Consider the following 288,358-nt stretch of genomic DNA (forward strand, 5'->3'; position numbering starts at 1 on the left):
CTCTGATGTCCATGCTGCTGATTTGGTTCGGGCCTTTCATTTGGCTTGTCCTGATTGGCCTGGGGGCTCTGGTGAGGGTTCGGTGACCCCTCTTCAAGGGGGGGTACTGTTGTGAATTCTGCTCTTGGGCTCCCTCCGGTGGTTGTTAGTGGTAGTGCAGGGGTCTCTGGATTATAGGCCAGGGCAGGTGTTTCTGCTTATTTCAGCTCTATTAGGTATTTAGGTTTGTAGGATCCATTAATCCCTGCCAGTTGTCCATTGTATCTTGGAGGGATTGCGTCTCTGTCTGGCTCCACTTGCCCTGCTGTCATTTCAGCTAAGATAAGTGTCTTGTTTTGGTTCTCTGTAGCACGCATGCAGTGTGCTTTTATGTGCAGTGCAATCTATTGTGTTTTTGTCCAGCTTAGAGTATGTTTGGATTTTTCTGTCATGCTGGTTTCTCTGGAGATGCAGATATACATCCTATGTCTTTAGTTAGATGTAGTATATTGTATTATCTGCTGTGGATTTTTCTAGTGTTTTAATACTGACCGCTTAGAACTCTGTCCTATCTTTTTCTATTTAGTTAGAAGTGCCTCTTTTGCTAAACTCGGTCTTTTCTGCCTGTGTACGTATTTCCTCTTAAACTCACAGTCAATATTTGTGGGGGGCTGCCTATCCTTTGGGGCTCTGCTCTGATGCAAGATAGGATTTCCCATTTCCATCTTTAGGGGTATTTAGTCCTCCGGCTGTGTCGAGCTGTCTAGGCCTGGTTAGGTACATCCCACGGCTACTTCTAGTTGCGGTGTCAGTATTAGGATTGTGGTCAGTACAGGTACCACCTACTCCAGAGATAGTCTCATGCGGCTCCAGGGTCACTGGATCATAACAGTTACTGCCCCCTTTTTTGGGACACCACCTCTTTTAGGGACACCACTCTTTCCCTGGGGTACACCCCATAGACTTCCCACAGTACTTTCAGGCCCCAGTTCGCACAGAACACCAATATGTCTCTGGGCTTGCACTGGCCCTTTAAGAGTTTGCACGATCTGGACCAACATTGTTTTTATGACACCTTACCAGCTCCTGCTGGCGCTACCACAGCTCCTGCTGCAGTCACAAACCACCAGCACCTCTGTCTGCCGATCACAAGCCACTGCTGCAGCTCCTCTCCACAAGGCTCTGCATGGCTCCGCACTGCAGACTTCTTGGACCCGCCGATCCACAGCAAATCTTCGTAACCCCGCCGAGTTACAGACAGACGCTTGTCAGCTTCATGGACCCGCCGATCCCCAGCAAGTAGATTTCAAGAAAAAAAAAATCTTTGTGACCCTGCCGAGCCACAGCAATCACCTCCACACATGCTTCCTGGACCGTTGCCTGCATTCTCCACCAATTGTAAGATAACGCTTACTGCATGTCTTGGGGGACACTCGATTGGCAACGGGATAAACGCACAGGCACAATTTTCTTACAAAAACAGTCTATTAGGTTTATTTCCACATCAGCATAAACCGCAAACCTCAGGAACTTGGTAGTATGCAACAGCCTGAACACCGTCTGTACATATTCAGCTTTACAGTGGAACCACAGTCCCTCACTGACCCCGGTCAGCATAACACGGATTACAGTCCATTACCTGTTGGCGACCATCACCCAGATTCCCGGATGCCTCTTATCCTCAGAGGTATCCCACTGATGTCTCACTGATGCCGGCCAGTATCACACATGGTAATCAGACCGTCCACTCCGGAGGTATCTCACAAGCCTCCTTGCTCTGGCTCAGACTAGCCAGCACTCGCTCCCATGTGCCAAACACACCTCCATTACATAGGTATAACCACACTCAGGTACCTATCACATGGCTAGTCAGGTGAGCGTGACATCACCGCAGGTCCTTAAACACACAACCATCTTAGGTGTTCAGACACACCTCTTTGGCTGGATTTGTAGGTGACTGGACCCACCCAGCTGTCCAATCACCTGGAAGCCTTCCCAATGTAAAACAAATCCCTCAGCAGTAGATCTGCAGATCAAAACATGCCCAGGCTTCTATCACAGGGCCACCCACCTCTGCAATACATACCGCCCATTAATCACATCACCAGTTGCTATGCCACACCACTTAATACTTTAACCTTTTGAGGCTTCTCATCTATAATGAATATGGTCTATGAAATAATATTAAATGAATTTTCTATATTAATTAATATTGTTTTATAAATGGTTTCATATTTCTTGTAGACTGTTGCTTATACACCTGGTTTCAATTCCCCTTTAGTCCTGCTTGGTTTGTGGTACTCTATACTACTGTATTAATTCCTTTTTGGTATATGTAATAAAATATTTGATTGTGTATAAAAAAAACTCTTGACCTCATTTTGTCCTTTGACATTAATAGGGGTGGTTTGTGATATTGATTTTGGAGTTTATTCTTATTTTTTACCTGATTTGAGATTTCTTGGTGTCGAATTGTTTATTTCCATCTTATTATTTTTAACTGCTATTACATACATTTTAGTTTTGTTTATATGATAGCTATATAACTATTACCTCTATCTCCTATATGATCTATCTTGATGCGGCCAAATGGTGTGCGTTCCACGAATGCGCTGTTGCTCGGTGCATGGGAAGCGATCTCAACTAGCAATGTGTTACCGAGGTTAGAGGTCCAATCAGCTAACCGGGTCATGTGACCAGGTGACTTGTGCTCTATGCGCTGCCCTCTCCACGGAGCGACAACATGGTGGGGACGTGCCGACACAGCTGTCAGCATCCACAGGCAACCTTAACACTAAATAACATGCCTTCACATAGCGCTTACCTACCTCCTGATGAAACTGCAGAGGTGGTGAATCGCGTGTTAAGGTGTGGATACAGACCTTACACCTTTCTCATCATGGCCACAGGAAATGGATCTAAGGATTTATTGTTAGCATTTTACTTTCATTTATTGTGATAGTCTCATGTGACTATTAGGTCACCCCAACCATATATACCCTTTCACACATTACAGTGTGGCCTCAAATTTATTTACAAGCATTTATATCAGTAATATTAACTTATATATGTACTGGCTATCATTATGATTTATAACTTTTTAATCTCCATTTCATTACTTTAAACTGATATTCATGTTCACGCTGCTATTTGAGCATCTATTTTGGTATGGTTTGTTTTCTTGTATTTTCTGTCACTGTTCGTATGTTGCATGTATGACAGAGAGTATACCACTTATGTCACTTTTTTATTGTATTTTGTATATTTAATTCTATCATGACTATTTAATTAAATTGAATATTTTACTATAATTTGATTGACAGCTTGGCCATCAAATCTGGTACAGAGGCGTGCTGAGCTGTCAGTGTATTGATTGACAGCTCGACTATCCAATCTGAGACTGTGAGGCGTCGGCTGTCTCCATGTGTTCATTATTCCAGTTAATCACCATTCTTCTTAACTGAGCTGTGTCTCCCAAACACTGCCAGACCAACATGCAGCGTGTGAGGCTTATGCTTTGTGCTCTCCTGTGCCTTGAGTTCTGTATGCTTGATCTGTTGCCTGACCTTGGACTTTGTTTTAACCATCCGCCTGTTTAACCCTTTCAGCTCTGATCCGTTATCCTCTCGGTACTCTGACCTCGGAACGTTACCTGACTACGCTTTTGTCTCTTTCTTCTGTTTATGACATACCCTCCTGGCTTTTGACCTTGGACTCCTTGACCACTCTGACTCACAGCTTGGCTGTGAGAAGTGACTAGCATCACAGGAATATTATTAGTTTCATAAAGTTCAAAGTCTGCAAATGTTGCCTCCATTTGACTTTTTTTGGCAGTGTCAGACATTGAAATCTTTGCTTCTTTAAACTCAATGGCTCAATTATGGTTCTCTATAAATCTTGCTTTTTTTCAGATGGGCACCCTAAATGGAGACAACAAAAGAGAGAGAGTGAGAAAGTAGCCATACTTACAAATTTTCTCACATAAACATCTGAAAGTTAGCGTTGTATAATCTGTCTGACTTATATTAAGAATATTTCATACCTCACTTACCCATCCCTCTTTCCAACTCCAATATACTGAGGGAGACAACAAAAAAGACCAGACTCACCCTAGCATCCATAGAGTCTGCTGTGTAGAAGTGATGCTTGTATTAGTAATCTATAATGGATCCTGTCAATATACAAGTCAAGATAAAAGGGAAGCCAAGATGCAATGAGGTAACTTACCCATATCATTTTACTGCTGATAAAACAAAAAAGCATAATGGGAAGGTCATTCTACCAGAGGTAGAGAAGGTCATAAGGCTAAATAATATGTGAATAGAAAGACTGTGAAGTCTTTGCTACGTAAAACAATGCACAATGTAAAATATATGTAGATTATGTCTTCCATAAAAGCAGAAAAATTGTTCGTACAGATTAGTGTGCAATCCCAAGATGCAGTAGCTTGATCACTATACAATAATGAGATTTATTTCATGCAATGTACTCTATCACATAACATCAAATATCTACATACCCACCCTCCTCTAACTATCTACAACCACAGATAGCATACTGTCTAGGCGTTCTGTTTGAGTCGTCGCAGCACAGCCCATCATGATATATATTCTAATGCATATGTCACTGGACAGAATAGATTGTATGTCCATACATATATAACACCGTATATACAGTATATATAAATATATATATATATATATATATACACACATAAACACACACACACACATATATATATATATATATATACATATATATACATACTGTATATACATACACATACATACATATACATATATATACACATACACAGCTCAGGCAAAAATTAAGAGACCACTGCACAGTTTTATAAAAATCAGCTTCTCTACTTGTCTGACAGCCATTCCATTCCAGTGTCAGTTGAATTCCACCCAGAGTACACCTCATTCTACTTAATGTGCTTCTGATTAGGTGATCACCTGAACAAAATCCTATTTAACGAAGGAAAGTATAAAAAACACTGCTGTGGTGTTCACAATCCTCTTGCAATAGGACAAACTGGATGGCAAAACAAATGCTCGTAATATCCCAAACGTAATAGGAATGAAAAAATAACTTTTAACCATGCCAAAGGAGTTGAAAAGAAAAGTCTTGAGTAAGGAAAAGAAGGGCTCAATTCTGGCTTTACTAGCAGAGGGACACAGTGAGCGTCATGTTGCCTCTATCCTTAAAATTTCTAAAATGGTAGTCCATTACAACAAGGTCAAGCAGCAGACATTGGGGACAACAAAGCTACAGACCGGCAGAGGGTAAAAACGACTCTCCACTGACCGGGATGACCGTCATCTTATTCGAATGTCACTCAGCAACCGCAGGATGACATCAAGTGAACTACAAAAGGAATGGCAAATGTCAGCTGGGGTGAAGTGCATGGAAAGAACAGTTCGTAACAGGGTCCTAGAGGCAGGACTCAAGTCATGTAAAGCTAGAAAAAAAACCTTTAATCAATGATAAGCAAATGAGAGCCAGGCTGAAGTTTGACAAAGACCATAAGGATTGGACCATAGAGGACTGGAGTAAGGTAATCTTCTCTGATGAGTCTAATTTTCAGCTTTACCCAACACCTGGTAATCTAATGGTTAGACGGAAACCTGGAGAGGCGTACAAGTCACAGTGTCTTGCAACCACTGTGAAATTTGGTGGAGGATCAGTGATGATCTAGGGATGCTTCAGCAAGGCTGAAATTGGGCAGGTTGTTCTTTGCGAAGGACGTATGAGTAAAGCCACATACAAGGTTATCCTGGAAAAACAGTTGATTCCTTCAGCTCAGGCAATGTTCCCCAACTCTGAGGACTGTTTTTTCCAGCAGTACAATGTGCCATGCCACACAGCTAGGTCAATCAAGGTGTGGATGAAGGGCCGCCATATCAAATCCCTGTCATGGCCAGCCCAATCTCCAGACCTAAACCCCATTGAAAACCTCTGGCATGTAATCAAGAGGAAGATGGATAGTCACAAGCCATCAAAAAAAGAAGAACTGCTTACATTTTGTGCGCCAGAAGCAGTGTGAAAGACTAGTGGAAAGCATGCCAAGACGCATGAAAGCTGTGATTAAAAATCATGGTTATTCCACAAAATATTGATTTCTGAACTCTTCCTGAGTTAAAACATTAGTTTTCTGCCACTATTCTAAAGAGCCATAGCTTTTTTATTTATTTTTTGTCCATGGAGCTGTGCTAGGTCTTGTGATGGATAGTCACAAGCCATCAAACGAAGAACTGCTTAAATTTTTGTACCAGGAGCAGCATAAGGTCACCCAAAAGCAGTGTGAAAGACTGGTGGAAAGCATGCCAAGACGCATGAAAGCTGTGATTAAAAATCATGGTTATTCCACGAAATATTGATTTCTGAACTCTTCCTGAGTTAAAATATTAGTATTGTTGTTTCTAAATGATTATGTCATTTTCAGAAAATAAATACAAAATGTATTGCTTGGAACTTCGGAGACATGTTATCAGTAGTTTATAGAATAAAAGAACAATTTACATTTTGCTCAAAAATATACCTATAAAGAGAAAAATCAGACAAACTGAAAATTTTGCAGTGGTCTTTTAATTTTTGCCAGAGCTATATATATATATATATATATATATATATATATATATATATATATATATATATATATATATATATACACTCAAATGTTTACATACCCGAGCAGAATTTTTGCTTTCTTGGCCTTTTTTCAGAGAATATGAATGACAACACAAAACTTTTTCTCCACTCTTCTCAACTCCACATGTCTTTTTGTGGTAGTTGTGGATGAGGTTCTTTATTTTATCAGATGGTAAAGCTGCACACTCCTCTTGGCAAAAAGCCTCCAGTTCCTGTAAATTCCTGGGCTGTCTAGCATGAACTGCACGCTTGAGATCTCCCCAGGGAGGCTCAATAATATTGAGGTTAGGAGACTGAGATGGCCACTCCAGAACCTTCACTTTGTTCTGCTGTAGCCAAGGACAGGTTGACTTGGCCTTGTGTTTTGGATCATTGTTATGTTGGAAAGCCCAAGTACCTCCCATGCACAGCAGTATTTGCTGATAACGTGCTGCATTCATCTTTCCTTCAACTCTGACCAAGTTTCCTGTGCCTTTGTAGCTCACACATCCCCAAAACATCAGCAATTCCCCACTGTACTTTACAGTAGGAATGGTGTTCCTTTCATCATAGGCCTTGTTGACCTCTCTCCAAATGTAACGTTTATAGTTGTGGCCAAAAAGTTCAATTTTGGTCTTATCACTCCAAATTACCTAGTTCCAGAAGTTTTGAGGCTTGTCTCTGTGCTGTTTTGCGTATTGTAGATGAGATACTTTGTGGCATTTGCGTAGTACTGGCTTTCTTCTTACGACTCGACCATGCAGCCCATTTTTCTTCAAGTGCCTCCTTATTGTGCAGCTTGAAACAACCACACTACTAGATTTCAGAGAGTCCAATATTTCAGCTGATGTTATTTGTGGGTTTTTCATTCCATCCCGAACAATTTTCCTGGCAGTTGTGGATGAAATATATGTTGGCCTACCTGGCCGTGGTTTTGTTTTTACAGAGCCCCTGATTTTCCATTTGTTATTTACAGTTTGAATGCTGCTGACTGGCATTATCAATTCCTTGGATATCTTTTTGTATCCTATCCCTGTTTTACACAATTCAACTACCTTTTCCCGTAGATCCATTGACAATTCTATTGCTTTCCACATGACTCACAATCCATTGGACGTCAGTGGCTAGATTAAAGGTGCAAGAGTCTGTCTGGATCCCAGAAACTCAGATTTTATGCAAACACACTGATTACACACAAACAGGTCACAGGTGAGGATGTTATCTTTAGTGGCCATTCAAACCAATTTGTGTCAACTTCTGTGCAGGTTATCAGGCCAAAATGACCAGGGTATGTAAACCATTTGGATGTTTTTGGTTGTCATTATGATATAAAAAGAGAAAACACAATAGTTTGACAATAAATGGCTTAACCCAACCACTAACCATGTGTTAGGTGTCGAGTTCCCGCCGCTGCACAGGGGGAATCTCGAACCACCTCCGCTGTGGTCTCTCATTCTTCTACAGCCCCAGTGGAGCCTGCTCAGTGGAGATGTCGGTCCCAGAGTCTGGCTCAGGCAGATACTGTGCGCTTGGTTACTGCTGATCTTCCATGCTCAGCCATTGTAACCAGCACTGTTCTGCGGCGAGCAGATGCTCCTAAGGGACGACCTCTCATTGGAGGTCTGGGGTCACATGCTCAGGTCCTGAAGAAGTTCCTATTGGACCACTAGGAAGGTCCTGGAGAGCTTTCTCTATAAAACTCTATAAAACGTTTGCATGGCCAAAGGCCATGCGTTAGTATCAACCTATGTTTATGAGCTTAGCTACCTTGTGGTCTGTGTCTGTATGTGCTCAGCCACTAGAATTCCGACACCTCCGGAGAGGAGTTCCGATGTGTGAATTTAGGGCTGGCGTATAGCCACTAGAATTCCGGCACCTCCGGAGAGGAGTTGTTTGTGTGCTGATGCTGACTGTACAACCACTGTATGCGATCTGCTCTGTTAGTGAGCTGTGATCCTCTGTGAAGTTAACAGGGCACAGCGTTATCCTAATCCCGGCGACTCTGTGAAGCAACAGAGTTCACTCCTATACAGATCGGGTGATGGAATCCGTGTCTATTCAGGCGTTGTACCGCCATATAGTGCCGCCATTTACTAGCAGCAGGTTCCACTCCTGCACGGTGGACCCTGGGCTGAGAACGCACCTATATTATCTCAATATTTACTCGGTGCATTCCGCCAGCCCTAACACCATGAGTGGCGAAAAAGTTTTGGTGTTATCACTAATATTCTCTGAAAAAATGGCAAGAAAGCAAAAATTCTGCTGGAGTATGTAAACTTTTGAACACAACTGTGCATACAGTGGGTAAAGAAAGTATTCAGACCCCTTTAAATTTTTCACACTTTGTTTCATTGCAGCCATTTGGTAAATTCAAAAAAGTTCATTTTTTTCTTATTAATGTACACTCTGCTCCCCATCTTGACTGAAAAAAAAACAGAAATGTAGTAATTTTTGCAAATTTATTAAAAAAGAAAAACTGAAATATCACATGGTCATAAGTATTCAGACCCTTTGCTCAGTATTGAGTAGAAGCACCCTTTTGAGCTAGCACAGCCATGAGTCTACTTGGGAATGATGTAACAAGTTTTTCACACCTGGATTTGGGGATCCTCTGGCATTCTTTCTTGCATATCCTCTCCAGTTCTTTCAGGTTGGATGGTGAACGTTGGTGGACAGCCATTTTCAGGTCTCTCCAGAGATGTTCAATTGGGTTTAGGTCAGGGTTCTGTCTGGGCCAGTCAAGAATGGTCACAGAGTTGTTCTGAAGCCACTCCCTTGTTATTTTAGCTGTGTGTTTAGTGTCATTGTCTTGTTGGAAGGTGAACCTTCAGCCAAGTCTGAGGTCCAGAGCACTCTGGAAGAGGTTTTCATCCATGATATATCTGCACTTGGATGCATTCATGTTTCCTTCAATGACAACCAGTCATCCTGTTCCTGCAGCTGAAAAACACCCCCACAGCATGATGCTGCCACCACCATGTTTCACTGTTGTGATGTATTGGGCAGGTGATGAGCAGTGGCTGGTTTTGTCCACACATACCACTTAGAATTATCACCAAAAAGGTCTATCTCATCTTATCAGACCAGAGTATCTTATTTCTCAGAGTCTGGGAGTCCTTCATGTGTTTCTTAGCAAACTCTATGCAGGCTTTCATACGTCTTGCAATGAGGAGAGGCTTGCGTCGGGCCACTCTGCCATAAAGGCCCGACTGGTGGAGGGCTGCAGTGATAGTTGACTTGGTGGAACTTTCTCCCAACTCCCTACTGCATCTCTGGAGCTCAGCCACAGTGATCTTGAAGTTCTTCTTTACCTCTCTCACCAAGGCTCTTCACCCACGATTGCTCAGTTTGGCTGGATGGCCAGGTCTAGGAAGACTTCTGGTGGTCCTAAACTTCTTCCATTTAAGGATTATGGAGGCCACTGTGCTCTTAGGAACCTTGAGTACTGCAGAAATCTGTTGTAACCTTGGCCAGATCTGTACCTTGCCACAATTCTGTCTCTGAGCTCCTTGGCCAGTTCCTTTGACCTCATGATTCTCATTTGGTCTGACATGCACTGTGAGCTGTGAGGTCTTGTATAGACAGATGTGTGCCTTTCCAAATCAAGTCCTATCAGTTTAATTAAACACAGCTGGCCTCCAATGAAGGAGTAGAACCATCTCAAGCATATGACCTAAATATGAGTGTCTGAGAAAAGGGTCTGAATAGTTATGACCATGTGATTTTTCAATTTTTCTTTTGTATTAAATTTGAAAAAAATTCTACATTTCTTTTTTTTTCAGTCAAGTTTTGGGGTGCAGAGTATACATTACTGTGAAAAAAATGATTTTTTTTTTAATTTTCCAAATGGCTGAAATGACGCAAAGAGTAAAAAAATTAAAGGGGTCCGAATACTTTCCGTACCCACTGTATACCATATGTGTGAACATATTTGTTTTCAGTTCATGTATTATACTGTAATTGTAAAAAATAGCCTGACTCTTTAAGGGGTTATTCACCAAATAATGAAGTTATCCCAGATCCATCAGATCGAGGATAACTTGATGATCACTGGGGATTCAACTACTGGGCCCCCCAGAGTTTCTGAGAACTGTGCTCTGCAGTATCGTCCTGGATGGATCAGAGTTGTGCATGCTCGGCCTCTGCTCTATTCACTATTCACTATTAATATAGGGCTGCTTAGCGCTGTGCTCGGCTATTTCCATCAGTTCCATAGACAATGAAGAAAGTAGATACCGGATGATACAGATACCAGACATGTAATGCCAGTTCCAGCAGTAATCATATAATCACGAGGATTGTTGTGAACTCTGTTTTCGGGCTCCCTCTTGTGGTCACAGGTGGTATTGTGTGAGTTTTGTTTTTGGGCTCCCCCTGGTGGCTTTGTTTGTTATCCTGCGGATCTGTGGCTGAATCAGCTGCCTCGTTATGCACTAGGGAGTTTCCTATTTAGCTCTGCTTCACCTCCACTTGTTGCCGGCTGTCGATGTATTCAGTGCTATTCTGATCTCCCCTGATTATCTTCGTTTTCAGTCTCTTCTGGAGAAGCTAAGTTTCTGTTTGATTATTTTTTGCTCATCAGTCTGCAATATGATTTCAGTGTATGATGAGTTTAGTCCAGCTTGCTAATATGTGAGTTCTGCTTCTGGTAAGCTCTGGGGTACGGAGTTGCTTCCCCCGCACCGTTAGTTGGTGCGGGGGCTCGAGCAATCTCTGCGTGGATATTTTGCTTAGGGTTTTCTATTGACTGCACAGCTCCCTTCCTATTTTCTGCTATCTAGTGTTAGCGGGCCTCATTTGCTAAATCTATTTCATCTCTGCGTTTGTGCTTTCCCCTTAACTCACCGTTAATATTTGTGGGGGGCTTTTCTATATCTTTGGGGTCATTTCTCTGAGGCAAGTAAGGACTTTACTTTCCCTCTAGGAATAGGTAGTTTCTCAGGCCGTGAAGAGACGTCTAGGATTTTCAGGTAACGTTCCACGGCTGCCTATAGTTGTTTGCGGATAGGTTCAGGTTTGCGGTCAATCCAGATACCATATCCCCAGAGCTGGTCGTCGGTTTAGTTACTTAGCTAGTCAAACTTGCGATCCTTGCCACTAGGATCATAACGGTACAGCCGGCCATAAAGTGTTAATTGCATGGCAGAAGCAGGAGAAGAGAAGCCTTGAGGATTTTTTTTTTTTTTGCTGCCGTGTGTCTAGCTGCTGTGTGTCCAGCTTCTCTCCTCCTCTTAATCTTGGTGTGGCTCTGAGTTCACCTGCTGACATGGATATCCAGAGTTTGGCCTCCAGTGTAGATCATCTTGCTGCAAGGGTACAAAGTATTCAGGATTTTGTTGTTCACAGTCCTATGTCAGAGCCTAGAATACCTATTCCGGAGTTGTTTTCTGGAGATAGATCTAGGTTCCTGAATTTTAAGAACAATTGTAAATTGTTTCTTTCTTTGAAACCTCGTTCCTCTGGTGATTCCGCTCAGCAAGTTAGAATTGTTATCTCTCTGTTACGCGGCGACCCTCAAGATTGGGCCTTCTCCCTGGCGCCAGGAGATCCTGCATTGCTGAATGTGGATGCGTTTTTTCTGGCCCTTGGATTGCTCTATGAGGAACCTAATCTTGAGAACCAGGCTGAAAAAGCTTTGTTGGCCCTCTCTCAGGGGCAAGATGAAGCAGAGGTGTATTGCCAGAAATTTCGGAAATGGTCAGTGCTTACTCAATGGAATGAGTGTGCCCTGGCTGCAAATTTCAGAAAGGGTCTTTCTGAAGCCATTAAGAATGTCTTGGTGGGGTTCCCTACGCCTGCAGGTCTGAATGAGTCAATGACTCTGGCCATTCAGATTGATCGGCGTTTGCGGGAGCGCAAACCTGCGCACCATTTGGCGGTGTCTTCTGAACAGACACTTGAGTCTATGCAATGTGATAGAATTCTGACCAGAAGTGAACGGCAAAATTATAGACGGCAAAATGGGTTGTGCTTTTATTGTGGTGACTCAGCTCATGTTATCTCAGCATGCTCTAAGCGCACAAAAATGATTGATAAATCTGTCACCATCGGTACTTTACAGCCTAAGTTCATTTTGTCTGTTACCCTGATTTGTTCCCTGTCATCTTTGTTATGACCCCAATGGCGAGGGTCTCAGAGGAACGTGGAAATCTGCAGAATACAAAAATCCAGCTCATAGGGCAGTGGTAACTGGGTTGACCATATATCTACTCCTAACGCCAACACTAGAAGTAGCCGGGGATCATTCCTACGTTGATTCTAGATGACACGCGCCAGCCGGAGAATCTAGCTACCCCTAGTAGAGGAAAACAAAGACCTTTCTTGCCTCCAGAGAAGGGGACCCCAAAGCTGGATAGAAGCCCCCCACAAATAATGACGGTGAGGTAAGAGGAAATGACAAACACAGAAATGAACCAGGTTTAGCACAGAGAGGCCCGCTTACTGATAGCAGAATAAAGAAAAGTAACTTATATGGTCAACAAAAACCCTATTAAAATCCACACTGGAAATTCAAGAACCCCCGAACCGTCTAACGGTCCGGGGGGAGAACACCAGCCCCCCTAGAGCTTCCAGCAAAGGTCAGGATATAGATTTGGAACAAGCTGGACAAAAATACAAAACCAAAACAAATAGCAAAAAGCAAAAGGCAGACTTAGCTGATATAACTGGAACCAGGATCAGTAGACAAGAGCACAGCAGACTAGCTCTGATAACTACGTTGCCAGGCATTGAACTGAAGGTCCAGGGAGCTTATATAGCAACACCCCTAAGTAACGACCCAGGTGCGGATAAAAGGAATGACAGAAAAACCAGAGTCAAAAAACTAGTAACCACTAGAGGGAGCAAAAAGCAAATTCACAACAGTACCCCCCCCTTAGTGAGGGGTCACCGAACCCTCACCACGACCACCAGGGCGATCAGGATGAGCGGCATGAAAGGCACGAACTAAATCGGCCGCATGAACATCAGAGGCGACCACCCAGGAATTATCCTCCTGACCATAGCCCTTCCACTTGACCAGGTACTGAAGCCTCCGCCTGGAGAGGCGAGAATCCAAGATCTTCTCCACCACGTACTCCAACTCGCCCTCAACCAACACCGGAGCAGGAGGCTCAGCAGAAGGAACTACAGGCACAATGTACCGCCGCAACAAGGACCTATGAAATACATTGTGAATAGCAAACGACACAGGAAGATCCAGACGAAAAGATACAGGATTAAAGATTTCCAATATCTTGTAAGGCCCAATAAAACGAGGTTTAAATTTGGGAGAGGAGACCTTCATAGGAACAAAGCGGGAAGAAAGCCATACCAAATCCCCAACGCGTAGTCGGGGACCCACACCGCGGCGGCGGTTGGCAAAGCGCTGAGCCTTCTCCTGTGACAACTTCAAGTTGTCCACCACATGATTCCAGATCTGCTGCAACCTATCCACCACATAATCCACCCCAGGACAGTCAGAAGGCTCCACATGACCCGAAGAAAAGCGAGGATGGAAACCAGAGTTGCAGAAAAAAGGCGAAACCAAGGTGGCGGAACTAGCCCGATTATTAAGGGCAAACTCAGCCAACGGCAAGAATGTCACCCAATCGTCCTGATCAGCAGAGACAAAACACCTCAAATAAGCCTCCAAAGTCTGATTGGTTCGCTCCGTCTGTCCATTAGTCTGAGGATGGAAAGCAGACGAAAACGACAAATCAATGCCCATCCTACTACAAAAGGATCGCCAGAACCTGGAAACGAACTGGGATCCTCTGTCTGACACAATATTCTCAGGGATGCCGTGCAAACGAACCACGTTCTGGAAAAACACAGGAACCAGATCGGAAGAGGAAGGCAGCTTAGGCAAAGGAACCAAATGGACCATCTTGGAGAAGCGATCACATATCACCCAGATAACAGACATGCCCTGAGATAGCGGAAGATCAGAAATGAAATCCATGGAGATATGTGTCCAAGGTCTCTTCGGGACAGGCAAGGGCAAGAGCAAACCGCTGGCACGAGAACAGCAAGGCTTAGCTCGAGCACAAGTCCCACAGGACTGCACAAATGACCGCACATCCCTTGACAAGGAAGGCCACCAAAAGGACCTGGCCACCAGATCTCTGGTGCCAAAAATTCCCGGGTGACCTGCCAACACCGAGGAATGAACCTCGGAAATGACTCTGCTGGTCCACTTATCCGGGACAAACAGTCTGTCAGGTGGACAAGACTCAGGCCTATCAGCCTGAAATCTCTGCAACACACGTCGCAGATCCGGAGAAATAGCTGACAAGATAACTCCATCTTTAAGAATACCAACAGGATCAGCGACTCCAGGAGCATCAGGCACAAAGCTCCTAGAAAGAGCATCGGCCTTCACATTCTTTGAACCTGGTAAATACGAGACAACAAAATCAAAGCGGGAGAAAAACAATGACCAGCGGGCCTGTCTCGGATTCAGGCGTTTAGCAGACTCGAGATACATCAGATTTTTGTGATCAGTCAAGACCACCACACGATGCTTAGCACCCTCGAGCCAATGACGCCACTCCTCAAATGCCCATTTCATGGCCAACAACTCCCGATTGCCCACATCATAATTTCGCTCGGCAGGCGAAAACTTCCTAGAGAAAAAGGCACAAGGTTTCATAACAGAGCAACCAGGGCCTCTCTGCGACAAAACGGCCCCTGCCCCAATCTCCGAAGCATCCACCTCAACCTGAAAGGGAAGTGAGACGTCAGGCTGGCACAAAACAGGCGCCGAAGTAAACCGGTGTTTCAACTCCTGGAAAGCCTCCACGGCAGCAGGAGCCCAGTTAGCTACATCGGAGCCCTTCTTGGTCATATCCGTCAAAGGTTTCACAATGCTAGAAAAATTAGCGATAAAACGACGGTAGAAGTTAGCGAAGCCCAAGAACTTCTGAAGACTCTTAACTGACGAGGGCTGAGTCCAATCAAGAATAGCTCGGACCTTGACTGGGTCCATCTCCACAGCAGAAGGGGAAAAAATGAACCCCAAAAAGGGAACCTTCTGCACACCAAAGAGACACTTTGAGCCCTTGACAAACAAAGAATTTTCACGCAAAATTTTAAAGACCAACCTGACCTGCTCCACATGCGAATCCCAATTGTCAGAAAAAACCAAAATATCATCCAGATAAACAATCAAAAATTTATCCAGATACTTCCGGAAAATGTCATGCATAAAGGACTGAAAAACTGAAGGCGCATTGGAGAGCCCAAAAGGCATCACCAAGTACTCAAAATGACCTTCGGGCGTATTGAATGCGGTTTTCCATTCATCACCTTGCTTAATGCGCACAAGGTTGTACGCACCACGAAGGTCTATCTTGGTGAACCACTTGGCACCCTTAATCCGGGCAAACAAGTCAGACAACAGCGGTAAAGGATACTGAAATTTGACAGTGATCTTATTTAAAAGTCGATAATCAATACAAGGTCTCAAAGATCCGTCCTTTTTTGCCACAAAAAAGAATCCCGCACCAAGAGGGGAAGAAGACGGACGAATATGTCCTTTCTCCAGAGACTCCTTGATATATGAACGCATAGCGGTATGTTCAGGTACCGACAGATTAAACAGTCTTCCCTTAGGAAATTTACTGCCTGGGATCAAATCTATAGCACAGTCACAGTCCCTATGAGGAGGCAGTGCACTGGACTCAGACTCACTGAAGACATCCTGATAATCAGACAAATACTCCGGAACTTCCGAAGGCGTAGAAGAAGCAATAGACACAGGCAGGGAATCCCCATGAATACCACGACAGCCCCAACTTGAGACTGACATAGCCTTCCAGTCCAGGACTGGATTATGGGTCTGTAACCATGGCAGCCCTAAAACAACCAAATCATGCATTTTATGTAAAACCAGGAAACGTATCACCTCGCGGTGTTCAGGAGTCATGCACATGGTAACCTGTGTCCAATACTGCGGTTTATTTGCTGCCAATGGTGTAGCATCAATACCCCTAAGAGGAATAGGATTTTCTAATGGTTCAAGAGTAAAACCACAGCGCTTAGCAAATGAGAGATCCATGAGACTCAGGGCAGCACCTGAATCTACAAACGCCATGACAGGATAAGATGACAGTGAGCAAATCAAAGTTACAGACAGAATAAATTTAGGTTGCAAATTACCAACGGTGACAGGACTAACAACCTTAGCTATACGTTTAGAGCATGCTGAGATAACATGTGTAGAATCACCACAGTAGTAGCACAAGCCATTCCGGCGTCTATGAATTTTCCGCTCATTTCTAGTCAGGATTCTATCACATTGCATTAAATCAGGTGTCTGTTCAGACAACACCATGAGGGAATTTGCGGTTTTTCTATCACATTGCACCGAATTAGGTGTCTGTTCAGACAACACCATGAGGGAATTTGCGGTTTTGCGCTCCCGCAACCGCCGGTCAATTTGAATAGCCAGTGCCATAGTATCATTCAGACCTGTGGGAATGGGAAAACCCACCATAACATTCTTAATGGCTTCAGAAAGGCCATTTTTTAAAATTAGCGGCCAGTGCACACTCGTTCCAATGTGTCAGCACGGACCATTTCCGAAATTTTTGGCAATACACTTCAGCCTCGTCCTGCCCCTGAGACATAGCCAGCAAGGCCTTTTCTGCCTGAATCTCAAGATTGGGTTCCTCATAAAGTAAACCGAGCGCCAGAAAAAACGCATCAAGATCAGCCAATGCCGGATCTCCTGGCGCCAGCGAAAAAGCCCAATCCTGAGGGTCGCCCCGTAAGAACGAAATAACAATTTTTACTTGCTGAGCAGAATCTCCAGATGAACAGGGTCTCAGGGACAAAAACAATTTACAATTATTCACGAAATTCCTAAACTTAAACCTGTCTCCGGAAAACAGTTCAGGAATCGGTATTTTAGGTTCTGACCTAGGATTTCTGATAACATAGTCTTGTATGCCCTGCACACGAGTAGCCAGCTGGTCCACACTTGTAATCAAGGTCTGGACATTCATGTCTGCAGCAAGCATAGCCACTCTGAGGTAAAGGGGAAGAAGAAAAAAAAAAAAAACTCAGAATCTTCTTTCTTATAATCCCTCTTCTGCAATGCATTAAACATTTAATACTGGCCTGGCAAACTGTTATGACCCCAATGGCGAGGGTCTCAGAGGAACGTGGAAATCTGCAGAATACAAAAATCCAGCTCATAGGGCAGTGGTAACTGGGTTGACCATATATCTACTCCTAACGCCAACACTAGAAGTAGCCGGGGATCATTCCTACGTTGATTCTAGATGACACGCGCCAGCCGGAGAATCTAGCTACCCCTAGTAGAGGAAAACAAAGACCTTTCTTGCCTCCAGAGAAGGGGACCCCAAAGCTGGATAGAAGCCCCCCACAAATAATGACGGTGAGGTAAGAGGAAATGACAAACACAGAAATGAACCAGGTTTAGCACAGAGAGGCCCGCTTACTGATAGCAGAATAAAGAAAGGTAACTTATATGGTCAACAAAAACCCTATTAAAATCCACACTGGAAATTCAAGAACCCCCGAACCGTCTAACGGTCCGGGGGGAGAACACCAGCCCCCCTAGAGCTTCCAGCAAAGGTCAGGATATAGATTTGGAACAAGCTGGACAAAAATACAAAACCAAAACAAATAGCAAAAAGCAAAAGGCAGACTTAGCTGATATAACTGGAACCAGGATCAGTAGACAAGAGCACAGCAGACTAGCTCTGATAACTACGTTGCCAGGCATTGAACTGAAGGTCCAGGGAGCTTATATAGCAACACCCCTAAGTAACGACCCAGGTGCGGATAAAAGGAATGACAGAAAAACCAGAGTCAAAAAACTAGTAACCACTAGAGGGAGCAAAAAGCAAATTCACAACACATCTTACCCGGTTATGGCTTTTGTAGATTCAGGTGCTGCCCTCAGCCTGATGGATTTGTCATTTGCCCGGCGCTGTGGTTTTGTTTTGGAACCTTTAAAATTCCCTATTCCACTAAGGGGTATTGATGCTACACCATTAGCTATGAATAAACCTCAGTACTGGATGCAAGTGACCATGTGCATGACTCCTGTTCATCAGGAGGTGATCCGCTTTCTTGTTCTGCATAATTTGCATGATGTTGTCGTGTTGGGTCTGCCATGGTTGCAGACTCATAATCCAGTCCTGGATTGGAAAGCAATGTCTGTGTCAAGTTGGGGTTGCCAGGGAATTCATGGTGACGCTCCTGTGGTGTCAATTGCTTCATCCACTCCTTCTGAAGTCCCTGCGTTTTTGTCGGACTACCAGGATGTATTTGATGAGCCCAAACTCAGTTCTCTACCTCCTCATAGGGATTGTGATTGTGCTATTAATTTGATTCCTGGTAGTAAGTTTCCTAAGGGACGACTTTTCAATTGGTCAGTGCCGGAGCATGCTGCTATGCGGAGTTATATAAAGGAGTCTTTGGAGAAAGGACTTATTCGCCCCTCCTCCTCCCCTCTGGGTGCGGGATTCTTTTTTGTGGCTAAGAAGGATGGTTCCCTGAGACCTTGTATTGATTATCGCCTTCTTAATAAAATCACGGTCAAATTTCAGTATCCTTTGCCATTGTTATCTGATCTGTTTGCTCGCATTAGGGGGTCTAGTTGGTTCACCAAGATAGATCTTCGTGGTGCGTATAACCTTGTGCGTATTAAGCAGGGTGATGAATGGAAAACTGCATTTAATACGACCGAAGGCCATTTCGAGTACTTGGTGATGCCTTTTGGACTTTCTAACGCTCCTTCTGTCTTTCAGTCCTTCATGCACGACATCTTCCGCGAGTATCTGGATAAATTTATGATTGTGTATCTGGATGATATTCTGGTTTTTTCTGATGATTGGGAGTCCCATGTTAAGCAGGTCAGGATGGTGTTTCAGGTCCTGCGTGCCAATGCTTTATTTGTGAAGGGCTCAAAATGTCTTTTTGGAGTCCAGAAGGTTTCTTTTTTGGGTTTCATTTTTTCCCCTTCTACTATTGAGATGGACCCAGTCAAGGTTCAGGCTATTCATGACTGGACTCAGCCTACATCTGTTAAGAGTCTTCAGAAGTTCTTGGGTTTTGCTAATTTTTACCGTCGCTTCATCGCTAATTTTTCTGGTGTTGTTAAGCCTTTGACGGATTTGACCAAGAAGGGTTCTGATGTTACTAATTGGTCTCCTGCGGCTGTGGAGGCCTTTCGGGAGCTGAAGCGCCGGTTTTCCTCGGCTCCGGTCTTATGTCAGCCAGATGTCTCTCTTCCTTTCCAGGTCGAGGTTGATGCTTCTGAGATTGGAGCGGGGGCTGTTTTGTCGCAGAGGAGCTCTGATGGCTCTGTGATGAAGCCATGTGCTTTCTTTTCAAGAAAGTTTTCACCTGCCGAAAGAAATTATGATGTCGGTAATCGGGAGTTGTTGGCTATGAAGTGGGCATTTGAGGAGTGGCAACATTGGCTCGAGGGAGCTAAGCATCGTGTGGTGGTCTTGACTGATCACAAAAATCTGATTTATCTCGAGTCGGCCAAGCGGCTGAATCCTAGACAGGCTCGTTGGTCGTTGTTTTTCTCTCGTTTTGATTTTGTGGTCTCGTACCTGCCTGGTTCGAAGAATGTGAAGGCTGATGCTCTTTCTAGGAGTTTTGTGCCTGACTCTCCTGGAGATTCTGAGCCGGCTGGTATCCTCAGAGAAGGGGTGATTCTGTCTGCCATCTCCCCAGATTTGCGACGAGTGCTGCAGGAGTTTCAGGCGGATAGACCTGACCGTTGTCCACCGGAGAGACTGTTTGTCCCAGATAGATGGACCAACAGAGTTATTTCCGAGGTTCATTCTTCGGTGTTGGCAGGCCATCCTGGAATATTTGGTACCAGAGATTTGGTGGCCAGGTCCTTTTGGTGGCCTTCCTTGTCGCGGGATGTGCGTTCCTTTGTGCAGTCTTGTGGAATTTGTGCTCGGGCTAAGCCTTGCTGTTCTCGTGCCAGTGGTTTGCTGTTACCTTTGCCTGTCCCGAAGAGGCCTTGGACGCACATTTCCATGGATTTTATTTCGGATCTCCCTGTCTCTCAGCGAATGTCTGTCATCTGGGTGGTGTGTGATCGTTTTTCTAAGATGGTCCATTTGGTGCCCTTGCCTAAGTTGCCTTCCTCCTCTGAGTTGGTTCCGCTGTTTTTTCAAAATGTGGTTCGTTTGCACGGGATCCCTGAGAATATTGTTTCCGACAGAGGATCCCCGTTTGTGTCTAGATTTTGGCGGACCTTTTGTGCTAAGATGGGCATTGATTTGTCTTTTTCGTCGGCCTTCCATCCTCAGACGAATGGCCAGACCGAGCGAACTAATCAGACCTTGGAAACCTATTTAAGATGTTTTGTTTCTGCTGATCAGGACGACTGGGTGGCTTTTTTGCCATTGGCCGAATTTGCCCTTAATAATCGGGCTAGTTCTGCTACGTTGGTTTCGCCTTTTTTTTGTAATTCGGGGTTTCATCCTCGTTTTTCCTCGGGTCAGGTGGAGCCTTCTGACTGTCCTGGAGTGGATCTTGTGGTGGATAGGTTGCATCAGATTTGGGATCATGTGGTGGACAATTTGAAGCTGTCACAAGAGAAGGCTCAGCGCTTTGCCAACCGCCGTTGCTGTGTGGGTCCACGACTTCGCGTTGGGGACTTGGTATGGTTGTCTTCTCGCTTTGTTCCTATGAAGGTCTCCTCTCCCAAGTTCAAGCCTCGGTTTATCGGTTTATAAGATTTTGGAAGTCCTTAACCCTGTGTCATTTCGTTTGGACCTCCCTGCATCGTTTGCTATTCATAATGTGTTCCATCGGTCGTTGTTGCAGAGGTATGTGGTGCCTGTGGTTCCTTCGGTTGAGCCTCCTGCCCCTGTGCTGGTTGAGGGAGAATTGGAATACGTGGTGGAGAAGATCTTGGATTCTCGTATTTCTAGACGGAGGCTTCAGTTTTTGGTTAAGTGGAAGGGCTATGGTCAGGAGGATAATTCCTGGGTTGTCACCTCTGATGTTCATGCGGCTGATTTGGTTCGTGCCTTCCATGTGGCTCACCCTGATCGCCCTGGGGGTTTTTGATGAGGGTTCGGTGACCCCTCCTCAAGGGGGGGGGTACTGTTGTGAACTCTGTTTTCGGGCTCCCTCTTGTGGTCACAGGTGGTATTGTGTGAGTTTTGTTTTTGGGCTCCCCCTGGTGGCTTTGTTTGTTATCCTGCGGATCTGTGGCTGAATCAGCTGCCTCGTTATGCACTAGGGAGTTTCCTATTTAGCTCTGCTTCACCTCCATTTGTTGCCGGCTGTCGATGTATTCAGTGCTATTCTGATCTCCCCTGATTATCTTCATTTTCAGTCTCTTCTGGAGAAGCTAAGTTTCTGTTTGATTATTTTTTGCTTATCAGTCTGCAATATGATTTCAGTGTATGATGAGTTTAGTCCAGCTTGCTAATATGTGAGTTCTGCTTCTGGTAAGCTCTGGGGTACGGAGTTGCTTCCCCCGCACCGTTAGTTGGTGCGGGGGCTCGAGCAATCTCTGCGTGGATATTTTGCTTAGGGTTTTCTATTGACCGCACAGCTCCCATCCTATTTTCTGCTATCTAGTGTTAGCGGGCCTCATTTGCTAAATCTATTTCATCTCTGCGTTTGTGCTTTCCCCTTATCTCACCGTTAATATTTGTGGGGGGGCTTTTCTATATCTTTGGGGTCATTTCTCTGAGGCAAGTAAGGACTTTACTTTCCCTCTAGGAATAGGTAGTTTCTCAGGCCGTGAAGAGACGTCTAGGATTTTCAGGTAACGTTCCACGGCTGCCTATAGTTGTTTGCGGATAGGTTCAGGTTTGCGGTCAATCCAGATACCACATCCCCAGAGCTGGTCGTCGGTTTAATTACTTAGCTAGTCAAACTTGCGATCCTTGCCACTAGGATCATAACAGAGGATGTACTTTGCACACTTGCTGGCATGTGCCAACTAGACTACTAGACTGTCAGCTGACATAGCTGACACTAGTTGTCACCTGACTGCAAATATATATATATATATATATATATATATATATATATATATATAACTATATTGTATATAAATTCGCCATCTCAGTGAAAAAATATAAATACCGTATATTCACCGAGTATAAGCCGACCTGAGTATAAGCCGACCCCCCTAATTTTGCCACAAAAAACTGGGAAAACTTAATGACTCGAGTATAAGCCTAGGGTGGAAAATGCAGCAGCTACCGGTAAATATTAACATACTGACAGTAGAGTTATTAAACTCCACCTAGTCATAAGCGTTTTAAATTTGAGAAAATACCTTTATTAACATGCAAACAGAACACACAGTTAAAATTAGTGCCTCAAAATTAGAAATAGTAGTAACATGCCAGAGGTCAGCGAGGAAGGCGGCGCACATCCAGACAAAATTAATCTTATTCCATTGCATATACATCAATCAAAACCCAAAATGGTTTGTATAATACAATAATCCAAGGCAATTCTTTACCTTTCACCCTCTATAATACAATAGATACCTTATTTATAAAGTGACAGTGCAGACTAATAGCCTAAAGGCCAAATCACATGAAGGTGCCAATACATGATACTTATTATCCAGACAAAATTAATCTTATTCCATCACATATATATCAATCAAAAACCCAAAATGGTTTGTATAATTATCCATGGCAATTCTTACCTTTCTCCCTCTATAATACAGCAGATATCCTGTTTTTAAAGTGACAGTGCAGACTACTAGCCTCAAGACCAAATCACATGAAGGTGCCAATGCATAATGTTTATTCCTATATCTTTCCAAAGACACCAGGAACCCGGTCCCGAAGAGAATAATTATTCCTCCGCTATGTAGAGCAGTCACCCAGCACTAAATGTTCCTATCCATACCGGCCTAGATATAGTATACTCATGAGCCCCGTAACCATTCAGGGCACTGGCCAAGTCACCAAACAGTCACCCACCTATTAAGCGTAATGCACAGTGCAAATTCGCCCAGACACATGGGAAGTCAGCCAAACTACCATTCAATCCATCCACCTATTGCACCTCCCGTTCGGCCATATCACAAGTCACAATAGAGAGTAACAAAATCCTATATACAATCTTATCTGATACATATTACCTGGATATGCCCGCCGGTTCACCCGCCTCGTGGCACGCTAGACCTCAACTACCCCGACACGCGTTTCGCATCTGCTTCCTCCTGGGGGCGTGTCTACCGGTAAATGTCAAAAGTAAAAATAGATGCCAATAAAAGTAAAACGAATTGAGACATCAGTAGGTTAAGTGTTTTTGAATATCCATATTGAATCAGGAGCCCCATATAATGCTCCATAAAGTTTATGATGGCCCCATAAGATGCTCCATATTAAGATATGCCCCATATAATCCTGCATAAAGGTTAATAATGGCCCCAATAAAATGCTCTATAGACACATTTGCCCAATATAATGCTGCACAAATGTTGATTATGGCCCCATAAGCTAATAATAATAATAATAATTTTTATTTATACAGCGCCAACATATTCCGCAGCGCTTTACAAATTATAGAGGGGACTTGTACAGACAATAGACATTACAGCATAACAGAAATCACAGTTCAAAACAGATACCAGGAGGAATGAGGGCCCTGCTCGCAAGCTTACAATCTATAAGGAAAAGGGGAGACACGAGAGGTGGATGGTAACAATGGCTTTAGTTATTTGGACCAGCCATGGTGTAAGGCCCGGGTGTTCATGAAAAGCTGCATGAACCAGTTAACTGCCTAAGTATGTAGCAGTACAGACACAGAGTGCTATTAACTGCATAAAGTGTATGAGAACATGATGCGAGGAACCTGATTTTTTTTTTCTTTAATAGGCCACACAGGGATAGTTAGGTTAATGCATTGAGGCGGTAGGCCAATCTGAACAAATGAGTTTTTAGGGCACGCTTAAAACTGTGGGGATTGGGGATTAATCATATTAACCTAGGTAGTGCATTCCAAAGAATCGGCACAGCACGTGTAAAGTCTTGGAGACATGAGTGGGAGGTTCTGATTATTGAGGATGCTAACCTGAGGTCATTAGCGGAGCGGAGGGCACGGGTAGGGTAGTAGACTGAGACCAGAGAGGAGATGTAGGGTGGTGCTGAGCCATGGAGTGCTTTGTGGATGAGGGTAGTAGTTTTGTACTGGATTCAGGAGTGGATGGGTAGCCAGTGTAATGACTGGCACAAGCTAGAGGCATCGGTGTAACGGTTGGTGAAGAATATGATCCTGGCTGCAGCATTCAGGACAGATTGGAGCGGGGAGAGTTTGGTAAGAGGGAGGCCGATTAGTAGAGAGTTACAATAGTCCAGACGAGAATGAATAAGTGAAACAGTAAGAGTTTTTGCAGAGTGGAAAGTAAGAAAAAGGGCGAATTCTAGAAATGTTTTTGAGATGCAGATAAGAAGAGCGAGCTAGTGATCGGATGTGGGGGGTGAATGAAAGCTCGGAATCAAGGATGACCTCAAGGCAGCGGGCATGTTGCTTTGGAGTAATGGTGGAACCGCACACGGAGATGGCAATGTCAGGCAAAGGTAGGTTAGTAGAGGGAGAGAACACGAGGAGTTCAGTTTTTGACAGGTTCAGTTTCAGATAGAGGGAGGACATGATGTTAGAGACAGCGGTAAGACAATCACTGGTGTTTTCTAAAAAGGTTGGCGTGATAACAGGAGAAGAGGTGTATAATTGGGTGTCGTCAGCATAGAGATGGTACTGGAAACCAAATCTACTGATTGTTTGTCCAATAGGGGCAGTATACAAATAGAAGAGGAGAGGGCCTAGGACTGATCCTTGAGGAACCCCAACAGTAAGGGGAAGGTGAGAGGAGGAGGAACCAGCAAAACATACAGTGAAGGATCGGTCAGAGAGATAGGAGGAGAACCAGGAGAGAATGGTGTCCTTGAGGCCGATGGAGCGGAGCATAGTGAGGAGGAGCTGATGATCCACAGTATCGAATGCTGCGGAGAGATCCAAGAGAATTAGCATGGAGTAGTGACCATTAGATTTAGCTGTTAGTAGGTCATTAGAGACTTTAGTGAGGGCAGTTTCAGTAGAGTGTAAAGAGCGGAAGCCAGATTGAAGAGAGTCGAGAAGAGAGTTATCTGAGAGATAGCGGGTAAGACGGGAGTGGACCAGGCGTTCGAGGAGTTTAGAGATGAAGGGAAGATTAGAGACAGGTCTATAATTAGCGGCACAGTTTTGGTCGAGGGAGGGTTTTTTAAGTAATGGATGTATGATGGCATGCTTAAATGAGGAGGGAAAAATACCGGAAGTGAGAGAAAGGTTGAATATTTTTGTTAGGTGAGAGGTGACAGCTGGGGAAAGGGAGTGGAGGAGATGTGACGGAATGGGGTCACTGGTGCAAGTGGTCGGGCGAGAAGATGCAAGGAGCCTGCATACTTCTTCTTCTGTAACTGGTTCAAAGTCAGAGAGTGAACTAGATGCAGTGGGGGAGGGAGGACAGTGCATGGTATGAAGGGATTGGGAGATAATTTCCTGTCGAATGTGGTCAATTTTTTCTTTGAAGTAATTGGCCAGATCGTCAGCGCGGAGATCCGTGGTTGGGGCCTGCTCTCTTGGGTTGAGTAGGGACTGGAAAGTGTCAAAGAGACATTTAGGGTTATTTGACAGTGAGGTGATGAGGGTGTTGAAAAAGGTTTGTTTGGAGAGGTGAAGGGCTGAGTTGTATGTTTTTAGCATGAACTTATAATGGATGAAATCTTCGGGTAGATTAGATTTTCTCCACAGATGTTCGGCGCACCTGGAGAACCGCTGCAGGAAACGTGTTTGCAGCGTGTGCCACGGTTGTCGCCGTCTGTGCTGAGTTGTTCTATGTATAGGAGGTGCAGCTTCATACAGGGCACTTTGCAGGGTTTCTGTTGTGGATTCTGTTTTTGGGCTCCCTCTGGTGGTTACAACTGGTACTGGGTGACTTTGGTGGGTTGCGGCCTCTGGTTTCCACCTGTCCATCTGAGGCTGGGTGTTTCCTATTTTACCTGGCTTTCCTGTCATTCCCTTGCCGGCTATCAATGTATCAGTGTGTCTCTGTTACCTTTGCTACCTGCTCCTAAAGCCTTCAGGACAAGCTAAGTCTGATTCCCCTGTTTCATGTTTGCTTACATGTTTTTTAGTCCAGCTTGCAGATATGTAATTCTCTGTTGCTGGTTGCTCTAGTGGGCTGAAATTACCACTCATGTACCATGAGTTGGCACATGAGTTCAAGTAATTTCAGGATGGTATTTTGAAGGGTTTTTAAGCTGACCGCGCAGTTCACCTTTTGTATCCTCTGCTATCTAGCTTAAGCGGGCCTCATTTTGCTGAATCTGTTTTCATAACTACGTTTGTGCCTTCCTCTCATTTCACCGTCATTATATGTGGGGGGCTACTATTTCTATGGGAATATTTCTCTGGAGGCAAGAGAGGTCTGTTATTCTTCTGATAGGGGTAGCTAGATCTCCGGCTGGCGCAAGACGTCTAGAGTCCCCCCAGGAACGTTCCCCGGCTACTGTTAGATGAGTGTTGAGGTTCAGGATCGCGGTCAGCTCAGGTTCCATCACCCTAGAGCTCATCCTGTATTTGCCTGTGTTATGTGTTTAATTCCCTGCCATTGGGAACATGACAGTATAGCCGGCCCACAAAGTGTTAATTGTTTGGGCTGAAGCAGGAGAAAAAGAAGTGTTGAAGGGAAATTTTTTTTTTTTTTTTTCCCTCAGAGTTTTGCTGCCTAGCCCTTAATTGCTGTCTAGCTGCTTCTTACCTCCTCTTAACCCTTGAATGGCTCTGACCTTTGCTGTTTAACATGGATGTCCAGAGTTTGGCTTCCAGCCTGAATATTCTTGCTGCAAAAGTTCAAAACATACAGGATTTTGTTGTTCACACTCCTATGTCTGAACCTAGAATTCCTATCCCAGAGTTTTTTTCTGGAGATAGATCTACCTTCCTGAATTTCAGTAACAATTACAAATTGTTTCTTTCTTTGAAATCTCGCTCCTCTGGAGACCCTGCTCAGCAGGTCAAGATTGTAATATCTTTCCTGCGGGGCGACCCTCAGAATTGGGCATTTGCATTGGCTCCAGGGGATCCTGCATTGCTCAGTGTGGATGCGTTTTTTCTGGCACTGGGATTGCTCTATGAGGAACCTAATCTGGAGATTCAGGCTGAAAAGGCTTTATTAGCCCTCTCTCAGGGGCAAGATGAAGCGGAAGTATATTGTCAAAAATTTCGGAAATGGTCGGTGCTTACTCAGTGGAATGAGTGCGCCCTGGCTGCAAACTTCAGAGATGGTCTTTCTGAGGCCATTAAGGATATTATGGTGGGGTTCCCTGCGCCTACAGGTCTGAATGAGTCTGACTATGGCCATTCAGATTGATCGGCGTTTACGGGAGCGCAAACCTGTGCACCAGTTGGCGGTGTCTTCTGAACAGGCACCTGAGACTATGCAATGTGATAGAATTCAGTCCAGAAGTGAACGGCAAAATTATAGGCGGAAAAATGGATTGTGTTTTTATTGTGGAGATTCAGCTCATGTTATATCAGCATGCTCTAAACGCACAAAAAAGGTTGATAAATCTTTTGCCATTAGTACTCTGCAGTCTAAGTTCATTTTGTCTGTAACTCTGATTTGTTCACTGTCATCCATTTCCGTCGATGCCTATGTGGATTCGGGCGCTGCCCTGAGTCTTATGGATTGGTCATTTGCCAAACGCTGCGGTTTTAGTCTGGAGCCTCTGGAAGTTCCTATTCCTTTGAAGGGAATTGACTCTACACCATTGGCTATGAATAAACCGCAGTACTGGACACAAGTGACCATGCACATGACTCCCGTTCATCAGGAGGTGATTCGCTTCCTTGTACTGTATAATTTACATGATGTACTAGTGCTTGGTCTGCCATGGTTACAAACTCATAATCCAGTCCTGGATTAGAAAACAATGTCTGTGTTAAGCTGGGGATGTCAGGGGGTTCTTGATAATGCACCTTTGATTTCAATCGCTTCATCTACTCCTTCTGAGGTCCCTGCGTTTTTGTCTGACTATCGGGATGTTTTTGAGGAGCCTAAGCTCAATTCGCTCCCTCCTCATAGGGATTATGACTGTGCTATAGAATTAATTCCTGGCAGTAAGTTCCCTAAGGGTCGTTTATTTAATCTGTCAGTGCCAGAGCATACTGCTATGCGGAATTATATTAAGGAGTCCTTGGAAAAGGGACATATTCGTCCATCTTCGTCCCCTCTGGGAGCAGGTTTTTTTTTCGTGGCTAAAAAAGACGGTTCCCTGAGGCCTTGTATAGATTATCGCCTTCTGAATAAGATTACAGTCAAATATCAGTATCCATTGCCATTATTGACTGATTTGTTTGCTCGCATTAAGGGGGCTAGGTGGTTCACTAAGATAGATCTTCGCGGTGCGTATAATCTTGTGCGGATAAAGCAGGGTGATGAGTGGAAAACCGCATTTAATACGCCTGAGGGCCATTTTGAGTATTTGGTAATGCCTTTTGCACTTTCTAATGCTCCTTCAGTCTTTCAGTCCTTTATGCACAATATTTTCCGTGAATATCTGGATAAGTTTATGATTGTGTATTTGGATGATATTTTGGTGTTTTCTGATGACTGGGAGTCTCATGTTCTACAGGTCAGGAAGGTGTTTCAAGTCCTGCGGGCCAATTCTCTGTTTGTGAAGGGCTCAAAATGTCTCTTCGGAGTCCAGAAGATTTCTTTTTTGGGGTACATTTTTTCTCCTTCTACTATTGAGATGGATCCCGTCAAGGTTCAGGCGATTTGTGACTGGACACAACCTACATCTGTTAAGAGTCTTCAGAAGTTTTTGGGTTTTGCTAATTTTTATCGTCGGTTCATTACTAATTTTTCCAGTGTTGTTAAACCTTTGACTGATTTGACTAAAAAGGGTGCTGATGTTGCTAATTGGTCTCCTACGGCTGTGGAGGCCTTTCAGGAACTTAAGCGCCGGTTTTCTTCTGCTCCTGTGTTATGTCAACCAGATGTTTCACTTCCTTTTCAGGTTGAGGTTGATGCTTCCGAGATTGGAGCGGGGGCGGTTTTGTCGCAGAGAAGTTCCGATGGCTCGGTGATGAAGCCATGTGCGTTCTTTTCTAGAAAATTCTCGCCCGCCGAGCGCAATTATGATGTGGGTAATCGGGAGCTTTTGGCCATGAAGTGGGCATTTGAGGAGTGGCGTCATTGGCTTGAGGGTGCTAGACATCATGTGGTGGTCTTGACTGATCACAAAAATCTGATTTACCTTGAGTCTGCCAGGCGTCTGAATCCTAGACAGGCTCGTTGGTCGTTGTTTTTTTCTCGTTTCAATTTTGTGGTTTCATACCTGCCAGGTTCAAAGAATGTGAAGGCAGATGCTCTTTCCAGGAGTTTTGTGCCTGACTCTCCTGGAGACTCTGGGCCTACTGGTATCCTTAGGGATGGGGTAATATTGTCCGCCGTCTCCCCAGACTTGCGACGTGCATTGCAGGAGTTTCAGGCGGATAAACCTGATCGTTGTCCACCAGAAAGACTGTTTGTTCCGGATGATTGGACCAGTAGAGTCATCTCCGAGCTCCATTCTTCTGTGTTGGCTGGTCATCCTGGAATATTTGGTACTAGAGACTTGGTGGCCAGGTCTTTTTGGTGGCCTTCCTTGTCAAGGGATGTGCGCACCTTTGTGCAGTCTTGTGAAGTGTGTGCTCGGGCTAAGCCTTGCTGTTCTCGGGCCAGTGGGTTGTTGTTATCCTTGCCTATCCCGAAGAGGCCTTGGACGCACATTTCCATGGATTTTATTTCAGATCTCCCTGTCTCACAGAAAATGTCCATTATCTGGGTTGTGTGTGACCGCTTTTCTAAGATGGTTCATTTGGTACCCTTGCCTAAGTTGCCTTCCTCCTCTGAGTTGGTTCCTTTGTTTTTTCAGAACGTGGTTCGCTTGCATGGGATTCCGGAGAATATCGTTTCTGACAGAGGATCCCAGTTTGTGTCTAGATTTTGGCGGACGTTTTGTGCTAAGATGGGCATTAATTTGTCTTTCTCGTCTGCATTCCATCCTCAGACGAATGGCCAGACAGAGCGAACTAATCAGACCTTGGAAACTTATTTAAGGTGTTTTGTTTCTGCTGATCAAGATGACTGGGTTGCCTTTTTGCCACTGGCCGAATTTGCCCTTAATAATCGGGCTAGTTCTGCTACTTTGGTTTCTCCTTTCTTTTGTAATTCGGGGTTTCATCCTCGTTTTTCCTCTGGTGAGGTGGAGCCTTCAGATTGTCCTGGAGTGGACGTGGTGGTGGACAGGCTACATCAGATTTGGAATCAGGTGGTGGACAATTTGAAGTTGTCTCAGGAGAAGGCTCAGCAGTTTGCTAATCGCCGTCGCCGCGTGGGTCCCCGACTTCGTGTTGGGGACTTGGTGTGGTTGTCTTCTCGTTTTGTCCCTATGAAGGTCTCTTCTCCTAAGTTCAAGCCTCGGTTCATCGGTCCTTATAAGATCTTGGAGATTCTTAACCCTGTATCTTTTCGTTTGGATCTCCCAGCATCGTTTGCTATTCATAATGTGTTCCATCGGTCGTTATTGCGGAGGTATGAGGTGCCCGTTGTTCCTTCGGTTGAGCCTCCTGCTCCGGTGCTGGTGGAGGGAGAATTGGAGTATGTTGTTGAGAAGATCTTGGATGCTCGTGTTTCCAGACGTAAACTCCAGTATTTGGTTAAGTGGAAGGGTTATGGTCAGGAGGATAATTCCTGGGTGGTCGCCTCTGATGTTCATGCGACTGATTTGGTCCGCGCCTTCCATAGAGCTCATCCTGATCGCCCTAGGGGTTCTCGTGAGGGTTCGGTGACCCCTCCTCAAGGGGGGGGTACTGTTGTGGATTCTGTTTTTGGGCTCCCTCTGGTGGTTACAACTGGTACTGGGTGACTTTGGTGGGTTGCGGCCTCTGGTTTCCACCTGTCCATCTGAGGCTGGGTGTTTCCTATTTTACCTGGCTTTCCTGTCATTCCCTTGCCGGCTATCAATGTATCAGTGTGTCTCTGTTACCTTTGCTACCTGCTCCTAAAGCCTTCAGGACAAGCTAAGTCTGATTCCCCTGTTTCATGTTTGCTTACATGTTTTTTAGTCCAGCTTGCAGATATGTAATTCTCTGTTGCTGGTTGCTCTAGTGGGCTGAAATTACCACTCATGTACCATGAGTTGGCACATGAGTTCAAGTAATTTCAGGATGGTATTTTGAAGGGTTTTTAAGCTGACCGCGCAGTTCACCTTTTGTATCCTCTGCTATCTAGCTTAAGCGGGCCTCATTTTGCTGAATCTGTTTTCATAACTACGTTTGTGCCTTCCTCTCATTTCACCGTCATTATATGTGGGGGGCTACTATTTCTATGGGAATATTTCTCTGGAGGCAAGAGAGGTCTGTTATTCTTCTGATAGGGGTAGCTAGATCTCCGGCTGGCGCAAGACGTCTAGAGTCCCCCCAGGAACGTTCCCCGGCTACTGTTAGATGAGTGTTGAGGTTCAGGATCGCGGTCAGCTCAGGTTCCATCACCCTAGAGCTCGTCCTGTATTTGCCCGTGTTATGTGTTAAATTCCCTGCCATTGGGAACATGACAGGTTTCATTGTAATGCTTCAGAGCAGAATCAGGACATGAGATGGAGAAGATTGGGGCCAATGAGGACTGCAAGTTCTTCATAAGTTTCTGGGTGTTAATGGCTGTATGTTTCTATAAGTGTGGAAAGTGGGGGTGACTTGAGTGGGATGGCAGTTCTTGATAGAGAATGAAAGAAGGTTGTGGTCAGAGAGCGGGAGAGGGGAGTTTGTGAAATTGTCCACTGAGCAAAGCCAGGAGAAGACCAAGTCAAGGGAGTTTCCATCTTCATGCGTTGGAGAGTTAGTATGCTGCGAGAGGCCGAAAGAGGAGGTTAGAGATAAAAGGTGAGAAGCAGATGGGGAGAGGGGAGAAGCAATGGGGATGTTGAAATCGCCCATGATAAGGTTGGGGGTGTCACAGGAGAGAAAATGTGGAAGCCAGGTGGCAAAGTGATCCAGGAACTGATGAGAGGGGCCGGGAGGATGATACACCACCGCCACTCGCATGGAGAAGGGGACATAGAGTCTGACAGCATGGACCTCAAAGGAAGGGAATACAAGTGAGGGTACTTGGGGGATAACTTGGAAGGTACATTTGAGTGAAAGGAGCAGACCAACGCCTCCACCTGCTCTGTTGTCTGATCTTGGGGTATGAGAAAAGTGTAGTCCACCATATGAAAGAGCAGCAGCAGCGGTGGTGTCTGACTGCTGGATCCAGGTTTCAGTAAGAGCCAGGACTCGATTAAGAGAGTTATAAAGGAAGAAGTCATGAATGAAGGAGAGTTTATTACACACAGAGGGAGAATTCCAAAGGGCACAATTGAGAGAGACAGAAGGCATGCATGGAATGCAATAAGATGCTGCATAAAGATATTTGCCCCATATAATGCTCCACAAACGTTAATTATGGCCCCGTAAGATGATCCATAAAGATATTTGCGCCATATAGTGCTGCACAAATGTTGATTATGGCCCCATAAGATGCTCCATAAAGATATTTGCCCCATATAGTGCTGCACAAACCTTGATTATGGCCCCATAAGATGCTCCATACAGACACTTGCCCCATATAATGATCCACAAACATTAATTATGGCCCCATAAGATGCTCCATAAAGATATTTACGCCATATAGTGCTGCACAAACTTTGATTATGGCCCCATAAGATGCTCCATAAAGATATTTGCGCCATATAATCCTGCACAAACGTTGATTATGACCCCATAAGATGCTCCATCTTCAGCGTCTTCTGCACTGACGTTCAGGCAGAGGGCACGCACTAACCATATCACCGCGCCTTCTGACCTGAGCATCACTGCAGAAGACGCTGAAGACGGAGCAGCGGCAGAACGAGGAGCAGGTGAATATCGCGGAGCGCAGCGCTCCCCTCAGCATTATACTCACCTGCTCGTGGCGCGGTGCAGTCCCTGCTTCCCCGGCGCCGCAGCTTCTTCCTGTAGTGAGCGGTCACCGTTACCACTCATTACAGTAATGAATATGCGGCTCCACCCCTATGGGAGGTGGAGCCGCATATTCATTACTGTAATTAGCGGTACCATGTGACCGCTCAGTACAGGAAGAAGCTGTGGCACTGGGAAAGCAGGGACCTGCAGGGACCGCGCCAGGAGCAGGTGAGTATGATTAGACAGCCCCCGCTCCCCCTCCCCTGCCGACCCCTGGGTATGACTCGAGTATAAGCCGAGAGGGGGACTTTCAACCCAAAAAAGGGCTGAAAATCTCGGCTTATACTCGAGTATATACGGTATATATTTTTTAGAGGTGTGAATAATAATGAGGGCAATCTGGCCTGTTGCTTGTTTTCAGATAGCCCTCACCATAAGCAGTGTACCGGGCAGGGAGGTGGGTCCAGGCACATTTCTTGCATGGGGGTCCCAAGCTGTCAGTGTCCGCCCCTGACAAGGAGAACACCTGACTCTTCGCTAGAGCCCTTGATGGTGGTGTTAGATTTGACTCTGGATGGATGCCAGCTGGTACTCCAGGACAGGCCTTGGACACATGGCAGCTGACCCCTAAAAGGGCAGGTAGTTGGGATGGTCAGGAATGGAGAGACTAGGCTGGTACAGGCAGGCCTGGTAGGTCCTGGCATGTACGGATGGAATACAAACTGGCATATCAGGTGCAGTCAGGTACAGCTAGTATAAAGACTGGCACAGCAGGTGCAGGCTGATGTGGCTGGTTTACAGGAACGCACGGCAAGTGGAGGCAGGTACGGCTGGTATACAAACTGGCACAGCAAGTGCAGGTAGGTATGGTTGGTATACAGATAGGCGAGCAAGTGCTGGCGGGCACAGCTGGAGTACAGGCAGGCAGGTGCTGGAGGTCACAGCTGGAATATAGAAACATATTGCTAGTACAGGCAAATAAATACAGGCAGGTATACTGGCTGGCAGGTATAGGGGACCTGAGAACTAGCAAGAGCAGACGTCTGGCACAACACATTGCTCAGGCACATCCAAACAGGTTCCTTAAATAATGTGTCTCCCAGCCATTAGCTGAGGACACTTTAGAATGGCTTGTGCTGTCCCTCTAAGAGAGCGGGAGTGCGTGCGCCCTAAACACAGTGCACAGGAATCTGCGAGCTGTGCACAGACCCACGGCAGAAGGAGGTGGAGGAAGTGCGGGATGGGGGTTGCGGCGGTGAGTGACTCGGTGTACCTGCTGGGGGAGAAGAGAGGAGTACAGGGACACCAGAGCTACAGTATTATTGGTTATGTTAGTCTTTTACACAGTAAATTTTGCTTTATAGCTGTATATTGTAACGTATGTATGTACAGTATGTAGGTAATCTTGCTATAGGCAGCAACAGTGTTAAATAATTATTTTATATGTATAAAATTTTAGTTTAAATGGTGAGGCTCACATAAAGAAACATACCGGGCCTGATTCATCAAAGCTTTTTCGTCAATATTCTGGTGTAAAAAGCTTTTAAAAGTCACATACTTTTGGGGCAACTGCAGGCTGTGCTAAAATTATGCAACTTTTGGCATTGTCATACTGTTTTCACCCAGCTCTGACAAAATAGGCGGAGCTGGGTTGGAATGGTTTGTGGCCACTGCTGCTTGTCAAATTTATGACAAGCAGCATTTGCAACACCACAAATCTTACTGCAACAAGGTCAGGAGTAGGATTTATGGCAAGACACACACAATGGTGCACCCTACTCATCCAGCTCTCTTCAGTCATGAACATCTGACTCCAGCACAGCTCCTCATCAAGATTGGCATGAACAATGCTGGTCTTGACAAATCGTACTCATAGAATCCCTTGTAGCTTGTGCTCCTGATGTGTCAAGATCCTAGCAACTACGGCTGAGTTGGGGAGCTCACAGAGTCATACCTCTTCCACTGTAAAGCCGGTTTCACATTTGCGGTTGTGTCTGCAGCATTTCTGACGCATACATCCACATGCATCTTGATTTCATATCTTTTACATTGTGGACGCAGGTTCATGCGTTTGCATGCATACGCCTGCGTTTGCTTATGCATGCGTCTTTTCGCGGTGTGCGGTGGGGCGCGGCTAACGCACCATGTTGCCATTTTTGAGGAGGCAAATTTCCGTCTAATATGCGCAGGCATGAGCATGCGGGTGAGAGCGTTAAAAAACGCATTACTGTCTATAAGCATGTCTTTGCATACGCATGCGTTCGATACCCTTGCGTACTGCGGACTGCGCATGTCCAGGAACTGATTTAGACACGTCTATTGAGACACGCCCTCCTGGAAATATCGAACGCATGCGCATAAAAAGCACAAACGCATGCAAACGCAGCATTTTTTTGCCGTCATGCATAAGCTGATGCGGATAAAAACGCAGCATTAGCATGCATTGGCATGCGTTTTTGCATGCGTTTGTGGTTGTGGAAAAGATGCTGCAGACTCAACTGCAAATGTGAAACTAGCCTAAACTCTTCTATATTGCTGCAATCTGCATTGTGCAGTGATCGAGATTACAGCAGCTGGGCTTAATATAATAAAGTTTTCAATATGTGCATGTTCTTCACATCCAATACTTCACTATACTGAGTTTTGTTATGTTCAGTGATTGCTGCCTGTGTAGAACATTGCAGCCAATAACAAAGTCACCTCGACTGCTGTGCTCTGCCTAGGTAATAACTGAAATGACAGAGGTTGAGCTTATTATAATTAAGTACTGAACTCTATGCATAATATTAATAAATATTTAAATCCACATAGAAAGGAAAGAAAATATGCAGCACTCACCCAGCTTGCGTGAAACTGAAGTCTTTAATAGTCCAATCAGCTGGTTACAGTCATTGCATGCAGTTTGGCAGAAAACGGTGAGGGTGCGGGGGGGGTGAGTGGGACGACGGCCGTTTCGCACGGTGTGTGCTTCTACGGGTCCATGTGAAGTTAAAATGATGTCACTTCCTTTATAGGAAAAGGTCTGAAATCAACAAGGGTTAATATTATTGCTACAATTTTTTCCAAAATATATTTCACAATAAATATTAATATAAATTCTATTTACGCCGATTGCAGTAGTACAAGAAGTTACAAAAATATAGCCATATCTAACTTATCATTCAGACCAATAGGTCCTTGAGCGTTTGTGTTCATTATCTATTTTGCTTCATGTTTTAGAAGCAGGCTATTGTGATTACCTCCCTGGGGAGGGAATTTAACAATTTCAAGCCCGGCAAACTGCAAGAGCTCTGGATTTCCATTATGCTTTTCTTGCATGTGTTTTATTAAGCGCATGCAGCCTTTGCCTGTTAGTATGGAATTGTAATGTTCACGAAATCTAGTTATTAGGGGTCGAATGGTTTTCACCGTTTTCTGCCAAACTGCATGCAATGACTGTAACCAGCTGATTGGACTATTAAAGACTTCAGTTTCACGCAAGCTGGGTGAGTGCCGCATATTTTCTTTCCTTTCTATGTGGATTTGAAGATTGAATCATTCTATATACATATGCTGAGCTGCACCAACCTACCAGTGGGGCGTGACGCGGCATGTCAATAAAAAAAAAATGGTGTAAACTGAGAGAAAAAAATCTCCTCTATTGTCGGCAGTGTTCCTAGTGCCATTCAATCCACTGTTGCTTCTGCGATTAATAAATATTTCCCTTGCCCCATTTGATGGCAGCCAATGCTATGACACTATGCCAAATATTTTTTGGAGTATGCAGTAAACTTTACAACTTTATGCTCTTCATGCTCTTCATTTGCACTTACTAGGTTAGGTGATGATGTCTAGCAATGCATTAAACATTGGTGTATTTTTTCCCTCTGTTTCACTGCATATCCCCCTACATTATTTCTTTTCACGCAGTGCTATATCCTGAAGTATCAATTAGCAGGAATGCAAAGGAACACATAGTGCATTTCTCAGTGCACATTGTGATTGTGATTGGCCTCCTTCAGTAAACTATTGGCATAACAGGTATGTACTGGCCACCAATTAAGAAGTTGTTAGACCTGTTCTGCCCACACCATCAATAACAGAAATCATTTCACATACAGTATTTTTCCAACATAACACAGAGGGTTATCAAAGCTGTGTTTAACCCCTTGCAAACATTGGACACACTGGTGTAACACCCCCGGTAATCTGTTCTGCACAGTTCCTCTGCCCTCGAACCCAATTGTTCAAGCTACCTCCTGGTTAAGTGTCATCTGGATCCAGCTCCAACTCGGTAATCTCTTCGTTTGAATAGTAGCATGCAGGGTGTATAACCAGTGGTCATATGGACACGATTAATGTACACATACACTAGCTCAGAAGTAAACTCCAGCCACCTCATCTTCTGATCATCCTCCAAAGTCTAAAGGTACCTTCACACTAAGCGACTTTGCAGCGAGAACGACGACGATCTGTGACGTTGCAGCGTCCTGGATAGCGATCTCGTTGTGTTTGACACGCAGCAGCAATCTGGATCCCGCTGTGATATCGCTGGTCGGAGCTAGAAGTCCAGAACTTTATTTTGTCGCTGATCACCCGCTGTCATCGCTGGATCGGTGTGTGTGACACCGATCCAGCGATGTGTTCACTTGTAACCAGGGTAAATATCGGGTTACTAAGCACAGGGCCGCGCTTAGTAACCCGATATTTACCCTGGTTACCATTGTAAAAGTAAAAAAAAAACACTACATACTCACCTTCTGATGTCTGTCACGTCCCCCGCCGGCGGCTTCCCTGCACTGAATGTGTCAGCGCCAGCCAGCCGTAAAGCAGAGCACAGCGGTGACGTCACCGCTGCTGCTGGCGCTGACACATTCAGTCAGTGCAGGAAGCTCTCGGCAGCAGCGCGTAACCCTGTGGACGCCGAGGGACGTGACAGACATCAGAAGGTGAGTATGTACTGTTTTTTTTTTACTTTTACAATGGTAACCAGGGTAAATATCAGGTTACTAAGCGTGGCCCTGCACTTAGTAACCCGATGTTTACCCTGGTTACCCGGGTGCTGCAGGGGGACTTCGGCATCGTTGAAGACAGTTTCAACGATGCCGAAGTCGTTCCCCTGATCGTTGGTCGCTGGATAGAGCTGTCTGTGTGACAGCTCCCCAGAGACCTAAACAGCGATGCTGCAGCGATCGTCTCGTTGTCTATATCGCTGCAGCGTCGCTGAGTTTGACGGTACCTTAAAGCATATGCAACACGGTTCTATTAAAGCGTTCACAAGCATCATGTCATTGCGGGTTGTGTGGGGTGGTTCAGGATTTTTCAATGCCATAGAGGTGGTGTAACTTCTCCCTTAACTACCCTTGGAAATAGGCCCCTTGGTCTGAATTAATCTTCTTCGTGCACCCATACACACAAATGAAGTCCCAACAGATTGCCCTGGACGCTGGTTCTACTGTCTGGTCCCGCGATGGAGTGATCACAGCAAATTTGGTAAAGTGGTTGGTCGTTACCAAGCAGTACTAAATCTAGAATCATAGAATCATACAATCATAGAATGGTAGAGTTGGAAGGGACCTCCTGGGTCATCTGGTCCAACCCCCTGCTCAAACCAGGATTCACTAAATCATCCCAGACAGATGTCTGTCCAGCCTCTGTTTGAAAACTTCCATTGAAGGAGAACTCATCACTTCTCGTGGCAGCCTGTTACACTCATTGATCCCCCTAACTGTCAAAAAGTTTTTTCAAATATCTAATCTGTGTCTCCTCCTATTCAGTTTCATCCCATTGCTTCTAGTCTTTCCTTGTGCAAATGAGAATAAAGATGATCCTTCTACAATGTGACAGCCTTTGAGATATTTGTAGACAGCTATTAAGTCTCCTCTCAGTCTTCTGTAACTGTTCCTTATAGGTCATGGTTTGCAGACCGGTCACCATTCTGGTCTCTCTTCTCAGAACTTGCTACAGTTTGTTGATGACTTTTTTTATAATGTGGTGCCCAAAACTGGACACAATATTCCAAAAGAGGTCTGACCAAAGAGAAGTAGAGGGCAATACTGACTTCTTGTGATCTAGACTGTATGCTTCTGTTAATACATCCCAGAATTGTATTTGCCTTTTTCGCTGGTGCATCACACTGTTGACTGATGTACAGTCTGTGATCTATTAGTATACCCAAGTATTTTTCACTTGTGCTGTTGCATAGCCCTATTGCGCTCAATCTATATATGCTTTTTGCATTTTTATTGCACAGATGTAGCACTGTGCATAATTCCCTGTTAAGAACCATTCTGTTAGTTGCTGCCCTCTGCTCCAGTTTATTTATATATTTTTGAATCATCTCTCTTCTCTAGTATTAGCTATCCATCCTAGCTTTGTGTCATCAAAAAATTTAATCAGTTCACCCTCAAATCCTTCATCTAAATAATCGATAAAAATGTTGAACAATACAGGGCTCAGGACAGAGCCCTGTGGTACCCCACTTGAGACATTCTTCCAACTGGATGTGCAGCCATTTATGACCACTCTTTGGGTCCAATCACTAAGCCAGTTATGAATCCACCTAACAGTTGCCTTGTCCATTCCATACTTAGTCATTTTTACAATATGGATCATGTGAGATACTTTGCCGAATGCTTTGCTGAAGTCAAGATATACTATATCTACAGCATTTCTGTGATCCATCCAGTCAGTGGTTCTGTCATATAAGTAAATTAAGTTAGTCTGACATGACTTATTAGTTACAAACCCATGCTGATTCTGGTTAATCACTTCAATCTTATCCAGGTACTTACATACATGTTGTTTAATAATTTGTTCAAAGATCTTTCTTGGTATAGAAGTCAGACTCACCGGCCTATAGTTTTCTGGGTCCACCTTCTTCCTCTTTTTGAAGATAGGAAAAACATTTGCTTTTCTCCACTCTTCTGGGACTTCTCCTGTTCTCCAAGAAATTTCAAAGATTATGGAGAGTGGTTCAAAAATTTCTTCTGCTATCTCCTTCAGTACTCTGGGGTATAATTCATCTGTACCTGGAGACTTGAATTCATTTATGTTAATTAAGAATTTTCTCACCATCTTTCTGTTTATAGATAGCCTGGATTCTTCTATTCCTTTATTAGGACAGTGAAGATCAGTTGATGTTACATTTCCTTTCTGAGAGAAAACAGATGCAAAATAGCAATTTAAAGGTTCTGCCTTCGTTCTCAACATCCTTTCTTACCATGTCATCATTTTTATCCTGTAAAACTCCTATAGCATCTTTGACTTTTCTTTTACTTTTGACATATCCTCAAAATCCTTTTTTATTGCTTTTGACATCTCTTGCAAGCCTTAATTCATTGTCAGCTTTAGATAATCTGATTCGTGACCTGCAGGTTCTGCAGACTGCATTATAATCTTCTTTAGATATGTCTCACTCTTTCCATTTGATAAACATTTCTTTCATCCTTTTTAGCATGTGTTTAAGTTCTGTGTTCATCCATCCTGGTCTCATTAAATGCTTCCTATACTTCCTTCTTTTCGGAATTGTTAACGATTGCGTTTTGAGAATCTAATTTTTCAAAATTTCCCACCCTTCCTTGTCATTTTTGTCCTTAAGGATATCCAGCCATTGGATCCCTCCGATTCTCTTTCTCAGTCCCTTAAAATCTGCCTTTCCGAAATCTAACCTTGAAGTCTGAGTCTTCACAGGTCTTCCTCTTCTATTTATCCAAAATTCTAAAATAGCATGGTCACTACCTCCTAGGGTCCCAGCCACTCTTACATCCTCAACCACTTCCTCCCTGTTTATAAAGATTAGATCCAAGGTATCAGATCCCCTTGTTTTCTCCCTTACTTTTTGGAATATAAAGTCAGCAAGAGAGAATAAGAATTTGCTTGACCTGTTAGTTTTGCCTGAGAGAGATTCCCAACAAATGTCTGGATAGTTGAAATCGCCATGACCACCTTGTCATATTTTTTGGTGAACTTAGCCATTTGATGCATAAATGCCTACAATGATGTCCTTTCCGTTGTTCTATCCTTGTATTTTTACCCAAACAGTTTCCACAGAACTCCCAGTCTCTGAAGCTTCAATCTCTGTGCCGATGTACGCTTTTCTAACATACAATGCTACACCTCCTCGTTTATAAAGTCTGTTTCTTGCAAATAAGTTGTATCCTTCTAGCCTTGTATTCCAATCATGTGTATCGTCCCACCAAGTTTCAGTGATTCCAATGACATCATATTTCTTTCCTTCTTTTATAGTTCCAATTCTCCTTGTTTGTTGCCCATGCTTTGAGCATTTGTATAGAAACATTTTAGTTTGTGATTGGTTTCTCTGTTGTGAAATTGGATTTTGGGCTCCCCCGGTGGCCACTGGTGGAATTGAACTGGTGTGCATCATCCTCTCTGTTCACCTGTTTCCATCAGGATGTGGGAGTCGCTATTTAGCCTTGCTCCTCTGTCACTTCCATGCCGGTCAACATTGTAATCAGAAGCCTTTCTGTGCATGTTCCTGCTGCTAGACAACTCCCAGCTAAGTTGGACTTAGTCCTTGTTTGTTTTTGCATTTTGTTCCAGTTCACAGCTGTAGTTTCGTTTCTGTGTCTGGAAAGCTCTTGTGATCTGAAATTGCCACTCTGATGTTATGAGTTAATACTAGAGTCTTAAAGTAATTTCAGGATGGTATTTTGATAGGGTTTTCAGCTGACCATGAAAGTGCCCTTTCTGTCTTCCTGCTATCTAGTAAGCGGACCTCAATTTTGCTAAACCTATTTTCATACTACGTTTGTCATTTCATCTAAAATCACCGCCAATATTTGTGGGGGCCTCTGTCTGCCTTTCGGGGAAATTTCTCTAGAGGTGAGCCAGGACTATATTTTCCTCTGCCAGGATTAGTTAGTCCTCCGGCCGGCGCTGGGCGTCTAGGGATAAAACGCAGGCTACGCTACCCGGCTACTGTTAGTTGTGCGGCAGGTTTAGTTCATGGTCAGTTTAGTTTCCATCCTTCCAAGAGCTAGTTCGTATGTTTGCTGGGCTATGTTCTCTTGCCATTGAGAACCATAACATTTCTCTTTCTCCAATATTTTTATTAATTAGATATTTTGTCTTTGTTCTTCCGTTCCAGTTCTAATAGCAGAGTTCTCAATAGTATTTGTCACGTGTATGGCTTTTTCTGGCCTTTTGCTTCCCTTCCCACATTGATCTAGTTTAAAGCTCTTCTGATGAGTCTAGCAAGACGACTTCCAAATACATGTTTTCCAGTCTTTGTAAGGTGCACCCCATCTCTAGCAAGTAGTCCATCGTATAGGTAATTCGCTCGGAAATCCAAACCTTTGTAAGATGTCCTGATCATCACGTAATCTACCATCAATACTTCCAAAGAAGCAGATATCCATTATGACCTGAGCAGGAGCCCTCTGCTCTGGAGGCTTGGTTAGTTCACACTGGTGGAAATTTCCAAAGATTTCTTCTACTGTCTGGCGCAGCTGAGGTCAGAACACCAACCGTTGCAACCATCAGAAAGTCTTCTCAATGCCAAAGTGGGGGCCCCCTTCATGAGCTTTTTTGCCAGGCTGGGCACCATCCCCTCCGAAATCATCACTTGCAAGGTGACATCAAATTCTCCGGGCAGTTGAATTCTCTGATGCAGCAAGCCATTCTTCAGAAAGAGCCTTTCCCACTGTCCTAGAATCTGCAATGTGGTCCCTGACAGAGATGTTCTTAACTCTTGGTCTGGCTTTTGTTGTAGAGTGACCAACCTCCTTATCTCCACAAGTTTAAGATCTAACTGTGCTGTCCTTAGACTTCTTTGACAGCTACCACGGTGGCTGCAAACTGTTTAAAGTCTAGAATTTTGCCACCCTCAAGATTTTCATTTTCATGTTCCCCTTCGAACCCATTAGGGTGACTCGGGACAACGCATCCACATGTGTATTATGGGCTTTTGATCGGTACAAGATTTTGTGCAGGTATTTGGACATCCTTGCGACCCACCTTTGCTCCAGAAGCACCCAGGTTTGCATTCTCCAGATGAGCGAGGGGGTTGTTATCAGTCCGCACATAAATTTACCATCCCTACAGGTATTCTGCAAACTTCTCGGTCATGGCCCACACCAGCACTAGCAGCTTTAGCTTGAACAAGCTATAGTAATCGGGGTTCTTCTTAGTTTCCCTTAATGACCGACTGGCATATGCAGTCACTCTTTCCTTCCCTTCCTGAACTTGGTCCAGTACTGCCCCTAATCCGTACAGACTTCTATCCATGTACAACATGAAGGGTGGGGAGAACTCAGCGTAAGCCAGTATGGGGTATTGATTAGTGCCATCTTCAGAGTCCCCATTGGTACTCCTGCCGTTCCTTTTAGGAGTTCATGAAGCAGAGCAGCAACTTTCTCAAAATCTTTTATGAACCTCCGGTAGTACCCAAGGAATGCTTTCAATGCTCTCACATTAATAGGAGTGGCCCACTTCTGTACGGCCACTATCTTCTCAGGGGTTGGGTACACCCCAGCGCAGGATACAGTGTGTCCTAGGAACGCAATATCTTTCTGGAACAAGTCGGAGTTTGACCTTCAGCCCATGCTTCTGGAGCCACTTAACACTTGCTCTAACTGACTGAGATGTTCTTCAAAGGTGGAGGATTATACAACTACGTCATCCAAGCAAATTAAGGTGGATTCAACAATCAGGTCTCCAATACATCTTTGCATTAGCCATTGAAATGTCCCAGGGGCATTGGTTAGGCTAATTGGCATTGGTTAAATTCGAACAGTCCCATAGGGAGAATGAAGGCAGTCTTCGGTCGATCCTCAGCAGTCGTAGGAATCTGCCAGCAGCCATTGGCTAAACTTAGGGAAGAGAAGTACCTTGCTTTTCCCAGATAGGACAGGGACTCCTAATTCCTGTGCAGGGAGTATGAGTCCTGCATAGTACAGGCATTCAATCATCGTAGTTGATTCAGAACCTCAAGGTTCCATCCTTCTTCCGGACCAGTACAATAGGTGCGGCCCAGAGGCTCTGGCTTTCCCGAATCACTCCGTTTCACAGCATATGCGACAATAACTCCTTCACCTCTTGGTACGTCTGCTGGGGAATCTGATGGTATCTTTTTCTAATTGGAGCAGTGGTTCCCATGGGGAATGGACTCTGTGCATCCAAAGTCTTCCTCATGATGGGCAAAAACCCTTTGGTGGCGCCGCAGCAATTGTTCTATTTGCCCCATTTGACCAGATAAGAATTCAGTGAGATCATCCTCCACTTGCTCCAGGAGGCAGCGGCCAGTCTGTTTTTTCCCTTTGTTTTCTTTTACAGTGAGGAAAACTGACAGATTCAATGGATCTCCCTTCAGTGGTGTCAACTTGATGGCATCGTGCTTGGTGAGGTGTCCAGCATTACATACACCTGAGCAATCTTTTTTTGAGGAGTTAACTAAGTTTGTTCTGCTCAAGTTGACGTAGTGTACAGGTACTCACCCCTGTTGTACTGTTGAAAGAGTGCGAGCGGCTAAGAGTTCAGGAATTGTCTCACCTTCTCCTACAGGCTCAATCTATACCTCTACCCTTTATATTGGCACACAGGCCCACATTGGCATGGTTAGCATGGTCTGTCCGACAGGCAAGGTCACTGTAGCTTCTGAGGGTTTGACCACTTTGCCGAGTAGCTGGAAGGTATCAGGTAGTTTCTACTCTCAGATGAGGTAGCAAAAACCTGCTGATAGATTCCATTTAAGCTTAGTGATGAAAACTGGGATCACAAAAGAGTATACCTAAAAGCTGCCTAAAACAAATAAGTGAGGATGCAACAAGTGGCAAGGAACAGTTTAGCCAGATAGCGATGCTATTTTGACACTGAAATTCCATGTTGAATCAATCATAAGAAATGCTCTGCCTGGCCGCAGATGTTGACACCCTATTTAATGCAAATGGCGCCTCTGCTCAACGAAGGCTCACCATTTTAAAGGCCTAGTAGACCATATATCTTATAGTATAATCTGAGTAAGAATAGAAAAAGGGCCGTAGGCAGGAGCAAGAGATAGATTAGACAGCTTTATAAATCACATTGAAATACGTGGTGAGACCATGTGTCAAAAGACATGCTACACTCTTTAGCAATCATGCCACGATACGTCCAAATTCATCAGTGTTGACACCATAGCCTGAGTAAAGCATAGGGCATTCAAAGAAATACTGCAAAGCATGTACACAGCAACACAAAGGATGCTTCGTATCAAATATAATCAACGTAGGCTAATTAGTGTGTAATCATGTTTAAATAAGGAGACAAAGCTCCTCAAAAAGCTGCCATAATCACAGTGTATGTATATGGACAAACATAATAAAGCATATTTGACGTGTTCCCCCTTTTTTCTTTTTAGGAGTTCCTCAGGAGTACACAGTTTACTAAATAGTAGTGATGAGCGAATATACTCGTTGCTCGGGTTTTCCCGAGCACACTCGGGTAATCTCCGAGTATTTATTATGACTGATCGGAGATTTAGTTTTCATCGCAGCAGCTGAATGATGTACAGCTATTAGCCAGCTTCACTACATGTGGGGATTCCCTAGCAACCAGGAAACCACCACATGTACTCAGCCTGGCTAGTAGCTGTAAATCATTCATCTGCTGCGATGAAAACTAAATCTCCGAACACTAACAAATACTTGGAGACCACCCGAGCAACGAGTATACTCGCTCATCACTACTAAATAGTACTTAGCTCAAAGAATGCTGGTAATGATGGCGCATTGGTGATTCAGCATCTTGTCCCCATATAGGATGAAGGAGAGTCAGTCTATAAATGGTGTGCGCCTCCTACTAACCGGTGTGCAGATGTATCTGCACAGCTGAAAGTAATGTACCAACCTGCGGCTGGAAGTGACGATGTTCACATATGACCATGCATTCCACCGTGGGATGCAGATCAGCACTATAATGATGATGTTAAGTGTACCGATCGCAAATAGATGCATAGTACTAATAGGTAAGCGGTCAAAGAAATTATCGCCTCAGGATGCCATTGTGGATTAAAAGCATAATAAGGTGGTTAGTGAAGTAGTCAAATGCAATTTTATACACCATAAGGAATAAAAAATAAATGTATTGCCATGGGGGTACTGGGTAGACTACAGCTGATTACCCGGGCCCCTGCGATATCCCTCAGACTAGGGAAAACCCTGTCTGTCCCTCTCCCAGAATTTACACTGATGGTGTGCTTGTCTGGGCCGCCAGGCCTGACCCTGACTCCTGTTTCAGCCCTATGCTGAAACCTTCACCCGCCACCCAGTGATTAGACCACACACCAACCTCCACAGAAAGCACAGACAGGGAAAACTAAAAAACGCACCACGCCGCAGACACACAGGAAAACACTATAATGTGCACAGGGCAAAACAAACACAAATATAGGAAGGAGAAATATGACAAAGGATAATACACCACCAGATACGATATTTCTTCTCCTAGACCACCACTCCAGACCGAGATCACCAGGCACATGACACAAGCTATAATCGGCGACGCCCAAAGTCCAGAATGACTATTTAAAGGCCACGGGCGTGACCCAGCCTCCAACCAGATTACCAGCTAGATTAACCCCGGACAACCTGGATAAAATCTAGCCGGCGCCACTGAGCGTATAGTTGACGAATGTGGAATTACCGCTGTCTGTCGGACGCCCTAGTGTGAATAGCGTCCGACATGACAGTACCCCGCCTTCTACGAGGGACCCCAGGGCCCTCACGACTTATAGGACCCGGCTTGTCCGGATGGCGGTGGTGAAACATACTGACCAGCCGGTCCGCATGTACCGAACCTGGTACCCAAGACCTCTCCTCCGGCCCATAACCACGCCAGTGTACCAGGTACTGTAATGTGTGGAGCACTATACGAGAGTCAACCACCTTGGAGACTTCAAACTCCAAATTGCCATCCACCAAGACTGGAGGTGGCATTGGCGCCGCGTCCACGGAACCCACCACCTTCTTTAAAAGAGTTCTGTGAAACATGTTGTGTATTTTATATACCGTAGGAAGCTCCAATCGGTAGGCTACCGGGTTAATGATGGCGGCGACCCTAAATGGACCAATAAACCTTGGACCCAATTTCAGGGATGGTACTTTGAGTTTTGTTTTTTGTGGACAACCACATCCAATCACCCACACTCCGTTCCGGACCTGGCACACGTCTACTGTCAGCCACTCGTTTGTACCTTGCACCCACGCTCAGCAAGCGCTGTTTCACTCTCCTCCAAAAGGATGACAGTTGTGCTCCTAGCTGGTCCTCCTCCGGAACGCCAGCAGAGCCACCCTGACGCAGAGTACAAAATTGAGGATGGTGCCCGTAAACACAAAAGAACGGGGACTCCCCAGACGATTCCTGGCGGTGATTATTAATGGCAAACTCAGCCAAAGGAAGGTACATCAACCACTCCTCCTGGTTGTCAGAAACAAAGCAGCGTAAGTACTGCTCCAAATTCTGGTTCATACGCTCGGTCTGACCATTTGGCTGAGGATGAAATGCCGAAGAATGCGACAACTTGATCCCCAGCCGTGAGCAAAATGCTTTCCAAAACTGCCACAAACTGAGTACCCCTATCAGACACTATGTCAGACGGGACCCCGTGAAGTCTGACCACCTCCTGCACAAAAACCTGAGCCACAGTCTTCGCATTAGGCAACGAAGGCAAGGACACAAAGTGCAACATCTTTGAGAACCGATCAACAATCACCAAGATGACCGTGTTCCCAGCTGAGGAGGGTAGGTCTGTAATAAAATCCATGGAGATCTCCGTCCATGGCCTACTGGGTACCCCTATAGGATGTAATGAGCCAGGAGGACGGGAGTGAGGTGTCTTAGCCCTAGCACACGTGGTACATGCTGATACATACGAGACCACGTCCTGTCGGATTTTGGGCCACCAAAACCGACGCGACACCAACTCCAAGGTACCCCTAACCCCTGGATGGCCAGCCAAAACAGTATCATGATGCTCACCCAACACCTTTAGGCGAAGATGGAGCGGTACAAATGATTTGTTAATGCGAAGCTCTGGTGGTACATCCTCCTGAGCCTCGGCAATCTCAGCCTCAACCTCTGTCGTGAGCAGAGACCACTACACCCTTTTGGAGGATGGGTACCGGATCTTCCCGAGGTTCTCCCCCCGGAAAACACCTGGATAAAGCATCTGCCTTAGTGTTTTTAGACCCCAGATGGTACGTGACAAAAAAGGTGAATCGCGGGAAAAACAATGCCCAGCGAGCCTGCCTGGGGGACAGATGCTTGGCTGACTCTAAATAAAGCAGATTTTTATGGTCGGTGATAACTGTAAACTGGTGGACCGACCCCTCCAAGAAGTGTCGCCATTCCTAAAAAGCCAACTTGATAGCCAACAACACCCTGTTGCCGATATCGTAGTTACGTTCGGCGGGCGACAGCTTCTTGGAAAAGTAGGCGCATGGACGCAACTCGCCCAAGGATGAGCCTTGTGACAGCACCGCCCCCACTCCAACCTCAGACGCATTGACTTCCACGGTAAATGGTTTTGATACGTCCGGTTGCACCAGAATGAGGGCCGAAGCAAAACTGTTCTTCAGAAATTCGAATGCGCGCACAGCAGCCTCAGGCCAGGCGGAGAAATTGGTACCCTTTTTCGTCATGTCAGTAAGCGGTTTAGCAATGGTAGAAAAATCTTTGATAAATTTTCTATAATAATTAGAAAATCCAAAGAACCGCTGGAGTGCTTTTAGGTTATCAGGCCGTTCCCAATGCAGCACTGCTTGCACCTTAGCGGCGTCCATTTTAAACCCTGAAGCAGACACAATATGACCCAAGAAAGGCAACTCCTGAACCGAAAATACACATTTCTCAAGTTTTGCATAGAGCTTATTTTCTCTGAGTAGCTGTAACACCTGCCTCACATGCTCTAAATGAGTATCACGGTCGCATGAATAAATGAGAATGTCATCTAGGTACACAATAACGAATTTCCCCAGTACATGCGAGAACACATCTTTTATGAAATGTTGAAATACAGCAGGCGTGTTTGTCAACCCAAATGGCATCACCAAATTTTCAAAATGACCCTCAGGAATATTAAATGCCGTCTTCCACTCATCACCTTGACGGACTCTTATGAGGTTGTACGCCCCCCTGAGGTCAAGCTTGGAAAACCACTTAGCACCAGCCACCTGGTTGAACAAATCAGGTATCAGTGACATAGGGTATGGATCACGAACCGTAATCTGGTTTAACTCCCTGAAATCCAGACACGGGCGTAGTCCGCCATCTTTCTTCTTAACGAAGAAGAACCCCGCTGCCACCAGCAAGGACGAAGGCCTGATGTGCCCTTTGCTCAAACTCTCAGCAATGTAGTCTTTTAAAGCTTGCCTCTCAGGACCAGAGATGTTAAACATCCTAGCTTTCGGCAATTTGGCCCCTGGTTTAAACCTAATAGTACAGTCATAGGGTCGATGTGGTGGCAATTCTGAGCAACCCTTCTCAGATAACACATCTGCGAAATTCAGCAGTGACTCAGGAATGCTAGGAGTCACAGTGGACACACATGTGGCCAGGCAATTCTCCTGGCAGAATCCGCTCCACTGAATTATGTCCTGAGTTTTCCAGTCAATCACCGGGTTGTGCATAGACAACCATGGAAAACCCAGAACCATTTGTGCAGGAAGACCACTGAGCACCCTACATGTAAGTTGCTCAGAATGTAGGACCCCAATGTGGAGTTTAACCTCAGCCACAAACTCAGTAATCTTCCCCTGTGGGAGTGGAGTAGCATTGATGGTGACCACCCGGATAGGATGAGACAGTTTTTCGACCGTGAACCCGGCCGTGCGCGCAAACTCCTCATCAATGAGATTAGTGGCCGACCCACTATCCACAAAAACAGTGATTGGCAGCTCTCTGCCAGCGACCACAACTCTGGCAGGGAGAATACATTGAGAGACCACCATGGAGTATATGCATAAGCTCAGATTGGCCTCCTCCACACCCTCTGAGCTTAGTAGTTTTCTGCCGTTGCACTTTTCTTAGAAAACAGAGGACAAGCATTTACATAATGCCCTTTTTTACCACAGCAAAAACAGGCTCCCTGCTTCCTGAGTGAGGGGGCTCGATGATGTGACACCCCTGCAATTTGCATAGGCTCAGTGGGCTCACCTGCAGCAACCTCACGTGCACCTACGCCTTCCTCCATAAGCGGCGTCCCTTGCACCCCCTGACGCAAACGGCGATCAATGCGGACAACAAGACTCATGGCAGACTCTAGAGAAGCAGGAGTCTCATACATCAGGAGGGCTTGTTTAACCCTTCTCGAAACCCCATGTACAAACTGACTCCACAGCGCAGGGTCATTCCATTGTGTGTCCACCGCCCAGCGGTGAAATTCAGAACAGTAATCCTCCGCCTTTCGCTCCCCCTGGCGGAGAGCGCATATTTTAGATTCTGCTAGAGCCAATCTGTCAGGATCATCATATATGAGTCCAAGAGCAGAAAAAGAAAACTCCACTGAGTTAAATGCAGCTGAATCAGATGGTAATGAAAATGCCCATGCTTGGGGGTCTCCGTTCAGTAATGACAATACCATGCCCACACGCTGAGCCTCATTACCTGAGGAAACAGGGCACATATGAAAATATAATTTGCAAGCTTCACGAAAAACAACAAATTTACTGCGTTCCTATCAAGATCCTGTCAGCACCGGCGCACTGCCATGGCTGAGCAGGGTGACTCACCCAAACTGCGGGAGAGCCCGGGGTCAGATGGCACAGGGAAAGATCAGGCAGACAGGACCTGCGCAGCGTGCTGAAGGTAGCAGAAAGCAGAAGGACCTACGATCATGTGACCACAGGGGGCGGGGCTTAGAGTCCTGCTACTGGAGATAAGTGCAGGATTCTACAGGCACCCTGAAATAGGGGAAAGGAAAACTCAAGTCGTACAAACGGGGGGTCAGACACGGAGAGGGCGGCGCGGTACAGAAGAGGCGAGCAGAGAATAGTCAGAACGTAAGCCAGTAGTCATACACAGAGATAGCAGCGCAGTACAAAAGGGACAGACAGAACTCTAAACGGGGACAGAACCAGATCAGAACCAGACAAGCATAAATTAGCACAGGCACAAAGCGCAGGCACAAAACACAGGCACCACAGGGTCACACACACTCGGCTAAGAGTCAGAGTATAAGCGACAGAGGAAGGCTCCACAATGAGGCTATAAAAAGCCTTCCAGAATCCCAGAGCAATGCCATCCAAGTTAACCCTAAAACCACCTAATCCCAGAAACTCAGCAGACCATGACAGTTCCCCAGCAAACCTCTCAGGTAAAGGGATCTTTGGCTCTGCAACTCTACCTGCAGTTTCAGCTTGCACATTAGATACTACAAGACCCTGTTGCTGAACTGCGCCCTTCAATTCAGTGACCTGTAAGGACAGCGCCTCCAACTGGCGGGTTATGGAAGTCATGGGATCCATGGCATCCAAAATTTATTTGGGCCGATTATAATGTCATGGGGGTACTGGGTAGACTACAGCTGATTACCCGGGCCCCTGCGATATCCCTCAGACTAGGGAAAACCCTGTCTGTCCCTCTCCCAGAATTTACACTGATGGTGTGCTTGTCTGGGCCACCAGGCCTGACCCTGACTCCTGTTTCAGCCCTATGCTGAAACCTCTACCCGCCACCCAGTGATTAGACCACACACCAACCTCCACAGAAAGCACAGACAGGGAAAACTAAAAAACGCACCACGCCGCAGACACACAGGAAAACACAATAATGTGCACAGGGCAAAACAAACACAAATATAGGAAGGAGAAATATGACAAAGGATAAAACACCACCAGATACGATATTTCTTCTCCTAGACCACCACTCCAGACCGAGATCACCAGGCACAAGACACAAGCTATAATCGGCGACGCCCAAAGTCCAGAATGACTATTTAAAGGCCACGGGCGTGACCCAGCCTCCAACCAGATTACCAGCTAGATTAACCCCGGACAACCTGGATAAAATCTAGCCGGCGCCACTGAGCGTATAGTGGACGAATGTGGAATTACCGCTGTCTGTCGGACGCCCTAGTGTGAATAGCGTCTGACATGACATGTATATAGATAAATAGTCAGCCTAAAGCATGTCAGTATGTGATACATATAATAGCTACTAGTATCAATCTTTTTTTTAAGTATCTTCAAAATATAAAATAAACTCCCCACCCTCAGGCCTTTACCAAAAAGGGTGTGACATAAAAAGTTATGGTAGGTAGATTCATGTCCCAAAAGTAAGCACCTGCTACAGGCTACTGTAAGTGCAAGTGCATATGATCATGTACATCGGATGTGTGTTATCTGTGATTTTGACGGATAGCATTCGTACCTATGTTACTATATGCAGAAACAAGGAAAATTTCTTCAGCAATGACAGATGGTGAGGATGAGTTGTGGTCAACGATGCATCTTTATATAGCAGAGAAAATTTACAGGTTCTTAGTGATGATATAATATACCTTAAATTGAAGAGTTATCCCACACTTAGTTTGCAAAAGGAACTACCGTATATGAATTATTGCACGAGGGATTCAGCATGGGGGCTATAGATCAGAAACTATCAGAATATATTTATGGAGAACATCCTATTGTGCCCGTATATAATGCCCTGCCAAAAATACACAAAGGAGTGTTCCTCCCTCCTTTAGATCTATAATTGCAGGTACAGGTTCTATGGGTGAAAAACTGGGATACATATCTATTTAAAACCAATTTTGGCAATGTTTTTTGCTACAAAGTTATAAGGGTTAAACGTTGACCATCGATTTCTCCTTTTTGCAACAAAATTTCCAAAAACACTTTTTAAGAACCACCTCACCTTTGAAGTAACTTTGAGGGGTCTATATGATAGAAAATACCCAAAAGTGACACCATTCTAAAAACTGCACCTCTCAAGGTTTCCAAAACCACATTGAAGAAGTTTATTAACCCTTCAGGTGCTTCATAGGAATTTTTGGAATGTGGAAAAAAAATGAACATTTACCTTTTTTTTCACAAAAATTTACCTTAGACCCAAATTTTTAATTTTCATAAGGGTAACAAGAAAAAATGGAAACCAAAATGTGTTGAGCAAATTCTCCTCAGCATGCCGATACCCCATATGTGGAGTAAAACCACTGTTTGGGCACAAAGCAGAGCTTTGAAGAGAAGGAGCACCATTTGACTTTTTGAATTTGCTGGAACAATTAGCAGATGCCATGTCGTGTGTGAATAGCCCCTGATGTGCTAAAACAGTGGAAAACCCCCACAAGTTACCCCATTTTGGAAAGTAGACCCCTCAAGGAATGTATTTAGATATGTGGTGAGTAGAAATGGGTGAACCCAAACAGTAAAGTTTGGCGTTTGTACCAAATACCTACTGTTCGGGCATGGACACCAAACACGGACTATACGAGAAAGTCTGTGATACTGTTTTGGTCTGGCCTGCGAACACTGGGTGTTTGTCGCACTGTCATTTACATGAAAGCTCGGCAAACACAGCTTCTGATCAGTGGTAAAATCATCACAGCCGGTCAGACAGCCGCAGTTCCCATGCTGTCAAAAGACAGCGTGAGCCAGCAGCTGTGATCGGAGGTATAAAGTATACTTCCGATCACTGGTGTCAGCTGATGGGACTACTGAATTCATCAGCCGACGCTTGCTGCTGCTAATAGATGTGAGAGCAGGAGCGGCTGATGAGAGTATTCATCAGCTGGATAATGCGCTGTAAATAAATAATTTTAAAAAACCAGTGTGGGTTCAACCCATATTTTTGTTAACCAGCCAGGCAAAACTCACAGCTGGGGGCTGCAACCCTCAGCTGTCAGCTTCACCATGGCTGGTTATCAAGAATAGAGGGGCCCCACACCATATTTTTTAATTATTTAAAAAAAAAAACCACGTGGGGTCCCCCTTATTTTTGACAACCAGCCTTGGTAAAGCAGACAGCTGGAGGCTGGTATTCTCTGGCTGTTAAGGAGCCATGGATATTGACCCCTCCCAGCCTAAAAATAGCAGCCTGCAGCCACCCAGAAAAGACACTTCTATACCTCCTATAACAGTTTCGCGCTCACTGTCTGACCGGCGGTGATGATTTTAATGCTGATCGGAAGCGGTGTTTGCTGCGCTGAATGGGGTCTGGATACTGTTTTGGTTCCCAAACCTGAACTTTTTCTAACTGTTTGGCCGGACCCAAACATCCAGGAGTCCACCCATCTCTAGTGGTGAGCACCTTGAACAGCCAGGTGATTTACAGAAGTTTTTAACGTTGAGCTGTGAAAATAAAAAAAATGTTTTCCCATAAAAAAAATGTTATTTTTGCCTCAAATTTTGCATTTTCAGAAGGGTAACAGGAGAAATAGCACCATACGATTTTTTGTTCAATTTCTCTTGAGCACGCCGAGACCCTATATGTGGGGGAATACCGGTACTACATTTAGGCACAGGGCAAAGCTCAGAAGGGAAGCTTATTGGAGTTCAGAATTTGCAGGAATGGTTTAAGGGTCCCATGTCACATTGGCAGAGCCCCTGAGGTGCCAGAACAACAGAACCCCACCATATGTGAACTCATTTTACAAACTACACTCCCCAATGAATTCACCTAGGGGTGCAGTGATCATATTGACATCACATGTTGCTCACAGAATTTTATATATTATATATATATATTTTTTTTTTTACAACAAACTGAGGTCCATTTTTTCCTGAATACCCCAATATATATCCTACATGTAATCAGGAAATATTTTTCAGGCACAGTGGAAAGTTCAGAAGGGAAGGAGTGCCATACTCTAGTGCAGATTTTACTGTTATGGTTTGCGGGTGCCATCACACACTGGGAGAGCCCCTGAGTTGCCATAACAGCAGAACCCCCATAAGTGACCACATTTTACAAACTACACCTCTCAACGAATTCATCTAGGGGTGCAGTGATCATAATGACACCACGGGTATGTCACAGAATTTTATATCTTTGGGCTGTGAAGAAAAAACAACTGCATTTTTACCACCAAAATTTTGTTTAAGCCCTTGATTTTCCACTTTCACACAAGAAATGGGTAAAAGTGGCACCATAATTTGTCCCACAATTTCTACTGCATGTGGCAATACCCCATATGTGGCTGTACAGTACTGCTTAGCCATACGGGGAGACTCAGGAGGGACAAAGCTCTATTCGCCTCTAGGAGTGCAGATTTTCCTAGAATAGTTTGTGAACTCCATATACAGAGCCCCTAACTGCTAGAAGAGCAGAACCAACCCCCCCCCCCCCCCCCCCCTCTCAACTGACCCCATTAGGAAATTATACCTCTTTGGGAATTTAACTACAGATGTAGTGATGATTTTGACTCCATGGGTGTTTTCCAGAAACAAGCAGCAGTGGAAGTTGACAAAAATTTCAAACTCCTGTTGTAGTGACTAGTAGGCTGCCGTCACACTATCAGTGTTTGGTCAGTATTTTACATCAGTATTTGTAAGCCAAAACCACGAGTGGAACAATTAGAGGAAAAGTATAATAGAAACATATGCACCACTTCTGTATTTATTACCCACTCCTGGTTTTGGCTTACAAATACTGATGTAAAATACTGACCAAATTCTGCTAGTGTGACGGCAGCCATACGATGTAGTGACCAGTAGTTGTAGTGACCAGTACTTAAGGCCCAGTTCATGCTTCTGGGGACAAGCACCTGTAAATCAGGCAGGCTCTCATGACTATGTAATAGGATGCAGGTACTGAGTATGTCACCACGGAACAGACAGACCAACAGTTGAGGGGTTTAATAACAGGAATAAGGTTCTCCTCGCAGGGAGGAAGCAATGCAAAATAACTAACAATAAAACAATGCAAAAAAACGGGAGTTAAACAATATAACAGAATTAAGCAGGATTCCTTGAGAAAAGAACACTTATCAGTCTGAAGATGACTTGCTTGGAGGGTCGTCTTCTCCAGCGTAGGCGCCAAGAAACAGCGGCACTTGTCGTCCCTCTGTTGTCCGTAGGCAGAGTAGTCTCTGATAGCCTGCTGCCTGGGGTTTCGGGAGTTAATGTGGTATGCACAGGCTCTGAGTCTTTAACTTTTACAGCACAACCAGGAAATCGGGGCTCCGCACTGTTGTCTCTATACCAGGAAAACAGGGGCTCTGCACTGTTAAGTCTCTGTACAGATACCGTGGGGACCAGGGTGTCGTAGTCTCTAAAACGGGTCTCAAAGCGCCCCTCTCCAGTCACAGCAGAGTCCGTTTTATGTACTCACGAGATACAGTCTTTCTGGGCAGTCTCTCTCTATTTATCCTCAGACTGGGAGCTCTCTCTCTCTCTCTCTTCTGGAGCGCAGCTGCACCCTGCTCTGCATGCTGCTCTGCACGCTGCTCAGTCTCCTGCGCGCGTCCCTTTCCCGCCCTCTGGCTGCTTCCTTTCTGTCCTAGTCTATCAGTCTCTCCCTAGGGAACCCGCAGCACAGCTCAATGGTTCCGGGCACAGAGCCGAGAAGGTAACCACCCCCAGACTCTTCTTGTGCTTTTAACTCCTTACATTCCCCCCCTCTTTCTGCTCGCCATTCCACGGGCGAGATCTTCAGGAGTTCCTGTTGGCAATCTTCCAGTCCTTGCACAATCTGCTGCCAGATGAACTCGTCCTGATTGTAGCGAACAAGGGGTACACCAGCCGTTGAACGTTCAGAGCATCTCAAACCAGCAGGGGAGGTTGTGTCAGCTGCTGTGGGAGGAGTCGAGGCTTCCTCCGATACGCTGGTAGAATCTGGCACCAGCCCTGTTCCTGGGTTCACTGGAAGAGATTCGGAGTCTTCCTCGTCTTCCACATCTACATTGATCACTGGCGCCGCCGGTGGAGGTGCTGGAGTCAATTGGACTGATTCAGGATCTCGAGACAAACATGGACCCAACATATTCCTGTGCAGCGTGCGGGTGGGAGTCCCTTCTTCCGTTTCGGGCTGGACCTCATAAACGGGACCCCCGTTGCCGAGCTGCCGCTTCACTCGGTACGGCCTTTTCTCCCACCGGTACTCTAGTTTGTTGTGTGGGCGCTGTAACCACTGGAAAGTCTTTTCTGGCCCAAAGTGTGCTCCTTTCTCATGTGCTTCCTTAGCCACCTGGTCTATCATGGACGAGGGAATCACTGTCTGCCATACAAGACTGAGTTCTGTTTGCAGGAATACCTTCCGGTACAGGATACCATCCCGCAACTCGAGCCTCTCCCACTGGCGTAGCATCTTCAGTACTTCAGGTGACATGGACCTCCTCTCATGTCAATTGGGCATTTGTTCAGACACGACCCACCTTCTCAACTGAGCTAGCTCCGGATCCTCCTGCTGTACTCGGACCCACTCATCGCAAGGCTGCTCCAGCAAGTTCACACAGGCCTCTTCCTGTTCAATTTCCCGTGCCGCTGCCACCGTCCTGGCAGTCTCTCCAAAACCTGGAACCTCTACATCTTCCAGTTCTTCATCCTGGCTGGGTGCTGGTTTGCGATAGTTTACTCGGGAGAGGGCATCCGCATGTACATTCTCAGATCCTCTTTTATACGAAATTCTGTATCGGAACTTGGCCATTCGGGCTACCCACTGTTGTTCTAGGGCGCCTAACTTGGCATTCTCGAGATGGGCCAACGGATTGTTATCGGTGCGTACATGAACTTCTGAGCCAGCCAGATATTCCGCGAACTTCTCAGTCATTGCCCACACCAGCGCCAACAACTCCAACTTGAATGAACTGTAGTTTTCTGGATTCTTTTCTGAGTCATGCAAAGACCGACTGGCGTATGCGATGACGCGCTCTTTCCCGTCCTGCATCTGTGACAGTACAGCCCCAAGGCCCTGCAGGCTCCCATCAGTGTGCAAGATGAACGGTTGTGTGAAGTCAGCGTAGGCCAGCACGGGGGCCTCCGTCAAAGCCTTCTTCAAAGCCAAGAATGCTTCCTCCTGATGCTTCCCCCACTGTATGTTCCTGTTTTTGGCGCAAGAGGGCACTCCCCTCAACAACTCCTGGAGTGGATTAGCAAGGCGGGTAAAGTCTTTTACAAAGCGTCTGAAGTATCCCGTGAGTCCCAGGAACGCACGCACATCTTTCACCATTTTTGGAGTTGGCCACTCTTGTACCGCAGCGATCTTTTCCTGGGAAGGCCTCACCCCCTCAGCGGAGACAAAATGTCCCAAGTATTCAATCTCGGTACGGAAGAGGTGGCATTTCTGGGGTTTCACTTTCAAGCCATACTTCTGTAGCTGACTCAGAACTTGCTCTAGTCTCTGCAGATGCTCCTCAAAGGTGGGGGCAAAGACGATGATATCATCCAAGTAGATCAAAGTGGCTTCAAAGTTCAGGTCTCCCAGACATCTCTCCATGAGTCGCTGAAATGTTCCTGGGGCGTTTGCTAGGCCGAAGGGCATCCGGTCGAACTCATACAGTCCCATTGGAAGGATGAAAGCCGTCTTGGCGCGGTCTTGCTCAGACATGGGCACCTGCCAGTAGCCGCTGGCCAAGTCTAACGTGGAGAAATATCTGGCATTCCCTAGTGCTGTCAGGGACTCGTCTATCCTAGGCAGTGGGTACGAGTCCCGCACTGTGCAAGCGATGAGCCGCCGATAGTCCACACAGAACCGCAGGGACCCGTCTTTCTTTCTCACCAAGATGATAGGGGCAGCCCACAGGCTCTGACTCTCACGTATAACTCCCTTCTTCAGCATGTGTGACAGCATTCCCTTCACCTCCTGGTACATCTGTGGCGGTATTTGGCAGTACTGTTCCCGGATTGGTGCCGCATCCCCGGTGGGTATCTCGTGGGTGATGGCCGTGGTACGTCCAAAGTCATCTTCATCTTTGGCGAACGCATCCTGAAATTTCCCCAATACAGCTTCTACCTGAGGTACCTGCTACGGAGTAAATTCCAAGAGCTCCGCCCTCATGCGTTCCAGTATCTGGCACCCTTCTTGCATTAATCTGGGGTCCGGAGCTGCCTCCGCCTTGACGGTCACCAGCCACGGGTCTTCTGGCCTTGCTGTCAGCTGTACCGCCTCAGTGGGGACCAACTCGTCTGGAAGGCCCAGGACTTGAGCGACTTCGCTTCTAGGGGGCAAAGTTGTATCTGTCTCCCCCAAATTGATACAGCGCACAAGGACAGTTCCATCCCGCACGGTAGCCAGGGACCGTGCGACCAATATTCCTGACGGCAGCTGGTCGGCTCTGCTGGGCTCAATTTGGACTTCGACCCCCTCCAGCGGGATGCCAGCTCGTACAGGCAGGGAAGCACTGTCTGCCCAGGGGGCAACACTCGATTGACGGAGGCGGGGGTCACGACTTTGCCAAGTACCTTTCCGTCGCTGTATGCTTCCCGGACCTGGGTGGTCCGTATCAGTTGCTGGAAGACCCTTCTCTGGGGGGTTTGGTCACTCCTTTGTTGTTGGAACTGTTCCGGGGACTCGTTGAAAACGAGGCTTCCGAGGTCTTTTAACACATTCATGCCCAGGGTCACGGTATGGTCTTTAGCTACCTCTCCATCCACCAGTACCACTCCTCTCCTCCCGAGGTCTTTTCCGCAGACTTCTATGTTCATCCATACCACCCCTGCGACCGGGATGGGCAAGTGATTGGCCGCCATAAGTTTGATCACAGGGCCCCATTCGGGCCGTAGCGCCTCTGTGAAGTGATGGCGGAAATATCTCTCAGGCATGGTGGTCACTTGTGAGCCGGTGTCCATCAAGCATCGCACTGCTCTTCCATTGATTTCTGCCCAGACCAGAGGGCACATGGAAACAAGGCTGTGGGGACTTTTACTCCTCCTCCTCTGTTCTTCACGCTCTGAGCGGCGCCCCTCAAGCCCAGAGCCACCTAGCTTAAAGGAGGATGTGGGGATGGTCGGCTCCGCCGGGGACACCATCGAGCAATGTGGCCGGACTCTCCACAAGTGTAGCATGTAAGAGGGCTTCTCCTCCTGGTAGTTTCACCCTCCCTTCGGGGGGCAGCTTCTCTGTCTCGCACCAGAGGGCCGGGCCCCTCTGCCAGAGTTCTTCTGGTGGCCGCCATTTCTTCACGGACCTGTCTAATCTCCATTCTCAGGTCCTCCACCCACTGGGGAATATTGACTGCGGTGGTGGTTACCTCCCCGCTCTGCACCCTTCCTACCAGCCCCGTCACTCCCTGTTCTTGTTCTCGCACACGCGCCTCACTGCCAACCTCAGAGAAAGTCATGTCTGGCTTTACTCGCATGCGCTCTCGCAGTGCCTGTTTCATCATTGCGTCACGCAGTCCTGTCACTAGCTGATCTCTGAGCACCACATCAACTGACCCTACTCCTACACCGTCCTTTCGTCTGATAGCAGTGTGAAGCTCTTGTAGGGCGTTCATGAATTGGGTCACGGTCTCCCCCTCCCGTTGTACCCGGTGAAACAGTCGCATGCGAAGTTCCCCTACGTCAGTGGGGTCCCCATGCGTTTCCTCAAGTATGCGCAGCACTTTGTCCAGAGTATCTCTCTCCCGGGGGGACCTATGCATGACAGAATCCCGCGCCTCCCCCTCCAGGGCCATCAATGCAATTTCTGCCTCCAGGGCTGGTGTCATGGGGTGCATACGCATCATTCCCCGGATACGCTCTGTCCAACTCCACAACATTACATTATTCCCAGTGAACCTTGGCAAATTATTCAACATGGCTCCCAGGGAAATGCTAGACCTGGGAACTTCCCCAGCTGCTTGGTCTGCCCTGTCCGCGCTACCGTGTGACATCCTGCCAACTACGCCAAATGTAATAGGATGCAGGTACTGAGTATGTCACCATGGAACAGACAGACCAACAGTTGAGGGGTTTAATAACAGGAATAAGGTTCTCCTCGCAGGGAGGAAGCAATGCAAAATAACTAACAATAAAACAATGCAAAAATACGGGAGTTAAACAATATAACAGAATTAAGCAGGATTCCTTGAGTAAAGAACACTTATCAGTCTGAAGATGACTTGCTTGGAGGGTCGTCTTCTCCAACGTAGGCGCCGAGAAACAGCGGCACTTGTCGTCCCTCTGTTGTCCATGGGCAGAGTAGTCTCTGATAGCCTGCTGCCTGGGGTTTCGGGAGTTAATGTGCTATGCACAGGCTCTGAGTCTTTAACTTTTACAGCACAACCAGGAAATCGGGGCTCCGCACTGTTGTCTCTATACCAGGAAAACAGGGGCTCTGCACTGTTAAGTCTCTGTACTGATACCGCGGGGACCAGGGTGTCGTAGTTTCTAAAACGGGTCTCAAAGCGCCCCTCTCCAGTCACAGCAGAGTCCGCTTTATGTACTCACGAGATACAGTCTTTCTGGGCAGTCTCTCTCTATTTGTCCTCAGACTGGGAGCTCTCTCTCTCTCTCTTCTGGAGCGCAGCTGCACCCTGCTCTGCACGCTGCTCTGCACGCTGCTCTGTCTCCTGCGCACGTCCCTTTCCCGCCCTCTGGCTGCTTCCTTTCTGTCCCAGTCTATCAGTGTCTCCCTAGGGAACCCGCAGCACAGCTCAATGGTTCCGGGCACAGAGCCGAGAAGGTAACCGCCCCCAGACTCTTCTTGTGCTTTTAACTCCTTACAACTACAGTAGTGCCAAACGTGGATGCTATGTGTGATTTAGGTACACTGCAGGGATCAGAAGGGAAGGGGGCATTTGGATTTGGGAGTGCAGAATTTGCTGAATTTCTTTTCTATTTCTGCAGACAGAGCCATGTAAGGGCTTGTTTGGTGAGGGACAAGTTGATGTTTTTATTGGTAGCATTTTCAGACACATGATGATTTTCGTGAGGCAGAATGAACAAAAAACAGCAATTCAGGAATTTTTTTTGGTGGGGGGGTTTATGTCGGTCCGCATGTGGTAAAATTGATAAGGCAGTTTTATTCTTCAGGTCAGTACGATTATAGCGATACCACAGTTATATAGTTTTTTCATGTTTTGGCGCTTTTACACAAAAACTATTTTAAGGTATGTGTCCACCTTCAGGATGGCCGGCGGTTTGGACGGAGCGGCAAACCCGCTCCGCCCCCTTCTGTGACGCGATGATGCCGGATGTGTTCATTGCACACATCCGGCATCATCGCACCCCACACATAGGGCCCTGTGTTTTACCTTGCGGCGGCGCAGCGTTGCCGCAAGGTAAACGGACATGCTGCGATCTTAAAAGACGCACCGCATGTCCGGAATCTCAGGGCCGCCGGGTGCGTGTTACCACGCATAGTGGAGACGGGATTTCATAAAATCCCCTCCACTATGCTGTAACATCTGGACGCTGCGCAGCGTCAAACACGCAGCATTTCCTGAATGTGAAAACATACCCTTACAGAGAAAATAATTATTTTTGCATCGTTTTATTCTGAGAGCTATAACTTCTTTATTTTCCACTGATGGAGCTGTATGGTGGCTTTTTTTTGCGGGATAAGATGATGTTTTCAGCGATACCATGTTTACATTTGTCTTTTTGATTGCTTTTTATTCCACTTTTGGTTCGGCGGTATGATGATAAAGCATTTTTTTTGCCTTGTTTTTTATTTTTTTTTATAGCATTCACTAAAGGGGTTAAGTAGTGGGGCCGTTTCATAGGTCGGGTCATTGCTGATGCGGCGATACCAAATATGTGTACTTTTATTGTTTATATTTTTTTTTTCATAAAAATATTTATACACTGTGTTCCAAATTATTATGCAAATAATACTTCCTCATATTTTCTCTAAATACCTATCTGAATTGCAGTCATTGTTATTTTCCAGTCATCTACTATTCTAGTATAATTGCAATGTTTTGGAACAAACTGCCTATGAAAACAGTATCTTTTTAAAAAAAATAAACACTCAAAATGCATGTTCCAAATTATTATGCATAGCAGAGTTTTCAACCGTTTTCTTTTATTTTGAACAAAAAAATGGTCAATTGTGAAGTTATAAACATTATCAGCTTATTACAAAATGAAATCAAACAGTTTTCAAGTGAAAACTTTATTCTACGTGATGTCACATCTGCACATAGGACTAGTGTTGAGCATTCCGATACCGCAAGTATCGGGTATCGGCCGATACTTGCGGGTATCGGAATTCCGATACCGAGATCCGATACTTTTGTGATATCGGGAATCGGTATCGGGATTAATAGCAATGTGTAAAATAAAGAATTAAAATAAAAAATATCGCTATACTCACCTCTCCGACGCAGCCTGCACCTCACCGAGGGAACCGGCAGCCTTCTTTGCTTAAAATGCGCGCGTTTACTGCCTTCCGTGACGTCACGGCTTGTGATTGGTCGCGTATCGCCCATGTGACCGCGACGCGACCAATCACAAGCCGTGACGTAATTTTCAAATCCTGAATGCCTAGAATTAGGCATTCAGGACCTGAAATTACGTCACGGCTTGTTGTGATTGGTCGCGTCGCCGTCACATGGGCGGCACGCGACGAATCAGAAGCCATGACGTCACGGAAGGCAGTAAACGCGCGCATTTTAAGCAAAGAAGGCTGCCGGTTCCCTCGGTAAGGTGCAGGCTGCGTCGGAGAGGTGAGTATAGCAATATTTTTTATTTTAATTCTTTATTTTACACAGTAATATGGATCCCAGGGCCTGAAGGAGAGTTTCCTCTCCTTCAGACCCTGGGAACCATCAGGGATACCGTCCGATACTTGAGTCCCATTGACTTGTATTGGTATCGGGTATCGGTATCGGATTAGATCCGATACTTTGCCGGTATCGGCCGATACTTTCCGATACCGATACTTTCAAGTATCGGACGGTATCGCTCAACACTATATAGGACCCCTTGTTCGAAAGAAGCTTCTGAACTCTCTCGTCCATTGAATTTGTCAGTTTTTGCATGGTTTCTGCTTCAATTGTTTTGCATGTGGACAGAATACCATCCCAGAGCTGTTGCTTAGATGTGAACTGCCTCCCGCCATCATAGACACTCCTTTTGATGATGCTCCAGAGGTTCTCAATGGGGTTGAGGTCAGGGGAAGATGGTGGCCACACCATAAGTTTGTCCTCTTTTATGCCGATAGCAGCCAGAGATGCAGATCTGTTTTTTGCCATCATTGGGAGAGGAGGGGGTACAAGCAATTCTAACCTTATCACTCCTAAACTCTTTGTGCATAATAATTTGGAACACAGTGTATATGGGTGCAATATATTTAATTTTTTTTATTATTTTTTTATATTGTTACACGCTTGAAAACACTTTTTTTTTGCTTTATTTAAGTTTTTTACTTTGTCCCACTAAGGGACTATCATTTTTTGCAGGCTGATCACTTGTATAGGATGGGGATACAGCTTCCTAATGCTATGCAAACTGTCAGCACTGCACTGACAAAGTTGCTGACCATGTTCTGAGCATGATCTAGCAACTTTGCTAGGTCTAGTGACCGAGATGTTGTCATGACATCGGGTCACCATGGCAACGATCGAGACCCTGCGTGACGTCGTAGGGTCTCCGATCCAATTGAAAGGGGCTGCCATCCCTCTGCCGGCTCCCGAAATACTGTGATCAAGTTAGGGTATGTGCCCACGTTGCGAATTCTGCTGCGGATTTTTCCGCAGCGGATTTGGAAATCCGCAGTGCAAAACCACTGCGGTTTTCACTGCGGATTTTCTCGCGGTTTCTTCTGCAGATTCCTCTGTAGGTTTTCAACTGCACTTTCCTATTGGTGCTGGTTGAAAACCGCTGCGGAATCCGCACAAAGAATTGACATGCTGCAGAAAATAATCCGCTGCGTTTCCGCGCGGATTTTTCCGCAGCATGTGCACAGCGGTTTTTTTTTCCATAGGTTTACATGGTACTGTAAACTTTGGGAAAACTGCTGCAGATCCGCAGCGTCAAATCCGCTGCAGATCCGCAGCAAAATCCGCAGCGTGTGCACATACCCTTAAAGTGCCAGGAGCGGGGTGGGACCACTCTTGACACTGAGTGCCTGGTATCAGCTGTCAGAATCAGCTGACATCTGGAGGCAATTGCAAGCACAGCTCATGTGCACGCAAAATCGCCGGGACGTATCCTATCCATACGTCCCATGTCAATAAGACTCAGGTCACAAGGACATATGGATACTTCTAAGGTGGGAAAGGGGTTAAATATTAGATAAAGATAACACAAGCAAACACAAATTGCAGTTTTTAAAATAAGGTCTTTATTATTAAGGGAAAAAGAAATGCAAACCTACAGGGCCCTGTATGAAAAAGAGATTGCCCCACCTTAAAACATAAATTACCTGTGGTTTATTACATTTTTTGGAAGCGAAGTTCAAATTCCCTAGCGATACCCAGGCCTGATTACTGCCACACCTGTTCTCAATCAAGAAATCACTTAAAAAGGACCTGTCTGACAAAGTGAAGGGGACAAAAAGTTCCTCGAAAGGTAGACATCATGCCACAATCCAAAGAAATTCTGGAACAAATGAGTACTTGAGATCTATCAGTTTGGAAAAAGGTTATAAAGCCATTTCTAAAGCTTTGGGACTCCAGCAAACCACAGTGAGAGCCATTATCCACAAATGGCAAAAACAGGAAACATTAATGACTGGCCAGACAAAATTCCCCCAAGAGTACAGCAACGACTCACCCAAGAGGTCACAAAAGACCCCACAACAACATCAAACGAATAGCAGGCTTCACTTGCCTCAGTTAAGGTCAGTGTTCATGACTCCACCATAGTAAAAAAGACTGGGCAAAAATGGCCGGCATGGCAGAGTTCCAAGACGAAAACCACTGCTGAGCAATAAGAAAATAAAGGCTCGTCTCAGTTTTGCAAGAAAACATCTTGCTGACTCCCAAGACTTTTGGGAGTATACTCTTTGGACTGATGAGACAAAAGATGAACTTTTTGGAAGGTGTATGTCCCATTACATCTGGGGTAGAAGTAACACAGCATTTCAGAAAAGCAACATCATACCAATAGTAAAATTTGGTGGCGATAGTGTGATGGTCTGGGGCTGTTTTGCTGTTTCAAGACCTGGAAGACTTGCTGTGGTAAATGGGGTATATGGAACCATGTATTCTGCTGTCTAGCAAAAAATCCTAAAGGATAATGCAGCCATATATTTGAGACTAGAGATGAGCGAACCTTCTGATGACATCAGTGAACTGAACTGAGTTCATTGACTGTGAACTCCAAGGAGCTTTCTGATTGCACAGTGAGCGAGAACTTTCTCACACTCTCGGTGACATCAGTCAAGTCATAGGAGTTAACCATGAGACACTGAGCAACACTAGGGCACGGTGCTCAGTGTATCCGCTGGATGGCAGTCTGTATAGTCACTTCATGCAACAATGCAGCCTGCCATCTAAATGTAGCAGAGCTAAACCCATCTTGGGACAAATGGAATACTGTCTTCTCAGTGGACAGGTGAGAAATATTGTTGTTTATTATTTTAATTCTGTTACGGGAGACATTGGCTTCTGTGCACTGGCGATGATGTGAGTATGGTTTAATTTAGACACATAAATGGAGCCTGTGTCATTCTTTAATTTAAAGGACTTTATTCTGGGTATGTGTTTTTTATACAATAAAACTATGGGGTTAGTAATGAGGGCTTCTTATAGAGGCCTCTCTATTACTAACCTCGGCTTGATGTCACCTGATAACACAAAGGTGACATCTACCCCCCAACTATCACCACACTTGCCACCACACCAGGGTAAGTGGGAAGACCCGGGCAAAGCACCAGAATTGGTGCATCTAATAGATGCACCTTTTCTGGGATGGCTGCGGGCTGCTATAGTGAGGCTGGAAGGCAATATCCATGGCTCCTTACCAGCCTGAGAATACCAGCCACCAGCTGTTTGCTTTAGCTTGGCTGGTTGTCAAAAATGGGGGGATCCCACGCCGTTTTTCTAAATTATTTACTTAAATAATTAAAGCATATAACATGGGGACCCCTCTGTTCTTGATAACCAGTCTTGCTAAAGCTGACAGCTGAGAGTTGCAGCGCACAGCTGTCAGTTTTGCCTGGTTGGTTATCAAAAATACAGGGCAAACTTAGGTCATTTTTAGTTTATATTTATTTGTAGCACAGGTGGTGGCGGATGAATACTCCCATCAGATGCAGCCTGCTCTAGCTGTAAATAGTTGAATACAACTTTCAACGTTGTCCCATGCTAGTGATGATTGCAGCGCAAGCAGGGGACAGTGATGTGAGCTGCCTTCAGCAACTGGCACCGGGGAACAGCGCAAACAGTACCTCTAATTCCCAGGCGCCGGTATGTCATCTGTGTGTCATCAGTGTGCATGTGTGCAAGACGTTTTGCGGCCCATGCTGCTACCAGAAACACTGACATCTGAAACATCTCTTAGTGGAAACTCGATAATTTGCTGAGCTTTGGACAAATTTTGCCGATTTTTAGCGAAAATGTGCAATGTTTGTTCCGAATTTGAGTTTAGTGAACGTTTTCCAAACAAGTTCGCTCATCTCTCTTTGTGACCTCAAGGTAAAGAGTACATGGGTAATGTAGCAGGACAATGATCCAAAGCACACCAGCAAGTCTACCTCTGAATGGCTTAAGAAAAACAAAATTAAGACTTTAGAGTGGCCTAGTCAAAGTCCTTAATACGATTGAGATGCTATAACATGACCTTAAAAAGGTGGTTCATGCTTGGAAACCCTCCAATGTGGCTGAATTACAACAATTCTGCATAGATGAGTGGGCCAAAATTCCTCCAGAGCGTTGTAAAAGACTTATTGACAGTTATCACAAACGCTTGATTGCAGTTGTTGCTTCAAAGGGTGGCCCAACCAGTTATTAGGATTAGGGGGCAATCACTTTTTCACAAAGGGCCTTGTTAGTTTGGATTTCTTTTTCCCTTAAAGGGAATCTGTCACCCCAAAAATCGCATATGAGCTAAGGCCACCGGCATCAGGGGCTTAGCTACAGCATTCTGTAATGCTGTAGATAAGCCCCCGATGTAACCTGAAAGGTAAGAAAAACAGGTTATATTATACTCATGAAAAACACCAAAAAAGGAAAAATTCAAGAAAATACACCAAAAACAGGCAGAGATGCTTACCTGTCTGAATGGGGCTCAATACAAATGCACAAGCAGGGTGCAGCGGAACCAAACAAAATAGCAAATGCACAGGTGCAATACCTAATGAAACAGCCAGCCTTCAATCAGGGTTTGGCCGTGTGGTACACCAATGCACTGAGATACATACTCTGTATGTGGCGTGTATCTGTATGTGGCGTGTTCACACAAGGAATGCAGAGCATCTGGTTCTCAGCCTATTAATGACGCCCTATGGCGGGCTGCCCAGTGCTAAAATGCATCCTGTGTGAACAGAGGCCACAGTGTACAGAACCACTTGGGCCCAACTGCACCCTGCAAAAAATATACGTGCAAAACAAAACATATAAATATATGTAAGGTATTAGTTGATATTCTGGCCATAATATGCAAGCCGGCAACCCGCGCCAAGGGTCCTTACGTTTTGCCAGTCCTCCTCTAACATGAAAAACACCAAAAAAGGAAAAATTCAAGAAAATACACCAAAAACAGGCAGAGATGCTTACCTGTCTGAATGGGCTCAATACAAATGCACAAGCAGGGTGCAGCGGACCCAAACAAAATAGCAAATGCACAGGTGCAATACCTAATGAAACAGCCAGCCTTCAATCAGGGTTTGGCCGTGTGGTACACCAATGCACTGAGATACATACTCTGTATGTGGCGTGTTCACACAAGGAATGCAGAGCAAAATATACGTGCAAAACAAAACATATACATGCAAAACATGCTCCACTTCGCCACCAACGCTTGCCCCCTGCACATGAACAAGGAGACCTAGACGGACGCTATCCTTAGCTCCACCTGCTACATACCACATTAGATGGGGAGTTCATGACTGCAACTGTGCCCTGTATACATCTGTGACCTTGAATACATATGTGACACAGCACCACTATTTTTCCTTGCTCCTTCCGGGTCATTCCAGAAAACGCAGGAAGGCTACTGCCTGATTTGCACCTCTGTTCGTACATGCAGGACAGCCACAGGTTTCCTTCCAGCCGGAATCACGGTTTAAGTGCACTGGCAAGCGTTCTCTATCATACCAGTTTGGTTATACAACTGCATCCCTTTACCTGACTCACCAGTCTTACAGTGTACTTTCTTTATAAGCAACAGATTTCCAACAGGCGATATTGTGATCAAGGCCACGGAGCTGGCCGAAACGTCAATTCACCAAGTACCTATTTTTATTGATCGAAATCAAATAAAATTTTGATAAATGCAACTTACAAATACACGAGTGCAGTGATTATTTTGAACTCTATGACTTGTGGGATCTAGTATCCGGTTCACTGGCACCGTAAACAATACTGATTGAGTGCTAGCTTTCAATTCTCTCCATAGTGTGTGGTGATGTGGTGGGAGGTGGAGTGTTGTGAATTCTGTTTATGGGCTCCCCCGGTGGTGTTTTATGGTAGTGCCACTTATTTGCCTTCTTCTATCCTTGATCACCTGTTGACACCCATTAGGGGAGTTTCCTATTTAAGGCTGCTTGGCTGCTGGTCCGATGCCGGCCAACAATGTATCAGTAGCATTCTGTTGCATTCTCCTGCCTCAAGATCCTGTTCAGCTAAGTTGAATTTTGTTTCTAGTTAATGCTATTTTTGTCCAGCTATTTGCAATGTGACTCTCTGTAGCTGGAAGCTCTCGTGGACTGAAATTGCCACTCCAGTGGCATGAGTTGTCACTGGAGTTTTAAAGTAATTTCAGGATGGTGTTTTTGAGTAGTGTTTTGAAGTTGACCGTGAAGTGACTCTTTCCTGTACTTCTGCTATCTAGTAAGCGGACCTCACTGTGCTAAATCTGCTGTTCATCCTACGTATGTCTTTTCCTCTTGACTCACCGTCAATATCTGTGGGGGGCTGCTATCTCCTTTTGGGGTTCATCTCTGGAGGTAAGGCAGGCCTGTATATTCCTCTGATAGGGGTAGTTAGATCTCCGGCTGGCGCGTGGTGTCTAGGGCATCGTAGGAAACACTCCCCGGCTACTTCCAGTGTTGTGTCAGGTTCAGGTCACGGTCACTTTAGTTCCCATCACCCGAGAGCTAGTCCGTTGTTATTTTGATTTCCCTGCCATTGGGAAAATCATAACAGTTTGGCCGGCCCACATGTGTTAAAACTATGCACTAAAGCAGGAAAGGATATGAAAAGTTTTTTTTTCCTTCTGTGTTTGGAAAGTGCACCTTAGTGCTTATTTGTACTCCTTGCTTAAACTGCAGTCTTCAGCCTTTTTTTTTTTTCCTCTCCTCTTAATCTCTGAATGGCTTTGGTTACACCTGTTTGAATCATGGATCCACAGAGTTTGGTTGCAGGTCTGAATAACCTGGCTACAAAGGTCCAGAACTTACAAGATTTTGTTATACGTGCTCCAATGTCTGAACCTAAGATCCCTATGCCTGAATTTTTTACCGGAGACAGATCACGTTTTTTGAATTTCAGAGAGAATTGTAAATTGTTTTTGTCTCTGAAATCTCACTCTGCTGGTGATCCTGCGCAACAGGTTAAAATTGTTATTTCTCTATTGCGGGGTGACCCACAAAGTTGGGCATTTGCATTGTCGCCAGGGGATCCTGCGTTATTAAATGTAGATGCGTTTTTTCTGGCTTTGGGGTTGCTTTATGAAGAACCTAATTTAGAGATTTTGGCTGAGAAAGCCTTGATAGCTCTTTCCCAAGGGCAAGATGAAGCTGAGATATACTGCCAAAAATTTCGTAAATGGTCGGTGCTTACTAAATGGAATGAGTGCGCTCTAGCAGCTAATTTCAGAGAAGGTCTCTCTGATGCCGTGAAGGATGTCATGGTGGGGTTCCCTGTGCCTACAGGTCTGAATGATGCCATGAAATTGGCTATCCAGATTGATCGGCGTTTACGGGAGCGCAAATCTGTGCACCATATGGCGGTATCTTCTGAGCAAAAATCTGTGCACCATATGGCGGTATCTTTTGAGCAAAAACCTGTGCACCATATGGCGGTATCTTCTGAGCAAAAACCTGTGCACCATATGGCGGTATCTTCTGAGCAAAAACCTGTGCATCATTTGGCGGTGACCTCTGAAAAGGCACCAGAGCATATGCAATGCGATAGTGTATTGTCTAGAGGCGAACGACAGAATTACAGGCGCAAAAATGGGTTGTGCTTCTATTGTGGAGATCCAGCTCATGTTATATCAGCATGCTCTAAACGCATAAAGAAGGTTGATAAAAAGGTTGATAAATCTTTTTCTATGGGTACCTTGCAGTCTAAATTTCTTTTGTCCGTGACATTGATTTGTACTTTATCATCTGTTACTGTGGATGCTTATGTGGATTCTGGCGCCGCTCTGAGTCTCATGGATTGGTCCTTTGCCAAGCGTTGTGGGTTTGATTTAGAGCCTCTGGAGGTTTCTATTCCCTTAAAGGGTATTGATTCTACACCTTTGGCTAGCAATAAACCACAATATTGGACACAAGTGACTATGCATCTTTCCCCAGACCATCAGGAGATTATTCGTTTCCTTGTGTTATATAATCTACATGACGTATTAGTACTTGGATTACCATGGTTACAAATTCATAATCCAGTCTTGGACTGGAGATCAATGTCTGTGCTGAGCTGGGGATGTCGGGGGATTCATGGGGATGCACCTTTGGTTCCCATTTCTTCATCTACTCCCTCTGAGATCCCAGCATTTCTGTCAGATTTTTATGATGTCTTTCAGGAGCCTAAAACTGATTCTCTCCCCCCTCACAGAGAGTGTGACTGCGCTATTGAGTTGATTCCCGGTAGTAAATTTCCTAAGGGTCGCTTGTTTAATTTGTCTGTACCTGAACATACTGCTATGCGGGAGTATATCAGAGAATCTTTAGAAAAGGGTCATATTCGCCCCTCTTTGTCTCCACTGGGGGCAGGGTTTTTCTTTGTGGGTAAAAAGGATGGTTCATTGAGACCTTGTATCGACTATCGACTTCTGAATAAGATTACAGTTAAATACCAGTACCCGTTACCTTTACTGACTGATCTTTTTGCTCGCATAAAGGGGGCGAAGTGGTTCACTAAGATCGATCTACGTGGTGCGTATAATTTGGTGCGGATTAAGCAGGGGGATGAGTGGAAGACCGCATTTAATACGCCTGAAGGCCATTTTGAGTATTTGGTAATGCCTTTCGGTCTCGCGAATGCCCCTTCCGTTTTTCAGTCCTTTATGCACGATATTTTCCGTGAATATCTGGATAAATTTATGATTGTGTATTTGGATGATATTTTGATTTTTTCGGAGGACTGGGAATCTCATGTTCAACAGGTCAGGAGAGTTTTTCAGGTTTTACGAGCTAATTCTCTATTTGTGAAGGGCTCAAAGTGTATTTTTGGGGTTCAGAGAATTTCCTTTTTGGGATATATTTTTTCCCCTTCATCTATGGAGATGGACCCTGTTAAGGTTCAGGCTATTTGTGATTGGATACAACCTACTTCTCTAAAGAGTCTTCAGAAATTCTTGGGATTTGCTAATTTCTATCGCCGATTCATAGCGGGTTTTTCTGCCATTGCTAAACCTTTGACTGATTTGACCAAGAAGGGTGCTGATGTTGCTAATTGGTCCTCTGCGGCTGTGGAGGCCTTTCGGGAGCTTAAGCGCCGCTTTTCTTCTGCTCCTGTGTTGCGCCAGCCTGATGTTTCGCTCCCGTTCCAGGTTGAAGTAGATGCTTCCGAGATCGGAGCAGGTGCAGTTTTGTCGCAGAAAGGTCCTGACTGCTCAGTGATGAGACCATGTGCGTTTTTCTCTCGAAAGTTTTCGCCCGCTGAGCGAAATTATGATGTTGGAAATCGGGAGCTCTTGGCCATGAAGTGGGCATTTGAGGAGTGGCGTCATTGGCTTGAGGGTGCTAGACACCAGGTGGTGGTCTTGACTGACCACAAAAATCTTATTTATCTTGAGTCAGCCAGGCGTCTGAATCCTAGACAGGCGCGCTGGTCGTTGTTTTTCTCTCGATTTAACTTTGTGGTTTCATATCTGCCTGGGTCTAAGAATGTGAGGGCGGATGCCCTCTCTAGGAGTTTTGAGCCTGACTCGCCTGGTGATTTCGAACCTACTGGCATCCTGAAGGATGGGGTGATATTGTCAGCTGTCTCCCCAGACCTGCGGCGCTCTTTGCAGGAGTTTCAGGTGGATAGGCCTGATCGCTGTCCGCCTGGTAGACTGTTTGTCCCTGATGACTGGACCAGTAGAGTTATTTCGGAGGTTCACTCTTCCGCGTTGGCAGGTCATCCTGGAATTTTTGGCACCAGGGATCTGGTGTCTAGGTCCTTCTGGTGGCCTTCCTTGTCTCGAGATGTACGTATTTTTGTGCAGTCTTGTGATGTTTGTGCTCGGGCTAAGCCCTGCTGTTCCCGGGCCAGCGGGTTGTTGTTGCCCTTGCCTATTCCTAAGAGGCCTTGGACGCACATCTCTATGGACTTTATTTCTGACCTTCCTGTTTCTCGTAGGATGTCCGTCATCTGGGTGGTGTGTGACCGTTTTTCCAAGATGGTTCACTTGGTACCTTTGCCCAAATTGCCCTCCTCCTCTGAGCTGGTCCCTCTATTTTTTCAGAATGTTGTGCGTTTGCATGGTATTCCTGAGAATATAGTGTCTGACAGGGGTACTCAGTTTGTGTCTAGATTTTGGCGGGCGTTCTGTGCCAGGATGGGCATCGACTTGTCTTTTTCGTCTGCATTCCATCCTCAGACTAATGGCCAGACTGAGCGTACTAATCAGACCTTGGAGACTTACTTGAGGTGTGTTGTGTCCGCTGATCAGGACGATTGGCTTGATTTTTTGCCATTGGCAGAGTTTGCCCTTAACAATCGGGCCAGTTCTGCCACTTTGGTTTCTCCATTTTTTTGTAATTCAGGGTTTCACCCTCGCTTTTCGTCCGGTCAATTGGAGTCTTTGGATTGTCCTGGAGTAGATGCTGTGGTTGATAGAATGCATCAGATTTGGGGACAGGTTGTGGACAATCTGAAGTTGTCCCAGGAGAAGACTCAACAGTTCACTAATCGTCATCGGCGTGTCGGTCCTCGTCTTTGTGTTGGGGACCTGGTTTGGTTGTCTTCTCGATTTGTTCCTATGAAGGTCTCGTCTCCTAAGTTTAAGCCTCGGTTTATCGGCCCTTATAGGATTCTGGAGGTTCTCAATCCTGTGTCCTTTCGTTTGGACCTCCCAGCATCTTTTACTATTCATAATGTTTTTCATCGGTCATTGTTGCGGAGGTATGAGGTGCCGGTTGTTCCGTCTGCTGATCCTCCTGCTCCTGTGCTGGTTGAGGGTGAGTTGGAGTATGTGGTGGAAAAGATCTTGGACTCCCGTGTTTCCAGACGGAAACTTCAGTATCTGGTTAAGTGGAAAGGTTATGGTCAGGAGGATAATTCTTGGGTGACAGCATCTGATGTTCATGCTCCTGATTTGGTTCGTGCATTTCATAGTGCTCATCCAGATCGCCCTGGTGGTTCTGGTGAGGGTTCGGTGCCCCCTCCTTAAGGGGGGTACTGTTGTGAATTCTGTTTGTGGGCTCCCCCGGTGGTGTTTTATGGTAGTGCCACTTATTTGCCTTCTCCTATCCTTGATCACCTGTTGACACCCATTAGGGGAGTTTCCTATTTAAGGCTGCTTGGCTGCTGGTCCGATGCCGGCCAACAATGTATCAGTAGCATTCTGTTGCATTCTCCTGCCTCAAGATCCTGTTCAGCTAAGTTGAATTTTGTTTCTAGTTAATGCTATTTTTGTCCAGCTATTTGCAATGTGACTCTCTGTAGCTGGAAGCTCTCGTGGACTGAAATTGCCACTCCAGTGGCATGAGTTGTCACTGGAGTTTTAAAGTAATTTCAGGATGGTGTTTTTGAGTAGTGTTTTGAAGTTGACCGTGAAGTGACTCTTTCCTGTACTTCTGCTATCTAGTAAGCGGACCTCACTGTGCTAAATCTGCTGTTCATCCTACGTATGTCTTTTCCTCTTGACTCACCGTCAATATCTGTGGGGGGCTGCTATCTCCTTTTGGGGTTCATCTATGGAGGTAAGGCAGGCCTGTATATTCCTCTGATAGGGGTAGTTAGATCTCCGGCTGGCGCGTGGTGTCTAGGGCATCGTAGGAAACACTCCCCGGCTACTTCCAGTGTTGTGTCAGGTTCAGGTCACGGTCACTTTAGTTCCCATCACCCGAGAGCTAGTCCGTTGTTATTTTGATTTCCCTGCCATTGGGAAAATCATAACAGTGGAGCTACTGTGCAGGGGGCGGGATTAGCGAGTAATCACGATGCCTCTTATACAGTATATATAGATACTCTATTTAAAACACAGAGACCAGGTTGGGTGGGAATCGGTCACAGCCTTTACTTATGACTTGTGGATTTTTTTTTACCATAAAATATCATCTTCAACGTGTCTTCCAAGGTGTTTCTAAGATGAACTGGATAATAAAAAACAACGGTATATACATCCAGACTCAAGGAACATGAAAATTAACATCACGGTTCAACCCCTCAGTGTGTCTGGGATGCAGTTACTGATAGCTCAACTATCCAATCTGAGATTGAGAGGCGCTGGCTGTCTCTAAGTGTTCATTATTCCAGGTGATTGCCATGCTACTTAACTGAGCTGTTTCTCCCAGACCTCTGCCAGATGTACATTCAGCAAGTGAGGTTTGTGTTTCCTGTGTCTTGAGTTCTGTATGCTTGATCTTTTGTTGCCTGACCTTGGACTTCGTTCTGACCATCTATCTGTTTAACCCCTACTGCTCGGATCAGTTATGCTCTGACCTCGGAACATTACCTGACCACGCTTTTGTCTCTTCCTCCTATTTATGACATACCCTCCTGGTTTCTGACCTTGGACTCCTTGATTATGCTGACTCACGGCTTGGCCATGAGAAGTGACTAGCATCACAATTAACAATTATCAAAAAGAACCCATGCTGATAGGTGGAAGAGGAAATCTCAAAGTAGCCTACTGTATATATGTTATAGGGATGGGATCTCACTTGAAGGGATAATCCCAGTCCCACAAGGGAAAGGGAGGGAATATAATGGGCATAGGACCAATCATGTTAGGTTGGTGTGACTCATAAGTCTGGAGCACTTACATTTAACCCCTTAGCAGAGCTCCACAATTGTGTAAGACACAAGCAAACCCTTTTATCTAGCCTCTAACACAACTGCATGGACTTCATTGGCAATAATGGCGATCAATGCAGCTACCAGGAAAATGTCATGTCAACAAGTGACCATTCAAAAATGCCGTGCAATAAGGAGTGTGAATGAGTCCTAAATATCTGGAAACTATATCACCAGGACAGACCCCTTTACATACATCTATATGACTACCACAAGCCATGACTTTTTAGAAAGGGCTCTGTTTCTGAACAGGTCAGCACAGGTCTTGGCCACAGATTTTAGAAGGCTATTTAAAGGATGCACTCGCACATATGAATTAAGCTTTAATACGATTTTCTACTCTTAAACATAAATGACGTGCGAACACTTTCCCTTTAACTATAAAAGTACCAAGCAGCTAAAAGCACCCAACTAGAATAGCAACTTACCTAAGAAACCATAGATCATATTTTTCATGAGGTGCTCTGATCTAGCTACATTTACAATGGTCCCTGTGAAGTTATACTTTACTTGTAGGTGCGTAGACTTTGCACATTAGGCAATCTGTGGAGTGTGATATGGAAGTGATTGCAATCTATCACTAACACACAGGAAAGACTCCGGTGAAACCTTTCTTCCAGAGGTGAAACACTCAGTCTATGAAATCACTTATTATTCCTTTCATGTTGGCTCCACCCTGCTTCTCTTAAGCATTTCACTTATTGTCTAAGAAGCTTGCTAGATCTACCTGTTCGGCCAGCTTAAATCTACGCTATGTCTCCTGCAGAAATCAGCGTGAGCCATTCAAGATGGTTTTTATCGTGTTATTTTTTTTTCACTATTATGTGTTTTCTTGCATTTGGACAAGCAAGTGCAGAGAAGAAGCTGAAGTTTGTTGTTATGGTGAGTACGGAGATTGCAGTATGGTTATTTTACGCTATATTATCTAGCGCCTTATAACTATAGCAGAGCTGACGAAGTCACTTATCGGTTTCTTGGCTGCATTGTTTGTGCATTTCTATAACAGTGGTAAGGAAATGCAGGAAGCTTATCTGCAGCCCCATGTAAAACTGCATATAACACAGTGGTATTTAAAAATGAGTCAGGCCATCTGTGTTTTAATTGTAAAATAGCATACGGTAATATTTTCCATAATCATGCACTAGATAGTTGTTTTTATACTTCCATTTCTATTATTGTGATCTACAGTAAAACTAAATTGGATATATTAGGATTTTTATTGCTCTATTTTACTAGTGAGCTGTACTTTTATTTTTGCTGATCACTATTTGTACTTTGCTGGTATTCCTGCATAGTAGACACAATGTGAAGCTGCCAATATACATTTTTTGTGGTTATTTTACCTTTATTTGAAGGGACACACAAAAAAAATCTATATTTATGGTGGCAGGCAGAACCTGGGGCAAGGTCAATGAATGGCATTTTATGGCAAAATTGTAACATACAGTACGGTTTTTATACAGGGGTGGACCCAGACGTAAGAGGGCCCCTGTGCAAAAATAGTATAGTATATGGGCTCATTAAGACCAATAGTTCATCATAATGCATCTCTGTGTGTGGCCGTGACTGCAGCTGTTTGCAGTATTGGAGGTGGCAATCAGCCCCTTTACCTTCTTGTGCAGCTGTTGCACTAATGGCACAAGTTGCACTATTGGCATGTCCGCCTCTGGATTTGTATTGTACCTCATCTCACAGTAGCATTTGTCTGCACAAAATGAAAAAATTGCTAGACTGTTTGCGTTGATCAGATAACTTATCTCTGAGCTTTTAAAGCGAATCCTTCAGCAGGTTTTTCTGTGTAATCTGAGAGCAGCATAATTTAGGGCAAGAAAGCCTGATTCCAGCGATGTGTCACTTACTGGACTGCTTGGTGTAGTTTGATTATTGCAAAACAATGGGGAGACAAAAAGCGCAATAGGGTCTTATCCACGTTGCATAGAGGAGAATATACACCAAATTTGCTCACCTGGTTAGGATGAGATTAGAGCATGTAGATAGCGGCTGCTGCAGATCCACAGGTCTTCACCGACCAGAGAAATTAATGTCTTCAAAAGGAGATTTGTAGTTAAATTTCCGCGCTGCCGCTAAGATGAATTTCAGGATAGTATAGTTGATTCACAGTGGTTTTATTCAACGCGTTTCAGGGGTCTCATGCCCCCTTCATCAGGAAATACCACCACTACTGGTGTAGTTTGATAGCATACATGTTTTCTCTGCTGTAGATGTAGCAGTGCTCAGAATGCTGAACTCTGTATAACCCCGCCAACACCACTGATTGGCAGCTTCCTGTGTACATTGTGCATTGTCAGCAAGCTGCTAATCAGTGGAGGGGGCGAGGCTACATAGATTAGCCTGACTGCTATGCAGAGACTATGCTATGAGACCTAATCAGACAGTGATGATCTCCTGCTGATAAAATACTGATTGCATTGAAACTTCAACACACAACCTAATAAGTGACACATCACTGGAATCAGGTTCTCTTGCTCTATATTATGCTATTATCAAATTAAATAGCAAAACTTGCTGACAGATTCACTTTAATGTCTTTCAGTATGTATGTATACTTAGGCCCCATATACAGCGAGTATGAAAAGTATTCATACCCCTTTACATTTTTCACTCTTTGTTTCATTGCAGCCATTTGGTAAATTCAAAAAAGTTCATTTTTTTCACATTAATGTACACTCTGCACCCCATCTTGACTGAAAAAAAGCAGAAATGTAGTAATTTTTGCAAATTTAATAAACAAGAAAAACTGAAATATCATAAGTATTCAGACCCTTTGCTTAGACACTCATATTTAAGTCACAAGCTGTCCATTTCCTTGTGATCCTCCTTGAGATGGTTCTTCTCCTTCATTGGAGTCCAGGTGTGTTTAATTAAACTGATAGGACTTGATTTGGAAAGGCGCACACCTGTCTATATAAGACCTCACAGCTCACAGTGCATGTCAGACTAAATGAGAATCATGAGTAGAGATTAGCGAATTTGTTTGGATTTTGGCCCTGAATCTGATTTTGACATATTCAGGCCGTATTCGAACACTATTCATGCCGAATGCCTGTTTTATGATCGGTTCCGAACAAGTTCGGTAATTTCTACTCCCATTGACTCTAATGACGTTCGGCTGTGTTCAACTAATATTGCAAAAACAATATTAAAATCCGATCATATTCGGAACCAAATCCGAACAAATTCGCTCATCTCTAATCATGAGGTCTAAGGAACTGGCCAAGGAGCTCAGAAACAAAACTGTGGCAAGGCACAGATCAGGCAAAGGTTACAACAGAATTTCTGCAGTACTCAAGGTTCCTAAGAGCACAGTGGCCTCCATAATCCTTAAATAGAAGAAGTTTGGGACAACCAGAAGTCTTCGAAGACATGGCCGTCCAGCCAAACTGAGCAGTCATGGGAGAAAAGCCTTGGTGAGTGAGGTAAAGAAGAACCCCAAGATCACTGTGGCTGAGCTCCAGAGATGCACAAGAGAAATGTGAGAAAGTTCCAGACTATGAGAAATAAGATTCTCTGGTCTGATGAGACGAATATAGACCTTTTTGGTGATAATTCTAAGCGGTATGTGTGGAGAAAACCAGGCACTGCTCATCACCTGCCCAATACAATCCCAACACTGAAACATGGTGGGTGGCAGCACCATGCTATGGGGGTGTTTTTCAGCTGCAGGGACAGGCCGACTGGTTGTCATTGAAGGAAACATGAATGCGGCCAAGTACAGAGATATCCTGGATGAAAACCTCTTCCAGAGTGCTATGGACCTCAGACTTGGCCGAAGGTTCACCTTCCAACAAGACAATGACCCTAAGCACACAGCTATAATAACAAAGGAGTGGCTTCAGAACAACTCTGTGACCATTCTTGACTGGCCCAGCCAGAGCCCTGACCTAAACCCAATTGAGCATCTCTGGAGAGACCTCAAAATGGCTGTCCACCAACGTTCACCATCCAACCTGATGGAACTGGAGAGGATCTGCAAGGAAGAATGGCAGAGGGTCCCTAAATCCAGGTGTGAAAAACTTGTTGCATCATTCCCAAGAAGACTCATGGCTGTACTAGCTCAAAAGGGTGCTTCTACTCAATTCTGAGCAAAGGGTCTGAATACTTATGACCATGTGATATTTCAGTTTTTCTTTTTTAATAAATTTGCAAAAATTACTACATTTCTGTTTTTTTTTTCAGTCAAAATCGGGTGCAGAGTGTACATTAATGAGGAAAAAAATGAACTTTTTTGAATTTACAAAATGGCTGCAATGAAACTAAGAGTGAAAAAATTAAAGGGGTATGAATACTTTCCGTACCAACTGCCTGTTTACAAATACCACAGGCTATATGTATGGAAGTTTTTATGTTCTAGAGTCACTATACCCATTACCAATACTTTTTGCAGTGATTTCCCTATATATATTACTGGTTTACCCCCTCATGTGACTTTTATTGCTTCTTATATTTTGGATACAAAGTTGAAAAGACATAACATATTTTTAAAATTGAGATAGTTAATGCAATAAGAGAGAAACACACGGCAAATATAAAATAAATTGGAATGAAAGAAAAAAAAAAGAAAAATGTTTTATAAAAAATACATACTTAGTGACTCTCAAATATGTTTATTGTCCAAGGAATTTTCGTTCTCCCCCACAAATGAATTCGATATATATAAGACATTAGTGAATTTAAACAAATTTGCATGAACACTTACCTTACATTATCATTTTTTGAAAGATGAGGGGTCTTCTGCCGATTTGGATGATCTGAACCCAGATGTCGCTCCTGCTGCAACCGAAATTTTGAACATTAATAATTTTCAAAAACAATGTTCCATATTAAAAAAAAAGCCAAATTTTTAAAATCTGACCAGTGTCACTTTATGTGGTAATAACTCTGGAACGCTTTAACAAATCCCAGTGATTTTGAGATTATTTTTTGTGACACATTGCACTTTATGATAATGGCAAATTTAGGTCAATATGTTAAGTGTTTATTTATAAAAAATCAGAAATGTGAGAAAAATGTTAAAAAATTAGCAATTTTCAAACTTTGAATGATTATCCCTTTAATTGAGATGGTCATACCACAGCAAAACATTAATAAATAACATTTCCCTTAAGTCTGCTTTACATCAGCACCATTTGTAAAAATGCTACTTTATTTTGTTAGCATAAAAGGTTTAAAAATGTAGCAGTAATTTTTCATTTTTTCAAGGAAATTTACAAAATTTATTTTTTTATGCACCTATCCATGTTTGAAGTGACTTTAGGGGTCCCATATATTTGGAAACCCCCAAACATTAGGCCATTTTAAAACAGCACCCCCTGACATATTGAAAACTGCTGTCAGGTAGTTTATTAACCCTTCAGGTGCTTTTCAGGAATTGATGCAAAGTCGCATGATAGAAATGAAAATGTGGATTTTTACCACCTAAATGCCTCCAACTTATGAACAGATTACTACAGCCATCAGACTCTAAAGGCCCCTTCACACTGTGCAATCAAAGTCTGAACGAGCGTTCGATTTGTGACGTTTATCCGTCCTCGTTCCGAGGTTGCAAAGTGTGACATGGCGTTACGATTTGCGACGCAGCCCAGCATCGTACGATGTGAAAGAAAGAGCAGAACTTTCTTTCGTCGTAAATGTCTCGCTGTGGCGGTCGAAATCGTAGTATGTGACGGCGGTCATACGAGCTCGTAATGCGACTACGTGGGTTGGGCTTCCGCATACCTGTCTCCTGATTGGGCGTGACGTTTTAGCACGCCCATGCTGGTAATACGTCACGCTCGGAGTCGTAGGACTATGGCGGTGTGAAGGGTAGCGTACGATTGCGACGCGTGACGTTCACATCGCAACTACGTCAGAAAAAGCGTTGACATCGTAGAGTGTGACCGCTGGCTACGAGCTCGTACTGCGATGTCGAATATGACGCAAATGCGTCGTAATCGTAGCAGAATCGACCAGTGTGAAGGGGCCCTAAGGCCACTATTTGGTCGTGAATTGCCATGGCAAACATCAGGACCACACAACATGATCTGAGGGCACCTTTGGGATAAAGAGGAAGCGCCCACTGTTAACCATTTATAATTATGTAGTCACTATTGAGAGCAACATCTAAGGGGTTAAAAAGATATGGACGGTTCCAACACTGATCGTGGCTGATGCAGCAAGTTGTCAGCTATAGTGTACAGCCGACAGCTGATGGATTGTCACCTGTATGGGGAGGCTATTCTCTTATATCTCAGGTCAGTTAAAAGATGTCATTAAGGGGCTAAATCTTCAACAACTTGCCAGTGAATCTTCAGTTAATACGATTGATCTTAATTCACCGTATAAAACCAAACATCTGTTTTTCAATTAATGAAAATAGTGGAGGCCCACAAAGCAGGAGAAGGCTATAAGAAGAGAGCAAATCATTTTAGAAAGATTTAGCAGACTCTAGAGTTGTAGTACTTTGGTATACTGTTCAGAGACACCTGCAAGCTGAAGCTTTTACAATGGCATATCATTGAAAATCTGTGGCTAGACCACAAAATAGCAGTGCATTCAAGACGAACCAGAAATATCACAGAAAGAACAATAGATGAAAATCCCTCAAACAAGAATTAAAAGACTCTTGGCTGGCAAAAGCATTTACAAGCTGTGATACTTTTAAAAGTGAGTGCTACTAGGTATTAACTATATATTCACACTAATTTGCTCAGTTCATAACCATAACTGTCCCTCCCCTCTGGGGGACTTCATACCATAACAATTTCTATCTCACAGAGGTCTGATCAAAACAATGGAATACATTAAATGACCGCGACCATGGTACTGATATTTAAAAAAATATTTTATTAGAAAAATTTCCTTATAAAAACAACATATGTCTATTAAGGTAGAGGGTACTGGACCACAAAAAGGGACCAAAAACATGCCATAGGTGGAATCCCAAAACTTAAGGCTGCTGCTGAATATAAACATGAGAAAAATCCCAATTAAAGTACATGCCATACAAAACACCCTTTTAGTATGGTGCCTATGTAGAAAAATCTGCTATGATCTAAATATGCTCCTCATATGTGCTCCTAATATGTTATTGGTTGTAGGGTAAGTACATTGTCCTTCTATTTAGGCACATGAGTTAGCTTGAAAAGACGGCATGTATGTAATATAATGTAGGTATATTACCTTGTAGTCAGCCTGATGGGGGAGTACCGCGGCGTCCCTTTGCCCCGACACGCGTTTCGCACTGCTTCTTCGGGAGGCGTCTATGTATCTAGGTATTAACTATGCAAGGTGCCCAAATTTTTGCATTGACCCATTTTCCCTTTTTGTAATTTTTAAAATGTTAAAGATGAATATATATATATATATATATATATATATATATTGTGGGTACGGAAAGTATTCAGACCCCTTTAAATTTTTCACTCTTTGTTTCATTGCAGCCATTTGGTAAATTCAAAAAAGTTCATTTTTTTCACATTAAGGTACACTCTGCACCCCATCTTGACTGAAAAAAAAACTTAAATGTAGTAATTTTTCCAAATTTATTAAAAAAGAAAAACTGAAATATCACATGGTCATAAGTATTCAGACCCTTTGCTCAGTATTGAGTAGAAGCACCCTTTTGAGCTAGCACAGCCATGAGTCTTCTTGGTAATGATGCAACAAGTTTTTCACACCTGGATTTGGGGAGCCTCTCCTATTCTTCCTTGCAGATCCTCTCCAGTTCCATCAGCTTGGATGGTGAACTCTTATGATCTGGTGACCTTGGAGCAGCATGAAACTTTCTCTGGAGTCGGTGGAACCTGTACTGACCGCAATCCTGAACTAACACCGCAACTAGAAGTAGCTGTGGGGTGTGCCTAACATACCCTAGACACCTCGACACAGCCGGAGGACTAAATACCCCTATAGATGGAAATAGGAATGCTACCTTGCCTCAGAGCAGACCCCCAAAGGATAGGCAGCCCCCCACGAATAATGACTGTGAGTAGGAGAAGAATAGACACACGCAGGTAGAAAACAGGATTTAGCAAAAGAGGCCACTCTAGCTAAATAGGAAAGGATAGGACAGATTACTAGGCGGTCAGTATTAAAACCCTTCCAAAATTATCCACAGCAGATAATACAAAAAGTTCCACAATCTAACTAAAGACATGGAATGTATATCTGCCACTCCAGAGAATCCAACAAGACTGAGAAAATACTGACACAATCTAAGCTGGACAAGAAAACACAAAGAATAGCACTGAATTGTGAAGCACATAGCATGTGTGCCACAGGAAAAAAAAACAGACACTTATCTTTGCTGATTTGGAAGAAAGGCAGGAGGAACCAAGCAGAGGTCTAACACCTCCCAACAACAATTGACAACAGGCAAGGACTAATGAATCCTGCAAGCCTAAATACCCCAGTCAGAACTGCAATCAGCAGATACACCTGACCAGGACTGCAACTCAGGGGCAACTGCATTACCACCTACAACCACCGGAGGGAGCCCAAAAGCAGAATTCACAACAGTACCCCCCCTTGAGGAGGGGTCACCGAACCCTCACCAGAGCCCCCAGGCCGATCAGGACGAGCCAGATGAAAAGCATGAATCAAATCAGCAGCATGGACATCAGAAGCAAAAACCCAAGAATTATCCTCCTGGCCATAACCCTTCCATTTGACAAGGTACTGAAGCCTCCGCCTCGAAAAACGAGAATCCAAAATCTTCTCAACCACATACTCCAACTCCCCATCAACCAAAACAGGGGCCAGAGGATCAACAGAGGGAACAACGGGCACCACATATTTCCGCAATAAAGATCTATGGAAGACATTATGGATAGCAAAAGAGGCCGGAAGCGCCAATCGAAAAGACACCGGATTAATAATCTCAGAAATCCTATAAGGACCAATAAACCGAGGCTTAAACTTAGGGGAAGAGACCTTCATAGGAACATGACGGGAAGACAACCAAACCAAATCCCCAACCCGAAGCCGGGAACCAACACACCAACGACGGTTAGCAAAACGTTGAGCCTCCTCCTGAGACAACACCAAATTGTCCACCACATGAGCCCAAATCTGCTGCAACCTGTCAACCACAGAATTCACACCAGGACAGTCAGAAGGCTCAACCTGCCCAGAAGAAAAACGAGGATTAAAACCAAAATTACAAAAAAACGGCGAAAACCAAAGTAGCCGAACTAGCCCGATTATTAAGGGCAAACTCGGCCAATGGCAAAAAGGCCACCCAATCATCCTGATCGGCAGACACAAAGCATCTCAAATAAGTCTCCAAAGTCTGATTAGTTCGCTCGGTCTGGCCATTTGTCTGAGGATGAAATGCAGAAGAAAAAGACAAATCAATGCCCAGCCTAGCACAAAAGGCCCGCCAAAACCTAGAAACAAACTGGGAACCTCTGTCGGACACAATATTCTCCGGAATACCATGCAAACGAACCATATGCTGAAAAAACAACGGAACCAACTCTGAAGAGGAAGGCAATATAGGCAAAGGCACCAAATTAACCATCTTAGAAAACCGGTCACAAACAACCCAGATAACCGACATCCTCTGGGAAACCGGAAGATCAGAAATAAAATCCATAGAAATATGCATCCAGGGCCTCTCAGGGACCGGCAATGGCAAAAGTAACCCACTAGCACGGGAACAACAAGGCTTGGCCCGCGCACAAGTCCCACAGGACTGCACAAAAGAACGCACATCACGTGACAACGAAGGCCACCAAAAGGACCTACCAACCAAATCTCTGGTACCAAAAATACCAGGATGACCAGCCAACACAGAACAGTGAACCTCAGAAATCACTCTACTAGTCCATCTGTCAGGAACAAACAATTTCCCCACAGGACAGCGGTCAGGTCTATCAGCCTGAAATTCCTGAAGAACCCGCCGTAAATCAGGGGAAATGGCAGAAAGGACCACCCCTTCTTTCAGAATGCCGACCGGTTCAAGGACCTCAGGAGAATCAGGCAAAAAACTCCTAGAAAGGGCATCAGCCTTAATATTCTTAGAACCCGGAAGATACGAAACCACGAAATCAAAACGTGAAAAAACAAGGACCATCGAGCCTGTCTAGGACTCAGCCGTTTGGCAGACTCGAGGTAAATCAGATTTTTATGATCGGTCAAGACCACAATACGATGCTTGGCTCCCTCAAGCCAATGTCACTATTCCTCGAACGCCCACTTCATAGCCAACAATTCCCGATTGCCGACATCATAATTGCGTTCAGCAGGCGAAAACTTGCGGGAGAAGAAGGCACACGGTTTCATCAAAGAACCAACAGAATCCCTCTGAGACAAAACGGACCCTGCCCCAATCTCAGAAGCATCAATCTCAACCTGAAACGGAAGAGAAACATCTGGTTGGCGCAACACCGGAGCAGAAGTAAATCGGCGTTTAAGCTCCTGAAAGGCAGAGACAGCCGCAGAGGACCAATTCGCCACATCAGCGCCTTTTTTCGTCAAATCAGTCAAGGGTTTAACCACGCTGGAGAAGTTAGCAATGAAACGGCGATAAAAATTAGCAAAACCCAAAAATTTCTGAAGGCTCTTCACGGATGTGGGTTGAATCCAATCATGAATGGCCTGAACCTTAACTGGATCCATCTCCATAGATGAGGGAGAAAAATTAAAGCCCAAAAAAGAAACCTTGTGCACCCCAAAGAGACACTTAGACCCCTTCACAAACAAGGCATTGTCACGAAGGATCTGAAATACCATCCTGACCTGTTCCACATGAGACTTCCAATCATCGGAAAAAATCAAAATATCGTCCAAATATACAATCAAGAATTTATCAATATAAGTCCGGAAGATATCATGCATGAAGGATTGAAAAACAGATGGAGCATTAGTGAGCCCGAATGGCATCACAAGGTATTCAAAATGGCCTTCGGGCGTATTAAACGCAGTTTTCCATTCATAACCCTGCTTAATACGAACAAGATTATATGCTCCCGAAGGTCAATCTTCGTAAACCAACTAGCCCCCTTAATCCTAGCAAACAAATCGGAAAGCAAAGGTAAAGGGTATAGAAACTTGACCGTGATCTTATTCAAGAGGCGATAATCAATACAAGGTCTCAAGGAGCCATCCTTCTTAGCAACAAAAAAAAACCTGCTCCCAACGGTGAAGAAGATGGCCGAATATGCCCTTTCTCCAAAGACTCCTTAACATAATGTTGTGAATTAGCTTTTTGCTCCCTCTAGTGGTTACTAGTTTTTTGACTCTGGTTTTTCTGTCATTCCTTTTATCCGCACCTGGGTCGTTAGTTAGGGGTGTTGCTATATAAGCTCCCTGGACCTTCAGTTCAATGCCTGGCAACGTAGTTATCAGAGCTAGTCTGCTGTGCTCTTGTCTACTGATCCTGGTTCCAGTTATATCAGCTAAGTCTGCCTTTTGCTTTTTGCTATTTGTTTTGGTTTTGTATTTTTGTCCAGCTTGTTGCAAATCTATATCCTGACCTTTGCTGGAAGCTCTAGGGGGCTGGTGTTCTTCCCCCGGACCGTTAGACGGTTCGGGGGTTCTTGAATTTCCAGTGTGGATTTTGATAGGGTTTTTGTTGACCATATAAGTTACCTTTCTTTATTCTGCTATTAGTTAGCGGGCCTCTCTGTGCTAAACCTGGTTCATTTCTGTGTTTGTCATTTCCTCTTACCTCACCGTCATTATTTGTGGGGGGCTTCTATCCAGCTTTGGGGTCCCCTTCTCTGGAGGCAAGAAAGGTCTTTGTTTTCCTCTACTAGGGGTAGCTAGATTCTCCGGCTGGCGCGTGTCATCTAGAATCAACGTAGGAATGATCCCCGGCTACTTCTAGTGTTGGCGTTAGGAGTAGATATATGGTCAACCCAGTTACCACTGCCCTATGAGCTGGATTTTTGTATTCTGCAGACTTCCACGTTCCTCTGAGACCCTCGCCATTGGGGTCATAACAGTTTGCCAGGCCCGTATTAAATGTTTAATGCATTGCAGAAGAGGGATTATAAGAAAGAAGATTCTGAGGTTTTTTTTTTTTTTTTTTCTTCTTCCCCTTTACCTCAGAGTGGCTATGCTTGCTGCAGACATGAATGTCCAGACCTTGATTACAAGTGTGGACCAGCTGGCTACTCGTGTGCAGGGCATACAAGACTATGTTATCAGAAATCCTAGGTCAGAACCTAAAATACCGATTCCTGAACTGTTTTCCGGAGACAGGTTTAAGTTTAGGAATTTCGTGAATAATTGTAAATTGTTTTTGTCCCTGAGACCCTGTTCATCAGGAGATTCTGCTCAGCAAGTAAAAATAGTTATTTCGTTCTTACGGGGCGACCCTCAGGATTGGGCTTTTTCGCTGGCGCCAGGAGATCCGGCATTGGCTGATCTTGATGCGTTTTTTCTGGCGCTCGGTTTACTTTATGAGGAACCCAATCTTGAGATTCAGGCAGAAAAGGCCTTGCTGTCTATGTCTCAGGGGCAGGACGAGGCTGAAGTGTATTGCCAAAAATTTCGGAAATGGTCCGTGCTGACACATTGGAACGAGTGTGCACTGGCCGCTAATTTTAGAAATGGCCTTTCTGAAGCCATTAAGAATGTTATGGTGGGTTTTCCCATTCCCACAGGTCTGAATGATACTATGGCACTGGCTATTCAAATTGACCGGCGGTTGCGGGAGCGCAAAACCGCAAATTCCCTCATGGTGTTGTCTGAACAGACACCTAATTCGGTGCAATGTGATAGAAAAACCGCAAATTCCCTCATGGTGTTGTCTGAACAGACACCTGATTTAATGCAATGTGATAGAATCCTGACTAGAAATGAGCGGAAAATTCATAGACGCCGGAATGGCTTGTGCTACTACTGTGGTGATTCTACACATGTTATCTCAGCATGCTCTAAACGTATAGCTAAGGTTGTTAGTCCTGTCACCGTTGGTAATTTGCAACCTAAATTTATTCTGTCTGTAACTTTGATTTGCTCACTGTCATCTTATCCTGTCATGGCGTTTGTAGATTCAGGTGCTGCCCTGAGTCTCATGGATCTCTCATTTGCTAAGCGCTGTGGATTTACTCTTGAACCATTAGAAAATCCTATTCCTCTTAGGGGTATTGATGCTACACCATTGGCAGCAAATAAACCGCAGTATTGGACTCAGGTTACCATGTGCATGACTCCTGAACACCGCGAGGTGATACATTTCCTGGTTTTACATAAAATGCATGATTTGGTCGTTTTAGGGCTGCCATGGTTACAGACCCATAATCCAGTCCTGGACTGGAAGGCTATGTCAGTCTCAAGTTGGGGCTGTCGTGGTATTCATGAGGATTCCCTGCCTGTGTCTATTGCTTCTTCTACGCCTTCGGAAGTTCCGGAGTATTTGTCTGATTATCAGGATGTCTTCAGTGAGTCTGAGTCCAGTGCACTGCCTCCTCATAGGGACTGTGACTGTGCTATAGATTTGATCCCAGGCAGTAAATTTCCTAAGGGAAGACTGTTTAATCTGTCGGTACCTGAACATACCGCTATGCGTTCATATATCAAGGAGTCTCTGGAAAAAGGACATATTCGTCCGTCTTCTTCCCCTCTTGGTGCGGGATTCTTTTTTGTGGCAAAAAAGGACGGATCTTTGAGACCTTGTATTGATTATCGGCTTTTAAATAAGATCACTGTCAAATTTCAGTATCCTTTACCGCTGTTGTCTGACTTGTTTGCCCGGATTAAGGGTGCCAAGTGGTTCACCAAGATAGACCTTCGTGGTGCGTACAACCTTGTGCGCATTAAGCAAGGTGATGAATGGAAAACCGCATTCAATACGCCCGAAGGTCATTTTGAGTACTTGGTGATGCCTTTTGGGCTCTCCAATGCGCCTTCAGTTTTTCAGTCCTTTATGCATGACATTTTCCGGAAGTATCTGGATAAATTTTTGATTGTTTATCTGGATGATATTTTGGTTTTTTCTGATAATTGGGATTCGCATGTGGAGCAGGTCAGGTTGGTCTTTAAAATTTTGCGTGAAAATTCTTTGTTTGTCAAGGGCTCTAAGTGTCTCTTTGGTGTACAGAAGGTTCCCTTTTTGGGGTTCATTTTTTCCCCTTCTGCTGTGGAGATGGACCCAGTCAAGGTCCGAGCTATTCTTGATTGGACTCAGCCCTCGTCAGTTAAGAGTCTTCAGAAGTTCTTGGGCTTCGCTAACTTCTACCGTCGTTTTATCGCTAATTTTTCTAGCATTGTGAAACCTTTGACGGATATGACCAAGAAGGGCTCCGATGTAGCTAACTGGGCTCCTGCTGCCGTGGAGGCTTTCCAGGAGTTGAAACGCCGGTTTACTTCCGCGCCTGTTTTATGCCAGCCTGACGTCTCACTTCCCTTTCAGGTTGAGGTGGATGCTTCGGAAATTGGGGCAGGGGCCGTTTTGTCGCAGAGAGGCCCTGGTGGCTCTGTTATGAAACCTTGTGCCTTTTTCTCTAGGAAGTTTTCGCCTGCCGAGCGAAATTATGATGTGGGCAATCGGGAGTTGTTGGCCATGAAATGGGCATTTGAGGAGTGGCGTCATTGGCTCGAGGGTGCTAAGCATCGTGTGGTGGTCTTGACTGATCACAAAAATCTGATGTATCTCGAGTCTGCTAAACGCCTTAATCCGAGACAGGCCCGCTGGTCATTGTTTTTCTCCCGCTTTGATTTTGTTGTCTCGTATTTACCAGGTTCAAAGAATGTGAAGGCCGATGCTCTTTCTAGGAGCTTTGTGCCTGATGCTCCTGGAGTCGCTGATCCTGTTGGTATTCTTAAAGATGGAGTTATCTTGTCAGCCATTTCTCCGGATCTGCGACGTGTGTTGCAGAGATTTCAGGCTGATAGGCCTGAGTCTTGTCCACCTGACAGACTGTTTGTCCCGGATAAGTGGACCAGCAGAGTCATTTCCGAGGTTCATTCCTCGGTGTTGGCAGGTCACCCGGGAATTTTTGGCACCAGAGATCTGGTGGCCAGGTCCTTTTGGTGGCCTTCCTTGTCAAGGGATGTGCGGTCATTTGTGCAGTCCTGTGGGACTTGTGCTCGAGCTAAGCCTTGCTGTTCTCGTGCCAGCGGTTTGCTCTTGCCCTTGCCTGTCCCGAAGAGACCTTGGACACATATCTCCATGGATTTCATTTCTGATCTTCCGCTATCTCAGGGCATGTCCGTTATCTGGGTGATATGTGATCGCTTCTCCAAGATGGTCCATTTGGTTCCTTTGCCTAAGCTGCCTTCCTCTTCCGATCTGGTTCCTGTGTTTTTCCAGAACGTGGTTCGTTTGCACGGCATCCCTGAGAATATTGTGTCAGACAGAGGATCCCAGTTCGTTTCCAGGTTCTGGCGATCCTTTTGTAGTAGGATGGGCATTGATTTGTCGTTTTCGTCTGCTTTCCATCCTCAGACTAATGGACAGACGGAGCGAACCAATCAGACTTTGGAGGCTTATTTGAGGTGTTTTGTCTCTGCTGATCAGGACGATTGGGTGACATTCTTGCCGTTGGCTGAGTTTGCCCTTAATAATCGGGCTAGTTCCGCCACCTTGGTTTCGCCTTTTTTCTGCAACTCTGGTTTCCATCCTCGCTTTTCTTCGGGTCATGTGGAGCCTTCTGACTGTCCTGGGGTGGATTCTGTGGTGGATAGGTTGCAGCAGATCTGGAATCATGTGGTGGACAACTTGAAGTTGTCACAGGAGAAGGCTCAGCGCTTTGCCAACCGCCGCCGCGGTGTGGGTCCCCGACTACGCGTTGGGGATTTGGTGTGGCTTTCTTCCCGCTTTGTTCCTATGAAGGTCTCCTCTCCCAAATTTAAACCTCGTTTTATTGGGCCTTACAAGATATTGGAAATCCTTAATCCTGTGTCTTTTCCTCTGGATCTTCCTGTGTCGTTTGCTATTCACAATGTATTTCATAGGTCCTTGTTGCGGCGGTACATTGTGCCTGTAGTTCCTTCTGCTGAGCCTCCTGCTCCGGTGTTGGTTGAGGGCGAGTTGGAGTACGTGGTGGAGAAGATCTTGGATTCTCGCCTCTCCAGGCGGAGGCTTCAGTACCTGGTCAAGTGGAAGGGCTATGGTCAGGAGGATAATTCCTGGGTGGTCGCCTCGGATGTTCATGCGGCCGATTTAGTTCGTGCCTTTCATGCCGCTCATCCTGATCGCCCTGGTGGTCGTGGTGAGGGTTCGGTGACCCCTCACTAAGGGGGGGGTACTGTTGTGAATTAGCTTTTTGCTCCCTCTAGTGGTTACTAGTTTTTTGACTCTGGTTTTTCTGTCATTCCTTTTATCCGCACCTGGGTCGTTAGTTAGGGGTGTTGCTATATAAGCTCCCTGGACCTTCAGTTCAATGCCTGGCAACGTAGTTATCAGAGCTAGTCTGCTGTGCTCTTGTCTACTGATCCTGGTTCCAGTTATATCAGCTAAGTCTGCCTTTTGCTTTTTGCTATTTGTTTTGGTTTTGTATTTTTGTCCAGCTTGTTGCAAATCTATATCCTGACCTTTGCTGGAAGCTCTAGGGGGCTGGTGTTCTTCCCCCGGACCGTTAGACGGTTCGGGGGTTCTTGAATTTCCAGTGTGGATTTTGATAGGGTTTTTGTTGACCATATAAGTTACCTTTCTTTATTCTGCTATTAGTTAGCGGGCCTCTCTGTGCTAAACCTGGTTCATTTCTGTGTTTGTCATTTCCTCTTACCTCACCGTCATTATTTGTGGGGGGCTTCTATCCAGCTTTGGGGTCCCCTTCTCTGGAGGCAAGAAAGGTCTTTGTTTTCCTCTACTAGGGGTAGCTAGATTCTCCGGCTGGCGCGTGTCATCTAGAATCAACGTAGGAATGATCCCCGGCTACTTCTAGTGTTGGCGTTAGGAGTAGATATATGGTCAACCCAGTTACCACTGTCCTATGAGCTGGATTTTTGTATTCTGCAGACTTCCACGTTCCTCTGAGACCCTCGCCATTGGGGTCATAACACATAACTCCGCATGGCGGTATGTTCAGGCACAGACAGGTTGAAAAGTCGGCCCTTAGGAAACTTACTGCCTGGAATCAAGTCAATCGCACAATCACAGTCCCTATGCGGTGGAAGGGAACTGGACTTGGGCTCATCGAATACATCCTGAAAATCAGACAAAAACTCTGGGATTTCAGAAGAGGAAGAAGAGGAGATTGACATCAAAGGAACATCATTATGAACCTCCTGAAAACCCCAACTAGTCACAGACATAGATTTCCAATCCAACACATGATTATGTACCTGCAACCACGGGAAACCCAGCACGATAACATCATGCAAATTATGCAACACCAGAAATCGACAATCTTCCTGATGGGCTGGCGCCATGTGCATGGTCACCTGTGTCCAAAACTGGGGCTTATTTTTAGCCAAAGGTGTAGCATCAATCCCCCTTAAAGGAATAGGGTTCTGCAAAGGCTGCAAGGGAAAACCACAACGCCTGGCAAACTCAAAATCCATTAAGTTCAAGGCGGCGCCTGAATCCACAAATGCCATGACAGAAAATGATGACAATGAGCAGATCAAGGACACCGATAACAGAAATTTAGGTTGTACAGTACTGATAGTAAATGAACTAGCGATCCTTTTTGTCCGCTTAGGGCAGACTGAAATGACATGAGAAGCATCGCCACAATGACTTTGCTCTAAGGACGACGTCACAGCGCGCACAGTTTGACGCTCCCGCCACCGCCGATCAATCTGAATGGCCAGAGACATAGAATCACTCAGACCGGAAGGCGTGGGAAACCCCACCATAACATCTTTAACGGATTCAGAAAGACCCTTTCTGAAAATTGCCGCCAAAGCATCATCATTCCATTTAGTCAACACAGACCATTTTCTAAATTTCTGACAATACAATTCTGGCGCCTCTTGACCCTGAGACAGGGCCAACAAGGTTTTCTCCGCTTGATCCACAGAATTCGGTTCATCATATAATAATACTAAAGCCTGAAAAAAGGAATCTACATTAAACAAGGCCGGATTCCCAGATTCCAGGAAAAATGACCAATCCTGTGGATCGCCACGCAGCAGGGAGATGACAATTTTAACCTGCTGAATGGAATCACCGGAGGATCGCGGTCTCAGAGCAAAAAACAGTTTACAATTGTTTTTAAAACCCCAAAATTTGGACCTATCACCAAAAAACAAATCAGGAGTAGGAATCTTCGGCTCTAAAGCAGGAGTCTGAACAATATAATCAGAAATACCCTGTACCCTAGCAGCAAGCTGGTCTACACGAGAAGCTAATTCCTGAACATCCATGCTGGCACAAGACTCCTCAGCCACCCATAAATAAAGAGGGAAGAAAAGACAAAACAGACTACAGAAAAAATAATGGCTCAACACCTTTCTTCCCTTCTTCTGAGATGCATTTAACTCAATATGGGCCAGTTGTACTGTTATGATCTGGTGACCTTGGAGCAGCATGAAACTTTCTCTGGAGTCGGTGGAACCTGTACTGACCGCAATCCTGAACTAACACCGCAACTAGAAGTAGCCGTGGGGTGTGCCTAACATACTCTAGACACCTCGACACAGCCGGAGGACTAAATACCAATATAGATGGAAATAGGAATGCTACCTTGCCTCAGAGCAGACCCCCAAAGGATAGGCAGCCCCCCACGAATAATGACTGTGAGTAGGTGAAGAATAGACACACGCAGGTAGAAAACAGGATTTAGCAAAAGAGGCCACTCTAGCTAAATAGGAAAGGATAGGACAGATTACTAGGCGGTAAGTATTAAAACCCTTCCAAAAATATCCACAGCAGATAATACAAAAAGTTCCACAATCTAACTAAAGACATGGAATGTATATCTGCCACTCCAGAGAATCCAACAAGACTGAGAAAATAAAGACACAATCTAAGCTGGACAAGAAAACACAAAGAATAGCACTGAATTGTGAAGCACATAGCATGTGTGCCACAGGAAAAAAAAAACAGACACTTATCTTTGCTGATTTGGCAGAAAGGCAGGAGGAACCAAGCAGAGGTCCAACACCTCCCAACAACAATTGACAACTGGCAAGGACTAATGAATCCTGCAAGCCTAAATACCCCAGTCAGAACTACAATCAGCAGATACACCTGACCAGGACTGCAACTCAGGGGCAACTGCATTACCACCTACAACCACCGGAGGGAGCCCAAAAGCAGAATTCACAACTGTGAACATTGGTGGACAGCCATTTTCAGGTCTCCCTAGGGATGCTCAATTGGCTTTACGTCAGGGCTCTGGCTGGGCCAGTCAAGAATGGTCACAGAGTTGTTCTGAAGCCACTCCTTTGAAATTTTAGCTGTGTGCTTAGGGTCATTGTCTTATTGGAAGGTGAACCTTCGGCCAAGTCTGAGGTCCATAGCACTCTGGAAGAGGTTTTCATCCAGGATATCTCTGCACTTGGCCAAATTCATGCTTCCTTCAATGACAACCAGTCTTCCTGTTCCTGCAGCTGAAAAACACCCCCATAGCATGATGCTGAAACCACCATGTTTCACTGTTGGGATTGTATTGGGCAGGTGATGATCAGTGCCTGGTTTTCTCCACACATACTGCTTAGAATTATCATATCACCAAAAAGGTCTATGATCATCTCATGAGACCAGAAAATCTTATTTCTCATAGTCTGAGAATCCTTAATGTGTTTTTAGCAAACTCTATGCAGGCTTTCATATGTCTTGCAATGAGGAGAGGCTTCCGTTGGGCCACTCTGCCATGAAGGCCTTACTGGTGGAGGGCTGCAGTGATAGTTGACTTTGTGGTACTTTCTCACATCTCCCTACTTCATCTCTGGAGCTCAGTCACAGTGATCTTGGGGTTCTTCTTTACCTTTCTCACCAAGGTTCTTCTCCCACAATTGCTCAGTTTGGCTGGATGGCCAGGCCTAGGAAGACTTCTGGTGGTCCCAAACTTCTTCTATTTAAAGATTATGGAGGCCACTGTGCTCTTAGGAACCCTGAGTACTGCAGAAATTCTGTTGGAACCTTGGTCAGATGTGTGCTTTGCCACAATTCTGTCTCTGAGCTCCTTGGCCAGTTCCTTTGACCTCATGATTCTCATTTGGTCTGACATGCACTGTGAGCTGTGAGGTCTTATATAGACAGGTGTGTGCCTTTTCAAATCAAGTCCTATCATTTTAGTTTAACACAGCTGGACTCCAATGAAGGAGTAGAACCATCTCAAGGAGGATCACAAGGAAATGGACAGCATGTGACTTAAATATGAGTGTCTGAACAAAGAGTCTGAATACTTATGTGATATTTCAGTTTTTCTTTTTTATTAAATTTGCAAAAATTTCTACATTTCTGTTTTTTTAAGTCAGGATGGGGTGCAGAGTGTACATTAATGTGAAAAAAATGAACTTTTTTGAATTTAAAAAATGGCTGCAATGAAACTAAGAGTGAAAAATTTAAAGGGGTCTGATGTCACGGAGAGACTAGGTGGAAACCTTCGCCCTCCACCCAGTGAATGCAATACACCAGTACCCACAGTTAGCACAGACAAGGATAAAGGAAAATATACATCACGCTGCAGTCACTCAGGAATACACTATAAATGTGCAGGGCAAAATAAACACAAATATAGGAAGGAGTAAATAAGACAAGGGAAAATACACCACCAGCAACGATACTCCAACGACCAGCTCTCCACTCCAGACCGAGATAACAAATGCGCAAGACAGAAGCTATAATCGGCGACACCCAATGATCAGGAGAACTATAAAAAGGCAATGGGCATGGCCCAGCCTCCAATCCAAGGATCAGGTAAATTAACCCCGGAACAGCTAGACAAAATCTAGCCGACGCCAATGAGCAAATAGTGGTCAAAAGCGGAACTACCACTGTCTGTCGGATGACCTGGTCTGAACAGTGTCCGACATGACAGTACCCCGCCTTCTACGAGGGACCCCAGGGCCCTCACGGCTTATAGGACCCGGCTTGTCCGGATGACGACGATGAAAAAACCTGATCAGCCGATCCGCATGAATGTCTGAGGCTGGTACCCAGGACCTCTCCTCAGGCCCATAACCACGCCAGTGTACCAAGTACTGTAAAGTGCGGCGCACTACACGAGAGTTAACCACCTTGGAGACTTCAAATTCCAGGTTACCATCCACCAAGACTGGAGATGGCATAGGCGCCGCGTCCACAGAACCCACCACCCTCTTCAGAAGAGACCTGTGGAACACATTGTGTATCTTATACACCGTAGGGAGCTTCAGTCGGTACGCTACTGGGTTAATGACGGCGGTGACCCTAAATGGACGAATAAACCGTGGACCAAATTTAAGGGATGGTATCTTGAGTCTTATGTTTTTTGTGGATAACCACACCCAGTCATCCACACTCAGGTCCGGACCTGGCACACGCCTACTGTCAGCCACACGTTTGTACCTAGCACCCACACTCAACAGGCACTGTTTAACTCTCCTCCAGACTGACGACAATTGTGCTCCTAAGCGGTCCTCCTCCGGAACGCCGGAAGAACCCCTTTGAATCAAAGTACAAAATTGAGGATGTAGCCCGTAAACACAAAAAAACGGAGACTCCCCAGACGACTCCTGGCCGTGATTATTGATGGCAAACTCAGCCAAAGGAAGAAAGGTAGACCACTCCTCCTGGTTATCAGAGAAAATGCAGCGTAAGTACTGTTCCAAATTTTGGTTCATACGCTCAATCTGACCATTTGACTGAGGATGAAACGCCGAAGAATGAGACAACTTGATCCCCAGCCGTGAGCAAAATGCTTTCCAAAATTTTGCCACAAACTGAGACCCCCTATCAGACACGATGTCAGACGGAACCCCATGAAGTCTGACCACCTCCTGCACAAATACCTGCGCCAGAGTCTTAGCTGTTGTGAATTCTATTTTTGGGCTCCCTCTAGTGGTCACAAGCGGTACTGTGTAGTGTTGTCTTTCTGCAGGTTGGCTGCATCAGCTGGTTCGTTATCCTTGGTTGGTTTCCTATTTAGCTCACCTGGAGACTCAGTTCCTTGCCTGCTATCAATGTATTCAGTGCTCTTCAGATTCCTTGTGTCTACCTTGCTCCCAGTCTCTCCAAGACAAGCTAAGTTTTTGTTTGATCATTTTTTGATTATCAGTGTTCATTATGTTTTTTGTCCAGCTCGCTAAAATGTGATTTCCTCGCTTGCTGGTTGCTCTAGGGGACTGAGTTTCTCCCCCCACACCGTTAGTTGGTGTGGGGGTTCTTGAAATCTCAGAGTGGATATTTTGTAAGGGTTTTTTACTGACCGCATAGATTCCCTTTTCTATTTTCTGCTATCTAGTATTAGTGGGCCTCATTTGCTGAATCTGCTTTCACCCCTGTGTATGTGCCTTCCTCTTACCTCACCGTTATTATCTGTTGGGGGCTTCTATATCTTTGGGGATTATTTCTCTGGAGGCAAGAGAGGTCTTTTCTTTCTCTCTAGGGGTAGTTAGTTCCTCAGGCTGGCTCGAGACGTCTAGGATTTTTTAGGCACGTTCACCGGCTACTTCTAGTGTGTTTGGATAGGTTCAGATTTGCAGTCAGTCCAGTTTACCACCTCCCTAGAGCTTGTCCTATGTTTGTTACTTAGCTGGAGTAATTTGTGATCCTCAACCACTAAGGATCATAACAGTATAGCAGGCCCAAAAGTGTTTAATGCATCGCAGAAGTGGGATAAAAAGAAGACCGGAGTACTTTTTTTTTTTTTTTTCCTCCCGCTTTTCCTTTGCTGCAGTCTGTTTAGCTTCTTTCATCCCCTTGAACTCTGGGTGGTTTTGAGCTCAGCTGCAGACATGAATGTTCAGACTCTGACTTCTAGTGTGGATCATCTTACTGCACGGGTGCAAAGTATTCAGGATTTTGTTATTCATAGCCCTATGTCAGAACCAAAGATACCCATACCTGAGTTGTTTTCTGGAGATAGATCTAGGTTTCTAAATTTTAAGAATAATTGTAAGTTATTTCTATCTCTGAGACCTCGTTCCTCTGGTGATTCCGCTCAGCAAGTTAAAATTGTTATCTCCTTGTTGCGCGGCGACCCTCAAGATTGGGCTTTCTCTCTGGCGCCAGGAGATCCTGCATTGCTTAATGTGGATGCATTTTTTCTGGCTCTTGGACTGCTTTATGAGGAGCCTAATCTTGAGAATCAGGCAGAAAAAGCGTTGCTGGCTATCTCTCAGGGTCAGGATGAAGCAGAGGTGTATTGTCAAAAATTTCGGAAATGGTCGGTGCTTACTCAATGGAATGAGTGTGCCCTGGCTGCAAATTTCACAGAAGATCTTTCTGAGGCCGTTAAGAATGTTATGGTGGGGTTTCCCACCCCTGCAAGTCTGAGTGATTCTATGGCTTTAGCCATTCAGGTTGATCGGCGTTTGCGGGAGCGCAAATCTGCTCATCCTTTGGCGGTATTTTCCGAAGAGAGACCTGAGTCTATGCAATGTGACCGAACTCTGACCAGAATTGAGCGACAAAGTCATAGACGTCAAAATGGGTTGTGCTTTTACTGTGGTGATTCTACTCATGTTATCTCAGCATGCTCTAAACGCTTAAAAAAGAAATCTAAACCGGTCACCATTGGTACTATACAGCCTAAATTTATTTTGTCTGTTACTTTGATTTGTTCTTTGTCGTCCTACCCGGTTATGGCTTTTGTGGATTCGGGTGCTGCCCTGAATCTGATGGATTTGTCGTTTGCCAGGCGCTGTGGTTTTGTCCTGGAGCCTTTGGAATTTCCTATTCCTCTGAGGGGAATTGATGCTACGCCATTGGCTGAGAATAAGCCTCAGTATTGGACGCAAATGACCATGTGCATGACTCCCGTACATCAGGAGGTGATTCGCTTTCTTGTTCTGCATAATTCACATGATGTTGTCGTTTTGGGTCTGCCATGGCTGCAAGCTCATAATCCAGTTTTAGATTGGAAAGCTATGTCTGTGTCAAGTTGGGGTTGTCAGGGAATTCATGGCGATACTCCATTGGTGTCTATTGCTTCTTCCACTCCTTCTGAGGTCCCTGAGTTTTTGTCTGACTACCAGGATGTATTTGATGAGCCCAGGTCCTGTGCCCTGCCTCCTCATAGGGATTGTGACTGTGCTATAAATTTAATTCCTGGTAGTAAATTCCCTAAGGGACGACTTTTTAATTTGTCTATACCAGAGCATGCCGCGATGCTGAGTTATATAAAGGAGTCTCTGGAGAAGGGACATATTCGCCCATCCTCTTCCCTTCTTGGTGCAGGTTGTTTTTTTTTTGTGGCCAAGAAGGACGGTTCTTTGAGACCTTGTATAGATTATCGTCTTCTGAATAAAATCACAGTCAAATTTCAGTATCCTTTGCCACTATTGTCTGATTTGTTTGCTCGGATTAAGGGTGCCAGTTGGTTCACCAAGATAGATCTCCGTGGTGCGTATAACCTTGTGCACATTAAGCAGGGAGATGAATGGAAAACAGCATTTAATACGCCCGAAGGCCATTTTGAGTACTTAGTGATGCCCTTTGGACTCTCTAATGCTCCTTCTGTGTTTCAGTCCTTCATGCATGACATCTTCCAAGAATATCTGGATAAATTTATGATTGTTTATCTGGATGACATTTTGGTCTTTTCTGATGATTGGGAGCCCCATGTGAAGCAGGTCAGGATGGTGTTTCAGGTCCTGCGTGCTAATGCTTTATTTGTGAAGGGCTCAAAATGCCTCTTCGGAGTACAGAAGGTCTCCTTTTTGGGTTTTATTTTTTCTCCTTCTACTGTGGAGATGGACCCAGTCAAGGTCCAGGCTATTCATGACTGGACTCAGCCCACGTCTGTTAAGAGTCTTCAGAAGTTCTTGGGTTTTGCTAATTTTTACCATCGTTTCATAGCTAATTTTTCTAGCGTGGTTAAACCTTTGACGGATTTGACCAAGAAGGGTTCTGATGTGACTAATTGGTCTCCTGCGGCCGTGGAGGCCTTTCGGGAGCTGAAGCACCGGTTTTCTTCAGCTCCAGTCTTATGTCAGCCAGATGTCTCTCTCCCCTTCCAGGTCGAGGTTGATGCTTCTGAGATTGGAGCAGGGGCTGTTTTGTCGCAGAGAAGCTCTGATGGCTCTGTGATGAAGCCATGTGCTTCCTTTTCAAGAAAGTTTTCGCCTGCCGAGCGGAATTATGATGTTGGTAATCGGGAGTTGTTGGCTATGAAGTGGGCATTTGAGGAGTGGCGACATTGGCTCGAAGGAGCTAAACATCGTGTGGTGGTCTTGACTGATCACAAAAATCTGATTTACCTTGAATCTGCCAAGCGCCTGAATCCTAGACAGGCTCGTTGGTCGTTGTTTTTCTCCCGTTTCAACTATGTGGTCTCATACCTGCCTGGTTCGAAGAACGTGAAAGCTGATGCACTTTCTAGGAGTTTTGTGCCTGACTCTCCGGGAGTTTCTGAGCCGGCTGGTATTCTCAGAGAGGGAGTGATTTTGTCTGCCATTTCCCCAGATTTGCGACGAGTGCTGCAGAAATTTCAGGCGGATAGACCTGACCGTTGTCCACCAGAGAGACTGTTTGTCCCGGATAGATGGACCAGCAGAGTTATTTCTGAGGTTCATTCTTCGGTGTTGGCGGGTCATCCTGGGATTTTTGGTACCAGAGATTTGGTGGCTAGGTCCTTCTGGTGGCCTTCCTTGTCGCGGGATGTGCGTTCCTTTGTGCAGTCTTGTGGGATTTGTGCTCGGGCTAAGCCTTGCTGTTCTCGTGCCAGCGGTTTGCTTTTGCCTTTGCCTGTTCCGAAAAGGCCTTGGACGCACATTTCCATGGATTTTATTTCGGATCTTCCAGTCTCTCAGAGAATGTCGGTCATCTGGGTGGTGTGTGATTGTTTTTCCAAGATGGTCCATTTGGTGTCCTTGCCTAAGTTGCCTTCTTCCTCCTATTTGGTTCCTCTATTTTTTCAGAATGTGGTTCGCTTGCACGGCATTCCTGAGAATATTGTGTCTGATAGAGGATCCCAGTTTGTGTCCAGGTTTTGGCTGACTTTTTGTGCTAAGATGGGCATTGATTTGTCTTTTTCGTCGGCCTTCCATCCTCAGACTAATGGCCAAACCGAGCGAACTAATCAGACGTTGGAAACTTATTTGAGATGTTTTGTTTCTGCTGATCAGGATGATTGGGTGACTTTTTTGCCATTGGCCGAGTTTGCCCTTAATAATCGGGCTAGTTCTGCTACTTTGGTTTCGCCTTTTTTCTGCAATTCTGGTTTCCATCCTCGTTTTTCCTCGGGTCAGGTTGAGCCTTCTGACTGTCCTGGGGTGGATTCTGTGGTGGATAGGTTGCAGCAGATTTGGAACCATGTGGTGGACAATTTGAGGTTGTCACAGGAGAAGGCTCAGCGCTTTGCCAACCGCCGCCGCGGTGTGGGTCCCCGACTTCGTGTTGGGGATTTGGTGTGGCTGTCTTCTCGGTATGTTCCTATGAAAGTCTCCTCTCCTAAATTCACGCCTCGCTTCATCGGTCCTTATAAGATCTTGGAAATCCTTAACCCGGTGTCTTTTCGTTTGGATCTCCCAGCATCGTTTGCCATTCATAATGTGTTCCATAGGTCTTTGTTGCGGAGGTATGTGGTACCTGTGGTTCCTTCTGTTGAGCCTCCTGCTCCGGTGCTGGTCGAGGGCGAATTGGAGTACGTGGTGGAGAAGATTTTGGATTCTCGTATCTCTAGACGGAGGCTTCAGTATTTGGTTAAGTGGAAGGGCTATGGTCAGGAGGATAATTCCTGGGTTGTCGCCTCTGATATTCATGCGGCCGATTTGGTTCGTGCCTTCCACGCGGCTCATCCTGATCGCCCTGGGGGTCTTGATGAGGGTTCGGTGACCCCTCCTCAAGGGGGGGGTACTGTTGTGAATTCTATTTTTGGGCTCCCTCTAGTGGTCACAAGCGGTACTGTGTAGTGTTGTCTTTCTGCAGGTTGGCTGCATCAGCTGGTTCGTTATCCTTGGTTGGTTTCCTATTTAGCTCACCTGGAGACTCAGTTCCTTGCCTGCTATCAATGTATTCAGTGCTCTTCAGATTCCTTGTGTCTACCTTGCTCCCAGTCTCTCCAAGACAAGCTAAGTTTTTGTTTGATCATTTTTTGATTATCAGTGTTCATTATGTTTTTTGTCCAGCTCGCTAAAATGTGATTTCCTCGCTTGCTGGTTGCTCTAGGGGACTGAGTTTCTCCCCCCACACCGTTAGTTGGTGTGGGGGTTCTTGAAATCTCAGAGTGGATATTTTGTAAGGGTTTTTTACTGACCGCATAGATTCCCTTTTCTATTTTCTGCTATCTAGTATTAGTGGGCCTCATTTGCTGAATCTGCTTTCACCCCTGTGTATGTGCCTTCCTCTTACCTCACCGTTATTATCTGTTGGGGGCTTCTATATCTTTGGGGATTATTTCTCTGGAGGCAAGAGAGGTCTTTTCTTTCTCTCTAGGGGTAGTTAGTTCCTCAGGCTGGCTCGAGACGTCTAGGATTTTTTAGGCACGTTCACCGGCTACTTCTAGTGTGTTTGGATAGGTTCAGATTTGCGGTCAGTCCAGTTTACCACCTCCCTAGAGCTTGTCCTATGTTTGTTACTTAGCTGGAGTAATTTGTGATCCTCAACCACTAAGGATCATAACACTTAGCGTTAGGCAACGAAGGCAAAGACACAAAGTGCGACATTTTTGAGAACCGATCAACAATCACCAAGATGACCATGTTCCCAGCTGATGAGGGCAAATCAGTGATGAAATCCATGGAGATTTCCGTCCATGGCTTACTAGGTACCTCAAGAGGAAGTAGTGTGCCAACAGGACGGGAGCGAGGCGTCTTAGCCCTAGCGCACGTGGTACAAGCTGACATGTATGAGACCACGTCCTGTCGGATCTTGGGCCACCAAAACCGACGTGACACCAACTCCAAGGTACCTCTAACCCCTGGGTGGCCAGCCACGACAGCATCATGAAGCTCCGCAAGAACCTTTAAGCGGAGATGAAGCGGTACAAAAGATTTGTTGATAGGAAGCTCAGATGGTACCTCCTCCTGAGCCTCGGCAATCTCAGCCTCCACCTCGGTAGTGAGAGCCGAAACCACAACACCCTTTTGGAGGATGGATACTGGATCCTCCCGAGGTTCTCCCCCCAGAAAACGCCTGGACAGAGCATCTGCCTTAGTGTTTTTAGACCCCGGTCTGTAGGTGACAACAAAATTGAACCGCGTGAAAAACAATGCCCAGCGAGCCTGCCTGGGAGACAGACGCTTGGCAGACTCCAAATAAAGCAAATTCTTATGGTCGGTAACAACAGTGAACTGATGAATCGACCCCTCCAAGAAGTGTCGCTATTCCTCAAAGGCCAATTTGATTGCCAACAACTCTTTGTTGCCGATATCGTAGTTACGTTCGGCGGGCGACAATTTCTTGGAAAAATAGGCGCACGGACGCAAACCACTCAAGGATGAGCCTTGTGACAGCACCGCCCCCACACCAACCTCAGATGCATCAACTTCCACCACAAAAGGTTTCGATACATCTGGCTGCACCAGAATGGGGGCCGAAACAAACCTGTTTTTAAGAGATTTGAATGCGCATACAGCAGCCTCAGGCCAAACGGAGAAATTGGTACCCTTTTTAGTCATGTCAGTTAGCGGTTTAGCAATGGTGGAAAAATCCTTGATAAATTTCCTATAGTAGTTAGAAAACCCAAGGAACCGCTGAAGTGCTTTCAGGTTATCAGGCCGTTCCCAATGCAACACCGCTTGCACCTTAGCGTCCATTTTAAAACCAGAGGCAGACACGATATAGCCCAAGAAAGGCAACTCCTGTACCGAAAACACACATTTCTCCAGTTTTGCATACAGCTTATTCTCTCTGAGAAGCTGTAACACCTGCCTGACATGATCTAAATGAGTGTCACGGTCGCAAGAATATATGAGGATGTTATCAAGGTGCACAATAACGAATTTCCCCAAAACATGCGAGAACACATCATTTATGAAATGCTGAAACACTGCAGGTGCGTTTGTCAACCCAAATGGCATCACCAAATTTTCAAAATGACCCTCAGGGGTATTAAAAGCCGTCTTCCACTCATCACCTTGACGGACTCTTATGAGGTTGTACGCCCCCCTGAGGTCAAGCTTGGTAAACCACTTAGCACCTGCCACCTGGTTGAACAAATCCGATATCAATGGCATAAGGTATGGATCACGAACCGTAATCTGGTTTAACCGGAAATCCAGACATGGCCGTAGTCCATCATCTTTCTTCTTAACGAAGAAGAACCCTGCTGCCACCGGAGAGGATGAAGGCCTGATGTGCCCTTTGCTCAAACTTTCAGCAATGTAATCCTTTAGCGCTTGTCTCTCCGGACCGGAGATGTAAAACATCCTTGCTTTGGGCAATTTAGCCCCTGGTTTAAACCTGATAGTACAGTCATAGGGACGATGTGGTGGCAACTCTGAACAACCCTTCTCAGAGAACACATCCACAAAATCCAGAAGTGACTCAGGGACACTTGAAGTCACAGCAGCAACACATGTGGCCAAGCAATTCTCCTGGCAGAAATCACTCCACTGAATTATGTCCTGAGTTTTCCAGTCTATCACCGGGTTGTGTGTAGACAACCATGGAAAACCCGGAACCAATGGTGTCGGAAGACTCTTGAGCACCTTACATGTAACCTGCTCAGAATGAAGAACCCCAATGTGGAGTTTAATCTCAGACACAAACTCAGTAATCTCCCCCTGTGGGAGAGGAGCAGAATTGATAGCGACCACGCGGATAGGATGAGGCAGTTTTTCGATCCTAAAACCAGCAGTGCGCGCAAACTCCTCATCAATGAGATTTGTGGCAGAACCACTATCCACAAAAACAGTGATTGGCAGCTCTCTGCCAGCAACAACAACCTTGGCAGGGAGCATGCACTGAGATACCATCATGGAGGACATACACAAGCTCAAATTGGACTCCTCCACACCCTCTGAGTTTAGAAGTCTTTCCGCCGTTGCATTTTTCTTTGACAGCAAAGGACAGATATTAATAAAATGACCAGTTTTACCGCAGAAAAAGCAGGCTCCCTGCCTCCCATGTATAGAAGCCTGATGCTTAACATGTGATACCCCTGCGATTTGCATAGGTTCCGTGGGCTCACCTGCAGCAACCTCACGTAAACCCAAACCTCCTCCCACAGATGACGTCACATGCTCTCCCAGACGCAAACGGCGATCAATACGGATAACAAGACTCATAGCGGAATCTAGTGAAGTAGGAGTCTCGTACATCAGGAGGGCTTTTTTAACCCTGTCAGAAACTCCATGAATAAAATGACTCCGCAGCGGGGAATCATTCCACTGAGTGTCGACCGCCCAGCGCCGGAATTCAGAACAGTAATCCTCTGCTACTCGCTCCCCCTGGCAAATAGTGCGTATCTTAGATTCTGCTAGAGCCATTCTGTCAGGCTCGTCGTAGATGTTTCCAAGTGCAGAAAAAAAACTCTCCACAGAGTCAAATGCAGTAGAATCAGATGGCAAAGAAAACGCCCATGCTTGGGGATCCCCGCTTAATAATGACAACACCAGGCCCACACGCTGAGCCTCATTACCAGAGGAAGTCGGACGCATCCGAAAATATAGTTTGCAAGCCTCACGAAAAGTAACAAATTTACTGCGTTCCCCAGCAAATTTTTCAGGCAACGGATACTTAGGTTCAGCAACTTTATCTGTAACAACGGCTTGCACATTAGATACTGCTATTCCCTGTTGCTGCACTGCCCCCCTCAACTCAGTGACCTGTAGGAACAGCGCCCTCAACTGGCGGTTTATGGAAATCATGGGATCCATGGAAATAATGTTGGCCGATTATAATGTCACGGAGAGACTAGGTGGGCGAGAGCTTATAACCCGGGCCCCTGCAATTTCCCTAAGACTAGGGAAATACTGACTGGCCCTCTACCTGAAGTTTACACTGATGGTGTGCATGTTCAGGCCTCGAACCTCACCCTGCCTCCTGATACAACCCTGAGCTGGAAACCTCCGCCCTCCACCCAGTGAATGCAATACACCAGTACCCACAGTTAGCACAGACAAGGATAAAGGAAAATATACATCACGCTGCAGTCACTCAGGAACACACTATAAATGTGCAGGGCAAAATAAACACAAATATAGGAAGGAGTAAATAAGACAAGGGAAAATACACCACCAGCAACGATACTCCAACGACCAGCTCTCCACTCCAGACCGAGATAACAAATGCGCAAGACAGAAGCTATAATCGGCGACACCCAATGATCAGGAGAACTATAAAAAGGCAATGGGCATGGCCCAGCCTCCAATCCGAGGATCAGGTAAATTAACCCCGGAACAGCTAGACAAAATCTAGCCGACGCCAATGAGCAAATAGTGGTCAAAAGCAGAACTACCGCTGTCTGTCGGATGACCTGGTCTGAACAGCGTCCGACGTGACATCTGAATACTTTCCGCATCCACTGTATATTGCCTAAATTACAAAGGAAATGTGTCATCTTTAACTTTGGCCTTTTAGAGATCATTTCATCTTCAACTTGCTTAACTGTGCATAACAACAGTAATTTTAACCAGGGGTGCTCACACTTTTACATGCCACTGTATACTCAACCCTCATGCTCCATACTCTTATGCATTCTTCATGCCCATAGGGAGCCATCAATTCACAGTCAAAATAGCTATTGCACTTTCATACTATGTGTAGTGCGGAATCCGTCACTTTCTACCTAATATCCATGTGTAGTGTGGTTACTATCAGTCTCTACTTGACCTTCATGTGTAGTACATGGTCTGTCAATCTTTACCAGTACTACATACATAAAGTGGGGTCTTTTGCAATACTTGTCTTCCATGTGTAGAGTGGGATTTGTCAGTTTTGTGCCCATACATTGTGCCCCCATACAGTATAGTGGATCTATTTATTGTACTTCTGGAGACACACACCCCGTAAATTGTTAATTAGGGTCTCTCCGCTGCAATAATGCCAAACATGTGGCCACTTACTGCGGTTTAGGCACAGTAGGGCTCATAAGGAAAGAGGCATTTGGATTTGGGACTACATATTTCACAGGATTTTATTTGAGGGGAAGGCAGCTGTGTTGCTTTTCCTTAGTCTTTGTTCTACTAGTAACGTGGGAACCCTTATATTTCCAGTGACAGATGATGGACCTGAGTGGGGGCTGATTGTGAGCAGTATGAGTTAGCATTTTTATTGGTAACTTTTTGGGGTACATAACATTTTATGATCACTTTCAGTATAAGGTTGGGATCACATTCTTGTGTTCTACACTGAGCACTTATGATGAGGTTTCCGTTTGTATGTGACTGGAGACTTCTGAATCCTCATCGTGTGGCACCACACATTGTCAGGATTCTACGATGTTGTGTGGCTAGACTAGGTAGTGAATAGAGTGGATGTAGACTTTTAGCAAAAGACCAAGCAATCCCTTTAACTTCATTTTTAAAGTGAACCTGTTGTCATGATCCAGTCCGGAGTTTGTTTTCTGCTTTCCTCTCTCTAGGCTGGTCATGCGGGGGTTAACCCCCTCTGCCTCATTTTAGAGCTGGCTGGGCTTTTTCAGTCCTCTGCAGTCTGCTGGCCAGCGTCAGTGATAGTTCATGCTTCCAGGCTAGAGCAGCTGACCCATATACCCTGGTGATCCTTCTGCCTCTGACTTCCCGTATTTGTGTGAGACCCGTTCCTTATCTCTGACTTAGTGTTCGTCTGGTGATTTTCCTTACAGTGTATGACCCGGCCTGATCTATGAACCCCGCCTCTCGCTCTCCGTCCCTGATACCTCGTTCCCCGACCGGCTTTGACTTCTGGCTTGTGCCCTGACTTCATCTTACGTTTTGGATACCGCGCTCCCATTTGGCACTGACTTCTGGCTTGTCTCTGACTTTGTGCATTATTTTATTATTATTATTATTATTATTATTATTATATGTTTCTTACTCTGCTCGTCTGACCACTCTTTCATTACCTGTGACACCTGTGCAGCTGCTCAGTGTTGCTTCAACTGGGCAAGGCAATGCATTAGACTCATAAATGATGGAATTAACAATTAAGGCTAGTTTCACATGTCAATAATTCACGGATCGTGCTCATATTGGAATACCCGATGCAAGCCTGCCATATCTCCTGACATGAGCCTACAGACATGTAATGTATGTCTATGAGGCAGTTGGCATAGGTCAGATCATTACCTGCACAGTCAGTGTTTCACGGGAATGTGAAACCAGTCTTATACTGAATCTGTTCCCACAAAATTGTTAACTAATCTGCTCAAATCTTCAGGCACTGTAACTTGCTACCTACAGATGGGACAGCATGTTCAACAAAGATTCCCTCTAAGTTTACAAAAGACATTCATATAACATTGGACACATAATAAAGCTGTCACCAATTTCTGCAAGCCCTCCTCTTATCTGTGTGATTACTACTTTAGCATCGTTTGAAAATATACCGTACAAAAATAGTTACCATACTAGGTTCTGCACAGTCTTGTGTGACGTCTCCACCCAAAATCATTTCTATCCATAATTTTTTCTTGCCTTACCTGTAAAGCCACTTTAAATTCTGATCAGTGTTGACACAACGATTATATAAGCACTTGTTTCGCAACTTAACATGGAAACAAGCCAGACATTGTAAGAGTTCTGTGTGTACTGTAGTCAAGTAGCAGCTAACACATTTTGCAATAGAAGTAGCTGTCCTATTTTATAATGAAATATATTTCATAGTAAAACATCTATAAGGAAATAGAGACTATTATTGTAACTAACATCATTCAGCCCTGTAATTAAAATGTAATAATGTGTATATAATAAGAAATAATTTGATTGAAAAAAAAGTTTATTTTATGTATGTTCCTTTCTTGTTTCCTAACTTTACATAGGAGAGAACCTTTAATCCCATAATCCAAAATTAAATTGGCAGGTAGCACTTCAATAAAAGTACTTTCATAGGTTACCTAATTAGGTATGAAGTGATGCAAGATAATATATATAAAAACATGTTCCTTTATTAACAAAATATTTAAAATAGAATATATATATTTAAAAAGATAGAGACGATGGAAAAGGTGGGACCTCCAAAAAAGACAGGAGGTGACACAAAAAGATGGCACTTTATGTTATACTAGCTGTACTACCCGGCTTCGCCCGGGTTAATGACTGCTGTTAGCAAAATAGAATGTGTTAACAAAAATTTATTCTGCACACAAAAACCACAAAACAAATAGATAGAAATGTAATTATTAAAAGGCAAAAACTAAGCTAATAGAAGAATTTCACAACATATATTAGCTTTGTTATACTGAGAATGTCTTTGTTGCCTATATTAACCAATCAGAGCTCAGGTTAATTAACTGTAGCAAAATAGAAGCTGAGCTGTGATTGGTTGCTATTGGCAGCCTGATAAATCCCCAGCCAACAGGAAGCCCTCCCCCCTGGCAGTATATATTAGCTCACACATACACATAATAGACAGGTCATGTGACTGACAGCTGCCGTATTTCCTATATGGTACATTTGTTGCTCTTGTAGTTTGTCTGCTTATTAATCAGATTTTTATTTTTGAAGGATAATACCAGACTTGTGTGTTTTAGGGTGAGTTTCATGTGTCAAGTTGTGTGTGTTGAGTTGCGTGTGGCGACATGCATGTAGCGACTTTTGTGAGATGAGTTTTGTGTGGCGACATGCGTGTAGCAACATTTTGTGTGTCGAGTTGCATGTGACAGGTTAGTGTAGCAAGTTGTGTGCAGCAAGATTTGTGCATGGCGAGTTTTGCGCGTGGCGAGTTTTATGTGTGGTGCGTTTTGAGTATGTGCAAGTTTTGTGTGAGGCAACTTTTGCATGTGGTGCAACTTTTGTACATGTGGCAATTTTTCTGTGTGTGCAAGTTTTGCATGAGGTTAGTTTTCCATGAGGTGAGTTTTGCACGTGTGGCGAGTTTTGCGTGAGCCTAGTTTTGCATATGGCGAGTTTTAAATGTAGCGAGTTTTGCGCGTTGCGAGTTTTGAGTGCTGACTTTTGTGTTTCGACTTTTATGTGGCGAGGTTGGTGTGTGTGTGGTGAAATGTGTGCTGAGGGTCGTATATGTGTTCAAGCACATGGTAGTGTGTGGCGCATTTTGTGTTTGTGTTCATATCCCCGTGTGTGGTGAGTATCCCATGTCGGGGCCCCACCTTAGCAACTGTACGGTATATACTCTTTGGCGCCATCGCTCTCATTCTTTAAGTCCTCATTGTTCACATCTGGCAGCTGTCAATTTTCCTCCAACACTTTTCCCTTCACTTTTTCCCCATTATGTAGATAGGGGCAAAATTGTTTGGTGAATTGGAATGCGCGGGGTTAAAATTTCACCTCACAAGATAGCCTATGACGCTCTTGGGGTCCAGACGTGTGACTGTGCAAAATTTTGTGGCTGTAGCTGCGACGGTGCAGATGCCAATCCCGGACATACACACATACACACATACACAAATACACACACACATTCAGCTTTATATATTAGACATACCTGTATGTAATCTCCTGTATATAGTATATACCTGTGTGTCATCTCACCTATATATAGTATATATCTGTGTGTCATCTCCTCCTGTATATAGTATATACCTGTATGTCATCTCCTCCTATACATAGCATATACCTGTATGTCATCTCCTCCTGTATATACTATATACCTGTAGGTAATCTGCTCCTCTATATAGTATATACCTGTGTGTCATCTCCTCCTGTATATAGTATATACCTGTATGTCATCTCCTCCTGTATGTAGTATGTACCTGTATGTCATCTCCTCCTCTATATAGTATATACCTGTGTGTCATCTCTCCTGTATATAGTATATATATGTGTGTCATCTCCTCCTGTATATAGTATATACCTGTGTGTCATCTCCCCTGTAAATAGTATATACCTGTGTGTCATCTCCTCCTGTATATAGTATATATCTGTATGTCATCTCCTCCTGTATTATCCCTCGTTCACACGTTATTTGGTCAGTATTTTTACCTCAGTATTTGTAAGCTAAAATGGCAGCCTGATAAATCCCCAGCCAACAGTAAGCCCACCCCCTGGCAGTATATATTAGCTCACACATACACATAATAGACTGGTCATGTGACTGACAGCTGCCGGATTCCTATATGGTACATTTGTTGCTCTTGTAGTTTGTCTGCTTATTAATCAGATTTTTATTTTTGAAGGATAATACCAGACTTGTGTGTGTTTTAGGGCGAGTTTCGTGTGTCAAGTTGTGTGTTGAGTTGTGTGTGGCGACATGCATGTAGCGACTTTTGTGAGATGAGTTTTGTGTGGCGACATGCGTGGAGCAACTTTTTGTGTGTCGAGTTGCATGTGACAGGTTAGTGTAGCAAGTTGTGTGCAGCAAGTTTTGCGCATGGCGAGTTTTGCGCGTGGCGAGTTTTCCACGAGGTGAGTTTTGCACGTGTGGCGAGTTTTGCATGTGGAGAGTTTTGCGCGTGGCGAGTTTTGAGCGGCGACTTTTGTGTTTCTACTTTTATGTGGCGAGGTTGGTGTATGTGTGGTGAAATGTGCGCTGAGGGTGGTATATGTGTTCGAGCACGTGGTAGTGTGTGGCGCATTTTGTGTGTGTGTTCATATCCCCGTGGTGGTGTGGTGATTATCCCATGTTGGGGCCCCACCTTAGCAACTGTACAGTATATACTCTTTGGCGCCATCGCTGTCATTCTTTAAGTCCCCCTTGTTCACATCTGGCAGCTGTTAATTTGCCTCCAACACTTTTCCTTTCATTTTTTCCCCATTATGTAGATAGGGGCAAAATTGTTTGGTGAATTGGAAAGCGCGGGGTTAAAATTTCACCTCACAACATAGCCTATGACGCTCTCGGGGTCCAGACGTGTGACTGTGCAAAATTTTGTGCCTGTAGCTGCGACGCCTCCAACACTTTTCCTTTCACTTTTTCCCCATTATGTAGATAGGGGCCAAATTGTTTGGTGAATTGGAAAGCGCGGGGTTAAAATTTCACCTCACAACATAGCCTATGACGCTCTCGGGGTCCAGACGTGTGACTGTGCAAAATTTTGTGCCTGTAGCTGCGACGCCTCCAACACTTTTCCTTTCACTTTTTCCCCATTATGTAGATAGGGGCAAAATTGTTTGGTGAATTGGAAAGCACGGGGTTAAAATTTCACCTCACAACATAGCCTATGACGCTCTCGGGGTCCAGACGTGTGACTGTGCAAAATTTTGTGGCTGTAGCTGCGACGGTTCAGATGCCAATCCCGGACATACACACATACATACATACATACATACACACATTCAGCTTTATATATTAGATATCTGCACACGGGAAGTGTATTCCTAAATTAATATTCTGGACTGATTTGAAGCAAATGGACGTGAATAGCGTGAATTTACATTGTAAATGTGAACTTTGAGACACTATTCTTGTCCATTTGCTTCAAATCAGTCCAGAATATTAATTTAGGAATACACTTCCCGTGTGCAGATATCTATATATATAATTGTCTAAGGGGTACTTCCGTCTTTCTGTCTGCAACTTCCATCACGGAAATCCCGCGTCGCTGATTGGTCTCGCCAGCTGCCTGTCATGGCTGCTGCGACCAATCAGCGACGGGCACAGTCCGATTAGTCCCTCCCTACTCCCCTGCAGTCAGTGCCCGGCGCCCACATAATCCCCTCCACTCACCGCTCACACAGGGTTAATGCCAGCGGTAACGGACCGCGCTATGCCGCGGGTAACGTTACCGCTGCTATTAACCCTGTGTGTCCCCAACTTTTTACTATTGATGCTGCCTATGCCGCATCAATAGTAAAAACATCTAATGTTAAAAATAATAAAAAAAAAAAAAAAACCTGCTATACTCACTTTCCGTAGTCTGACAATGCGCTCGCAGCTGCCGCCATCTTCCGTTACCAGAGATGCATTGCGCAATTACCCAGAAGACTTAGCGGTCTCGCGAGACCGCTAAGCCATCTGGGTAATTGCGCAATGCATCCTGAGAACAGAAGATGGCGGCAGCCGCGCGCATAGGGACAGCTTCACTGGATCCCAGGGGGTGAGTATATAACTATTTTTTGTTTTAATTATCTTTTTTTAACACGGATATGCGCCCACACTGCTATATACTACGTGGGCAGTGTTATATAGCGCGTGGGCTGCGTTATATACAGCGTGGCTGCTATATACTACGTGACCAGTGTTATATACTACGTGGCTGTGTTCTATACCGCGTGGGCAGTGTTATATACCGCGTGGCTGCTATATACTACATGGCCAGTGTTATATACTACGTGGGCAGTATGATATACCGCGTGGGCAGTGTTATATACCGCGTGGCTGCTATATACTACGTGGCCAGTGTTAGATACTATGTGGGCTGTGTTATGTACTGCATGGCCTGTGCTATATATTACGTGGCCACTGTTATATACTGCATGGCCTGTGTTATATACTACGTCGCCTGTGTTATATACAACGTCGCCTGTGTTATATACTGCGTGGCTGCTATATACTGCGTGGGCTGTGTTATATACTATTTGGGCTGTGTTATATACTGCGTGGCCACTTTTATATATTGCGTGGCCTGTATTAACGCATTGGGTATTCTACAATATGTATGTATGTATGTATATAGCAGCCACATAGTATATAGCACAGGCCATGTAGTATTTGTCTGATATATACTACATGGCTCCTATATACTACGTGGCCTGTGCTATATACTATGTGGCTGCTATATACAGTACATACATACATATTCTAGAATACCCGATGCGTTAGAATCAGGCCACCATCTAGTATAACATAAAGTGCCATCTTTTTGTGTCACCTCCTGTTTTTTTTGGAGGTCCCACCTTTTCCATCATCTCTGTCTTTTTAAATATATATATATATTCTATTTTAAATATTTTGTTAATAAAGGAACATGTTTTTATATATCTTATCTTGCGTCACTTCATACCTAATTAGGTAACCTATGAAAATAGGAGAGAACCTGTTAGAAATAGATCAAAGTTGGGAAGCTCATAAGGCGGTGATGAATGGTCACTGTACTAAGTAGGGGTCTAGAATTTAAAAAAAATGATAACTTTTTACAAAACTCACCTCTCAACTTAAAATACGGCGCCTTGCGAAAGTATTCAGCCCCCTGTAACTTTTCAATCTTTTCCCACATATCATGCTTCAAACATAAAGATACCAAATGTAAATTTTTGGTGAAGAATCAACAACAAGTGGAACACAATTGTGAAGTTAAAGAAACAATTTATTAGTTATTTTAAATTTTTGTGGAAAATCAAAAACTGAAAAATGGGGCGTGCAATATTATAAGGCCCCTTATATCAATCATTTGCTGAGGAGCTAACTCCTTATTTGACTAGACTGTTTAATTCATTTATGGAACGCTCACCCTTTCCAAACACTTTATTGCATTATCAAATTTTGATTCCTAAACCAGGCAGGTATCCTCTAATTACAGACCAATAGCTCTACTAAATTAGGATTTTAAAATATTTACGCACCTGATGACTAAGAGACTTAATTATTGGCTACCTCAACTTATTAATAAAGATCTAGTGGGTTTTGTGCCTTTTTGTCAGGGTGGGGATAACCCTCTACAAATCTCCTTTGGCCGCTATAAAACTTCCTTTTTATATTTTCACTGTAGGAGACCGCTGTCTCTGAAACACATAGGAAGTTTGGTCCTCTGCATGCTTCGTAGTAGCTTCAGTCACATGTTGTTGATATCACACAGGTCCTGCATCGATCAAAAGCAGATTATACCTGAACAGGGTGACCGGTGTATCATGTACCACTGGAGCAAGAGCCCGGGAGCTGCTGTCACAGGCCAGGACAGCGATCCCTTTTTATCAGTGTAAATAGACTGCAACGTTCTTACTAGAAGTCCCAGACCAGGATTTTACAAAAATCTTCACGGGGACATTTTTGGCCTGGACATCTGCACACCGGACGACAGGCATTAATACCTTCATGCACTCTCATTGACTTTACTACCTTGGATACAACTATTGTTCACCGCTTTACCTCTAAGTAAAGCAGTTTATACTTCAGCAGGCACAAGTGCACTTTACAGGTGGTCTCTCTATGCTTACATATGTTACATGGACATCAACTGGAACTAACAATTGTTTTAATCCAAATGCCTGATTGCTATAAACCTGTGCAACAAGAGCCTTTGAGCTTGTTATTGTGATTTATTTGTGAGTTTGTCTAGACTACAGCTCATACTGTTTCTCATCCTGCTTTCTTGATTTTAGTGCTCCAACACCTCATTTTCTTTTTGCTGCTAATAGGGTTCCCATAAGGTACACCATATCCCACTAGGACTTTAAAGTCTAAGCGCGAATATACACTTTTATTATCTTTTACATTTAATGACAAGTAGGTGGCTATTGTCTTTATTCAGCTGCTAAGACCCTTGTGCTCATTAGTATACTACTGTATACTGCTGTATATAACTATATATCACTATTTTTTATATTTTCCCTAGTTTTAATATCTCTAATGGCACAAGATAGGGGTGTCTCCTCGCTAGTGTTGAGCGATACCGTCCGATACTTGAAAGTATCGGTATCGGAAAGTATCGGCCGATACCGGCAAAGTATCAGATCCAATCCGATACCGATACCCGATACCAATACAAGTCAATGGGACTCAAGTATCGGACGGTATTCCTGATGGTTCTCAGGGTCTGAAGGAGAGGAAACTCTCCTTCAGGCCCTGGGATCCATATTAATGTGTAAAAGAAAGAATTAAAATAAAAAATATTGCTATACTCACCTCTCCGACGCAGCCTGCACCTTACCGAGGGAAGCGGCAGCGTTCTTTGTTTAAAATTCGCGCTTTTCTTTCCTTACGTGAAGTCCCGGCTTGTGATTGGTCGCATGCCGCCCATGTGGCAGCGACGCAACCAATCACAGCAAGCCGTGACGTAATTTCAGGTCATTCAGTATTTTAAAATTACGCTCCGGCTTTGTGATTGGTTGCGTCGCAGTCACATGGGCGACGCAACCAATCACAGCAAGCCGTGACGTAATTTCAGGTCCTTAAGGATTTTAAAATTACGTCCCGGCTTTGTGATTGGTTGCGTCGCAGTCACATGGGAGACGCAACCAATCACAAGCCGTGACGTCACGGGAGGCTGGACACGCGCGCATTTTAAAATGGGCGCGTGTCCAGCCTCCCGTGACGTCCCGGCTTGTGATTGGTTGCGGCGCGGTCAACCAATCACAAGCCGGGAGGCTGGACACGCGCGCATTTTAAAATGGGCGCGTGTCCAGCCTCCCGTGACGTCCCGGCTTGTGATTGGTTGCGGCGCGGTCAACCAATCACAAGCCGGGAGGCTGGACACGCGCGCATTTTAAAATGGGCGCGTGTCCAGCCTCCCGTGACGTCCCGGCTTGTGATTGGTTGCGGCGCGGTCAACCAATCACAAGCCGGGAGGCTGGACACGCGCGCATTTTAAAATGGGCGCATGTCCAGCCTCCCGTGACGTCCCGGCTTGTGATTGGTTGCGGCGCGGTCAACCAATCACAAGCTGGGAGGCTGGACACGCGCGCATTTTAAAATGGGCGCGTGTCCAGCCTCCCGTGACGTCCCGGCTTGTGATTGGTTGCGGCGCGGTCAACCAATCACAAGCCGGGAAGCCATTTTAAAATGCGCGCGTGTCCAGCCTCCCGGCTTGTGATTGGTTGACCGCGCCGCAACCAATCACAAGCCGGGACGTCACGGGAGGCTGGACACGCGCCCATTTTAAAATGCGCGCGTGTCCAGCCTCCCGTGACGTCACGGCTTGTGATTGGTTGCGTCTCCTGTCATGATTCTCAATGGCGAGAGAACGTAGCCCAGCATATATGAAACTAGCTCTTGGAAGATGGAAACTATACTGACCATGAACTAAACCTGCCGCACAACTAGAAGTGGCCGGGTAGCATGCCTACGTTTTTTATCCCTAGATGCCCAGCGCCAGCCGGAGAACTACCTAATCCTAGCAGAGGAAAAGACAGTCCTGGCTCACCTCTAGAGAAATTTTCCCAAAAGGCAGACAGAGGCCCCCACATATATTGGCGGTGATTTCAGATGAAATGACAAACGTAGTATGAAAATAGGTTTAGCAAAATCGAGGTCCGCTTACTAGATAGCATGAAGACAGAAAGGGCACTTTCATGGTCAGCAGAAAACCCTATCAAAACACCATCCAGAAATTACTTTAAGACTCTAGCATTAACTCATAACACCAGAGTGGCAATTTCCGCTCACAAGAGCTTTCCAGACACAGTAACGAAACAGCAGCTGTGAACAGGAACAAAATGCAAAAACACACAAGGACAAAAGTCCAACTTAGCTAGGAGTTGTCTAGTAGCAGGAACATGCACAGAAGGCTTCTGATTACATTGTTGACCGGCATGAAACTGACAGAGGAGCAAGGTTATATAGCGACTCCCACATCCTGATAGGAGCAGGTGAACAGAGGGGATGATGCACACAAGTACAATTCCACAAGTGGCCACCGGGGGAGCCCAGAATCCAATTTCACAACAGTACCCCCCCCTCAAGGAGGGGGCACCGAACCCTCACCAGAACCACCAGGGCGATCAGGATGAGCCCTATGAAAGGCACGGACAAGATCGGAGGCATGAACATCAGAGGCAGTGACCCAAGAATTATCCTCCTGACCGTATCCCTTCCATTTGACCAGATACTGGAGTTTCCGTCTGGAAACACGAGAGTCTAAGATCTTTTCCACAACGTACTCCAACTCACCCTCAACCAACACCGGAGCAGGAGGCTCAACGGAAGGCACAGCCGGTACCTCATACCTGCGCAACAATGACCGATGAAAAACATTATGAATCGAAAAGGATGCAGGGAGGTCCAAACGGAAGGACACAGGGTTAAGAATCTCCAATATCTTGTACGGGCCGATGAACCGAGGCTTAAACTTAGGAGAAGAAACCCTCATAGGGACAAAACGAGAAGACAACCACACCAAGTCCCCAACACAAAGCCGAGGACCAACACGACGACGGCGGTTGGCAAAAAGCTGAGTCTTCTCCTGGGACAACTTCAAATTGTCCACCACCTGCCCCCAAATCTGATGCAACCTCTCCACCACAGCATCCACTCCAGGACAATCCGAAGATTCCACTTGACCGGAGGAAAATCGAGGATGAAACCCCGAATTACAGAAAAACGGGGACACCAAGGTGGCAGAGCTGGCCCGATTATTGAGGGCGAACTCCGCCAAAGGCAAAAAAGCAACCCAATCATCCTGATCCGCAGACACAAAACACCTCAAATATGTCTCCAAGGTCTGATTAGTCCGCTCGGTCTGGCCATTAGTCTGAGGATGGAAAGCAGACGAAAAAGACAAATCTATGCCCATCCTAGCACAGAATGCCCGCCAAAATCTAGACACGAATTGGGTCCCTCTGTCAGAAACGATATTCTCCGGGAATACCATGCAAACGAACAACATTTTGAAAAAACAGAGGAACCAACTCGGAAGAAGAAGGCAACTTAGGCAAGGGAACCAGATGGACCATCTTAGAGAAACGGTCACACACCACCCAGATGACAGACATCTTCTGAGAAACAGGCAGATCCGAAATAAAATCCATCGAGATGTGCGTCCAAGGCCTCTTCGGGATAGGCAAGGGTAACAACAATCCACTAGCCCGAGAACAACAAGGCTTGGCCCGAGCACAAACGTCACAAGACTGCACAAAGCCTCGCACATCTCGTGACAGGGAAGGCCACCAGAAGGACCTTGCCACCAAATCCCTGGTACCAAAGATTCCAGGATGACCTGCCAACGCAGAAGAATGAACCTCAGAGATGACTCTACTGGTCCAATCATCAGGAACAAACAGTCTACCAGGTGGGCAACGATCAGGTCTATCCGCCTGAAACTCCTGCAAGGCCCGCCGCAGGTCTGGAGAAACGGCAGACAATATCACTCCATCTTTAAGGATACCTGTGGGCTCAGAATTACCAGGGGAGTCAGGCTCAAAACTCCTAGAAAGGGCATCCGCCTTAACATTCTTAGAACCCGGTAGGTAAGACACCACAAAATTAAACCGAGAGAAAAACAACGACCAGCGCGCCTGTCTAGGATTCAGGCGCCTGGCAGACTCAAGGTAAATTAAATTTTTGTGGTCAGTCAATACCACCACCTGATGTCTGGCCCCCTCAAGCCAGTGACGCCACTCCTCAAAAGCCCACTTCATGGCCAAAAGCTCCCGATTCCCAATATCATAATTCCGCTCGGCGGGCGAAAATTTACGGGAAAAAAAAGCACAAGGTCTCATCACGGAGCAGTCGGAACTTCTCTGCGACAACACCGCCCCAGCTCCGATTTCAGAAGCGTCGACCTCAACCTGAAAAGGAAGAGCAACATCAGGCTGACGCAACACTGGGGCGGAAGAAAAGCGGCGCTTGAGCTCCCGAAAGGCCTCCACAGCATCAGGGGACCAATCAGCAACATCAGCACCCTTCTTAGTCAAATCAGTCAATGGTTTTACAACATCAGAAAAACCAGCAATAAATCGACGATAAAAGTTAGCAAAGCCCAAAAATTTCTGAAGACTCTTAAGAGAAGAGGGTTGCGTCCAATCACCAATAGCCTGAACCTTGACAGGATCCATCTCGATGGAAGAGGGGGAAAAAATGTATCCCAAGAAGGAAATCTTTTGAACCCCAAAAACACACTTAGAACCCTTCACACACAAGGAATTAGACCGCAAAACCTGAAAAACCCTCCTGACCTGCTGGACATGAGAGTCCCAGTCATCCGAAAAAATCAGAATATCATCCAGATACACAATCATAAATTTATCCAAATAATCGCGGAAAATGTCATGCATAAAGGACTGGAAGACTGAAGGGGCATTTGAAAGACCAAAAGGCATCACCAAATACTCAAAATGGCCCTCGGGCGTATTAAATGCGGTTTTCCACTCATCCCCCTGCTTGATTCGCACCAAATTATACGCCCCACGGAGATCAATCTTAGAGAACCACTTGGCCCCCTTTATACGAGCAAACAAATCAGTAAGCAGTGGTAACGGATATTGATATTTAACCGTGATTTTATTCAAAAGTCGATAATCAATACACGGCCTCAAAGAGCCGTCTTTTTTAGACACAAAGAAAAAACCGGCTCCTAAGGGAGATGACGAAGGACGAATATGTCCCTTTTCCAAGGACTCCTTTATATATTCTCGCATAGCCGCGTGTTCAGGCACAGACAGATTAAATAAACGACCCTTAGGGTATTTACTACCCGGAATCAAGTCTATGGCACAATCGCACTCCCGGTGCGGAGGTAGTGAACCAACCTTGGGTTCTTCAAAAACGTCACGAAAGTCAGACAAAAATTCAGGAATCTCAGAGGGAATAGATGATGAAATGGAAACCAAAGGTACGTCCCCATGAGTTCCTTTACATCCCCAGCTTAACACAGACATAGCTCTCCAGTCGAGGACTGGGTTATGAGATTGCAGCCATGGCAATCCCAGCACCAAAACATCATGTAGATTATACAGCACCAGAAAGCGAATAACCTCCTGGTGATCCGGATTAACACGCATAGTCACTTGTGTCCAGTATTGTGGTTTATTACTAGCCAATGGGGTGGAGTCAATCCCTTTCAGAGGTATCGGAGCCTCCAATGGCTCCAAATCATACCCACAGCGTTTGGCAAAGGACCAATCCATAAGACTCAAAGCAGCGCCAGAGTCGACATAGGCGTCCGCGGTAATAGATGACAAAGAACAAATCAGGGTCACAGATAGAATAAACTTAGACTGTAAAGTGCTAATTGAAACAGACTTGTCAGGCTTCTTAGTACGCTTAAAGCATGCTGATATAACATGAGTTGAATCACCACAATAGAAGCACAACCCATTTTTTCGTCTAAAATTCTGCCGCTCGCTTCTGGACAGAATTCTATCACATTGCATATTTTCTGGCGTTTTCTCAGTAGACACCGCCAAATGGTGCACAGGTTTGCGCTCCCGCAGACGCCTATCGATCTGAATAGCCATCGTCATGGACTCATTCAGACTCGCAGGCACAGGGAACCCCACCATAACATCCTTAATGGCATCAGAGAGACCTTCTCTGAAAATCGCCGCCAGGGCGCACTCATTCCACTGAGTAAGCACAGACCATTTGCGGAATTTTTGGCAGTATATTTCAGCTTCATCTTGCCCCTGAGACAAGGACATCAAGGCCTTTTCCGCCTGAAGCTCTAAATGAGGTTCCTCATAAAGCAACCCCAAGGCCAGAAAAAACGCATCCACATTGAGCAACGCAGGATCCCCTGGTGCCAATGCAAAAGCCCAGTCCTGAGGGTCGCCCCGGAGCAAGGAAATTACAATCCTGACCTGCTGTGCAGGGTCTCCGGCAGAGCGAGACTTCAGGGACAAAAACAATTTGCAATTATTTTTAAAATTTTGAAAGTGAGATCTATTCCCCGAGAAGAATTCAGGCAAAGGAATTCTAGGCTCAGACATAGGTGCATGAACAACAAAATCTTGCAAATTTTGTACCTTTGTGGCGAGATTATTCAAACCTGTAGCTACACTCTGAAGATCCATTTGAAACAGGTGAACACAGAGCCATTCAAGGATTAGAAGGAGAGAAAGAGAGGAAGGCTGCAGCATAGGCAAACTAGCAAGTGATTCAATTAAGAGCACACTCAGAACTAGAGGAAAAAAAAAAAAAAAAAAAAAATTGTAGCAGACTTCTTTTTTCTCTCCTTTCTCAGCCAGTAATTTAACCCTTTTTTGGGCCGGTCAAACTGTCATGATTCTCAATGGCGAGAGAACGTAGCCCAGCATATATGAAACTAGCTCTTGGAAGATGGAAACTATACTGACCATGAACTAAACCTGCCGCACAACTAGAAGTGGCCGGGTAGCATGCCTACGTTTTTTATCCCTAGATGCCCAGCGCCAGCCGGAGAACTACCTAATCCTAGCAGAGGAAAAGACAGTCCTGGCTCACCTCTAGAGAAATTTTCCCAAAAGGCAGACAGAGGCCCCCACATATATTGGCGGTGATTTCAGATGAAATGACAAACGTAGTATGAAAATAGGTTTAGCAAAATCGAGGTCCGCTTACTAGATAGCATGAAGACAGAAAGGGCACTTTCATGGTCAGCAGAAAACCCTATCAAAACACCATCCAGAAATTACTTTAAGACTCTAGCATTAACTCATAACACCAGAGTGGCAATTTCCGCTCACAAGAGCTTTCCAGACACAGTAACGAAACAGCAGCTGTGAACAGGAACAAAATGCAAAAACACACAAGGACAAAAGTCCAACTTAGCTAGGAGTTGTCTAGTAGCAGGAACATGCACAGAAGGCTTCTGATTACATTGTTGACCGGCATGAAACTGACAGAGGAGCAAGGTTATATAGCGACTCCCACATCCTGATAGGAGCAGGTGAACAGAGGGGATGATGCACACAAGTACAATTCCACAAGTGGCCACCGGGGGAGCCCAGAATCCAATTTCACAACAGTCTCCCATGTGACTGCGACGCAACCAATCACAAAGCCGGGACGTAATTTTAAAATCCTTAAGGACCTGAAATTACGTCACGGCTTGCTGTGATTGGTTGCGTCGCCCATGTGACTGCGACGCAACCAATCACAAAGCCGGAGCGTAATTTTAAAATACTGAATGACCTGAAATTACGTCACGGCTTGCTGTGATTGGTTGCGTCGCCGCCACATGGGAGGCATGCGACCAATCACAAGCCGGGACTTCACGTAAGGAATGAAAAGCGCGAATTTTAAACAAAGAACGCTGCCGCTTCCCTCGGTAAGGTGCAGGCTGCGTCGGAGAGGTGAGTATAGCAATATTTTTTATTTTAATTCTCTCTTTTACACATTTTTACATTAATGTTGTTTCGATACCGATACCCAATACCACAAAAGTATCGGATCTCGGTATCGGAATTCCGATACCCGCAAGTATCGGCCGATATCCAATACTTGCGGTATCGGAATGCTCAACACTACTCCTCGCACCTCTTTTATTTGCAATCTGTTAAGCCCTTGGCAGCAATGATCCGTCAGAACCCTAACATCTCAGGGGTGGAAATTAAAGATAAGATATTTAAAATCTCATTATTCGCAGATGATGTCTTATTAACCCTTACTAAATCTATCATAACTCTCCATAACCTTATAGATACACTCAAGGAATATGGGCACTTATCGGGGTATAAAACAAACACCTCCAAAATTGAAGCAGTACCTTTGAATATTCCCACTAACACTTTAGAGCAACCAATAACAAATTATAAATTTCAGTGAAAGACGGAGGCCACGAAATACAGTTATATGAAAAAGTTTGGGCACCCCTATTAATCTTAAGCTTAATGTTTTATAAAAATTGTGTTGTTTTTTTAAACAGCTATTTCAGTTTCATATATCTAATAACTGTTGGACACAGTAATGTTTCTGCCTTGAAATGAGGTTTATTGTACTAACAGAAAATGTGCAATCTGCATTCAAACAAAATTTGACAGGTGCATAAGTATGGGCATCTCACCAGAAAAGTGACATTAATATTTAGTAGATCCTCCTTTTGCAAAAATAACAGCCTCTAGTCGCTTCCTGTAGCTTTTAATGAGTTCCTTGATCCTGGATGAAGGTATTTTTGACCATTCCTCTCTACAAAACAATTCCAGTTCAGTTAAGTTTGATGGTCGCCGAGCATGGACAGCCCTCTTCAAATAATCCCACAGATGTTCAATGATATTCAGGTCTGGGGACTGGGATGGTCATTCCAGAACAGTGTAATTGTTCCTCTGCATGAATGCCTGAGTAGATTTGGAGCGGTGTTTTGGGTCATTGTCTTGCTGAAAGATCCATCCCCTGCGTAACTTCAACTTTGTCACTGATTCCATTTTACTGTGGGTAGCAAGTGTTTTTCTTGGAATGCTGTGTTTTTTTGCCGCCATGCATAACGCCTTTTTGTATGACCAAACAACTCAATCTTGGTTTCATCAGTCCACAGGACCTTCTTCCAAAAAGAAATTGGCTTCTCCAAATGTGCTTTTGCATACCTCAGCCAACTCTGTTTGTGGCGTGCTTGCAGAAACGGCTTCTTTCGCATCACTCTCCCATACAGCTTCTCCTTGTGCAAAGTGCGTTGTATAGTTGACCGATGCACAGTGACACCATCTGCAGCAAGTTGATGCTGCAGCTCTCTGAAGGTGGTCTGAGGATTGTCCTTGACTGATCTCACCATTCTTCTTCTCTGCCTTTCTGATGTTTTTCTTGGCCTGCCACTTCTGGCCTTAACAAGAACTGTACCTGTGTTCTTCTATTTCCTTACTATGTTCCTAACAGTGGAAATTGACAGGTTAAATCTCTTAGACAGCTTTTTGTATCCTTCCCCTGAACAACTATGTTGAATAATCTTTGTTTTCAGATCATTTGACAGTTGTTTTGAGGATCACATGATGCCACTCTTCAGAGGAGATTCAAACAGGAGAACAACTTGCAAGTGGCCACTTTAAGTAGCTTTTCTCATGATTGCATACACCTGACTATGAAGTTCAAAGCTCAATGAGGTTACTAAACAAAAAAAAGTGCTTTAGTAAGTCAGTAAAAAGTAGGTAGGGGTATTTAAAACAAGAAAATGATAAGGGTGCCCATACCTATGCACCTGTCAAATTTTGTTTGAATGCAGATTGCAAATTTTCTGTTAGTACAATAAACCTCATTTCAAGGCATAAACATTACTGTGCCAACAGTTATTAGATAAATGAAACTGAAATAGCTGTTGCAAAAAAAACTATTTTTTATAAAACATTAAGCTTAAGATTAATAGGGGTGCCCAAACTTTTTCATATAACTGTATATAAAGGTAAACTTACCCTCCTCTTATAATAATCTGTATACTAACAACTTTTCCTCTCTATATAGAGAACTGAAGAGTTTATTGACTAAATGGATGCCTCTCACAATAATTAATAGGTCTTAGAGTCAAATATTGGAATAATATACCGCAATATATTATGTAAGAGAAGTAAAAAGCATATGGCAAAATGGCCTAATTTAAATATGTAATAACAAAGGATAACAATCTTGAATAATGCAGATAATAAAATATGATGCAAGCAAAAGTGCCCCAAACACAGTATGAGACCTCCACACTGAATTCCTCCACAGTACCCTCCACGATGATGGAGAAGACCTCATCTAAATTATTATTGCATATATTATTATTTATTTATATAGCACCATTGATTCCATGGTGCTGTACATGAGGAGGGGGTTACATACAAATTACAGATATCACTTACAGTAAGCAAACTAACAATTACAGACTGATACAGAGGGGCGAGGACCCTACCCTTGCGGGCTGAAATTCTACATTCTACATTCTATATGAACTGCAGCTAGGTGGTTGATTGCTCTCCAGTGGAAACCACCTTCCTATCAGGACTTGTTAAACAGAATCTCTGACATACACAGAATGGAATATTTGTCGGCTTTACAAGGATGGATTCTTTTGAATCCATTTGAGTTCCCTGGGATTATTCATGGGCTCCACTTAATAATTAAGATCTCTTCTGTTATAGATCCCTCTCTTCCCTTTCCTCAGTGTGTGTTGTCTTCTGTCTTTTGTCTGTCAGTTGTTATAGAGGAAACTCTGTTTAGATTAAGAGGGTAGGGTTTGGTTTATTCTGGCTCCATAGATAACCCTCATATGAGGATTGAAGTGACCTTCAATTTTACGATTATTGATTCACCAACATGCAATATGTTTAGGGGTCACTAGAAGGTCGTAGGGTCCTTTAGATAAGCTTTTTTTTGTACTCTTTCCACTAATCTACTTTTTCATAATATGTGATTGCATTGTGCTTATGATGATTGTTAAATTTGTAAATATCAATAACAATTACATTTATAAGAAATAGATCCAAGTATTGAAAGTGATTAAAAATAGGTTGACTGTGACCAAAGTTTTTGTTTTTTTTAAACCATGCATAGTCCATGGTTGTGTCAGGTATTACAGTGCAACGCTAGTCAATAAGGCCAGACACAACCCGTGGACAAAATGCTGCTATTTTTTGGGGGGGAGGGGGGAGAAGAAAAATTAGACTAATTTAATATTCAAGTAATTATATTTTTTCTATTTTAGGTAATAACTAAGTAGGTAGTTTTCACACTCTATGGTTTTTGGAAAAGCACCAATACAGTTTTTGATGCAGTTTTTGGGGCCAAAGTCAGAAGTGCATTCAGCAGGAAGGAGAAGTGTAACTTCTTACCATTCCTTTGTAGTTACTTCTGGCTTCTGGCTGCTGCAATTAAAACAAATAAATACATAAAAACAAGTATTAGAGCACTTTGTGTATGTGCCGGTTTGCCGGCGCTTTGGACGGAGCGGAAAACTCGTGCCGCCCCGTTCTGTACGCTCGGTGATTCCGGATGTGTTCATTGCACACATCCGACATCGCCGCACCCTATACGTAGGACCCTGTTATTTACCTTGCGGCGACGGAACTTTGCCGCAAGGTAAACAGGCATGCTGCCTTCTAAAAAGACGAGCCGCATGTCCCTAAATGCAGGGCCGCCGGAAGCATGTTCGCACGCATAGTGGAGACGGGATTTCATAAAGTCCCCTCCACTATGCTGTAACATCTGGACGCTGCCGGTTGAACGCTGCGGCTGTACGCAGCATTGAATCCGCAGATAATCCGGATGTAATCCGGCCCGTGAACACATACCCTTTGAGTTGGAAAATAAATGTCAGTCTCTAGTACAAGAGGGTCCTAATAACCTTTGCATTGGCTAGCCAGGTTGCTATTAGCAAATAACAAGGTGAAGTTGATGGTTCATTATTCTTGTCTAATTAATGTATTCTTGGTGACAATACTCTAATTGTTCCTCCATCTGTTATCGTATTCTCTTAGGTAGACAGCTCCCATTAATACATTAACTCATCATTAGAATTACTCTATATGTTTAATGATTACATATTATTTCACAGGTCTTCCGTCATGGCGATAGAAGTCCAATTGAGACATATCCTAAGGACAAATATCAAGAAGACTCCTGGCCTGATGGCTTTGGGCAACTCACTGAGGTATAATAAACTACCATACTTTACTCATTTTAAGAGGCAATATTTTTTAAGATAAATAAAAAATTTAATATTGATTTCTAAAACATAGAACTGAAAGGTTTTCTATCCATAGTTCAAGAACATGCGACATTACAGCCTAAAGCCTCATTTAGATGTTCGCTTTTCACATACATGTTCTCTCCGTTTTTCACAGATGGAACTCTTACCAATTATAGGCTATGAAGCAATTCACAAGTTCGTTTTTTTTTCTCACACTTGTAAAAAAAAAAAAATCACACAGACGTGTGCGTTTTTGATCAGTCATGGTTCAAAATTACCGACACAAGCATCACTGACAGCACATGGAGAATCCATGCTCAATCCATGTGCTCCATATTTTTAACATTGCAGTGGATAGGAGAAAATTTTAAGTTTTTCTTTTTTGGGAGGGTATATGAGAATTATCGCTGATAAAACACTTATAACAAAAACAGAAACACTGAGCAAATACTGATGAAATCTGGTCTGTGTTTTTACACAAGAGAAAAATGACTGATGCCTGAATGAGACCTAATGCTATGATCACTAATTAGTATTCAACCTCTCATTTTCAAGTCTCATTGACCTCAGCTTTTTGTGACATATTGAACAATATTTTTCCCATTTTCAACAATGTGGCCAGGTTCAGACTAGTGTAAGAAACATCCAATTTTTTATCTGCATAGCATACCGAATGTCTATTATTACAGTATGCAATTATAAAATCCCATGGCAATTTTTTCCTTCCACAACGATAATTTATTTTTCTATGTTTTCTATAGATCCGTTGGTGTAGTAGGTCAGTGTTTTATATGGGGGGAGTTACGCATCCACTGAGATCTACAAGGGCATTTCCTTCTGAAAAACGGAAAAGAGTTATGTCTTTTTTTTTTTTACACGAAAACTCAGTACTTGTTGAAAAATGATCATTCAAAGTAGCCAATTTACTCATATTGTTTCGTGTGCTGTTTACACACGAATGGCACACAGTCCGATAATGCATTAATCTGAATGAGACCTAAAAGGTGAGGAATTTGTATACAAAAGAAAATACCATGTGAGCAATATACAGTAAATGATATTGTAAAGTGAGATGTAAGCTGCCATATGATAGAAAATATGACTGGGGAGCAGCTCTTAGGCCACGTACACATGTTCAGTATTTGGTCAGTATTTTACATCAGTATTTGTAAGCAAAAACCAGGAGTTGATGATAAATACTGAAGTAGTGACGTGTTTCTATTACACTTTTCCTCTGATTGTTTTACTCCAGGTTTTTGCTTATAACTACTGATGTAATATACTGACTGTAATGCTCGCGCCCAGACTGGTTGGCGCTGGTGTGCGGGGGTGTGGCCCCACTGTGCCACAAACCAGACTTCCCAGGAAGGGGCATGACTAAGCAGCTTCCTTGGTGTTCATTGGAGCCTCTGATGGTGAGGTCAGGCTTGTGCGGCAGGTAGATGCCAGGTACCACTCCAGGGTGGAGTCTGGCTGTGGCTGCTGATCCCACTGGGGAACGGAACACTGACAGACAGGCGGGCACAGCTCAGACACTGGCAGGACAGGCGGGCATGGCTCAGACACTGGCACGACAGGCGGGCACGGCTCAGACACTGGCACGACAGGTGGGCACGGCTCAGACACTGACATGACAGGCGGGCACAGCTCATACACTGGCGCAGCTCAGACACTGGCATGACAGGCAGTTACGGCTCAGACACTGGCACAACAGGCGGGCACGGCACAGTCACTGTCACAACAGGCGGGCACGGCTCAGACACTGGCATGACAGGCAGGCACGGCTCATACACTGGCACGACAGGCGGGCACTGCTGGCACTCTGGCATGGCAGGCGGGCATGGATGGCACTCTGGCACGACAGGCGGGCATGGCTGGCACTCTGGCATGACAGGCGGGCACAGCCAATGGGACTAGAACCAGTTCGGGTAAGACAGGAGCATAGACAGGTATGCGTAGTATACTGTATGGAGACAGGTAGGGACCTGTCCACACGGGAGAAGAAGGGACAGATTCAGGGAGGACAGGAACACAGACAAGTATGAATGATATATGGGAACAGGTAGGGACCTGTTCAGGCTGCAGGACAAGGACCCGCGAGGTGCAGAATGAGAGAGGAGCAGAACCGCAAGGAGCGGAGCAGGGCGGAGCTGCAAGGAGCGGAGCTGCGTGGAACCGCAAGTAGCGGAGCAGGGCGAAACCACAAGGAGCAGAGCAGGGCAAAACCACAAAGAGCACAGCAGGGCGGAACTGCAGGGAGCGGAGCAGGGCACGACTGCAAGGAGCGGAGCAAGGTAGAACTGCAAGGGGTAGAGCCATCAATAACCGCAAGGAGCAGAGCAAGAGCAGAATGGAAGCGCAGGGTGCGGCGCAAGAGCAGGACGGAACTGCAAGTGAGTGGAGCAAGGTGCAGAGCGGAGCCGAGAGCAGAACAGAACCACAAGTGAGCGGAGCCAGGTGCAGAGCAGAGCTGAGAGCAGAACAGAGCTGCAAGAAGCAGAACTGAGAGCAGAGAAAAGCCGCAGGGTGGGGCGAGCAGAGCAGAAGTAAACACAGAGAGAGGAGCACAAGGATATACCCAGCAGGGTAGGGAAGGCTATAGACATGATTACAAGTAGACACAGGTATAGGACTGAGTTCAGACTAGGTCAGGTGCAGGAACAAGATACGAAACAAGAGTAGGACACAGTACAGACAAGAACGGACACGGGAACAGATACTGGGCAAGGACACAGGCCTGAGTACATACAAAGCACAGTAACAGGTCTGGGTATGCAGCCCCCAGAGAAGGCAGAGACAGAACATACAGGCACGAAAACAGATCTGAGTATGCAGCCCCAGAGAAGGCAGAGATGGAAAATACAAAGCACAGAAACAGATCTGAGTATGCAGCCCCAGAGAAGGCAGAGATGGAAAATACAAAGCACAGAAACAGATCTGAGTATGCAGCCCCCAGAGAAGGCAGAGATGGAAAATACAAAGCACAGAAACAGATCTGAGTATGCAGCCCCCAGAGAAGGCAGAGACAGGACAGGACCTGGAAACAAAGCAGCAAAGTACAGACTGACAGAGTATGTTGCTCAGGTCCTACCCTAGGGGTGGGGATGTCTTAAGTACCTGAGGCTGCATCGCAATAGGCTGGGGACACCTTAGGAAGGTGCCCACCATCTCCATAAGACTCAGGAAGTGCCGGCGGTGACGCCCTATGCACACAGGCAGGAAGAATGCAAAGAGCAGACAGGAGACATGAGGTACACAACATGGAGCCGGCAGCAGACAAAACTCACAGCATGGCCTGGAGCAGTGAGTAAGTGTAAGGCAGGTGGGGGATGGGAGGCCATGCAGTGATGCTGGCAGGGTTGTTACACTGACCAAATACTGAACGTGTGAATGTGTCCTTACTTTGATGAATATATAACGTAACGTAATGTAGTGAAAAATGCATGTGGTGTCCCTGCAAGAGATTTATACATGTTTTCCCTTATTTTTTATTATTATTGTTATTATTATTATTATTACTATTATACCGCAGATTCCTGGACCCCATCAATATGCCACTTTTAATTCAGCTGAGCATAAGCTACATCCCTTTTGTAGGTCCAGGACTTCGAGATTACCAATTAATTTTCTCAGATGCAATTTGATGGAATCTAGAAGAAAAAGGAACGTAAAGGGTGCTCCATTTTGTAGTGTTTCTACAAACAGGTGTAATTGAAGGAGGGAATATGGAATGTCCTTATCTTTGAGAAAATACCAGGCATAACTGTTTTAAAACATGTGTAAGGCCACATCCACACATTGAATCTTTTGTGAGTTTTTTACCTCAGTATTTGTAAGCCAAAACCAGGTGTGGGTAAAAAATGCAGAAGTGGTGACATGTTTCAATTATACTTTTCTTTTGATAGTTCCACTACTGGTTTTGGCTTACAAATACTGAGTTGGGCAAAGAGCGACGCACAGGTTGAACAGCCAGAGGGATGGATGCTGCTTCTTTGGGCCTAGACAGCTGAACGGCTGAAACCAGTAGCCCATGGGCCGCACCATGCCCTCAACCACCAACCACTTCCTGATGGAGGATGGTGCCACCAGCTCCTTCTTCCACCAATCAACATGTGACACAATTACATCATGACATTGCATCTGCTGTGCGAAGAAACCGGGAAAACAGGAGCGAGGTGAGTATGTGGAGTTTTTTCATATGTGTCTGACATGTTTGCATGTATAGTCGGTACCGAAAGTATTCAGACCGCTTTAAATTTTTTACTCTTTGCTTCATTGCAGCCATTTGGAAAAATTAAAAAAATGTCATTTTGTTTCACATTAATGTACACTCTGCACCCCATCTTGACTGAAAAAAACAGAAATGTAGACATTTGTGCAAATTTAATAAAAAAGAAAAACTGAAATATCACATGGTCATAAGTATTCAGACCCTTTGCTCAGACACTCATATTTAAGTCACATGCTGTCCATTTCTATGTGATCCTCCTTGACCTTGAGATGGTTCTACTCCTTCAGTCCAGCTGTGTTTAATTAAACTGATAGAACTTGATTTGGAAAGGCACACACCTGTCTATATAAGATCTCACAGCTCACAGTGCGTGTCAGACCAAATGAGAATCATGAGGTCAAAGGAACTGGCCAAGGAGCTCAGAGACAGAATTGTGGCAAGGCCCAGCTCTGGCCAAGGTTGCATCAGAATTTCTTCAGTAATTTTCTTCAAGGTTCCTTAGAGCACAGTGGCCTCCATAATCCTTAAATGGAAGTGTCATGGTCCAGTCCTGAGTTTGTTTTCAGCTGTCTTGTCTCTGGACTGGTCATGCAGGAGTTAATCCCCTCTGCCTCATTATAGAGCTGGCTGAGCTATTTCAGTCCTCTGCAGCTTGTGGGCCAGTGTCAGCTATAGTTCAAGCCTCCTGGCTGGAGCCCCTGACCTGTATTCCGATTAGTGATCCTTGTTCCTCTGACTGCCTGCACCCGTGTATGACTCGATCTGATTTCTGGACTTCGCCCCTTGTTTTCCGTCTTTGATACCATGCTTCCCGACTGGTTTCGACTCTGGCTTGTATCCCGACTTCTTCTTATGTCTCACGTTTTGGTTACCATGTTCCCAGTAGGCTCTGACTTCTTGTTTGTCCCCGGCTATTCCTCTGACTTCCCCTTTGTACTGCGCTGACCTCTCTGTGAATGACCTTGGCTTGTCTGACTTCTCTTTCATTACCTGTGGCACCTGTGTTGTTGTTCAGTGTTGCTGCGCTGTGTGTACAACCTCTTTTCCTTCACCAGCACCCCCTGGTGGAGGTTGCACTATATTGCACTGCAGCAGCACATTACAGGAAGAAGTTTGGGACCACCAGAAGTCTTCCTAGACCTGGCCATCCAGCCAAACTGAGCAATCGTGAGAGAAGAGCCTTGGTGAGGGAGGTAAAGTAGAACCCCAAGATCTCTGTGGCTGAGCTCGAGATGCAGTAGGGAGATGGGAGAAAGTTCCACAAAGTCAACTATCACTGCAGCCATCCACCAGTCTGGCCTTTATGGCAGATTGGCCCGACGGAAGCCTCTCCTCAGTGCAAGACATATAAATGCCTGCATAGTTTGCTAAAAAACACATGAAAGACTCCCAGACTATGAGAAATAAGATTCTCTGGTCTGATGAGATGAAAATAGACCTTTTTGGTGATAATTCTAAGCGGCATGTGTGGAGAAAACCAGGCACTGCTCATCACCTGCCCAATACAATCCCAGCAGTGAAACATGGTGGTGGCAGCATCATGCTATGGGGGTGTTTTTAAGCTGCAGGGACAGGACGACTGGTTGTCATTGATGGAAACATGAATGTGGCCAAGTACAGAGATATCCTGGATGAAAACCTATTCCAGAGTTCTCTGGACCTCAGACTTGGCCAAAAGTTCACCTTCCAACAAGACTATGACCCTAAGCACACAGCTAAAATAACAACCACACCAATAACCACACTACACATAGATATTAGGTAGAAAGTGATGGATTCCGCACTACACATAGTATGAAAGTGCAATAGCTATTTTGACTGTGAATTGATGGCTCCCTTATGGGCCTGAAGAATGTGCGGCGCCCCCTCCACCGCCGCAGGGCCGAGGGGTACCCGGTACCGGGCCTCTGAGTCTCTGCTTCTGGGGTTGTCACGGCGGCTAGGCCCCGGTCCGTGACCCTGCCGTGGGGCGCACAGTAGAATGAAAGATGTGGGTGTTGGTAGTAATGATAGCGATGTAGCGGTGCAGTTGTGGGGTGCAGGTCGCAGTAAATAACAAGGACACCGGGTTGCAGTCTCTTTACCTCTTTACTGGAGATCTCTGAGTCCTCAGTCCAGAACACGGTTCACCAGGCTACGCAAGTCCAGCCGGTCCAATGGCACCTCCAGAGTCCTCCTCTCAGGTGGAAATCTGTGCCTTCCTTCTAGCGCTATGTGTTGTAGTCCTTCCCTGCTGTGCTCGCGGAAAGTGACCCCACAACGGTTGTGTCTGTTTCTTAAGTTCCCTCACAACTCGATTTGATGTTCCTCTGTAATCCACCCCTCCCTGTATTCAGGTTGGAATGGCACCCGTTTGTCAGGTAGGCCTGGAGTTCTTCCGGGACCCTAGAGACGCCCCTCTCCCGCAATTGCCCCCCAAGACTTCATAGGTGATATGTGGTAGACAGCCCGCCTGAGACCGACTGTCCTGCCGCTGTTTGGAGTATGGCTTGAAGCTGTATTCTAATCCACTCCCTCGGCGTTCCGGCCACCGGTATTGCGCCTCAGCAGGGTGCTGCCTCTTTCAACAAAACCCCTGCTGGTATTCTCCTTCTGCTTGATCTCGTTTCTCACTCAGCACAATCTGCCTCGCTTCTAGTCCTTTCTTGGGCACCGCCGCTAAGCTGAGCAGGCACGGTCCCGTTACGTTCTCTCAATGCCAAGCCTCTGCCAGGATCCCACCCCTGGCAGAGACCCTACAGTCTCTCCCTTCACAACACCCTCTGCCACAGGGTGTTGCTCTGTTCAATCCCGTCAGCGTTCTCTCTCTAACTTCCTGCCTGACCCCCAGTTTATCCACTATGGTGGGGAGTGGCCTAATGAATAGCACCCTTAGCTCCCCCCGGAGGCCCTGCTGTGAAACATATTGGTGTCTGTGATACCTGATTGGAGGAACTCCTTCAGTGCCATCGAACGTACCATGGCTCCCCTTAGTGGCAGAGCCACAGTACTGCAACGACCAGGACTCTGGGGCGCTGCACTCCCCCCTGGTTAAACACAGTACTCCGGGACTGGGAAGAAAAACAACAATACAGATTAGTAAACAGACATACAATTTTGTTGAGTGCAAAACAATAAGTATACTTGAACAGGCTTCCCTTTATGGGAGGTGAGGACACTTTTAACGTTACAAACATAGTCAACATTATAAATTACAGGCTATGCATAACTCCTGTTACCCAACCGGGTATTTTACTTAGTGCAAATTCTGGAACAATAAATTAACATTGCCTTTAAGAAACATACACTCTTAGTTTATCAAAGGCCCTCCTATAATCACATTACAGGGTAGGGTAACTTCACATTCTCCTACTTTGAACCTGCAGGACCGCCTGTCCCTATGGCACCAGACCTACTGCCTCTCCTTTCTTTTACAGGACCGCCCCGTTCAGCCAGGGCCTACTGCCTTTCGCTACTATACATAGTATAGACATAACATTCCTTTCGTTTAAAGAACTCTGAGCCAGCTCTACTCGGCTCCTTTAAGGACTCACTCTCTAACCCCTACGGGTTCGCTTTCTGTCCTTAGTAACAAAGTAACTTTCTATGGGGACGCAGGGTTTACCTTCTATCCCCACCTTCATCATTACTTCTTTACTTTCAACTATGCAGATCTCTACTTCTACCCCTGCGGGCTCTCTGCATCTTTTCCTTTCACAAAACATTATTTTCAGATTTCACAATTCAAACAATTTAAACACATATAACTTTTCATGTAAAACAGTTACATTCTTTCTCAAAGCATCATCATATTACCGTTCTAAAACAGTATCGCTTTCAAGTTCAATTCCACGCATCCCCTTTAAGAGGGGACCAAGCCTTTCTGAGGTAGCTCGTCTTCTCAGCCTACCAGTCCACGCAAAGGCTCCGGAATGGCATCTTCGCAAAGTGTCTTTTAACTAAAACCAGTAGGAAAGGTATCTTCGCAAAGTGTCTTTTAACTAAAACCAGTAGGAGGCACCCTTAAGAAGGTGCAACTATTTACAAGGAAGTTCGAATCATGCACAGTCCATGATTACTGCAGTTTGTGTAAAACTTCTGGAAAACAACAATAGTGACCCCGGGTCAACAAAGGGGTCACCCTTTAAAGTTTACCCTGGACGGGTTTAGCAACAAACAATCAGGAACAGTTAAAGGAAAACTATTTACATTTTTATAAAGCAATAAAATCTTACTGGGGTTCTGCGGAAGGCGACCTCTTATCCGGCCTCACCAGGCCAACAGATCGCACCGGTGAGCCAGGACGCCGTTCCGGTCCCAGTAATGATAAAATCCCTCGCCGGGAGGTCCTCCTTGTCGGCAGGTGCACCCGTCCTTCTGGGGCGCGGCGAGGCTGTGCTTCTCGTGATTCCGCGGGGCCGGGTCCCGCTGCCTTCCCTACGGGATCATCCCCTTCTTGTGTTCCAGCAGCCTGGAGGGCAACGCATCGCTGAACACCTCGGGCGAACCAGCCCGTCTCGCCAGTGTCCTTCCTCCACCTCGTGTAGGTGACGGCATCTCCTGGCTCCAGGTCACGATCGAGCCTCCCGCTGCAAGGTTCCACCTCCTCCCGATCCACGCGGACCTGCAGCGGCTCTCCAATTTCCTGAATCACCCCTCTTCCATACCGGGGATTGAAGGCCACCACTACACCCCAGTGTGAGGACGGAATCTCTGGAACACTGACCAGATCAATTTGTTCTGCAAGTTGGGGCCGGCTCCGCCATGCTGCCATCAGACGCCGTAGATGCTCGGCGTCCGGCATGATCTTTAAATCCGGTGCTGATAGCGTACTTCCAGCCGCGGTCAGTTGGGAGGGGACAGGAGACGCTGGAGTCAGACGGATCTCCGTGGGCTCACCTAACCGGGTGAGCACTCGGGCAGCGGCCTTCAGCCGGCGGCTTAGCTGTCTGGCCTCGGCTGCAGCCACACATTCCTCGGACAGCGGCAAAGGGGGTCGACCCATCGATGGCTCTGTGGGGATCAGACCCCGCAGTGTTGGCGTCCCCGGGGTTATTTCAGGCTGTGCAGGCTCAGGCCGAACCGGGTCGGCGCCGCGTGGTGCTCCGGGTGTCGCCATTTCTCGTTCTTTTCCCGCGTCTTCTTCCCGCGGTCTCTTCCGTGGGCGGCCCCGTCCCCATGGTCTCCACCCTCCGACCAAGATCAGGAGGCGTACCTCGGCTGTTGACGGGCACGTCCTCAGGACACAGAAATACTTAGACTGGGCGGCCATGGCTGTTCGCGCTCTCCAGCTTGCCTACGCCCACTCCACGCCCCTCTTCTCTTCCTGCGCTCTCCTCAGCGCTGCAATGGCGGCGGATTTTGGCGGCAAATGGCACAACACACAGTCCTCTCAATAAAGTACAGTTCAAGCACAGTAAATCACAGTCTCTAGGCACACATGACCTGATTCTTCAGGCTTAAGTAGATCCTGTTCGTGACGCCAAGTTCTGCGGCGCCCCCTCCACCGCCGCAGGGCCGAGGGGTACCCGGTACCGGGCCTCTGAGTCTCTGCTTCTGGGGTTGTCACGGCGGCTAGGCCCCGGTCCGTGACCCTGCCGTGGGGCGCACAGTAGAATGAAAGATGTGGGTGTTGGTAGTAATGATAGCGATGTAGCGGTGCAGTTGTGGGGTGCAGGTCGCAGTAAATAACAAGGACACCGGGTTGCAGTCTCTTTACCTCTTTACTGGAGATCTCTGAGTCCTCAGTCCAGAACACGGTTCACCAGGCTACGCAAGTCCAGCCGGTCCAATGGCACCTCCAGAGTCCTCCTCTCAGGTGGAAATCTGTGCCTTCCTTCTAGCGCTATGTGTTGTAGTCCTTCCCTGCTGTGCTCGCGGAAAGTGACCCCACAACGGTTGTGTCTGTTTCTTAAGTTCCCTCACAACTCGATTTGATGTTCCTCTGTAATCCACCCCTCCCTGTATTCAGGTTGGAATGGCACCCGTTTGTCAGGTAGGCCTGGAGTTCTTCCGGGACCCTAGAGACGCCCCTCTCCCGCAATTGCCCCCCAAGACTTCATAGGTGATATGTGGTAGACAGCCCGCCTGAGACCGACTGTCCTGCCGCTGTTTGGAGTATGGCTTGAAGCTGTATTCTAATCCACTCCCTCGGCGTTCCGGCCACCGGTATTGCGCCTCAGCAGGGTGCTGCCTCTTTCAACAAAACCCCTGCTGGTATTCTCCTTCTGCTTGATCTCGTTTCTCACTCAGCACAATCTGCCTCGCTTCTAGTCCTTTCTTGGGCACCGCCGCTAAGCTGAGCAGGCACGGTCCCGTTACGTTCTCTCAATGCCAAGCCTCTGCCAGGATCCCACCCCTGGCAGAGACCCTACAGTCTCTCCCTTCACAACACCCTCTGCCACAGGGTGTTGCTCTGTTCAATCCCGTCAGCGTTCTCTCTCTAACTTCCTGCCTGACCCCCAGTTTATCCACTATGGTGGGGAGTGGCCTAATGAATAGCACCCTTAGCTCCCCCCGGAGGCCCTGCTGTGAAACATATTGGTGTCTGTGATACCTGATTGGAGGAACTCCTTCAGTGCCATCGAACGTACCATGGCTCCCCTTAGTGGCAGAGCCACAGTACTGCAACGACCAGGACTCTGGGGCGCTGCAAATGCATAAGAGTATGCAGCATGAGGGTTGAGTATACAGTGGCATGTAAAAGTGTGAGCACCCCTGGTTAAAATTACTGTTTTTATGCACAGTTAAGCAAGTTGAAGATGAAATGATCTCTAAAAGACCAAAGTTAAAGATGACACATTTCCTTTGTAATTTAGGCAATATACAGTGGGTGCGGAAAGTATTCAGACCTCTTTAAATTTTTCACTCTTAGTTTCATTGCAGCCATTTTTTAAATTCAAAAAAGTTCATTTTTTCACATTAATGTACACTCTGCACCCCATCCTGACTTAAAAAAAACAGAAATGTAGAAATTTTAGCAAATTTAATAAAAAAGAAAAACTGAAATATCACATAAGTATTCAGACCCTTTGTTCAGACACTCATATTTAAGTCACATGCTGTCCATTTCCTTGTGATCCTTCTTGAGATGGTTCTTCTCCTTCATTGGAGTCCAGCTGTGTTAAACTAAAATGATAGGACTTGATTTGAAAAGGCACACACCTGTTTATATAAGACCTCACAGCTCACAGTGCATGTCAGACCAAATGAGAATCATGAGGTCAAAGGAACTGGCCAAGGAGCTCAGAGACAGAATTGTGGCAAAGCACAGATCTGGCCAAGGTTACAACAGCATTTTTACAGTACTCAAGGTTCCTAAGAGCACAGTGGCCTCCATAATCCTTAAATAGAAGAAGTTTGGGACCACCAGAAGTCTTCCTAGGCCTGACCATCCATTTGTTTGCTAAAAAACACATGAAGGATTCTCAGACTATGAGAAATAAGATTTTCTGGTCTCATCAGATGATCATAGACCTTTTTGGTGATAATTCTAAGCAGTATGTGTGGAGAAAACCAGGCACTGATCATCACCTGCCCAATACAATCCCAACAGTGAAACATGGTGGTTTCAGCATCATGCTATGGGGGTGTTTTTCAGCTGCAGGAACAGGAAGACTGGTTGTCATTGAAGGAAGCATGAATTTGGCCAAGTGCAGAGATATCCTGGATGAAAACCACTTCCAGAGTGCTATGGACCTCAGACTTGGCCGAAGGTTCACCTTCCAACAAGACAATGACCCTAAGCACACAGTGAAAATAACAAAGGAGTGGCTTCAGAACAACTCTGTGACCATTTTTGTCTGGCCCAGCCAGAACCCTGACCTAAACTCAATTGAGCATCTCTGGAGAGACCTGAAAATGGCTGTCCACCAACGTTCACCATCCAACCTGACGGAACTAGAGAGGATCTGCAAGGAAGAATGGCAGAGGATCCTCAAATCCTGGTGTGAAAAACTTGTTGCCTCATTCCCAAGAAGATTTATGGCTGTACTAGCTCAAAATGGTGCTTCTGCTCAATACTGAGCAAAGGGTCTGAATACTTACAGTATGACCATGTAATATTTCAGTTTTTCTTTTTTAATAAATTTGCAAAAATTAATACATTTCTGGTTTTTTTTCAATCAAGTTGGGGTGCAGAATGTACATTAATGAGAAAAAAAAGACCTTTTTGAATTTACGAAATAGCTGCAATGAAAGAAAGAGTGAAAAATGTAAAGGGGTATGAATAATTTCCGTACCCACTGTATATAGGAGGCTATGTGGTGGCTCACAGTGTATATAGAGAGGCAATGTTGGGGCTCATACTGTATATGCGAGCAGGGCCCTCATTCCTCTTGGTATCCATTTTGATCTACGTGTTTATTGTTATGCTGTAATATCTATTGTCTGTACAAGTCCCCTCTAAAATGTAAAGTGCTGCGGAATATGTTGGCGCTATAGAAATAAAATTATTATTATTATATAGGAAGCTATGGGCTATGTGGGGACTCATACTGTATATAGGAGGCCATATGGGGCTCATACTGTATTTAGGATGCTATGTGGGGACTCAAAGTGTATGTAGGAGGCCATGTTGGAGCTCGTACTGTATATAGGAAACTATGCGGGGGCTGATTGTCATGGTTTTCTGGATACATTCGGTTTGGAGTGCTCCGGATAGCCTCCATTTGGTTTCCTGGAGGCTTTTTATAGCTTTTTTCTGGGACCTGCTTTATTGGTTATATTTTTGCCTTGGCTCTGAGTGATGACCCCTGTGTGCCTGCCCCTTGTGCCTGTGCTATAGCTTGCTTGTATTGTTTTGACCCGGTTCTGTCCCCCATTGTGGTTTTGTATTTCTGATCCTGTACTGTGCATCTGCTTCTCTGGTAATCTGATTCCTGCTACGTCCCTGACTTCTCTCTATTAGCCTGCCTCTTGTGTACTGCGTTTGCCTTTCTGTGTTAAGGTACCGTCACACTAAACGACATCGCTAGCGATCCGTGACGTTGCAGCGTCCTCGCTAGCGATATCGTTTAGTTTGACACGCAGCAGCGATCAGGATCCTGCTGTGATGTCGCTGGTCGCTGAATAAAGTTCAGAACTTTATTTGGTCGTCCGATCGCCGTGTATCGTTGTGTTTGACAGCAAAAGCAACGATACCAGCGATATTTTACACTGGTAACCAGGGTAAACATCGGGTTACTAAGCGCAGGGCCGCGCTTAGTAACCCGATGTTTACCCTGGTTACCAGCGTAAAAGTAAAAAAAACAAACAGTACATGCTCACATGCGTCCCCCGGCATCCGCTTCCCACACTGACTGAGCGCCACAAAGTGAAATTGAAAGCACAGCACAGCGGTGACGTCACCGCTGTGCCCTGCTACTGCCGGCGCTCAGTCATTGCAGGAAGTGAATGCCGGGGGATGCATGTAAGTATGTACTGTTTGTTTTTTTTACATTTTACGCTGGTAACCAGGGTAAACATCGGGTTACTAAGCGCGGCCCTGCGCTTAGCAACCCGATGTTTACCCTGGTTACCCGGGGACCTCGGCATCGTTGGTCGCTGGAGAGCGGTCTGTGTGACAGCTCCCCAGCGATCAAACAGCGACGCTGCAGCGATCGGCATCGTTGTCGCTATCGCTGCAGCGTCGCTTAGTGTGACGGTACCTTTACTGACCTCGGCTTGTCTTGGATTACGTCTCCCTTCTACGCTCCGTTTCTTCCCTGGTGTCTGGTAGCCTCCTCTCCTTGGCCCCAGGGTCTCAGTAGCGTCCATACTCATCCCCGGGAGCTGCGCGTGAGGCCCCGCCTCCTTCCCCTCTGACCTGCAGTCATGTGCCATAAGTCCTGACAGTACACTTACCAGTCGGTGCTCTCCTCTCAGCAGCCTCACGGTAATGCTATCATCTCACCCAGGTCCTGTACAGCCGTATTAGTCTCAAGCTCCGGACTCTTCCCATCAGGACTCCAGGAAACCGCTGGTAAGTGCCCATCCGGCGGTTTCCTCTTGATACTAATACTGTACACAGAGGCTATGTGAGGCTGATACTGTATGCAAGTGGCTATGTGGGGATTCATACTATATGTAAGAGGCTATGTAGGAGCTCATACTGTAAGCAGGAGGCTATGTAGAAGCTCATATTGTGTATAGAGAGCCTATATCAGCACTCATACTGTATGTAGGAGACTGTGTGGGGGCTCATTTTATTTATAGGGGCTGTGTGTTGGCTCATACGGTATATAGGGGGCTATATGCAGGCTCATACGGTATATAGGGGGCTACAGTGGGTACGGAAAGTATTCATACCCATTTAAATTTTTCACTCTTTGTTTCATTGCAGCCATTTGGGAAATTCAAAAAAGTTCATTTTTTTCTCATTAACCCCTTTCTGTCATCTGACGTACTGTTCTGTCCTTGTGACCTGGGCCCTAATTCCAGTGGACGGAATAGTACGTCACATGCGATCAGCCGCACTCACGGGGGGAGCGCGGCCGATCGCAGCCGGTTGTCAGCTGATTATCACAGCTGACACCCGGTACTAAGCGCCAGGAGCGGTAACGGACCGCTCCCGGCACTTTAACGCCTGGAAAACTGCAATCAAACAAGATTGCAATGTTCCGGTGGCATAGAGAAGCATTGCACTGGGAGAGGGCTCCCTGCATGCTTCCCTCAGACCCTCAGAACAACGCGATGTGATCGCGTTGTTCTGAGACTCTCTCTGCCTGCAGACCCCCGGATCCAAGATGGCCGCGGGGTCCTTCCGAGTCCTGCAGGGGGATGGCTTCTCAGTGCCTGCTGAGAGCAGGACCTGAGAAACATCCTTCACTGCCTGTCAGATCACTGATCTGACACAGTGCTGTGCAAAGTGTCAGATCAGCGATTTGACTTTATACAGTGATGTCCCACCCTGGACAATGTCAAAAGTTAGAAAAAAAATATCATACTGTGTAAAAATATATTTTTTTAAATTCCTAAAGAAAAATAAATAAATAAATATTGTTCCAATAAATACATTTTTTTATGTAAATAAAAAAACAATAAAAGTACACATATTTAGTATGGCGTGCGTCTGTAATGACCCGACCTATAAAATGCTTTATCATCATACCGCTGAACCAAAAGTGAAATAGCACGCAATCAAAAAGATGTATAGAAATAAACATGGTACTGCTGAAAACGTCATCTTGTCCCGCAAAAAACGAGCCACAATACAGAATCATCAGCAAAAACATAAAAATGTTATAGCTCTCAGAATAAAGCGATGCAAAAACAATTATTTTTTATATAAAATAGCTTTCATTGTATAAAAGCACTAAAACATAAATAAATTATATAAATGAGGTATCGCTGCAATCGTACTGACATGAAGAATAAAACTGCACTATCAATTTTACCACACGCTGAACGGTATAAACGCCCCCCCAAAAGAAATTCATGAATTGCTGATTTTTGTTCATTCCTCCTAACAAAAATCAGAATAAAAAGCGATCAAAAAATGTCATGTGCCCGAAAATGGTACCAATAAAAATATCAGCTCGTTCCGCAAAGAACAAGACCTCACATGACTCTGTGGGCCAAAACATGGAAAAATATATTGCTCTCAAAATGTGGTGATGCAAAAACTATTTTTTGCAATAAAATGCATCTTTCAGCGTGTGACAGCTGCCAAATATAAAAACCCGATATAAAAAACCCACTATAAATAGTAATTCAAATTCCCCCTTTATCACCCACTTAGCTGGGGAAAAATAAAAAAATGTATTTATTTCCATTTTCCCATTAGGGTTAGGGTTGGGGCTAAAGTTAGGGTTGTGCATAAAGTTAGGGTTAGGGTTTGAATTAGGGTTAGGGTTGGGATTATGGTTAGGGGTGTGTTAGAGTTAGGTTTGTGGTTAGGGTTATGGTTAGGGCTGGGATTAGGGTTAGCGGTGAGTTAGGGTTATGGTTGGAGTTAGAATTGAGGGGCTTCCACTGTTTAGGCACATCAGTGGCTCTCCAAACAGGACATAGCATCCGATCTCAATTCCAGCCAATTCTCCGTTGAAAAAGTCAAAAGGTGCTCCTTCTCTTCCAAGCTCACCCAAACAATGATTTACCCCCTAATATAGGGTATTGGCGTTCTCGGGACAAATTGGACAACAACTTTTGGGGTCCAATTTCTCATGTTACCCTTGTTAAAATAAAAAATTGGGGGTGAAAATATCATTTTTGTGAAAAAAATATGATTTTTTATTTTTACAGGTTCAAATTGCTCGCCACACATCTAGATAAGTTCCTTAGGGGGTCTAGTTTCCAAAATGGGGTCACTTGGGGGGCTTCCACTGTTTAGGCATATCAGGGGACATGGCATCCGATCTCGATTTTAGCCAATTTTCAGCCAATTTTAGTTTGACAAAGTCAAACGGCGCTCCATCCCCTCCGAGCTCTGCCATGCGCCCAAACAATGGTTCCCCCCACATATGGGGCATCAGCATACTCAGGACAAATTGGACAACAAGTTTTGGGGTCTAATTTCTCCTGTTACCCTTGGGAAAATAATAAAAATTGGATCTGAAGTACATTTTTGTGAAAAAAAGTTAAATGTTCATTTTTTTAAACATTCCAAAAATTCCTGTGAAGGGTTAATAAACTTCTTGAATGTGGTTTTGAGCACCTTGAGGGGTGCAGTTTTTCGAATGGTGTTACTTTTGGATATTTTCTATCATATAGACCCCTCAAAGTGACTTCAAATGTGATGTGGTCTCTGAAAAAACTGGTGTTGTAAAAATGAGAAATCACTGGTCAATTTTTAAAACTTATAACTTCCTAACAGAAAAAAAAATTTGGTTCCAAAATTGTGCTGATGTAAAGTAGACATGTGGGAAATGTTACTTATTTTGTGTGACATATCACTGTGGTTTAAGGGCATGAAAAGTCAAAGTTGGAAAATTGTGAAATTTTCTACATTTTCACTAAATTTCCATTTTTTTCACAAATAAACGCAAGTCATATCAAAGAAATTTTGCCACTAACGTGAAGTAAAATATGTCAGGAGAAAACAAAGTCCGAATCACCGGGATCCATGCAAGCGTTCCAGAGTTATTACCTCATATAGGGACAATTGTCAAAATTGAAAAAATTGGCCTGGTCATTAACGTGCAAACCAACCTAGGGGGTAAAAGGGTTAATATACACTCTGCACCCCATCTTGACTGAAAAAAAAAACAGAAATGTAGTCATTTTTGCAAATTTATTCAAAAAGAAAAACTGAAAGATCACATGGTCATAAGTATTCAGACCCTTTGCTCAGTATTGAGTAGTAGCATCCTTTTGAGCTAGTACAGCCATGACTCTTCTTGGGAATGATGCAACATGTTTTTCACTCCTGGATTTGGGGATCTTCTGCTATTCTTCCTTGCAGATCCTCTCCAGTTCTGTCAGGTTGGATGGTGGACGTTGGTAGACAGCCATTTTCAGGTCTCTCCGGAGATGCTCAATTGGGTTTAGGTCAGGTCTTTGGTTGGTCCAGTCAAGAATGGTCACAGAGTTGTTCTGAAGCCACTCCTGTGTTATTTTAGCTGTGTGCTTAGGGTCATTGTCTTGTTGGAAGGTGAAGAAGGGTGGAAGAGGTTTTCATCCAGGATATCTCTGTACTTGGCCGAATTCATGTTTCCTTCAATGACAGCCAGTTGTCCTGTCCCTGCAGCTGAAAAACACCCCCATACCATGATGCTGCCACCATCAGGTTTCACTGTTTGGATTGTATTCGGCAGGTGATGAGCAGTGCCTGGCTTTCTCCATACATACTGCTGGTCATCAGACCAGAGAATCTTATTTCTCATGGTCTGGGAGTCCTTCATGTGTCTTTAAGCAAACTCTATGCAGACTTTCATATGTCTTGCACTGAGGAGAGGCTTCCATTGGGCCACTCTGCCATAAAGGCCCGACTGGTGGAGGGCTGCAGTGAGAGATGACTTTGTGAAACTTTCTCTCATCTCCCTACTGCATCTCTGGAGCTCAGCCACAATGATTGTCAGGTTCTTCTTTACCAATCTCACCAAGACTGTTCTCCCATGATTGCTCAGTTTGGTTGGATGGCCAGGTCTAGGAAGACTTCTGGTGGTCCCAAACTTCTTCCATTTAAATATTATGGAGACCACTGTGCTCTTAGGAACCTTGAGTACTGCAGAAGTTCTGTTGTAACCTTGGCCAGATCTGTGCTTTGCCACAATTCTGTCTCTGAGCTCCTTGGCCAGTTCCTTTGACCTCATGATTCTCATTTGGTCTGACATGCACTGTGAGCTGTGAGGTCTTATATAGACAGGTGTGTGCCTTTGCAAATCAAGTCCTATCAGTTTAATTAAACACAGCTGGACTTCAATGAAGGAGTAGAACCGTCTCAAGGTGGATCACAAGGAAATGGACAGCATGTGACTTAAATATGAGTGTCTGAGCAAAGGGTCTGAATAATTACGACCATGTGATATTTCAGTTTTTCTTTTTTATTATATTTGCAAAAATGTCTACATTTTTTTTTTTTCAGTCAACGTGTACTGTACATTAATGCGAAAAAATGAACTTTTTTTGAATTTACCAAATAGCTGCAATGAAACAAAGAATGAAAATTTAAAGAGGTCTGAATACTTTCCGTACCCACTGTATGTGCAGGCTCATATGGTATATAAGGGGGATGTTAGCTTACTTAATTCTGCTCAATATTAGGTGATATGTAACGGGCTAATACATGTAGACATTTCAGTACAATATGACCATCATCAGTACACTCTATAGGAGGTAAGAATGACAATTGTCATGTCAACAATTGAATATGTATCAGGGAAATCAAAAGCATTGAGAAAAATGTAAACAAAATGTGTCATATAATGTGATAATTTCAAATTGTAAAGGAAAATCTACAGTCAAGTCAATATATCTTAAACATATAGCTAAAATGCACACATAGGGCTAACCTACCAGATTGCACAGATCAAGGGAGAGGAGGAAGGAGAGATAGGACCCAGTGTTCTAAAAGATATGAGGCATGATAAATACACATGAGTAATATAGAGTTAAGTGATGTCACCACTGAATAGGTGGAAAGCGCATAAAGAACCTACCCAGGTTAGTACAGGAAGAGGTATGGCATCATTGAATGGATGTTCAGCAGCGGTCAGAAGCAGATAAGACAAAGGCAGAAGCGAGTCCGAATACGAGCCGAGTCAGGAACCAGAGAATCAAACAGAGAAACAGGGAAACACTGGGAAAAGGGCAGACAGAGGGAGTCAATAGACATGGGGCAAGTCAGGGATCACAGCAGGACAAATCAAGAGCTACCAGAGTCAGGTTCACAGGCCGAAGGCAGAACTATAGCTGACACCGCCAGCAGGATGCATGGGAGCTAAATAGCAAACCTGAACCCAGAATGAGGCAGAGCAAAGTTAACCCTTGACATGATCCACCCAGAAAAAGGGCAGACAGGATTAAAACTCTGGAACGGATCATGACAGGGATATATCAGAATATGGGGATATCTATATGAAAGCAAGTAAATTATAATCTTTATTTAGGCCTTTTGGAGCCAGAACTTGAAGCTCATGTATCCAAAAGGCCTCCCTATGTTTAAGATGGCGTATACGGTCACCACCTCATCTTAAGGGAGGGATGTGCTCAATAACTTTAAATTTTAATTGTGAGACATTGTGGCCTACTGTGACAAAATTATGAGGTACACGTAGGAGGGTATTTTTGCATCTTATAGTTGACTTATATTTTGATATCCTGTCTTTAATAGGCTGAGTGGTATCTCCTATGTATAGGAGGCCACACAGACATTTAATCAGGTACACTACATAGGATGTGTCACAGGTGGTGAAGTCTCTAATTGGATATCTTTTGCCAGTAAAGGGGTGGTGGATGTAGTTACCCTTTAGTACATTGTTACACTGGTGGCACTGTAAGTACGGAAAAGTGACAGATTTTGGAGTCTGTAAGTAACGTTGTTTGCTGAGTATGCGTGTAGTGCCAAAATCCGCATGTACCAGGCTGTCTCTCAAGTTAAGGGCACATTTGAAACATGGGAGAAATGGTGATTGGAATTTTGTTATCTATGGATATGCTAATTGTAAAATGTTCCAATATTTTTGAATGGATCTATGAATACTGTAAGCAAATGGATGGTAGGTATTAACAAAAGGAATTCTGTTTGCAATTGGAGGGCATAGTGATGGATCAAATGTGACTGCTTGCTGTAATATTTCTGAAGGGTAACCCCGTTCCATAAATATAGAGTGCATTTCCCATAGCCGTTGTTTACATACAGGTAAAAAAAAACAAAAAAAGGTTGTTATACTGAAATGTCTGTAACATAAAAATATATGAATAACTGGAAATTACTAACAACTATATACCTGAGGATTACCTAGATTTTCAAAATTCTAACTAAAGTACTTTTACAGAAAATAGAAAACAAGTAACCTGGCAGGCCTGCGAGGCCCCAGGTATGAGTTCTAGGGTTAAATAGTCTTTGCAGTTCATCTCTACCAAATCGTAGCCTTTATCAGGCCTCATTTTGCTACCCGTAATGTTCTCTTGCAAGGCAAAGCCACACTGTAGTACCCCTTGTTGGACGTAAACTTACATTTTTAAAAATATTACTAAATTGATTATTAAATTGTACTAAAAGTTTTATTTGTGGTGTTAAAATACAACGATGTCCCTGGCGCTACACCCATCACAATAGGTTTTGCAGCTGCAGAGAATTGTGCTCGTGCCAAATATTAAAAACATGAAAAAATAAATAAATCTCAGAGCTCACTAGTATAAAATAAATATCAAATCTGAATTACAAGAAGCTTTAATAAGGAGAATTAGCACAAATGCGAGCAACTTGGAGCATAGATGGTCTTGAGGTGGCCTTACAGCGTAATACTGGAGGCGATCCAAGTTTGTCATATTTGCCAATCGTCCTTACTAACCCGTCTTATAAATCAAATCTATTGTAATAAATAAGCGCAAAGAGTTATTTATTTATATAACATTGTATTAATGTCATTCATCCATAATGGATCATGAGAATGGGATCTAGAGACAACTGCAGACTGAAAAAGTAGATACTATTAAAATATGAAGTTGACATTTCCCATACCATGGATACTTCCCACTCTCAATAGTCATGGTAGAACGATAAATCCAGCCGACTTCTTCATCAATATTTGTCTCTCTCAATTAACAGCTTGGTATAGAGCAACATTATGAGCTGGGGAAGTATCTGAGGAAGAGGTATTCGGGATTTCTGAATGAAACGTACAGTAGGAATGAGGTAAATACACCCACGCTTCCCAAAATAACCATGTGCTTTTAATGTTTCTGGTAAATTAAACTATATTTAATGCAAAAATAAAATTTAGTATGCGGTGCCCCAGGGTCCTGGTCGTCGCAGTGGTATTGCTTTCCTCTCGGGGAGAGTGATGCTACGTTTGGAGGCAAAGAAGGATAACTGCATCCAGGTATCACAAACATTCAACACATTTCACACTCCAGGCCACCAGGGGGAGCTCCTGACCCTATTTATTAGGTCACTCGCCATTTATATATATAACTGGTAGTCTGTAGGGACAGTTAGTCAGTTCCAGACCAGAGTCTAAGGAGGATGGAGGGTAAAAGGAGCTGTGCATGCCCTCAGAGCTACAGCTCCCATAAAGAGACATTGAAAGGCAGAACTGTATTGCAGTGAGCGTGAAGGAAGTCGAAGCAAAGGAGAGGATACCAGAAGGGGACCAGCCCCGCTCAAGCTGTCTCCTTCTAAGGCACAACATCCCGGTAGCCAGAACACCGAGGGAGTAAGGACCTTTATGCTTTACTTCAGAGACCAGCAGGACAGCTAATTGCAGGTTACCTGTCCGTACTGTAAGACAATGTAAGACTTTTCTTACTGAGTGTATTGGGGGACACTCGCTTGGCTGCGATATTCAAGCACACGGGCACAGGTTTTTAAAACAAAGCAGTCCATACGGTTTATTAAGCCTCATAAACCGGGTTATGCTCAGTTCATCATGTATGTCTCACGAAACACAATAGGCACCAACTGGTGACATTAACTTGCATCTTCAAACACTTTAACTACGGGTTGGACTCACGGACACTAAACATGCTGGTCCTCACTGACCAGTTGCCGTGGGTTACCACACAGTCCAGGTTACAAGCACCAACAGCTTGTGGAGGTACCTTATGGGAGCTCCTGCTCCGTCTGCTGACTCCTTGTCAGTCCTCTCTCCTGGGGAAACTGCCTTACGGGGTTCACCAACTTGCCTGGCCGGCACACATCAGTCAGTCCAGAGCCACCGAAGGACTGTAGCTTCCCCAAGTTCCACTGTGTGTTGCTCAGGGGTCCTGGTACACCTCCCAGGACCTCTCACGCCAGCATGTGCTCTCCAGGAAGCCTCCTACCAGGTCTTCCAGCACAGGGGCATACACAGCCCACACACAGCGCTCAGGAACCCCCTGTAACCTCACCACTCAGGTCCACTCACTGGAACCACACAGGAACCCAGGGACCATGTGACCCACACCCTGGTCACGTTATGTACCTGTAACCACACCCACAGTAATGGATCACATGGCTGGTCACGTGATCCTGACATCACTGCAGGTCTATTCTCACGGCCTCAATACAACTCCGTGCACATACCGGGGAGACCATGCAGCGCCCCCTACCTGTTACAGGGGTCACTGCATCACATATCCCCCCCCTCTGTTCAAACTTGTGGGGTTGAACACCTGTCATACATGTGGGGTCACGAGACATGTCACACACGTTACCTTGCCGTATCAGTCGAGGGAACCGTCTCAGTCGGTTTTGGGCATCACATACAATCATACCTTTGGTAAGGTCTTCCCGCCCCCAGCGGTCAATGTGTATATTTTGAGTTTTAGCTCTCAAGCCACCATCTACTCGTGTCAACAGACCCCTGGTCACCACATTTTTTCTGTACGCCCCGTCACCCGACTTTCCTCTCCACGGCCGGCACCCATGGTTGGCGCGGTCATGAGTCCTACTGACGGTCAAACCGACTGTCTGGTCTGAGTCGGACCCACTTAGTATACGACAGGAACTACTGTCCAGGTCTCTCAGTCTCATACTGAGAGTAGAACTACTACTTGCAGATTCTCGACGTTCTTGCCTTGCTGAAAGTCTCCGGCAACCTGCTATTTCATTATTTGGAGGGTCCCTTCTGTTCCCTTTTCCTTGGGAAGAAGGCGGCCGCCACCTCATGTTCTGCAGCTGTTTGTTGACCTGCCGTCTGTACAGTCTTAGCTGCTCTACTTCTCTCAGGTATGCCACGCGATACCTCAGGAGCATCCGGATATTTCCTAGACTCTCCTTGGACCCGACGACCAGGAATGACACCATCCCATCTTCACCCACCTGGGCCTCGTCATCAGCCGGAATCCTTAGTCTCTTCACACCGGATATATTCACCATCTCCTGCATCACTTTCCCAAATCTGCCAATGAGCTTCGCCACCAGAGCCTTGGGCACTTGGACTGTGCCCTCTACCAAGCCCAGACGACTTTGAGCTTTCCTGGCTTGCTCCAAACATCGAGTGGCCTCATTATTCCTCAACAGGATCATCTGTTTCGTGCGGAGGCACTGTAGGTGCATGTCCCTCAGGACAGCCACCCTCTTCACTGTGACTTCCTTAGAAGACAGTATCACCAACTGTTTCGTCTCCAGTGCCCAGTGCACACTACACGCTTCTACTGCCTTTTTAAAGGCCTCATGCACACCCTCACGGGTACATGCATCTTGCGCCTCTACGGGTACATCTATCACGCACTTGAAGAGCGGAGTCTCACTTCCTTCAAGAACAGATGGCTCCTGCCTTGCCATGGACCTTTCCATCAAGACACCTGTCACAACCGGGTGACCATCTTGTTCTGCTTTTAGCGCCAACTCCTCTTCAGCTTTACCCTCTTCCAGACCCCGGGTCAAGATAGGCATTAGCAGCTTCACCTCGTTACCACTCTGGTACTGACACGAGGAGTCTGCGACCACCACCTCTTTTCCTTGTAGAGGGCCTTTCAGTGCTTCTCTGAGCACGTCAACGTCTTCCTTTAGGGTCTGATACACATTTTGCCATCTGAACAGGTGACCTCTGAGCTCAGAGACTTCCTTCTCCAGCTCATCCACTCTGCGCTCAGCCGCTTGTCTCAGGACCCTTTCTCATTCGAGATGGTCGTTCACCGTCTCTTTAACCAGTTCTATCTCGCTCCTCCCATCCTTTGGACTGGTGGAACATCCATTACTTGAGGAGGTATTTACTTCAGGCACCACCTCCTTGGTGGCCTCCTCCACTTCTGCACCCTCAGACTCTGCACTGTCAGGGTCGGCCCTCTCTTGGGTCTCAGCGGTGACATCATTAGGTTCGTCCCTTTTCCCTGGGACTTCAGAGTACTCAATACACCCCAGGTCCTCAGCATCTTCCGTCAATTCCTCACACGGAATAACCGGCTCAGCCCCTTTGGCTCTTTTACGTCTCCGGCGACGGGAGGAAGAATTGCCTGAGTCAACCTTATTACACTCTTTTCCACTAGTATCACCGTCTGAATGGGAGTCACCACCATCCGTCACCACAGGTCCTGGACCCCGTCCTTCACCCGTCACCACAGGTCCTGGACCCCGTCCTCCACCCGTTACAACAGGTCCTGGACCCCGTCCTCCACCCGTTACCACAGGTCCTGGACCCCGTCCTCCACCCGTTACCACAGGTCCTGGACCCCGTCCTCCACCCGTTACCACAGGTCCTGGACCCCGTCCTCCACCTGTCACCACGGCACATGCGCTTGTTACTGGCCATGACTTGTCACAGTCACCCCCAGAATCTGTGTCACACCCCACAGTATGATGACGCCACGAGTCACTCTCTGTCTGGGTGTCAGCTCCACTTGTTTTATCCAGCAGACCACTACCAGTCGTATTGTGGCACACTTCAGGTGACGTCAGGTCAGTTAGTTGGACAGTCGCACCTTTTCCCTTGTTCAGGCCTACCTTAGGACTGTCAACTCTAGGGGGCGCCTTCTCAACATTACTAACTGACATCCACATTATGTCCACAAACACTTCAGCCTTTTCCCATAGTGCTACCAAATCTTGTCCTATTACCATAGGATACGGCAAGATCGGGTCTACAGCCACCTCATGGTATGTAGAAACCTCCGCTGCGACAATGTAGATAGTGGCTACCTGGAGATATTCAGTGTCGCTAGGTGACACAGAATTTCCTGGAAGGGTTCTCAGCACAGACGCTTCTCTCCCCGGGTCTATCAATCCCCGCACACACTTTCCATTCAGCCAAAAAGGACACAGTCGTGACACCTCACTGATTGCCGCCCCTTTTTTGGCTCTGCCCCCTTTTTGGACAAGTGCTCCGCTTTTTGACACCACCCCGGTTCGGGATTCAGCCCCCCTTCGGGATTCCACCCCTTTTTGGGCCATTACCCCTGTTCGGGTTACCGCCCCTTTTTGGGTCTCCGCCCCCTTTTGGGCAACCATCCCCATTTGGGCCACCGCTCACTATTAGGGATACTCCCCACCCTGGGATTCACCCCGTGGACTTCTCCACGGCACTCAGTCCCCAGTTCGCACAGTACACCCCTTTGTCTCTGGGCTTATACTGGCCCTTTAAGAGTCTGCACAAAAAGAGAAAATTATTTTTTTTTTCTCTATGTCACTTCACCAGCTCCTGCTGGTACCGAGACAGCTCCCGCTGCAGTCACACACAACCGGCACCTCCGGCTGCCAACCACCAGCCACTGCTGCTCCGCCTGCTGGGGAACCTCTTGCTGCCACTGCAGCTACGCTCCACCAGGCTCTACCGCCGCCAATCCACAGGACGCCGCTTGTCCCCTTCGTAACCCCGCCGAGTTACAGCCAGACGCTTGTCAGCTTCGTAACCCCGCCGAGTTACAGCCAGACGCTTATCAGCTTCGTAACCCCGCCGAGTTACAGCCAGACGCAATCTTCGTGGCCCCGCCGAGCCACAGCAATTAACACCAGGTGTGCGTGCTGGACCGTTGCCCGCTTCGAGCACCAAATGTAAGACAATGTAAGACTTTTCTTACTGAGTGTATTGGGGGACACTCGCTTGGCTGCGATATTCAAGCACACGGGCACGGGTTTTTAAAACAAAGCAGTCCATACGGTTTATTAAGCCTCATAAACCGGGTTATGCTCAGTTCATCATGTATGTCTCACGTAAAAAAAATAGGCTCCAACTGGTGACATTAACTTGCATCTTCAAACACTTTAACTACGGGTTGGACTCATGGACACTAAACATGCTGGTCCTCACTGACCAGTTGCCGTGGGTTACCACACAGTCCAGGTTACAAGCACCAACAGCTTGTGGAGGTACCTTATGGGAGCTCCTGCTCCGTCTGCTGACTCCTTGTCAGTCCTCTCTCCTGGGGAAACTGCCTTACGGGGTTCACCAACTTGCCTGGCCGGCACACATCAGTCAGTCCAGAGCCACCGAAGGACTGTAGCTTCCCCAAGTTCCACTGTGTGTTGCTCAGGGGTCCTGGTACACCTCCCAGGACCTCTCACGCCAGCATGTGCTCTCCAGGAAGCCTCCTACCAGGTCTTCCAGCACAGGGGCATACACAGCCCACACACAGCGCTCAGGAACCCCCTGTAACCTCACCACTCAGGTCCACTCACTGGAACCACACAGGAACCCAGGGACTATGTGACCCACACCCTGGTCACGTTATGTACCTGTAACTACACCCACAGTAATGGATCACATGGCTGGTCACGTGATCCTGACATCACTGCAGGTCTATTCTCACGGCCTCAATACAACTCCGTGCACATACCAGGGAGACCATGCAGCGCCCCCTACCTGTTACAGGGGTCACTGCATCCCAGTACCTACACCCAGGAGGCACGGTGACACCTACAGAGCCGGGTTATCTAAGAGACCCTATAAACAGGCTCTAGTCACCAGTCAAACGGGTATTGTCCTATCCTATATGGGGGACAGAGAGCGCGAAACATTGCATCTGTGAGACCCTTATGTGAAGCCATAGGCAGTAAGGGACTACACCACCGCAGTGCAAAGGAAGGCTACTGATTTCCACCTGGATAAGGGAACTCTGGACTTGCCTCCAAACTGGCCAGACTCTGCATGCCCTGTGATCTGGTGCCCTGGACTGTGGATGCTGAAGTCTTCAGTAAAGGTAAAGAGACTGCAACCTTGTGTCCTCGTTCTTCACTGCGCCTTTCACCATAGCACCATCTACACACTGGGAAGCCCTGGGGATACACTTCACCTGTGGTAAGGCATACCATCTAGCTGCCATAACATCATCCCAGCGGACCCCTTAAAGCAGCGTCGGTCACCCTGACCGAATACCACAGGTGGCGTCATGAACATTCCCCTAAAAGACCTTTCCCTTTTACACGGACGTCCCAGGGCCACAGACCGGGTCAGCCACCGTGACATCCCCCTGTGAACCGAAGGACCCGGTACCGAGTACCCCACTGCCCTTGGGGGGCGATCCAAGTACACAGAAAGTAAACCTTTGAAAATCATCATACTTACACAGAAAATTGGCAAAATGTTTGGATGCATTGAAGTCATTCCAGCTATCAGCTAATGCAAACTGTATACACGCAGACATGTAACTGCCCGCTTCAGTAATACTGGGGAATAGTGTATAGAATGACTGCACATTTTACTCTCAAATATGGACAACCCATTTAAGAAAGTCTCTTCAATCAAAGAAAGCTACAGCTACCATACAAGAAATGTAAATGGATTATAAATTATTTTTATATTGATGACTTATACTTTAAAGAGAATCTGTCACTGGGTTTTTGCTACCCCATCTGAGAGCAGCATAATGTAGGGGATCTCAGTAGTGTGCCACTTACTGGGCTGTTTGCTATCATTTTGGCAAAATCCCTGTTTTCTCTGCTGCAGATCTAGCAGTGTTCTGAGTGCAGAGCTCTGTATAACCCTGCCTACACCACTGATTGGCAGCTTTCTGTCCATGCACAGTGTATGTTGTAAGCCACCAATCAGTGGTGGGACCGGGGTTATACAGAGCTCATGAAAAAGCTTGACTACCTGGCAGCAGGTTTACTCGTCCTCTAATGATAATCTGCTAATAAAACAGTGATTTTGTCAAAATTACACTAAGCAGCCCAGCAAGTGATACATCCCTGGAATCGGGGTCTCAGTCTCTACATTATGCTGCTCTCAGATTAGGTGGCAAAAACCTGCTGACAGGTTCCCTTTATGAAGCACTTCCATTTTTTTATTACTTAAACCTGTGTACATGTTTGGGTATCCTAGTGTCAGTGTGTTAATATACTCACTGATTGTCATCTTCCCTGGTTTCCAGCGCCACTCTTCAGAGTCAAGTGATGATGATTCCGACCAACCCCATCATACAGCACTCTGCATGAGCCAGAATTCACTTTTACAATATAAGTCTAAGTTTGGGCTCTCCATAGGCTTACATGGGAATATCCACTTCCAGCTCACACAGAGACCAGCGTAAGCAGACGTCAGATCACAGCTGACACACGTACGCTACTGTTCTGTCTTCATACACGTTGATACGGTGTGTGATCCGACATACGACATAAACCACTTCTGTCTCCCAAATAAGCAGACTGTTCTCTGTAGTCTAACTTGTTTATTGGTAAACATGTGCGCGGTAAAACTATAAAATACAAATGACATGAATAAGTATTGGGTAAAATAAGAGCATGGCTGCAACTAACAGAGAAAGTATACTGTATGATACAACTTGTATATAACTACATACAGTAAGTCACAGATAGTAGATTTCCTAAGTACTAGCTGCTATACAGTAGATCACATTCTGTACAACACTAAATTTGAAGAACAGAGGTAACAATCTTACCGGATAAACTTAACCAGGATGGCAAGTAAGTGAGAAAGTTCAGCACAGCAATGAACACGTGTCCCAAGAAGTACACAGAAAAGTAATGGAGTCTCTCTTTCCCAGGATACCTTGGTACAATCCCACAATGCAACACTCTAATTATTACTAAGACACAGGTTATAAATTTAACCACCGCTAGATGATGCTATAACACGGCAAAAACCAAAACACTAATAGTAGTAAACTTTAATGCATAATTGGAACCACACTGTCCTTACCAGAATGGACAGAACAGCTACATTTACACAGATTGAGGGAAACAAAAAAGACACTTTACAGACAAACGGTGTCCCAGTCCCAGTGTGCAGTAGGGTATGGGGTGCATCACACTCACTTGCAGGCCACTGGCCTCCGCTGCTTACAGGCAGCCTATTGTGAATTCTGCTCTTGGGTTCCCTCCGGTGGTTGTTGGTAGTAATGCAGTTGTCCCTGGGTTGCAATCCTGGGCAGGTGTCCCTGCTGATTGCAGCTCTGACTGGGATATTTAGGTGTGCAGGATTCATTAGCCCTTGCCAGTTGCCCATTGTTCTTGGAGGTTTTGCATCTCTGTCTGGTTCCTCCTGCCCTGCTGCCAAATCAGCTAAGATAAGTGTCTGGTTTTGTTTCTGCAGCACACATGCTGAGTGCTTTACAATTCAGTACTATTCAATGTTTTTTCTTGTCCAGCTTAGACTGTGTTTGGATATTTCAGTCAAGTTGGATTCTCAGGAGATGCAGATATACATTCCATGTCTTTAGTTAGATGGTGGAATTTTTGTATTATCTGCTGTGGATATTTTTAGGGTTTTAATACTGACCGCTTAGTATTCTGTCCTATCCTTTCCTATCTAGCTAGCGTGGCCTCTTTTGCTAAATCCTGATTTCTGCCTGCGTGTGTCTTTCCTCTAATACTCACAGTCAATATTTGTGGGGGGCTGCCTATCCTTTGGGGTTCTGCTCTGAGGCAAGATAGAATTCCCATTTCCATCTATAGGGGTATTTAGTCCTCCGGCTGTGTCGAGGTGTCTAGGATGTGTTAGGTACACCCCACGGCTACTTCTAGTTGCGGTTACAGTTTAGGGTTTGCAGTCAGTACAGGTTCCACCTACTCCTGAGATAGTCTCATGCGGCTCCAAGGTCACTGGATCATAACAGTACAACTGGCCAACAATGAGTTAAATGCATCTCAGAAGAAGGGAAGAAAGAGCCATTTTTTTTTCTGTAGCCTGCTCTGTCTTTTCTTCCCTCTTTCTCTGGGTGGCTGAGGAGTCTTGTGCTAGCATGGATGTTCAGGGATTAGCTTCTCGTGTAGACCAGCTTGCTGCTAGGGTACAGGGTATTTCTGATTATATTGTTCAGACTCCAGTTTTAGAGCCTAAGATTCCTACTCCTGATTTGTTTTTTGGGGACAGGTCCAAATTTTTGAGTTTTAAAAACAACTGTAAACTGTTTTTTGCTCTGAGACCTCGATCCTCTGGTGATTCCATTCAGCAGGTTAAAATTGTCATCTCCCTGCTGCGTGGTGATCCTCAGGATTGGGCATTTTCCCTGGGATCTGGGAATCCGGCCTTGCTTAATGTCGACGCCTTTTTTCAGGCTTTAGGATTATTATATGATGAACCAAATTCTGTGGATCAAGCGGAGAAGACCTTGTTGGTTCTGTCTTAGCGTCAAGAAGCGGCAGAATTGTATTGTCAGAAATTTAGAAAATGGTCTGTGTTGACTAAATGGAATGATGATGCTTTGGTGGCAATTTTCAGAAAGGGTCTTTCTGAATCCGTTAAAGATGTTATGATGGGGTTTCCCACGCCTTTCGGTCTGAGTGATTCTATGTCTCTGGCCATTCAGATTGATCGGCGTTTGCGGGAGCGCAGAACTGTGCGCGCTGTGGCGTTGTCCTCAGAGCAGATGCCTGAGTCAATGCAGTGTGATAGGATTCTGTCTAGAACGGAGCAACAGGGATTCAGACGTCAGAATAGGTTGTGTTTTTATTGTGGCGATGCTTCTCATGTCATTTCAGTCTGCCCTAAGCGTACAAAGAGGATCGCTAGTTTAGTTACCATCAGTACTGTACAACCTAAATTTTTATTATCTGTGTCCTTGATCTGCTCATTGTCATCATTTTCTGTCATGGCGTTTGTGGATTCAGGCGCCGCCTTGAACTTAATGGACTTTGAGTTTGCCAGGCGTTGTGGTTTTCCCTTGCAGTCGTTGCAGAACCCTATTCCTTTAAGGAGCATTGATGCTACACCTTTGGCTAAAAATAAGCCCCAGTTCTGGACACAGGTGACCATGTGCATGGCGCCAGCCCATCAGGAAGATTGTCGATTTCTGGTGTTGCATAATTTACATGATGCTATCGTGCTGCTTTTTCCGTGGTTGCAGGCACATAATCCTGTGTTGGATTGGAAGTCTATGTCTGTGACTAGTTGGGGATATCAGGGGGTTCATAATGACGTTCCTTTGATGTCAATCTCCTCTTCTTCCACTTCTGAAATTACAGAGTTTTTGTCTGATTTTCAGGATGTATTCGATGAGCCCAAGTCCAGTTCCCTTCCACCGCATAGGGACTGTGATTGTGCGATTGACTTGATTCCAGGCTGTAAGTTTCCTAAGGGCCGACTTTTCAACCTGTCTGTGCCTGAACATACCGCCATGCGGAGTTATGTTAAGGAGTCTTTGGAGAAAGGACATATTCGGCCATCTTCTTCACCGTTGGGAGCGGGATATTTTTTTGTTGCTAAGAAGGATGGCTCCTTGAGACCCTGTATTGATTATCGCCTCTTGAATAAGATCACGGTCAAGTTTCAATACCCTTTACCTCTGCTTTCCGATTTGTTTGCTAGGATTAAGGGGGCTAGTTGGTTTACGAAGATTGACCTTCGGGGGGCATATAATCTTGTTCGTATTAAGCAGGGTGATGGATGGAAAACTGCGTTTAATACGCCCGAAGGCCATTTTGAATACCTTGTGATGCCATTCGGGCTCTCTAATGCTCCATCTGTTTTTCAGTCCTTTATGCACGATATCTTCCGGACTTATCTTGATAAATTCATGATTGTATATTTGGATGACATTTTAATTTTTTCCGATGATTGGGAGTCTCATGTGAAACAGGTCAGGATGGTATTTCAGATCCTTCGTGATAATGCTTTGTTTGTGAATGGGTCTAAGTGTCTCTTTGGAGTGCAGAAGGTTTCTTTTTTGGGCTTCATTTTTTCTCCCTCATCTATAGAGATGGATCCGGTTAAGGTTCAGGCCATTCATGATTGGATTAAACCCACATCTGTGAAGAGCCTTCAGAAATTTTTGGGCTTTGCTAATTTTTATCGCCGTTTCATTGCTAACTTCTCCAGTGTGGTTAAACCCCTGACCGATTTGACGAAGAAAGGCGCTGATGTGACGAATTGGTCCTCTGCGGCTGTCTCTGCCTTTCAGGAGCTTAAACGCCGATTTACTTCTGCTCCGGTGTTGCGTCAACCGGATGTTGCTCTTCCGTTTCAGGTTGAGGTTGACGCTTCTGAGATTGGGGCAGGGGCCATTTTGTCTCAGAGGGATCCTGTTGGTTCCTTGATGAAACCGTGTGCTTTCTTTTCCCGTAAGTTTTCGCCCGCTGAACGCAATTATGATGTCGGCAATCGGGAGTTGTTGGCTATGAAGTGGGCGTTTGAGGAGTGGCGACATTGGCTTGAGGGAGCTAAGCACCGTATTGTGGTCTTGACCGATCATAAAAATCTGATTTACCTCGAGTCTGCCAGGCGGCTGAATCCTAGACAGGCTCAATGGTCCTTGTTTTTTTTCCCGTTTTGATTTCGTGGTCTCGTATCTTCCGGGTTCTAAGAATATTAAGGCTGATGCCCTCTCTAGGAGTTTTTTGCCTGATTCTCCTGAGGTCCTTGAACCGGTCGGCATTCTGAAAGAAGGGGTGGTCCTTTCTGCCATCTCCCCTAATTTACGACGGGTTCTTCAGGAATTTCGGTCTGACAAACCTGACCGCTGTCCAGTGGGGAAACTGATTGTTCCTGATAGATGGACTAGTAGAGTGATTTCTGAGGTTCATTGTTCTGTGTTGGCTGGCCATCCTGGTATTTTTGGTACCAGAGATTTGGTTGGTAGGTCCTTTTGGTGGCCTTCTTTGTCACGTGATGTGCGTTCTTTTGTGCAGTCCTGTGGGACTTGTGCGCGGGCCAAGCCTTGTTGTTCCCGTGCTAGTGGGTTGCTTTTGCCTTTGCCGGTCCCTGAGAGGCCCTGGACGCATATTTCTATGGATTTTATTTCTGATCTTCCGGTTTCCCAGAAGATGTCTGTCATCTGGGTTGTTTGTGACCGGTTCTCTAAGATGGTCCATTTGGTGCCTTTGCCTAAATTGCCTTCCTCTTCTGATTTGGTTCCGTTGCTTTTTCAGCATATGGTTCGTTTGCATGGTATTCCGGAGAATATTGTGTCCGGCATAGGTTCCCAGTTTGTTTCTCGGTTTTGGCGGGCCTTTTGTGCTAAGCTGGGCATTGATTTGTCTTTTTCTTCCGCATTTCATCCTCAGACAAATGGCCAGACCGAGCGAACTAATCAGACTTTAGAAACTTATCTGAGATGCTTTGTGTCTGCTGATCAGGATGATTGGGTGGCTTTCTTGCCATTGGCCGAGTTTGCCCTTAATTATCGGGCTAGTTTGGCTACTTTGGTTTCGCTCTTCTTTTGTAATTTTGGTTCTCATCCTCGTTTTTCTTCGGGGCAGGTTGAGCCTTCTGACTGTCCTGGTGTGGATTCTGTGGTTGACAGGTTGCAGCAGATTTGGGCTCATGTGGTGGACAATTTGGTATTGTCTCAGGAGGAGGCTCAACGTTTTGCTAACTGTCGTCGGTGTGTTGGTTCCCGGCTTCGGGTTGGGGATCTGGTCTGGTTGTCTTCCCGTCATGTTCCTATGAAGGTTTCTTCCCCTAAGTTTAAGCCTCGCTTTATTGGTCCTTATAGGATTTCTGAGATTGTTAATCCGGTGTCTTTTCGATTGGCCCTTCCGGCTTCTTTTGCTATTCATAATGTCTTCCATAGATCTTTATTGCGGAAATATGTGGTGCCCGTTGTTCCCTCTGTTGATCCTCCGGCCCCTGTGTTGGTTGATGGGGAGTTGGAGTATGTGGTTGAGAAGATTTTGAATTCTCGCTTTTCGAGGCGGAGGCTTCAGTACCTTGTCAAATGGAAGGGTTATGGCCAGGAGGATAATTCTTGGGTTTTTGCCTCTGATGTCCATGCTGCTGATTTGGTCCGTGCCTTTCATCTGGCTCGTCCTGATCGGCCTGGGGGCTCTGGTGAGGGTTCGGTGACCCCTCCTCAAGGGGGGGGTACTGTTGTGAATTCTGCTCTTGGGTTCCCTCCGGTGGTTGTTGGTAGTAATGCAGTTGTCCCTGGGTTGCAATCCTGGGCAGGTGTCCCTGCTGATTGCAGCTCTGTCTGGGATATTTAGGTGTGCAGGATTCATTAGCCCTTGCCAGTTGCCCATTGTTCTTGGAGGTTTTGCATCTCTGTCTGGTTCCTCCTGCCCTGCTGCCAAATCAGGTAAGATAAGTGTCTGGTTTTGTTTCTGCAGCACACATGCTGTGAGCTTTACAATTCAGTACTATTCAATGTTTTTTCTTGTCCAGCTTAGACTGTGTTTGGATATTTCAGTCAAGTTGGATTCTCAGGAGATGCAGATATACATTCCATGTCTTTAGTTAGATGGTGGAATTTTTGTATTATCTGCTGTGGATATTTTTAGGGTTTTAATACTGACCGCTTAGTATTCTGTCCTATCCTTTCCTATCTAGCTAGCGTGGCCTCTTTTGCTAAATCCTTATTTCTGCCTGCGTGTGTCTTTCCTCTAATACTCACAGTCAATATTTGTGGGGGGCTGCCTATCCTTTGGGTTCTGCTCTGAGGCAAGATAGAATTCCCATTTCCATCTATAGGGGTATTTAGTCCTCCGGCTGTGTCGAGGTGTCTAGGATGTGTTAGGTACACCCCACGGCTACTTCTAGTTGCGGTTACAGTTTAGGGTTTGCGGTCAGTACAGGTTCCACCTACTCCTGAGATAGTCTCATGCGGCTCCAAGGTCACCGGATCATAACAGCAGCCATCCTCAGGAGTTGTCACGCACAATTCAGGGGACACCAAGTTCTTTACAACAGGCAAAGGGTTACATGTCAGTTCAAGTTCATCAGGTGGTGGCATGAGGGATAGGGCCCAGCAATTCATGTTTCCTTCCTCCTTAGTATGACACCTCTTCAGCCCTGCCATTGTTCGTTCTGGACTACCCCAAAGCCTGCTGACTCCTCAACCTCTGGGATCTCCTGTCCACTTCAGCAGTGCACAAAGGCCCAGCCACCTGTCCCCCACATGATTCCACATCCACCAACCTCAAGATGTTAGAAGACCAGGAACGTTCCTTGGTACCTTGCCCAAGCCCTAGGCTCCAGACATTACAGGAATGTCCATCAGGGATTTCAGTACAGCCTCCAACAATTGGCCCATGCTGCCCCTAGCAGCCGACAGCGCCAGAACTTGACCTCGACACTGCACTTCTCTAACCACACCTAACTCCCACACTACCAGGAAGTGCACTCCTTTTAGTAACACTAGTTCCCACCCACTGGGCTAGTTCGATCATTAACTATTTCTTATAATAATATCAACTAAACCTATTGTTCTTATCCTATGTCCTACACTGTTGCTAAACCACTTACTATTTAAACAGTGCTTATGCTATTCTAAGCTAATCCTATACTTATGCTGCACTATACGCTACTCAGATGATACATTAACACTTTACATGGCTAATATACCGTACATTACATTAGACACACATCACTGTTACATATAAAATTGCACGACTCTATACACAAAGCGTGGTTGTAGTCAGGTACGGACTGGGGCTGAAATTCAGCCCTGGCATTTGAAATCACACAGGCCCATGGTGTCCCCGTCCCCAATAACCAGATAGGATATATTACTAATATTACCCTGGATGGAGGAAAGGAAGATTTACTACAAGACCAATATTTCTAATTATACCCACGGCATGCTGAGGTAAGTGACGGAGTGACCGGCTTTGTACTCCGTCACAACTCTTAACAGTATGGGTGCCTTGAGAACATTGATTCTGTTAACAACGTAGCACACAAGGCAGCCCACAACCAGACCGGCCCTTCTGGCATTTTTTCTAGAATTGCCAAATGGCCAGTCCGGCCCTGGTTGTAGTCTTCAGAGGTAGGGACAGTCCACATCCCTACTCACTGATAACAGAAACTTGTGAGCTGACACATTGTCATGAAGCAGCAACACATCTGCCACTAACTTCCCATGGCTTTTTTCTTTGATTGTCTCATGTAATGCCTTCACTGTTGAAGCATAGATGTCTCCAGTATATCTTATCCTACGTAGTAATAAAATAAATCAAGTAAAAAGTATTCTTGTGCTGTACTAATTTCACGTGCTTCACGCTTCTACCACACTAATTATAAACCAGCTTCATCTAGGCACAGTAATAGAGTATTTTCACATGATTTTTTTCACTGTCTTTAGATTTACGTAAGAAGCACAGATAAGGATCGTACGTTAATGAGTGCCCAAGCCAATCTTGCTGGTTTATATACTCCTGTTGGAAGGCAAATCTGGAACAAAAATGTAACATGGCGACCGATTCCAGTCCATACGGTCCCACTCTCAGAGGACAATGTGAGTTTTGGAATAACTTTTCAAAATATGGTTTGTGATACCTATGTACATATTTTAAAATGTTGGAAAATGCTTTCGAATAAATTTAATCCAGAATTCATTGTACCTAATAGCTGATGAATTAGAAGAATCATTTTGAATTATGTGTCATAGAAAAGTATACAAAACAAGGCATCTCAAAATAAAGTGCTGACAATGTACCTTGCTCAACTAGGTTTTATAATCAGATGTCTTTCATAACTGTCTCTTGGTTGGTTTCTGTTCTTGTAGAATTCCATATCACAGTTATGTTATTGCATTGCAATGAATGAAATTCACAGTGAAAATTCAAGACATTTTATATTGGAAAATCCACAGCAAATGTTTCATGCTGTAAACCAGGGGCCTCAAACACATGGCCCAACAGCAGAAAGCTGGCTGAAAAAGTGCTCTGGTGCCCCTTAACAAGGTTATCTAGTCTAAAGCTACAAGTCTGCAGTCACTCTGTGTGACTGCAGACTTGTGAATCCTCGCAACACACGCACTGCATGCTTTGAGGATTCTCAGGTGTCAGTGTCGAGAACTGCGGTCACATGTCATGTGACCGCTCTTATGCAATAACCATACTGCCAGCTACAATCACTAATTAAAAACAGTCTTAAACTGTTGGGATGAGTGCTCAGCCAAATATGCATTGGCAGTCACCACCTCCAATAGTATATTGCAAAAAACAAAAACTGTCCAGGAACATAATGGGGCGTCTTATAGATGCCTCTACATTACTAACCAATGGGCTTGATGTCACCTGACAATACAAAGGTGACATCAACCCCAACCCTATCACCCCACTTGCTCTACCACAGGGCAATCGGGGAAGAGCGAGGCTAAGCGTCAGATTTGGCACATCTTATGGATGCGCCATATCTGGGGCGGCTGAGGGCTGATGTTGGTAGCCTGGTAGCCCCTTCCCAAGCTATTAATATAAAGGCAAAAGTGTATGATTAGCCTTTGCTGGTTTGGATATATAGGGATACTCTATGTCTTTTTTCCTGGGGTCCCCAGGAAAGGCTAAGCAAACAACTGTGAGCTGTTATTATTAGCCTGGGAACCTTTTGGGATATTGCTCCTTTTCCCAGATTATTTACGGTACATCAGTCCCTCTGCTGGATATGAAAATTGTATGGGAGCCCACGCCGTTTTTTTATTTTTTATTTAATTCTTTATTTTATACAGGAGGGACACAACTGCTGCTGAATACAACTTCCATCATTGTAGCCTGGTCGCACTGATCTCAGGGAGACCAACCGACAATGATGACAGCTGCTTTCAGCAGCCGGCACCTAGGAACAGCACAAACTGTACTGCTTTTCCCAGGCACCGATACGTGTCACACGGACTGCACACAGATGCCAACCACATGTGAAACATATGTAACAAGGGGTGACCGAGGTGGTAGTCCTGACCGAGCTCACCCACTAAACGCAGTCTGAAGGCACCCTGGCCCCTTGTACATGCAATTCAGGGCTGACACAGCCTTTTCCCCAAGAGTTACCTTCTTTTCTCTGGTCACCATAGTCCAAGCAATGAGAGTCCAAGAATGCAACTGTTTTCCAACAGGGAAATAACCTTTAATGAATGATGAGGAGCTGTAGACAAAAGAGACAATTCCAACACTTTATTCCTGTTCTCTCCCTGACACTTACTACAGACATACCCACAATGTCCGCAGTAGCTGAAGTTCACAGAAGTCCACTTGCTGGGATCTGGGTGCTTAAAACCCCTTAAGCGGGGGGCCCTCCCAAAGTCTTGGAGACCTGTGTTGCAGTCCTTAAATCTTTGAATCCTTGAGTCCTTAAGTTCTTTTTAGTCCTTTTGAGCCTGTGGCAACAGATCTCTCCCATCCGGGAGTTTGGCAGTGCCTCGTCTCTTCAGCACGTCTGCTCTGGGCTAACGTACCCTAGCTTCTGACTGGGACAGCAGCTTCCTTCCCCCTCTCTGCTGCTGACCCAGCCCACATCTTAAACCTTTTACTATCTCTATCTCTAACATAAGTACAGGCTCCGCAGGTACACAGCAAATCACATACATTACATACCACAACATAGGGGTAACATGGGAATACATTACGATGTATAATGTTCGGGTGCAACATATGGCGGTACACCAGACGCAGGTTTTGGTGCATTTCTGGTGCGTTTTTTGTTGCGTATTTGGTGCCTTTTTGGTGCGTTTTTTTTTTCTCTTTGTTTATGCTAATGTCCATGAATTTTCAGCAGCAAAAATGCAGCAAATAATGATACCTGCGTTTTTGCTGCGTTTTTTCACCCATTGACTTGAATGGGTGTTGAAAAAAACGTGGAACGCTTCAATATATCCCAGTGATTTTGAGATTGTTTTTTCGTGACACATTATACTTTATGATAATGGTAGATTTAGGTCGATATGTTTTGTGTTTATTTATAAAAAATATCAGAAATTTGAGAAAAATGAAAAAAAAATTAGCAATTTTCAAACTTTGAATGTTCATCCCTTTAATCCAGATAGTCATACCACAGCAAAACATTAATAAACAATATTTCCCACATGTTTGCTTTACATCAGCACCATTTGTAAAATGTTCTTTTATTTTGTTAGCATTTTAGGAGGTTTAAAAATGTAGCAGTAATTTTTCATTTTTTCAAGGAAATTTACAAAATGTATTTTTTTAGGGACATATCCATGTTTGAAGTGACTTTGGGGGTCATATATATTGGGAAACCCCAAAAAATTATACCATTTTAAAAACAGCACCCCCTGACATATTGAAAACTGCAGTCAGGTAGTTTATTAACCCTTCAGGTGCTTTTCAGGAATTAATGCAAAGTGGAATGACAGAAATGTGTATTTTTAGCATCTAAATGCCGCTAACTTCTGAACAGGTTACAACAGCCGTCAGATTCTAAGGCCACTATTTGGTCGTGAATTGCCATCGCAAACATCAGGATCACACAATCATGATTTGAGTGCACCAACTGGGGTAAAGAGGAGGCCCCCACACTCTGTTAACCATTTATATGATGTAGTCACTATTGACAGCAGCATCTAAGGGGTTAAACAGATTTGGACGGTGCAAACACTGATCATGGCTAATGCAGCAAGTTGTCAGCTATAGTGGACAGCCGACAGCTGCTGGATTGTCACCTGTATGGGAACGCTATTTTCTTATATCTCAGGTCAGTTAAAAGACGTATTGGCTGTCATTAAGGGGTTAATTTGTTTGTCTGAACGAGCCCTGTGTAAGATAGAAATTAATTTAATCTAACAACACCCATAATATATTGGAACGTCAGAAAATAAGATCATGCAATTTACATGTTTTATTTTTCAGCTGCTCTTCATGCCACTAAAAAACTGCCCTCAATATAAAAAATTGGAAGCGGAAACATATGCATCAAAAGAATGTCAAAGTCTTTTAGATCCTTATAAGGTAAGTAAATAATACCTTCTCGTACTAAAACATAACTAAAAATGGTGTTGCTTTTAATTTTAAAAGGTATTCTCAAATTGTGTTTAGAGTATCCCACAACTCTCCAGTCTCCTTGCTTCCTGGTTTATGGAGGGCGGGCGCTCCTCAATGAGTGACAATTGTAGTCAACAGCTTCTCCTGATACTACGTCACATTAATGGTCTGTCATTGTTCTAAATTGGAAAAATAAATAATTTAAGAACTCAGGGCCTGTGCACCAAGGGGGCCCCTGACCTAGAATGCTCATGGGGCCCCTGGCAGGAGCCGATAGAAGGCGAGAAAGGTGAGCAGATATCTGTTGTATAGAGATCAATGGTTTGGAGATAGCTGACTAGTATCTCAGGACTTATATTCCAGGCTGCAGAGTTAACTACTGCACATACTTGGGGAAGACTTTAGTGACCTTGGAAACAAGTTGAAACTAGTCATTATGTGACTGCAACTATGCAAAATGCATACATGCAGTCATGTGATGACTACTTGAACAGGCAACAGACAAAATCCTGACAGTGTGCACAGGATCCAGCAATCTGCAGTCACAGAGTTACTGAAAAAAAAATTAGTTAAAGCCTGGAAAATTCCCTTAAGGTTTCCAGATAAAAATATTTTGTAGTGGGCTTATATTTTACCAATGGAACTAAGACCCCACTTGAAATCTTATCACACATAGTAGAGACGGTCAGGCATGCACATGGCCTTCCCTACTAAAGTCATTGGGAGTGTAGTGTTTCACCCACTACGTGTCTTGGGGGACACTCGCTTGGCATAGGGTTCAAGCACTCAGGCACGGTACCTCACACAATTCAGCCCACATGGTTTATTTAAACTCTGCATAAACCAGATAGGGTACAGTCCGTTTCATTACAGCCACGAAACATTATAGGACATCAGTCAGTTCATGTAGCAGATAGGCTTCTCTGCCATATATTATAATCCCCTTGTCCGGGGTTACCTTTCAGGAGTTCCACTCCTCACGCTGACTTCACGTCAGTCCCAGGTCCTCAACACAGACCGTCCAGGTCTACGGTCTCTAGGTGCTTCCAGGACCTACAGCACACAGGCCACTCAGTGCCAAAGCCCAACCATGTGCTATTCAGGAATTCCAACACAGGCTTCCAGGGCCTTGCACTTGGACCATTCGGATCCAAACACAGGAACCATGTGACCCACACCCTGGTCACATTATATACCCTTAACCCCTCCCTTGGATGGGAGTGTAGATGTGTGGCTAGTTTGTCCCGCCCATCTCACACAGCTAGCCTAGTAAGTCTCCCTTGACTATTATACAACACTACACAAACTCTTGAGGGACTACAGGTCCCAGAACAACCACATTACATCAGACTTACCATGCAGACTCCCTCTGCGACACATATCGGCCATTCACAACACTGCCAGTCATTGTTTCATTACAACTATGCCTCCAAGTGCATCTTGAAGTGCACACACAGCGCCCCCTGGCTGTAACATTGGTCACTGCACCACATACCTCCCCCCTTTGTTCAACCCTATTGGGGTGGACACATGACATAAACCAGGGGTTCGGATACCGGAAACCCACGTCACCTTTGATAGGCCTCCCCCGCCCCCAGCGGTCAGTTTGTCGGCCCTGGGCTTCAACCCTTGAGTCACCATCCATCTGTGTCAGCAGACCCTTTTTGGTCAACCCACTTACAGTCGAGCTGACTGTCTGGTCTGAGTCTGACCCTTCGCTACTACGTCTGCTACCAGGTCTCCCACCTCAGTCACTCAGCCCTGAGCTAACAGAGGAGTCACTTCTTTGGACTCTTCTATTCTTTAGGGTATCTTTTTGTATCTCCATACCCTGGATTAGAAGTGGTCGCCATCTTATATTCTGCAGCTGTTTATTAATCTTCAGACGTTCCAGTCTTAGCTGCTCTATCTCCTTTAGATACGTCACCCAGTATTCAAGAAGCACTCGAATGCTCCTAAGGCTATCTACTGAGCCAATTACAACAAATGGAACCATCTCATCTTCACCAGTTACCTGGACTTCGCCAACATCTGGAATCCTCCCTCTTGCCACACCGGATCTATTCACCAGGTCCTGCATCACTTTTCCAAATCTACCAATGACTTTCCCCACCAGATTTCTGGGTACTCGAACGACATCTTCCACAAAGCCCATCCGACTTTGAGCTTTCCTGGCATGCTCCAAACGTCGAGCCGCTTCCTTGTTCCTCAACAGGATCATTTGTTATGTGCAAAGACATTGTAGGTGCATATCCTTCAGGATAGCTACCCGCTTTACTGTGACTTCCTTAGTGGACAGTATCACCAACTGTTTCGTCTCTGGGGCCCAGTTCACACTACATGCTTCCACTGTTTTTCTAAAGGCCTCAAGCCCACATGCCGCTGTGAGTCTGTGACCAGCATCTCCTTCTCTTGCAGAAGACCATTTAATGCTTCCCTGAGCACATCCACATCTTCTCTTAAGGCCTTATTCACACTTTGCCATGTGGACAGGTGATGTTTGAGTTCAGAGACTTCCTTCTCCAGCTCATCTACCCGGTGCTCAGCTGCTTGTCTCAGATGCCTTAACTCGGCCTGTAAATCTATTACCTTTTGCTTCTCATGAGACAACTCATTAGCGAGATCCTGGACCTCCTCTTTATCAACCTTCTCACCGGGTGCAATTTGTTCAGCCCCTTTTCTTCTTTTACGTCTCCGGCGACGGGAGGAAGACTTGCCACTTGTACTTGAGTCAGCTATACTGCACTCTTTCCCGCTGGCGTCCTTGTCTGAATGGGAATCACCACCACCTGGTTGGTTATCCTGGAACCCGCAGTCGCCACTTACACAGGTCATATTTTCTGGTATGGCTGCCCCCGCCATCTTGACGTCACCTTGTGGAGCACTGTGGTTCTCCTGTGTCAGTGTTTCTGTCAGCACACCATTGTACTCAGTCCTAGCGGTTGCTAATGACAATGACACGTCACAGTCATCCCCAGAGTTTGTGTCACACCCCACAGTACGGTGAACCATCAAGTTCCTTTCTAACGGGGTGTCAGCTTCACAGGTTTTATTTACCAGATCACTGTCAGTAATTTTGGGGTACACGTCAGGTGACATCATGTCGGTAAGTTGGGCAGACGAACCCTTCACACTGGTCACCCCGATGTCTGACCCGTCAATTTTGGGATGTATTCCTGTCTTAATGTATGCCCCATGTAGAAGAAATGACGTGCACTCTGATTTAAATGAAGAGGGTGCTGGTTGAACTTGGAGAGATCCAGATAATTCAGAGATTGAAGAAAACAACCGCACTCAATTTGTATATTTGCAACATGAATGTAAAGAGTCTTTTAATAGGAACACCACAGTGATACAGACAGTAGCTGAGGTAACGTTTCGACCTTACAGGCCTTTGTCAAACCTCACTAAAAAAATGCAGAAAGACATAATATTAGAAATCATGTATAACCGAGCAAAATTGTACATGTATAAATACAATATATTGAATAAACATCACAATCAGATATATACAATATATACAAAATTTACAAAAAAATATACAAAAATTCTACAGAGATGTACAAAGATGTACAAAAATGTCCTACGAAAACTTGCCCTAAAGCGGAGCATCAAGGAACGTGATGTACCGCTGTGGAACAAGGAGGCGAGGGCAAAGGAGGTGGACGATAAATGTCAATCTTATATCAGGCATATGACCAATATGATACAATATGATATTATAACCATATGTGAAACAGTACATGGAGCGATAAATAATAATAAATGATAGAAGACATAAATAGCATGTAGAGTGTATAACAAAACTGACCTTTGAGAAGAAGAGTGAGCGAACGTCCAGAGGGACACATAGGCTCCTGAGAAGGTGAAGAGAGGAAGTATAAATGAATAAAGAAAGAAATGCCAGAGCATAACGCAGAAACACAGCTGTTGCAGCCAGGGAAGGGACAGGGAGAGGAGATAAAGCAACATTACAACGTACCACTTGTAGGAGAATGGCATAGAGCAGATCCGGAACGGCACGGATAGGGAATGGAGTCCCTGTAAGAACTAAGAGTATGGGGCTGGTTGGTAGGAGTAATGTTAAAGTGGGTACGTGTGGACATGACAGAATGAGGCATACCTGGTGGGTCCTATGTCAGGAGGAGCAGCAGCAGCGGTGGTGTGGCCCGTGTGTGGTGGCCATGATTAAAATACACACGGGACCGGAAATAAGAAGGGGCGGGAGAGACGCTGGCGTCAGCGTGGTGTGTGGGGAGAGCGAGGTGGACTGCACAGGAGCTGCATGAACACGCTCAACCGCGCGTGCGCACTGTGGACCGCATGGGGAGCGCAGGCGTACAGAGGCGCACCTGTGATGTGCAGGGCGCCGGTGTAAAGAGACAGAGAAAGCGCTACACAGCGCGTGCGCTCTGTAGCCAGGGAGACGCCTGGAGACAGGAAGGGGGGGCGGAGTATGTATGAGCGCACTGCGCGTGCGCACAGCGGCAGTGGCCCGGCAATAGGGCAGGGGTGAGGTATATGGAAAGAGAGCGGCGCCTGCGCAGTGTGAGTAAAGCTGCAGTGGTAACGGAGGTGCAGCTAAATTTGGAGCCAAGGGGGCCATATAGTGTAGGGAAGGTCTGATAAGGGGAGGAAGAGGAGATGATGGTAAAAAACGCCAAAGAGGATGATAGAATGAAGAAAAAGAGGATGAAAGAAAAATGAATAAATGGAGAGAAAAAAATAGAGAGAAATAAAGAAACGTAAAAGAGTTATAGAAAAAATTAAAAGTAAAAATAAAAATAAAAATGAGAATAATAATAAATGAAAATAAAAATAAATATAAAGAAAAAAAGGAGTAAAACAGAAAAACGGAAATGAAGTAAAACCTGAAAAATAATGTTGGAAAAATGCCACAATGTAAAAATGCCACATTGTAAAGAGGAGTTCTCCAGCAAACATAAGGGAAGTAAACAGAATGATAATGATAATAAAAAGGAAAAAAATGAGGAAAAAACTAGAAATAAATAGATATAAAAATAATATAAAAAATATTGAAAAATCAAGATAAAGGATAAGGATAAATAAAAATAAAAATAAAAATAAAATCGTGAAAAATGGAATAAAATAAATAAAAATTGTAAAAATGAAAAAAAGAAAAAAATACAAATGATAAAAAATGATAAAAATAATGAGGAAAATAAAATGAATAATAAAAAAATAAAAATAAAAATAAAAATAAAAAATAAAGAAATAAAAATAAAAATAAGAACTTGTCTGGGTTCTTACCCCAGTAGAATGTATTAGGATAACGGTATTCAGGCTACCTGTAAGTAGGAGGATAGGTTAGTGAACTGGAAATAAAGAAGGTCAGCATGCTTACATCTACAAAGGGAAGGAAAACGTAATTATGGCTGGAAACATACAATCAAATTAAAACAGTATGGTATGCAGTAATATATGGCTGAGCAGGAGATCACGTGGCCACCTAAGGAAAAATATTAATCAAACCAAATCAAGTTCCCTATTTAGACCTTTCGGCGTAAGTGTCTGCAAGGTAAAAATCCAATAGGATTCACGTTGGCGTAATAGTTTTATGTGATTACCACCTCGTCTCGGTCGCTCGACTTGTTCAAGCACTTGGAAACGTAATTGGGACACTGAGTGGTTGGCCGCTATAAAATGGTATGGAAGGGGGAGCCAGGTTTTCTTGCACCTAATGGTGGACTTGTGGCTAGATATACGTTCGCGGATATGTTGCGTTGTCTCACCCACGTAGAGAAGCCCACATGGGCATTTCACGGCGTAGACCACGTTATTGGATTCACAAGTGAAGAATCCCCTAATTGGGATCAATTTGCCGGAGTGGGGATGGGTGATAGTGCTAGATTTGATCACATTAGAGCAACAAGCGCAATTAAGACAAGGGTATGTGCCCCGTCTTTCAGTGCCCAAGAAGGTTTGACGTGGTAACCTGGTGGAACTGCCGAGGTCTGCTTTAACCACTCGGTCCCTAATATTATTTGGTCTGCGTTTACACATGAGAGGCGGTGTCTGGAAGGCTTCTATGTGTGGGTATGCATTATGCAGAAGAGACCAGTGTTTGCGAATGGTGTTGTAGACAATGGGCATGGCCGGATGATGGGTGTGAACAAAGGGAACCCGTTCCGGTTTGGTTGTTGATGTGGAGTCAGGAGATGGACTAAGAGCCAGCGTCCTCTCTCTGGCAAGTAAATTGCTGGGATATTGTCTTGCTATGAATTTCCGCGACATGTCATCAAGACGCGTGGTTAGTAGTTCAGGATTAGAGACAATTCGTGACACCCGTTTAAATTGCGACCGGGGCAGGCTATTCTTAGTAGAAACCGGATGACAGCTGTGATAGTGCAAAAGACTATTGGTATCGGTGGGTTTGGAGAAGAGGTCAGTGCTGAGGCCTCCATCTGGGTTTCTAATGACAAGGGTATCCAGAAAAGAGATTTGGGATGTACTGAAGTTCAGTGTGAATTGGAGCTCAGTACGAACAGAATTGAGATGATCAGTGAAGGCGATGAGAGCCTCCTGAGGGCCTGTCCATAGACAAAACACATCATCTATGTAGCGAAGCCAACAGAGATTGTAGGACTGGAACAGAGAATTAGTGTAGACGTAGTTTTGTTCAAAAGCATCCATATAGGTGTTGGCGTATGCTGGGGCTACGTTGGCCCCCATAGCAGTGCCCTGGGTTTGGAGGTAAAACTGATCGCCAAAAAGAAAAAAATTATTGTAAAGGACCAGAGACAGAAGATCAAGACATAGTTGTTTGGAGTGGTGTGCAAATGAAGATTGCTCAAGGAGGTCCCCGACTGCTACTAAACCTAGATCATGCCTGATAGAGGTATAAAGGCTTTTAACATCAAACGTGACGAGGAGACATTCGGACGGGGTAATGGAAAATTCTTTTAGGATTTGGAGGAAGTGACCGGTATCGAGAATGAAGGATCTCATTTTTTTAGTGAGGGGAGTAAGGATTTTCTCCAAATAGATGGAGATGGGGGCCAGTATGGAGTCCGTTGAAGCGACTATGGGTCGACCAGGTGGGTTGAGGAGTGATTTATGAATTTTTGGTAATGTATAAATGACTGGAGTAACCGGATGTGGATTGGTGAGAAAAAGACAGGTTTTGGAATCCAGGATTTTGAGGGTTAGATATTTGTGGAGAATCTTGGTAATTTGGGATCTTATACTAGGGGTAGGATCAGATGAGATTTTCCGGTATGTAGTAGTGTCGGATAATTGCCTCAGTATTTCAGCCAAATAGTCGGCTGTATTCTGAACGACAATAGCCCCGCCCTTATCGGCCGGCTTGATGGTGATATTCTTATTAGTCCTAAGTGACTCGATGGCTTGTTTCTCAACGGGGGAGGTGTTGCTATGTGTGGGAAAATTTCCCAAACGATGTTGCTCTAATATAGCATCGATTCCTTTCTGAGTTAGATCAATGTAGGCCTCAGTAGCATGGTTGGTACGTGGAGGATTGAAGCTACTGGTGGTACGCAGCCCTAGGTTCACAATACTAAGTTCAGGGATAGGATCCACCACAGCCGTGGGGGTCCTATTCCTATTAAAGTCCTGAGATAGTCCGAAGTGTGTCTTGAGGCGAAGGTTACGGTAAAACCGTTGTAAGTCCTGGGTCAATTTGAATTTGTCCCATGATGGAGTGGGGCAGAAGGATAAACCTTTCTGTAGGACTGATAGTTCAGAGGGACTTAGGGAATAGGAGGAGATGTTGATGACTGTGTTGGGGGTCTTACCTGCGACCTCGTAGTCATACGTTCTCGATTTCCTTGCGGCCCTCCTTGTCGGTCGCCTCCAGGTCGTATGTTGGGTCTCGAGTTGGGACGTCCGAATAAAAAACGATTCTGTGAACCGCTTGTGGAACTGTCGCTGTCTGAACTGTAGGGCCCATAATGCCGAGGTCCACTGTTGCCTCGCCTGGTGTATGGGGATATAGAGTCGTTCCATCTGTAGACTCGGCCCGAGGCGTAGTCCTCTGAATCACGTTGAAACTTAGACCTCTTTTAATCCTGTAGGTACTTACGGTGTTTGTCAATGGATTTGTCGGTTTTGACCTTAAGGGAGTTCCAATCAGTAGCTGTTAGAGTAGTTGACAATTGTTCTTCTATGGCCGTAAGTTTTTTCTCAGATTCCACGATAGCTGTTTGGAGAAAATCGATGGTCAATAAGATAATATCAAGTGAACACTTATTCAAAATCTTTTGAAACTTTTCACAAAAGTCAGGTTTGTCAGAGAAAAGCGTAGGTCTTAGGTGGCTCCTGAGACCACGCGGAATCCTGCTGAGTCTATAGTATTCGGCTAGTGTGACAGAATGTAGATCGAACGAAGTCAGCCTCCTCCGCTCACGCTCATAATCCTTGGTGCGAAGTTCCTGAACTGGAGTCTTCAGGAATTCTCCTGAGCTGGTAACTTTACCCAGTATTCTTGTAGCAGCAGTATCATCAAAGGCGAAGGTATCGGTAGACATTGAGGGCTCAGGTGCAGTCGTCAAACAGAGATGCTCAATGTAGAAGAAATGACGTGCACTCTGATTTAAATGAAGAGGGTGCTGGTTGAACTTGGAGAGATCCAGATAATTCAGAGATTGAAGAAAACAACCGCACTCAATTTGTATATTTGCAACATGAATGTAAAGAGTCTTTTAATAGGAACACCACAGTGATACAGACAGTAGCTGAGGTAACGTTTCGACCTTACAGGCCTTTGTCAAACCTCACTAAAAAAATGCAGAAAGACATAATATTAGAAATCATGTATAACCGAGCAAAATTGTACATGTATAAATACAATATATTGAATAAACATCACAATCAGATATATACAATATATACAAAATTTACAAAAAAATATACAAAAATTCTACAGAGATGTACAAAGATGTACAAAAATGTCCTACGAAAATGTATGCCCCTGCAACAGTAATGAGACTTCCCTCCTCGTGCTGGAGAGGAACGCCCTCCTCCCACAAGTCTGAGAATAACTTACAGTCCCGGCCTACTATCACCGGACAAGGTAGGTTAGGAACTATGGCGGCCTCAAGATTTGTATAGCCCCTGACCGTCTCAAGGTACACCCGGGTCACTGAATAAACCTTAGTGTCCCCATGGATGCAGGTGACCTCTATCTTTTCAGGCCTTACAAATTGATCTTCCGCAGACTTTACCAAGGTCACCGAGCTCCCCGAATCGACCAGACCAAATACCTATACCTCTTCTACCTCTGCGTTTAACTCCTGAACATACCCACGTAGCCTTTCACCAGGAGGGTAGTTCTTATGGCAGATTGGACATGCATAGTACCATTGTCCCCGGCTACAGTCCAATGATGCATTCACCGCCGCCTTTTGGGTCTCCACCCCCTTTTGGGCAACTACACTCTTTTGGGAAACCACCCCCTTTTGGGACTCCGCCCCTTTTTTACAACCATACCTGTTTGGGTTACCGCCCCCTTTTTTGGGACACCACCCCTTCCCTGGGGTACACCCCGTGGACTCCCCTCAGTACTTTCAGGCACCAGTTCGCACCATGAACCAGAATGTCCCTGGGCTTGCACTGGCCCGTTAAGAGTCTGCACAACCTGGAGCACAAATTATTATTTTTTTCAACATTTCACCAGCTCCTGCTGGCACTGCTACAGCTCCTGCTGCAGTCACAAATCACTGGCACCTCTGGGTGCTGATCACATGCAGCTGCTGCCGCCACTGCAGCTCCTGCTGCTGTGGAACCTCTTGCTGCAACCACGCTGCATGGCTCCACCGCAGACTTCGTGGACCCGCCGATCCACAGCAAGCCGCTTGTCACCTTTGTGGACCCGCCGATCCACAGCAAGCCGCTTGTCACCTTCGTGGACCCGCTGATCCACAGCAAGTTGATTTGAGAAAAAAAACACAAAGTCTCTCACTGACCCCGGTCAGCACAGCACAGACTCCTGTCTGTTACACACGTGGCTTTACAGCCCAAACATAGTTTCTCACTGACCCCGGCCAGTATCACACGGACTCCTGTCCGTTACCTGTTGGTGACGGCCACACAGGTTCCTGGGACCCTCTTCTCCTCGAAGGTATCCCACAAACAACAATTCTCACTGACCCCGGTCAGCATATCTCGGACTCCTGTCCATTACCTGCCGGACACACAGGTTCCCGGATCCCTCTTCTCCTCAGAGGTATCCCACGAACAGTTCTCACTGACCCCGGTCAGTATTACACACGGTTGTCAGACCGCTTACTCCTCTGGCTCAGACCAGCCAGCACTGCAACATGGGCTCCTTGGATCGTTGCTCGCAGTCTAGCACCAATTGTAGTGTTTCACCCACTACATGTCTTGGGGGACACTCGCTTGGCATAGGATTCAAGCACTCAGGCACGGTACCTCACACAATTCAGCCCACATGGTTTATTTAAACTCCGCATAAACCAGATAGGGTACAGTTCGTTTCATTACAGCCACGAAACATTATAGGACATCAGTCAGTTCATGTAGCAGATAGGCTTCTCTGCCGTATATTATAATCCCCTTGTCCGGGGTTACCTTTCAGGAGTTCCACTCCTCACGCTAACTTCACATCAGTCCCAGGTCCTCAACACAGACCGTCCAGGTCCACGGTCTCTAGGTGCTTCCAGGACCTACAGCACACAGGCCACTCAGTGCCAAAGCCCAACCATGTGCTATTCAGGAATTCCAACACAGGCTTCCAGGGCCTTGCACTTGGACTATTCGGATCCAAACACAGGAACCATGTGACCCACACCCTGGTCACATTATATACCCTTAACCACTCCCTTGGATGGGAGTGTAGATGTGTGGCTAGTTTGTCCCGCCCATCTCACACAACTAGCCTAGTAAGTCTCCCTTGACTATTATACAACACTACACAAACTTTTGAGGGACTACAGGTCCCAGAACAACCACGTTACATCAGACTTACCACGCAGACTCCCTCTGCGACACATATCGGCCATTCACAACACTGCCAGTCATTGTTTCATCACAACTATGCCTCCAAGTGCATCTTGAAGTGCACACACAGCGCCCCCTGGCTGTAACATTGGTCACTGCACCACAGGAGTTATGTTGACAGTCAAGCCAAAAACTCACTAAGATTTCAGTAGAGGAAATCACACATGCTTCATTGCATATCACCTAGCCCTCATAAATGTGATAGTTTGCTGGTAGTGATGAGGGAGTATACTCATTGCTCGGGTTTTCCCGAGCATGGGTCTCCGAGTATTTGTGAGTGCGCAGAGATTTAGTTTTAGTCACAGCAGCTGCATGATGTGCAGCTAGACAGCTTAAATACATGTGGGGATTCTTTAGCAACCAGGCAACCCCCACATGTACTCAGGCTGGCTAGCAGCCATAAATCATGGAGCTGCGTCGACAAAACCTAAATCTCCGAGCACTCACAAATATGCGGAGACCACCCGAGCGTGCTCTGGAAAACCCGAGTAACGAGTATACTCGTTTTATCACTAATTGCTGGCCATCAGCGTGCCGCATTTCCCTCAAGGGTGATGGGTCCACTTATGAGCAGGGCATACAGCAACCAAATAAATAATGTTTACCAGATCTGAAGGTCTGGCCTACATGGAAAGGGGGATCTGGCATTCCACAAGCCAAAAAATGCTGGATCTCCTCTCAAGTTTGCAAGACAAAAAAACGCTGGTAAACAAATTATATAATACTGTTCAAAAGTTTTACACAGGTGAGGAAAAATGCCAAAACGTTAGAATGTTTTCAGAATTAGAAGTGTTAATAGTTTATTTGTTAATTTTATCAACTAACAAAATGCAAAGTGAATGAACAAAAAAGAAATCTAAGTTAAATTAATATTTGGTGTGACCGTACTTTGCCTTCAAAATAGCATCATAGCATCAAGTGATTTACATTGTTGTGTACGCCAGTCTTAATGAATGGGGCTGCTGGAGTATGATGCACCTAATTTATTAAAGGGAATCTGTCAGTAGGTTTGTGCTAACTCATCTGAGAGCAGCCTGAAGTAGGTAAAGAGAAGCTGAATCCAACGATGTATCACTTAGATTACTGGGTGCAGAAGTTCTCAGACAATCAGAGCTTTTAGATGTAGAATGAAGCAGAGCTGAGGAAGCTAACCCCGCCCACTTCAGGCTCTGTATATACAATGTCCATAGACAGTGAGGTGCTCATTACAGGAAGAGGCACGTTGGACCAGGAGTCATGTGCTGCTGTAGTCCAGCAATGATAGGCTCCTGGTGCTAAAACAATCATTGCAAGCAAACAACAGGAGGAGTTTGATAGATGCATTGCTGAAATCTATGTTAACCCCTACAGCATGCTCTCTTCAGATTACATAGCAAAACCTGTTGACAGATTCCCTTTAACATGCGCAAGTTACTTAATGAATGAAGCGCATCTTACAAGTGCTATGAGCCTCTGACAGAAATATACTTCAGTTGCGGACTCGAGAACATTTCTGCTGTATGTCAAGCATCTGACTGGCTCTAAATTTATTTGGCATCAGGACAACGATCCTTAACATAAAGCCAATGTCCTTAACAACTATCTTTCCCCACAGAGAACAGATCTCAAGATCATTGATATTCTGGCCATAATATGTAAGCTGGCAACCCGCGTCAAGGGTCCTTACGTTTGCCAGTCCTACTCTAACATGAAAACTACAAAAAGAGGAAAAAATCCTCCAATATTCAAGAAAAAAAAACAAAAACAGGCAGAGGTGCTTACCTGTCTAAATGGGCTTCACTACAATTGCACTACCAGGGTGCAGCGGACCCATATTGGAGGATTTTTTCCTCTTTTTGTGGTTTTCATGTTAGAGTAGGACTGGCAAACGTAAGGACCCTTGACGCGGGTTGCCAGCTTACATATTATGGCCAGAATACGTTATATTTTTTCAGGGTGCAGTTGGGCCCAAATGGTTCTGTAAACTGTGGCCTCTGTTCACACAGGATGCATCATAGTTAGCACTGGGCAGCCCGCCATAGCGCATCATTAATAGGCTGAAAACCAGATGCTTTCCATTCCTTGTGTGAACATTGCCACATACAGAGTATATTTTTTTTGCATTGGTGTCCCACACGGCCAATCCCTGATTGAAGGCTGGCTGTTTCATTTGGTATTGCACCTGTGCAGTTGCCATTTTACTTTGGTCCGCTGCACCCTGGTAGTGCAATTGTATTGAGGCCCATTTAGACAGGTAAGCATCTCTGCCTGTTTTTGTTTATTTTTTCAAGATCATTGAGTCTGTGCTGGATAAAGAGACAGATCCATCTCTGTGCCTCTAAAGAAGATCTGTGATTAGTTCACTGAGATGCTTGGAACAACCTTTCTTGTCAAAATCCTTCAAAAATTGTTTGCTAGTGTACCTAGAAGATTTGGAACAATGTTTATGAAAAAAATATTGTGTTTTCTCGGCAGTCCTGGATAGCTACGCCAATATGGCAAAGCATTGGTGGGAAGAGGTGTGGCTAAGCCATAGAATTCATACAAAAGTTGGACTACTGTAATTGCATAACTTATGGCAGAAATTAACTCCACTCTCCGACTCTCAGGAGGCTCACGGCACTTGTAAGAAGCACTTAATTCATTATGTGGCGAGTTCCTATTAATGAATTAGGCACATCTTACTCAGCATGCACCATTCATTAATGCTGGCATGCTCAACACCAGTGTAATGAATTGGGGCCTTGATGTTTTGATTCTGTTTTGAAGGCAAATATTGATTTGATTTAAATTTCTTTCTTATTTGTTCACTTTGCATTTTGTTAATTGATAAAAATAAACTATTAACACTTCCATATTTTCAAGCATCCTTATTTTGCAGCATCTTCTCCACACTTGACTGAAACATTTCCTCAGTACTGTGCACATGTATAATTTTGCAAGCTGGTGCCACCCCATGTGCGGGGCTATAGATGACTAACAGTTCAGACCAGTGGCATGGCTGCAACGCTGGCCTAAACCGTGTGCTGTTCCATGCGGCTAGCAAAAGCAGCTGTACCTCTGCAGCTTGGGAGAAGTGCCAGGGAACTGATCTGGTGGGATCAAGCAGTCCGGCCAGCTTCAGAGCAGTATAGAGCTCCTTACCTAGGTAACCGACCACTCTAAGACTGGTGGGCAGTAGTCTAGGCAAAAATCTGCAAATATACAGCTCTGGCAAAAATTAAGAGACCACTGCAAAATTTCAGTTTGTCTGATTTTTCTCTTTATAAGTATATTTTTGAGTAAAATGTAAATTGCTCTTTTATTCTATAAACTACTGACAACGTCTTCAAATTTCTAAGCAGTAAAGTTTGTATTTATTATCAGAAAATGAGAAATGTTCAAAATAATAAAAAATGCAGTGCTTGCAGACTTCATATAATGCTAAGAAAACGAGTTCATAATCATTTAGAAACAACAATACTAATGTTTTAACTCAGGAAGAGTTCAGAAATTAATATTTTATGGAATAACCATGATTTTTAATCACAGTTTTCATGTGTCTTGGCATGCTTTCCATCAGTCTTTCACACTGCTTTTGGGTGACCTTATGCCACTCCTGGTACAAAAATGTAAGCAGTTCTTCTTTGTTTAATGGCTTGTGACTATCCAGCTTCCTCTTGATTACATTCCAGTGGTTTTCAATGGGGTTCAGGTCCGGAGATTGGACTGGCCATGACAGAGATTTGATGTGGTGGTCCTTCATCCACACATTGATTGACCTTGCTGTGTGGCATGGCGCATTGTCCTGCTGGAAAAAACAGTCCTCAGAGTTGGGGAACATTGCCTGAGCAGAAGGAATCAACTGTTTTTCCAGGATAACCTTGTATGCGGCTTGATTCATATGTCCTTCGCAAAGATTAACCTGCCCAATTCCAGCCTTGCTGAATCATCCCCAGATCACCACCGATCCTCCACCAAATTTCACAGTGGGTGCAAGATACTGTGGCTTGTACGCCTCTCCAGGTCTCCGGATAGATGACCAGGTGTTGGGCAAAGCTGATAATTAGACTCATCAGAGAAGATTACCTTACTCCAGTCCAATATGGTCCAATCTTTATGGTCTTTGGCAAACTTCAGCCTGGCTCTCTTTGCTTCTCATTGATGAAAGGCTTTTTTTCTAGCTTTAGATGACTTGAGTCCTGCCTCTAGAAGCCTGTTATGAACTGTTCTTGCCATGCACTTCACCCCAGCTGCCATTCCTTTGTAAGTCAATTTATGTCATCCTGCGGTTGCTGAGTGACATTCAAATAAGATGACAGTCATCCCGGTCAGTGTAGTGTCATTTTCGCCCTCTGCTGGTCTGTAGCTTTGCTGTCCCCAATGTTTGCTGCTTGACCATTGCCAGAATTGAGCCCTTCTTTTCCTCACTCAAGACTTTTCTTTTCAACTCATTTGGCATGGTTAAAAGTTATTTTGTCATTCCTATTACGTTTGGGATATTACTAGCACTTGTTTTGCCATCCAGCTTGTCCTATTGCAAGAGGATTGTGAACAGCAGGGTTTTTTATACTTTCCTTCCTTAAATATGATTTGGTTCAGGTGTTCACCTAATCAGGAGCACATTAAGTAGAATGAGGTGTTCTCTCAATGGAATTCAACTGACACTGGAATGGAATGGCTGTCAGACATGTAGAGAAGCTGATTTTTTTTAAAACTGTACAGTGGTCTCTTAATTTTTGCCAGAGCTGTAGAGTCAAAAATCCTTCCATTTTTGAGAACGGAGAGGATTTTTGATTTTAGGTAAACTATTTAGGAACTTGACACAACCCCGTTAATTGTAAATACAATCTTTAAATATTAAATACGATATATAAAATAATATACAATATACACACTAAAGAAAACTAAATGTTGAAGGGATAGTCTACTACTGGACAACTCCTTACTAATGGACCTAGAGGGCTCTATAAATTAGAAAATATCTATTTTTCACTGTCTGACCACATAGGATTCAGTCTAAGTTGAGAGAAAAGGTTGTGTGCTGTAAGCTCCTAAAGTAGTGGACGTCCATGCACCCACCTTATAAAAGGCCTTGATATCCTTATTAGGGATGAGCGAGTGTACTCGTTGCTCGGGTTTTCCCAAGCACACTTGGGTGACCTCCGAGTATTTATGACTGCTCGGAGATTTAGTTTTCATCGCGGCAGCTGAATGATTTACAGCTACTAGCCAGGCTAAGTACATGTGGGGGTTGCCTGGTTGCTAGGGAATCCCCACATGTAATCAAGCAGGCTAGTAGCTGTAAATCATTCAGCTGCCAGGATGAAAACTAAATCTCTGAGCAGTCATAAATACTCGGAGGTCACCTGAGCGTGCTCGGGAAAACCCGAGCAACAAGTACACTCGCTCATCACTAATCCTTATCCATCTCACCTAAATGCACCACCCTTTATAATAATGGAGCACCGACAGCAAAGGTGATACATCTAATTAATATTTCATTTTACTTCCTAGCCCATACTGTACAATGCTGTCTGCTTATCTTACCGATTTTTTTCTTACAGGACTTTATAAATAGTTTACAAAATGACACAGGTTTCTCATCCAAGGACTTGAATGAGGAGCACAAATGGTGGAAAGTATCCGATGCTTTGTTTTGTGAGGTAAATATGTGATTTTACATAAATAGACATATAAATGGGTTTTCTTCTTTAGCTATATACACTAATTTTACCCTTTCTGTTTATACTTTTAAATTGTAATGTCCAACTTTAGCTGTAGAAAACACAAGATCAACCTTCTATTACAGTTAATAAAGTCACAGAGTATTTGATCCCAGTGACATAGGTATACACAGGACTGGTTTTAGACAGAGTGGGGCCTTGGGCAAAATGTAAAAGTGGGGCTGCAAATGCTCACATATTGCATCATCACACACAAATATTTCAGTTGTATTTACATGCGCTGAGTTCAGGCCGTTAAACGAGCGTTATCGACAATATTGAAGTTGTTCCACGCTTGTTTCTCGGCTTCTTTACACCGGCTGAGGAAGAATGACAGGCACAGAAGGATCACTAGTAGAGCAATTTGTCCCCATACAGTATCATGTTAACAGCAGCATATCTGCAGGCTTTACCGGGTGATGTGCCACTGAGAACAAATATTTTTGTTCCGACATAAGCAATCCAATCACTTGATGAATGAGCAGCATTTTGCTCACTTAATATAATGCACCACAAAGTCCTCCATATAGTATAATGCACACCCCTTAGTCCTCCATACAGTATAATGGACTGCCCTTTGTCCTCAATATATAATAATGCTCACATAGTCCTCCATATTGTATAATTCACCCCCATAGTCCTCGATATAGTACAATGCACCCCATATTGTATAATGTATTCCCCATAGTCCTCCATACAGAATAATGCAGCCCCCATATAGTACATACAGTATAATACACAGCCTATAGTCTTTGATAGAGTATAATGCAGCCCCTATATAGTTTAATGAAGCCCCAATATAGTACATATAGTATAATGCACGCCCCATAGTCCTCGACAGAGTATAATACGGGCCTACAAAGTATAACGCGTCCCCACAGAGTACAATGCAGCCCCATAGAGTACAATGCAGCCCCACAGAGTACAATGCAGCCTCATATAGTATAATGCAACCCCCATAGAGAACATAAAGTACAATGCAGCCCCAAAGAATACAATGAAGCCCATAGAGTACAATGCAGCCCCATAGAGTATTAGCACATAGAGTGTAATGAGCCCCATATAGTATAATGTAGCCCTCAAATAGTATAATGCAGCCCCATATAATATAATGCAGCCTCTCAGAGTACAATGCAGCATCATTTAGTATATCGCAGCCTCTGTAATGCAGCCCCATATAGTACAATACAGCCTGATAGAGTATAACGCAGCCACATATAGTATAATGAAGCCCCATATAATATAATGTAGCCCTCATATAGTATAATGCAACCCCATAGAATACAATACAGACCCATAGAATGTAAGTCCGCAAGGACAGGGTCCTCTCCCCTCTGTACCAGTGTGTCACTGTAAACCTGTTTACTGTAAATGATATCTATAACTCTGTATGTAACCCCTTTCTCATGTACAGCACCATGGAATTAATGGTGCTATATAAATAAATAATAATAATAATAATATAGTATAATGCAGCTCCATATAGCATAATGCAGCCCCATAGTCCTCCGGTATTATGACCACCACAATGTAATCTCCAATTTAAAAAAAATAAATAAATACAATATTCACCTCTCCCCATTGCCCCAATGCTCGATGTCTGCAGCGCATCTCCTCAGCAGCACGGCAATCCTCAGCAGCGTGGTCACTGGCTGGGGGCCCCTGGGGGGAAGTGGGGGCTCTAGGCAAATGCTTAGTTTGCCTGCTCCTAATGCTGACCCTGGGTATACATGTGACAAAGATGGCAATTGCAAGTTAACCTTCTTTGGGGTCCAACAACTTTGTTTGTAAAGCAAGTTTTATAAAATGTAATAAGGGTATGTTCACACGTTCAGTATTTGGTCAGTATTTTACATCAGTATTTGTAAGTCAAAAGCAGGAGTAGAACAATCAGAGGAAAAGTATAATAGAAACACGTCACCACTTTTGTATTTATCACCCACTTCTGGTTTTGGCTTGCAGATACTGAGGTAAAATACTGACCAAATATTGAACTTGTGAATGTGCTTTGGCTACGTTCCCACAATGAGCTTTTGGTGAGTTTTTGATGCTGTAGATTTTCTGCACTATTTCTGCACTTATTCAGCAAACTAGATTAGCTGCGTTGTTGAGTGCATTTTGACGCTGCTTTTTTTGTCTCTTCTTAGTAAGTTATGTTTTAAATAAAGCTGCTTTGTTTTTGACAATTATACTGATATAATCATGTGCGGATTAAATGCGTTATTGATGTGTTTCTGTCGCAGAAGCACATCACAAATGCATGTGTTTTGTTTACCTTTGGATTTTCTACATCTAACAAGAGAAACTGACATGTTGCAGATTTGAAAAAATCTGTCGCAGGTCAATTTACGCTGAGAAAAAAAAGCACAGTGGGCACAAGATTTCTAGAAAACCCATTCACTTAGCTGGAACTGTAAGATGCCGCACTCTTGAGGCATTTAAAATACCCAGCGTCAAAAATCCATTGTGGGCACACAGGCTAAATGTCTGGTGCAAGGTGCTGGTTTTAGATTTTCCACCTGAGGAATTTGAGCTTCTGGAGCGCCCTACCAGGGCAGCGGGGTACTCGGTACCGGGTCCAGTCTTAAAGGGGATGTCACGGTGGCTGCGACCCGGTCCATGGCCCTGGGCGCCCAAACAAAAGGGGGCAGGTCTTTTAAGGGAAAAGCATTTATAAGTCTGTCGTGACGCCACCTGTGGTGTTCGTTCAATAGTGGGACCGACGCTGCGTTAAAGGTGTTCTCTGGGGGATGTTATTGCAGCACTGATGGTACACTTCCCACAGGTGAAGCGAGGTCCCCAAGGGTCCTAAGGTGTGTGGCAAGGTGGTGAATGCAGACGAATAAGTGGAGGACACAAGTTGTAAAGTCTTTACCTGGTTTACTGAAGATGTAGTAGTCCACAGTCCAGGGTACCAGGCACAGGTGTCCTATGGTCCGGCCGGCCCAGAGGCAATGGAGGGTTCCCTTGTTCCAGTAGGGGTCTGTGAGCCTTTCCAACTAGCGCTTGCTGTATATGGAGTCCCTGCCTGAAGCTTCCTGCAGAGTCCTCAATTCCCCCTGTTCTGAGACAGGTACCTGCTTGACGGGCAGCTTGAGCCTTTTTACAGGGACTCTACCATGCCCCGGGCTCCCCAGGTGCTGCTGCTTCTCAGGCGTAGTGTGGGCCAATTACATATAGTTCTCGGCCCTCCGGTTCTGCTCTGTGTCTTAGAGTCCCACAAAAGCCTCGGGCTCCCAGCTCCCGGCTACTGCACTCTGGCTCTGAGGGTGTCCTTCCGCTGTTCCCCTCTGAGCCCTGTTCCTCTCCTTTGCCCCTTCCCTTCTGCCTCTTCCACATTCAACCCCTCAGGTCTTCCTCCTTCCAGAGGCTGCAGCTCCCTTGTGGCTGCCAGGCCTCTCTGTCTGAATTCAGTTCCAGACTTCCTTCTACTTCAGTCTCTCCAGGGCCGGACTGGGACAAAAATTCAGCCCTGGCATTTGAAGGTACACAGGCCCACTTGTCGTACGGTGGTTACACACTAAGGCTAAGTGCACACGTTCAGGATTTTTCGCGTTTTTCCGCTATAAAAATGCGAAAAAACGCTCACATTAAGCATCCTATTAATTAGAATGCATTCCGCAATTTTTGTGAACATGCTGCGTTTTTTTTCCAGAGCGGAAAAGCATTCCGGAAAAAAACGCAGCATGTTCATTATTTTGCGGAATCGCGGGGATTCTGCACACCTAGGAGTGCATTGATCCTCTTACTTTCCGCAAGGGGCTATGCCCACCACACGGGAAGTAAGCGGATCATGTGCGGTTGGTACCCAGGGTGGAGGAGAGGAGACTCTCCTCCATGGACTGAGCACCATATCCCTGTAAAAAAAAAAAAAAAGAATTAAAATAAAAAATATTGATATACTTACCTTCCGGCGTCCCCTGGAGTCCTCCCGCCTCTCAACAGTGCACGCGGCGCCTTCCGTTCCCAGGGATGCTGTGTGCAAAGGACCTGGGATGATGTTGTGGAGGTGTCAGTGCACGCTTAGTGGAGATGGGATTTCATAAACCCATCCACTATGCTGTAACATCTGGCTGCTGCGGATAGGACACTGCATCAAATCCACAACAAATACGCCAAGTGGAAACATACCCTGTGCCATCAGATTTCCTTTAAGATCCCACAGGTGCCATCTATGTCCCATGGTTGACTATTAGGCTATGTGCACACGTCGTGGATTTTGCTGCGGATCTGCAGCAGGTTTCCATGCATTTACAGTGCAATGTAAACTTATGGAAAACGCAATCCGTTGTGCCTATGCTGCAGAAAAAACGCGCGGAAACGCTGCAGGTTACATTCCACAGCATGTCAACTCTTTGTGCGGAATCTGCTGCGGTTTACCACAGGTGGAATCCGCACAAAATCTGCGGTAAGTTCGCTGTAAATCTGCAGGTAAAATGCAGTGCCTTTTACCTGCAGATTTCATCTGAAATCCGCTGTGGAAAAATCCGCAGCCATCAAAACTACGTGTGCACATAGCCTTTTCCCTGCTTTTGAGAACTATAACTCCCAGCATGTACAGCAGCTCCTATGGCATGCTGGGAGTATAGTTCACCACAGGAGTGGTGTTTTTTTGACCTAGTGCCGTGAAAGAAGAGTAGACACAGCTTTTTTTCTTAATTCTATTAGTGCTTGCCTCTTAGCTAGTTCCAGGTACAACTCCGGGCTTTCTGTGCTTCAGCTCCATGCACTCAGGGAAAAGTTATCAGCAGCTCTTAAATCCTTTCTGTCCCTGCCACCTGGCTGGACAGGAGGAAGTGGGCGTCTGATGTCCTGACTCCTGACCCCCGGCTGCCGTAAGTGGCAGGGTCCCGTCCCAGCAGCACAGAAGAGCAGAGCGCGCCTCTCCCCCTGCCCTGTGTCTATGTTACCATGACAGCTGCCGCTGGTGTTCAGACCATCAACTTCATCCTGTCTACTGCGTGGCGGCCGCAGTGATTTTAGAAGTGCAGCGCGATCCTGTGCACAAGGCAAGCTGATGCTGCCAAGTGCGCTGGCAGGAGAAAACAGAACGCCGGCTGACAGCATGAAGGGTGCAACAGATCGAGCGGCCCACTACAGGGACCGGCCCTTCTGGCATTTGCCAGAAATGCCCGATGGCCAGTCCGGCCCTGAGTCTCTCTCCCAGATTAGCTTAGCTCCTCCTCCAGGTCAGGATACATATAGCTCAGGGAAGCTCCCCTGAATCCGGGTCCTGAGCTCCCCCCTCCTGGCCTGCATTTGGAATGTGTTGTGTGTGGGTGCCTTACCTGGTGAAGAGAACTCCATTGTCTCTGGGCATGACATTACCCTCCCCAAAGGGAAAGCAACATCACTGCAGCAACCGGTCACCTGAGGTGCTGCACTTCCACTTAGGATATATCACTATTGTAGCTCTAAAGTCAAATTAATTTGTGACCATACAATATCCATGTGTATCATTCTCGCACTTCTTGATGCTGTGATAGATCGATGATGGATGGATTGATAGATCAACACATAAAACTAATATATTCACAAAAATACAGTAACTTTCAAAATTATTATGTAATTGTCTAAATAAAGTTTTGTACCTTGTCTCCTACTCAACAGAGTGCTCCCCCTCACTCACATTTACAGAAATGCAGGAGGCTGAGATCAGATCTAGGTTATAGGCGAAATAATTAGCTTGGTTTCTTCATCGTCTAAGGATTCCGACTACAACCCTATCATCTATTCCATATGTACCCTGCATCCTGCCCTAAATCTCCTTCAAAGGAACCTGACAGCAGAAACCTGAAATAAACATACTTTAAATATCTGCCAGGGACCTAGACACACAAGAGACTAGACAAACTGGTGGGTCTCTGGCGGATTCTCACCACCCACTGACAGACCACTCTCTGCATAGGGGAGAGACCTATCACTTCAGGGGAGAGAGTGGGGAGAAGCCATTGCGGACCCACCTATCCGAGTAGTCTCCCATGCGGCATGGTCCCTGACGGCTTTTAAAGCACCACTCTTTTTCTTAATCTGGAGTGGTGCTTTAAATGTAAGTCCCCTGTTCCCTCTCTTATACTTGTCCTCTGGCGGCTTCACCATTTTTTCGGCACCGCTCCGGTCCTGCGGCACCATCTTCTGACTGGTCAGAAGTCAGAAGTTACATCACAAGAGCGCAATGCAAGAGGTTCTCATAGACTTGAAAAGTGACCTACGTGCCACTCCATTAAACACTGGAGCTGCAGGCAGTTCACCTTTCACCAGAGACCAACAGGAGTGACGCTGGAAAAGGATGAAGGCGGCCGCAGGTGAGTATCAGAAAGGGGGCAGGGGAATTACATATAAAGCACCACTACAGCGGTGAAATAAAAGATAAAAAGCTGGAGTGGTGCTTTAAAGTATGTTTGTCTCTGAAATGCTGCAGTGCTTCAGAGTGAAACATAGGTGGCTGAAATCATGCAGCTAGTTTCTGATACTTGCCGCCTGTGAATCGTGCATGCATCAGCTGTCAGGTTCCCTTTGAAGTACACTTTTAATTAAAAAAATAATGGTCAGAATGCCATGAAAAAGAAGCGATCGTCACTATAACCCCCCTGCTGCTACATTTCTAATGCTGCCTGTTCCCCTGCCAGTCTCTACTTCCTGTGCAGCAAAGGGTACCTGACACTGGGGGATGTAAATGGGATGTGTTCCCCATATACAAGTATGTTTGATCGTGTTGTAGAGTATTAGCTGAAGGAATTGCCGATTTTTACCACCAAGTAACTGCCTCTAGGGTGCACGGTGTGAACCCATCTTTAAGGCTTCAGGGTATGTTCACATGAGGATTTTTTTTAATGAGGATTTTGAAGTGGATGTTTTCTTCCAATGAGGTTTTGAAACTTCACTGGAGGGGAAAAAAAAAGATATACCAATTTTTTTAATGGAGATTCCTCATCAAATCCGCTAAAAAGAAACTTGTGGGAAAAGAGCTTAAAATTTTTTTTTATAGCCACTTCAAAACAAGATAAAAAAACATTTTTCGGGAAAAAAAATCCTCCGAAAACAAAGAAAAATCAGCTATTCTTGAAGTAGGTTCCTCTTGAAAACCACATCAGAATTTTCCACCTCCAACAAACTCAGTGAGACCGTAACCAAACGAAATAGCACTTCATAGAGTTATTGAAAAAGACCTCCTCCCTCCTTTTTGCACACAGCTACATGGGGAGGAGAAGTATGAGATCATCAGAAGTGTAGAGAGCAACTTCAGAAACCGATTTACAGTTTGCTTTGTTCTCACCATACTGTCAAATTAGCTCCCTCTGCTGGTAAACAGTGGGAAATATGAAAATTATTGTTTTGGTTTTTTTTATATTCCCTGACAAGAGAAAATAAAAATATAAACACATTTAAATGGGTTTGATATTTATCTAAAATAAAAAAAAATTGATGACACATTGCCTTAAAACATGACCTGCTATATTTTTCTCTATTACTTCATTATTACTTTGTATTCTATACATAAGGTGTAAGGGCAGGATAGAGAGCTAATGGAATTCTATGAAGGCGTTTGCACTTTCAGATTTCCATGTGTATATTTTCACTATGTAGCGTGCTCAATGGGAAGCCTTTTCCTTAGATCTAAGGACTTAAAGGGGTATTTCCATCTCCAAGATCCTATCCAAATATGTAGTAGATGTAATAATAATATTAGCAAATATCTCCAACTAGAAATGTAGTATAGTTTTTCGCTATGTCTCTTTCCTCATGTGCAGGCATTTCAGGACCTTAGGTATCCATGGTAACGACAACTGATACAGTGACAGGTAGCTAGTTGCTAGTGGTCGTAGCCATGGATACCTAAGGACCTGAAATGCCTGCACGTGAGGAAAGAGACATAGCAAATCAGAAAAACTATACTACATTTCTAATTGGAGATATTTGCTAATATTACTATTATTATTATTATTACACCTACTACATATTGGGATAGGATCTTCGAGATGGAAAATACCCTTTTAAGATCTTCAATGGAAAATACATTCTGAAATACAGGACCCAACAAGGAACAATTTTGTGGTGTGGGTTTACACAGAACGGCGTAGATAAGGCATAGCCAAAATAAACTGCACTAAATCGATGTCCATTTATTGTAGAGGGCTCACAATTATACTCTGCCAGACTGGGCAACCAAAGATGTCCTCGATAAACTGCTTCAGCTATCTGATATTGGCATGTCAACCCTGTATGGCGTGTACAAACAGCATGAGAAATCCAGGTTACAAGGAGGTGAGTTAGTTGGATATTCTTCTATTGAATTCATCCAGTTATATACAGTATTTTATTTTTCTGGTTCGGCTACACATCTACTGAAATCAACAATGTAAGTTTATGGCTCCGTGAGAAAAATCAGACTGGACTCTGATGACATCCAAATGCAGTCTGATTTTCACACACTGTCATAAAAGAGAAGGTGGAGAAACCTTTTTTTTCTCTTCACATATGAGAAAAACTGATGGCAATCAGACCACACTCCGATCACAGTTTGATCAGAATAATCAGTCCGATTTTTTCGTACGAGCAAAATACTGATGTCTGAATGTGCCCTAACTCTAAGCATGTGTTGTACTAAGTTACCTGAATTTGCTGAATGCCATTTGTTGTATTAGGCCGAGGTCACACTTGCCACTGCAATTAGAGAAACTCGCGTGAGTCTCTCGCCTTGAGTTTCTCGCTTTGAACTCGCAAGTGTGACCCCGACCCTATAAGGACTGTCCAGAAAACATGCAGCTGCCCACAGACTGATAGGACTTATGTAACATATAGGGCCAGATTCAATATTAAATATGTTCTTTTTTGTATATTTTTTTATTGCCTTTCTTTCATTTGCACCCTATTCTTCTTTTAATTTTCAACTTTTTAAAGTCTATTTTAAATGCCTTTGTCTGATTTTTCTTATGCACATCATTGTGGGCAGTTTGGGGTTTCCAGATGTTTTTGTGCGATTCATCAATTGAAACTTTTTAAAAAGTCACAACATTTTTGCATAAACATACTAAAGTCTCCCCTGGAATTACTTTTATGGATGCCAGTTATTTCTTGCAAAACATTCAACTTTTAAGTGAAAAAAAAAAAGTTAAAGAGAAACAAAGAATGTTTATGAAACATAAGCTTCAGCAAGGCTGGAATTGGGCAGGTTAATTTTTGCGAAGGACGTATGAATCAAGCAGCATACAAGGTTATCCTGGAAAAACAGTTGATTCCTTCTGTTCAGGCAATGTTCCTCAACTCTGAGGACTGGTTTTTCCAGCAGGACAATGCGCCATTCCACACTGCTAGGTCAATCAAGGTGTGGATGAAGGACCACCACATCAAATCCCTGTCATGGCTAGCCCAATCCCCAGACCTGAACAATCAAGAGGAAGATGGATAGTCACAAGCCATCAAACAAAGAACTGCTTACATTTTTGAACCAGGTATGGCATAAGGACACCTAAAAGCAGTGTGAAAGACTGGTGGAAAGTATGCCAAGACACATGAAAGCTGGGAACAAAAATCATGGTTATTCCACAAAATATTGATTTCTGAACTCTTTCTGAGTTAAAACATTAGTATTGTTGTTTGTAAATGATTATGAACTTGTTTTTTTTTTTTTTTGCATTATTTGAGGTCTGCAAGCAATGCCTTTCTTTTTTGTCATCTTGACCATTTTTCATTTTCAGGAAAGAAATACAAAATTTATTGCCTGGAGCTTCGGAGACATGTTGTCAGTAGTTTCTAGAATAAAAGAACAATTTACGTTTTACTCAAAAATATACCTATAAAGAGAAAAATCAGACAAATTGAAAATTTTGCAGTGGTCTCCTAATTTTTGCCAGAGCTGTGTATATATATATATATATATATATATATATATATATATATATATATATATATATATATATATATATATATATATATATATATATATATATATTAGAAAAACCAGCACAGTTAAGAGGTTGGGTGCAGACACTCCACAGGTACATGCCAGTCCTAGTAAATACTTTTCCAAAAAAGTTGAGGCAGCACACCAAATCCAAAGTTATAAAGTGCGTTTTAATAGCCCATATGGCGACGTTTCGGTCCTTGGTACAGACCTTTCTCAACCTTGGCTTGAGAAAAGGTCTGTACCCAGGACCGAAACGTCGCCACATGGGCTCTTAAAAAGCACTTTATAACTTTGGATTCGGTGTGCTGCCTCAACTTTTTTTGGAAATATATATATATATATATATATATATATATAATTATAATATATCTAGTAGTGCACCGGAAGCCAGTGTTGAGGCAGTGACCCACAAAGTTAAAACATAAGTCTCTTTAATGCATTATCTTCACACAGAAAAGGTTCCAAGCATATAACTTCGGTGCATATAAGTTCAGTGTTCAATTCACACCAGTTTATAACAGCATCCTTTAGATTGCAGTCACTACACACGCTAGTCCTTCTCTGACTAGTTCCGTGGGTGTCCTGCACCTCTGTATCACAGTCTCTACTCACAGCCATACACAGACCTTGACATCCTCATGTCAGCAGCTGTGACACATGCCAGTCCTTCTTTCGGGCACAGGACAGTCTACCTCCAGTCTCAAGACCTGTCCACATCCATGACCAGTCATCCTGGACAGCAGCACCACTGTGTATGCTGTGGGTTGTCAGGCCTCACTCTAACCTTGACACACCTGAGACTCCTCAGACTCAACTCTAAAACCCCTCTATACTACAGGGCTTTTAACAATTGTAATTACAGCTACACCTGCGACTACAACGCCCCCTCATGGCTTCACTACACCTCTGTGCGAATCCTGGGGAGAACAAACAGCACCCCCTAGCTGTAACAGAGGTCACTGCTTCACTATATATATATATATATACAGTATATATATATATACTGTATATATACACACACATACATGTATATATATATTACATAGTCTCCTTTATTATATATATTGCTGTCCCTTATACAGTATTATTGGATTATATAGAGCCCTTTTTTTATTACATACCGTCCTCTCGTTAGATAGATAATGCAATGATGGCTGATGGAGCATGGAAAAGCTTATTTTCTAATGGAGGAGATGATTGACTGGTAGTCTGGTCATCGGCTCCTCCATCAGCATTAATTTTATATCAAACAAGAGAGCGGTCTATGTAATAAAAGAGGGCGCTGTGAATATCAAAGATAACAAGAATACACTATGTAAGAGACAGCACTGCACATAACAGCAGAGGAAGCTATATAATAAGGGACGGCACCATATATAACTAGAGAGGATGGTATGTAATAAGGGACTGTGTTATACATGATAAAAGAGGAAACTGTAACTAAGGATGGTGTTATACATAATAAGCGAGTACACTATATACTAAGGGACTATGTTAGACATAATAAGTAAGTACACTATATACTATGGGACTGTGCTATACATGAGTGCACTATATACTAGGGGACTGTGTTATACATAAAAAGTGACTGCACTATATACTGAGGGATGGCGCTATACATAATAAGAGAGTACACTATATACTGAGGGGCTGTGCAATACATAATAAGTGAGCTCACTATATACTAAGGGGCTGTGCTATGTATAATAAGTGAGTACACTATATACCAAGGGACTGTGTTGAACATAATAAGCGATAATAACATCTTCCTCCACCTCCCCCTGTTCCTAAATCCATTATAAATCCCTCTTCCTCCTGTCTCATTCCCCCCACACCCCTCATTGTCCTTCTCCCCCGCATCCCATTATTGCCCTCTCCCCCACCCCATCATTGCCTTCTCCCCAGCACCCCATCATTGCCCTTTCCACCACCTCCATCAATGCTTCCTCCCCACCACCCCATCATTGCCCATTCAACCACTTCCATCATTTCCTTCTCCCCTATCACCCCCATCATTGCCCTTTCTACCATCATTGTCCTTTCCACTACCACCATCATTGCCTTTTCCCCCACCACCCCATCATTGCCCATTCCACCACCCCAATAATTTCCTCCTCCCCCACCCCCCTGCATTGCCCATTCCACCACCTCCATCATTGCTTTCTCCCCCACCACCCCCATCATTGCCCTCTCCCCAACCACCCCATCATTGCTTTCCCCCCACCACCCCATCATTGCCCTTTCACCCACCACCCCCATCATTGCCTTCTTCCCCACCACCTCCATCATTGCTTTCTCCCCCACCCCCAATCATTGCCCTTTCCACCACCTCCATCACTGCTTTCTCCCCCACCCCCCAGCATTGCCCTCTCCCCCGCCACCCCCCCATCATTGCCTTCTTCCCCAGCACCTCCATGTTTTCCTCCTCCCCATCATCTCATCATTGCCCTTTCCAACACCACCATCATTGCTTTTTCCTACACCACCCTATTACTGCCCTTTCGACCACCAACATCATTGCTGTTTTCACCACCTCCATCATTGCCTTCTCCCCCACCACCAACATCATTGCCCATTTCACCACCTCCATCATTTCCTCCTCTCCCACCCGCCATTATTGCCCTTTCCACCACCCCATAATTGCTTTCTCCCCCACCACCCCATCATTGCCCTCTCCATCACCCCCATCATTGCCTTCTCCCCATCATCCCATCATTGCCCTCTCCCCCATCACCCCCATCAGTGCCCTCTCCTCCACCTACACACACACAGAGCACCACCTCTCTGCAGGTTCCCCCGCAGCACTACACACGCACGCACACATCACCACTCATCTCTACACAGACACACACACAGCAGACAGTACCTCTCACCTTTCTGCATGCTCTCCCGCAGCTACAACATCACCATCGCCGGCAGCTTCCTCTCACTGGCACAGCGGCCGTGGAGCTGAATGATGATGTCATCCAGCCATTGTGCTGACTGCTGTGTGAGACAAGAAGCGTGGGCAGGAAGCAGAATGGATCGTTGCAGCTCCACCATTCACTCTTGTAGGCAGCAGAGCTGCAGTGATCTCTCACTACCCACCGCACTAGAGGAAAATCTGGCCAGGTGCCCCCCGGAGCCTCGGGGCCAGATAAACAGGCCAGATTGCTCTCATTATTAGCAGAGGCCAACCGGAGCACATGCGGTATGTCCACCCCTGGCACTGCCGTTGCGGTCCGACTCCACGGTACGACACTGGTTTCAGGATTGAGTGTACATCCTCATTTCTACTGCAAACACTCCTCCACCAAGCTTTTTAACTATATACATCATGGACTCTTTGGTCTGCTCTTTCTCCTTTTCGCTGCCAGTTTCCTCCAACTTGTCCTACAAACAGTATTCTAGTCCCCATAGATAAATATCTGCGAATGTTATTTATATAATATTATGATGTGAATAATAATAGATATCTGCTATTTTTCTCTGCAGCGTTTATATTCTTCAGTTATTATGTGTATTGTTATATGTGTGATAATTATAATTATTATATGTATCATTAATACTTTGATTACTTGTAGGTGTCCTTGTTGGTTCCATTTTAAGAAATATAACACATGCTGCAACAGAACCGTCCAGCAAGCTAAAGTTAATCATGTATTCTGCGGTATGTTTACAATTCTCTTTAAGGGGGTTTTAGTAGCATTAATTAGGACCAGGTTTAATATGGAAGAGTATGTGCACACTGATTGTTTTTGCTGAGTTTTAGGAGTGGAAACTTCAAATTTTAGGAGTGTTGAGATTTTGAGAAGGATTTGGACACTTTCAGGTCCAAAGGGTATGTGCATGCAGCATCTTTTTCTAGTGGGTCCGCTTAGGAACCTGCCTGGAAAAGCAGTAAACAAACAATATCAAAGCGACATGCAGTACACATGTTCAACATTTTTGAGCTTCTTTTAGCCTCTTCAGACTTCGAAAGTCGCAACACAGTTAGGGTAGGTTCACACAAGTGTATAAAAAAAATCATTCAGAGTTTCATCCAGGAAAGTGGGACAATTTTTTTCTCACTTGTCACCAGCGTGCAGTCCAGTTTTTACAGCAGCAGCTATTAATTATGCACAAGACCTTTTACAGTTTCCTATGTTACAGAATTGCAATGTATCTGTAAAAGTTGAATGTTATTCTGTGGCTCCGTATGGCATCTCATTTTTTTTTTGTGCACCCATAGACTTGAATGAGTGTGTCTCATCAAATTTATGGAAGAAACTAGTGCACGCTGTGATTTATTTCACATGCAGATTAAGCCAGCGAAAAAAATTGCACTGCACCATTGAATAACCTTGGTCCAAGTGCTTTCCATTTTTTTCATGGACAACATTCCGACTGAAAATACGGCCATGTGAACGAGCCCTAAAAAGTGATTTCACCATTCCTCGACACTCACTATTTAGACATACAATTATAAAAATAATATATACAGTGGGTACGGAAAATATTCAGACCCCTTTAAATTTTTCACTCTTTGTTTCATTGTAGCCATTTGGTAAATTCAAAAAGTTCATTTTTTTCTCATTGATGTATACTTTGCACCCCATCTTGACTGAAAAAAAACACAAAAATGTAGTAATTTTTGCAAATTTATTAAAAAAGAAAAACTGAAATATCACATGGTCATAAGTATTCAGACCCTTGTCTCAGTATTGAGTAGAAACACCCTTTTGAGCTAGTACAGCCATGGATCTTCTTGGGGATGATGCAACAAGTTTTTCACACCTGGATTTGGGGATCCTCTGCCATTCTTCCTTGCAGATCCTTTCCAGTTCTGTCAGGTTGGATGGTGAACATGGGGGAAAGCCATTTTCAGGTCTCTCCAGAGATGCTCAATTGGGTTTAGGTCAGGGCTACGGCTGGGCCAGTCAAGAATGGTCGCAGAGTTGTTCTGAAGCCACTCCTTTGTTATTTTAGCTGTGTGCTTAGGGTCATTATCTTGTTGGAAGGTGAACTTTCGGCCAAGTCTGAGGTCCAGAGCACTCTGGAAGAGGGTTTCATCCAGGATATCTCTGTACTTGGCCACATTCATGTTTCCTTCAATGACAACCAGTTGTCCTGTCCCTGCAGCTGAAAAACACCCCCATAGCATGATGCTGCCACCACCATGTTTCACTGTTGGGATTGTATTGGGCAGGTGATGAGCAGAGCCTGTTGTCTCCACACATACCACTTAGAATTATCACCAAAAAGGTCTATCTTCATCTCATCAGACCAGAGAATCTTACTTCTCATAGTCTGGGAGTCCTTCATGTGTTTTTTAGCAAACTCTATGCAGGCTTTCATATGTCTTGCACTGAGGAGGGGCTTCCGTCGGTCCACACTGCCATAAAGGCCTGACTGGTAGAGGGCTGTAGTGATAGATGACTTTGTGGAACTTTCTCCCATCTCCCTACTGCATCTCTAGAGCTCAGCCACAGTGATTTTGGGGTTCTTCTTTACCTCTCTCACCGAGGCTCTTCTCCACGATTGCTCAGTTTGGCTGGATGGCCAGGTCTAGGAAGACTTCTGGTGGTCCCAAACTTCTTCCATTCAAGGATTATGGAGGCCACTGTGCTCTTAGGAACCTTGAGTACTGCAGAAATTCTGTTGTTACCTTGACCAGATTTGTGCCTTGCCACAATTCTGTCTCTGAGCTCCTTGGGTAGTTCCTTTGACCTCATGATTCTAATTTGGTCTGCACAGTGATCTGTGAGGTCTTATTTAGACAGGTGTGTGCCTTTCCAAGTCAAGTCCTATCAGTTCGATTAAACAAAGCTGGACTTCAATGAAGGAGTAGAACCATCTCAAGGAGGATCACAAGGAAATGGACAGCATGTAACTTAAATATGAGTGTCTGAGCAAAGGGTCTGAATACTTATGACCATGTGATATTTCAGTTTTTCTTTTTTATTAAATTAGCAAAAAGTTCTACATTTCTGGGGGGGGGTTTCAGTCAAGATGGGGTGCAGAGTGTACATTATTGTGAAAAAAATGAACTTTTTTGAATTTACCAAATGGCTGCAATGAAGCAAAGAGTGAAAAATTTAAAGGGGGTCTGAATACTTTCCATACCCATTATATATACAGTTCTGCTCCAAAGTTTAAATACCCCAGCAGAATTTTTGCTTTCTTGGCCTTTTTCAGAGAATATGAATGATAACACCAAAACTTTTTCTCCACTCATGGTTAGTGGTTGGGTGAAGCCATTTATTTCCAAACTGCTGTGCTTTCTCTTTTTAAATCATAATGACAACCCAAAACATCCAAATGACCCTGATCAAAAGTTCACATACCCCATTTCTTAACACCGTGTCTAACATCAATGAAGTCCTGAAGTCTTTTGTGGTATTTGTGGATGAAGTTGCCCACTCTTCTTGACAAAAAGCCTCCAGTTCTTGTAAATTCCTGAGCTGTCTAGCATGAACTGCGCGCTTGAGATCTGCTCAGAGTGTCTCAATGATATTGAGATCAGGAGGCTGAGATGGCCACTCCAGAACCTTCACTTAACCCAGTGGCGTATCCAGGGGGGGGGCAGCTGGGGCATGTGCCCCGGGTGCAGCCGACAGGGGGGCGCCAGTGGTATGCCTGATGATGCGGCGGTCCAAGGAGGCTCCTTGTCAAGTCATACCCAGGGGTCGGCAGGGGAGGGGGAGCGGGGGCTGTCTAATTATACTCACCTGCTCCCGGCGCGTCACATGGTACCGCTCATTACAGTAATGAATATGCGGCTCCACCTCCCATAGGGGTGGAGCCGCATACACATTACTGTAATGAGCGGTAACGGTGACCGCTCAGTACAGAAAGAAGCTGCTGGCTCCAGGGAAGCAGGGACCTGCAGTGACCACGCCAGGAGCAGTTGAGTATAACGGGGAGGGGAGCGCAGCGCTGCGCGATATTCACCGCTCCTCGTTCCAGCCGCCGCTGTCTTCAGCATCTTCTGCAGTGACGCTGAGGTCAGAGGGCACGGTGACGTGGATAGTGCGCACCCTCTGCCTGAACGTCAGCGCAGAAGACGCTGAAGATGAAGCGGCGGCTGGAACGAGGAGCGGTGAATATTGAAAGTGCCGGGGGCCTGAGCGATGGAGAGGTGAGTATGTGATTTTTTTTATCGCAGCAACAGCAAATTGGGCAAGTGTCTGTATGGAGCATCTTATGGGGCCATAATTAATGTTTGTGCAGCACTATATGGGGCAAGTGTCTGTATGGGGCCATAATCAGCGTTTGTGCAGCACTATATGGGGCAAGTGTCTGTATGGGGCCATAATCAGCGTTTGTGCAGCACTATATGGGGCAAGTGTCTGTACGGGGCCATAATCAGCGTTTGTGCACCACTATATGGGGCAAGTGTCTGTATGGGGCCATAATCAACGTTTGTGCAGTACTATATGGGGCAAGTATCTGTATGGGGCCATAATCAGTGTTTGTACAGCACTATATGGGGCAAGTGTATGTATGGGGCTATAATCAACATTTGTGCAGTACTATATGGGGCAAGTGTCTGTATGGGGCCATAATCAGTGTTTGTGCAGCACTATATGGGGCAAGTGTATGTATGTATGGGGCCATAATCAATATTTGAGCAGTACTATATGGGGCAAGTGTATGTATGGGGCAAGTGTATGTATGGGGCCATAATCAGCGTTTCTGCAGTACTATATGGGGCAAGTGTCTGTATGGAGCATCTTATGGGGCCATAATTAACGTTTGTGCAGCACTATATGGGGGAAGTGTCTGTATGGTATGGGGCCATAATCAGCTTTTGTGCAGCACTATATGGGGCAAGTGTCTGTATGGGGCCATAATCAGCGTTTGTGCAGCACTATATGGGGCAAGTGTCTGTATGGGGCCATAATCAGCATTTGTGCAGCACTATATGGGGCAAGTGTCTGTATGGGGCCATAATCAGCATTTGGGCAGCACTATATGGGGCAAGTGTATGTATGGGGCCATAATCAACGTTTGTGCAGTACTATATGGGGCAAGTGTCTGTACGGGGCCATAATCAGCGTTTTTGCAGCACTATATGGGGCAAGTGTATGTATGGGGCCATAATCAACGTTTGTGCAGTACTATATGGGGCAAGTGTATGTATGGGGCCATAATCAGCGTTTGTGCAGCACTATATGGGGCAAGTGTATGTATGGGGCCATAATCAGCGTTTGTGCAGTACTATATGGGGCAAGTGTCTGTATGGAACATCTTATAGGGCCATAACGTTTGTGCAGCATTATATGGGGCAAGTGTCTATATGGAGCATCTTATGGGGCCATAATTAACGTTTGTGCAGCACTATATGGGGCAAGTGTCTAAATGGAGCATCTTATGGGGCTATAATTAACGTTTTTGCAGCACTATACGGGGCAAATGTCTCTATGGAGCATCTTATGGGGCTATAATCAACGTTTCTGCAGCACTATACAGGGCAAATGTCTCTATGGAGCATCTTTTGGGGCCATAATCAACGTTTCTGCAGCACTATATTGGGCAAATGTGTCTATGGAGCATCTTATGGTGCCATTATTACCCTTTATGCAGGATTATATGGGGCTCCTGATTCAATATAGATATTCAAAAACACTTAACCTACTGATGTCTCAATTAATTTTACTTTTATTGGTATCTATTTTAACATTATGGGGATTCAGGAATGTACCTTGGCTTGGTCATACAGTTTCAATAGAGTTAAGGTTCAAGTGGGGGAGGTTTTTTTTTGGGGGGGCGCCAAACTGATCCTTTGCCCCGGGTGCAGGAAAGGCTAGTTACACCTCTGACTTAACCTCTCTGGGTAAATTGGGTTCTTTGTTCCACACTCCTATTTTTTTTAATTTTGGTTTTATTTTACCGTTCTTGGTATATTTCAATAAAGATTATTATTATGATTTGGACTTTTTGCTTCCATTGTTTTTCGATTTTCATTTGTGAGTTTTGCAGCAAGATGGCAATGACTCCGGCTTTTGCAAATCATATTATCATGTCCCTGTGGACATGATAACATGCAGAGAGGGACAACAAGTCTGGGGTAACCAGGGCCGGACTGGCCATCGGGCATTTCTGGCAAATGCCAGAAGGGCCGGTCCTTGTAATGGGCCGCTAGACATATCGCCCCCTCCGCGTTGTCAGTGGGCGTTCCAGAGTTCACTTCAGCAGCCAGCACGCCGGGCGGCATTTGCTTTCCTTGCACACTTGATCGCGCCGTATTAGGAGGAAGTGGGCGGTCTGATGTCCTGGTCACTAGCGCTGCAGTGAGGTAACATAGAAACAGGATGAGGGGCTGCGCTGTGCTGTGCTGCTCCAGCCATGCCTCCCGCTGCAGGCTGTGATCATCAGACCGCCCACTTCTTCCTGTCTAGTGAGGTGACAGGGCATGAGGGGGTGCAAACATTTTTCTATGCACTGATTTTATTTTTTTTTGCTGCGCCGGGTTCAGCCATTCAAAAAAGGGGCGTGCCATGCTGGAGAAGAACACTGGCCAATGAGCATCAGATTGATAGAAGAGCTGATTGGCCAGTGCTCCTGTCCCCCTGCACTGGGCGCCTCTGAGGGAGAGCCTGCACTCAAGCTGCAAGGTCAGGAATATCTCCCTGTGTTTGCTCCGAGGGACAGATAGAGAAGCCGCTCAATTCCCCACCTTCACATCTTCTCCTGCTCTGGTCCACAGCCCCGACAGAGAGAGCGGGGGAGGTGCTGAGAAAGTGCTTGCTGTGAGCAGGAGCTGTACATGTATATCAGCCTCTGCTGCAGCACAGAGTGTGTGTTATCTGTAGTGTGTATGTGTCACATGTGTGTGTGTGTTACATGTGTGTGAGGTATCTGTAGTGTGTGTGTGTATGCGTTACATGTGTGAGGTAACTAGTGTGTGTTACTTGTGTGTGCGGTATCTGTAGTGTGTGTTACTTGTGTGTGAGGTAACTGTAGTGTGTGTTATGTGTGTGCAATGTGATAATAGTCTGCAGGCCATCTGTGTTGAATTCATGTCTATTCCCCCTATGGCCACTGCAGGTTACATATGTAAAGTGGTATAACACATTTGATTGGTTTAACAAATAAAGCAAAAAAGTCGGCACAGCCTGTCAGTGCTTTACGATTTGATTCTACGACACTCGTATGTGGGCTGGTGAATTTTTATTTGTGTCAGGGCTGCTTTTTGGTCCCAGTCCGGCCCTGGGGGTAACTAACGCCCTATCTACCAGTCAAAGGGTTAATTGGCATAGGAAACACAAAGCTTCTAAAGTCTTTTTTTAAACATGAATTTAGGTTGACAACTGGGTGTTACTATTTCTGGATGAGTCTCTACGCACCTTAATATTGTCCAACCAGAAATTATACTGTTATGAGGACACACTGCTCTGGAAAAGGCAAATGTTAACACCCAGTTGTAAATGCATTCATAAATATACAGGACGCATAATAGAGACACGAACAACACAGGTATATAATAAAATAAAAGAGAATACAAGCATTTAGTATAACTGATATGTTCAAATGAATGTTCTTAAACAATCCACATTTCTATCTCTCAGCATGACACCACAGTAGCTGCTCTCCAGATGGCTCTGAATGTCTCCAATGGAAAACTCGCTCCTTATGCTGCATGTCATATTTTTGAGCTTTACGAAGCTGATGATGGGTAGGTGATAATGAGGCTTTTACATATTTATAAAAATCATCACTAAAAGTTGTCAATGGGTTGGCATTACTCAAGTGAGTTTGGGAACATACAGTAGGGCAAAACTCCAAAATATGATGTCAAAAAGGTCTAATTTACAGAATTTACAAGTATTAACCCCTTTACCCACAAGGGTTGACAACTTGCATGTTAATGACCAGGCCAATTTTTACAATTCTGACCACTGTCCCTTTATGAGGTTATAACTCTGGATCTCTTCAATGGATCCCGGTGATTCTGACATTGTTTTCATAAGTGACACTATTTTGGAAACTAGACCCCCAAGGAACTTATCTAGATGTGTTGTGAGAACTTTGAACCCCCAAGTGTTTCACTAAAGTTTATAATGCAGAGCCGTGAAAATAAAAAATCATTTTTTCCTCACAAAAATAATTTTTTAGCCCCCAAATTTTTATTTTCACAAGGGTAACAGGAGAAACAAAAGTTGTTGTCCAATTTGTCCTTTGTACGCTGATACCCCATATGTGGGGGTAAATCATTGTTTGAGCGCACGGTAAAGCTCGGAAGGGAAGGAGCACTGTTTGACTTTTTCAACGCAGAATTGGCTGGAAATGAGATCGAACATCACGTCGCATTTGGAGAGCCCCTGATGTGCCTAAACAGTGGAAACCCCCCAATTCTAACTCCAACACACCCCTAACCCTAATCCCAACTCTAACCATAACCCTAACCACACCCCTAATCCCAACCCTAACCACAACCCTAAACCCAACACACCCCTAACCCTAATCCCAACCCTAACCATAACCCTAACCACACCCCTAACCCTGACACAACCTTATCCTAATCCCAGCCGTAAACATAATCCCAACCCTAATCCTAATCTTAACCCTAACTTTAGCCCCAACCCTAACCCTAACTTTATCCCCAACCCTAACCCTAATGGGAAAATGAAAATAAATAAAAAAATTTAATTTATTATTTTTCCCTAACTAAGGGAGTGATAAAGGGGAGGTTGATTTACTATTTATAGCAGGGTTTTATAGCGGGTTTTTGTGTTTGGCAGCTGTCACACGCTAAAAGACGCTTTTTATTGCAAAAAATAGTTTTTGCATCACCACATTTTGAGAGCTATAATTTTTACATATTTTGGTCCACAGAACAATGTGAGGTCTTGCTTTTTTGCGGGACGAGTTGACGTTTTTATTGGTACCACTTTTGGGCACGTGACATTTTTTGATCGCTTTTTATTACGATTTTTGGGAGGCAGAATGAACAAAAACCAGCAATTCATGAATTTCTTTTTGGGGGGCATTTATACCTTTCCGCGTGTGGTAAAATTGATAAGGCAGTTTTATTCTTCGGGTCAGCACGATTACAGCGGTACCTCATTTATATCTTTTTTTTAATGTTTTGGTGCTTTTATACAATAAAAACTATTTTATATAAAGAATAATTATTTTTGCAAGGCTTTATTCTGAGGGCTATAACTTTTTTATTTTTTTTGCTGATGACGCTGTATGGCAGCTCGTTTTTGTGGGACAAGATGACGTTTTCAACGGTACCATGTTTATTTATATCCGTCTTTTCGCCTGTTATTCCACTTTTTGTTCAGCGGTATGATGATAAAACATTGTTTTTTGCCTCGTTTTTTTTTTTACACTGTTCACTGAAGGAGTTAACTAGTGGGACAGTTTTATAGGTCAGGTCGTTATGGACGCGGCGATACTAAATATGTGTACTTTTATTGTTTGTTTTTTTTTATTTAGATAAAGAAATATATTTATGGGAATAATATTTTTTTTTTCTTTATTTAGGATTTTTTTTTTTTTTTTTTTACACATGTGGAAATTTTTTTTAAAACTTTTTTACTTTGTCCCAGGGGGGGACATCACAGATCGGTGATCTGACAGTTTGCATAGCACTCTGTCAGATCACCGATCTGACTTAGAGCGCTGCAGGCTTACCAGCGCCTTCTCTGAGCAGGCACTCGGTAAGCCACCTCCCTCCCTGCAGGACCCGGATGCCGCGGCCATCTTGGATCCAGGCACCTGCAGCGAGGAAGGAGGTAGGAGACCCTCGGAGCAACGCGATCACATCGCATTGCTCCGGGGGTCTCAGGGAAGCCCGCAGGGAGCCCTCTCCCTGCGCGATGCTTCCCTATACCACCGGCCCACCGCGATCATGTTTGATCGTGGTGTGCCGGGGGTTAATGTGCCGGGGGCGGTCCGTGACCGCTCCTGGCACATAGCGCCGGATGTCAGCTGCGATAGGCAGCTGACACCCGTCCGCGATCGTCCGCGCTCCCCCCGTGAGCGCGGCCAATCGCGCTGGACATACTATTCCGTCCTTGGGAAGTAGGGCCCACCCCACATGGACGGAATAGTACGTCCAATGACAGAAAGGCGTTAAAGCATATCCGTCATTTTAATTTTTATTTCATATATCAATAGTACATATGAAAATAAGCAACCTTGTAATATATCTTATCAGAGGAATCTGCTTCTTTCTCTGCCAAAAATTGATTAATCACTAGCAAAATTCTCAATTCTGGGGTAAAATCTGTATTCAGTGTAGACAGACTTTCCCATTACTGAGATAGGAGGGGGCAGATTCTTATTTTTTGTAAAGTTGTAAAAAAAATGTCAAACTCATTCCAGTAAGGGGTAGAGTAAAAACTAGAATATCACTTCTAGACATAAAATTTCATTTCTTAAGATGGGTTAAATTTATCAAACATTATTCTACACTGATAAATTTGATGCAAAAAAGTAGCAATGCAACAACAAGGAAAATGGCATCCAATAAAAAGGACATGCAGGAAAAAAATTGCAATAATCAGAGAAGATTGTTATTGAGTCTCATGGTGTGGACTACAGCACAAAACATGCAGAAAAAATGTATCATTTATGCTACATATGAACATGGCTCTATATTATATTTTTAAACATAATCAAAATATTTTTGTTTAAAATCTCCAGGAAATACACTATTGAAATGTACTATCGAAATGACTCATCAGTAGATCCCTACTTGCTCACCTTGCCAGGCTGCTCTCCATCATGTCCTCTGACAATGTTTACTGAGTTAACATCTTCAATAATTGTAGACGACTGGAAGAAAGAATGTGGAGTCAAGAAAGATGAGGATAAAAGCTCAGGTATGATCGTTCTTTTTAATATTATGTGAATCAGATATTTTGAAAATAACAAAACATTATGTTACCTTAACTGACTGTAACACAAAATGTTTGTCCCATTATGGATATCAGATACATACAGCACCTTGAAAAGGTAATCATTCCACGTGAACATTTACACATCTGAAATTTGTGACTTGCATTTGTGTTCAGCCCCCTGTAATCTGATATTCCTTAGTAAAATCCTAAGTGACCAATTGCCTACAGAAGTTAAATAATTAGTAAATTGAGTCCACCTGTGTATAATTTATTCTCAGTATAACTACAGCTGTTCTGCGAAGGCCTCAAAGGTTTGTTTTAGAACAGTAGGAATCAAACAGCATCATGAAAACCAAGAAACACATCGGACAGGTCAGGGACAAAGTTGTGGAGAAGAGTAAAGCAGGGTTAGGTTATTAAAAAATAGCCCAAGCTCTGAACATCTCACATCTCACTGTCCAAACCATCATCCAGAAATGGAAGGAGCATGGCACAACTGCAAACCTACCAAGATATGGCCGTCCACCAAAACGGACATCCCAAGCAAGAAGAGCTCTAATTAGAGAACCGGCCAAGAGGCCCATGGTCACTCTGGAGGAGCTGCAGAGATCCACAGCTCAGGTGGGAGAATTTGTTCCCAGGACAACTATTAGTCCCATAGTCCACAAATCTGGCCTTTATAGAAAAGTGGCAAGAAGAAAGCCATTTGTGAAAGCAAGCCATAAAATGGCTCATTTGCAGTTTGCAAAAAGCCATGTAGGATACTCAGATAGCATGTTGAAGAAGAGGCTCTGGTCAGATGAGACCAAAGTAGAACTTTTTAGGTTAAATGTAAAATGCTATGCATGATGGAAAACTAGCACTGCACATTACTGTGAAAACACCATCCTCACCAACAAACATGGTGGTGGCAGCAACATGCTGAAATACTTTTTTTTTTTTTTTACTGTTTCAGCAGTGATAGGAAAGCTAGTCAGAGTTGGTGGGAAGATGAATGAAGCTAACTACAGAACCTGGAGGAAAGCCTGTTAGAGACTGCAAAAGACTTGAGACTGAGGCGCATGTTCACCTTCCAGCAGGACAATGACCTTAAACATACTGTCAGCGTTATAATGGAATGGTTTATATCAAAGCATATTCATGTGTGTGAATGGCCCAGTCAAAGTTCAGACCTAAATCCCATTGAGAATATGTGATAAGACTTGAAAACTGCTGTTCACAGATGCTCTCCATCCAATCTCACGGAGCTAAAGTGAATATGCAAAGAAGAATGGGCAAAAATTTCAGCCTCTAGATCGTAGAGACACTCCTCATGTCCTACAAAGTATTGACTCAGGCAGGCTCAATACAAATGCACATCATAATTTTCAGATTTATAATTTTAAAATATTTACAAAACCATGTATCATTTTCTTTACACTTCATAAATACTTGATGCTTAGTGTTGGTATATCACATAATATCCAAATAACAAAATGCATTTAAGTTTATGGGTGTAATATGAAAAAATGTGGAAAAGTTCATGGGGGATGAATACTTTTTCAAGAACTGTATCAAATCCAGGAGCAATAAACTATCGGAATTCAATCTGATAGATATCACACCAGAGTATTATTAAGGCATACTAGTGGGTTAAAATCACAGGTCTGAATTCTGTGTCGCGCACACAAAGAGGAAGTGACAGGGAAGTAGGAGGGACCACGCCACAGGGCTGGGGGCAATGAGTAAGCTGGCGTCCCTGCATGGAGGGCGAAGGGGACACCAAGCAGGGGTGCCGGCAGCAGCATTACACATGTGCTTATTACTTTTGCAACATCTGGTCATAGACATTCATTTTTTGAGAATTGGACTAGCATCATTCCGATCATTCAGACCACCAGAACCTAGGGTTTCCTCACGCAAAATCAGCTCTGCTTCCTTCTTTAAAGGGGTTGTCCGGTCCAAATCGTTAAGTCTGCAGTCACTCTGTGTGACTGCAGACCTATGAATCCCCCAAGCACATGCACTGTGATTAGTAGTAGTAGATTATGTCTGTCTCTTCCACCACCTGTTACTGGTATGTGACAAGAACCCAAAAAATCGCATGTAGTTTGGATTACTCCCATGATATTCACACTCACATGTTGGATTAATGTAGGCGAGCCCTTTCCTGTCTGAAGGGATTTTTGCTAAATCGTTTATTCATCGGTCGTTTCATCTTTCATATGTAAAAATGTTGACAATCACTTATCACTGCATATACCAGGAACTGTGATCTGTAAGTCAAAAACTGATTTATCTGGGAATGAAAGCCTCCCAGATTAATTTGGGTGACCTTGCCCAGGTAATTACAGTAATTACATACATACATACATGCATACATTTAAAGTTCTCTTTCAGTACCTTTTATCTAACCAGTTCCCACTATGCATGTTCTCTATGAAATGACCTTTAACTACAATATCTTTCACATTTTTACATCACCTGAATGACATAATAGGCTTCCTACATGCCAACTCTGGCAGAGTTTAATCACTTTCCAACGCGTACAAATCATTTTTAGTTGTTGATTTTATAATCTATTCCAAGAGGCTATACTTAATGACAAAAAAAGTGCTTATTTTTCTTTTTTTTTTCCGAGAGAATTATGGTCTCATTTATTGGCTCTATAAAAATATTCTACAGTTTTTCGTGGATAACTTAAATTGATAAATCTATCTCTAAGTTTTTGTGATTGTTTTAAAAATCTCTCCTTAGTATTGTTGATCCTTTTGAGGTATAAAATCTATCCATAGGGTAAAGATTTCTTTGTATGACACGGGTGATAGCTGTGATAGTGCAAGAGAAAGTTAGTTGCTGTCGGTTTTTGATATTGTTGTGTGAATAAGGGGCGATCATGAATAAATATTTTGACATGCAATATATCTATATGAACACCACATATTTTTGTAGTAGAGGTTCATTTGGTTATTATTCAGTTATTATATAAATTCATCAAATTCCTTATTAAAGTCTGACCAAAACTACAAAAACATCATCTGTATACCTGAGAAATAAGTGAATATGTTTAGTAAATGGGTTAAGTAAAAAAATATTTGGGACTCAATTTCTGACAAAAAAAAATTAGCGACAGTTGGGACCACAGGGGTAGTACTACATCCAGGAACCTATTAATTAAATTAGATTAAAATGAATATCATTCCAGTAAAATAGCAATTTTCCCATGAAGATCAGCCAATAGCCGAGCTTCACAGGAGGACCAAGATGGCAAACCAATATGACATTTCTTTTTCTAAGCTAACAAGCCCACCTTTTCCAACCTCTCATCATAGGAGAGTCCTTCATCCCTTGTAATAATCCAGTTGCCAAATTGTACTGACTAACTTTCCAATATTATTTTTGAAATGAGGAACCCAAACCTGAATCCCTTATTTAAGATGTGCCTGAACAAGTAATTTATAGATGGTCAACCATACATTGGGATCACAGGATTTTTTTTTTATACACCCTAAAATCTTGTTTGTGTCGTGATCCAGGCCGGGGTTTGTTTCTTGCTCTTCTCTTCCCAGTCTGGTCATGCGGGGGCTAACTTTCTTTGCCTCATTTTGGGATCTGTTTTGCTATTTCAGCCCACAGACCCTGCAGGCAGCGTCAGCTACAGTTATTGACCCCGGCTTGAGTGACTAACCCCATTACACCCTGATTTGTCCTCTGCCCGTTTACGCTGTTCCCCTGCCTTCCCATTCCTGCTTCTCTGTTCTTGCTGTGTGCTCCCCATGCTGTGACCTTGGTATCTAACCCGGCTTGTCCTCTGACCTGTTTCTCTGTCTTACGTCTCTGGCATCTCCGCTCCCGACTGGCTCTGACTTCTTTGGCTTGTATCTGACCATGTGCATTGTTGTTTCCCCTGGCACTGCGTTTCCCATCCGTTCCTGACCCGGCTTGTCTGACCTCTCTCTCCACCTAGTGGCGCCTGCGCTGCCTCACTGAAGTTTACGTCATGACTGCTACTTATCTTCCCTCTCCAGCACCCCCAGGGATAGGACGTACGATACTGCACTGCCGCAGCATTAGTTTGCTTTTGCAGCTGTTGCTTGACATTGAGTACTGTTGCTTAGTTTATTGTAATTCGAATACAGAAGTCCTTCTCCTGTTCTGTACTACCTACTATATTTCAATGCCAACAACTCTTGTCCCAAGCCATTTTTATACACATGTGCATATAGTGTCTCTTAGTCCCTGCATTTTAACCTTCAGTACATTGTTGTTGGATGGTATAGTATCAAATGCCTTTGAAAAATCCAGATTATAATGCCCTCAAATATTTACACAGATCCACCTTCTTATTCTTCTTAAATATCAGTACTACGTCAGCCATTCTCCAATCTTATAGCACCGACCCACAGAAAAGTCTAGGGGTATGTGCCCACGGTCAGGAATCGGCAGCGCTTTGAACGCAGCACGTGTCCGCTGCATCCAAAGCGCTGAGAGATTTTGAATGCAGGTGATTCCGCATGTGTTCATTGAACTGTGCAGAATCACCATACCTAATACATTGGATGGTTGGATGGGTGACATTTATCTTGCGGAGACTCTTATCTCTGCAAGATAAATTGACATGCTGCAGTCTGGAAAGTCGCAACACATGTCCGTCTCCGTGGGTGATCCGTGGGCATCAGTGCACACATAGTGGACATGGGATTTCTTAAAATCCCATCCACTATGCTATAATATCTGGACGCTGTGGGTTGGATGCTGCGGATGTACACAGCATCCAACCTGCAGCTTTTTCTGACCGTGGGAACATACCCTAAGAAGATGAGATACAGTGGCCTGTCAGTTACTGAGCTCAACTCCCTCAACATCTGTGATTGAATACCTTCTGGGTCGGGGGGCTTTATCAGTTTGCTCAGACGCTGAAATACTTCTTTTTGTGCTATGTGTGTTATTTTGGGTGCATAACCTTAATTACACTCTTGCTGAATGATACCTGACACAGGCAGTTCATTTGTGGAAAAGGACTACATAAAAAGTGTGAAAAAAGTTCAACACTGGTTGTCTTATTAGCTTAGTGTAGGTGTAAGGATCTGTTGCATCAAGGCTAAACATCAGTGAAACTGGTACCTCTACTTGTGTCAGTTTGTATATAATTTATTATTGGGGAACTCACATTTTGGTCAAGGAGGTATGACTCTGGTTTACAAAAGTAAACTTTGGTTTGCTAGAGAAACTAATGAAAAATGTATAGAGTTAGTAGATGGTACATAGCTTAAAAGGCTACACAGAAGTTCCGGGATTGCGAGTACGTGTTGAGGCAAAATACTTGTCAGAAACACTTCAGTTACATGAAGCAGCTTGTATGGGCCCTTGATACTTCAAGTTCTATCTTCAGCACTCTTCCTTGCAGTACTCATGCCCCGAACCTGTCAAGCCTTGTATTTTTACTTCCAGGTCTGGCTCACACATTCCCTCCATCCTTATATTCTCTTTTGCTATGTCAGGGTCCCACAAACCCACAAATGTACCTTTCTGGTCTTACAGCTCCATACAGGCTGAAGCTGAGCTCTTTCCTGTCTGCTACAAGAAAGTTTTGGCCATATCTCTAATCCAAATGGACACTTTTACACTTCACTAAATTGCTTGCTACCACTGTTATCCACCTTGACACACACTTAACAACAACGCACAACTAGATCTCTCAATATGAACTTCCAACTAGGACTTTGGTACCTAAGATTCTCCCTTGCTGCAGGGCATCTTATAACTATTATCTATTCCCAGACCCTTTTTCTATAGTGTTTCTTTCTCTAAAATCATCACATTTAAAGGTATTAAAATACAATAGAACAAACTATTTCAAAAACCAATATCACAGCATGTGTACAAGGCATAAAAGACTTTGGGCCAAACTCATCAAATCTGGTCATTTCTATGCCTGTCTTGATGAATTGTGCAATGCATTAAGCTGCATCTAAACATATTAGGAACATCTTTCAAATGCTGTGCGCCACTGACAGAAATGACAGTCCTGTCGGGAACTGGAGTACGTTTCTGAAGTACGTTTCTGAAGTAACTTAGATGCCTAGATTATGATTAATTAGATGGGCGCACTTAGTTCTGACCCGTTCCAGCCCTGCCCACTTTTCGAAAATTTGGAGGAGTAGACCAGGAGTAGCGTAAAAACTGGGGAAAACATCTTGATGAATTGGGCCCAAAGTATTTGGTGCAATTCGGTGAATCTATGACAGTATCATACACTGGCAGCAGAATCTTCAGGGGTGCCACTGATGTCCCACTCCTTTTCATAGGTCCTATATCTTTATAATAAATCATACAGTATCACACTGGGCTCTGTAGTGCAAGTGTATATATCACAGTGCTAGTTACAGTAGAAATATTACCTTCATTTATTACAGTGATGTCCTGAAACTAAAACTTTCAGCATGCACAAACACCCCAGACTGTAAGGGCATGATGGGAGTTGTAGACATTTGTTCTAATATATGCCAAATTTCGAGGAAATTACTGATTCACTATTACCTGTCTTATCCCTTTCTCCCTCCAACTTATTTTTACTATTCTATTTTCTGCCGATTTTTGTTTAGGCTATGTCACATGTTATTGAGGTACAAGTTTTTGTTAAATTTTTTCTGTACCCTAACTATAATTGATGAAGAATAAAACAGTCACCTCACCTTGGAGTTCTATGCAGCAACGTAGCCTGGGGCTGCTGAATGCTGCACCCATTTCTGAGCAGGAGGGCCAAAATTACATTTGGAGAGGGAGGAAGACACAGGGAAGGTTGAGGCGAGTCCACTTACACTTAGAGCCATATCACGCAGGACTGGAGGTCTGAGATTACAATCCAGCCTTAAATGCAATGTGCTTTAATTACATTAGAATACAATACATTTGTTTGGGGATAAGGGGTTAAGTACCAGACTGTAGGAAGGGACTCGGGGAAAGTCGGTAGGCTAGGGGGTGCAAAATACTTGCCTTGTCCCAGGCACCAGCAACATACTCTACACCACTGAGTGCCGATTGTATTTAGGAATGGTAGATTATGTTTTATAATAATCAATAGTACATGTGTTTGTCTTATTAATCTATTTTGTGGATTTTCTTCAGGTGCTGTTGTTGGACTCGTCATTGCGGTGACCTTCCTGAGTTTAGCAGTTCTTGGTCTCCTGATCTTTTATTGCCGCAAAAGGAAAAACTTGTTAAACTATGAGACCGTGTAATTACAGACTAGAAAAATATCCTGGCTCAGGTAGCTAATATTAGTGACAGCTGTCACCATGCAACATTATGGGTAGTCAGTTGTATCCTGACCGAAGACCACTAAAATGGAAACATGGACATTTTCAGTTCTTTGGTGCAGTATACATCACGTGGAATCGTGCAAGTGCCGGAATAACATAGAACCGTACAATCGATGCAAAGTAAAGGCAAATCTACTACAAATACACAAAATGCTATAATACAAAGACTATGTGTTCTGTATTCAAAAAGCTAATGACAGGGTTATTCTTATTAGTAATGAAATTTATACTTTTTAATACATTTGATATAGTTAGTTTTCTTGATTTTATTTGTATTAGACTCTGATATATTACATACCTCTTATGGATATACATACGACGACTTTCGTCACTCATAAATTTCGACATCCAAAAAATATATACTCTGCTTGTATGCATTTTTTGGCTATTTACCTCAGTACAGAGTAAAATTGTCTACTACACTATTCAATACAGTCAGCCAAAAAATAATCATATGGCGTCCTTCAGATGAATGGAGTCCTATAGATTGATATCACCTATGTGCAAGAGCTTTCCTGTCATATAGTGAGAGTAAGGCTCTAACACATGTTTAGAACTTAAAGGGGTGGAATACTGTTTTTTTTATTGATTGGTACGGGTGCGACATTTGGCATCCCCACGGATTAGCTGTTACTGTCATTTCCACAGGGGCCGTGGCCACTATAGTTTTACTAGAGCTTCTGTGTTCCACCAGCATCTGAGAACTTCCTGGCCGACACCGATCACTGTGTTACAAAGGTTTTGTCCCTCGGACAATTTTGAGTGTTCCTGGTAGATTTTTTCATGCTGATTTCAGAAATGACTTCAGATTTTTCCTATCACGTAAGGTTTTGGAGAAATTATATGAAACATTATAATATTCTGTTATCATTCTAAAAACACGGATTACACTGCGCAACAAATTTCAGGGAAGTTCTTGTCCCCTGTGAAAATTGTATTGTATCTTATAGATTTTGATATGCTGAACACGAATATGTCCTCCAAAAGTCTGTATCACGTAAGGTTTTTAACCCCTTCATGACCGGAGTTTTTTGCGATTTTTCGTTTTTGCTATTTTTCGTTTTGCTATTTTATTTTTCCCTCAATATGGCCGTGTGAGGGCTTATTTTTTGTGGGACGAGCTGACATTTTTAATACCAGTTTTGTGCAGATACATTCTTTTGATTGCCAGCTATTGCATTTAAATGCAATGTCGTGGCGACCAAAAAAAGTAATTCTGGCGTTTTGATTTTTTTATCGCTACGTCGTTTAGGGATCATATTAATTCTTTTTTTTTATTGATAGCTCGGGTGATTCTGAACACGGCGATACTAAATATGTGTAGGTTTGATTTTTTTTTTAATTGTTTTATTTTGATTGGGGCGAAAGGGGGGGTGATTTGAACTTTTATGTTTTTTTATCTTTTTTATATTTTTAAACACTTTTTTTTTACTTTTGGCATGCTTCAATAGCCTCCCATAGGGTGGCGTTCATAGCAATCTACCATCAACAACCATAGAGGTCTCGAGGAGACCTCTGGTTGTGATGGCAACGCAGCAATGACCTCCGATCACGTGACGGGGGTCATCGCTGCTCGTATTTCCGGACCGGCGTCCAGAAGTGCATTTAAATGCCCGCTGTCAGAGTTGGACAGCGGCATTTAACTACTTAATAGGCGTGGACGGATAGCGATTCTGCTTGTGCCTATTGCGGGCACATGTCAATTGTTAAAAACTGCTGACATGTCGTGGCTTTGAGGTGGGCTCACCGCCGGAGCCCACCTCAAAGCAGGGGATACGGCCAGCTAACATACTATTACGTCAAATGGCAGTAAGGGGTTAAGAAAAAACAGTTTATAGTCTACATTATGACGTCCGAGACACTAAATACATGTGCATCGATGTCAGTAGCAAAAGCAATTGTTCAAAAGTGTTTTGCAGACGAGTTTCGTTTATAATTATCTCGTCTCGGACGTCATAATATAGACTATAAACTGTTGTTTCTTAAAAACCTTACGTGATACAGACTTTTGGAGCACATATTCGTGTTCAGCATATCAAAATCTGTAAGGTAAGATACAATAAAATTTTCTCAGGGGACAAGAACCCCTGAAATTTGTTGCGCAGTGTATAGTTGATCGATGGGAGTACCGGGGGTTGCACCCCCATGGACCAGATATTGATGAGCTATACTAATGAAAGGTCACTAATAAAAAAAAAAGTATTAGCCAACCTCTTCAACTTTGATATGCAACTAATCATATTTTTGTAAAGTCATGTTGTAAATGTGTTCATTTGGTCAATAACAAGTTCATTAAAGATGGTAGCATTTTACACATTTCTCGGACTCATTTCTTCTTAAAGAGGTATTCCCATCTGCTACATTTATGGTTTATCCACAGGATATGCCATAAATATATAGCAGTTAAGAGGAAAAAAAACATACAAAAGGAACTCCAGGGAACTTCTAAATGTTTTGAAGGCTATTGTGTAATCTGAACAACTCAAACACAAAATGGACTTCTAATTAGTGAATCATAGCATTCCGCACTTAAAGAAGAAATCTCAGTAAAACAATTTTTCCTAAACCACCCTAATTACGTATGTGTTATAGTCAAAGTGTATTAAAATACTTACACATCATCATCTTCCCCGGTGTCTAGTGCGATGCTGGTACTCTTCTGGCCCACATGACCTGATCACAGACTAACTGGCTCACGTGGGGTTCATGTGTGTAAAATAAGCCACTTTCTCAAGGTAAGATTATGGACAGTCGTTTTGGTTCTCAGTGGAAAACATGCACATCCCTACCCACTGTGAGATAGTAAAGGTGAAGACATGTTAGAAGGGCCAAAAGAGTACTGGAGTGGTTATTGGCAAGTGTTTTAATACACGTGCACTGCATAACACACATAATTGAGAGGGTTTAGGGAAAAAAATACTGAGTTTGTTGTAAAAAAATACACCGAGCTTTACTTACCGTCTCTGGGCCAGGGCTGGTTCTCCGCTGTTGCTTCCTGCATCATGTCGACAGCGCTGCAACCAATCAGTGAGCTCAGTGGCTCTGAGTGACCTGTGTCATCAGCTTGGGCAGAGACACTGAGCTCTGTTATTGGCTACAGTGCTGTCGACTTTAAGTCAGTTCTATAGACAATAACTGACACCGAGAGCAGTGGCAGAGACTCTGCACTCGATGCAAGAAAGGTCAGTAAGACTTACCGTATTTTTCTGACTACAAGACGCACTTTCCCCCCCCAAAAAAAAAGGGGGGAAAATGGGGGGTGCATCTTATTGTCGTAATGCAGGCTTACCGGCAGTGGTGTGGTGGTGGCGGCAGAGGTGCGGCGGCGGCAGAGGTGCGGGGATGATGAGCGGTATGGCGTGAGCAGGGTCCCTTCCACAGGTTAGGTGACGCAGCGGCCCGGTATACAATGTGAGCGGCAAAGCCGGGTTAATCACCGGTTTCTCGGTGGTGGCGGCCATCTTCCTGATGCCGCGCGTGCGCAGATGGAGTGCTCTGCTTCCCGGGGCTTCAGGAAAATGGCCGCGGGAGGCCGCGCGTGCGCAGATGGAGATTGGGGCGGCCATTTTCCTGAAGCTGAGTTCGCAGATTTAGATCTCATCTGCACTGACTCTCTGCACAGCAGAAGTGATGTAGTGACATCATTGCATCTGCTGTCTCAGTCACATATGCTGTGACTGTTGGAAGGAGTCGGTGGTACTGTCCTCCACCATTATATTCACCGCTATGTGCATTCTGAAGATGCAGATGATGGTGAAATCTGGATGCAGGTCAGCTGTATGGTGAGACCTGCGGACCAGAGTTTTCGGGTGTTTGGCTATCACAGATAGCCCGGTCCGATTTCCACATTTTGCCCAGGTCTGTTATATATGAGCCATATACTAATCTGTGTACTGGGTGTTATGTACTATACCAGTGATGGGGAACCTTTTAGAGACCGAGTGCCAAAACTGCAATCTAAAACCCACTTATTTATCGCAAAGTGCCAACACGGCAATTTAACCAGAATACTGAGTTTTTAGATTAAAAAAACTCTTACATTAGCACGCTATAGCGTCTATAGCAAAGAGATTGTTAGCTCTGCACTCCAAGCCAAACATACTAGCCACCGATTGAAGTGGAGATCTGTTGTGAGTATGAAGGGGACTTTTATTGAAAAGTAAAATTGCCAAGTTGTTTGTTTTTTACAACCTATTTGCAATTGTAACCATTTATCATGATGAGAATAAGCATTAAGCATGGGATATCAAACTAAATGCACATATTCCACCATACAGTGTAATGGGCTTCACATAGTGCTCCATAGAGTGCAATGGGCCCTACATAGTGCTCCATACTGTATAATGGCCACATATGATGTTGCATACTGTATAATGGCCACACATAGTGCTCCATACTGTATAATGGCCCCACATGATGCTGCCTACGGTATAATGGCACCACATGATGCTCCATGCTGTATAATGGCCACACATAGTGCTCCATACTGTATAATGGCCCCACATGATGCTCCATACTGTAGAATGGCCACACATAATGCTCCATACTGTATAATAGCCCCACATGATGCTGCCTACTGTATAATGGCCCCACATGATACTCCATACTGTATAATGGCCCCACATGATGCTCCATACTGTATAATGGCCACCCATAGTGGTCCATACTGTATAATGGCCCAACATGATGCTCCATACTGTAGAATGGCCACACATAGTGCTCCATACTGTATAATGGTCCCACATGATGCTCAATACTGTATAATGGCCCCACATGATGATGCATACAGTATAATGGCCCTACATGATGCTGCATACGGTATAATGGCAGCATATACTGCTCCATACTGTATAATGGCCTCAAATTAAAAAAAAAACAAAAACTACTCACCTCTGCCTGTTCCAACACTGATCTGGTCTCTTCATATATCAGTCCTACCTGTTGGCACGCGCGCCATCTCAGCAATAGTGCCACCGCCACTCTCCTCAGCCCTCAACCCTGATGGGAGAGTTAGGAGCAGAGGAGAGTGGCCGCAGCACCAGCACTAGTGAAGAGGGTCCAGGAGATTACAAGTCATGTGACAAGGCTTGTTAAAGGGTCTACATTGACATCTAGGATTTCTACTTCCTATAGATGGGCACTAGAGTTCTAGTCCTCTTTCTCTCTGAAGAGATAATTTGCAGTTCAGGGGGTTTAAACAGATGACAGCCTTGTGCTGGGGCTCACAGAAAGGAACTAGGAATTAACTGCATAGTTCCCTGACTGAGCAGCACCAACAGACACAGGAATTAAAGGGGTATTCCCTTCTCCAAGATCCTATCCCAATATGTAGTAGGTGTAATAATAATAATAATAATAATAATAATAATATTAGCCAATACCTCCAAATAGAAATGTAGTATGGTTGTTCTGATTTGCTATATCTCTTTCCTCATGAGCAGGCATTGCAGGACCTTATGCATCAATGGTTACAACCACTAACAACTAGGTAACTGTCATTATATGAGTGGTCGTAAATATGGACAGCAAAGTACTTCAGTGCTCAGGTGCTGGGAAAGGTCTAAGAGACCCAGCGAATGTGCACTGCAGTACTTTAGTCTGCCCTCGTCAGGGCAGAGAAGTATGCCTGCGCAGGAACGTGATGTCGGGGAAACGGTGTGGATGACATAGTGACGCGTCATCCACATGAAGCAAAAAGTAAGGCGGGAGCGCAAGAAAAAGGGAGGTGCCAGACCAAGACCAGCGACATCCCTCGGACCAGACCGCTCCGCATAATAAAAGGAGTTTTTCTTTTCTTGCAGGTTGGGTTGTGAGCATATATACTGCATTATACAGTAGAATGCTGTATATCAGCCCTGAAAGGTGGTGGTGTTATGTCATATTGTTCACACCTGGTGACAGGTTCACTTTAAGGATGTAAAAAAGGACATACAGATGGAGTATGAATGACAATACTGATAAAAAACGGATGCAATATCAAAAATGATAATTTATTCAAACCAGAAGCAGAAGAACTTAAATATAAATTCCTCCAGAGAAGTTATCCTCTAAGATTGTTGGAGGATACGGTCATACGAGTAAGTAGCTGGGCGCAACAATATGTCCTTATGGCCGGGGACACACTTAACGTATAAAAAAAGGTCCGTTTTTCACCGCCGAGAATCGCACAAATGTTTCAAAAACAGTGATCCGTGTGCAGTGCGAGTATGCGATTTCCTCGCATCAAATGATCCGTGTGACATCCGTGTGACATCCGTATGGCATCCGTATGCCGAGATTTTCTCGCAAGCTTGCAAAACCGACATCTAATGGATTTATGTGCTCAAATGTTCGGGAAAACATATATACAGTATATATATATATATATATATATATATATATATATATATATATATATATATATATATATATATATATAGATACACTCACCGGCCACTTTATTAGGTACACCATGCTAGTAACGGGTTGGACCCCCTTCTGCCTTCAGAACTGCCTCAATTCTTCGTCATGGGGTCTAAGGGGTATTGTTTCTCCTTATGGAGAGTGACATACCATCTCTGGCTTGTCAAGGTAAGGAGGCTTATTTGCCGTACAATGCTCCTCTAGGAATTTAAATATGCAAATTGCCTCTTCTGAGAAAAAGAGGACTTAAACTCTACAGCGCCACCTATTGGAAGTAGCGATCCTACAAGTCACAATCAACCCTTTAACGAGTCGTGCAATATGACTTAGGATAAATTCTTCGTGGCATAGATTCAACAAGGTGCTGGAAGCATTCCTCAGAGATTTTGGTCCATATTGACATGATGGCATCACACAGTTGCCGCAGATTTGTCGGCTGCACATCCCAAAGATGCTCCATACAAGGCAGGATGGATCCATGCTTTCATGTTGTTTACGCCAAATTCTGACCCTACCATCCGAATGTCGCAGCAGAAATCGAGACTCATCAGACCAAGCAACGTTTTTCCAATCTTCTACTGTCCAATTTCGATGAGCTTGTACAAATTGTAGCCTCAGTTTCCTGTTCTTAGCGGAAAGGAGTGGTACCCGGTGTGGTCTTCTGCTGCTGTAGCCCATCTGCCTCAAAGTTTGACGCACTGTGCGTTCAGAGATGCTCTTAGGCCTACCTTGGTTGTAACGGGTGGCGATTTGAGTCACTGTTGCCTTTCTATCAGCTCGAACCAGTCTGCCCATTCTCCTCTGACCTCTGGCATCAACAAGGCATTTCTGCCCACAGAACTGCCGCTCACTGGATTTTTTTTCTTTTTCGGACCATTCTCTGTAAACCCTAGAGATGGTTGTGCGTGAAAATCCCAGTAGATCAGCAGTTTCTGAAATACTCAGACCAGCCCTTCTGGCACCAACAACCATGCCACGTTCAAAGGCACTCAAATCACCTTTCTTCCCCATACTGATGCTCGGTTTGAACTGCAGGAGATTGTCTTGACCATGTCTACATGCCTAAATGCACTGAGTTGCCGCCATGTGATTGGCTGATTAGAAATTAAGTGTTAACAAGAAGTTGGACAGGTGTACCTAATAAAGTGGCCGGTGAGTGTATATATATGTCATTGAGACACATATATATATATTCTGTATTTATATTTCATTCAGCGCGATATCTGTGAAAAGCCGGTAATTCAATTGCCGGCTTTGCATTTCTCCTTCACAAACCCGACATGATATGAGACATGGTTTACATACAGTAAACCATCTCATATCCCCTTTTTTTTTTGCATATTCCGCACTACTAATGTTAGTAGTGTGTATGTGCAAAATTTGGCCGCTGTAGCTGCTAAAATAAAGGGTTAAATGGCGGAAAAAATTGGCGTGGGCTCCCGCGCAATTTTCTCCGCCAGAATGGTAAAGCCAGTGACTGAGGGCAGATATTAATAGCCAGGAGAGGGTCCATGGTTATTGGTCCCCCCGTGGCTAAAAACATCTGCCCCAGCCACCCCAGAAAAGGCACATCTGGAAGATGCGCCTATTCTGGCACTTGGCCACTCTCTTCCCACTCCCTGTAGCGGTGGGCTATGGGGTAATGAAGGGTTAATGCCACCTTGCTATTGGAAGGTGACATTAAGCCAGATTAATAATGGAGAGACGTCAATTATGTCACCTATCCATTATTAATCCAATTGTTTGAAAGGGTTAACCTACATTTCCTTCAGTCGCGGTGATGCGCCCCCTGGTGGATGTCCTCATATGACCTGGAGCGTGGGAAAAAGTTCCCAGGCTGCAGTTCATGAGAACATCCAGCAGGGGCGCATCACCGCGACTGAATGTAAGTATAGATCACTGCTTTCCTTTCAGCACCCGGGGATTACAGGTACGAGCGAGTGGTTTATCGCAGCTCCTGCCTGTAATATTAGTTAACCCCTCCAGATGGATTACCTCGTGGGACGTGATCTGACATCAGAAGGTATGTATATTGTGTGTTTATTGTTTTGCCAAGCGAGGGTCTGAAAATGGATTGAGAGAGCAATAAATTATTAAAACAACCGCTGTGTTTATTTCATTAAAATACTTTTAAATCATGTGTGTGTGTGTTTTTTAACCCTTTCAAACAATTGGATTAATAATGGATAGGTGACATAATTGACACCTCTCCATTATTAATCTGGCTTAATGTCACCTTCCAATAGCAAGGTGGCATTAACCCTTCATTACCCCATAGCCCACCGCTACAGGGAGTGGGAAGAGAGTGGCCAAGTGCCAGAATAGGCGCATCTTCCAGATGTGCCTTTTCTGGGGTGGCTGGGGGCAGATGTTTTTAGCCACGGGGGGGCCAATAACCATGGACCCTCTCCTGGCTATTAATATCTGCCCTCAGTCACTGGCTTTACCATTCTGGCGGAGAAAATTGCGCGGGAGCCCACGCCAATTTTTTCCGCCATTTAACCCTTTATTTTAGCAGCTACAGCGGCCAAATTTTGCACATACACACTACTAACATTAGTAGTGTGGAATATGCAAAAAAAAGGGGGATATGAGATGGTTTACTGTATGTAAACCATGTCTCATATCCTGTCGGGTTTGTGAAGGAGAAATGCAAAGCCGGCAATTGAATTACCGGCTTTTCTATAGAACACCGCTGCGTATTTCTCGCAATGCACACGCATGGTCCGTGTGTAATCCGATTTTTTCTCGCACCCATAGACTTGCATTGACGAGTCTCGGCCGAGATACGCTGACAATCGCAGCCTGCTGCGAGTTCCCTCGGATCCGAAATACGGTGGAGAAAATATCGGATGATGGGAGCTGAACCATAGATTAACATTGGGCCGAGTGCTATGCGATTTTTTATCGGATAGCACTCGTCCGTATTACGGTCTAGTGTGACCCCGGCCTAAGTTGGAGGATATGGTCATACGAGTAACTAGTTGGGCACAACAATATGTCCTTACTAACAAACATAAATACCAAAAGTAATAAATTGATTTGCTTTCAGTTTGCAACCTAGCCCTGAGGATTATTTATGTATAAAAAAAAACATTTGTTAAAATGTAGAAGAAATCAAAACTTCAAAAACATCTTGGTAAAGAATAGATTGCATAATTCCTTGAACATGTGGCTTGAAAAAATAATTCCAAAAGGAATTTATAGATGTGGACAGTGTTTGTTTCATAACTTCCACTTGTGAAAGAGACTAATTCAGATGGGTGGATTCATACACAGGCTTACTGATTTCTTGTCTGGCAAATCGCATTTTGTCGTATATGTAAAAATTTTTACCCAAGCAATTTTTTTTATATAGACAAATACATTAGACGAATGTATGAGAGAACATTCACAAGGACATCAAGATTACATACACATATACGAGAAATCCAACAACGTGACCCCACGGTCATGAGGTTTGCTGGATAAGGCTGGAGTCACACTAGACGAGTGTAATGAAAGTGTTACGCCTTTTTCATGTACAATCCGTCATATCAGCTCACAACTGTATACTTAACCTTTACTGGCTATTAAAATGGGGGACATCCCCAAAAAATGATGTAGGGTCCCTCTATATTTAATAACCAGCAAAGGCTATGCAGACAGTGTGGGCTGAAATTAATAGCCTAGGAAGGGGCCATGCATACTGGCCCTCCCAGGCTAAAAACATCAGCTCTCAGCCATCCCAGAAAAGGTGCATCTCTAAGATATGCCAATTCTGGCATTTAGCATCGCTCTTCCACTTGCAGTGTAGCGGTGGCAAGTGGGGTGATAGTTGGGGTGGGAGGTTGATATCACTTTTGTATTGTCAGGTGACATCAAGGCCCGATGTTAGTAATGGAGAGGCGTCAGTAAGACGCCCCCATTACTAACCCCATATTCATATTGTATAAAAACACAGACACCCAAAATAAGAGTAAAAAAACCCACTACAATATTCCTCACCTTTCCGCAGAGAAGATGATAATCCATTTGTCCGACGAAGGGTCTAGCTTTGCTACATCTAGATGGCAGGTTGCATGATGCAGTTTTACACTTAGATGCATCTTATCTATCCAGTGTTGTGCTAACAACAACAAGGGTGCACGATATTTTCTGGTCCAAGGGCCACATTGCTATACAGAACCAAACTGAATGACGACAAAAAAAAAGTATTCGCCCCACACAACTCCACTCTGTAATCCCCCCCCCCACACAGCTCCTCTTTATAATATTCCCCCACACACAGGTCCTCTCCATATTACCCCACACACACCCTGCTCCTCAGAAAACTGTGCCTCCTTTCCAATCCTCTCCCCTTTTGCCCCATAATGTGGACTCATAGTAACAGATACCCCCCCTCCCCTTCATACAATAGGATGTTTAACCCCTTAACGACCGCCGATACGCCTTTTAACGGCGGCCGCTAAGGGTACTTAAACCACAGCGTCGTTAATTAACGGCGCTGTGGAAAAAGTAAATAGCGCCCCCCAGAGTCCGATTTTCTCTGGGGTCTCGGCTGCCGGGGGTAGCCGAGACCCGAGAGAACATGATTCGGGTTTTTTTTTACCGACCCCGCTTTTGCGATCGCCGGTAATTAACTGTTTACCGGCGATCGCCAAAAAAACCAAAACGCGATTTCCCTTTTAATTTCTCTGTCCTCCGATGTGATCGCACATCAGAGGACAGAGAAAAGGGGTCCCCGATAGCCCCCCGATACTCACCTGTCTCCCCCGGTGCTCCTCGTGGCTCCCGATGGGCGCCGCCATCTTTTTCCGGCAAAAAAATGGTGGGCGCATGCGCAGTGCGCCCGCCGGCCGGCACCGGGAGGATCTTTGGGGTCTCGGCTGCCGGGGGTAGCCGAGACCCCAAAGAACATGATCGGGGTCGGTTATACCGACCCCTGTTTTGCGATCGCCGGTAATTAACTGTTTACCGGCGGTCGCAAAAAAAAAAAAAAAAGCGATCGGTAATTCTCTGTCCTCTGATGTGATCGCACATCAGAGGACAGAGAAATAGGGGGATTCGGGGACCCTATTATACTCACCGATGTCCCTGGGTCCTCCTGCTTCTTCTCCTAGCCGCTGGCGACTTCTTTGGGAAACAAAATGGCGGGCGCATGCGCAGTGCGCCCGCCATCTGTCGCCATCTGCCGGCCGGCAGGAGAAAGCAGTTGGGGCTAAAATTAGGGTTAGGGTTAGGGTTGGGGCTAAATTTAGGGTTAGGGTTGGGGCTAAATTTAGGGTTAGGGTTGGGGCTAAATTTAGGGTTAGGGGTAGGGTTGAGGCTAAATATAGGGTTAGGGTTGGGGCTAAATTTAGGGTTAGGGGTAGGGTTGGGGCTAAATATAGGGTTAGGGTTGGGGCTAAATTTAGGGTTAGGCTTCTTTCACACTTGCGTCGGTACGGGGCCGTCGCAATGTGTCGGCCCGACATACCGACGCATGTTGTGAAAATTGTGCACAACGTGGGCAGCGGATGCAGTTTTTCAATGCATCCGCTGCCCAATCTATGTCCTGGGGAGGAGGGGGCGGAGTTACGGCCACGCATGCACGGTCGGAAATGGCAGACGCAACGTACAAAAAGTTACATTGAACGTTTTTTGTGCCGACGGTCCGCCAAAACACAACTGATCCAGTGAACGTCGCGATCCGTCGGCAATACAAGTCTATGGGCAAAAAACGCGTCCTGCGGGCACATTTGCAGGATCCGTTTTTTGTCCAAAACGACGGATTGCGACAGATGCCAAACGACGCAAGTGTGAAAGTAGCCTTAGGGCTAGGATTAGGGTTGGGGCTAAAGTTAGGGCTAGGGTTAGGGTTGGGGCTAAAGTTAGGGCTAGGGTTAGGGTTGGGGCTAAATTTAGGGTTAGGGTTAGGGCTAGGGTTGGGGATAAAGTTAGGGCTAGGGTTGCAGCTAAAGTTAGGGCTAGGGTTGTGGCTAAAGTTAGGGTTAGAGTTGGGATTAGGATTAGGGTTTGGATTAGGGTTAGTATTAGGGTTAGGGTTGGCATTAGGGTTACGCTTGGGATTAGGGATAGGTTTGGGATTAGGGTTAAGGTTAGGATTGGGATTAGGGGTGTATTGGGATTTGGGTTAGGTTTGAGGTTAGGGTTGAGATTAGGATTAGGGGTGTGTTGGATTTAGGGTTTTGATTAGGGTTATGGTTAGGGTTGACATTAGTGTTGTTTTGGGGTAAGGGTTGTGATTATCGTTAGGGTTGTGATTAGGATTATGGATCGGGTTAGGGTTAGGGGTGTTTTGGGGTTAGGGTTGGAGTTAGAATTGGGGGGTTTCCACTGTTTAGGTACATCAGGGGGTCTCCAAACACGACAGCCAATTTTGCGCTCAAAAAGTCAAATGGTGCTCCCTCCCTTCTGAGCTCTGCCGTGCATCTAAACAGTGGTTTACCCCCACATATGGGGCATCAGCGTACTCGGGATAAATTGGACAACAACTTTAGTGGTCCAATTTTTCCTGTTACCCTTGTGAAAATAAAAACTTGGGGGCTACAAAATCTTTTTTGTGGAAAAAAAAAATATTTTTTATTTTCACGACTCTGCATTCTAAACTTCTGTGAAGCACTTGGGCATTCAAAGTTCTCACCACACATCTAGATAAGTTCCATGGGGGGTCTAGTTTCCAAAATGGGGTCACTTGTGGAGGGTTTCTACTGTTTACGCACATCAGGGGCTCTCCAAACGTGACATGGCGTCCGATCTCAATTCCAGCCAATTCTACATTGAAAAAGTAAAACGGCACTCCTTCTCTTCCAAGCTCTGCGGTGCGCCCAAACAGTGGTTTACCCCCACATATGGGGTATCGACGTACTCAGGAGAAATTGCACAACAACTTTTGTAGTTTAATTTATCCTGTTACCCTTGTGAAAATAAGAATTTGTGGGTGAAAAGATCATTTTTGTGTAAACAAATGCGATTTTTTTATTTTCACGGCTATACGTTATAAACTTCTGTGAAAAGAAAAAAAACACAAGGCGCCCCCAATGTGTCACACTGTATATAAATAAATACAGACTTTGTAGGGAATGTGCTCACTAGTGTTGAGCATTCCGATACCGCAAGTATCGGGTATCGGCCGATACTTGCGGTATCGGAATTCCGATACCGGGATTCCGATACTTGCCGCGTATCGGATACCGGAATCGGAAGTTCCAAGATTCAAAATGCAGAAATTCAGCCAATGAGAATGATTCCAAGTGTGGGCACATCCTGTTTAGCATGGAGGGCATGAAACTACTGGCAAGGCTGTGATTGGCTGCTGAAATGATGTCATGATGCAGTTTAAAAGTCGCTGGCGCCATTTTGCGATCACTCTGCTGTGAATTCAGTTAGTGACAGGACGCTGTTTGCTGACTGAGGGACAGTTTAGAGATAGCGATTTGCTTCTTTGTGCTTTCCAAAGGCTAATTTAGCAACCGCTGTGTTCACCTACTATTCACCTTGCTTTTGCCTTGTAGCGCTGTTTTCACAGCGATCTGCAAGGTCTGTGTGTGTGTGTGTGTGTGTGTGTGTGAGTGCAGCCCACTCTCTAGTCTGAGTGCAGCCACATAGGCCATCCATAGCTGGTTGTATTCAGTTCAGGGAGGGTGGTTCATTGCCTCATACTGTTCTTTTTTTTTTTTTTTTTTCAAGTAGTGTAGTCTGCTGCTAATTTATTCAAAAAAATCCTATTAGTGTCTTTCCACCCGTCTCCAGCTAATTTGTGGAAAAACACTACATAGGATAACGTAGAGGAGGGTTTTTGGGCCTTGCAGCGCCGTTTACGGCTGTCTGCACGGTCTCCGTGTGACTGCAGCTCGCCCTGTAGTCTGTGAGCAGCCGTAGCCTGGTTGTCTCCAGCTCAGGGTTGTTCACTGCGTCATACCGCCAAATCAATTTTCATTTTGTTTTAAGTAGTGCAGGCTGCTGCACATTTTTTCAAAAAATTCCTATTAGTGTCTTTCCACCCGTCTCCAGCTAATTTGTGGAAAAACACTACATAGGATAACGTAGAGGAGGGTTTTTGGGCCTTGCAGCGCCGTTTACGGCTGTCTGCACGGTCTCCGTGTGACTGCAGCTCGCCCTGTAGTCTGTGAGCAGCCATAGCCTGGTTGTCTCCAGCTCAGGGTTCTTCACTGCGTCATACCGCCAAATCAATTTTCATTTTGTTTTAAGTAGTGCAGGCTGCTGCACATTTTTTAAAAAAATTCCTATTAGTGTCTTTCCACCCGTCTCCAGCTAATTTGTGGAAAAACACTACATAGGATAACGTAGAGGAGGGTTTTTGGGCCTTGCAGCGCCGTTTACGGCTGTCTGCACGGTCTCCGTGTGACTGCAGCTCGCCCTGTAGTCTGTGAGCAGCCATAGCCTGGTTGTCTCCAGCTCAGGGTTCTTCACTGCATCATACCGCCAAATCAATTTTCATTTTGTTTTAAGTAGTGCAGGCTGCTGCACATTTTTTCAAAAAATTCCTATTAGTGTCTTTCCACCCGTCTCCAGCTAATTTGTGGAAAAACACTACATAGGATAACGTAGAGGAGGGTTTTGGGGCCTTGTAGCGCCGTTTACGTCTGTCTGCACGGTCTCCGTGTGACTGCAGCTCTATCTGTTGTCAGTTCAGCCCCCCAAAAATAAATAAATAATAAAGTTCACCAAACACACCAGTGACACCACTTTACATTTGTGTAGGCCACATTAGCTCATATTAAAGTCTAGTCCACACTTTAGAAAATTAGTGTTTCTTATACCTGTTAGGAGGAGTTGTTCAGGAATAAGCACACAAAGCCGTTAGTACTTTTCTGCTTATCTTTATCAGTCAACCAAGATGAAGAAGGCAGTGAGTAAGGCACGTGGGCGTGGGCGTGGGCGCGGAGCAGGGAGGGGACGTGGGGATTCTGTGCCTGCTGCGGGCACCGGTGACTCATCAGCACCCACTTTCACCAGGCAACAGTCGTTCATGCGCAGCTTTGTGTCAGAGCGCCGTACACCGCTGCTGCGTGAAGAACAAATCGAAGCCGTTGTTGGATGGATGGCAGCTAATGCATCAACTTCAATTAGTGCCACATCCTCTCAGACACAGAGCACTGGAGAGCAGCCATCTGTCTCTTCACCACCTGCCAAATTGCCCAGGCAGACAGAGAGCCCAGGACAGGAGCCGTCTCTACTTCTGTTCTCTGAATCTCTTGGCTTGGAAACAGGGGGCCAGCCAAGCAGCATTGGAGAAATGGAAGAAGAGGCAGGGTGCAGTGATGCCCAACAGCTTTTTCTCTCTTCCTCTGAAGAGGCGGGTGGGCCAGTGGCTCCGGTCACCACATCGCAGGCCGCATCAGCTGATGATGACACTCAGGTGCCACTTACCGGTGCGTGCTCTGCTGCTGAGACTACCCAGGAGGAGCAGTTGGGGGCAGAGGGTAGTGTAGATGATGAGGTCCTTGACCCATCTTGGTGTGAGGGACAGGAAGGTGGTGGGAGTGGAGCGCCCCCACACCGCCGCAGGGCCGAGGGGTACCCGGAGCCGGGCCTCTAGGTCTCAGTCCTGGGGTTGTCACGGTGGCTAGACCCGGTCCGTGGCCCTGTCCGTCAGTGGGGGACGTCCGGTGCAATAAGTGATGTTGTAATGGTAGCGATGTAGCGGTGCAGTTGTGGGGTGCAGGTCGCGGTAAATAACGAGGACACCAGGTTGCAGTCTCTTTACCTCTTTACTGAAGCTCTCTGGGTCCTCAGTCCGGAATACGGCTCACCAGGCTGCGCAAGTCCGGCCGGTCCAATGGCACTTCCAGAGCTCTCCTTGCAGGTGGAAATCGGTGCCTTCCTTCTAGCGCTATGTGTTGCAGTCCTTCCCTGCTGTGCTTACGGAAAGTACCCCACAACTGTTGTGTCTGTTTCTCGTGTTCCCTCACAACAACTTAATTCGCAATGATCTTCCTCGTCCCTCCAGATACTATGGTAGGAACGCACCCGTATGACGGGGAGGCTCGGAGATCTTCCGGGACTCTATCTGCGCCCCTCTCCTGTTGGTACCCCCCTTTGCCTTCCTGGGTGATGCGTGAGACAGTCCGCCTCAAGCTAACTGCCCTGCCGTAGGTCTGAGGTATGGCTTGAAACTCTTTACCTCCTCGGCGTTCCGGCCACCGGTAGTGCGCCTCAGTAAGGTGCTGCCTCTTTCAGCACAACCCTCACTGGTATCTCCTTTCGCTTGATTTCGTTTCTCACTCAGCACAATCTATCTCGCTTCTTAGTCCTTCCTTGGGCACCGCCGCTATGCTGAGCAGGCACGGTCCCTTTACGTTCTTTCCATGCCAAGCCTCTGCCAGGATCCCACCCCTGGCAGAGACCCTACAGTCTCTCCCTTCACAACACCCTCTGCCACCAGGTGTTGCTCCGTTCAATCCCGTCAGCGTTCTCTCTAACTTCCTGCCTGACCCCCAGTTTACCCACTATGGTGGGGAGTGGCCTAATGAATAGCACCCTTAGCTCCCCCCGGAGGCCCAGCTGTGAAATGTATTGGTGACTGTGATACCTGCTCAGAGAACTCCTTCCGTGCCATCGAACGCAGCATGGCCCCCCTTAGTGGCTGAACCATGCTACTGCAACGACCAGGACTCTGGGGCGCTGCACTCCCCCCTGGTTAAACACAGTACTCCGGGACTGGGAAGAAAAACAACAATACAGGTTAGCAAAAAGACATACAATTTTGTTGAGTGCAAATAACAATAAGTATACTTAAGTAGGCTTCCCTTTATGGGAGGTGAGGACACTTGTAACGTTACAAACATAATTAACCTTATAATTTACAGAGTATAAATAACTTCTGTTACCCAACCGGGTATTCTATTTAGTGCAATTTTTGAAATAATAACTTAACATTGCCTTTAAGAAACTCACACTCTTAGTCTATCAAAGGCCTTCCTATAATCACATTATAAGGCATTTCAACTTTACATTCTCCTTCTTGTGAACCTGCAGGACCGCCTGTCCCTACGGCACCAGGCCTACTGCCTCTCCTTTCTTCTACAGGACCGCCCTGTTCAGCCAGGGCCTACTGCCTTTCGCTACTATACACAGTATAGACATAACATTCCTTTCGGTTGAAGAACTCTGAGCCAGCTCTACTCGGCCCCTTTAAGGACTCACTCTCTAACCCCTACGGGTTCACTCTCTGTCCTTAGTAACAAAGTAACTTTTCAATGGGGACGCAGGGTTTACCTTCTATCCTCACCCTCATTATTACTTCTCTTACTTTCAACTGTGCAGACCTCTACTTCTACCCCTACGGGCTCTCTGCATCTTTCCTGTCTTCAAAACATTATTCAAATTTCACATTTTAACAAATTCAACACATATAACTTAGCATGTAAAACAGTTACATTTCTTTTCAAGGCATCATTATGGCATTACTGTTCTGCAACAGTATCTCTCTCAAGTTCAGTTTCTCACATCCCCTTTAAGAGGAGACCAAGTCTTTCTAAGGTAGCTCGTCTCCTCAGCCTACCGGCCCATGCAAAGGTTCCGGCATGGTATCTTCGCAAAGTGTCCTTGGCTCAAACAAATAGGGCAAATATCTTCGCAAAGTGTCTTTGGCTAAAACCAGTAGGGAGCACCTTTAAGAAGGTGCAAACTATTTACAAGGGAAGTTCGAATCATGCACAGTCCATGATTTCTGCAGTTCTTTAAACTTGTGCAAAAATTTTAGGAAAGGAAAACAAACAAAGAGGATCCCGGGTGAACAGAGGGATCCATTAACCCTGGGCGGGTTTAGCAGCAACTTAAAGGAATAAAAGACAAACAGTAACTATTTACATTTTCAGGTTTCCGAGGTTTATTCTTCTTCTGGTGGCTTGGGCTCCTGCCCCCCAGCCACCGTGGTGCCAGCGTCCGCGGTTCGAACGTGAAGATGAACTCGACTGGCCAACTCGGTGGCCGCAACCAGGCGCACCGTTGCGATGGTGACAAGATCGGGTGCTCCTGGGACCAGGTCCGAGGCGGTAAGGGTCGCGGCTCCAGACATACACCGCCGAACATTCCGTGCATACCACCCGAGCGGGTTCTGGTGGCGGCTGTAGGTCACCGAATCCCCCTTTTGCAATGGTTCTCCACTTCGGCCACAGCAGGGAGCCCTCACGTTACAATGCGCAACAAAAACGTCAGTATCCAATCCTGGCTCGTGTATGAGGCCCCACCCTCTTCTTGCATGGTAGGCCAACACAGTGCCCCGCCTTGTCACATCTCTGTCATCCCATGCCGGAGGGGGTTGTTGTACTTTCGATGGGCCCATCGACTCGGCCTCTTTCCGGCCTTTCCACTGTAGAATCAAGCACTGTCTATATTGTTCCCATGTAAGCACCGCAAGAGTGGACCCGTTCTCCCGGGATCCATCTGCTCTAAACCAGGGGGTGTCCCACCGAAGAACTACTCCATCTAAGCTCACATCCACAGGCTCCCCCACTCCAGTCGACAGCGGTGGCACCATCCTTCCCAGGTCATCGGGGGATAGCACCATTAGCCCTGCCGAGATAAGTCGCTCCCTACTGCGATAGAGGTGGATCATGGAAGCGGGCTCGCGGAGGGAAGCAGGGACGCCGGCCATACCTGCGCCCAATATGGTTCCATCGGTGTCGCTCCGGTCCGTTAACGAGGACGCTAGAGTCTGCTGCAGCCCGGACCGGGGCTCCTCCAATGGGATGCTCGGATTCGGCTCCGCTGGCTGTGGTTCCTCCTCCTCTAACTCCGAGGTCGGGATTGGTGGACATAACTCCGCTGTCGGATCCGCATGCTTCCGGTCCATCTCCGGTGAAGAAAGGCAGGCCTGAACTGCTTCTTCCTCGCTCAGGCACTCGCCGTTCATCATCGCTGCCTGATAGTCGGTGGCAGTGCATGCACCTAGCTCCGCCATTTCTCTGAGGTCGGGCTTCTCCATCACCCGCTTCCCGCCGTTGCATCTCAGGGGGTTGTCTTCTGTTTTGGGGCAGGTCATCTCTTTGCAGCCAGAAGTGCAGGGGGCGGTAGCCATTTCTCGCGCCACACTGAGAGTCTCCGCCCATAACACACCCTCCTTCTCCTGGGGTGTAGCAATGGCGGCGCCTTTTGGCGGGAACTTCTGGCGGCCAATGGCGCAGCACAATCTTGCAATAAAGTACAGTAAATCACAGTCTCTAGGCACACATGACCTGATTCTTCAGGCTTAAGTAGATCCTGTTCGTGACGCCAAGTTGGAGCGCCCCCACACCGCCGCAGGGCCGAGGGGTACCCGGAGCCGGGCCTCTAGGTCTCAGTCCTGGGGTTGTCACAGTGGCTAGACCCGGTCCGTGGCCCTGTCCGTCAGTGGGGGACGTCCGGTGCAATAAGTGATGTTGTAATGGTAGCGATGTAGCGGTGCAGTTGTGGGGTGCAGGTCGCGGTAAATAACGAGGACACCAGGTTGCAGTCTCTTTACCTCTTTACTGAAGCTCTCTGGGTCCTCAGTCCGGAATACGGCTCACCAGGCTGCGCAAGTCCGGCCGGTCCAATGGCACTTCCAGAGCTCTCCTTGCAGGTGGAAATCGGTGCCTTCCTTCTAGCGCTATGTGTTGCAGTCCTTCCCTGCTGTGCTTACGGAAAGTACCCCACAACTGTTGTGTCTGTTTCTCGTGTTCCCTCACAACAACTTAATTCGCAATGATCTTCCTCGTCCCTCCAGATACTATGGTAGGAACGCACCCGTATGACGGGGAGGCTCGGAGATCTTCCGGGACTCTATCTGCGCCCCTCTCCTGTTGGTACCCCCCTTTGCCTTCCTGGGTGATGCGTGAGACAGTCCGCCTCAAGCTAACTGCCCTGCCGTAGGTCTGAGGTATGGCTTGAAACTCTTTACCTCCTCGGCGTTCCGGCCACCGGTAGTGCGCCTCAGTAAGGTGCTGCCTCTTTCAGCACAACCCTCACTGGTATCTCCTTTCGCTTGATTTCGTTTCTCACTCAGCACAATCTATCTCGCTTCTTAGTCCTTCCTTGGGCACCGCCGCTATGCTGAGCAGGCACGGTCCCTTTACGTTCTTTCCATGCCAAGCCTCTGCCAGGATCCCACCCCTGGCAGAGACCCTACAGTCTCTCCCACCCCCCCTCTGCCACCAGGTGTTGCTCCGTTCAATCCCGTCAGCGTTCTCTCTAACTTCCTGCCTGACCCCCAGTTTACCCACTATGGTGGGGAGTGGCCTAATGAATAGCACCCTTAGCTCCCCCCGGAGGCCCAGCTGTGAAATGTATTGGTGACTGTGATACCTGCTCAGAGAACTCCTTCCGTGCCATCGAACGCAGCATGGCCCCCCTTAGTGGCTGAACCATGCTACTGCAACGACCAGGACTCTGGGGCGCTGCAGGAGCAGCTCTGAGGAAGAGATTCCCCGTACGGCCCAAAGAGGGAGAGGGAGGGGGAAGACTGCGGATCCTGCAGCCTCCGCTTTGGCACCCGTTAGGAGCATGTCTCTTCCAAAAGCCAAAAAGGGCGCTCCCAAGACTTGCAGTGCCTGGTCCTTTTTTGACACAGTTGCAGATGACATTTGCTATGTCAGATGCAAGGTGTGTCATCAAAAAGTCAAAAGAGGTCGAAATGTCAGCAACCTCAATACCTCCAACATGTGGAAACATGTGCGCAACAGGCACCCGGCGGAGTTAGAAAAACACACTGAAGAGCTAGGCCAACCAACAGCGGCAGCTACCACCTCTTCAGCTCGTGTTGCCTCTTCCTCTAGCTCACACGCAGCTGTTTCGGCTTCCTCCCAGGATCGCCGTGGAAGAACCTCTGGCCCTGTTGTCCAGAGACCCGCTGTAATTCCACCCGCAGCACCACTTTCCCAGTCATCCACACACTCCCAGCCCAGTCTACAGCCATCGGTAGTACAGGCATGGGAGAAAAGGCGGCCTTTCTCGTCAAACCACCCACGAGCACAGGCTCTGACTGCAGGCATTGCCAAACTTCTGTCACTGGAAATGCTGTCATTCAGGCTGGTGGAGACTGACAGCTTCCGTGACTTGATGTCATTGGCAGTCCCACAGTACAATGTGCCCAGCCGCTTTTACTTCAGCAGGCAAGCCGTCCCTGCCCTGCACAAGCATGTGGAGGGACACATAAAACACGCGCTACTGAACGCCGTCAGTAGCAAGGTCCACCTCACCACCGATGCGTGGACCAGTCAACATGGACAGGGGCGATACCTTTCCCTCACTGCCCATTGGGTTAATGTCGTTGAGCCGGGTACAGACCGTGCGAGTGGCGCAGGACGTGTCCTGCCCACTCCAAGGATTGCAGGAATCCATTCTGTACGCATTGACTCCTCCTCTTACACCAGTTCCTCAGAATCATCGCTGCAGGAGCCGTCACAGTCCACCTCCACATGGACCCGTGATGAACGTGTACCTGTTACGACTGACATGAGCACAGCCGTGGCCAAACGTCAACAGAAATTAATTTTTTTGGGGAATCGTAGCCACACAGCGCAGGAGCTCTGGAATGCCATCAAGCAGGAGAGCGATGTGTGGTTTGTGCCAGCGAATCTCCAGCCAGGCATGGTAGTGTGTGATAATGGCCGAAATCTGGTGGCAGCTCTGGGCCTCGGCAACCTCACTCACATCCCATGTCTGGCACATGTGCTCAATTTGGTCGTGCAGAGCTTTTTGAGGGACTATCCGGATCTTGATGCACTGCTGCACAAGGTCCGCCTAGAGTGTGCTCACTTGCGGCGTTCCAGCACGGCATTGCGGCTCTGCAGCGCCGACACCGCCTGCCGGAACATCGCATCATATGTGACCTACCTACCAGGTGGAATTCCACGTTACATATGTTGGAGCGGTTGTGTGAGCAGCAGCAAGCTGTAATGGAGTACCAGCTGCTTCAGGCGCAAAGAAGTCGCAGTCAGCGCCGTACAGACTTCACAACCACAGAGTGGGCCACTATGAATGACGTCTGCCAGGTTTTGCGTCCCTTTGATTATTCCAAGCGGATGGCGAGTGCAGATGATGCACTAGTCAGCATGACTGTCCCCCTTATCTGCCTGCTTGAAAAATCACTGCAAGCGCTAAGGGATGATGTTGTGGAAGAGGTGGAGGATGAGGATTCACCATTTCCATCATCTTCTGGACAGTCATCGCCACGTGGTTCCTCACAAACGCGTAGGCAGGGGACAGTTTGTGAGGAGGATGAGGAGGAGTCAATGGAGGAGGAAGACATCCGTCCAGAGGAGGGAGTTACCGAATTGTCCAGTACTCAGTGTGTACAGCGAGGGTGGGGTGATGACGAGCGGGCAGAGATCACGCCTCCAGCAGGGGACAGCATTTATTGGGCAGTTGGCAGTCTGCAGCACATGGTGGATTACATGCTGCAGTGCCTGAGAAACGACCGCCGCATCGCCCACATTCTCAACATGTCTGATTATTGGGTGTTCACCCTCCTCGATCCTCGCTACCGGGACAACGTAGAAAGCCTCATCACACCGTTGAACCGGGAGCGAAAAATGCGGGAGTACCAAGACACACTGGTCAATTCCATCATCTTCTCCATTCCAACTGAGAGAAGTGCTGCTAGTGTATTCCAAAGCAGCTCAGTGCGTCCAGGCAGTGGTGGAGGCTCTACACAAAGAGGGAGCAGAAGCAGTGCCTCTGCCCAAGGCAAGACCAGTATGGCCCAACTGTGGCACAGTTTTCTGTGCCCCCCACAAAAGTCTACACCATCACAGACGCCTCCAGTCAGCAGGAGGCAACGGTTCCGTCAGATGGTGACAGACTACATGTCTTGCCCTCTTGCTGTACTCCCAGATGGCTCTTCCCCTTTCAAGTTTTGGGTCTCAAAGCTGGATACATGGCCAGAGCTAAGCCAGTATGCATTGGAGGTGCTGTCTTGCCCTGCGGCCAGTGTATTATCGGAACGTGTCTTTAGTGCTGCAGGTGGTGTACTAACTGACCGTCGCATGCGACTATCCTCCGATAACGTTGACCAGCTTACTTTCCTGAAAATGAACAAGGCCTGGATCTCGCAGGAATTTGCCACTCCTCCTCCTGATTAAATAATTAGGTCACTGTATACGTTATCCAGGTCTCCTGTTGTGTTCATCTTTCTACCACCTGAACTTAAATTCCTGGGCTCCAACACCGCCAGTTGAGGCTCAGAAGTGCCGTCTGCACAGTCAAAACATACGACCCAGTGTGATTGGGTTTCAGTAACGTCAGCTGATCCCCAGCTGTGTAGCCGGCAATGTGTCATGCGACCGCCACGCTGACACAACAACTGAAATGTAAGGGAATCTGTCCCCCCCCCCCCCCCAAGGCGTTTGTTACTGAAAGAGCCACCTTGTGCAGCAGTAATGCTGCACAAGGAAAAGGTAGCTATTTTGGTTTAGCTCCTTGCAAACGCAGAACTTAACACTTATAAAATGTGTCCACTGATACTGTAAAACCGTCCCGGAGGTGGGACTTTCCTTCGTAATATGACGCAGTACAGCCGTCATTCCTCCCCCCCCCCCCGGCGCCGCGCCCCGGCTCCTCAGCGTTGTTTGATTCCGTCCCGGAGCCTGCGCTGTTATGTTATCCCGTGGCCAGGCACACTTAGCTGTTGTGAATTTGGATTCTGGGCTCCCCCGGTGGCTACTGGTGGAATTGAACTTGTGACATCATCTTCCCTGTTCACCTGTTCTGATTAGATCTGGGTGTCGCTATATAACCTGGCTTCTCTGTTAGATGCTTGCCGGTCAACAATGTTATCAGAAGCCTCTCTGTGCTTGTTCCTGCTCCCAGACATCTACTAGATAAGTTGGACATTCGTCCATGTTTTGTTTTTGTATTTTGGTTCCAGTTCACAGCTGCAGTTTCGTTACTGTGTCTGGAAAGCTCTTGTTGATCAGGAATTGCCACTCTGGTATTATGAGTTAATGCCAGAGTCCTAAAGTAATTTCTGGATGTGTTTTGTTAGGGTTTTCTACTGACCATGAAAGTATGCTTTCTGTCTTCTGCTATCTAGAAAGCGGACCTCAAATTTGCTAAAACTATTTTCCTGCTGCGTTTGTTGTTTCATCTCATATCACCGCCAATATATGTGGGGGGCTTCTGTCTCCTTTTTTTTGGGCATTTCTCTAGAGGTGAGTCAGGTCTTATATTTCCCTCTGCTAGCATTATTTAGTTCTCCGGCCGGCGCTGGGCATATAGGGATAAAAAGTAGGACATGCTACCTGGCTACTTCTAGATGATGCGGTAGGTTTAGTTCATGGTCAGTATAGTTACATCTTCCAAGAGCTTGTTCCTATAGAGGCTTATGCTAGTTCTCTGGCCATGGAGATCATGACAGTTTGACCGGCCCACTAAAGGGTTAAAATCCTTGGCTGAGAAAGGAGAGAAATAAGAAGTCTGCTGAGAGTTTTTTTTTTTTTTTTTTTTTTCTGTGCTCTTAATTGGATCACTTGCCAGTCTGTCTATGCTGCAGTCTTTCTTTTTTTTCTCTCTCCTTATAATCTTTGAATGGCTTTGTGTTCACCTGTTAATAATGGATCTTCAGAGTGTAACTGCAGGTTTGAATAATCTCACCACGAAAGTACAAAATTTGCAAGATTTTATTATTCATGCTCCGGTATCTGAGCCGAGAATTCCTTTGCCGGAATTCTTCTCAGGGAATAGATCTAGCTTTCAGAATTTTAGAAATAATTGTAAACTATTTTTGTCCCTGAAATCTCGTTCTGCTGGAGACCCTGCACAGCAGGTTGGGATTGTGATTTCCTTGCTCCGCGGCGACCCTCAAGACTGGGCTTTTGCATTGGCACCAGGGGATCCTGCGTTGCGCAATGTGGATGCGTTTTTTTTGGCCTTGGGCTTGCTGTATGAGGAACCTCATTTGGAACTTCAGGCAGAAAAAACTTTGATGTCCCTATCGCAGGGGCAAGATGAAGCTGAAATTTACTGCCAAAGATTCCGTAAATGGTCTGTGCTTACTCAGTGGAATGAGTGTGCCTTGGCGGCTACTTTCAGAGAGGGTCTCTCTGATGCCATTAAGGATGTTATGGTGGGGTTCCCTGTGCCTGCGGGTCTGAATGAGTCCATGACAATGGCCATTCAGATCGATAGGCGTCTGCGGGAGCGCAAACCAGTGCACCATCTGGCGGTGTCCACTGAGAAGACGCCAGAAAGCATGCAGTGTGATAGAATTCTGTCCAGAAGCGAGCGGCAGAATTTTAGACGGAAAAATGGGTTGTGTTTCTATTGTGGGGATTCTACTCATGTTATATCAGCATGCTCTAAACGTACTAAAAAGCTTGATAAATCTGTTTCCATTGGCACTTTACAGTCTAAATTTATTTTGTCTGTGACCCTGATTTGCTCTTTGTCATCTGTTACTACTGACGCCTATATCGACTCTGGCGCCGCTTTGAGTCTTATGGATTGGTCCTTTGCCAATCGTTGTGGGTATGATTTAGAGCCTTTGGAAACTCTTATTCCTCTGAAGGGGATTGACTCCACCCCATTGGCTAATAATAAACCACAATACTGGACACAAGTGACTATGTGTATTAATCCGGATCATCAGGAGACTATTCGTTTTCTAGTGCTGTATAATCTACATGAGGATTTGGTGCTGGGATTGCCATGGCTGCAGTCTCACAACCCAGTCCTTGACTGGAGAGCTATGTCTGTGTTGAGCTGGGGATGTAAGGGGACTCATGGGGACGTACCTTTGGTGTCCATTTCATCATCTATCCCCTCTGAAATCCCTGAGTTCCTGTCTGACTATCGTGACGTCTTTGAAGAACCCAAGCTTGGTTCACTACCTCCGCACCGTGAGTGCGATTGTGCTATAGATTTAATTCCGGGTAGTAAATACCCAAAGGGTCGTTTATTTAATCTGTCTGTGCCTGAACATACTGCTATGCGAGAATATATAAAGGAGTCCTTGGAAAAGGGACATATTCGTCCATCGTCATCTCCCTTAGGAGCCGGTTTTTTCTTTGTGTCAAAAAAAGACGGCTCTTTGAGACCATGTATTGATTATCGGCTTTTGAATAAAATCACGGTTAAATATCAATACCCATTGCCGTTGCTGACTGATTTGTTTGCTCGCATAAAGGGGGCCAAGTGGTTCTCTAAGATTGATCTCCGTGGGGCGTATAATTTGGTGCGGATCAGGCAGGGGGATGAGTGGAAAACCGCATTTAATACGCCCGAGGGCCACTTTGAGTATTTGGTGATGCCTTTTGGTCTTTCTAATGCCCCTTCAGTCTTCCAGTCCTTTATGCATGATATTTTCCGCGATTTTTTGGATAAATTTATGATAGTGTATCTGGATGATATTCTGATTTTTTCGGATGACTGGGACTCTCATGTCCGGCAAGTTAAGAGGGTTTTTCAGGTTTTGCGGTCTAATTCTCTGTGTGTCAAGGGTTCTAAGTGCGTTTTTGGGGTTCAGAGAATTTCCTTTTTGGGATATATTTTTTCTCCCTCTTCCATTGAGATGGATCCTGTCAAGGTTCAAGCTATTTGTGATTGGACGCAGCCCTCTTCTCTTAAAAGTCTTCAGAAATTTTTGGGCTTTGCCAACTTTTATCGTCGATTTATTTCTGGTTTTTCGGATGTCGTTAAGCCATTGACCGATTTGACTAGACAGGGTGCTGATGTTGCTAATTGGTCCCCTGATGCTGTGGAGGCCTTTCAGGAGCTTAAGCGCTGTTTTTCTTCTGCCCCTGTGTTGCGTCAGCCTGATGTGACTCTTCCTTTTCAGGTTGAGGTCGACGCTTCTGAGATCGGAGCTGGGGCAGTGTTGTCGCAGAAAAGTTCTGACTGCGCCGTGATGAGGCCTTGTGCCTTCTTTTCCCGTAAATTTTCGCCCGCTGAGCGGAATTATGATGTTGGGAATCGGGAGCTTTTGGCCATGAAGTGGGCGTTTGAGGAGTGGCGCCATTGGCTCGAGGGGGCCAGACATCAGGTGGTGGTATTGACTGACCACAAAAATTTGATTTATCTTGAGACCGCCAGGCGCCTGAATCCTAGACAGGCGCGCTGGTCATTATTTTTTTCTCGGTTTAATTTTGTGGTATCGTACCTACCAGGTTCTAAGAATGTTAAGGCGGATGCCCTTTCTAGGAGTTTTGAGCCTGATTCACCTGGCAACTCTGACCCCACAGGTATTCTTAAGGAGGGAGTTATCTTGTCAGCCGTTTCTCCAGACCTGCGGCGGGCCTTGCAGGAGTTTCAGGCGGATAGACCGGATCGTTGTCCGCCTGATAGGCTGTTTGTTCCTGATGATTGGACCAGTAAAGTCATCTCTGAGGTGCATTCTTCTGCGTTGGCAGGTCATCCTGGAATTTTTGGTACCAGGGATTTGGTGGCAAGATCCTTCTGGTGGCCTTCCCTGTCACGAGATGTGCGAGGCTTTGTGCAGTCTTGTGACGTTTGTGCTCGGGCCAAGCCTTGTTGTTCTCGGGCTAGTGGATTATTGTTGCCCTTGCCTATTCCTAAGAGGCCTTGGACACACATCTCGATGGATTTTATTTCAGATCTGCCTGTTTCTCAGAAGATGTCTGTCATCTGGGTGGTGTGTGACCGTTTTTCTAAGATGGTTCATTTGGTTCCCCTGCCCAAATTGCCTTCTTCTTCCGAGTTGGTGCCCCTGTTTTTTCAAAATGTTGTTCGTTTGCATGGTATTCCTGAGAATATCGTTTCTGACAGAGGAACCCAATTTGTGTCTAGATTTTGGCGGGCATTTTGTGCTAGGATGGGCATAGATTTGTCTGTTTCGTCTGCTTTTCACCCTCAGACTAATGGCCAGACCGAGCGGACTAATCAGACCCTGGAGACATATCTGAGGTGTTTTGTGTCTGCTGACCAGGATGATTGGGTTGCTTTTTTGCCATTGGCGGAGTTCGCCCTCAATAATCGGGCCAGCTCTGCCACCTTGGTTTCCCCGTTTTTCTGTAATTCGGGGTTCCATCCTCGATTTTCCTCCGGTCAGATGGAATCCTCGGATTGTCCTGGAGTGGATGCGGTGGTGGAGAGATTGCATCATATCTGGGGGCAGGTGATGGACAATTTAAAGTTGTCCCAGGAGAAGACTCAGCTTTTTGCCAACCGTCACCGTCGTGTTGGTCCTCGGCTTTGTGTTGGAGATTTGGTGTGGTTGTCTTCTCGTTTTGTCCCTATGAGGGTCTCATCTCCTAAGTTTAAGCCTCGGTTCATCGGTCCGTATAAAATATTGGAGATTCTTAACCCTGTTTCCTTCCGTTTGGACCTCCCTGCATCCTTTTCTATTCATAACGTTTTTCATCGGTCGTTATTGCGCAGGTATGAGGCACCGGTTGTGCCTTCCGTTGAGCCTCCTGCTCCGGTGTTGGTTGAGGGTGAGTTGGAGTACGTTGTGGAAAAAATCCTAGACTCCCGTGTTTCCAGACGGAGACTCCAGTATCTGGTCAAGTGGAAGGGATATGGCCAGGAGGATAATTCTTGGGTCACTGCATCTGATGTTCATGCCTCTGATCTGGTTCGTGCCTTTCATAGGGCCCGTCCTGATCGCCCTGGTGGTTCTGGTGAGGGTTCGGTGCCCCCTCCTTGAGGGGGGGGTACTGTTGTGAATTTGGATTCTGGGCTCCCCCGGTGGCTACTGGTGGAATTGAACTTGTGACATCATCTTCCCTGTTCACCTGTTCTGATTAGATCTGGGTGTCGCTATATAACCTGGCTTCTCTGTTAGATGCTTGCCGGTCAACAATGTTATCAGAAGCCTCTCTGTGCTTGTTCCTGCTCCCAGACATCTACTAGATAAGTTGGACATTCGTCCATGTTTTGTTTTTGTATTTTGGTTCCAGTTCACAGCTGCAGTTTCGTTACTGTGTCTGGAAAGCTCTTGTTGATCAGGAATTGCCACTCTGGTATTATGAGTTAATGCCAGAGTCCTAAAGTAATTTCTGGATGTGTTTTGTTAGGGTTTTCTACTGACCATGAAAGTATGCTTTCTGTCTTCTGCTATCTAGAAAGCGGACCTCAAATTTGCTAAAACTATTTTCCTGCTGCGTTTGTTGTTTCATCTCATATCACCGCCAATATATGTGGGGGGCTTCTGTCTCCTTTTTTTTGGGCATTTCTCTAGAGGTGAGTCAGGTCTTATATTTCCCTCTGCTAGCATTATTTAGTTCTCCGGCCGGCGCTGGGCATATAGGGATAAAAAGTAGGACATGCTACCTGGCTACTTCTAGATGATGCGGTAGGTTTAGTTCATGGTCAGTATAGTTACATCTTCCAAGAGCTTGTTCCTATAGAGGCTTATGCTAGTTCTCTGGCCATGGAGATCATGACACTTAGCGCTGCCCGTCTTCTGGCATCATTTGGTGTCAGGATGGCTGCGCCTGTGCGGCCGCGCTGGCCGAGAGCCCGCCTCGCAGTGTCTTCTGATTTAATCCCACTGGGGGCCTGGGATCCATGGACATGCGCAGTGCATATCTGAACCTCCACCTCTCACTCATCTCCCTATGGCTTCTTCAGACTGTTCGGTGTCAGCTGGTCCCTAATAGCATGCCACGGCCGTGACACCGCACAGTCTTAAGAAGCCGTAGGGAGGGGAGTGAGAGGCGAGGATATGCACTGCGCATGGCCATGGATCCCAGGCCCCCAGTGGGATAAAATCAGAAGACACTGCGAGGCGGGCTCTCGGCCAGCGCGGCCGCACAGGCGCAGCCAGCCTGACACCAAATGATGTCAGAAGATGGGCAGCGCTAAGTGTGCCTGGCCAAGGGATAACATAACAGCGCAGGCTCCGGGACGGAATCAAACTACGCTGAGGAGCCGGGGCGCGGCGCTGGGGGGGTAGGAATGACGGCTGTGCTGCGTCATATTACGAAGGAAAGTCCCACCTCCGGGACGGTTTCACGGTTTCAGGGGACACATTTTATAAGTGTTTAGTTCTGTGTTTGCAAGGAGCATGATGAAAAGAGCCACCTTTTCCTTTTGCATCTTTTGTGCTGCACAAGCTGGCTCTTTCAGCTACAAACGCCTTGGGGGGGGGTTAAAGGTTCCCTTTCGACTTTCTCAGGCTTCGGCCTACATTGTGTTCCTCTGCTTTTCCACCTGTCCCTGGGCTCCAACACCGCCAGTTGCTGTCCAGAAGTGCTGTACGCACAGTCAACAGTCCCTCCTCTGTTATTGGGGTTCAGTAACGTCAGCTGTTCCCCAGCTGTGTGTGTGGCAATCCCTCCTACCTCCTCCTACCTCCTCCTCCTCCACCTGTCCCTGGGCTCCAACACCGCCAGTTGCCGTCCAGAAGTGCTGTACGCACAGTCAACAGTCCCTCCTCTGTTATTGGGGTTCAGTAACGTCAGCTGTTCCCCAGCTGTGTGTGTGGCAATCCCTCCTACCTCCTCCTACCTCCTCCTCCTCCACCTGTCCCTGGGCTCCAACACCGCCAGTTGCCATCCAGAAGTGCTGTACGCACAGTCAACAGTCCCTCCTCTGTTATTGGGGTTCAGTAACGTCAGCTGTTCCCCAGCTGTGTGTGTGGCAATCCCTCCTACCTCCTCCACCTCCTCCTCCTCCACCTGTCCCTGGGCTCCAACACCGCCAGTTGCCGTCCAGAAGTGCTGTACGCACAGTCAACAGTCCCTCCTCTGTTATTGGGGTTCAGTAACGTCAGCTGTTCCCCAGCTGTGTGTGTGGCAATCCCTCCTACCTCCTCCTACCTCCTCCTCCTCCACCTGTCCCTGGGCTCCAACACCGCCAGTTGCCGTCCAGAAGTGCTGTACGCACAGTCAACAGTCCCTCCTCTGTTATTGGGGTTCAGTAACGTCAGCTGTTCCCCAGCTGTGTGTGTGGCAATCCCTCCTACCTCCTCCTACCTCCTCCTCCTCCACCTGTCCCTGGGCTCCAACACCGCCAGTTGCCGTCCAGAAGTGCTGTACGCACAGTCAACAGTCCCTCCTCTGTTATTGGGGTTCAGTAACGTCAGCTGTTCCCCAGCTGTGTGTGTGGCAATCCCTCCTACCTCCTCCTACTCCACCTGTCCCTGGGCTCCAACACCGCCAGTTGCCGTCCAGAAGTGCTGTACGCACAGTCAACAGTCCCTCCTCTGTTATTGGGGTTCAGTAACGTCAGCTGTTCCCCAGCTGTGTGTGTGGCAATCCCTCCTACCTCCTCCCACCTCCTCCTCCTCCACCTGTCCCTGGGCTCCAACACCGCCAGTTGCCGTCCAGAAGTGCTGTACGCACAGTCAACAGTCCCTCCTCTGTTATTGGGGTTCAGTAACGTCAGCTGTTCCCCAGCTGTGTGTGTGGCAATCCCTCCTACCTCCTCCACCTCCTCCTCCTCCACCTGTCCCTGGGCTCCAACACCGCCAGTTGCCGTCCAGAAGTGCTGTACGCACAGTCAACAGTCCCTCCTCTGTTATTGGGGTTCAGTAACGTCAGCTGTTCCCCAGCTGTGTGTGTGGAAATCCCTCCTACCTCCTCCTACCTCCTCCTCCTCCACCTGTCCCTGGGCTCCAACACCGCCAGTTGCCGTCCAGAAGTGCTGTACGCACAGTCAACAGTCCCTCCTCTGTTATTGGGGTTCAGTAACGTCAGCTGTTCCCCAGCTGTGTGTGTGGCAATCCCTCCTACCTCCTCCTACCTCCTCCTCCTCCACCTGTCCCTGGGCTCCAACACCGCCAGTTGCCGTCCAGAAGTGCTGTACGCACAGTCAACAGTCCCTCCTCTGTTATTGGGGTTCAGTAACGTCAGCTGTTCCCCAGCTGTGTGTGTGGCAATCCCTCCTACCTCCTCCACCTCCTCCTCCTCCACCTGTCCCTGGGCTCCAACACCGCCAGTTGCTGTCCAGAAGTGCTGTACGCACAGTCAACAGTCCCTCCTCTGTTATTGGGGTTCAGTAACGTCAGCTGTTCCCCAGCTGTGTGTGTGGCAATCCCTCCTACCTCCTCCTACCTCCTCCTCCTCCACCTGTCCCTGGGCTCCAACACCGCCAGTTGCCGTCCAGAAGTGCTGTACGCACAGCCAACAGTCCCTCCTCTGTTATTGGGGTTCAGTAACGTCAGCTGTTCCCCAGCTGTGTGTGTGGCAATCCCTCCTACCTCCTCCACCTGTCCCTGGGCTCCAACACCGCTAGTTGCCGTCCAGAAGTGCTGTCCGCACAGAGCCAAACACCTCGCCAATGTGTTAGTGGGGTTCAGCACCGCCAGCTGTTCTCCTGCTGTGCAGCCGGCAACGTGTACTGCGACCGCCACGCAGGCACAACAAGTTAAATTTAAGGGAACCTGTCCCCCCCCCCCCAGGCGTTTGTTACTGAAGGAGCCACCTTGTGCAGCAGTAATGATGCAAAGGGAAAAAGTGCCTCTTTTCGTGGTGCTCCTTGCACATGCTGATCCTAACACTTATGAAAAGTGTCCCCTCCTACCGTGATACCGTCCGGTTGGTGGAACTTTCCTTTGTGATGTGACGCAGCACAGCCGTCATTCTTACCCCCTTGGCGCCGTGCGCCGCCTCCTCAGCGTTGTTTGAATCAGTCCCGGAGCCTGCGCTCTTAGGTTAGCCCTTGGCCATGCACACATTTTGCGCTGCCCGTCTTCTGACATCATTTGGTGTCAGGCTGGCTGCGCCTGTGCGGCCGCGCTGGCCGAGAGCCCGCCTCGTACTGTCTTCTGATTTAATCCCACTGGGGGCCTGAGATCCATGGACATGCGCAGTGCATATCTGAACCTCCACCTCTCACTCATCTCCCTACGGCTTCTTCAAACTGTGCGGTGTCAGCTGGTCCCTAATAGCATGCCACGGCCGTGACACCGCACAGTCAGAAGAAGCCGTAGGGAGATGAGTGAGAGGTGGAGGTTCAGATATGCACTGCGCATGTCCATGGATCTCAGGCCCCCAGTGGGATTAAATCAGAAGACAGTACGAGGCGGGCTCTCGGCCAGCGCGGCCGCACAGGCGCAGCCAGCCTGACACCAAATGATGTCAGAAGACGGGCAGCGCAAAATGTGTGCATAGCCAAGGGCTAACCTAAGAGCGCAGGCTCCGGGACTGATTCAAACAACGCTGAGGAGGCGGCGCACGGCGCCAAGGGGGTAAGAATGACGGCTGTGCTGCGTCACATCACAAAGGAAAGTTCCACCTACCGGACGGTATCACGGTAGGAGGGGACACTTTTTATAAGTGTTAGGTTCAGCATGTGCAAGGACCATAATTAAAAGAGCTAAGTTTACCTTTTCCAGCATTAGTGCTGTACACGATGGCTCTTTCAGCTACAAACGCCTGGGGGGGGGGGTTAAAGTTTCCCTTTCAACTTGCTCCAGTGCAGGCTTCGGCCTACACTCTGCTCCCTCTCCTCCTCCTGCTGACCCTGGGCTCTAACACCGCCAGTTGGGGCCCAGATGTGCTAGCTGCACAGAGCCAAACACCAGCCAATGTGTCAGTGGGGTTCAGCATCGCCAGCTGTTCCCCTGCTGTGCAGCCGGCAACGTGTCCTGCAACTGCCACGCAGGCACAACAGACCCAAAGCTGCCGCCAGTGCAGGCTTCGGCCTACACTCTGCTCCATCTCCTCCTCCTGCTGACCCTGGGCTCTAACACCGCCAGTTGGGGCCCAGGTGTGCTAGCTGCACAGAGCCAAACACCAGCCAATGTGTCAGTGGGGTTCAGCACCGCCAGCTGTTCCCCTGCTGTGTAGCCGGCAACGTGTCCTGCAACAGCCACGCAGACACAAGAACTGAAATTGAAGGAAACCTGTCCCCCCTCCCCCAGGCGTTTTTACGTTTTACAGCCACCTTGTACGACAGTAATGCTGCATGTGTGCAAGGTGGCTCAGAAACTTAATCTCCTTGCCCATGTTGAAGTGAACACGTCTAAAAATGAGTCCTCTGCGACCATTAAAACGTCCCTCAGGTGTGATTTTCCTTTGTATTGACACGCAACAAGCTCCTTGGTAGCGCTGCCTGTCTTCTGATATCATTGTTTGGCTGCCTGCGCCTCTGCAGCCGTCTTGCCCCACACAACGCCCCTCGGTGTCTTATTTATTTGGACTGCGAGGGTGTGATTGATGGGCATGAACGGTGCATTTCTTCGCCTGTCCCTCATCTCCTTCCGCCTTCCTCAGACTGTGCGGCTTCATGGCCGCGGCATGCGATAAGGGATCAGCTGACGCCGCACAGTCTGAAGCGGGTGTAAGGACCCGAGTGTGAGAGGCGAACATATGTACTGCGCCAGGCCATGAATCCCAGCCCCGCAGTGTTTTAACTATGTCAAGACACTGCGGGGCTGGGATTCATGGGCATCGCGAACCGCACCGGCCGACATCAAATGATGTCAGAGGACGGGCAGCACTAACAGCGCAAGGCCAAGGGATAACACGACAGCGCAGACTCCTGTGCAACAAATAACGATGCTCAGGAGGCCGCGCAAAGCACCAAGGTGGCATTTTTGCCAGCTGTACTGCGTCTCTTTACGAAGGGAACTCACGCCTCAAAATCAGTTTGACTGTATAAAGGGCTAAATGTTATACGTGTTTCATTCAGCGTGTGCAAGGAGCAAAATTAAAAGAGCAACCTTTGACTTGTGCAGCACTACTGCTGCATAAGCTGTGGCTCTTCTACTTTGTAACCCCTGAGGGGGGGTTAAAGGTTACCTTTGAAATTGGTTCAAGTAGGCTTTGGCCTACACTCTGCTCCCCCTGCAGAGCCCGGGCTCCAACACCGCCAGTTGGGGCCCGGTACTGCTAGCTGCACAGAGCCAAACACCAGCCAATGTGTCAGTGGGGTTCAGCACCGCCAGCTGTTCCCCTGCTGTGCAGCCGGCAACGTGTCCTGCAACTGCCGCGCAGGCACAACAGACCCAAAGCTGCCGCCAGTGCAGGCTTCGGCCTACACTCTGCTCCATCTCCTCCTCCTGCTGACCCCGGGCTCTAACACCGCCAGTTGGGGCCCGGTACTGCTAGCTGCACAGAGAAAAACACCAGCCAATGTGTCAGTGGGGTTCAGCACCGCCAGCTGTTCCCCTGCTGTGCAGCAGGCATCGTGTCCTGCAAAAGCCACGCAGACACAAGAACTGAAATTGAAGGGAACCTGTCCCCCCTCCCCCAGGCGTTTGTACGTTTTTAAGGCCACCTTGTACAGCGGTAATGCTGCATGTGTGCAAGGTGGCTCATAAACGTATTCTCCTCGCACATGTGGAACTGAAAACACGTCTGAAATGTGTCCTCTGTGTGACCATTTAACCGTCCCGGGGGTGTGACTTTCCTTTGTAATGACACGCTGCAACCCCCTTGGTAGCGCTGCCCGTCTTCTGGCATCATTGTTTGGCTGCCTGCGCCTCTGCGGCCGCCCTGACCCACACAACGCCCCTCGGTGTCTTATTTCTTGGGACTGCGAGGGTGTGATTGATGGGCATGAGCAGTGCATCACTTCGCCTGTCCCTCATCTCCTTCCGCCTTCTTCAGACTGTGCGGCTTCATGGCCGTGGCATGCGATAAGGGATCAGCTGACGCCGCACAGTCTGCAGCGGGTGTAAGGACCCGAGTGCGAGAGGCGAACATATGTGCTGCGCCAGGCCATGAATCACAGCCCCGCAGTGTTTTAACAATGTTAAGACACCGCGGGGCTGGGATTCATGGTCATCGCGAACCGCAGCGGCCAACATTAAATGAGGTCAGAAGATGGGCAGCGCTAACAGCGCTAGGCCAGGGGATAACACGACAGCGCAGACTCCTGTACAGCAAATAACAACGCTCAGGAGGCTGCACCCAGCACCAAGGTGGGATTCTTGACATCTGTGCTGCGTCTCATTACAAAGGGAACTCGCGCCTCCAACACAGTTTGACTGTATAAAGGGCTAAATGTTATACGTGTTTCATTCAGCGTGTGCAAGGAGCAAAATTAAAAGAGCAACCTTTGACTTGTGCAGCACTACTGCTGCATAAGCTGTGGCTCTTCTACTTTGTAACCCCTGAGGGGGGGTTAAAGGTTACCTTTGAAATTGGTTCAAGTAGGCTTCGGCCTACACTCTGCTCCCCCTGCAGAGCCCGGGCTCCAACACCGCCAGTTGGGGCCCGGTACTGCTAGCTGCACAGAGCCAAACACCAGCCAATGTGTCAGTGGGGTTCAGCACCGCCAGCTGTTCCCCTGCTGTGCAGCCGGCAACGTGTCCTGCAACTGCCACGCAGGCACAACAGACCCAAAGCTGCAGCCAGTGCAGGCTTCGGCCTACACTCTGCTCCATCTCCTCCTCCTGCTGACCCCGGGCTCTAACACCGCCAGTTGGGGCCCGGTACTGCTAGCTGCACAGAGAAAAACACCAGCCAATGTGTCAGTGGGGTTCAGCACCGCCAGCTGTTCCCCTGCTGTGCAGCCGGCATCGTGTCCTGCAAAAGCCACGCAGACACTTGCTCTTGTACCTTCTGCTCCCCATCCTGGTTCCAGTACCGTCAGCTGGTTCCGGGCAGAGCCTTTGGCTTAGGTGCCTCCCTCTGGGTATCCGAGTTCCACCAACGTCAGGTGGTCCTTGGTAGTGCTTTCAGGCACGGGTACCTCCTGCTTAGTAACCGGGTTCCAGTAACGTCAGCTGGTCCTCGGTAGTTCCATTGGCTCTTGGACCTTCGGCTACCCATCCGGGTTCCAGCACCGTCAGCTGGTTCTCGGCACTGTCTTTTGCTCTTGTACCTTCTGCTCCCCATCCTGGTTCCAGTACCGTCAGCTGGTTCCGGGCAGAGCCTTTGGCTTAGGTGCCTCCCTCTGGGTATCCGAGTTCCACCAACGTCAGGTGGTCCTTGGTAGTGCTTTCAAGCACGGGTACCTCCTGCTTAGTAACCGGGTTCCAGTAACGTCAGCTGGTCCTCGGTAGTTCCATTGGCTCTTGGACCTTCGGGTAGCCATCCGAGTTCCAGTTCCATCAGCTGGTTCTCGGCATTTTCTCAGCCTTCTTGTACCTTCTGCTACATTTCCAAGTTCAAGAGACTAAACACGATGACCCGGAAGACCACCCCTAAGATGACGACGACACCAGAGACGACAACCACCGTGATGACGACGACCCTGGAGACGATGACCCTGAAGACCACCCCGATGACGACGACCCCGGAGACGACGACCCTGAAGACCACCCCGATGACGACGACCCCGGAGACGACGACCCTGGAGACGACGACGACCTGGAAGACCGAGAAGCAGAAGAACAAGAGGCTGCAGAACAAAGAGCAGAAGAACATTAAGCATAACACTAAATATCAGAGCAAAAAATATTATCTAAATTATAAGCAGAAGAAGACTAAGCAGTGTATGGGGGTGAGTCCGTTCCTCCTCGTGGTGCCCCTGGATAAAGCCTGATGCTGCAGGCCAAACTGAACGCGGACAAATGTAACTGTTTTGTGACAGGCAGAACGGAAGGTGTAATCTTCAAACTTTTATAGATAACAACTACGGGAATGCCTGTCACAAATAAGAATATGATGAAGAAGTAGAATATGATGAAGATAATAGTAAAATAAAAAGAATATGAACAATGTAACCAAAAAAATAATAGGTAGAAGATGAAGAAGAAGATGAATAAGGTGAAGAAGTTGATGTCAAAGAAGCTGATGATGAGGATAATTAAGAAGAAAGTGTGGGAGAAGTAAAAAAGAAGGTGAAGGGCGTGGAAGTAGTGAAACATCAATATCTGACAAAATAAAAAAAAAATTAACATAGTCAAAATCTTTCTACCGCCGAACGTCATAAAAAAAACAAAATCCTGCTATTCTATTACATTGGGCTACACCTCTGTGCCTTTAATGTCTCCGCCACGTCCCCCAATACATCCTACATTATTCTTAGTTGTTTTCCTTCATGTAGAATGAACCTACAAGTTTATAAAGGGTTTATTTTAATTCCGATATTTTCGTCCCATTGACTTGCATTGGGATCGGGTATCGGTATCGGATTAGATCCGATATTTTGACGGTATCGGCCGATACTTTCCGATACCGATACTTTCCGATATCGGAAAGTATCGCTCAACACTAGTGCTCACCTATTGCAGTTGTGAAAATAGGTCACAACTCCCATGCAGATGTAACCGTAGCAGCAGGTCTCCACAAAAATCCGAAAGGATGTTGGGGGTAGTAGTCTTAGGCAAAATGAAGACCGCGCTCACGGAATCTATCTAAAATATATTCCGTTAGCGCGGTCTTCATTTTGCCTAAAACTTCTGTGAAGCACTTGGGGGTTCAAAGTGCTCACCACACATCTAGATAAGTTCCTTAAGGGGTCTAGTTTCCAAAATGGTGTCACTTGTTGGGGGTTTCCACTGTTTACGCACATCAGGGGCTCTCTAAACATGACATGGCGTCCGATCTCAATTCCAGCCAATTCTGCATTGAAAAAGTCAAGCGGCGCTCCTTCACTTCCAAGCTCTGCGGCGCGCCCAAAATGTGGTTTACCCCCACATATGGGATATTGGCGTGTTCAGGAGAAATTGCATAACAAAATTTATGGTTACATTTCTGTTTTTACACATGTGAAAATAAAAAAAATGGTTCTGAATTAAAATGTTTGCAAAAAAAAAGTTAAATGTTCATTTTTTCCTTCCACATTGTTTCAGTTCCTGTGAAGCACGTAAAGGGTTAATAAACTTCTTGAATGTGGTTTTGAGAACCTTGAGGGGTGCAGTTTTTAGAATGGTGTCACACTTCCTTATTTTCTATCATATAGACCCCTCAAAATGACTTCAAATGTGATGTGGTCCCTAAAAAAAAATGGTGTTGTAAAAATGAGAAATTGCTGGTCAACTTTTAACCCTTATAACTCCCTAACAAAAAAAAAATTTGTTTACAAAATTGTGCTGATGTAAAGTAGACATGTGGGAAATGTTATTTATTAACTATTTTTCGTGACATATCTCTCTGATTTAAGGGCATAAAAATACAAAGTTTGAAAATTGCAAAATTTTAAAAATTTTCGCCATATTTCCGTTTTTTTCATAAATAATGGCAAGTAATATCGAAGAAATGTTACCACTAACATGAAGTACAATATGTCACGAAAAAACCGTCTCAGAATCAGCAGGATCCATTAAAGCGTTCCAGAATTATAACCTCATAAAGTGACAGTGGTCAGAATTGTAAAAATTGGCTCGGTCATTAAGTACCAAATTGGCTCTGTCACTAAGGGGTTAATCTGCAGCTTCTCCTGTATGGAGCAGTATATGGGGCCATTATTCTGTATGAAGAAATATATGGGGCCATTACATTGTATAGAGAAATATATGGGGCCACTATTCTGTATGGAGCAAAATATGCAAAATATGGGACCATTATACTGTGTGGAGCAATATTTGGGGCAATTATTCCATGTGGAGCAATATATGGGACCCACTATACTGTATAGAGCAATATATGGGCCATTATTCTGTATGGAGCATTATATGGGGACATTATACTGTATGTGTCATGACTCGGTTGTCAGGTGACCCGGGACCAGGGGCTCCTTCCCTGTCCCTAACGCTAAGGGGCGCCCTGGCTCGCCCTGTTCCTCGGGTTACTTCTGAAGGTGTAGATGCTGAGGCCACGCACCTTGCCTTATCTCCTGAATCTGCCCTCCATCTGTTCCCTTCCCAAACCCAGGGAAGAGAGGAGCAGCTGTGCCCCGCAGTACACCAACCTGACCAACAAGGTAACACGAACAAGGGCAACTGAAAATACCAGACATACAAATATTCACTCACATATAACAGAGGAATGCACCGCGGAGTGGAGGATGGGGAAAAACCAAAGTAGGAGAAAGAAAAAGAATTATCACACTTACAAACCAAGACAACAGTCACAGATAAATCCACCAAACTCCCTCTCATATAACCACCAAACAACTATCCTCCCAGCCAGGCAGCATAAGCTAGCTTTGACAATGTGTTTTAGTTAGGACCCAGATTATATAGCGGATAGGAGTGGCTAGCCGTGCTCAGCTGAGAGCCCAGACTCCCAGAGCTCCCAACATGGCCGATTAACCCCTTTACTGCCAAAATAAATTAACACTATTTAAAAAGGAGAAGTGCTTCTTTTCAGAGCAGGAATAGGAGCAATCAGATGCTGCGGTCTTCTGGCTCCTCTCTGTTGCAGTAACCCTGTGACAGTATGGAGCAATATGTGGGGCCCATTATACTATATGGAGCATTATATAAGGTCCATGATACTGTATGGAGCATTATATGGGGCCCATTATATCGTATGAAGCAATATATGGGGCCCATTATATCGTATGAAGCAATGTATGGGGCCCATTCTACTGTATGGAGGACTATGTGGTGCTCATAATACTGTATGGAGGACTATGTGGTGCCCATAATTCTGTATGGAGGACTATGTGGTGCTTATAATTCCGTTTGTAGGACTATGTGGTGCCCATAATAAAGTATGGATAACTATGTGGTGCCTATAATACTGTATGGAGAACCATACAGTGCAGTCAAAAATTATAAATCGGCAGTTAGATTTCTGAGCTATTGTAGAATTTACAATAGATAGTACTCATGTAATGTAAGAAGTAAGTGATATCTTTGGCATTGTACTATACCTGTATTTCTTATCTGTACATCATGAATTGTGGTATGTGTTAAAGGGGCCCATTAAGACTCTTTCTCCAGGGGCCCACCAAAATCTGGAGCCGGCCCTGGCAATGACACACATCAAGATGAACGCCAGCTACAGCTGTGGTAGGGTGCTCTGCTGTGTGACAGGCTGCGTGCTGACGTCACATAGCAGTGAAGTTAAATGGCCAGCGGCCTAGCAGAGGCCACAAGCTGACACCTGCGGCCTTTGATAGATGTAACACTGAAAGACATTGAAAGACCACAAGCCTATGTGACATCAGGGTGCGCCCTGTCACAGCCGCAGTTGGCAGCCATTTTAACGACCATGCCAAATATGAGGCCACAAGAGGATGTCAGGGAGCGCAGAAAGTTAAAAAAAATCTTTTTTTCCCCCTCTGTGATTGGACAAGGTAGTGGACATAGGGGCTGACATAGGGGCCCAGGATGGGGACATTATTAAAGTGGACATAGGGGCCCGGGATGGGGGCATCATAGGAGCCAAGGACAAGGCAATATAGGGACTAGGATGGGGACATTATTAAATAAAGCTTCCTAGGATGGGAACATTATTAAATAACGGGGCCCAGGATGGGGTCATTTATTACTGGAAGAGGCACAGGATGGGGATATTATTAATGGAAGAGGACCAGGATGGAGGCATTGTTACTGAAAGGGGCCCAGGATGGGGACATTATTAAATAAAGGGGCCCAGGGTGGGGAACTTGTTTAAGTGGATATAGGGCCTAGGATGGGGAGATTAAATATAGGGGCCCAGGATCTGGGTCCTTATAAACTAAAGGGGCGACATAATTACTGAATGGGGGGTCAGGATGCGGAACATACATTATTGGTTCATGGTGGCAAGTGGGGACTTAATTACTGTAGGGGCCAATCAGGGGACATTATTACTGCTGTAATTTAATTTACTTTTGATGATACTGTCTTCCATGGGGGGACAAAAGGAAGGTCCTGTTACTGTGCAGGGCTGCACTATGTCGCTCTTTTCTTCATCTGATGTACTAGTGTAGAAGTTGGTGGAAAAAGTGGGGAATTTGCTCTGGAAGCAATCAGCTATACATAACTATGCCTTATTTTCTGCAGAGACAAGTCCTGGCTGGCAGAAGTGATAGCGGTCTGCACTGAATGAAGAAGAAAAGCGAAGATGACTACAGACGTCACTGGTGAGTCTGTGCGTTACGCGTACACTGACACTATACACTGCATATTATATACAGAGCTCCTGTGTATAATGTCAGTGGAGATCACTGCATTACCTGTACACTGACCCTATACACTGTATACTATATACAGAGCTCCTTTGTTTAATATCACTGGTGAGTCACTGTATAACCTGTACACTGAAACTATATGCAGAGCTCCTGTGTATAATGTCACCAGTGGTAATATTAGTGTTATTGGTATTGTGGTTTTTATTAATGATCAGCATTGTGGTATTTGGTCAATATGTGGTGGCAATATGTGATCTGGTCATTGTTTGACCATTTTAAAATGGGGATAAAAATGCCCTATCAGGCATAAAAATTCCCCATTCTTCCGATTGGTGCGGTTTCCAATGGTCGGACACCAGCGATCAATAAGTTATCACCTACCTAATTTGTGGATCGATGAAAACTTGTTTCCATTAAAAAACCCCTTTAATTTAAACTACTGTAAATATACATCCCAGTTATGGTGGCGCACACTAGGCCTCTTTCACACTTCCATTTTTTACAATCAGTCACGATCCGTCAAAATGCTGAAAAGACGGATCCTGTGCAGATTGTAAAAAACAGATGCACTGGGTCCGTTTTTTTGACGGATCCATCGAGGCTATGTGCACACGCTGTGTATGCGTCTTCGCCGCATTTTTCCGCTGCGAAAACGCATACACAACACAACCCAGGTTAAAAATAATTAAAAAAAATCGTGATATTCTTACCTTCCGGCGTGTCCCCCGCAGCTTTCCCGATGCTCGCGATGCTGCTGGCAGCTCCCGTTCCCAGTAATGCCTTGCGAGACAATGACCTGTGATGACGTAGCGGTCTCTGCATAGGCAGCATCAATAGTAAAAAGAGAGAGCGAGAGAGAATTTCCCTAACGGGAAATTCTTCCAGGCATGCTCAGTTTCAAAAGACGGCATCCGTCGCTGGATTCCTGCTTTTGACAGTCAGCGACGGATCCTGCGTCCATAGGCTTCCATTATAGCCAACATCAGACAGCGCAGGATCCATCGCTGAGCGATTTTCTGACGAACAGAAAAAACGTTCCTCTGTGCGTTGTCTCCGCCCGACGGACAGCAATTTTACGACGAATCCAGTGCACGACGGATGGAACGGTCGCTAATGCAAGTCTATGAGAAAAAAACGGATCCAGCTGAAACATTTGCTGGATCCGTTTTTTTCACAAAACGATGCATTATGATGGAGAAAGAAAGACGGAAGTGTGAAACAGGCCTTAGATGTGCAGGAGCCTCCTGTGTTTTACAGTCGATGCTCCACTATAACGGGGATAACAGCTAACAGGGGTTTGCATATAGCAGTAGGGTGAGCCCCTAGAGTCCATTCCTCCTGTGGGTCCCAGACACCGCAGTCCGACCCTGCTTTAATGGAAAATAAAAAATTGGGCGCTAAAAAAATCATTTTTGTAGAAAAAAAATGTTTTTGTTTTTTTTTCATGCCCTGGCATCATAAACTTTAGTGAAACACTTGGGGGTTCAAAGTTCTCACCAAACATCTATATAAGTTCCTTAGGGGGTCTAGTTTCCAAAATGGGGTCACTTGTGAGGGGTTCCACTGTTTAGGCACATCAGGGGCAAACGCAACATGGCGCTTGATCTCAATTCCAGATAATTTTGGTTTGAAAAAGTCAAACGGTGCTCCTTCTCTTCCGAGCTCTGCCGTGCGCCCAAACAGTGGTTTCCCCCCACATATGGGGTATCAGCGTACTCAGAACAAATTGGACAACAACATTTAGTGTCCAATTTCTCATCTTACCCTTGGGAAAATAAAAAATTGGGGACAAAAAGATCATGTTTGTGGTAAGAATATGATTTTTTTATTTTCACGCCCGGGCTTTATAAACTTTAGTGAAACACTTGGGGGTTCAAAGTGCTCACCGCACATCTAGATAAGTTCCTTGGGGGGTCTAGTTTCCAAATTAGGGTCACTTGTGGGAGGTTTCCACTGTTTAGGCACGTCAGGGGGACTCCAAATGCGACATGGCATCCGATCTCAATTCCAGCCAATTTCGGTTTGAAAAAATCAAACGGCGCTCCTTCCCTTCCGAGCTCTGCCGTCCGCCCAAACAGGGTTTTCCCCCACATATTGGGTATCGGCATACTCAGGAGAAATTGGACAACTTTATCTGTCCATTTTCTCCTTTTAACCTTGTGAAAATAAAAAAATTGTTGCTAAAAGATAACTTTTGTGACTAAAAGGTGAAATGTCCATTTTTTCCTTCCACGTTTCTTCTGCTCCTGTGAAACACCTGAAGGGTTAATAAACTTCTTTAATGTGGTTTTGATCAGCTTGAGGGGTGTAGTTTTTAGAATGGTGTCACTTTTGGGTATTTTCTGTCCTATAGGCCCCTCAATGTAACTTCAAATGTGAGGTGGTCCCTAAAAAAAATGGTTTTGTAAATTTTGTTGTAAAAATGAGAAATCGCTGGTTTCCAAAATTGTGCTCATGTAAAGCAGACATGTGGGAAATGTTATTTAGTAATTATTGTGTGACATATTTCTCTGTTTTAACAGAATAAAATTTAAAGTTTAAAAATTGCAAAATTTTCACCAAATTTCTGTTTTTTACACAAATAAACGCAAGTTATATCAAAGACATTTTACCACTAACGTGAAGTACAATGTCACGAATAAACAATCTCAGAATCGCCAAGATCCGTTGAAGCGTTTCAGAGTTATAACCTCATAAAGGGACGTGGTCAGAATTGTAAACATTGGCCCGGTCATTAACGTGCAAACCACCCTCGGGGTAAAGGCGTTAAAATCATTTTTCAAGCTGGTGTAATAAAGTATTCTAATTTACTGAGATAATGACTTTTGGGTTTTCATTGGCTGTAAGCCATAATCATCAACATAAACAGAAATAAACATGTGAAATAGATCACTCTGTTTGTAATGACTCTTTATAATATATAAGTTTTACTTTTTGTATTGAAGAATTGAAATAAATTAACTTTTTGATGATATTCTTATTTTGTGTGAAGCACCTGTATCTTGACTCCCATCAGCATCACTCTGTCCCTGTGACGTTGGCCTCTTGAGATGAAATCTCGCATGTGTGTATTACTGTTTTCTTCTTTCCTCAGCAGTCTTCCACTCTTCTATGGGCATAAGCATTAGATGTGCGGTAGGAACGACACCTGCACAGAAGGCACTTGATGTCTATGCCCAAAGGCAAATACCCTTTAACACCCAAACTGAACCATCATTGCTTTTGTGGAGATGGGAGATGACACCAAAGATTGCAGTCCTACACTATTCAGACCTCCCAACGGTCCCGGATCCAGCGGGGCAGTCCTGATTTTGAGAGTTTGCCCTGATGTCACGTCGGGATCTTACTTTTCCCGCACTGCACTGACTGTGATCCATTATTCATTCACCGACTGGTTGCTAAGAGACAATGAGAAACTTCCTCTGCAGCTGCTCTGTGCGCACAGGACCTGCGTGTGTACAAGGTGTATGGAGCGGAGCCGCGTGTGTACGAGGTGTACGGAGTGGAGCCGCGCGTGTACGAGGTGTACGGAGTGGAGCCGCGTATGTACGAGGTGTACGGAGCGGAGCCGCGCGTGTACGAGGTGTATGGAGCGGAGCCACGCGTGTACGAGGTGTACGGAGCAGAGTTGCATGTGTACGAGGTGTACCGAGCGGAGCCGTGTGTGTGTACGGAGCAGAATTGTGTGTGCATAACTCCCAACTGTCCCTGATCCATCGGGAAAGTCCCAATTTTGAGACTCTGTCCCGCTGTCCTGGCCAGGATCCTCCTTTTCCCGCATGGCCTCAAACCAAATGTACTGCCGCTTCAAACTGCTTGCGCGATCGCTAGCTGTGTCGGATCGGAGCAGATATTGCTCCTCACTCTGACACTGACTGGCACAGGAGACACAGAGAGGTCTTTATCAGTGGCATACCGGAGCTGCAGCGACGTGAGCAGTCAGCGGCCCGGCTGGATGACATCATTCAGCACCGTGGGCGAGTAAGCTGCCGGCTGCTGCGAAGGAGCACAGTGAGAGGTGTGTGTGTAGGTGTGTGTGGTGTTGGAGAAGGCAATGATGGGGGTTGGGGAGAAGGCAATGATGGGGGTGGGGTAACTACGTGTGGCCATTATACTGTATGCAGCATCATATGGGGCCATTACACTGTACCCAGCATCATGTGGGGCCATTATACTGTACCCAGAATCATGTGAGGCCATTATACTGTACAAATCATCATGTGAGGCCATAATACAGTATGCCGCATCATGTGGGCCCATTATACTGTATGGAGCATCTTGTGAGGCCATTATTGGTAGAATCTGTTTAGTTTGTTACTATCTGCCATTTTCTTGTGGAGTTCTGGCTGCTGGTCTTTTTCCTCTGGTGCTGGGTTTGTCTTGGGTCAGGAATTTGTATCACTCTTTATTAACCAGCACCTGCCTCCCAGTCCTTGCTGGACAACAGTGTTAATCTGCTTGAGCTCTAGCTTGGTGCTTTGCTTAGTGTTCTGTGTGTGTTATTTGTGCAGTACTGGTACCTCTGATTCTGCTAGCCTTAGTTTCAGTTTTCTATTCGGTGTTGCAGATCCGTAACAGTTATACTGTACTCAGCATCATGTGGGGCCATTATACAGTATGGAGCACTGTGTGGCCATTATACAGTATTGAGCATCATGTAGGGCCCTTTTTATAGTGTGTAGCACCATGTGGGGCCATTATACAGTATGGAGCACTGTGTGGCGATTATACAGTATTGAGCATCATGTGTGGCCATTATACAGTATGGAGCACTGTGTGGCCATTATACAGTGTTGAGCATCATGAGTGGCCATTATACAGTACGGAGCATCATGTGGTGCCATTATACTGTACGCAGCATCATGTGGGGCCAATGGCCATTATACAGTATGAAGCACTGTGTGGCCATTGTACAAGATTGAGCATCATGTGTGACCATTATCCAGTAGGGAGCATCATGTGGGGCCATTATACTGTATGCAGCATCATGTGGGGCCATTATACAGTATGGAGCACTGTGTGGCCATTATACAGTATGGAGCATCATGTGGGGCCATTATGCAGTATTGAACATCATGTGTGGCCATTATACAGTACGGAGCACTGTATGGCCATTGTACAGTATTGAACATCATGTGTGGCCATTATACAGTATGGAGCATCATGTGGGGCCATTATACAGTATGGAGCACTGCGTGGCCATTATACAGTATGGAGCATCATATGGGGCCATTACACTGTACCCAGCATCATGTGGAGCCATTATACTATATGAAGCACTATATGGCCATTATACAGTATTGAGCATCATGTGTGGCCATTATTCAGTATGGAGCATCATGTGGGGCCATTATACTGTATGCTGTATCATGTGGGGCCATTATACAGTATGGAGCACTGTGTGGCCATTACAGACTATGGAGCATCATGTGGGGCCATTATACTGTACGCAGCATCATGTGTGGCCATTATACAGTATGGAGCATCATGTGGGGCCATTATACAGTATGGAGCACTGTGTGGCCATTATACAGTATTGAGCATCATGTGTGGTCATTATACAGTATGGAGCATCATGTGGGGCCATTATACAGTATGGAGCACTGTGTGGCCATTATACAGTATTGAGCGTCATGTGTGGCCATTATACAGTATGGAGCATCATGTGGGGCCATTATACAGTATGGAGCACTGTGTGGCCATTATACAGTATTGAGCATCATGTGGGGCCATTATTCAGTATGGAGCATCATGTGTGGCCATTATTCAGTATGGAGCATCATGTGGGGCCATTATACAGTATGGAGCACTGTGTGGCCATTATACAGTATTGTGCATCATGTGTGGCCATTATACAGTATGGAGCACTGTGTGGCCATTATACAGTATGGAGCATCATGTGGGACCATTATACAGTATGGAGAATCATGTGGGTCCATTATACAGTATGGAGCACTGTGTGGCCATTATACAGTATTGAGCATCATGTGTGGCCATTATACAGTATGGAGCACTGTGTGGCCATATTTTTTGTTTATAATTATTGTTTATGAAACAGTACTAAATGGGTGTGGTTGGGGAGTGGATATGGGTGTGACTAGTTGTAAAATGGGTGTGGTCAGAGGCATGGCCTAAAACTTTGTCCCTCTTTGCCTTCTTCAAAAGTTGGGAGGTATGACTATACCCTTTATGGGAAGCCCATTAAATTGGATAAATGCTTTTTTTGAACTCCAAGGGTATGATCTGATCTCTTCTGTGATGCTAAATATAAGGCTGAGATTGCGTGATGACAATGGCTGCTACACAGGTCACAAGCCCAAAATTCACTCTATGCCATTACAGCATAATACAAGTGAATAAGGTCACATTACAACCCACAAGGTCCAGTTGAAGTTGTTAAGACTTGATTGCCATGGTACGTTGTGGATCATAACCCTATTCATTGGCATTATACTACGATGTAGAGAAGCAACCTTTGGCTGCCTTATCTCACTCAGGCTGCCGTCACACTAGCAGTATTTGGTCAGTATTTAACATCAGTATTTGGAAGCCAAAACCAGGAGTGGGTGATAAATGCAGAAGGGGTGACATGTTTCTATTATACTTTTCCTCTAATTGTTCCACTCCTGGTTTTGGCTTACAAATACTGACGTAAAATACTGACCAAATACTGCTATTCTGACGGCAGCCTCATGGTTAAAGTCGCTGTGCAGGCCTGGACTTGTACTCAAATGCTAAATCGTAAGGTTAAGCAGCAGTGTACACAAAATTTTCCTTGTTTTGTGAAATCAATGTTTAGTTCAAATGCAGAAAATTTCCACTCCCCAAAATACCTTCAATTCATGTGGAATTTTGTATGTTTGCAATCTGCATTATTCACTATATGTTCTGCATTTTACACATTTTGTAGATTGTATAGATATCAATTGGGAGATCTGTATGTGGATCTCCAGTATAGGCTTGTTCACACATAGCATTTTTGATGCAATTTTTTTTAATAGAAAACAAATGCATTTTACAGTATCATCAAAGTGAAAGACCACGGCGGCTCAGTGGTTAGCACTTGTTGCTTTGCAGCGCAAGGAGTTTGTATGCTCTCCGTGTTTGCGTGGGTTTCCTCCCATATTCCAAAGACATACTGATAGGGAATACAGATTGTGATCCCAATGGGGAGCGTTATAATGATGTCTGTAAAGCGCTGTAGAATATGATGGTGCTATAGATACATTTCTGAAATCTCATGCACAAAGTGCACTTTTTTCTAACCTTTGGTGCATTTTTTTTAAACACAGCATTTCAATTCTTTCAGTGTATTACAGCAGTATTTCCCCCTTAAGCACAAAATAACTTAACATTGAGAAAGCATAAAAATCAAATCAAAAATATAATTTTCACTGCAGTTTTATGGCCATAGACTGTGTTTTTAATGTGGAAAAAAAGCATAAAAACCAGTATGTGACCACACCATTAGGCCCAGTGGCTGACGCCTACATAACAGGCCCCTGTGCAAGCACAATACACGGGCACTTGGCAGCCAATGGCTCCTCATAATGCACAATTCCACCTGCTTTGGAGCTTGGCGTGGGCCCCCTACTTCTTGGGCCCCTGATTAGGTCATTGTGTGTCGGCTGTGAATCACCCACAGCTCACCGTCACTAAACATCACCTTATGTAAAAACTGATGCAAGAGAAGAGAACAACCAATAAGATTCTCCCTTTGGTTCTTCGATGGCTTGTTAGAAAATGGAAGCAGTGATCGGATTGGTTGTAACTTTGTACCTTTCTTTTGCGCCCTTGTGTGAACCTGTGCCCTAAACTGACCAGGCTTCACTTGCTCTCCCCCCTACTAGAGAATGTTGTATTCTAAAAAATGAACAATAACTTTTCCAATTTTCAGTTAAAATGTTATTTTCCTGCAAAACTCCGTTATACCATCAACTCTCTTGCACAACACACTGAATCATTGCCCAAATTAAAGATGGCTGCTCTGAGAAGGCAGACACTTCCTGCTGTCACACGCGTCAGACACAGTCAGTCAGCTGACAGGCGCCTGACAGGTACTAGGGCGAGGGGAAGAGAAAGTGTACGGACTGCGCATGCGCGCTGCTGCTACAGGGCTGTGGACTGGAGCACAGGGGAGGGGAGTAAACATGGCGGCGTCCAGTGCCAGGCTTTGAGTCAGGCAGAGAAAACGGAGGAGTAATAGGCGCCAGGGAGAAGGAAAGAGCTGCCATTCCTACACAGAGATAACCGCGCAGTCAGGGAAGAAGGAGGAGGGACTGTGCGCCCCGAGTGTCGGGAAGGGGCGGGACTGAGCCCGGGTAACGTGCCGCTCTCTACTGTATGTGCAGGTATATGCAAGCGGTGTGTGGACGGGGTCACGTGATTAGCTGCGGGTGGGTGATGCATTACTGTATGCTGATACTGGGCTACTGCCCCCTATACGGCAAGAACCCAGTACTGTCAGCGCCCCCTGCCCCAATACAGTGAGTGCCCCCAGTACTGTCAGCGCCCCCTGCCCCGATATAGTGAGTGCCCCCAGTACTGTCAGCGCCCCCTGCCCCGATATAGTGAGTGCCCCCAGTACTGTCAGCGCCCCCTGCCCCGATATAGTGAGTGCCCCCAGTACTGTCAGCGCCCCCTGCCCCAATACAGTGAGTGCCCCCACTACTGTCAGCGCCCCCTGCCCCAATATGGCGAGTGCCCCCAGTACTGTCAGCGCCCCCTGCCCCGATATAGTGAGTGCCCCCAGTACTGTCAGCGCCCCCTGCCCCGATATAGTGAGTGCCCCCAGTACTGTCAGCGCCCCCTGCCCCGATATAGTGAGTGCCCCCAGTACTGTCAGCGCCCCCTGCCCCAATACAGTGAGTGCCCCCACTACTGTCATCGCCTCCTGCCCCAATATGGCGAGTGCCCCCAGTACTGTCAGCGCCCCCTGCCCCGATATGGAGAGTGCCCCCAGTACTGTCAGCGCTCCCTGCCCCAATATGGAGAGTGCCCCCAGTACTGTCATCGCCCCCTGCCCCAATATGGCGAGTGCCCCCAGTACTGTCAGCGCCCCCTGCCCCGATATAGTGAGTGCCCCCAGTACTGTCAGCGCCCCCTGCCCCGATATAGTGAGTGCCCCAGTACTGTCAGCGCCCCCTGCCCCGATATAGTGAGTGCCCCAGTACTGTCAGCGCCCCCTGCCCCGATATAGTGAGTGCCCCCAGTACTGTCAGCGCTCCCTGCCCCAATATGGAGAGTGCCCCCAGTACTGTCATCGCCCCCTGCCCCAATATGGCGAGTGCCCCCAGTACTGTCATCGCCCCCTGCCCCAATATGGCGAGTGCCCCCAGTACTGTCAGCACCCCCTGCCCCGATATAGTGAGTGCCCCAGTACTGTCAGTGCCCCCTGCCCCGATATAGTGAGTGCCCCCAATACTGTCAGCGCCCCCTGCCCCGATATAGTGAGTGCCCCCAGTACTGTCAGCGCTCCCTGCCCCAATATGGAGAGTGCCCCCAGTACTGTCAGCGCCCCCTGCCCCAATTCAGTGAGTGCCCCCAGTACTGTCAGCGCCCCCTGCCCCAATATAGCGAGTGCCCCCAGTACTGTCAGCACCCCCTGCCCCGATATAGTGAGTGCCCCCAGTACTGTCAGCATCCCCTGCCCCGATATAGTGAGTGCCCCCAGTACTGTCAGCATCCCCTGCCCTGATATAGTGAGTGCCTCCAGTACTGTCCGCGCCCCCTGCCCCAATTCAGTGAGTGCCCCCAGTACTGTCATCGCCCCCTGCCCCAATATGGCGAGTGCCCCCAGTACTGTCAGCGCCCCCTGCCCCAATATGGCGAGTGCCCCCAGTACTGTCAGCGCCCCCTGCCCCGATATGGCGAGTGCCCCCAGTACTGTCAGCACCCACTGCCCCGATATAGTGAGTGTCCCCAGTACTGTCAGCGCCCCCTGCCCCAATATATTGAGTGCCCCAGTACTGTCAGCGCCCCCTGCCCCGATATGGCGAGTGCCCCCAGTACTGTCAGCATCCCCTGCCCCGATATGGTGAGTGCCCCCAGTACTGTCAGCGCCCCCTGCCCCGATATGGCGAGTGCCCCTAGTACTGTCAGTGCCCCCAATACTGTCAGCGCCCCCTGCCCCGATATAGTGAGTGCCCCCAGTACCGTCAGCGCCCCCTGCCCCAATTTACTGAGTGCCCCCAGTACTGTCAGCGCCCCCTGCCCCAATTTACTGAGTGCCCCCAGTACTGTCAGCCCCCTCTGCCCCGATATAGTCAGTGCCCCCAGTACTGTCAGCGCCCCCTGCCCCGATATGGTGAGTGCCCCCAGTACTGTCAGCGCCCCCTGCCCCGATATGGTGAGTGCCCCCAGTACTGTCAGCGCCCCCTGCCCCGATATGGCGAGTGCCCCCAGTACTGTCAGCGCCCCCTGCCCCGATATGGCGAGTGCCCCCAGTACTGTCAGCGCCCCCTGCCCCGATATGGCGAGTGCCCCCAGTACTGTCAGCGCCCCCTGCCCCGATATAGTGAGTGCCCCCAGTACTGTCAGCACCCCCTGCCCCAATATGGCGAGTGCCCCCAGTACTGTCAGCGCCCCCTGCCCCGATATGGCGAGTGCCCCCAGTACTGTCAGCGCCCCCTGCCGCGATATAGTGAGTGCCCCCAGTACTGTCCAGCGCCCCCTGCCCCGATATGGTGAGTGCCCCCAGTACTGTCAGTGCCCCCTGCCCCGATATGGTGAGTGCCCCCAGTACTGTCCGCACCCCCTGCCCCAATATAGTGAGTGCCCCACTGCCCCAGTACTGTCAGCGCCCCCTGCCCCGATATGGTGAGTGCCCCCAGTACTGTCCGCGCCCCCTGCCCCGATATGGCGAGTGCCACCTGCCCCCAGTACGGTCAGCACCCCTTGCCCTCAGTACGGTGATCGCCCCTAATACGGTGAGCACCCTCAGTACTGTCGGCATTCCCTGCTCTGTGAACAGTAAGACCAAGTAACAGAAATTCGAGTAAAGAAATTAATTGAGAAAACTAATAAGTGAAGTGTCCATGTCTTTGGTGAGCCAGGATTGGCATCTAGCACTGCACGGAGCGGTGGTACACGGGTGCGTCAGCAGCACCTTTCATGTATTCACATTATATGTCACTGGTCACCCCCTGGCAGTGTTGTCAGGTGTAGAGTAAATGGGCACGTTGGTACAGATGCCCCTTTGTGGCTTGTTTTCCATGTGGCTTTACAGACTATTAGCAGAAGGGGTTCTCCACCTGCATAGTTTTTATAAGCTTTCTACATAGAGAATGACTCTGGGTGATTGCTGACTTTCTCTTCGCACAGTACCAACTTTCTAGGCATACGTTACATGACTGGCACAGGCTAGTGCATTGGGTTCTGTGAAGCAATCCTGTCCCACACTATTACTGATAAGGGAGGAGCAGTGAGCAGGTTGTCTCAGCACTAGGAAATAACCAGCTCAGTCACAAGGAAATGTTTGGGATTTATCCAGCATGAGCGGAGCTCCTCTGGAGGCAATATTATCAATAGGAAAAAAAAATGTACGTACATCATGTAACTCTGCATTGTGTCCTTCGTCCAATACTCCAGCAATTGTATAAACAGATTGGCAACTTGCTGTGACTTAAACAGTGTCCAGTCACATCCGAATTGTGTGGGGATAAATGTGTTTACGGGGGGAGTGATAGCATTCAGTCGATAATAACTGAATTATTTCATGGAGAATGTGAGTTTCCTGTAACACAAAATTCTATGAAAATTATTTCAGTAGAGAACATGTTTAAGAATTATGAGGACAGGAGAACGATAAGGACATTTTCTGTTACTTTATCGCTGCAATGCTGATCCAGGAAAATATTTATACATTAGTATGAAGACATTTAAGTACTGGATGTCTACTTCACATTTGATAGACAGATGGGCTCTCCACAGTCTGGATCCCCACCACATGAGCCACTGCAGACTGTAAAGGTGCATTTAATAAAAGACCATTCTCTAATGTTTTATTACAGAGTGCCTATTTTAGACAACCCCTTTCTATGGGCTTTAATATCGCGTATGGATATAATTGCCCCTATTTTGGGATTCCCATATATTTGCTTACGCAGAGTGTCTCTCTGAAAATCCTTTCTTCCGACTTTGCATACCCATTGATATAAATGGAAGCCATGTATTGATACTCTTCCTCTACATTGTCCCCCTGTGTAATTGAGCTAATTGGCTTGACAGTGGGACCATGGGTGATAATTTCTTCTTTGGGGTTCTATTTTCTGCTGAGTTTTCCTAATCAGCAACCTTTTTTAACTGACTTTCATCCCACTAGCAAAATACAGGCTGCTTCACATATCGGTCAGTAATGCTTGGTGACATGATCCTAAGGAAACACTGTAGTGATTTAGCTTATTAGGGAGTATCTTACTCCATAGGTCCTTATTAGTTCAATTAAGTTGTCATAAACACGGAGACGCATTGTAAGCGCCACATTCTTTAATTTTTTGTCAGTCTGATCATAGACGTGTTTGGACATAGACATGTGGAACATCTTCCCTAACCGCAGTCTAATTCCATTTGCATGGGCCGGTTTTGTCCCACTTTTGGAGTTCCAATCAGCGCTCGTTTACTGGCCTATTTACATGGCTCACAAAAGGTCATGGGGAAAAACGATCATTCTTTCGGCAGTGCATTCCTCATTTACAAGGCTGCAGAGAAGGATTTTTATTCTGACCTAAATGATTTAATCACTCAATAAATTGATTGTTGGGAGATATGAGTGGTATGTGCTGATATTTCAGAACAAGCTTATTTCATGAACTCTCATTTATATATTACCCACATGTCTAAAAGGGACATAAGACATTCCTGATGGACATTGGAGCCTACCAACAAGAGTTTAATAGCTCATTTAGGTAGGCTTATCCAAGTCATTACACATCCTCCGACCTATATCTGGTTATTGGCCTGTTTATACAGACCGATGAAATAGTGATGAGGTCAGAATAATCATTATTCAATTGTAATGCCCCCATATTTGTAGCACATCACCTGTTTACATTGGACTATGTGCTGCCATTAACTGTGGTTTTTATGCATGCATAAAAATCATCACCGCCAATAAACAAGCAATTTCCTTTTTCGTCGGGTGATTGCTAGCCTGTAGGTGGCGATAATAATGAACTAATGTTCCTTCACAATTGTTCACAAATTATTAGCTTGTCTAAATAGGCCAAAAATGAATGGACAACCTTAATCCACACTTCCATTCTAGTATTAGCAGTCCTGATCATTTACCATCTTGGCCCACGCTTCTAAGCAGGTGTTGCTTCATAGATCGTGTAAATGCCAGTTTTGATGAGATTCTTTGCAATAATTATGTATATGTGTGACTATATTGTCCTATACTCTGCAGTGTTTACAGGCATATGCTTTATCATAAATCACATATTGTGGGGCCTTCTTCACCAAACATGTCCAGCACAATTTCCTGCCATCAGCTGACTCCGGCTGATACAGGAAACAATTCCCAGCAACGCAATGTGGATTTTACATGCTTGTCACTTCTTTCTGGGATTATGTTGTATTCTGCCACTTCCTCTTCATAAATCAGCATCTGCTTTCTGGACTATGCTTCTGATTAAGTCCTGATACGGCATACTGCCATCCTTGGGATTTTTCCTCCTTTCCTCAGGACAGGATCACATTTCATTGCTGCAGGGCGGATGATGAGCTCACAGTGCGTTATGTGATTATAATCACTGAGCAGTTTGTTAGATTCGGCCATATGATTGCATTTATGATTGTATCACAATTCTGTGTGTGTTTTTTATGTAAATGTAACAGATTGTTAGATGTTTTGTAAATATTTATGTTCCAAGCTGTAAGTTCCCTGGTCTCTTCCTGCCATGTATCATTTCTAATAGCACCATAGTGGCTGTTGGGCCCCTTGGGCATGATAACTACCTCCTACACGTCCTGTAGCTATTCCCCAGTGTGAGTGACGTAATCAGTAACAAATCAGGGCATCTACAGGAACTAAGAAGTGCCGCAATCATGCTTGTGCATGAAGTTGCTATTTTTTTACAGTTCCCTGATATGTTTGTGTAAATGTAGATTTTAGTTAAATCATGTAGCTGTATATAGTTCAACACATGTTTTGTTAGACTTGGTTCACATCTCCATTCAGAGTTCAGTTTTTCTGTTTCCACAAGGGAGAAAAACACTGAGGTCAGTACTGTGAAGGCTCTTCAGATAATGGAAACAGCGGTGCCGACATTCCTCACTTATTATGGGTTCTAGGATTCAGTCACGGTGTCCGTCATTTTACTGACATGGAACCTCAGATACAGAAGTGAACCCAGTGGAACAGGCTGCTGACGCTTCCTTTGTTGTATTTAATGGAGGTTTTTGCATTCACTTATCGGAATTGTGCAACCTGAGATCTCAGCTGTTTTGTGTCAAGTTTCAATAAATTCTGCAGCTTTTATTGTTAGAGAAAGGTTGAAATTGTAACTGTTTATGAAGCCTATAATGTCTGTTTGGTTTGAAAGGTTATTTACCCTTCTAATGATTCTAATATCTAATGTAAACGGTGGTCTCTTCTGCCCTCCTTCATGGTCAGTGAGGCTATGTACACACGTTACGGATTTTTCGTGCAGAATCTGAAAAATCCGCAGGTAAAACACCTTGCTTTTTACCGCGGCTTTTGTGACCTGCGGATTCCAATTATGGAGCAGGTGTAAAATGCTGCGGAATCTGCACAAAGAATTGACATGCTGCAGAAAATAAACCGCAGCATTTCCGCACTGTATTGTCCGCAGCATGTGCAATGCGGATTTGGTTTTCCATAGGTTTACATGGTACTGGACAACACATGGAAAACTGCTGTGAATCCGCAGCATCAAATCCGCACCGTGTGCACATACATAGATCTGGTGGACGGCAGTGGTACTGTGCAGTGAAGACCTGTTAAGGGTTGTGGTGGTCTTTGCAGTTGGACCGCTGCAGATCAGATGACTGTATATGCCATCTCTTCTTAGTCTATATACAGATGTACTTGGATCACGGTCCATATACGGAGAAGAATGCCTGTACCGGGTGCGCGGTCCCTGACCGGAACAAATAGTCTCATAGGTGAATATCATGACTAAGGCCGGCGTCACACTGGCGTATTTTACAGACGTATGAGAGGCGCAGAAAATATGGATTGCATACGGTACCATGATTCTCTATGGCCCTGCTCCTATCTGCCGTATTTTACTGATCTGTATTATACGGTCTTGTAAGGCTGTAGAAAATCGCAGCATGCTGCGTTAGTCAGCGTATTGTGCAAAAAATCCGCCAATGAAAAGTTCCCAAGGTCGAGTTCATATGAGTTCATCCAGCAGAGGGCGCATCACCGCGACTCGAGGTAACTATAGGACATTCCCCTGCATTCCATTCATTCACCAAATTTTACAGCCAGGAGCACAGCTGCATTAGCAGAGCTCCTGGGTGTAAAATGATTTAACCCCTTCAGATGGATTTACAGTGTGGGACAAGACTGATCGACGGAAGGTATGGAATATTATTGTTTGTTATATTTAACTTTATTTCAGGTGACAAGGGTCTTCAGGTGGATTGATAGTATAATAAAATATTACAACACCCTGTGTCTTTATTTCATTAAAATATTTTTTAATTGTGTGTGTGTTTTATTAACCATTTCGTACTATTGGATTAATAATGGATAGGTGTCATAATTGATGCCTCTCCATTATTAACCTGGCTTAATGTCACCTTACAATAGCAAGGTGACATTAACCCTTTATTACCCCATATCCCACCGCTACAGGGGAGTGGGAAGAGAGAGGCTAAGTGCCAGAATAGGCGCATCTTCCAGATGTGCCTTTTCTGGGGTGGCTGGGGGCAGATGTTTGTAACCAGGGGGGGCCAATAACCATGGACCCTCTCTAGGCTATTAACATCTGCCCTCAGTCACTGGCTTTCCCACTCTGGCGGAGAAAATTGCGAGGGAGCCCACGCCAATTTTTTCCAGGATTTAATTTAATAGCTAGATCTTCAAAATTTTACACACAGACACTTGTTACATTAGTAAAGAGGAATATGTAATAAAAAAAGGGATATGAGATGGTTTACTGTATGTAAACCATGTCTCATATCATGTCGGGTTTGTGAAGGAGAGAGCAAAAGCCGGCAATTGAATTACCGGCTTTTATGCTATCTTGCGAGACCAATCAGCGAATGAATATCCGTGACGGAAGTTGCCGACAGAAAGACGGAAGTACCTCTTAGACAATTTTATATATATATATATATATATATATATATATATATATATATATATATATATATATATATATAGATAGATAGATAGATAGATCTATAGATATATATACATACATATATAGACTGTATATATGTTTTTAGGAATATTTTAGCCGATGGATCTAGGATTTGTCCATTTTGCAAGCCTGCGCAAAAAAATCGCCTTACGGATGACACACTGATACATTTGTCTGTAAAAATTGCATCCTCGGATTGAATACGGAACAGTGTTTTGGGAAAATTACTGCATATTACGGCCATGAAATACGGACCGTATTTCCCTACGCTGAGTGTGATGCCGGCCTAAAAGTGCTGCAATCACAGCTTCTGAATACATCAGTGTGACTAATATGCTTCATACCTTGCTGCACCAAACCTTCAGCTACAATTTTCCACAGTACAATTCATTGAAAATGTTTGCTGCATCATGATGGTATAATCCGTTATGATGTTGTTTGTTACATACGTGTACACGTGAGTTTTATACACTTAAGAACTTGCCGTAGAATATGTTTTGGGGATTTGTGTCGAAACTGTTCATCAATTACACCAATTAGAGAGGTTTTTTTAATGCAAGTTTTAACCACCACTAGGTGATATACTTTGGGGAATGAGATGTTATGAAATCCCATTTACAATAATGTCAGAATCTGCCACTCTTAAGGAAAATCGTCCTACAAATGTTCCTTTGAAAAATGCAGCAACTGTGATTTGCAGCAAACCCGCAATAAAAACCTGAGTGTTTAACCCATGTTTTGCCATGGTTTTCACACTGTGAGTTTTCTCTGCAGATGATACCTTGCAACTGACAGTGTTTCATGAGTGAATTAGCACATCTGTTGAGGTACTACTTACTCATGTCCTGGTGGGAGAGATGGAGAGAAAGGCCAGCAATGGTTGAAATGTTGCACATGTTCTGATGAAAAAAAATTGCCTGTAAAGATACATTTGTTAATTATTGATACGTCAAAATGGATTTTATACAGATGCAATGGGGGTGTCAAAAATGGAAATGCAAATGGGTATTAATACGTAGGAAACATTTGTCTGCTTTTCCTGGATAAAAAAATGGTTGATATTTGTTCTACACTCGTTGAGAAATTGCAATAGATTTGGAGTGCCACAAAATAATTGACTAACCCTTGTTAGTATTTTTAAGGGTAATTATTGGAATGTCAGAACTTGGTGTTTCTCATTTACACCTCGGTTACACTTTTCATATTCCACTACTAAGTGAGGTGGAATTTAGTAAGCAATAAGGTACAGGTATTAAGATGGGACACAATTTATCGCAATGATGTGTTTTCCATAGATCTGCAGATAATTCGTGTTCACTTATCTCAGAGGATTGATCAGGAAAAGTAGCAGATAAATGACACATTTTATGTTCGACTACAATGGGACCCCCTTGTGCTGCAATACGTTTCCTGGAACCATTGTTTTAATTTTATTTTGTGAAACCTTTAATCTTTTTATACAAACTATGTATAAAGGAAGAAAAATCCTTTTTTTTCCCCCCATAAATCTGAGCACTAAGCAAGTTTTATCCTAGTCTTGTAAAATCACTTTATCTAGATTTTTTAAAAACATGAACACATTTGAGGAGTGCAAAGAGGAGGGTCAGATTTTCTGAAACTGGAAAACCTCCTTTACCTGTGAATCCCACTGTGAGGTCTAACAGGAATGTTTGTAAGGCTAACGTACCTACAGTCATTAATAGCAGCGTTTTGGACTCGGCGTATTTTTGCGGTGTCCAAAAGGCTGTGTTCTAATAATCCGCATAGTAACTAAAACACATGCGTTTTACCGCACCTAATTACAGTCTATCTGCAGCAGATACTAGTGTCTCCGCTATAGAAAGTAACATGCTGCGACTCGTATACGCAGCGCTAAATGGAAGCACATTGTTCGTAGGATTTCTATAAATCCCATCCACTGTGTTTGTAATGTAGAATGCAGGAGGCGTTCACAGCCTAAATCTTTTGTCTGAGCACCTTTTTGCTAATTTTTGCACTCTGGACCGGAGCATGCAGCTGCATAGGAATACATGCAGCTGCTCACTCCGGTCCCGAGTGTCGGGTATTGATACTAGAGACTCGCACGAGTTTCTCGCATTGCACTCGCAAGTATGACCCCGGCCTTAATGCCACAATCATATTATTTTTAGTAAAGCACATTAAATGCATACTTAGTGTTAAAACACAAACTAAGCACCACCATACAGATTCTTATTGTACATTTGTGTCTTTTTTTATCTCTATATGCCCCTTTGGGGATCCAGCTTCACATAGGTGAATGGGCAGTCTTAGGCCGTAGTCATACTTAACGTATGAAAAATCGGTCCGATTCTCTCTGCCGAGAGTCGCTCAAGTGTTCTCCGTATGGTCATCCGTGTGTAATACGTTTGCAATGCGATGATTCAATTTTCTCACACCTGTGTATCCGTATGACATGCATATGGCTTTACATTTCTCACTGATTTTCCTCATTGGATTTAATTGTTCAATGGGCTGAAATGAAAATGTGTGCGTATTTCTCGCAAGTCACACTGTTGGTCCTTGTGGTGTCCGTTTTTTTTCTCTCGCACCCATAGGCTTGCATTGGCAAGTCTTGGACGATATACACGTACAATCACAGCATGCTGTGATTTCACTCGCACGTAGAATACGCCTGAGAAAAAAACCGCTGATGTGAGCTGCCCCATAGAGTAACACTGGTCCGAGTGCTATGCGATGTTTTCTCGCATAGCACTCGCCCGTATTATACGCTAGTGTGACCCCGGCCTTATTCTTACACTGCTAAAACTACATATCCCAGCAGCACTCTGCTTCTTCTCAATGACGCAGACCCTTCTCTCCATCTCCTGTGAGCTTCTGACAAGTCCCACCTCTTTGAGTTGATTATTCATATCCGTGCTGAAAGCAACCTGACTGATAAATGTGTCAGCTCTGCCATGTGCTGCTCAGTTGCATCCACTGCACATATTGGGCGTACCATCAACCTATTCTAAGTGTAGAATTCACTTTATTCTTTTGTGCACTATATGACCCTCTATAACTTCTGCCATTTGTATAAGTATAGCTGCGTGTGAGTTTTGCACATCATTACTCCATTGTCTGGTTTCCAGCAGAGCTCACCTGTCTTGCACTCCATTCTTCTATAGCGTCACAACGAAGCTTATAATAATTAGGTATCACTGCTACGATTGACCAGGAGCACTGGGACCACAGCAGAACGGTTCCAACAGTAACTGGAAGCTAAATAGAGCCTGGAGGGGCGTTCTTTGGGGTGGTCATATGTGCAAAATGGGGCAGATTTAAAAATGAGGTTTTTGGCCCAACTGAATAAATATACATGTACATTATTATAAGACAATATTGGGATCTTGGGAATAACGCTTTAAAGGGGATGTCCACTATGTTCCCAATTAAAAATAAAAAATAAGAGACACTCACTCTTTCAGCACACTGTGCTGAGTCTTGCTTCATCGGCAGTCTTGCGAGATTTCTGTGCAACATAAGCGCTGCAGCTGATCAGCGGCCACTCATGGGCCGGAGCACTCACAGTTCACTTTAACAAAACTCGGACGTACGAGGAAAGTGTGAGCTGTGGCCCATTAGTGGCTGCTGATTAGCTGCAGCGGTCATGCTTTGTCTGCTTCTGGCTCTTCCTCTCTCTATGATCGCCAACTCTAATCTGCTATCTCAGTAATAGGAAAATCTGACTTCTCTGAACACAGATCTTGCCAGTCAATTGAGAATAAATGATTAGTCCAAGAAGAAAAAGCAGTACATTTTTCTTAATGTATTTATTATAGCACCATTTATTTCATGGCGCTTTACATGTGAAAAGGGTGTAAATAATAAAAAAACTTGTACAATCGTCTTGAGCAAAACGAGCCACCGACTGGTACAAGAGGAGAGATTACCCTGCCCGTGAGAATTCACAGTCTACAAGGGATGGGTGAGGATACAGTAGGTGAGGGTAGAGCTGGTCGTGCAGCAGTATGGTGGAACGAGTGTTACTGCAGGTTGCACGCTTGTCGCAAGAGGTGGGTCTTCAGGTTCCTTTTGAAGGTTTCCACAGTAGGTTAGAGTCTGATATGTTGGGGTAGACTAGTGTGTTCCAAAGTATGGGAGATGCACTGGAGAAATCTTATATGTGATTGAGGGGAGTAGAGAAAGATCTTGTGATGATCAGAGTCACAGATGTATGGAGGAGATAGGTTGTGGACGGCTTTGTGTGCCATGGTTAGGGTTTTGAACTGGAGTCTGCGGTCAATGGGGAGCCAATGAAGGGACTAACAGAGAGGAGAGGCCGGAGAATAGCGGGGGGTAGGTGAATTAGTCGGCTAGCTGAGTTTAGGATAGATTGGAGGGGTGTGAGAGTGTTCGAGTGGAGGCCACAAGGCAGGATATTGCAGTAGTCGAGGCAGTATGCCGATGTCGGATTCCCTCTCTTTTATGTTGGCTCTGGCGCTGAGCCCACATCTTTTCCTGCAAATGTCAGCTGTTTTGAACAACTGACATGTGCCTCTAACAGCTGCGGGTGGAACCGCGATCCACCCACGTTTTCTGACTAGTTAAATGACGCTGCCAAACTCTGACAGCGGCATTTAACATGCGCTTCCTGCAAGCGCGCTGGAAATCCTACCCATCGGCGCCCGTGTCACATGACCATGGGTTGGCATGACAACCAGAGGTCTCCATCAGACCTCTGTGGTTGTCACTGCCGGATTGCTATAAGCGCCGCCTGGTGGTCGGCGCTCATAGCAAGTCAGCAATTCTGCTACATACAGGCGATCTGATCATTGCCAGTATGTAGCAGAGCCGATCGGGTTATGGCAGCTTCTAATCTCCCATAAAGACTAATGAAGCATGCCAAAAGTAATTAAAAAAAAAAAAAAAAGTTTTTAAAAATACTAAAAAATATAAAAGTTTAAATCACCCCCCCTTTCGCTCCATTCAAAATAAAACAGTAAAAAAAAAACCATACACATATTTGGTATCGCCGCTTTTAGAATCGCCCAATCTATCAATATAAAAAAATTAACTAAACGGCGTAACGAGAAGAAAAAGTAAAAACTCCAGAATTACGTTTTATTTGGTCGCCGCAACATTGCATTAAAATGCAATAACGGGCGATCAAATGATCGTATCTGCACCAAAATGGTATAATTAAAAATGTCAGCTTGACACACAAAACATAAGCCCTCACCCAACCAGAGATCATGAAAAATGGAGACACTACGGATATTGGAAAATGGCGCAATTTTCAGCAATTTTTATTTATTTTTAACAAAGTTTGAATTAAATAAAGAACCTAGACATGTTTGGTGTCTATGAACTCATAATGACCTGGAGAATCATAAAGGCTGGTCAATTTTAGTATTTAGTGAACATGGTAAAAAAAAAAAAAAAAAACCAGTGGGACTGCACTATTTTTTGCAATTTCACCGCTCTTGGAATTTTTTTTCCTGTTTTCCAGTACACGATATGGTAAAACCAATGATGTCATTCAAAAGTACATCTCTTCCTGCCAAAAATCAAGCCCTCACATGGCCATATTGACCGAAAAATAAAAAAGTTATGGGTCTGGGAAGAAGGGGAACAAAATCGAAAATACCACCGGGGGTTAAGGAATATGTCGATCCGGGAAATATTTTTGAGTTTTAGTCGGCAGGAAGTGGAAAGGGCATGGATATGTGGTTTGAAGCAGATGGTCAGTCAGTGGTTACAACCCTGTGGCAGGGATTTCTTCCAGTCACCACACACCCTGGATCCTGGTAGAAATCTTTGACATAAAATATTAAAAGTGCATTTCTCAACATCCAGATCGCAGCTATGGGGCATATAGGTAACAAATATTTTACCTGTATGCCCATAGTAATAGCTTAGAAGCTTCCTAGGGGGTGACAGATTCCCTTTAAAGCACATCAAGAATAGATCATCCCTTACGGCTCATACTCGTCTGCGTATAAATCGAACGAGTGCAATACAATAAAAATGTGGGTTGCCCTCTGACTAGTATCATTCACTGATATAATACTCGTCTACAATTTTTTTTTTTTTTCCCTCTTCTTTTCTCCTATAGAAGGACTCTAATTTAATATGCAAGTGTCCATTGAACATGTAATTAATTGACTTGCCCTTTCCAGTCACTCTCAGTGGCCACATTTTACCGATTTGGGCCTCATGCTGCTATGTAATGTCTTTGAACACGTAGTCCAGCTATCTCTTGTGAAGGCTGCCAGACTACTGTAGATGGAAGCTGGATACAATGTGCATTTGTCACAGATTACTAAATGAAATGGTGCGAGGCTGAAGAAACCCTTCTTTAGTGATGTGGTCCTATTGTAGTTCTGATGTTGCGGTTACACGGGTTCATCTTATCAGAGCAGCTTTGGAACATGAATCACAGAGAAGATCCGTTTCATCCTCTTCAGTAAACTGCTTTGAATTGCAATTTGGTTCTAAAAATAATCCATTTTAATTGAATCTCATTTCCAGATGCATTTGGTCCAATTAGTGCGCCTGTGTAATACCAGTCTTTCTTACACTGCAGCCCCAATGCTTTTAAAGGGAAATGTCAATATAAAGACATAATGTTATTGAAGTTATCAGCCACAATAGTGAATTCACTAAGGAGCTGCCAATGACTTTCAGAATACTGCTCAGTCACTGAGGGATGGCAGCAAATCTGTCTTCAAGACCAGCGTTACGGTAATACTCAAGTAGATAGTATTGAGGCAGCATCATCTGCGCAGTGGCGTGTAGCAGCCCCCCATCAATGGCTAAACTGCACTCCTGCTGTGACATCAGTCCATTGCATCTTTGTGCTGGTTGCCTTTTTTTTTTTTTTTCATTTTGCAGACCCATTGGGTGGGTTAAATCAGACTAAAATAGAACGTCTCCGTTTTTTTAATGCAGACCATTGTTGATGAAAAATAAACAAAACCTGGCCGGTGAATATCTTGGGTATTCTGGTTACAAGTAAGCTGAGCAGCAGTACTCATTGTCAAGCAGCAGCCGCAAAAGCAAACAAGATTATAGTATGTACAAAAAGAGAAGGAAAATCCTGTCATCCCAACGTATTGTTACCTATTTATAAATCACTTGTGAGGTCACATCTAGAATATGGGATCCAGTTTTGGGCTCCACATTTAAACAAGGTTATTCAGAAGTTAGTTCAAAGGCGGGCAACTAGATTATTACAGTGGATGGAAGGCCTCTCATATGATGAAAAGTTGGGCTTATTTAGCTTAGAATAGAGACGTCTCGGAGATCTCATTTAGATGTATAAATATACAGTATGTGTGGTCAGTACAGAGGACTGCACATGACTTATTCCTTCCAAATACCATACTAAGGACCAGGGGCACTCATTATGGATGACAGGTGATTTCAGCAGCTAAATAGGAAAGGGATCTTTACAGTAAGAGCTGTCACAATTTGGAATGCCGTCACAAATATAGCAATAAACTTGGCACACACCAATACGTAGATGCAGTGAAAAAAGGGGGGTTTTAATGAGGTAGAGTACATACAGTAGTAGACGTTTCGGTCTATACACAAGACCTTCATCAATGTACTGAAAATAAAATACAACAAAATATAAATAAGGTATATACAAAATGGTGGGTCATTATCTGGCTGTTGATTAGAAACAATGTTTTAAAAATGTAATTCCCATATATAGGTAAGGTAGAAACATCAAAATATTATAGCAAGAGTTGTCATAGCAGAGGACACAAGACCGTGAGTGTATTCAACATTAAAGGCCAATCCAATGTGATAAGACCAGTAGGTCATATTAATAATACCATCCCCTGAGTAAAGTATAAAGATTGACAATAAAAATGCACCTACCCTCTCTCAATTTTTAACTGGGGTACCCCAGGTCATGTGGAGGACAGGGAGTCCTGAGGAGAGAGGGTAACACGTGTTTTGCGTACCCATAGGGGGTAAGGTGAAAGTGCTCCGTGGGAACGTGAATGTAGTAAACACATACCCTGTCACATACCTCATGTGGTAAGTAAGGTAACAGCGAGCTGATCGCTAAGAGATCAAAAAAAGGCAGGATTAAAGTAATGGTCCCAGCCGGGACCTGCCGTGTGGAAGGGGTACTCGACGTCAGATGGTGTGGACTTACCGATATGGGAGGAGGTGGTATGAGCAGACCTTGGATGCAGTATCCACCGCTTGTCTAGTGTGTCTGAGGGCGCCAACTGCCTGTCTTATATCGGCATCCTGTGTGTGACAGCGCTTAACCGGAAGTGCTGTACCGGAAGTGACGCGGGTGATCTCGTGACCTGTGTTTGCGTTCCACTGGGCTGAAAAGTGGGTGGGGTTAGGTCCGGGTGTGCGTTCCACCTATTGGGCATGCGCACTAGGAGGATGTGCAGAGTTTTAGGGCATATATAGGGCAGAATCCTGTTTTCACGTTTGCCTAAATAACATTTAATCAGATTAATCCCTTCACATGCACAGATAACAAAACCCATGATAACACGGACAAGAGCAAGTGACATATAATGTACAAAATTTATGATGCACCTACAATCAAATAGGTAAATATAAAAAACTAGGTGTAAAAGATGCATCATATATACAACATTGTGCAATAATTGTACAAAAATAAAACATATGGAAATGTATTTTGTATACAATATGCATGATATACAGAAATCCAAGGTGTATATAGTAGAATTTTTAAGTTATTACTGTTGCAGAAGCATATATATTTACAGAAATTAATATTTTTATAAATGCATTTGTTATTGCATTTGTTATTGCAGTATTTCTGTTGTCCGTAAAAACAGGTATACCTCAATTCAAAATAAGAAATTGGAAAAATAGGAACATTATGATCCAAATCCATTCAATCCTTCACCTCCTTTGATGGAAAATATGGATAACTAATAATAGAGCATAATATCTTTTCTAAGATTAAGACTCATCAGTACCCTTGTATTCAGAATAAATATTTACCAAGCATCGTCTCTTTTAAAAGTAGCCTCTGTTTCCCCGTCTATTACTGGTGAATACCTGTTCAATGGCATAAACCATTATTCTTGTTGTGTCACTATCATGTTTTTCAATGAAATCCTTTGGTGCCTGAGTGATTTGCTTATGAAAGTTTTCATGCTTTCCTTGGGACAACACAGTAAACTTCTTTTATATAGAAAAGGTCACCTTATTGTCTCAAGGAAAGCACCTTCCTTGGGACAAATTCTTCAAGTGAAGTAAAAAAACTCTAATCTAGAAAGTAGAAAAAATTGGTTATCAGTTACTGGATTTTTAAAATGTGGCATGAAATCTTGTAACGTGTTCGTATACCAAAAAATGTAGGAGTTTTTTTGATTCCTCAAACAAAGCAGTGTTTCTTATTGTCAATCAAATTTTGTTGTGTATGCTGTAGAGTGCTACCATTGCAGCTTAAAATGCACTGGCTGTACCACTCGCCAACTAAAGGTCCACAGTAGGGAGCAAATTTTCCATTCAAAAGTTCAAATGGTGCTCCTTCCATTCCAAGCCCTGCCATGGATGCGACCATGCAGCCTGTCATCCTGCAGAGACACTAAGCAGCGTCTGCTCAGTGTCTCCCTGTGAACTCCTATTACTTGTCTGACGCAACCGCAAGCTTGAGAAAGTTCTCCTGCTTTCGGTGCCATCAGATTGGTCCTGCGAGTTCACAGCCAATGAACTCACTTCACCGATCTGATGTCAGCACAAGCACCGTGGGAAAATTTCTCTCGCTGACATCACATATCCATGGCCCCTTCCTAGGCTATTATCAGCCCACAGCTGTCTGCATAGCCTTTGCTGGTTATTAATTATAGGGGGACCCTACATCTTTTTTTGGGGGGGTCCCCCATTTTAATAGCCAGTAAAGGCTAAGTATACAGCTGTGAGCTGATATTAATAGCCTGGGAAGCTCCATGGGTATTACCCCCTACCCAAGCTATAAACATCTGCCCGATGTGTAAATGACAGAGAATTTCTCTATGTAAAAGCTCATGTTAAAATCGCATTGCAATCGGATAGCAATCACACTGCATTCGGATGTAAATCGGATGCTAGATGTGAAAAATCGGATTGTACTCGCATGAAGAATGCATTACACTCTGACTTTGCAGGAACAAAATTGGACCGATTTTTTTTTTTTTTTTTTTTTTTTTTTTTTTTTTTTAATTGCTAGTGTGACCCCAGCCTTAGAGAGGAATAAACCCCTATATTCAACTGTTTTTTCTGAGTCTCAACACAGGCCAATCAGTTTTACTGAAGAGGGTAAAATATAAAAAGTGAGTCTTATGCCAATTATGTATTGTAGAATCTGTGAATGTATAGCTTTATTTCACCGAGGTAAGAGGGGGTCCTGGAGACCTCTGACCTATTATTAAAGGACTGACAGTAGCGCTCCATGCCAGGTTTTTGAGGTGCCGCAGGACTGACATCTGCTGAGTCAGGGGGCAAGCACAAATGACATAAAGGAAGTGGCTGTGCATTTACAACACATGCCGGTGCTACATAGACTATAAAAATCTGGAGTCGTGTTGCACAAGCATTGATGTCTTTTATAGTTACCTCCACAAATGTTTATGGTATAAGGTTACCAAGATGACGTGTAATCTTTCTTTGTTACCAATATAGGTAGATTAGAAAAAGTTTATTGTTGTTAGGTTATGTTAGGTTTTTTTTATTCTTGCCACCAAAAATTGCTCTCCTGGCAATAAAAATTCTGAATTTAAGACCCCCATTTTGCTGTGTGTTTTTTTTCATCCGGATTACATATTTGTCTACAGTACATAAAGCTAGTTTTATTTGCAAAAAGCGCGGCACGAACTGTTTTTTGTTTAAATTTATTTATGTTTCAGCGCTTTTGCACTTTATCAATACTTTCTTTCTGTGAAAATAACGCTGCAAAAAACACTGGAAGAGTTGACATGCTGCAGATTTCAAAACGTTGAAAAAAATCTCTTGTAAAATGCTGCTTCTATTCTGCATAAAAAAGCAGCAAAAAAGCGCTGCATGTGAATATAGCCGTGTTTGCTGTTAATGTTACTACTACTGTGCTGCTATTCCTTGTAGGCTTTGTATGGTGCGGCAACAAGCAGATTTCTAATCAAGAAAGAGCAGCCAATTTGTGCTTTATTTTTTTTGTTCCTCCGGAGTTCTAGCTGGCTTGTTACATGGGGCTTCCATGTGTTCTCCATCTGCAGCCCTTAACATGCTGCTATGCAGCTTTCTTCAATTTATACAGAATCTCGGCATTATTCCATTGCAGAGAAACAAACCAAACACACACTGTAAAACATCAGGTTCATTGCTGAGTTAATTGGAGCTGTGGATGTTTTTTCATGAACATCCTGGGAGTGAGCCTGACTTTTGTGGCGGAGGTTGGCAGAGCTGCCTGATTGAGGATTACATTGATTGTTATTAGCAGGCTCCGAGGCCTCTGTCTGCTATGTCACTGTAGTCTTACAGGGCATTATGGAGACCGTCCTTAAAGGGAACCTGTCACCCTGTTTTTTCCGTATGAGATAAAAATACTGTTAAATAGGGCCTGAGCTGTGCATTGCAATAGTGTATTTTGTGGACCCCGATTCCCCACCTATGCTGCCGAAATACGTTACCAAAGTAGTCGTTTTCGCCTGTCAATCAGGCTGGTCTGGTCAGATGGGCGTGGTGTCTTCCCCCAGATCTTGCTTAGTTTTCCGTTGGTGGCGTAGTGGTGTGCGCATGTCCAAGGTCCCGAATCCACTGCACAGGGGAGTGAAAAGAGCGCGATGTGTGCTATTTCATTGGTGATCGGTGGGGGCGGCCATCTTCCTTTGGCCGCGCGTGCGCAGAAGCGGCGCTCTGCTGGCCGCGGCTTCAGGAAAATGGCCGCGGGATGCCGCGCGTGCGCAGATGGAGATCGCGGCGGCCATTTTCCTGAAGCAGAGATGCGAACTCTGCTTCAGGAAAATGGCCGCCGCGATCTCCATCTGCGCACGCGCGGCATCCCGCGGCCATTTTCCTGAAGCCGCGGCCAGCAGAGCGCTGCTTCTGCGCACGCGCGGCCAAAGGAAGATGGCCGCCCCCACCGATCACCAATGAAATAGCACACATCGCGCTCTTTTCACTCCCCTCTGCAGTGGATTCGGGACCTTGGACATGCGCACACCACTACGCCACCAACGGAAAACTAAGCAAGATCTGGGGGAAGACACCACGCCCATCTGACCAGACCAGCCTGATTGACAGGCGAAAACGACTACTTTGGTAACGTATTTCGGCAGCATAGGTGGGGAATCGGGGTCCACAAAATACACTATTGCAATGCACAGCTCAGGCCCTATTTAACAGTATTTTTATCTCATACGGAAAAAACGGGGTGACAGGTTCCCTTTAAGTAATGCAAGCTTGGGGAAGAAGTGACTATGCACAGAAACACATACTTTATTTTTCCAACCATTGATGTATCTGCTCTGGTTACTCACGTGCTGGCGATTCTTAGAATTGTGAGTATCCATAATTGGGGAACTGAGAACAGGAGTCTGCAGCCCCTTCTTCCATGGCACATCGGTGAGCATGGCCTCCACTGCATTCATTGTTAATGGGTCTACTGGAAATTAGTAGATCACGCTTCTTTCTCCAGCAATCCCATAGCAATAATTGGAGCAGAGGGTGAGTATACCTGCTTCCGCTCTATTCAAGATGAGGCAGGTTGGGCGAGAACTTGTTTTCTGGAGAATAACCCTTTAAGTCTGGTACACATTGCATCCAGTGGGAAAATTGAGTCTGTGTGTTGTACAGCCTCCTGCGTGTCACCAAGTCACCTCAATAAAGTTTTTACTTCGATTTTGTTTCACGTGCAGAGGAAAAATTCTGCTGTGGGAATGGCCTGGAAGCCTGTGGCTAAATGCATATGTCAGAACACA

At 45.2% G+C, this 288,358-nt stretch overlaps 2 protein-coding genes and 1 long non-coding RNA gene across 6 annotated transcripts in view; 2 read left to right on the top strand and 1 right to left on the bottom strand.

Moving 5' to 3' along the window:
* Positions 1-3,000: 3,000 nt before the first annotated feature.
* On the bottom strand, positions 3,001-77,212 carry LOC143783512 (uncharacterized). The gene is made up of 3 exons (XR_013217222.1): positions 77,158-77,212; positions 36,451-36,634; positions 3,001-3,899 (listed from the first exon to the last, which is right to left on the bottom strand). It is a non-coding gene; the product is annotated as an uncharacterized LOC143783512 (long non-coding RNA).
* Positions 77,213-77,333: 121 nt separating this feature from the next.
* ACP3 (acid phosphatase 3) lies at positions 77,334-219,257 on the top strand. Of its 2 annotated transcripts, XM_077269032.1 has the most exons (11): positions 77,334-77,611; positions 128,788-128,883; positions 150,324-150,410; positions 165,608-165,760; positions 169,107-169,205; positions 185,762-185,860; positions 194,053-194,185; positions 199,391-199,476; positions 206,360-206,466; positions 209,448-209,626; positions 216,752-219,257. In XM_077269032.1, exons 1-11 carry the CDS (start codon positions 77,483-77,485, stop codon positions 216,862-216,864), a joined length of 1,281 nt encoding a protein of 426 aa, XP_077125147.1. In that variant the 5' UTR covers positions 77,334-77,482; the 3' UTR covers positions 216,865-219,257. The 2 variants fall into 2 exon arrangements, with proteins under 2 accessions (XP_077125147.1, XP_077125148.1); XM_077269033.1 differs by lacking the exon at positions 150,324-150,410 and having other exon boundaries at positions 77,396-77,611; positions 216,752-217,009.
* A 47,911-nt stretch (positions 219,258-267,168) lies between these two features.
* The window catches only part of DNAJC13 (DnaJ heat shock protein family (Hsp40) member C13), a 217,204-nt gene continuing 196,014 nt past the window's right edge, over positions 267,169-288,358 (top strand). For 2 of the 3 annotated variants that reach the window (XM_077269034.1, XM_077269036.1), the window contains exon 1: positions 267,169-267,464. In XM_077269034.1, coding sequence (XP_077125149.1) covers positions 267,457-267,464 — 8 coding nt within the window. In that variant the 5' untranslated portion in view covers positions 267,169-267,456. The remainder of the gene's footprint in view (positions 267,465-288,358) is intronic. The other variant, XM_077269037.1, reaches the window with a different exon arrangement.

This window comes from Ranitomeya variabilis, chromosome 6 (genome assembly GCF_051348905.1).
Source record: "Ranitomeya variabilis isolate aRanVar5 chromosome 6, aRanVar5.hap1, whole genome shotgun sequence".
In the NCBI taxonomy this organism is placed as follows: Eukaryota; Metazoa; Chordata; class Amphibia; order Anura; family Dendrobatidae; genus Ranitomeya; species Ranitomeya variabilis.

What these genes read in the sequence shown, in the direction of transcription:
- ACP3 (XM_077269032.1), top strand. Translation starts at nt 77,483, where the DNA reads ATGTCTCCTGCAGAAATCAGCGTGAGCCATTCAAGATGGTTTTTATCG. An exon ending in GCTTTGGGCAACTCACTGAG is followed by an intron (nt 128,884 to 150,323) that starts GTATAATAAACT and finishes CTCAATTAACAG; the next exon opens with CTTGGTATAGAGCAACATTA. An exon ending in TCCCACTCTCAGAGGACAAT is followed by an intron (nt 165,761 to 169,106) that starts GTGAGTTTTGGA and finishes TTTATTTTTCAG; the next exon opens with CTGCTCTTCATGCCACTAAA.